Genomic DNA, 288,358 nt, shown 5'->3' with positions numbered 1-288,358 from the left:
TTTTAGTTACCTCATTCATAAAATGAAGAGAAAAAAGCCATGGTATGTCAGCATGGTGATGTATGGAGAAGCTAGTGAAGGAGCTGGAAACTGCTCTGTACTGTCTTCTGAGCCAGATGAAGCATGTGACCTTTTATCTTGCAGTGCACAAACTGTAGCTGGTTTTGCTATTAGATGTTAGTTGTATAGCTGTTCATGATATTGAAAAGATATAAGGTACCTAAAACCATTAAATTAATCTGAAAATGCCAGTCTTCAAGATTGCACATGGCATCACTATTAACAACACTGTAGAGAAATTTCTCCTAAACTCTGATTTCCTGGAATGGGAATTGTTGTTATGTAATTAATGCATGCTTCAGGGAGGGTAAATCATGTTCTTTTAATAATACTCTGTATATGTAAATGTGCTCACAGCCATGTGAATGTAATGATTATTTTATTAATCAGGCAATAAATGTGCAAAAAAGGGGTGGAGAACTGAGGTTGTAGTTTTGTCCTAGCAACTCTGAAGACAATCTGTTTCATAGGGATCTATGTGAAAATATACACATAACTTTCAATATGTTTCAGGTCCATCACATATTGCTTCCCTTCAGTGATCTCACCACACTTAGGGAGATAGATGAGTGTATCAGAAAATAATCTACATATAATTTGTCATATTTGGGTACCAGTGACAGTAGCCTCTCTGCTTTGGAAGGGTTAGTATGGTGAGGAAATGAAATAACTTTTTGCCCTGAGGGTTTAGCTCTTCCCACACAGCACAGAGGGCAGCTGGAAGCTTATGTGGGGAAAGTGAGTTGCTGAAGCATTGCATGCTTAACGTGCCATGAGAATACCAATGAGACGACTTACTGTTCACCACTGCCAACCCATGAAAATAAGCTTGAAAGAAATCCTGACAGGATTATCACAAGAAGTCCCCCTGAAGGAAAAGGAAGGGCTTCAGAAACAAAATCTATCATTTGTCATCCCATCATTAACAAATTGGAAGAGCTAGCAGAAGAATTGTTGGCCTAAACCCGAAACATCAAAAAGTAGGTAAGAAAAATATACTGAGGAAATATTCCCCAGGAAGAAGCCCCATGTTGGCGGGGGAAGGAGTTGGATGGTTTCACTGGCCTTTTTTGTCTTTGATTTCTAGGATTTTATTATGGTATTCTGCAGAATAAAGAGTGGTTAAAATGATTAATGGGCTGCACAGTTTGATGTATGAGCAGACAGGCAAACAAGTGGACCTGTGCATCTGGTGGCTGAGCCAGGGATGCCTGAGCTGAAGGGGCAGTAGGCAGGAGTGTTGTACCCTGCGATTTGAGGAGATATAATTAGCAGAAATGAAATGAAAATTAGCTTAGAAAATCTCTTAACATGGCATTTGATTGTGCCCACCTGTGATCTCTCCCAGCAGCAATGACATCCCATCCAAGTCACTGCACCAAGCTGGTGCCTTTGGCTCTCCCTGAGCCTCCCAGCTGCAGTGCTCATGCCCATGACTCTCTCCTTCCCTGAATACCCCGGTGTGATGAAAATTCATGCTGACCTTCCAGGTGGGTCAGGGTATGCACTCTGTTCTCTGGTTGGGCTCTGCAGCTTCCACCTTGCAAAACATCATCTGGTGTTCCCCGGAGAAGCTGGGAGGTGCGTGGCATCACACACCATGTTTAAAAAAAAGGATATACCATGAGGTAAAGGGAAAAAAAATCCCATCACAAATGAACAGAATATAATGGATTTGATGGAGAAGTCTTCAATTCATGATGGGGACCATAACAATCATTTCAGAAAGATCTCTGCAGGCATGAGGGCTCTGCTGACACCACCCCTGGAGAAACCAGCTAGAGTAGAAGGACTCCTCCTTCACAACCATCCCCTCCTATCTAACAGGCCAGACCAGCTGCCAGCTCACCTGCAGACTTGGAACAGAAAATTGAGAGCAGCAGATGTTGTAGCCCGCCGAAAGCTCACTGGTAGCTGAACATTTGAACTCCTAGTGAAGAGCTCTTGTGGAGAAAGCCACTAGCTGACTGCAGAATTGCAGCACACCATACCTTTGGATGATTTCAACATTTTACTGTGAAGCCTCTCTGTGGAGGAAAAAACCCTGTGTATCAAGATCTTCCTAGCAACCTCACGATGGAAGTTTGTCCTGCTGCTCCACTGCCTTGCTGGAGGCTTGCATTGAACTGTTGCTGGGAGTGTTGCTGCCCTGCAGTGCTTTGGAAAAGTGATGGGATTTTTTTCTCTCCACACTTAGGTTTGAGACCCTCTGCTCTATAAGGCAGAACAGAGAGAAAATTATGTGTGAGCATCTTCTGGAAAACAAACAAAGATAAAAACAGCAACAAATATATATATTTATATAAATAGAGTGAAAAGAGGGAAAAGAGTATTATCTTGACTTTTCATTTAAATTTCCATCACAATACAATCACATTTCATAAGCCTTTAGGTATGAAATAAAACATATGCATTTTACTCTCTCTTTAAGCCCATGTTCTATCCAAATAAATCTTAGAAAATGCAAAACCACAGATACTCCCCTACTTTGTCAGACCACCAGAGGTTCATCAGACCCAGTTATGCCCAAACAATACCCAGCTACAGTTGCTTAAGCAAAGATTTCTTATCCATACAGTTGATTGCTACAACTCTGTAATGTTTTCCATTTTATTCTCTGCCTGATGCTACTAATTTTTAATGGTCTGGTTAGCATTCTGACCACTGCTGAATATCAAGCTGAAGTTTTCAGAAAACTGTCTATTGTGTCTCACTGCTGGTGATGTGGAGTTGTTGCTCACTGTGTTCATCACTTGGCATTTGTTAACTCTTAATTTTGTCCGCACTCCCTGTTGTTGGCTTTGGTTGATTGCAAGTTCTGTGTGATGGGCACCAAGCAGGGTGCTGGACCTGCCTGTGGTGCTGCATCATGGCAACACAATTATTCCTTTCTTTTGGTCTGTTTGCTGATGAAACTGATTAATTGCATACAAAACATGATTAAAAAAGTATATTAATGTCATTGCAAACCTGTCATATTCTGCTTTAAATAACATGGTGGTTTTTATCTCCCAGGTGAATGAATATGACATTTTGCTCTACATGGCAATAGATGTGGTGGAGATCGTCAGTGTTATGTAATATTAATATAAATAGGGTCAGCCATACATATTCTGTCTGATGCTCTTATTTCTTGTTTCTATCTTTTCTATTTTACCTCCTTAGACCTTGTAGTTACCCAGTGATTTTTTTATTAAATTATTTATCTTAGCTGGATGATTGATGCTGTTTCACTTTGCTTCTTTGCAGCTTCCTGATTCTTTAGCTGTCAGAAAGACAAGCACTCAGTGATTAATTAAAGCCTTTATTTTGCTCTGTTACTGTTCATCTTCAGTCAAATCTAAATTCTTATGTTTTCCAGAAAATAATATATATTCCCCAAATGCAGGTTTCTAAAATTTAGATCAAGGAATATCTTCATTTATTTTTCATTATTTTTATTTTAATTATATTTAATTTTTTATACGCACACACATATAACTTATTTTTTTGTGAAAGATGCTAAATTGAAAGCTCTATACAAGAAAACAACATGTATGGCCTGATGCTGGTTTGTTAGCATTGTAAACTTCTTCACTGTGCTCTCTTTCTTCTAGGAAAGCAGAGAATAATTGAGTATCTCCTTACCAATACTACCAAAAAATTCCCACCCACCCCTCATCTTTAATTTCAGTTCCAGTTTTGGTGTTGTTTGGAGATATAGCATGGATTCTTCTCAGCTACCTTGAAATGTTTGGTGGTAGTATGTACCTCTAATATGTATCTGTATATAGTTCAGTGGAGAGTATTAATGTGGTGAATCCATTTAATCTTAAAATATACAAGTAAATAGGCCTGGTGGACTGCATCTTATTCCCTGTCATTGATGAGAAAGGGGCTAGATTAGACATTGGGTTAGATAAATCTTACTCACAGACACTGGGACTGATTTATTTTGCCTAGCTGGACACAAAGAAATTGATATCTTCTAGTTCCTTTTTTGGACCTGGGGTAGGCTGCCATTAGCAGAAGCTTGCAGTTTCTTGAGACATCTTGTTCCTGAGTCAAATACTAAAATATGTTTTTGAACATTCTCTTTCATATACCTTCATGTGTAAAAGATTGGTTGCAGGGATGGTAGTTATGGATCACAGAATCACAGAATCATAGCATGACTTGGGTTGGAAAGAACGTTAAAGATCATCTAACTTCATCCCCCCTGCCATAGACAGGGATGCCACCCACTAGATCAGGTTGGCAAGGGCCCTATCCAACCTGGTCTTGAATCAGGATGATTTTTGTTTGAATTTAGCAATTCCCTATATGTAGTACAGTTACTAATTGAGATTAGATCTACATAAATACCAAGGTATTTGAACTGTTCTGACACTTATATCTTCTGTCCCTGGTGTCTTGCTAGGATATTCTAATTTCTGTTTGAAAGTACAAGTCATACCAAATCCTGCTCCTAAAATTTATACACAGATCCTCCAAATTTTACATGGCATAATGGACTTGTTTAAATTATGTGCCAAGGAGTGTGCAAAAATATATCAATAAGAGGTTGGTCAGCCTTGGCAGCCTAGGGCTGGACCTTTGTGTGGAGGTTTTTGAGGGTGTTGCAGGGTTATTGAAATGAAGAAACAAAAACAGCAGGCTGCCAATGTTCTCCACTGGGGTGTGTGATGAGGAGGTACTGAGATATCTGACCAGCATGTCAATCAGCCATTTTCCCTGGAAAAGCTGTTCCTCATTCCTCTTGGGAAGAGCTGATGGTCTGTCTGGAAATATTTTAAAGTGTTTTTGACTTTCTTGAATTGCTTTCCACAGACCAATTTCTTTTTCATGAGGTCTCATGTGAGAATAAACTCATTAGATTCATGATATGATTCCCCAAATTGCTGACTCATGAATACTTCTAAAGTTTTGAATTGCCATGTATATAGCAGATCAGTTTTTGCTGGTAATCAGGACTTGGTATTCTTTTCAGTCTTTGTTTAGAATTTTACCTAATTTATTCTGGTGCTTCTAATTTCTTGCTTCCTCTGTTTAATGTTCCCAAAGACCTGTTTGACTGCACCTGAAATTACAGTTATTTGGCCCATTAGAAAAAGAAACAGATTGGCTCAAGTAAATTACAGAAGTTAAATACACATGATAATACTTTTGCTAATTGGTTATAGTCTTTCATTATGGAAAGCTCAATAAAATCTTTATTAAGAAAAAAAAAAACAACAAAAAACATCAAAACACCACGAAATGACAGATAAACAAAAACCAAATAATTACATCCTGAAGTTTCCAATCGGTATTGAACTTTGGTTTTGGAATTTTATGTGTCATTCCTGAGCTACTGATTTTGTTGAAAAGATGAGCATCAGATGTAGAAAATGGAAGTCATGAGAGTGAATCTGCTGCCAAAGCAAGTACCTGTGCATATTCCATAAAAAGTTCTGCATATATGATTTTCATTTTTTTTGCCAGCCACTAGCAGGTTTTGTTATATATAGAATGACTTTTTTGTATATTTTCAGTTGTAGAGTGTAAAGACACCCCCTCATCGTTCCCTAACTTGCATAACAGAAAAAGTTGAAGAGTTTTCTTCATGTTACATAATATATTTGACTGTATTGAACCCCAAAAATAAGAGACAGCAAGAAAGTAAGTTTGACAAATTCTACCCCCCTTCTTCTTTTGCCAGAAGAGTTAATTGTATGTTTCATATAAAGCAAAGTACAATGGGTTTTTCTGGTACCTTTCTTGTAGATTTATTCCACTATTACAGAAAATTCTGAATTTTCTGCAAGTATATATACATGGTGTTAAGCATGGCTTCATAGATATATGGCCAAATTATCTAGAGCTTGGGTGAAGGAAAGGGTTTAGATATCATAATACTCTAAGTGGCAATGTCTCCTCAGGCTGTACTAGGGTCCAGTATAGGGTCTGGTACCATGTGACAGACTATTGTGCACAGGAAAACAGAGTGTAACACTCAGTTAAACACATCCCTTTCCATTCTGTACAACAGGGTTTGTACTTTCAAACTTGTTATTGGACCATCCTTGGACTGATATACCTCCTGCATGATAGCCAGACATTGTTAAGAGGCCAATCAGTTGGTAAAAGCTGTATCAGGGACTGCACTGACACTTGACCCTTCTGGATAGTCACAGGACAATGCTCAAGCCTGTGCTCTCACACTGTTGCTTCTCTCTTTCTCTCTCAATCTCTCTCTCTCTTTCTCTCTCTCTCACACACACACTTTTTACACTTTTTGTTCCCCAAAGCAGATGTTATGTCATATAGATTGAATAGGAAAAAGTTAGGAGGGGTATAGTCAGCAAGGGGAGCACTGGGACACCTCCGTCAACTAAAATGAGATACAGCAAAGAGAGATGGATGTCTGGAATAAGTCTACTGCACTTTATACAGTTATAAACTCAGGTATAAGTCAGGGACCTGGAAAACAGAACTGCCAAGTGTTCTCAATGGTGATTTGCAGTCAGGTTCATTGCCTCGTCTCCCTCTGACACCACTGGAACAGGAACATGTATCTTTGCTCAGGGCATGTTCTCACATCCTGCTTACAGTGGGAGCTAAGATGAGGCTGATGTCAACTCTACAATTTCTTGGACAAACATGCTCAAGATCATATACAAACTCCACCTTCAGTTGTTCAAAATATCCGCCCAGCCACAGACCTTAAAGTTCCAGAAATTCACTTTTCCCAAACGCATCAACTGAAAAAATTATGAGCTTTTTTCTTTTTCTATTTTCCTTATTTTTTTTTCCATTTCTTTCCTGAAAATATCCATCTGAGTACTGTAATTGGTATATTTTGATTTAAAATCTTTTAATATAATTAATTATTTGATGATGAATCCATACATATTATGCCCTAAGTCTTCTGTGTCTTGTGTCCATTTTTTTTTTAAATTATTGTTATTTTTCTTTTTTCTTTTTTTTTTTTTTTTTCAGATTTGTTTCAGGAAGTTCTTCACTGAATATCTATTTTATTTGTCTGCATTTCATAGGACTTTATTCTTTGTGATAGAATTATTTGTTGGCTCTTTAGGCTGAGTTAGGTGAAGTCCTTTGTACCAACAGATTTAGTATGGATTTTGGGGGTATTTTTTGTTTCTTGAACAACAAATGAGGCTGTTATCTTCTGAAAAATAATCATATACTGAAAATAGTCACTCATGCACAAATTAAAATTACATGCAAAATCACAGATCTAGTGGTTCCTAACTGTAGACTGTTTGATTCCTTTAATGTATTTTAGTTTTTAAATTAATTGTTTTGTATATAGTTTTTGGATATTTTCAAAGAAAGAGAAAAAAAATGTTATATGGGAACTGAGCAACCTCTTTAGCTAAGTTTGAGTTACAAGCCCTTAGCACTACCTAATTTTTCCATTTCTGTTAAAAAGCTAGCTAAGAATGTTTGTTATTTCACATTCTGAGCAGGAGGAATAGTTCAGGAAAATATTATCTGGACATCTGTAAATATCTTCTGTGAGTTGGAAATTATTATTGGAGTCTGGTTTGGATCTATCTTGGTACGTTGGAAATTGAGAGCTGAGACAGAGTTTCTAGATCTATGTGCTAACTTTGGAAGCTTAATGGAGAGGTTAGTTCGGTCATCTATTGCCCCTCCCGAAAGAGGGTTGCAGGACTGTGTCATAAGTCTGCTGTTCAGTATGTTACATAGCCAATGGTGTTCAAACAGCAATTACAATCAACATCAATGACAAAGCAGAAGAACAAGAGACCTGCTTTAAGTGCTCTTAGATTTTTCTGACTCTCCAGCCCTCATGGAATTCTTTTCTGGTTTGTGGAAGCAATCTCAGTAGCTTCTTAACACTTTTAAGAATGTGCCTCGGTGAATCAACTTCTGGAAGGCTGGAAAAGTGCATATGTAGGACTTGAAAAAATGGCAAAAGTAAAGGTTGTGGAATGATGGGTCAATTCTTACTGTGGGAATTTAGTAAACCAAAAAATTGAACCGTCTTTCTGTAGGGCAACTAAAGGAACTCCAGATGAGTAAGGAGTAAATGAGTAGGTAGCAAATGTAGCAAGTATTAACTGATTTGTCAGGTTTATATCATATCAGAACAATCTAAAATCTTTTTATGCAAAGTAGCAAGCTTTAAGGATATAGGCACTATAGTCAGGCTTTGTTCAGACTCCTACATTATCTCACATTACATGAGCAAGTCCAGATTATTTTAAAGCAGGGACAAAAATATCTGGGGATTCTCTTTACAGAGAAGTTGCTGGTGCTTCACTGTCAAACTACTAAGATGAACTGAGGAGGGTTCCACAAGGATCTGTTCTAGGCTTAGTATATTGAATGCTATCATTATAATCCACCACCAGCTTGTTAGAATATGCTTATTAAATCTGCAAATGAAACCAATCTGAATGAGACAGCAAACAGATTGAAAGATAAGTAATTCAAAATGATTACAACAGTTCAGAAAAATAGTCTTGAAAACAAGTTATAATTTAATTAAAACAAGTACATGGTTCTGCACTTAGGCAGGGATAAGCTGTTGAGAAAAATACAATGAGAAAAGCTGGGATAAGACCGGAAACAGTCTTGTGGAGAGGTATTTGGATGTTGCATTGGATCAAAGACTAAATGTAGGTCAAGAGTATCATGCCATTGTGCGGAGGTCAAACATTGCTCTTTTATTTATAAACAGCAGCATAGTTCACAAAATTTGTAATATAATCTTTCCTCATAACACTATTATGTTTTCTGAGATGTGAACCTATTGGAGGGAATCTAGAGGAAAGCAATGAGTAAAGTTTAGGAAGTCTACAAAGGATGTGTAGAATTTACAAATCAGACAAGAGAGGTTATAAAAGTGTATGAATATGTAAAAGAGTTGTAAAAAGGAGTAGGATAATGTTTTCTATGGATATGAAGGGTAAGACAAGAAATAATAGCTCAAGCTGAAAAATGAGGTATTTATTTTAGATTTTAGGAACTGTTTTCTAGTGGTAGAGATCGGGGGGCATTATGGCTGCTTAATAAATTGTATAACACTCATCATTAAAGGCGTTAAAGAGAAAGTTAAGCAAATAGGAATAACAGTTCAGGAAGGTGATGATTGCCGTTATTGTAAGAAGAATAAATTAAGCAAATCTTCTAGTAAATTCTAAATTTTCTTTCTCTGTTTATGCAGTTTTGTTGGTTATTTAGGACTGGTATAGGGAAGAGAGAGGCACCGGGGAGATGTCTCTCCATATTCTTCTCCACATCATCCCTTCTCTATCAGGTCTAGTCAAAATGAGAACATTTGCAGTGACTCCTCTGTAACAGTGATATGAAATTTTAGTAAGCAGTAACAAGAATTAAAAAGTATATACCTATTGTCGGTCAGTGGTTAATGAAGGAAACCATTTATTTAGATGCCTATATAATTGTTCTGACTCTCTCTCCAGTTGAACAACTGTGACTTCTTCTGAAATTACTGTGAACTTCAAATGCTTGGGACTTCTAATTAATCTAAGGATAAAATATTTTTATTTAGGCATTAGTTGCTCATGTTCAAATCAGAGGTGATATTTATAAAAGTCAGTGTATAACAAAATGCCAGAAAAATATTTATTAGACTTATTTGTGGTCATGATGCCCTTACCATTTTTTTAAAAGACGAGAAGATATTAACCTCATCTGTGGTTGCAGTCAATGTAAGAACTCCTGTTCCCAAGTAATCTTCAAAGAAAAAATATTAGGAATAAACATGAGAGCTGCACTATATAATAAAAAGTCATGAATCTTCCTTTAGGACAGATTTAAAGAAAAACAAGCAAGCTGCAAAGACCATGACAGTCTTTTCTCCTGATGTCTGTACAGCATATTGGTGGATCTTTCTTTTGATGCTGTAGTAGTAAATGACTGATTTTGCTGTATGCTTAGAAGACTTCAAAGCTTCCTGATGCTTTCAATTTTACTAAAACATTCCACAGTCAGGTTTGTTCAATATGCTTTTTTGAATGTCATTGGCAATAGAACTGTCAGTGGTTTGAAATGGTGTTTTGTTTTTCGTTTGGTTCTTTCGCCATAGTTATATCATTAACAGGAAAATTAAGTATTAGAGAGAAATCACTAACCAGGTGTTGCAGCTGCTCTGGAATACACACTAGAAGTTGAGAGGAGCACTGTTGGTCAGAAGTTGGTCAGAGTTGCCTCACGGTTGGCAACTGGATCATAAACTCCATTCTAAATTAGTTCCTGCTTAGATCTCACTACCAGAAGTGTAGTGCCTCACTACAAGAAGGATGTTGAGGTGCTGGAGCATGTCCAAAGAAGGGCAATGAAGCTGGTAAAGGATTGAGAGAACAAGTCTTACAAGGAGTGGCTGAGGGAGCTGGGATTGTTTAGCCTGGAGAAAAGGAGGTTTGGGAGGCCTTATCACTCTCTACAGTAACCTTAGAGGAGGTTCTTCTCCCAAGCACCAAGTGAGGTGCAATACAAAAGGAAATGGCCTCAAGTTGCAACATGGGAGGTTTATGTTAGGTATTAGGAAAAAAATGTTCACTGAAAGGGTCGTGAAGAATTGGAACAGGGATGTAGTTGAGTCACCATCCCTGTAAGTTTTCCAATAAATATATAGCTGTAGAAAAACGTGCTTAGGGACATGATTTAATGGTGGACTTGGAAGTGTCAGGTTAAAGGTTTGCCTAGATGATCTTAGAGGTCTTTTCCAACCTAAATGATTCTATGATTCTTAGATTCTAAATGGGCTTGCTATTTGTCTTTGATGGTATGAATGAGGGTCAGATTTAGCTGAGTTCTTTGTACATAGGAGATTGTAAAGACTGCTGCCTACCTGCACTGTTCAAAAATGGTCCTTATCTGTAACTGTGATTTGGCATTATTTTTGCCCAGTTGATGCTGAAGTGTAGCAAACAAGGATGTCTGTTCCACCATGAGGAGCCACAAATAGCCACAAGCTAAGGAAGGAGTGAAGAGATGAGAGACTCCATGATAGGACTGTGGCTAAAGAAGGTTTTCTTAGATTCCTCAGAAATCTTCTGCTGTTGTCTGCCCCTTTCTTTCTCCGTTCCTCTACAGCTTCCTGGAAAATGAGGGGGATCCTCTAACATTATTCTAAAGTATTTCCATGGGGAGAGTTCCCAAATTATTTTGCAAGAGTCAGTTCTCAGAACTACTTTAGCTACCAGACTTTTTTGTAATTAGTGCTTACTAATTCAATCAGGGCAAGGAGTCATAAAATTTTACAAGTGCTTATGCTTAACATGGAATGCTTTTCCTTTTCCAGTTCTTGCTGAAAGCTTAAAAGTATGCGTACTATGTTTACTAAGACAGGCCTAAACCACAAAGATTTTATGTGGGTTTGAACTAGCAGTTTGTCATTTTAGAAATTCTTTTAAGGATAGGACTGTGTTCCTGGAACTATGATCTATTGTTTTGAAGCCATCCCTAAATTTTTTTCCTACATTTATTTTTATTCTGAAAAAAAATGGCATATTCAGACAACCAACTATAGTCCAAAAAATTAGTCTGCTCTTCTCTTCTCCCAAGCCTATTTTTAGCAAATGCTGTGTATCTCTGAAAGTCTGCAAAGGTTATTGTGATCAGAGGAGCAATTAGGACTCTACTTCAGCTCTGGTATTTGACTTTATCTAAAAGACACTTGCTGTGGTGATGCTCTGGCAGTCCTGTCAAGTCTATCATACATAAAACCTTCAAACTAAAGTATCTGATGCAGTCCAAAGATGTATTACTGGTACATGCTATCATGTGATTTTTAAACCTGTTTGTTCTTCTTCATGTCTCAGGATAAGATGATATTTGGTGAAATGTAAAGGTGTTTATTTCAAAATGCATAAAAGAAGGAAACAGTCAAGCAATGCAACGTTTGAGTGTGAAAATCTAGAACAAAGTAGAATTTTAAAAGGGTTGTGCAATTTATTGGATAACAAGAGTATTTACAATATATTCCTCATACATTTCTGGAAGGAAAATCAAGCTCATGCTTAAGAATTTAAAGGTAACTCTAGCTCCAAAGGATTAGGATGAGATCTTTATGCAAGCAGATTATTTTTATAGTTTCTTAAAGCTTTCTCTGAAGCATCTTGTAATGATAATGAATATAGACAAGATGTTGGAATACATGAACATGAGATGATTATTGAGGTCATCCTGTAGTCACAGCCAGGAGAAAAAAGATGTGTATGTTTTTGGGAGGATTGATGAATGGGGGCAAACATACTTAAGCACCCTGCAGCTACCAAACAAGGGTAACAGTTTCAGGGCAATGACACTTGAAGGTGTGTTGTCAAATGAATGGAGCCAAGGTTTGAATTTACTTTTGCTGGAGCCTGAGAATGAAATGTTGAGAGTTACACAAGAGAGGTGACTGTTACTGGTGATATGGTTCAGGAGCAAAACTGCCTTTCTGTCACTGTGGCTGAGCACAACCAAATAAAGTTGAAGGGAGCCTTTCATATCTTTACTGTCCCATCTAGCGTACAGTTTTGCTGAGTGCTATTTTAACAGTGAGAGAAAAAAAGAATGTTTTATATTTCTTTGTCTCTATCTGAGTCTGGTCTTCTGTCTAGAAACCATCCCTAAAAGCACAACAAAGTATTTGTATTTAATATGAGGATGACAAATAGTCACTATTTCATAGAATCATAGAATCATTTAGGTTGAAAAAGACCTTCAAGATCATCAAGTACAAACATCAGCCTGACCTTTCAAGTCCCATCACTAAACGATGTCACTCAGTGCCCCATCCACACATCTCTTAAATACCTGCAGGGATGGCGACAGGGCAGCCCAGTCCAATGCTTGACCTTCCTCTCTGTGAAGAAATCCTTCCTAATATCCAAATCGGATATATATATCCAAATCGGATATATATATATATCCACACCGGCTGTGATGTGAGCCCATGGAAGACACATCGTTGTCACCCTGGCTGTCTCTGAGATAAAAGTACTAGGAGCAGAGCCTGGCTCTTTGCAAACTGCAGGAGATCCATGGGCAAAGAAGCATAAACTTTGTCATCACAAAACTCGGCTATCTCAGGAGGTCTTGATAATCTCTCTGAATTTGCGAGAAATTCACAGCATCAAGATGTCTACAGACAAAGGGAGAGGTACCCATGAGCTCACATGGACTAAAACGCTAACCTGTGCAGGTGCCAAAGACAAGCAGAGCTACTTTTTTGTGCTAACCCATGCCCCACTGCTTCACTTCCCAGAAATTTCTTCTACAGTCAATGCCTAGTTATCAGCAAAAGCTCTTTGCAAACTGCTTATCATCAAAGGTGTTAGCTGCACATGCATTTTGCAGCCCTTCCCCCAAAGCTACTTGTCATTAAATGTGGCAGCTTCTGAAGAAGTATTGTTACTTGTAAATAAAATATGGTTGCTAAGAAACACTATGATTAACATGCTGACAATACAACCTTCTTTGATTGTTTGGGCATCAATTGTCTGCTTTTGTAATCAGTGAGGAAATAATTTTTGGAGGATATTTGTCAGGCTGCAGAAAACTATTTTATTTTATTTTTTGAATTAAATTAGATTCTAGTGTTTCCATACAAAGAAAAAGTGTCCAAGACATAACTCTTTTTTTTTTTTTTCTTCCCCCCCCCCCCCTTTTCTTGGTGCGTCATAATTTTTTGTGCTCTGTTTATGTAAATTTCTCAGCTAAGAAAAAAAAAAGGTTAGTATTAATAATATATCTGCCAAAATAGTCAAATAAAGGAAACTGAAAATTCAGGTTCATTAAATTTTATATATACATTATATATATATATATATATATATATATATATTTTGCTGGTTCTGGTCCCATTTTGAATTTCTCGTACTCTCAAAGTCTTACAGTAATTAAAGTCTTTTGAAATGAATCTTTCTGACTTGCATGTAGGAAACCACATGTACCCATAGCCTGTTATTCCAGTACAGAGTGAGGGAGTTGAGTCTCCCTTGCCTTTAGGGGGAGACAGAAAAATGTAGCACAATGATGGTGACATTTCCTCCTTTCTCAGTAGGTTGTCTATGGTGGAAATGTCTGAGGCTTGAAGGAAGGAGATGATCATGCTTCTCAGGTAGAATATTACCCTCCCTACCTTCTATAACCGGATGGGTAACTGCACTTGCATATGTTGTAACAGATGGTGCTTCTCTGAAGAATGGCTGAAAATGGCACCTTCCTACCCAATGTTTCTGCCTGCTGTGTGTATTTAGAGTCATGTCTGCTTACTAGAGTATTTTTAAAAATGTTGTATTGCCTATTAGTCTTGCAGAGCCAACCGAGAGATGACGGGTGGCATCTCTTTTCAGCTAATGTAAATGGAATTCCAACCACAATGCACCTGTACTGGCACATGAAGAACAACAGTTCTGCACAGGTATCTCTGTAGGCACAGCCTGCAAACAGCAGTCATGCCTGCTGGAATCAAATTCAGCCTGGATGTCCTCTATGATTGGTGGTGATGGATAAAATCCCTGCCCTGAGATCTTACAGCAAATTTTGATTTCCAGAATCTAAGAAAAATAAACTTATTATATCTTTATTACTACTTGAAGGTGGGATTAATCATCTATGCATTCACTTTGCTTGGGTGAGAAAGACAGATGATTATGCCATGAGAGGACAATTAGGCAGTTATATTTGCTAAATATAAAGAAAACTTAAACAACTAAGGCTTTACCTAATGAGCAAAAAGCACCAAGTTTCAAGAAGAGTTGAATGACCTAGAAGATAAGCAAACGAGTAAAGGAAATGGGTGACTTGTAGTTAGCTAAGCTGTAAAAAGAAAGGTAACAGTTTTTCTGATAAACACATATGCACACACAAAATCAAGCATCTCCTTCCACTCAGCAAAAACAAATTACATCTGACCAGTGTGACATTACTTAAATAAATGTTTCCACATCCCATAGGACATCTGGCTGACACCCTGAAGTATGATATTTGAATACCGTTATTCTCTTGGTGTGTATCTACCCATGTAATGATTATGCTGAATAATGTTGGTAATTCTGATTATTTTCTGGTATGGAAGTAATGAGGGTAGAGAAGGTGGTATTCATTATTTGACAGATTTCAAGGCCAGAAGGACAGCCCATGACTATCAAATCCAAATCCCTCTTCACACTGGTGGTATAATTTCTCTGAAAAGCTGAGTTATAACATCTATTTCAGAAAGTTATCTAAACCCACCTTAACAACTCAGACTAATGGTGAGTTGCCACCTTTCCTCATAAAATTTAATTTTCCATGTTGTGTCTTATCTCAAGGTTAAATTTTCTAATTTCAGCTTCCAATCATTATGTCTCATTATGACAATGTCAGCAGGTTTGAAAACCATCCTACCAGATAGGTTTTTCATGTGCCAGGTTCTATATGCACGGGTCAAGTAAACTTTCAACTTTATTTTTGATAAATCTAGTTGAACTTTTTAAGCCTCACCTCTTTAGATTTGTTTTCCAGTATCTAGTCCATTTTTTCTTTTGACTTTCACTGTGAATTCTATGTTCTTCTTGAAGAACTGAGTCCAGACATATGTGTCTCATTGTACTGGCAGTTTTATGAAATTAAAGTATAGCAGCAGTAACACTTCCCTATTTCTATTTGATAATCACCTTTTATGTAGCTACAGATCATATTAGCCATTTAGTCAAAGCACTACTTGGAGAGCTTATTCTGAGGTGATTATCTACATCAACACTCAAGTCCATTTCTGAGCTACTGCTTTGCAAGAGAGAATCTCTTATTCTGTACCTATAATCTGCATTCCTGATCCCCAGATATATTGTGATGCATTTAGTTGTCTTTAAACCTGTTTTGTTGAAATCTAAGTTTTTGAGCAGACATTTTAGATAATTTTGCAGCAGAGCCCTTTTTTTTTTTTTTATTTACTGTCCTGCTATGCTTTGCGCGTATGCTATTTCCAGTTCATTGCCCCATATATATATAGAACAATGACTATTTGGGGGAACCTTGTAGAAGCAGCTGTGCTCACTGATTCCTTAATTGCTGCTTTCTGAACTCTGTAAGATATTTCTGTTTGGGCTAATGTAAACCCTGTTAATTCTGCATAATTCAAGTTTGTTTTTAAACCAGTGGCTTATGTCATTAAATCAAATGCCTTGTTAAAAATGAAGAATGCTATGCCAACATGGACACCTTTATCAATAGTACCTGTAATTCTGTCATAAAAAAACAACAGGGTTGTTTGACGAGATTTACTTTGTACAAAACTGCATTGACTGGCATTAATTGTATGTTTAGGCACTGTTTGTTGATAGAATCCTCATTTAACTATTCCATTATTTTTTCTGGGATACACATCAGCCCAATTTTTATACAGTTCCCTAGGTTATCTCTTTTACCCTTATTAAATATTGGAATTACTTTGGCTGTCTTCCAAGCCACTTCAATATCCTAGCTTTCTAAGATCTGTTAAAAATTAAAATGACTAGGAACATTCTTAATTAAAAAAATGAAAATTGTTTGGATGTAAGTTATGTGTTAATCTAAACATTTTTATTTTTTAGTAGATGTTTTTTCATGCTCTTCTTTTGATCGAGATGCTGTTTAGAGGAAAATGGTATATAACACCCCTTTGTTTTTGTTAGCAAGAAGATATGTTTATAGCAGATGTTTCCTTTCTCTATATCATTGTTTGGAATGATTCCATCTACATCTCCTGAACCAAGACTTATAGCTGACCTAAGATGACTCTTCCTAGTACATATAAACATTCCCATTTCCTGAAACCCTGTGTATGCTAATACTAAATTAATTCAACTAAATTTCTCAGGAGTTATTTATATTTTTAAATCATACAGCATTCATTTATTTCCCATTTTCCCATGTTACATATAATTTATTGTTATTTCAAATCCTATTTTGACATGAGACTTTTTGTCTTAAGAAACCTTCCGAACCTATGGAGTCATTTTAAACAACCATGTAGAGAGTTGATCTCTCCTGTCTTTTACATGTAGACGTCTCAGAATTAGACACATAAATTTCAGCTAACCACTGAGATGATGATGATGATGATGATGACAATTATCATTATTAGAGAGAAATAAGCACGTCTACAGGGAGATTTAACTGATTTATCTTAGACACACTAATTTGTATGGGATGAGCTGCCCACTGGAACCTCTTATTTCTCCCCCAAGGCACCTAGTTTAGACTTAATGCTACTGATGTCTAGACACCTGTGTTACAGCATATAACTCCCACCTTCTGTTTTGGTAACAAACTGAAACAGTTTTCCAGCAAATATCCCTCAAGTCAAAGTCACCCATCATAAAGCAGGCTTTTTTGAGATCCTCAAGGGAGGAGTTTATGTAGGCTGGGTGTAAATGCATGTCCATCAGAACTTTTTCTCTGCTTTTCTGTAAACGTTCAAGACTCTGTAACTCTGGACCACAATGATGATTCATGGTCACCTCATCTTGTTTGTTACCTAGCCTTCCCAAACTGGCATAGAAATAGACTTTTGACTATGAAATGTTTATTCTTTATAAGCACAGCTCTACGATACTGGCTGGAATCTGTCTTTTTACTGTGTTTGACCTGTTACAACCCCTATATGTTGTCCACCTGGTTTGAGTAGAGGAGCAAATGATAGATGAATCATTGGAGCTGTAGATCCTTTCAGCCTGTTATTTTCAGCATTTGAGAGTAATATGATGTTTCCAGTTATGGCAATATCTCATATGCAATAGTATCAAAATTGCAGTCTTGCTTTTTGGCTCCCCTATCATTCCTCCCTACTTCTCTGTCAGATTTATACAAGCACTGAATGGCCAGCTAGATAACATTTATACATCCTAGCATTCTGCCAGCTGGCCAAACTTTTTCCTTCAGCTGTGCTGCTAGCTTCAGGCAAGCTCCTCTTTCTTTAAGCAGGCAAGAGAGTCCAGCATGGCTGGCACCACAAAACCTTGCACTTCATCCATGTGGCATAAAATTGTACTTAAAATTAGCCCCTCAAGCTCCCTGCTCCAGCCTCTGGCTGAGACTTCTGTTAGTTACCTAATGCTTGTTATCTTGCTGCACAAGGGCCTTAGCTAAATGCATCCATGAGAACATCTGCATGGCATTTTGCAGGAGTATGTGGATGGCCTCTGCTTGTGCTTGAAGGTAGCTGGATGCAGTGGTGCAGCCATGTTTGAGGTGGGGTGTGCTCAAGCTGATAAGACCTGCAGGGAGGCAGGGCACATTATCTCAGGCTCCACTGTGTGATAAATATGCCTTCTGGCTTCCAAACTGGAGCTGGCTCAGTGGGTGGGTAGAATGAGCTGGCTTCTGCCAGGAAAACGCTGTGTAGACATAGCCCATGTCTGGCTAATGAAGGAAGCAATGAATCTTTGATATTTGATTCTCTTGTAGATACTGGTAATTTGCTGTTATTTCTGTTCAATCGAACAAACACGCATAAATTGTTGCTGTTGGTAGGGAAATAGAAATGTAATCCAGTACTTTTGGCCAAGTTTAGAATTCAGCTACTGATTTTTTTTGGATTATATGTTTTTATAATTTTCCTTTTTTTTTTTTTTTTTTTTTTTAATTCAGCTTTCATGTGAGAAATTGTTTTAATAACAAAAGTTTTTCAGTTTCAATCAATATAGCAATAACAAAGACCACAGGAGAGTAAGGGTACTTCTTTCTAGTAAAGGTTTCAAATTGAAATAACTTTTTTTTCTTTTTCTTCTTTTTTTTTTTTTTTTTTTTTTTTTTATATTCTCAACCAAGAATACTGCCAACTCTACTCTTTTTGCATGACTTTGGTCAGGATAGTTCAACAGGCTTCTGTGTTTATGTCCCAGTACTTTTCTGACTTTCCTGGGTTTTCCTTCCCTGTTGTCTTTGGAGCCAGTCCTCCTGGGACATTTCATTCTTCTATTTACTTATTTGTTCTATTTTCTGAGGCCTCTGGGATGATTTTTAGATCTCTGAATTTCTAAATTATTTAAGTGTAACCACTTTGAGATCCTCTACTCTGAAAAAAATCTGATCAATTTCAGGACAAATGGTCTTGGAAGAAAACGGTTACATGGATTTTGTAAGATGTAATAATGAAGTATAATTTTCAAATAATTGTTTATTTTGACTAATAGTCACTAATTTATCAAAGTTGTTTTATTTTCCTCAAGCTCTGCCTCTTATCACAGTGCTCTCTTGAAAGCACTGTTCCACATCCTTCAGAACCTGGCTGATAGGCGTGGATTTATTGCCCTGGAAAACATCTACCCCTTATTTTGCCCTTCTGTGTCCTGATGCCTCTTTCATCTCTGCTTCCTTTGTTTGTGCCTTATATTGTCTCTGATTTTCCCTTAGCTAAAGTCTGCAAGGAGTGTCAGTCTTCTGGTACATTGGTGCTTACAGTCACAATTTATAGGAATGGGCACTCCCAAATTCCCAACTAAAATGATCTTTACAAGTCAAATTATAAACACATCTCATTTCTGATGGCCAAGACAGACATAACTGGTCAATATATTGTCTTTCCTGAAAAAAACATCAGGATGCTTCTCTTTGCCTCTGCATTTCACTGTTGCTGAGCTGCAGCAAGTCTTAAAAACACATTCCTCTTATATGTCAGGTTTAATTATTTCTTTATTTTTGTTTGCTTTGTTGTTTGTTTATTTAAATTTTAATTCTTACTCTTAATTTGTAGGTTCATGACGCTGTCTAGGCATTTTGTGTTCCAGCCTGGAACTGCAGTCTCCCACAGTATGTTTCCCTAACTGTAGAACAGAAATTAAAGTATTCTGCCCAAAGTGCAGGAGGAGATAAGCTGGTAGGAAAGTAGGGAAGACTTCTTATTGGAAAATATTATCAAAAGTCTGATGTATTTCATTCCAATTCTTCCCATCTTGTTCTTCACACAGAAAGTATCATAATCTCTTATACCCTCTGCAGTTACGTTTTGGCACAGAAGTCCTTCCTTATGCATTCAATATTACCCTCTAATTTTTAGCAGGCTAGAAGATTTTGCTTTTCTTCAGTCAGAACATTGAAACCATAATTCTTCCAAATCCAGTAACTAATCCCTTGAAACATGTTCTCACAATCAGAAGCAGAGGGTAGGCAATATGCAGAATAAACACAGTCGAATTCCTTTTTTTTCCCCCCACTGGAGGGATTTGTTTTCTGCAAATCATGAGCTACCAAATATCATGATTATTTGCTAAATAATGAAAGGGAAGATTAAGGCATTTCTTAAGCTCTGGTAAGTCTAGGAGCACAGTGCCTGACTATTAAATAATGCAGTATTGATGTGATAATGCTTAAGTCACTTTGTGAATTTGTCCCCCAGTGATGGCACTGTTGCTGATGGTGTTTCTGAATACTTATTTGTACTAAGTCCCTCCATCAAAACAGAAGCAGAAGCTTCTACCTAAAAGTGGAGTTGTGTGGACCTAGCAGAAGACATGCAGGGTTTACTGAAAAAGTGAATTGGAGTTTGTGGCTGACTTAATGAAGTTTGGATGCTCTCATCAGATAGGAAAGGTGAAGGTGAGGGTGTGAGAGCTCAGAAAGGGGATGTTTGTATCTTTCTATAGACTGTGACTAAGTGGCATGATTTACTTGCAGGAGTGAGAGAAAATGTTAATGTGAGCCCTCACAGGGAAAGGAGTTCTTACATCATTGTAGTATCTGCCACTAAAAAGAAAATTTTACTGCTTTCCCCTGTCTCTGCCACTGGGGCTGGATCTAAGAATGCTGTCGCACTTGTAATCCCCAGGGACCCAGCCCGCTTACAGACACATTGGAAAACTATTACTGTGTGGTATGAGCTTTCCTACTCTGACTGAAGACTCTGCAGGGATAAGAACTTGAGTCCTGTGGGGAATAATCATGTCTCATTTTCCTTTTTCTTGCTACTTTATCTGGGAGGCATTGAGATTTCTGCCCTTCTCCTTAAACAGGAGACTTCCACCCACAATTGCTGTACTTCTCCCCATAGGCAGACATTTACATAGTAGTTCTTAAGGTAATCCCTAGTCACTCTTTGATGCTGTGACTCTGGAATAGTTTGTCCTGCTCCTTGCTACCATGAAAGGGGAACTTGCTTCAGATGAGGGCTGAGAAATTTGCACACTGGAAATTTACCCTCCCAGGTGAGGTCTCTGTCTAATATCTTTAATGCTGGATTTTGTTGTTTTTTTGGATCATTTCTTCTGCCACTGGAGGTCAATGCCATGCACTGATTTGGATAGCTTATTTCCTAACGGGGATTGTGTTCACCTACACAGAGCCATCTCTTCTTTTGTTCCAAGTGCACCTACAGTGTGATTGGCACCACGTTGTAAATAATTAGTGAAAGTAATGATATAAATCCCAGTGGTAATCTCATCCTATTTAGGATACAACTACAATCTGAACTTCAATAACACCTTTGACATAATCAAACATCCCAGAGCCCTTTACAAAGCCATAAATTACTCACCTGTAAAGTAATGACTGCAGGGAATTACAGCAGGCAATGAGTCCATTGATCGGTGCTGGTACGAAATGAAGGAGAGGAAGTACAGCAGAGGCCATTCTACAACTCTCTTTTTCTTTCTTTGGAAATTTCCATACTGTCCACTCAAGGATACGTTATTCCATGCTGGTCTGCTAGTAGGTGGAAAGTGACAAGATCCTGGGGGTGATGCAAATGTATGGCCTTATTGCCTGCAGGCAAAACTGCTCTTTAGACACTGATGCAAATAAACAGGTAAGTCACTTCCTGAAATTTGCATGTGCCATTTTCAAGAGCAGAGTTTTTTGTTGCTTTTAAACAAAAAAATAGCAGTGATTGCTTTGGACACCTCAGATGCTACGCTGCATGCAAAGCCAGGGCTGCCTCAGCTCCTGGATACTTTCCCATCCTAACTTGCCCTCACTATGACTCAGACTAACATTGCATCATCAGGTTAGTTGGAATTTTCTCCATTATTATTTTCATTTGGCTCCAGTTCTGTAAGCTTTACCTTTAGGAGTCCATGAATCCATAAGCACTCTTACTGAAATTACAGGGACTCTTTTGCTAATAAGCAACTTCTTAGTTAAGAAAGAGTTGCTTAATCAATAACTCTGTTATTTATGGGATGGTAATAAAAAACATAGATTAAATTCCTTTTGTAATTAGAAATATCACTGTGATTAGGAAATGTTTTGTGTTGCATGAAAAAAATATTCGTGATTTTTTATTTTTATTTAATTAATTATTTATTTATTTTTTAAGCTGAGGAAAGACTGTGGTATCAGGCCTTGTATTTGCTAGCCTAAATACATATTCCTTAGCACCACCTGGAGCTCATCTCAGTTTTCTAATGTTCTGGGACTACATGTTTGTTATAGTCCTATTCTGGATTCCCAGAGTATTTCTGCACTTGCTATTGTGGTGCCAGCTTGACACCAATGGGACCACCTTATAGATGTCATTGAGTGCAGATCAAAAAAAATCTGCCTCTTGGAAAACAAGTATTTTGGCAAGATGGGAAACAGTTACAATAGCAAATATTTTGACTGGATCTCAAAGGTATAACTTGTACCTTGGTTTAAAGCTGTTTCATGCTCTTAATTGCTTGTCTTGGGTATTGGACATGATGATGGACTGAAAGCCATGGGGACTTCTCTTGGAGAAAGACAGCAAAGTTTGGTCCAGGAGGCATAATTTTGAAATTCAGCAGAACAGTTGTCTTTGCCCCTTGGATATGATTAGTGAAAGAGGGCTGATGTTGAATTTAGCAGGTATCTGTTGATGGGATAGGGTGTCATACACAAATCAGGTAGCTTAAACATAATTCTTATAACTCTTATATTTTAAAAAATATCTTTTGTTGGACTAATTATTGTGATTTGATCCAAGGAATATTGAAGCTGACAGAAAATTTCTACTGCATTCTGTGGGCTGTATAACAGATACTTATTGGCTTGTAGAGGATCATAGAATCACAGAATGGCTTGGGTTGGGAGGAACTTTAAAGACCATCTAGTGCCAACCCACCTGCCTTGGGCAGGGATTCTACCCACTAGATCAGGTTTTCCAAGGCCTCATCCAACCTGATCTTGAACACCTACAGGTGTTCACACACCTTGTGGATGTTGTGGGCATCCACAACTTCTCTGAGCAACCTGTTCAAGTGCCTCTGAGTGAAGACTGTCCTCCTAATATCTCTAATTCTCCTCTCTTTCAGTTTAAAACCATCCCCCCTTGTCCTGTCATTGTCTTGTCTAAGCAAAAAGTTGCTCTCCACTGTTATTATAAGCCCCCTTTAAGTACTGAAAAGCCATATTGAGATCACCCTGGAGCCTCCTCTTTATGCTGAACATCCCTATCACTCAGCCTTTCTTCATAGGACAAGAAATACCTTTCAGGAACTCTGTGCTGAGTAGTGTACAGTGTATCAAAGTAGGTACAGAAAGGAAAAGGAAGCTTCTACAAGATGGGATTTCATCAGTGTTATCCTCACTGGGATGACCACAGCACTATATTCTGTTTGAAAAGCCAAGCTGATCTCTGTAAAAACCAAACAAACAATCAAAATGAAACAGTGTTCATCCCCATTTTTTGTTTTTGCTTTTTGTTTTCCTCTCTCATTTCTAGACTTTTTACCAGTTTATCTCATACAGGGTGTCAGATATATTGCAAACATTGGTAGGAGAACATATTACAATTCCATGGATTTTTTTTTTCCTTTTTCTGCTTTTTCCTAGCTATGAATTAGTCCTAGGACTTTCAAAATTCCTACTTCAACAGCTTTGCCTTTTCTTTGAATATTGGGAACTTTCACTTTCACTGGAGCCTACCATCAATGGAAGGGACGTAGCTGTGTAAATACTGTCAGATAAGTATAATGAGTCCTTCTCTCCTGAAATGATCCCAATGAGAGCTTTAAGTTTTAACTTCTGAAGTGTAGCAATTTTCTTTGCAAACTGTTTGGTTACATACTGACACTGCTTTTGCTTTCTGTGAGGAATCATGATGAAGCATTTATTAGCATCTTTCTAATTGTCCTGAGTTAGTATGCATTTGTTATTCTCCATGAGGAGATCTAGCTAATTACAATAATACCAAAGAGTGATTATTGTTATGTTTCATGTTTAAACAAAGGAGCTCAACAGCTTTTTATACTTCAGTGAAAGTGATTTAAAAATGATTAAATCAAATGAAATAAGATTGATATAAATATTTTTAACTAACGGGAAAAGAGATAGTTATTGAAACTAGAAAATAGATTGCCTTTGGTACATGGGAAAACAGATTTAAATTGCTGTGTGGTGTAACAGTTACAATTTTGCAAGATGAAAAATGATCGTTTCACTATTGCCTTGTCTACTTCTGTATTTTTTTCCCCACCTGTTCTATCCAACTCTGTGTTTAGAAAGTAATCTCTCTGGGGCAGGGAATTACATTATTTATTAAATATGTGGCAGTCATCCAGCACAGAAGGGCCCAGATTCCTGGTTAGGCTATGCATTAGTGTGATACAAGTGATAAATATAAGCCTACATCATATCAATCAGTAAAACCATAAATAAATGAGTTATTATAAAAAAACATTTTTACTGTGGATTTAAAGTGGAGGACAATCTACTGTGGAAATATGACATGAAGAACAAATGAACTAGAGAAAACAGATGTACCACTGTGAAACTGTTCCAATGTAACAATAAGCATATGTATCTGTGTCTAAATTTGAGGTAAACCTTTCATCACCTACTTAAACTAGGTACCCTGTTTCCAGTGAACAAGCACATCTGAGCATGTGTGTGAAAAAAGTCCTAAGAACATTCCAAGCCAGTTGGGAAAATCTGGTGAATTCAGTTGCCTATGGATTAGAAAGTTCAAGATATTAGTTGCACTTGGCAGATGTCACATTCTTTGGTGAGTTTTAAATAAATTAGACCTCATTCTTAGAGTATTAGTCATAGCTAAAAGAAGCAGAAGAAGTGGAAGCAGAAGAAGCAGCAGTAGCAGCAGGAGAAGGAGTAGCAGCAGCAACAGCAGCAGCAGAAGAAGAAAAGATACCAAAAAGAAATTTAGAGTAATAGGGAAAAAAAAATAAAATCAACACAAGCACTTAACAACAGTCAGTTGTAAAAATTGTAAAAAGGACTAACATGACTGAGCATAAAATATCAAAATCAGATGAGTATTGGAATACTGTGTATGGCTGACTTCTCTGTTTTTAATAGAAAATTGGGAAAACAAAACAAAACAAAACAAAACAAAAAAAACAATGCTGAAAAGACCCACAAAAATGAGGTGAACATATGATAAATGTTCTCAAGAAAGCAGCCTGGATTGTACTATGCAAATTCAGCAATGTAAAGAGAATGTCTTATATTACAGGTTCAATGGTTCTTTAAAATATATTTAAAAAAAAAGATAGTTGTTCTTGATTGAAATAAATTTCTGGCAAGGCTGAGTTCGCTGGGTCTGTGATCAATTGGATGTCTTCATGTGTTTCTGAGGGATACGTTTTGATCAAACAAAAGGTATTCGTAGTGCAGGAATAAATAGGTAATTTTTATGTAAAGTCAGGATTTTAGATCAAAAGATATTTTTTTGGTCTTGAAAGCTGTGATTCTGATAAACCTTTCAGAATCCACTAACATAAACTGGTTTTGAATCCATGAACTGCAGATACAAGATTCTTTGTCCTACTAAACATTACCTTTGCTAATCAGCTCTTCCCAGCCCTACTTTTAATTTTTAATAATGTGAACCCATTTTTGATATTTTCCAGGCTAAAGATTGCTTTATTTATTTATTTATTTTTCCAGTGGACACATAGTGAGTTAAATGCTTGGGAGGAACAAAATGCAATTATACAGGTTTCCATTCCTCCATACGTGCTAATTAGAACAGATAAACCTTTTGCTACAGCATTTACAGTATTTGTGGGAATAATGTATCTGAGAGATAAGAAGGGACAGTATTTCACTATAATTTAAACATGAAATATTTTCCATAACGCACCTATGGGGAATGGTTCAGTTATCAGATGCTGAGGCAGCAATGTGTTTATGAAGCATTATTATAAAAACACATAGAGCAATGGCAGACTGCAAATCACAGCAAGTCACTCAAGTGCTGTTATAATTCTTGGTAGAAAGCTATCAGTACATTGTGGGTCTGAGTTGTGACACTACCTGGAGCTGCACAACCAGCACCTGGTAGGTCATTACAAAACTTGTCTGGAAATTTTATGCTAGGAATGAGAGGAAGGAATGGGAATGAAGTGTCAGAAATTATGACCTCCTTTCATCTGTGAAAAATCTCTTTCTATAGTTAGAGGATCTTTATTTTTAGGATTAAAAAAGAAGGAGAAAGTAGAAAACCCGGAGAGCTAGTGAAGCTTTATAAAACTTAACTTATGTTGTATTTTCTTTTCTCTTCAAATCTACTTAACATTCTAGGATTCCTATAGTATCTTTTAATTAGTTTGACTGTAGAGAGATTGTATTTTAGTCTGACAATTTAACTCTTTATTAGAATGAGAGATGTTTCTTTTGGACATTCATCTCTAAATCAATGAGGTTAATTCAGCAGGTGTTTGAAAAATGTGAGGAAGTTTGGTTTGCAGCGTTTTGCGATTATTCATGAAAATACCAAATGCATACATGGTTTTATTACTAATAAATCTTGAACTGGAAACATCACATTGAGCTGCTAATTCCTATTTCATAACAGAGCTCCTCCCCCTTCTGAAATCCAAAATATCAGTAAAGTGAGTGAGAAAAATATAATGAAAAATGACATGGGAATGGTCAAAATTTGATTTAGATATTTACTGAGAAAAAATGACAATATATGAAAACATGGGAGATTCTCCTTATATGGTTTCTAATTTAATTGATAACTTGTATTAATGACATGAAGAAAAAAAACAAACACATATTCTACTTTTATGTCTGCTAGAAACAAAAAAATGTAGTCAGCATTTTGGTTCTTTGTACTTTATCTCAACTGGAAATTAGCAGACTGAGTATAATCTTAGTCTGCTCTATTTTGCCAGATACTAATACACGTCATAATAACAGCCTATTGCAATGACTTGAGTGTCCAGTCTCAGTTCCATACAGAGATTTTTACTTCTCTCTGCACATTATTTGTAAATGCAAGCACCCCAAAACATTTCTGGGCTGCACAACAGGGGCATGCAGGTACTCCTCTGAGCAGCTGCACACACCACATGTTATTTTAGATACTTTAAACTGAAAAAAAAAAAAAAAAGCCCACCACAAAATAATTGTTATAGTTTTGTACCTCTGAATACCATTTACAGGCCAAGAACTGTGTGGAGGAAGTTGGTCTTTGCTGAATTCCAGTGTCTCTTTCCCCACCCCACCCCCTTTTTTTTTTTTTTTTTTTTTTTTTAGTGCCAGAATTTTTTTTTTTTTGCAGTTCCAGAATATCTTCAAATTCTTAAGAGGAATGAATCTGGAATTCTGTTTTCTTTCCTCCTCCACAACCCCGCAATATCCACTAGCATAAATTAAGTGCTTGAGCATGGTAACAGTGTCAAGAAATTTAATTATTTCTTTCAAACTGTCTTTCTCACTAAGGATGATGGAAAAAATATGTACCCTAAAATAACTTTAAGAGTCAGTACTAGGAGGAAGTAGCAGTGGTTAAAGTTCTGGAAAGGTGCTGGATGGTGACAAGTTTTCAGGACTGGATGACATGCTGAAGGAAATTAAAGAAACTACTGTCAAAATAAATGTAATCCCTCATTAAGTTAATCAACCACACCTGAGGATTTTGATGGCAGAAAGTATAATTGCCTTTTAAAAAAGTGCTGGAAATTGTAGATTTCAGATCTGCTTCAGTATGAAAAAATATTCAAATTATAAATGAAGATTTATTTTGTTTATGGAACACTTTGAATAGTACCAAAAGCTAAAGCTGAAAAAATATGGCTGCCCTAAAAGAAAATCACACATCTCTGACTTCTGAATATTTGAATAGAATTGTAGGTGCAAGAAAGCAATTATTATAACTAACTTGGACTTCCAACAAGCCTTTTATGAAACCCCTTGAAGGAGGCTTTCAAGGCAATTAAGTAGCCCTATTACATGATAGATGAATTGCACTTATGTACCAGAAAATGGTAAAGAGGCAGAAAACCAGGGTTGAATTTTCTTATCCTAGATGAGATGACTCACCTTATGGAAGTGCTTCATGGTAACCCTTTCTCAGGGAAGCAGCCTTGTTGACTATTTTTTTGACTACATATTTTACTTTTCGACAGCAAAAATATTTGATGGGGTAAACTTAAACCCTATCATTCAATATAGAAGTACCTGATGAAAAACACCATGTTCTGCATAGTTTGATGTATCAGTTATTAATGAGCTAGAGAAGGGATGAACTGTGCAAGATGATAACACTTGAAAGTGATACAATTATTTCACTGGAGAGGAATGAAGGATTATGAAGAATTCAATGTTCAGAAGTGTTTGTTTAGGTATTAAAAAGGCAAATTAAATTGTAACTGCAATAGAAAAAAAAATCATAATTTGAAGTAATTATGAGTTAAAAATAAACTCTAGCTCCCCAAACAAATAAGCTCTCCTGCCATTTATGTAGCTCTGTGATTCATAGCTTGTCCTGGAACAATCTTTCCTGTAACTATGATTTCTCCTAATACCACATTTCCATCACATAAGAAGAAAAAAAAAAAAAGAGTAAAAGAAAACAAACAAACAAACAAACAAACAAACAAATCTATGCTTTCTCCTTCCACTTCCCTCCAAATTCCTCTTTCAAATCCTAATGCTTTTTGCCTTCCTGCTCTCCCAGCTCAACAGGTCATTGCTGCCTTGCTGCTCCCTGATCACTGGAGATGTGACTGCACTGAGATGTGGGACAAACCCAGGGTGAGGTGGCCAGGCTGGCCAAGCATGAAGCAGAGGAGGCAAGAGATGGTGGGACAGCTATAGGTGGAGGCTGATGATGATTTTTTCTCCTTTCTGATACTTCCTCTCTCACTGTTCATTGATGAAGACGAATAGAAAATGGAGATGTGGGAGCAGAAATTGACTAAAACTACTGCAGTGAGAGCAGGAGGGGAAAGCTATGCTAGGAAAGCCCTGCAGGCAGCACCTGGAGATCTTTTGTTGAGAGTAGGAGTAGACAAAGCATAATACCACGTTGTGTTATGGTAAGGACAGGGATATAAAAAAATCCTGAAGATAATGTTGCAGTGTTTTATAAATCATTCTTGTTCTCATCTTGTCTAGTATCTTTTACTGGTCCTATCAGTGAAAACGAAAACAGCAGCAGAAGTAAAAGGAGGCCAGAGACAAATTGGTTAGAGAGTTGGATATACTACTATATGAGGAAGAATTAAAAGGATGGAGATTGTCACGTCTGGAGAAAAAAAAAAGCAGTGAGGAAGGTGATAGAAGTGTATAAAACAATGAATAGTTTAGGGAAAGTAAGTCCCTCTTATTTGCTCATTTGCATATCAGAACTAGAACAAGCTAAGATAGACATTTCTAAAGGCTCACTCGTTTCGGTGTAGCTGACAACCCCTGTGATAGCTCTAGCGTACTCTATCTTGGCTTATTTTATTAACTAGCTTGGATTGTAAAACTCCATTGTAAATCAAGAGAAAAAAAAAAACAGTAAAGTTAAATAATCACAATTAACATCTCATGTTAATTGTTAACATGTTGTGTTAATTGTTAAGAATGGGCAGTACTGGTATTAACCTATTTGTATAGTAGCTAGAAAGACTTTGTGCTGTTTGTTTATTAGCTCTGTATACAAACAGAAAGAGAATTAGATGTCATTTATGCTGATTCACACATTTTAGAGGGGAAGATTTTTCCTGTTCATTAAAAAATGTTTTGCATCTGCTAATTTGATTTTCTGGTGGATTTCATTTCTCTTTCATGTAGAATATCACTTTTCCAGGACTATGTCCTCAGATATAGTCCTGGAAATGTAAAGGTGGGCCAGACATTGGAGTCTTTACAGCGGTTTCATTATATGTTGTTAGAATATTGAGATTAAATTATACTACCTTTGAAGACCAAAATCATTTAACGCTGGTATTTTAATCTGAAGTCAGGACTGAATAGCTATTTTCAAAACAAATCATTAAGCTTTGTGATTGTCATGTAAGCTTCTATACGTATGCCATTTCTCCCCCAATTAATGTTGAAGGTGCTTGTATTCTAGTGAGCCAAAGACACAGAACAGCTCATTAAGTAATGCTGGGATGGAAAGCCTCTAGCTACTCATGTTAAAAGAAGTATAAACAGCTAAAGATTTCCCAGGTTTAGTAAAGTAGTGGCATTTATATGAATAAAGGCATCTTTGCTCACAACATGCCCAAAATATACGCTACATCTGAATGAACTCTTTGAAAAACAGAGGCTCCTAGAAGGAAGTTTAAGTGATTTAAGCTTTCTACAGTTTACATGAAGGCATTAAAAAAAAAAAAAAAAAAAAAAGAAATATAAAAAAGAAAGGAAAAAAAAGTAAAATCCTCAACCTTCCTGCAATATGCCAAACTAGCACAAAGGGAAATTTTTGCATAGCTTGCTTAAAATATTCCTGAAATAGATGAAAAGCCACAACCCAGACATTTGAACAGACGTGGGCAAATACTGAAAAATGATTAGCAAACATATCAGTGAATTTCAAAAAGATTTTCCTTTTGTTGGTAACTTTTGTAGCTGAACTTTTTATTTTTTAACAATTGTATGCATTGAAGCTCACAGATGTTTACGAAAAGCAAATTTCAGATCAGGAATCAAGATTTACTTAGGCTCTGTGACAGAAGACCACTTAAATGTATGTTTTGCTTGGAGTCTGTGGAAACATTTGAATACTTAAATGTGTTCTTACGTATGTTTCTGAATTAGGTCCAGAATCAGAAAATTATACTAGGTTTATGATTAAATGAATCACATTTTGGGAAGAAACAAGTTATAAATTTTAAGTCAGCAATCCATCTGATAGATAACCAGTTGCAGTCCAAATACTGTATAACTCTATTAAATATTTTTATATTAAGCAATCCAAAGAATGAAATTCATTGGCACATGTCACTTCAGTGATTAGTGAAGTTCTTGAATGTAAAGCGCATTCCTCATTCCCAAATGAGGGACTTACATATTTTTAGGTAAATAATTCTGGGGTGCTGTTTTCATAGGGCATTGCACCCAAAAGTAGACATACAGAAAAAAACTAAAATGAGCGAGAATGATTTTTAGTTTGTGGAAATCTGATGGAATCTATAAGCAGTAAATTATTTAATAAAAACATTAAGGTGCCAATGACTAAAGCAGAGAAGCTGAAATTGTCCTACGGGTGGAATGAGCAATGGAAAGTTTCCTCATGAAATCAAACTGTGTTTTCCATAATTTACCTCATGGGCACAGAAGGAAATGCTTTCTGCATTAGGAACTAATATTACTGGATATGACATTTGTCTATTTCTTTAATTAATTTTTAGTCTGAACAGCCTGCTGACAAACAGAATATGCAGATTTTATTTTAAAAATAATTTATGGATAAACAAAGTATCCATAATTGCCATAACATGCAAATGTTTTATGCTGAAACATTTTAACATTCTATCAAGAAAGTGTCTGTTCCTTTCTGATTAACTAATCCTAAATAATCCTAAATATCGCCCTCTCAACCCCCACCCACCCACCCCCGTGGTTAGAATAATGGGTTTTGGTAGGTTTTTGAAGTTTATTAGGGTGGGTTTGAGCAAAATCTTAGCATATAGATTTACTGTTCCTAATGGCCAATGTAATATATTCATATGCAGTACAGAATAACAGAGTAGACAAAAGAGTAGACAATGCTTTTCTCACCACCTTGTCAATGAAAAATGTTCCAGAAATAGTGAAATGACATCTTTTGAAACTTTAATATAAAATCTTGAGAAACTTCTTATCCCTTGGTGTTTTCTGTTGGAAGTATGCTTGGCATCTTTCAGAGCTTAATATCAAGGACTCAGATTTCTGTATTTCAATCTTATCTTGGCAACTCAAGTTGGCCATTGGCTTCTTTATATTTATCGTATTCATTCCCTGAACACTTTAAATTAGATCATAAAGTACTGCTAGACAAGATCTGTTTTTTCTCATTTTGAATCTCATTTTCAAAAGTTACAGAGCAAATAAGAGATCAACAAATTGTCGTTGCTGAGAGTTGCTTTTCCTGTTAGAATAAATCAGCTATAGGATCTAGATAAATCCTTATGATGGTTAGCTAATATTTGCCAGTGACATTCATCTCACTTTAAACATTGACAGTGAATTTTCACCCTAGACTTCCTTTATAGTTAATCTTTTGACAATGCAATTGTTTTCAGTACTGACTATCAGGATCATTTAATGTGTAGTTCATGTGATTCGTTTGAGAAATATCTTTCAGGAAGACTAAAAGTACTCTTTTAAGGTAATGATCTTAAAAGAGATACTTTCTTTGACAATAAAGTATCCTTTCTTTGACAATAAAGAGAGAAAATGCTCACTGGTTCAAATATAGACTTCTGTAGACCCAATATCTACCTTGGATTGCATTAATTGCATCTCATTGTTTAGCTTGTAGATGAAGACCGTAAAACACAGATTTTTACACAATTATACATAGCGAGACATGCAGAATCACAGAATGGCTGAAGTTGGAAGACCTCTGGAGGTCATCTGTTCCAACCTCCTTGCTTAAGCAGGGCCACCTAGAGCAGGTTGCACAGGACAACATCCAGATGGCTTTTAAATACCTATAAGTAGAGAGACTCCACAACTTCTCTGAGCAATCTTTGCCAGTACTCATTTACCAGCACAACACAGAAGTGTTTCCTGATATTTAGACAGAATTTCTTGTGTTCCAGTTTATGCCCACTGCCTTTTGTCCTGTCACTGGTCACCACTGAATAGAGCTTGGCCCTGTCCTCTTTGCACCCTCCCTACAAGGATTTGTTGATAAGATTCCCCCTGAGCCTTCTCTTCTCTGTGCTGAACAGTCCCAGCTTTCTCTCTCTCCTCATTGGAGAGATGCTTCAGTCCCTTAAGGCCCTTCATGGCCCTTTCCTGGACTTTCTCCAGTATCACCAGCTTTCTCTTCTACTTAGGAGACCAGAGAATGGAGTTTGGGAGCAATATTGCCTTCTCACAATTTATTTTGCTTCCAATGTTGTCTTCTACTTTCAACAATGAACTCACATCATTTAAAGAGCTATCCTAAAAAGGACACTCCAAACTTAACTTTGTCCCCAACTATGGGTGTGCAGTGCCATTTACAATATCTTAGCTGTTGTGTGAAGTATCTGCACAACACTATGTAGATGATAGAAACCTGTAGGAACCTTAATGGCTTGGCAGCTGGTCAGACCCTAGAATTTCTTGAATGATCTTTAATGTCCATGTATGAGCAATAGCAGTTAACTAGTAAAAAAACCTCAGCCTTAGGACATGAGTCTGTCAGAAGGTACTACCTCTAAGTGAGAAAACCAAATAGAACATTTAAAAATGGGGTGAATTCAAGTATTTAAAAGAATAAATAGAGATAGTGAATTAAAACATTAACCCTCCTTAAACTTTATAAAATCTGATCAAACTATCCTCATCAGAACAGATTATCTTTTATTGAGTATACTTTGGCTCTGTCAGGATGTGCAGATGAAGCCAGGAGTGGTTCAGATTGTTTAATAGTGGTAAGACCTCAGAAGCTAAGATAGATATGCCAAGAACGACCAGAGCTAAAGACTAAGAAAGTGTTAAGCTTTGCTACCTCCCCCTAGGTTTTACAGATGTGGTGTGTCAACATCAACTTGCATCCAAGCACCCACTCAGCTGCACGTTCATTTCCCATCCCCCAGTGGGACTGTGGAGAAAAGAGAAAGAAAGAGAGTACAAAGGAGTTGAAATAAAGATGGGGAGATTACTTGCTAATCACAGCTGTGGGAAAAACAGAATCATTTAGTGGAAGTTACACACATAGAGATAATACTTTTCCTTACCTTTTCCCAGTCGCTACTTTACTCATCTGCAGACATGTGTCCTCCTGTTTTATTATCACTACAGGTTATGTTCAGTCCTTTCAGTGAGGTGACACTCACTGCAATGGGGGGGGGGGGGGGGGGGGGGGGGGGCGGGTAATTAAGTGGAAAGATTTGAGCAGGATATAGAAATAAAAAGATGTATGAATGGGATGGTTGGAGGATACTTAGATGCAGCAGACAATGTAGGATCTGAGCAGGATGAAAAGGATGTGGAGTAAGGGGTGCATGTAGTGCCGGGTCTGGCTGGCATGGTGCTGTTCTTTGTTTCCGTGGCTGAAACAGTGCTGTTAACACACCAATTGTTTGGCTATAGCTGAATGGTGCTTGCACAGCATTGGGAATTTCTCTCCCTCCAGCATATGATGCTCTTTCTTAAATACAACTTCACAGAGGTGTTACAGATTTCAGTGATGGGCTCAGCTCTGTTCTGCAGTGGGTCTGTTTTGTTGTGCAGTAGTGGGTCTGCCACTGGCATGAGGTGGTCCCTACCTTCTTCTCACAGAGGCCACCCCTGTATCCCCCCCACTACCAAAACCTTGCCACATAAACCCAGTACAGCAAAGCATGAAAAAAGTCTTTTATCTTAGTGGCCTCAGTTACTTTTGTTGTCCCTGTTCTACTCCCTAGAATTTTCTCTGGACCATAACACATTTCCAGTTTCAACTTTTTTTTCCTGGGAGAGTTTCTTGTCCTTCCTCGCTAGAGCCTTCTCTTCACTGAAGAGCCACAGCCTTTTAATGGTGCAAAACACTGTATACTGCAAATAAACAAATGAAAGCAGATGTCGTCATTGCATTCATTATGGTTTTCCAGGGAAAAATATGTGTACAGAAAAAGGCACCAAACAAATCATAATATCTGAAGAACATATATTTGGAGTTTCTCTACAGACCTTATTAGGAACATTATATTTTGAAGTTCTGGAGTATCTAGGATCTTTCTGTTGGAGTCCTTCTGTTTCCCAGATAGTTGATGTTTTACTGGCATTTAAAACAATATCAACACTGAATGAGACTTTATATTGGTTTTGTGTGGAATGGTTCAGGCATTTGAGGGGGCTGCAGGGGTGGTCTCTGTGAAAAGAGATCAAGGACTGACCCCATGTCAAACAATGTTGGTTCCAGCCAGACTCACTGCTGGCTGATTTTGAGCTTCCTAATACTTGCAAGTTTCATTCTGAATTCAGTTTCCATTTTTCTTTTTTAAACATATATATATATTGATTTTTTTTTTCCATGAATTTGATGAAGATGTAGTATTGTTAAAACAGGATCAAATTCTCCTCCCCCCCCTTTGTTTTTGTTACAAATCTATTTCAAAAAAAGTAATAGCAATAACAAAACAAAGGAAAGTTAAATAAAACTGATTTATTTGAGAAATTACCATATAAGCTGAAAAGTGGCCCTCTAAAAAAGATAACTAGGGATCATATATTCAGTCAGAAAGTGGAAGGTATTGGGATGCTCTAGAGACAAATGTTAAAGCTGATATTGGTTAGCATGGTGATCTACAAGCTTTAGAATGATATATTAGTCAGAGGTGATACTGTCAATGTCATGGAGGGTGCAGAACAAGCTACAAAGACATTTTGAAAGAGTAGAAATGTATTACAAAAAAAGATTTGAAGAGAAACACAGCTGTGAATCTTTTTGGGGAATATCATACAAAATGCAAAATCATGGGAAAATAAAATGGTTGTGTAGCAGGAAAGCCTACGTAACAATGCAAACTGTGAAAAGATGGAATAATTCCCTACAGGAAGACATGTATGCTTCTATACGAGGTAATAGAACAAATTAGTAAATAGTCTGAAAATTGTTGGAAATGAACTTATTTCCTTGCAGTAGGTATGATCATGCATGCAAACTTCATCTTAGTTAAAGGAACCTCCAAGTTACCTTATCTGATATGTTTTGGTCTCAAGGAGGTACTTGCTGAATCAGTATTAAAAAGGAATAATGTTATGACTACCTTAATGAAAAAGAAATGTGGGAAAATTCAAAACATAGGTTCATTCCATTCTTTCAGCTCTATGTTTCTTGAATACTTTCTGTATAAAACAAGATTATAAATCAAAGAATAAGCTGATATATTAAGTGCAGTGGAGTGCAAGCATATCTAAAAGCTATTACAGGTAAAGCAAGGACACCCATATCATGTACCTCACCAACTAATAATTTAAAGCCTATTTGACTCCCTTTTGGGATTTCACACTTAGAAAATAAAATCAGCACACAGTTTATTCCTGTTGAAGTCCTTCTGTTATTATGAGCCCTCAGACTGCTGTGTTAAGCAAAATACTAGAATTACCATAGGCTGAACTCTGCAGCTGCCATATATTTCATTTTTTCTCTCAAATTTGTTCATTCCATTCATCATCAAGGCACCTGAATCCCAGGCTCTCTTCCCTAAATCTCCAGCCTTAGAAGGACATGGCCTGTTTCACTGCCTCACACTGTCACAAAGCTGTCTCTTCCGCTGGGGCTGATGTTGACAGTGCCATTATCTCATAACACTGCGAGATGATACAGCAAGACTGTTTTTTTTTTTTTATGTTGCATCAGTTTTGAAGTTGTTTTACTGTATAATCGAGCTTCTATGTCATAAAGTAATAAACTTATGGAGAATCCTGCTGGAGAACTTTCAAGTACAGTGTCTTTTCTGCAAAATTGCCTGAACCATGCAACGGCATCTTGCACAGCAGAAGCAGGAGAACAGTTGATTAAGAAATCTGGAAGATTCCCTTTAGGTTTTCAAGCAAGTCCTTTTATCTTTTAATTTATTTTATTTATATTTTTTTCCATATTGAGGAGAGAGACCAGTCATTTCAAATGCTCCTATCTGAAAAAAAAAAAAAAAAAAGTAAAAATCGTAACAGGAAATGAAGTTACATTCTCAACAGAATGTGAGGATCATGTTTTAGGTGCAAACCCTGAAATGTCTTTATCTGTATCTCTGTCTAGTTGTTTGTATGTACCCCCAGTGTATGGTGCAAGCATGTTTCATTTGCAGTACTGTTTTTAAATTCTTGGCCTGCTTGACATATGCTATCACTGTGCTTTTCCACAGCTGTCAGATTAGTCATTTTTTCCCCCCATTTTATCTGAGTTGGCTTTATTCCCAGATTCCAGATGAAAGTGATCGTGTTTTGCTTGACCATCCCATTCCAAGTGTTAAACACTGTGACTTCAGGCTTGGATGCTCTAGTAGCATGCTAAAGCTGTCCAGTTTTCACTCCCTTCCCTCCCCTTTGTCCCCACATGCACGCACATAGCAAGCCACTGAAATATAATGTTGAGGTGAAGCCAATGTGTCAAAGCACTGAGAGTACATTTGGTTGGAGTTCATGATTGGAAACTGTGGTCAGTGGACTTAAAATGAACACAGTGTAGAGACGATAGAATTTAGACCACCAAGATAAAACTATTTTTTTTTATTTTTATTTTTTTAAGATTTATGCTTATGCAGTGGCGGGACACTGACCTTACACATTCTAGTGATGAGAAATAATGGAACAAAATAAAATATCACAGGAAAAGACTTTTAATCATTTCACATTCAATTGAGACAAAACTTCATCTTCTGTGAAGTTTCATCAACAGGATGAATTTTGATGCAGAAAGTTTTCACGTTATATATATATATAAAATTTACTCTATTTAGGCCTGTGTATACTGATGTAATTCTATGTTACAGTAGGACTGTCTTAAAAACAAGAGGTGTCTATAGGTCACTTAACAATGCAGTACCTCCCACACTGATCTGCAGAACTGCATATCTCTAGGTATGGATTATTTTATATTTCATTCTGTTGATGCCATTTTTGGTCACCTAACTAAATGGTCCATCTTACTGCTTTACTCAATTTAGGTAGTAAAACTTAAATCACTCAGCTGTTCTACTCTTCTGACTGAAAAATTACAAGAGTTTTCATCACTGCAGAGCTTTGATGTCAGCAGCTAAAACTAATGATGGAGGGCTGTTCCCTCTCACCTCAATAATGAGAGTGTTGGCTTGTTCTTATATCAGGATATATACGTCTCCAAAGATCTATTCCTGAGATGAAATTCAGGGTGCCCATTAGAGGCATAATGTCATTATCTGCAAAATACTTACTTCCTTTTTGTTATCTTGCCACATGAACCAAGAAAAAGAAGATTGTGATAAATTTTGGGCCCTCAGTACAAGTGATATGAACAAAGTAGAAAGTATTCAGTGAAGGGCCATTATGATGGTAGCAAGTTATGGAATATGACAGGTGAAATCATAGAATTATAGAACAGCTTAGATTGGAAGGGAATTAAAAATCATCTAGTGCCAACCCCCTGCCATGGGCAGGGATACCACCCACTAGATCAGGTTGCCCAAAACCCCAAATAACCTGGTCTTGAACACCTCCAGGGATGGGGCATCCACAGCTTCTGTGGGCAACTTGTGCCAGTGCCTCACCACCCTCTGAGTGAAGAATTTCCTCATAACATTTAATCTAAATCTCCTTTCTTTTAGTTTAAAGCCATTCCTCCTCATCCTGTCATTGTCTGCCCAAGCAAAAATTTGTTCTCCATGTTTTTAATTATTTATTTATTTATTTTTGAATAATGTTCCTTTAGGTATTTAGGTAAAAGCTGCAATGAGGTTTCCCCTGAGCCTCCTCTTCTCCAGGCTGAACAGCCCCAGCTCCCACAGCCTTTCTTCATAGGAGGTGTTCCAGCCTTCTGATCAACTTCGTAGCCCTCCTCTGGAACTCTGACAGATCAACATCTTTTTTGTGCAGTGCTCCAAGTGGGGTCTTAAACAGCAGAGTAGAGGGTGGCAATCACCTCCCTTGGCCTGCTGTCCACTTCTTTTTTAATGCAGCTCAGGATGCAGTTGGCCTTCTGGGCTGCAAGCAAGCACTGTTGGCTCATATTGAGCTTTTCATCCTTCAAGAACTTCCAAGTCCGTCTAAATGAGTTCTTCTCCCAGTCTGTCCTTATGCCCAGGATTGCCCTGACTCAGGTGCAGCACCTTGCACTTAGACTTGTTGAACCTCATTAGGTTCACATGGCTGCATTTTTCTATGGGGCTGATTAAGTTGGTTTGCTTAACTTGGAGAAGAAAAAGTGAAGGGGGATGGTGGGGTTCAATGTATAGAGTTTACAACCATATATATTTTGATTTATTAAATCAAAATTGGAAATATTCAGTACCCAGATGACCAATGGGCTCTTTCTACCTACTTTATTTTGTTGCTGCTTTATGCTGAAAAGTGGATGAGAAGATCTCCAGATATCCTTTCCAACTCAAATGATTCTATGAGTCTGTAAGTCTATCAAAATTTTCTACAGTGCTATAGCAGTCAAACTATCTGTGGAAGATCCTCTAATCTGGAAAGGCAAGGGAGAAACACATTAGCATTTTGTGTTTGTTTTCCATTCTTTGGAATTCCCCAGAGCACTGTCATTTGCTACTTGTCACATTAAAACAAAACAGTACATCTTTTGGTACATGTAACATTTTATAAACAAAGGAACTAAGTTGTTTGGATTCAGCAGAAAGCCAGAGGGACACTAACACAACCATGCAAAACAGTTAGAGAAGTCTAACTTTTGAAAGAGCTTCTTAATTTCAGTTCAATTACCTATCTCCATATACATTACGAGAACAAATGTTGTTTCTAGAAAATCTAAGAGGTAATTGGTAGCTTGTTTTGCAAATTCTGGCCACTGCTGATGTGAAAGAATTCTTCTCTGAAGCTTCTGGCCTTCATGACAACCTCAGAATCTGTCAGTTTGACTCCTTTTCGTTTCAGATATAAACTGAATATTTTTCTCCCGCAAGCCAAATTCTCTCTCCTTTTGCTCTCATTCTTTACCTCCTAGCAGCTAGTACTAATGCTGTATATATGTGAAGAATGAAAATGGATCATATGATGAAAGTAAATTAAAATCCCCTTAGAATATGACATTCTTAAATACATAAATCCAGAGTTTCTTCAAGAACTGGGTTCTGTACTTCAAGGTTTCAGTGTAAGGTTAGCTTTTTAAATCAGTGTTTTTATTCCATTTTAAAAGAAAAAATATATACGGAAAATGATGAAAGACAAATAAAGAGACCACATGCTAGTATATAAATGGACAGACACAGAAAACTGTGTTTTATGGTTTTACTTAAAGCAAATTAGAACTAGTAGCAGCCTCTCGCTCTATATTTGAGTGATGTCACTGTTAATAGATCATGCACTGTTAGCTCTTCTCACAGTTCAGAAATAATGACAAAGCTTGTAATCTGACTTTCTTTCTCATGCAGGAAATAGTGGTCAGGCATACGAATATTGTTTTCTGTGTATGCATCTCTTGTTGCAGTAATGATGCAGCAAACTTGTATTGCTGTTGACATGATAGAAAGTCTCTCCCAACACCAGTATACTACAGCTACCTTATTCCTTACAATCTTATTTCTTTCAGTTCTTTTTATGTATCTGTAGACCTTTGGCATTCTTTTCATTGTTTAAGCATGAATAAGTTTATCTAGTCTTCAGGTATATCCTCAGCCTCTCTTGCCTCTCTTGCTGGAAGGACATTCTTTCTCTCCTGTTGGCTATTAGGGCCACCACTGTGTTTTCCTTTCTGTAGTGCATTTAAAAAAAATACCGCTAGATTTTCTTTCCAGCACTGTCTATATCCTTCCTGAGTATTTTTTTTTTTTTTTTTTTTTTTTTTTGGACCAGGTAAATGGGAGAGCTGGAAAGGGATATGGAAGAGTCAATTATTTATCTCTTTCTTTTTCAGACTACCTTAAATGAACAGGGTTAGAATTTGAGGTCTTAAAAATATGAGGTCTTAAAAATTCCACTGGGAAATTTAAGAAAACCCACTAAGGTTTTAATCTTAAGATTAATGGCCTACGCTTTTTTTTTTTTTTTTTTTTTTTTTTTAACCAAGATGTTTTTTGTCTAGAACTTGTTTTACTGAAACTAGGGACAAACAGGAGAAAAAGAACAGGAAAAAAGCTATTCAAACAATTTATGTGTATGTATGTACTCAAACAGACATCATATTATACCTATTACACCTATCATTACACCTAGTCAAGTTGGTCTGTATTTTATTGTAACCCAACAAAAACATTTGAGTGATTAACTCCAGGATGAAATCTGATTTGTTTCAGGTCATTGTGTTTTCAAAAAGCTAAAATGGTAAGCTCAGGCAAGACTTGGCCTTGAAGCACAGAAGCAACAATATGATGCCTGTGCCACTGTATGGCTGCCATAGTAAGAAAGACACTTTTACAATTAAGTACATTAAAATACTCTTTGGAAGTTCAGATTTGTTGATAACAGATTCTACACATGAACTGTTCAGTCCAAACTGTTCCATTTCTTTGTGTTGTGCAAAAGGTAATTTTAATGCTAAGTTTGCTTTTGATATGGTTCAATAACAATTCAAAATGGATGAGGTCTAATAAAATGACACAAAGTTAAAGGCAAGCTTGTATTCTTGGCTTCACTATCATTTTACCTGGATTTGATAAATGGCACTGCCTGCATGGTAGACTGTATCAGTTTTCATATTTTTCTAAGATCTTGTCTAGTGGGAAAGTTAATGTATTTTTTTTCTCCTTCTGAATTTCTCAGTGTGGTAATTGCTATGTATTTTTTAATTTAATTTAATTTTATTCTTCTAGATGAGAACCTTTAAGTTGTTCTGTCAGGATGTCTTTTGATGCCAGGTGCATGTCAAATTTTTGGACACACACTTTGGTTAGAGACTCTATTCATACTTTGCACATTACCAAATGAATCATTTAGAAACCATATTATCAAGTTTTCTATGACAGCCCCAAATTCATTTACCTGACGTTACTGTTTTTTGTTTTTTCTTTTTCCTAAAAAGCTTGCATGACTTTTTCCCTTAATCTACCCTTTTGCTATGAAAGAGGGATATGAAGAATTCAAACTTGCTGAACTTCATTAATATTTTTTCTTGTCTCTAACTTCTTGCTAGAGATTTTGGAATAAGTATTTTAGCTCTGTAACAACATTTGGACTATGTTTTTTTGGTTTTGAATGCTCAAAGATTAAATATACATGTTCAAGTATACGAATAGAATCATGCTGTGTTGTAAGATTCCTTATTTTTATTTTTATTTTTATTTTCTAAATAATGTTTCAATAAAGAAATGAATTTAACTATGTTTAGGTTTTGAGGGAGCCAAGTTGCCTAAACTTTTAAGCAAAAAGGTTACATTCACTCTACAGCAGTAGGGGGAATGGACCACCAATGTAGTCTGGTCCTTATATTCCTCTGGAAAAGCAACTAGTTGCTGAGGTCAAATAAAAAGTACAGAAATATGAGTGAGATCAGAGATTAAGAAGGCAGCTGGTAAGGAGTGAAACCAACAGTGAGCCTAGAAAAATTTATTTTGTTTAACCTGTTACATTAAGGGTCTATTCTCATCCATGTGCAGTAGAAGTACAGATAACAAAGAGTAATTGTAACCTGCTGAGGGAAAACTGAGTTTGAGATATATGAGTGTCCCATAGTAGCAGTAATTATATTTACACAATACTTCAGCTGTGGGTAGAGCCAGCTGACATTGCTATTCCTGCAGGGTATAAATACTTAATTTGCATACATGACTAGAAGTGTGAATTAACCTACAGAAGTGTGAGATAGTTTGAGACAAAAGAAAGAAAATTGGCACACGTCATACATTTTTCACTCAGAAAGTAGATCCTTTTCTTCTAACAAACCAAGTACACTGCTCTTCTAGGTTGAAAGAAGTTTGCCATGTGCTCATTAGATTTTTCTTCTGTGGATTTATTTTCCACCAACAACTCTGCCGAGAATTCCTCCTTTCACTTCCTGTGAAAGCTGCTTCACCTCCACATGTTTAACATAAACATCAGTATTATAAAAAAATTAATTACTATTCTAATCACCTTGCTGGTGTCTATCTGATCCCTTCAGAGTCATATATACTTCTAAGATAGCCTCTTTTTCTTTACTATAAGCCAATCTTCCTTCATAACTTATGCACTCAGACCCTTAATCATTTTGCATGGCCTTTGCTGTGCCTTTTCATTATCAGCAATGTCCTTTCTATAATAAGTAGAGTTGATTCAGCTGATACTCATTAGATATGCTGTCTCCTCCAAATACCAAATGTTCCTGCAATATTCAGAGGGATTTGAGTGAATGTGGTGTGGGGGGCTGAAAGTGGTTAAGACAGCCATGTGATCTTCCAAACTTCAGTATCATTTGTTTTTCAACATCTTTGAATATTAATTTACATTGTTGTGAATCAGCTGTCATGCTTGGTTATATATTGTGTTGGCTCCCTGTACGACCATGTCCCTTTTTAACACTTTCCCCTTACCATAATCTTACAGAAGGTAGAACATTCTGAATTTGCATGAAATACAGTGATGTGAGCTGCTGAAGCTCCCTTAGCTCTTCCAGACATATTCCAGTTCACTGTGAGAGGAGATGGACAAGTCACTGACACAAGCTTCAGCAGATGTTGACCTGTCTCTCTGCTTATGGACTTGGTCCATAACTAAATAACATCATGGTTAGGCCTTGAATTTCTTTGGCAGTAAGATCAACACTAACAATATGAGGCCAAATTATAGTCCCTGTAATTCTGATGACTTTAAAAGGGCTGTGCGACAGGTAAATTAGTAGGGAATTTGGCTTAAGGAGACCAGAAGTGCACACTATTGCTAATGTAGTCTCATTACTGCCCTATTTAACAGAAAAGGACACTGATTATATATACAATGTAAATCCCAAGGCCTTTTCTGCTTCTGCCAAACACTGTAAAGAGGGATTTACTGCATTATCCATTATCACGTCCAAGTCTATTCTTGGTTTGTATTGTGCTTCATTTTAGGCTATAGTCTCTGTGGATAGTTTTGATCCTCCCTTCTCTCATTACTTTATACTTCTCTGTGCTGAACTGCATAAGCCAATTATCAGACCATAAACCTCATCTATCCAAAACATTTTGAATGTGTATGCTCTGTGCCTTTGTGGCTGCTGCCCTCCTCCTATTTTGTGTCATTATCAAACAAAGGCACATTTTAAATATTGTCATACACGCCCCCAAACCCCCTTCAAAGTCATTCTTAATTAGATAATGATTAATTAGATGTTTGTAAAGTATTTTGAATAAACAAAGTACTATAGAAGCGCAAAGTATTATTATTAATATGCATCATTGTCAGTGTTATTAATACTGAGCTTTGCTGCAGCAACCCTGTCATTACTGTTCGTCATCCTGAATTGTCCGCTCTTTCCAGCACAAACCATTTCCTCTTTACAAGCCAGCTTTTAATCCAATTCAGTGCATTTACCCTTTGTAATATGCTCTCTGACTTAGTAAAGAAATCTCTCTGTAGTGTCATGTGGCACCAGGAGCAGTTGTGAAATGCAGACAGATTATATGACCATCCTTTTCCCCTGCATTAACAATCCAGCAATGTGTTCAAAGAATTCAAACCAAATTGGCACACATGCTTTTCTTTTTAAGAATCCATGTAGTATCACCCTTACCGGGGGGCTGCAATATATTGTGAGTACCCCTGTTGTGCAGAAAAAAATGCAGAGAACAAGTCTGCTGACCTCGTCAGATGAAGCTCGGCAGGAATGCAGAAGATTGTCTTGGTTAGTTTCAGACGGTGAATTAAAGAGGGAAAAGAGGGAAGGCACATTTGAAAAGGATAAGGCACTTTTCCATGATAATGCCCTGTTTCACTCCAAGACATCACCTAGCTCAAAGTTTATAGAGGTGTTGAGTTTAAAAAAAAAAAAAAAAAAACACAAAAGGAAGAAAAACAGTGCTAACCCTAAAGGTATCTAAACTGTAAGTAGCCATTTCAGCTGAAAATTATGCCTTCAGTTAACACAACTGATGCAAATACACTCACTTGGCAGTCTCTGCTCATCTACATCTGTTAGAACAGTGTGAGATCTGCTAGCCTGTTGGTCAGAGCCTTGCTCCAACATACAGGTTCCAGGCAATTATAAGTTTACATGGGCAGACTTGAAAACACTGTGGAAAAATTCGCTTTTCTTCAGGAAGTCCCTTCACTGTGCCAGCTGAACAACATTGGCAACATATGCCAGCTACAGTCAATTACACTAGCTTATACTAATATGACATGCAGAAGTAAAGGCAGGCAAAGAGTCCATGCCTCTTACTGGCTGCCAAAAAGAAAAGCTGTATTGCCCTAGGTGCTGCAAAGCCCATAAAGACCACATTGGGGTATAAGCATTAGAGCCAGATGGAAGGAAGATGGTTAATGAAAGAAATTGAAATTTGGAACTTGTCCTGAGAAATAGCCAACAATCTTCCAGCCCAGAGCTCTGTGGTAATCAGCAGTGGCCCTTTAACATAGGGGAGTAGAAAACAAGATCTGTAGTCAACTGTCTTCACATCTAGGAAAAAGACCCTGAATGGGACTTATGTATAGTGCAGTTATAGCTTTGCATAGCAGGTTAGCCAACTGACTCCTGGGCTGCAGTCAAAGCTGAGACAAAAATCAATAGGAAAAAAACCCTATAGCTACATGATCCAAAACCAATAATGCTGGGTACATTTTCTAGAATGAAACTAGTTTTGTTATTTATACTGCTGACCTTCCTAAGGGTAAATTTGCAATCAGTGATTCTATTGTTTTCTGTGCTTTTTGTTTGTCCTAGTACATGTGACTCTCTACAGAACTGAGTGTTTATTCCCTATATTTAATAGCCATATTAACACTAGATGGCCTTTTAAAATATATTTTTGAAGACACAGATTTGTTTTTCAAAATGGCTCATAAATGTTAGAAACAGCCTCCTAATGAACTCTGAGATATCATCAGATTATGAGCAATAAAAAGCATCTAATACAGATGTTCAAGGAGAATGAAAAATTGTGAACTCAGAGCAGAAGACATACCAAAATAATTTAGTCAAAGTCTGAACAGTCTCGCATTACAGCATCTAGGGAGGAAGTCTAGGTTAGGTTTCTGATTTTCATATGTGCTTTGTTCTCATTATAATTTAAAAAGAAAGTCTCAGACCTGGACTTTCACAATATACGGAAAACATTATTTCAAAGACTAGATGGTTGTGCAGGTTCTCAAAAAGAAACAGCCCTCTCATATTTTAGTGCAGATGAATGGTGATGATGAAGCTAGCTTAGGTTTGAACCAATGATAACTATCTGGTCTCTGCTTTACAAACATCTTCTGTATTTATTTAAAAATGTGTCACAGAAACATAATATCTCTGCTGCTGACTGCATAAGATTGCATTACCTTCTTCTGGGAGCCTTGCAGAAGGAGGAAATATTACAGAAGGAGATGTGCTGAGGTCAGCCATTGTAACCAGGACAGTCACAGTAGCACAACCTGAGTCTCTGCCTATGTCTTCTACTATAAAAATGTCTCCCTGGATGCTCTAGATAAAAAAGGGAGTTTAAGGAAAAAGAGTATCAAGCTGTGGAGATCTTCAATAAAAACTGGTTTTAGCTGGACTTCTCTGTGCTACTAAAAGACAGCAGATAAAAAATACACAAGTACAGGCATGGACAGCAGCCTGAGCGGTGCAGCCCAGCCAGCTTACAGAGATCTTTTAACCCACTGCTAAGGCTGTGTGTGAAGTGTGCCTGCAGCAGCATAATGGGTCATGAACACACAAACCTATCAGGGCACCTTTATAAATCAGGCTCCATATATCTCCAGCTTTATTCCTTTCACTTTATATGCTCCATTCTGCTCTATATCTACACAGGTAAAATCTCTCATTACTCCTCTTCTGGCCTTTCCTTATGCTCTTTTCATCACTGGCTTAATCAATCATTTCCCAGTTTACTTGAACTTTCTGCCCAGGTAGCCACTGGCATATCTCCAGAGCATCTGTAGTTTATCTTCTGAAACAGGAGGCCAAACTCAGGAGTGACTCCATTTCTTGTGGGAGTGGGTGGAGGGAGACTGTTAATAGCACATACAGAAATAGATGCCCAGAAGAGGGTTCTCTTACATATTCCTCAGTTGATGTCACTCTATTTATACTCTACAGACACAGGAGAGCCATAATGGGACCAGATAGAACAGTTTTTCAATCTGTTCAGATGTTCCTCAAAGAAGAGAAGAGCCCCAGGACTGATTTTGGTCAGTGTTACGTATACAGCCTAAGAATCCACCATAGAATCTTCTGCTTTGTTAAAACTCCAGAGCCTTCAGGCTGCAATTTTAACACCTATTTACCAACACAGAAAGAAATTCAAACCAATGGAGCCATAGAGGAGTTCAGACAGACCTCTTGTGAGGCAGTGGGGGTCCATCCCTACAAGAATTTTATCTTTCATAAGATCTTTCAAAGTCTTGCTTTTCTTTCGTGTTAAGTGTGGACAGTATGCAGGGTAGCACTAAGCCTAGATCCACAACAAGCCGGAATGGGAGGTGTATGTCACACAGGAGACATACTGCACCTGCACAGTAGTTCTCAGAAGGTATTTCCCAGCTGAGCATGAAAAATATGTTTAGAAGATGTTAGAAGATCCCAACAGCCTGTATTCTGAGAAAGGTGACACCTCTTTGTGTGACTGTGTAGTTCAGCACTACTGTTTATGATGACATTGATTGAAGCAAATTTATTGTTCTGCAAAAACAAGTTCAGTAAATGTGCTGCAGGTTTACTGTGCATTTATGTAGCTTTTGTAGGTATTGCTGGCTGTCCCTAAACTTGCAGCTACAGGTATACAGCAACTCAGTCTAGGTGTGAAAGGTGGTGTGTCAGAGAAAGCTACAAGGTCCTTTGCAAGATAAGGTACTTTGCAAGATAATGCAAAGTTTTTCTATAACAGCTAGTCATATCTTAATAGCATTATATTGAAGAAATAATGAATAGCATACACTGTTCCTTTTTTTTCATCTTACTTTTCTCTTGACCCTCCCTTTTGCTGTCCATCTCCCTCCCTCCCCAAGTCTACCACAATATTTTCCATTGAGACCTGATTGAGTAGAAAACATTAGAGCCACTACTGCTTGAAAGTGTCTGAAATACTACAAAGGCTGTGTTGTAAACCATCAGAGTGATGTTTTCATAGCACAAAAATAAGTGTTGCATGCTCTAATTTGTTGTATGAGGTTGTGTGGAAATATCTGAGGACACAAAGCCTACAGAAGACAGGTGACAGACTCTGCAGAGGAAAGGCAGACAGACTTGGAGCAGTTTTGTTCTTACTGCCTAAGAAACTCTCTTATGTGTTAGCCCCTGATCAATGCCTGGGAACTATCTGGAAGAGTGTTAGCTTCCAAAATGTGGTAAGCATAAAACAGTCTGAACAATCAAACGCCAGTGCTTAAGTCTATGCCCTGTTTCTGTCCTAAAGTTATTTTTAGTAGCAATAAAAGCAGTCATAGTATCTATTTTAATATCAAATGTAGCAGTGGAAATTTTTCTCATCTTTTGGGATTAATACCTTTGGCATCCTGTTTTAAATAATGCCATAGAATTTAGATCAGTGTTTTGATATTTGTGTACTTAAATTGGAACTTAAATTCCACCTCTATCTGCTAAAACAACCAACAGTTATATGCCTGTATCTGTACCACTCAGTTTGGACAGGTCTTAAGGCCAGTGGAAATTAATTGATCTTTAAAAACAAGGTTATCCCTTTATTTAAAATCATAGGTCAGAAAACTTAGATCAGGAAAGACCTTCAAGATCATCAAGTCAGCCATTAACCTTGCACTGTCAATTCTACTACTAAAGTACTGGTAGTAGTAGTAGACTTATTTTAATCAGGTGATTTTAAGAAGTCACAATTAGTTCTTAATCATGATTTTATTTTATTTATTTTTTTTTTTCTGGCTTATATTCAACAGCTACTCTTTAATGGTTTCTTTCAGAGATTAAAAACAACATTCCTTCAGAAATAAGAATACAAGAAAAAAAAAAAACCTACTCTGCAATCACAGCTGGTTTTTCTTAGATAATGGCTTCATAAGATATGAAGTACATTGTGTAGATATGATGTGGAATCTCTGTGCTGTCTATTGAGGGAAAAAGATTTCCTGCTGCTTTCTTGCATTTTTGGGTTAAGATGAGCAAAATAAATAAATAAATAAATAAATGAAAAAAATCCTTTACAACCAACTAAGAGCATTCACATGGACAGTTCTGTTGCAGATGATGTGTGATAACTTGATTGCCACAATAATTTGTGTATAAGCTTATAAGTGATCGTATGATGTCAATAACCAAAAACTTTGATGCAAATGGAGCACTGGAACAGGTTGCCCAGATATGTTGTAGAATATCTCTCCTTGGAGATCTTCAAAAGTTGTCTGGAAATGGTACAGGGCATGCCCAGCTTGAGCAGGTTGGACCAAATGGCCTCCAAAGATCCCTACCAACCATGACCATTCTGTGATTCTGTAAATTTGTCTCTCATTTTAAAATGTCTCTCTGAACAATACTTAGCATGTTTTCCTTTAGCATAATAGAAGGTTCTCTTATGAAAGGTATGAAGGCTGTACACTGTACAATGTCTGTACACTGAATTGCAGAGATGTTTGTACAGGTATGGATTTAATGTTAAACGCTCAAAAGTTTTGAGTTGTTTTGCTTAGAAGAAAGCATAACAGACACTTTTTTGTAACCCTTTGATCTGTTCTGATTGTAACCCCAAAATAAAAAACACAAAAATAGTAATGCACAAAATATGTGTTTTAAATCATAATTTTGACAATGTTTTCAAACAAACAACACATTTCCACATATTCTACATTTTTTTTAAAGTAAAACTTTACATTCTTTTGACCATATAGTTCCCTTGTATTTTTACCCATTTTACTGTCATGAAGTTCACTTTTATTTTATTTTATTTTATTTTATTTTATTTTATTTTATTTTATTTTATTTTATTTTATTTTATTTTATTTTATTTTATTTTATTTTATTTTATTTTATTTTATTTTATTTTATTTTAATTTGTTGGCTGGGATTTTACACTCTACTGAATAATCTTTTTTTTTTCTTTTCCCCATTCCATAACAAAATCTATTCCTTAATTAGGTTCTATCCCAAAAATAAAACAGACATATAGTTTTATAGAAAACAAGGACACATTCTGAATGCTCTATGTATGAGTGGGTAAAACAGTTTCAGATAATAAGATTACCTTTGTCTCGCTTAAATTTATACATCCAAAAATCAGATGTCTATTAAGAGATAATTGTTTAGCCTCTCTCTATACCAATTGCATCCAAAAAGAAAGCAGAAGAAACTTACAGACAGTTAAAATTTGTTTGGTTATAAGCACAGATTGAAAACTATTAGTCAAATTGAATTAAAGAAATTGGAGTAATTGTGATATAGACAAGTAAAAGGGAATATGGCAGCTGAAAAAGAATGTGTATTGGTGTCGTGGTTCCGCTCGAGTGGGCAGCCGAGCTCCACCACAGCCGCTCTCTCACTCCCCCTCCTCAAAGAGGAATGGGGAGAAAATATGTGAAAAGGGCTCAAGGGTTGAGATAAGGACGAGAAAATCACTCAGTAGTTATTGTAACGGGCAAAACAGACTCGGCATAAGGAGATAGTAAGATTTATTGCCTATTACTAACAAGCTAGAGAAGTGAGAAACAAAGGAAAGAAACCAAAAGCACCTTCTCCCCCCATCCACCCTCTTCCACCTCCTCTCCCTGAGCGACGCAGGGGAACGGGGGAATGGGGGTTATGGTCAGTCTACAGCACTTCTTCTCTGCCGCTCCTTCTCGGTCACTCTCATCCCCTGTGCTGTGGGGTCCCACCCACGGGATGCAGTCCTTAATGAACTGATCCAGCGTGGGCTTCCCACAGGCAGCAGCTCTTCCAGAACTGCTCCAGATATGGGTCCGTACCACGGGGTCCATCCCTCAGGAGAAAACTGCTCCAAACTGGCTCCCCTACGGGCAGCAGCTCCTGCCAGGTCACCTGCTCCTGCGTGGGCTCCTCTCCATGGGCTACAGGTCCGGCCCGGAATCTGCTCCGGCAGGGGTCTTCCACAGGTGGCAGCCTCCATCGGTGCAGGGCCACCTGCTCCACCGTGGTCTCCTCCACGGGCTGCAGCATGGAACCCTGCTCCACCGTGGTACTCCATGGGCTGCAGGGGGACATCCTGCTTCACCATGGTCCTCACCACAGGCCTCAGGGGACTTCTGCTCCGGTGCCTGGAGCACTTCTCCCCCTCCTTCTACACTGACCTTGGCACCTGCAAGGCTGTTTTCTCACTCCCTTCACTCTTCCAGCTGCTGTGTCATGCAGCATTTTTTTCCCTGTCTTAAATATGCTCCCACAAAGGCGCAAAACAACATCGCTTATTGGCTCAACTCCGGAAAACAATGGGGCCCTTCCCAAACATGGGGCAGCTTCTAGATCTTTCTCACAGAAACCACCCCTATGGTCCCTGCTACCAAAACCTTGCCACGTAAACCCACTACAATTCGTCTAAAGAGAAATTGGTTTTGGACTTTCTCACAGACTGTTTTTCAGATTAGTCTTATTTAATATTATAACTAATGTTGTCTAATTTAACTTTATAGCTTGCTAAAAATGGGATGATGGCAAAAAAAGAGGTTTTGCAACACAGAGGAAGACAAAAATCTCCCTGAAGGAACTGTCTGAGACTTTTTTGTGTAATAGAAATGGCCTGACTGTAAGTGTACAATGTAAATTAAAGTCATAAGTCTACTGGAAATGGTAGTAGGAACTTTTGGAAAAAATGGAGACTCATCAGCAAAAATTAGTAAAAGAAAGAAATGTCCTGGGAATATGAGTTGTTTTTAGAATAACTCAGTGAGCATGAATAAATGATGAATCTATCAAAAATGTATATGTATGGATCAGGAAACAAAAAATTCCAAATACTGCAGACAAGTATGTTGACATTGGAAACTATCATGATGAAGCCTCATCTGGATTATTTTTTTTTACTGATATATAGTTGTTCAAAATAAAGGCTACATGCACATTAAAAGTAAACTAAAACTAAAGCCCAAAGTTTTTTAAAAGACAAGTTCTCATGGGGACTAGTTAAATTTAGTCTGGATATTAACAAAAAGATTTTATCCGCCAGGGACATGAATTTCTGAAGTAGCCTTCCCACAGGAGCTATGAGAATAAAAAAGTGGAATAATTTTATAATGGAATTTATTACATTTTTAATGAGATTATATGACATGGTCACCTGAACAGGAAGGTGCTTCAGAACATTGAAGATCTCTTCCACTTCTGTATATTTATGCCCCTAGGTGCATGTTATAGGCTGAGTTATGCTTCATTAGAAGAAGTGGCAATATTTTAAATGTCATAGACTATTTTTCCCATGCAGGAAAGACACAAGAGACTTCTCTCATGGGTTTGTTTGACAAACAGACTATGTGAAACATTGTTAAAAATATGTGTTTGTCAGGTAGGTCATCTGTGACTTCTGTGAAAAGAGGTACTCTAAGGAAAAAATAAGTGGGTGGAAACATTTTGATTTAGAAAATCGAAAAGACCAGAGATGTAAGCTACAAACATAGTGGATTAAGTTGAATTTCTCTTCTCTTGCAATTTTTTTTTTTTTAATTTATTTATTTTTTCCTATGCTGGGGATGCTGAAATAGTTTTAGTTCTAAAGTTAGGAAACCTGGAATTTGAAAGGGATTTTCATCCACCTAGTCTCCGCTTGGAAGGTGTGGCAGGAAGGTCAGGGTAAATTAATCTGACTTCTGGACAATTAGGAACATCATCAATCATACAAACCTTGTATTTGTTGTATTATTTTATAGAATTTCTCTAAAATTTAGGACACAAATAATTATATGTAATCAATCATAAAGTATTGAGTCCTTATTCTCAGGTAACATACTTGTTACATGCCTTCTGAATGTGAAAAGGGAAAAGAAAACAGAAATTCTTGCAAATGTTATAATCTATGAGAGTTTCAAGTAGTCAGAAGTTTCACACAGCAATTGCATAAATAAACAATTGACTTTTTAAATAATGCTTAAGTAATTCAATTGAGCCATGGGAAATCCAGTCCAAGTTTTGCACTAATGAGAAAGTGTCATAAATATTCACGTTTTCTTACCATTAGCCTTAAAACTTACTACCTACAGGTAAGGAAATAGATGAAGAATCTTAAATTTAAAACTTCACTGCAGAGCAATGAAGAAGGAAGGAAAGAAAATTAGCTTACCCAGCTACATTTTTAGCGAGCAGCCACTAGCAACGATTGTACGGGAACATCATTGATCTTGGGAGGATAGACTGAGAAAGTCAGAAATAGAGCAATATAAAAAGTAGAGCAGTGAAAATATACAGTGAATGGCTATGCTGGCAGGATATGCTGTTACTGTGATAGGAACTCTGAGGGTGTCTATTTATTATTTGTCTATGATATCATGAGGACAGAGTTCACAGAAATTAGATTTACCAAGACCAGAAAAGTATTCTATTTCTGCATCTGTACTGCTGAGGCCAGCAACTCAAATAATAATTTTATCTTGACCCTGTACAGTCTGCAAATGGCTTATGAATGGGAATTATACAGACTTGCTGTTTTGCATGAACATTCACTCTCTTTGTTTGTACACACAAAAAAATGGTGATGGACTATCATTATCCAAATTGATAGCAGCTGTGCTTACTAAAAAAAATGTTTTCCTCAAATCTGTTGACATGTCGGTAGTAATAAAAAAAATAAAATATGTCATATGGTACACCAAAACTCCTGAATTACTTGTCACAGCCCATTTAAATGTGTACTGTATCCAATCCAAGAAGTCGTCTGTAAAATTAATATATTTTCTAGGTCCTTTAGTACAGACTCCACTATTCTCAGGGGAGATATTTTGAAGATATCCTTAAAAATCTAAATATTTAACTTCCCTTCACATTTGCATAATTTAATTGGAAGTTTTTTGTTTGTTTGTTTGTTTGTTTGTTTTTTTGTTTGTTTTTTATATAATCGATTTATTTATTTCCCCTTGTATTTCCATTCATCCACCATTTTGTTGCTTGAAACTGATGTACTGTCATATTAAATGACCAGGGACCAAGGCATGAGCTCCCTCTGTAGTACCAGGTGACTAGAAATTTATTTATACTGTATTTTGCAGGAAGAAATCAACAAGTCCTTCCTGCAGTCAAAGCTGACTAGAACCTGTGTGAATAAAGCATTGGGTCAGGTCCTGGTTAATAAACCTTGCAGAATAGCTGGGTGTGGTAAGCTTTGTTAGCTTGTGTGTGGTGCCAGGCTAATCACAGCCATGGTTTCAATAGCTGATATCTGCTCATTCTCAGAGGCACCCCTAAAAAAAGCATCCAACACTGCTTCTAGGTATCTGCAGTGAGGCGTTTGTTTACTACTTGTTAGTATTACATTTTTAGGTTATAATTCTGAAGTTTGCAGTCATGTTTGATTAAGTTTGATGCCTATCTTACTTTCTGCATGGACTCAGCTTGGGTTTCAAGTCAAATGGGGGAAAGAGGTTTTTGGAGACACATTGCAATCTCACAGAAAATGTAATATTCCTTTGAAGTTTAAAAATGTGCATTGTCTGAAGAAATCAGTAGCTATTCCATAGGGAAAGCCTTGCCTTGTTTGGGCGTCATTTGACTGAATGTCTGATGCAAATGCATTTGAGACCTTTTTCCTAATGATTTTACAAACATAGGCAACAGATGTGTGTCCCTGCTCAGAGCAGTTTACGGTCCCTGTTGAACAGACAAGGAAACATCAGGGAGATGAAAAAACTTACTATAGTTCAGGACCTGAGCCAGATTTAATGCAAGTCTTCTAAACCACAGTGCAGTGACTTGTTTAGTACGTCACCTTACCTTCTGTTCTCAATGAAAAGCAAAAGAAAACCTACAAAATCAAGTGATGTAGACAAGATAGACTCTAAAACGAGGAGATCAGAGACAGGCAAAAGCCACAGGAAAACTAAGTTCAAAACAGGGAGCACTGTAGAAATGCAGAAGGTCACAAGCAGCAATGGAAAGAAAAGAGAAAGATATTGTAAGATAGCAAATAGTGCGTTTCCTATTCTGAGAACAAAATATCTGTCTGCAGCCTGTGCCACCTCAGAGGTTTAAAAATTCAAGTAACAGGATGGATCATAAAACCAATTTCACTGAGTATTGTGATGGACTGGCCTAGCCCTCCCTTCACAGGTCTGGAAGCCCTCTGCCAGATTCTCTCTGCTCCTACAGCAAGATCAGGAGATGAGGTCACTCTTTACCTGATTTCTATGGCAACAGAAGGCAGTTCAGACTCTGATCTGCTCCTTCTGCTTCTCCCCACTTACCGGCAAACTGAAGCTTCTGGCTTTGGCAATACTGTGGCCATGGATTTATGCTCCAGTTGAGGCTGACATCATTTCTGATGATGAATGGAAAAATAAGAAGTGTCTCCCTTTAGAAAGAGTAATATGAAAAATTCAGGAGAAAGATGTTTTCTTTCACTAAGTAACTGGAAAAAAGAAAAGAGGTGGTTTTGAAAGAACAGGACTGAAGACAGGGGCTACCTATTTTTGTCAAGACTACACAGAATGCAAAGATATATGGAGAAAGTATAATTGTCAGTCACTTTCCCATGAAGGATATTTTATGTAGTAATAAATGAGACAAACAGTCACTGAATAGGGCTTTATGGGAAGTAGTTTTGGCTCAGTTGTACGTCCGCCTCTCAGGGTTTCTACCATTATTCACTCAGCTGATGAATTCACTCAGCAGTGGTAGCAGTTTCTAGAAAAGAAGAAACAGCTCACAGAAGACTCAGCAGCTTAGTTTAAATACATTTCCTCTCCCACGCCTGCTCCATGCCGAGCTCTGTCTCTATCTCTGCAGCTGTTGCCTGTTTCATGAATGCCTTCTCCGTATTAATCACCCACATCAGGCCTTTGAGGCAGCTGGAGCCAACCAGCACCATCTTCTCATAGCTATGGCATGAGAAGATATCAGGCTTTTAGAGCCCATAGACTTTAATTTGAACCTAGAAGAAACCAATTTTTTTTGTTCAGGATTCAGGAGTGTTCAGTTATATCTTGGGATTTAGAAGTTTTGAATTCGGGTCTGATATTTCCCTTAAGGTTGTGGTTGACCTCTGGTGTGGCTGGCATGGTTATCTAGTAGATGGAGTGATGCCTGAGCTGGTTCTGCATGAGTTAATTTAGACTTTTAAAGCTAAGAAAAACTGAGAAGAAAAACTTAAGATGCCTCTACACAGTCTGCTTGTAGCTGAAAACATCATGACTAGATTGCATGGTGTTTTCTCAAGTAAGTCAACCTGATCGTGTGTACTTTTTGGCTTGAGCTGGCAGCAGTTTGAGGAGCTCTGCATTGCTTTCTTTAACTTAGTATAGGAACAATTCCTTCCTATTAAAAGTAGACATAATGTTACTTACAAAACGTACTGAGATTTATACTGGGATGTAAAATGTGAGGTCATATTGCAATTCCTGTAATGGCTTCATTTCAAACTTTGAGGCAAGGTCATGTGAATTGGTTCTTCATCTAAATTGTGGTATTTACGTCTATTTTTGTGAGTGACAAACACTAATCCCTCACACTAAGATATATGATTTTCTCATTTACCCTTTACATGGCATTTGATGAAGTAAGCTATTAAATAATAATTGTTGTAGTGAAGGGCAGTGTATTTGCCCACTTTTAGAGATTTCTGAAATGTTAATACACCAAGCTATTGCTGCAGCTGTCTCAGATGTGCCTGCCCTGTGTATGGCATGTACTGGATGCTCTAATTAAACCCATTTTCATTTAGTCAGTGGAAAAAATAATCAAAATTGCTTTTTGCACCAGGTTGGTTATTTAATTGGGATGGGGAAAATGAAGAAGCAGAGGAACAGCAAGTGAGTTATACCCAGCAGGAGACTGAGAATAAGCACTTTTTTGCTTGGAAAATCATTGATATCAGTCATCAGCTTGAAATAAGCCTTTAATGCTAATCACTGGATTTTTGTCACAAGCTGGGAGTGGGATCTGCAGATGCTGTTGGAGTTGCACAGCTGAGGTATGATGGAGTGATTTCTTCAAGGATAGTGGCTTCCGCTGGGACTTGTGCAGCTAATGGGACTGAAAACTTTTCCCTAGAGGTCATAAGTGACTAAATATACTAAAATGAGAAGAGTTCAGTGGTTTATGTAAAATGAGATGGTGGCATGAATCCAACTATTCAGCACACAGGTATCTCCATCTACATGCTAGTACTGGAGATTTGCATGACTACCTAATACTGGAGATTTACATGACCACCTACAATCCAAGACTGCAAGATTCCTTCTTTGTAATTCTGGCTGTGGAGAGGGCCTGATTTTTATAAGACATGTCCTATTTGTGTAAAATATATGTATATTAATAAAGGAGAGACAGGAAACTATGTATGACTCCCAGAAAACTGTTCTGTCATCTGGCAGTAGAGTTGCCTGCCTGTATTGAGGCATGGGGAACCCCAAATTCTACCATGCAAGAGGAAACAACTTCAATAGGAGTGGCTCAGAGATAATTTTGTTTTCTGTCCATTACAGTGTGCAACGTGACTACAAAAGCTCCTTAGAACTGAAATCACAAGCACCATCACAACCAGTACTTTTAAGCCTAGGTGCAGTCTAGGTGAGTCCATATTCTAATATCTTTGAGAGAGAAAATCAGAGGGTTTCTGTGGGTTGGAATAAAAAAAAATATATTATTACAGTTCTGTCTAGGATTCTATAAAAAGGATATAATTAGCAATCTATGCTTTACAATGTATGAAAAGATAAGGTTCTTCATTAAATTTCTAGGATTTTCCATCAGGTTTTGCTTGAATCTGGAAATAATTGTGATACTTGTGAAATGCCTCCTTCACTGCACAGAGAGACATTTTGGGAAGCTTTCTATGCTGAACCTGGTGTGAGCATACATGGATCCCATTCATTTGCTGAGTTTCAATAACAATGTCATTATAGGCATTATTGTTTAAGGATATAACCAAGTGAATTTTTGTAGGAAAGATAATATCATCTATTAGCAGCAACCTTAAAGCTAAATACAGGTTCAGAACCACTTTTCAGAATTTAACTTTATTATTTACAGCAGTTATCATGCCTTCTTTTCCTGCTCCACAGGTACCAACTGTTTTTTCTCTCAATGGTCTTAACTGATAAGTAAAACCAAGTTAAATTCAAAGCAGTTGTTCTGTACATGTATTTAGCTGGAAGGTTGATGTTTCAGCTTCAAAACTGAAAAAGTTTAGTATGTTTTAAAACTTGGCTGTTTTTTTCTAACTACTGAAGTTGGTTGATATATTTGAAATGCCAACAAAAAAAAATCTCCTTGTAAGCCATTCCTCACTTTTTTTTTTTTTTTTTTTCTCTTTTAAACTGTTCCCATGCACCACTTTGTAAAGAAGAATGAAAATGCATTTTACTATCCTCAGATTAAGGTCAATACCAGCCTCACACTTCCTCCACTGACAGAGTCATCTTTCTGACTCTGACCCTAAAGAAACAAATCATTTCTGAATTGTACTGTGTTTACAGGGCTTTTGGAGATGAGACTATGGTGTAACTTCAATTTTATTGAAACATGCAACTGTTGTGGTATGCAGCAAACAAATTAGGAAGCATATTAAAGGTATAGCCTTGAGATAATTATTAAAGTCCAAACACAGCTTAAAAATATATTTTTGTCTTTCTAAATGAGTGTCTTGAAGCTATCTGACAGTATTTCCTGGTTTCAGCAGGGATAGAGTTAATTTTTCTCCCAGTAGCTGCTGTGTTGCTGTGTTTTGGATTTAGGATGAGAATAATGCTGATAACAAACTGATGTTTTAGTTGTTGCAGAGCAGTGCTCACTCAGAGCCAAGGACCTTTCAGCTCCTCGTGCTGCCCTGCCAGCAGGGAGGCTGGGGGAGCACCAGGAGCTGGGAGGGGGGACAGACAGGACAGCTGCCCCAGACTGGCCAAAGGGATGTCCCACACCATGTGGTGTCATGCTCAGCAATTAAACTGGGGGGATCTGACCAGGGATGGAGGGCTGCTGCTGCTCAGAGATCAGCATAAGTTAGCAGGTGGTGAGCAATTGTGTTGTACATCACTTGCATTTGATATCCACTTCTTCTTCTTCTTCTTCTTCTTCTTCTTCTTCTTCTTCTTCTTCTTCTTCTTCTTCTTCTTCTTCTTCTTCTTCTTCTTCTTCTTCTTCTTCTCCTTCTTCTTCTTCTTTCTTCTTATTATTTCTTCTTATTATTTCTTCTTCTTTTTCTGTCCCATTAAACTGTCTTTATCTCAACCTGTGAGTCTTTACCCTTTCTTTTCTGATTCTCTCCCACATTCCACTGTGTGCGTATGGTAGTGTCGTGGTTCCGGTGGTTCCACCTGAGTGGGCAGCCGAGCTCCACCACAGCCGCTCTCTCACTCCCCCTCCTCAAAGAGGAATGGGGAGAAAATATGTGAAAAGGGCTCAAGGGTTGAGATAAGGACGAGAAAATCACTCAGTAGTTATTGTAACGGGCAAAACAGACTCGGCATAAGGAGATAGTAAGATTTATTGCCTATTACTAACAAGCTAGAGAAGTGAGAAACAAAGGAAAGAAACCAAAAGCACCTTCTCCCCCCATCCACCCTCTTCCACCTCCTCCCCCCGAGCGACGCAGGGGAACGGGGGAATGAGGGTTATGGTCAGTCTACAGCACTTCTTCTCTGCCGCTCCTTCTCGGTCACTCTCATCCCCTGTGCTGTGGGGTCCCACCCACGGGATGCAGTCCTTAATGAACTGATCCAGCGTGGGCTTCCCACAGGCAGCAGCTCTTCCAGAACTGCTCCAGATATGGGTCCGTACCAAGGGGTCCATCCCTCAGGAGAAAACTGCTCCAAACTGGCTCCCCTACGGGCAGCAGCTCCTGCCAGGTCACCTGCTCCTGCGTGGGCTCCTCTCCATGGGCTACAGGTCCGGCCCGGAATCTGCTCCGGCAGGGGTCTTCCACAGGTGGCAGCCTCCATCGGTGCAGGGCCACCTGCTCCACCGTGGTCTCCTCCACGGGCTGCAGCATGGAACCCTGCTCCACCGTGGTACTCCATGGGCTGCAGGGGGACATCCTGCTTCACCATGGTCCTCACCACAGGCCTCAGGGGCCTTCTGCTCCGGCGTCTGGAGCACTTCTCCCCCTCCTTCTTCACTGACCTTGGCACCTGCAAGGCTGTTTTCTCACTCCCTTCACTCTCCCAGCTGCTGTGTGGCACAGCGTTTTTTTCCCTGTCTTAAATATGCTCCCACAAAGGCGCAAAACAACATCACTTATTGGCTCAGCTCTGGAAAACAATGGGGCCCTTCCCAAACATGGGGCAGCTTCTAGATCCTTCTCACAGAAACCACCCCTATGGCCCCCTGCTACCAAAACCTTGCCACGTAAACCCACTATAGGTAGGGAGGTGTGAACAAATGGCTGTGTGGAGCTTAGCTGCCTGCTAGGTTAAACTACAACAGAGTGGACCAAGAAGGTTTACCAAGTTTTAGGTACGCTTCATTTTCTACTATCTCAGAAGAAACTCAGTTCCCTTATTAATGCTCTGTCTGCATTCACATCATTAATTAAAAACTCATCTATTCCACTTGGCCTACCAACTATAATATCACTATCTCACACCTGTTTTGGATGTATATACATATATATATATATATTTAGCTATGGTTTAATAACTCTTCAGGGTATGGTTCTAACTTTGAGGGGGATATATTGCTCCTTTAAAGCATAGATAGCATTCTGCACTGAAGTGATAGTTCTATTTTGGTTCAGAGCTTAAAACATCCCTCCCTTTCTATCTCCTCCCAGAAATATATTTTTGTATTTGCATTGACCTGAGAGTGAAAATAAATTTTCAATGAATTGATTATATGGGAAGGGGAACAGTGGAAAGGGAGAATCACCCTATTCCTTGCTACATTGAATAAATACTTTACAGTAAATAGAATTGGAGAAATTGAGAAAATTCCAGTCTCAGTTTTGACTAGCACTTAATCATGAAGGTGGTAAACAGGAAAGCTCATTGATTCAGGCTAGGAGGAGGTTTAAATGGGTGTCTTAATTGTATAGTAGAATATATAAGACTTCTTTATCCAGTCCTTACTGGCCTTATAAAAGGCATCTAGAGTTTATGGCTAATCTGGCCTAAAAAATAATAATAATAATAAAAAGTTAAGGAACATTAAAATGAATCATATAGACATTTTCATAAAACAGTGCCTGTTTCTAGCTATGTTGGAGCAATTTGCTAAATGAACTTTTAGTTTCAACATAGTCCAAAACTGATTTTTTTTGTGATTAATTCATCAAAACGACTGCCCAGACAGTCTTTCAAGCTTAAGGGAGAAATGTTTTCCCTTTAACTAAATCTAGCTCTATTGATTGCTCATGTCATTTACATTCTCTTACTCTTCAATGATCCAAATCAAAGATTTTTGGCTCCATAATCCTAGCTAATGTGCACGTGAAAGATGACATCTTCCCCTGAAGAGCTTATGATTTTATCTGGGATCTGAGGAACAAGACAGATAGAACAGACAACAGAATGTGATTAATATTAGTGTAATAAGCAGTGATCAAAGCGCAGGAGGCTATTACACATCAGAAAGTATCCCAGCAGATGTGACTTTTAAAGGTCTTGGTGCAATTACTCTGTAGATATCCCACAGCTCTTCTCAAAGACGGGGCTATGACTGATACATCCATGCTCTACAACAAAGCTACAACGAAACTGCAATGAAGCTGTCCTTTCAGGGCTATGTTGAGTACCCTTTCAGGTGGGGTGTGCACATAGGAGATGGAGATGGGAGCTCACGGTGTTTCACTTTGCTTCTGAGACCACTATTAAAGTACGTCATCAATCATAGGCTTCAACATAATGGAAAATATGCCCTTATACACCTTGTATGGTCTGTATTAGCTCCAAAGCACCACATAGGTGTCAGATGTGATCATAAAATCATAATATAAATGCTATATAGACATTAGATTTTTTTTTATTTTTTATTTTTTATTTTTTATTTTTTATTTTTTTTGCATATCTGTGCAAAACTATATTTCCTAACATAAAAGTTTTATTTGTTCTTAAATTACATCCATATGAAAGCAGCTTTTTCCAGCTTCTTGAAGGGTGAAAAATGCTGTAGGAAAAATAGAAAATGCTTGAGTGAAATACTGTGATCCTAGTATGTTCATTGCTGAACTATTATTTTGTGGTTTTGGCCACTGCAGTATAAGAATTTTGTAATGCTTCAAAACAGGGATGAGGAAACCAATTCTATTACTACTGAGAAATGAACTATGATATGAATGTAGGATAAAAAATACTGTAAATCGACAGTAGCTTAGAATTAGGGAGAGTAAGGGGGAAGTACAGAGTATGCCAAGCCAAGTTATTATTTTCAGCCATGCCCAGATAATAGAGCAAAGGAAGAAAAAATGGAAATTAAAAAGAAAAAAAGAATAACATTTGGAGGAGATATGAGGAAACACTTTTCTATTCAAAAGAACATCACTGTGTGAAGTGGCCTACCAGGCAACACTGTTGAACTTAAACACTAGTGCTATTCAAGACTCTGTAAGGTAGTGTCTCAGAGGGATCATGGTATTGAAAATGTAATGAGGCGTAACTTATCCCCAGAGATCTCTGATCTTATATTATATATGAAGGCTGTTCCTGCATACAGTCTTACAGAAGCATGCAAAGGCAAACCACACTCCCTATTTTTTTCTTTTTGTTTTTGTTATTATTTTTTTTAATACTGCTTATTTGTGTCCTGAAACTGCCAACTTTGCAGGGAAACTCTATGCTTATTTTGTCTGTGGTGCAGCTTTATGTACAGCTTTTGCAGGACGTCCAACAGGTTAATAACAGATGAAATTTAAAAGGGAAGGTTCAGGCAATGCACATCTACATCTTTCTGATCATGCTGCTGCCCAGGTTGGAGGCAGGATTTTGTGCAAAGAAAAATTCTGATCTATTTAAATGTAAAGAAGAGTCAGAGATAATATGGTATACGGTAAAACACTGTTCTTGTTAATGTGGTCTCCTCTGATTTTGATGCTGATTTGCCTCGTGATTTGCTGACATTGTGAAAAAGTTGTAGCCTGCTTCGCTTTTTTTTTTTTTTTTTTTTTTTTTGAGGTGATGAGTGCTCAGCTAGCACAAGGGACAATTTTCTGCACATTTAAGAAGGTTAGATTGGAAGCAGGGAGAGGGAGTAAGAAGGGGGTTGGGAACACAACATGAGTATCTGTAAATACTGAAAATTCTACATCCCAACACTCCTTTGCTCTGCGCTCCTTCAATAGCCAAGACACACAGGGCATGGAGATGAATGTTCTTCTGAGGTCAGCTACATGCAGCCCACTTCTGCTGCCTGCATTAAATCAAAAGAAGGAGGTCTGTGTTATGGTGAATTTCATTTACATGTGGATCATGGCACTGTTCCAAAAAAAATAAAAGGTAAAATGCTGATAATCTGCTGGCCCAGATAGTACTCAACTACCAGGTAACAATGTGGGCTGCCTGCTCTCCAGCAGTTTCTGCATGTCTAAGACCCAGTGGGCTCCTCGTAAGTGTACTTTATGCATGGGGATGGAAAGGTCTTACTTTCCTATCCATGTTTCGTTGCAGTCCAGGTTTAGGAGGGACATTAATCTCCACTTGTCTTCAAGGGAGACAAAACAAGACTAAGTCTTTTTGATGTCCTGGCTGGCCCAGGTAGATGTGTGTGACCCTGTAGTGGGGCAGCTGTAGCCTGGGCCTTTTTCTTCTTGATGGGTTTTCAACATACAATTTCTAATTTCCTGCACAGTGTCTTAACCAGCACATTGCAGGACACCTGTGGGGAAAGCACTTTCTGTCTCCTCTAATGTAAGAGTGATTCAGTCTCAGACCAATGGTCCTTTAAGGCGTTTTTTTTTTTTTTTTTTTTTTTTTTTTCCAACATTACCCTGCAACAGTGACTGCTCAGGGATGATCATAGGAACACAGTGCCAGTACGAAGCAGTCCATTCTGTGAAATATTGCCTGGCTGTTCAGTAAGAGTGTTAGGGCATTTCTGAAATGGATTTTGATTTCAGACCACTGGATTCAGTATCTAATGATAGAATTTTTGAAATCTGTTTAAAAAGTTCGTTTATATTAACTGTTCCTCAACCTCATCTTGTGGCAAAGAGGCCAGTTTTTTGCACGTCATGTACCAAAAAACAACTCCTTTTGCTTAAACTTGTTTCTTAATTATTTCACTGGTACCTCTGTAATTTGTATGTTCACTCACTGAATAAACCTCTCATTTCCTACCCATGTGTAAATCATCTCTGTTCTCATGAGAGTACATGAAAAGCAGTAAATACTCCTAAATTGTCCTTTTAGCCTTTTTATGATTTTATTTTTTTTAAGTCCTCTTAGAATGTTTTTTTGACTTGGGATAATTTAAACTGTGCACATCATCCAAGATGCAAGCACAGTGTGCATTTACATAATAACATAAAAATGATTTCTGTTTGTTCTTGTTTCCTTTCCTAATAATTCCTACAATTCTATTGCCTTTTTGACTGTCACAGAGAACTGAGTTGATGTTTTCAGAGAAATATCCACAGTAACTCTAAGATCTCTTCCCTTAGTAGAAATAGCTTATTTACAGCCCATCATTGTCTGTGCATAGTTAGGGTTATTTTTTCCTATGTGCACTTATCAACATTGAATTTCATCTTCCATTTTATTGCCTATTCATTCAGTGCCATGAGCTCCTTCTGCAGGTCCTCACAGTCAGCTTTAGATTTAAGTATCCTGCATAATTTTGTATCATCCGCAGCCTTTTTTACCTCTCTGTTTACCTTCTTTTCCAGATCATTTTTGAATATATTGAATAGCAGAGGTTCTTTAGTAATCTCCCTCCATTGTAAAGACTAACTGTTTATTCCTACCTTTTGTTTCCTATCTTATGCTGGGTATTAATTCATAAGAGGACCTTCCCTCTTACCCAGGCAGCTCAGTTTCTTTAAGAGGCTTTTATGAAGGATCATGCTAATGGCTTCTTGGAAACCTAAGAGTGGTGCATAGATTGGATCACATTTTCCACATTCTTTTTGATATCCACAGAGAACTCTCTCCAAAGCACAGCTTATCTCCACAGAAATTACATTGTCATTTCCCAGGCACGTCATATTCGTTACTATGATGTTTTCTGCTTTTCTTTTTAATTTTTCCAAAACTCCAGAATACATGTTACTGGTGGGCAGTTCACCTGGTCACTCGTTAAAACTGCTTGTAGCTTTACTATCTTCCATTTCTTTACTATTAAACAACGTAAACAATAGGATATACCTCTGCTAAGAATTGAGCAATCTCACATTTAAGATGCTAACAAACTGTTAATATTCAATTTATTCATTTGTCCTGAAAGCTCTGTCATTGCCCAGTCAGTCTGAGGGAGTTACTCAGGTTTATTACCTACATACATCATCCATTGTATTCATTTAATTTATATGCAGTGACCATGTGCTTTTGGACTGTTATTTTATGCACATTGATCACCCATCAGTTATACTTATTCACTAGCAAACTTCTTACTTCTCATATGTTTTATTGATAGATTCTATGCCTTTAACAAGTTCTCAAAATCTTTTCTGCTCAGCTTATTACAATTGGAGAGGACTGGAGTACAAGTCCTATGAGGAGCGGCTGAGGGAGCTGGGCTTGTTCAGCCTGGAGAAGAGGAGGCTCAGGGGCGACCTTATCGCTCTCTATAGGTACCTCAAGGGAGGCTGTAGCGAGGTGGGGGTTGATCTGTTCTCCCACGTGCCTGGTGACAGGACGAGGGGGAATGGGCTTAAGTTGAGCCAGGGGAGTTTTAGGTTAGATGTTAGGAAGAACTTCTTTACTGAAAGGGTTGTGAGGCATTGGAACAGGCTGCCCAGGGAAGTGGTGGAGTCACCATCCCTGGAAGTCTTTAAAAGACGTTTAGATGTAGAGCTTAGGGATATGGTTTAGTGGGGACTGCTAGCGTTAGGTCAGAGGTTGGACTCGATGATCTTGAGGTCTCTTCCAACCTAGAAATTTTGTGATTCTGTGATTCTGTAATTTCATATTCAGTTTCCCAAGGTTTTTATACTTTTCTGTTTTTCTTGAGTAGATATAAATTCCATTTCTTCTGAAGGATTTTCACTTCCAATAAACTACTTTACTGTTTAACCATGCTGATTTTTTTTTTTTCTCATCCCTTTGGAGCTTTTTCTTTCTTTCTTTCTTTCTTTCTTTCTTTCTTTCTTTCTTTCTTTCTTTCTTTCTTTCTTTCTTTCTTTCTTTCTTTCTTTCTTTCTTTCTTTCCTTCTGCTTGCTTATCTTGGGCTTCTGGTATATTTTCTTAATATTATCTTATGCAGCTTGCAAACATGGTGCATTCCCAACTAACTCCCCTTTTTGTAGTTCCCATTAAAGGTAAATAAGACTGTAACAGTTTTGGTTTGTTTGTTTGTTTTGTTTTCTTTGTTTGATTTTTATTACTGACTGTAATTGTATTAGGTACTGGAAACACATGGGAATTCATATTGACATCTTGGTTTCTGGCTTCAGAAAACTGTTGTTTATAATAACTGCAAATATGTCCTTCTAATAATATGCTTTTTGTTTTTTCTTTTTGTATTGTATTGTTTTTGCTTGTTTGTTTGCTTCCATGTTTTCCTTTTTTTTTTTTTTTTTTTTTTTTGATATCCTCAGTGTCTTTTGGAATCTGCTGGTCACTGCTGGGCAGTTAGCAGCATAGCTCTAACAATCACCTTATCACCTTATCTGAGCAGGGAAAATCCATCCTGTGGATCCTGGGGCATGGTTTGATCTTGTTTAACTTATTTCACTTTTTGATTTACTGTTTTCAAACATGTACATTTCTCCTTTCTGCTCCCTGCCTATTTGCCATTCACCAGCCCTTCCCAGGAAGGCTGACTCTATACTTACACTAATCTCATATGTTTTACTTCATGAGATTTGATGTCTTCAAGACAATGCTACAAACCATTGTCAGAGACAAGACAGTAGCTCAGAGGGATCCCTTGGTATGGTCTGGGACAATTCCTGTCAGGAGTGGGAGTTGCTAGTGACACTGTCGGCATATGTCCCCTCCTGAACACTCATTATGCCATGCTTGTTTGGAGGGAAGCATTTCACCTCTTCAGCATTTTGTTACCATAAATAGTGTGGCCAACAGAACTAGGGAAGTGCTTGTCCCTCAGTACTCGCCTCTGGTGAGGCCACACCTTGAATACTGTGTTCAGTTTTGGGTGCCTCACTACAATAAGGACATCGAGGTGCTCGAGTGAGTCCAAAGATGGGCAACAAAGCTGGTGAAGTGTCTAGAGAACAAGGCTTATGAGGAGTGTTTGAGGGACTTGGTGTTATTAAACCTAGAGAAAACGAAGCTCAGGGGAGACCTTATCACGCTGTACAATTACCTCAAAGGAAGTTGTAGTGAAGGGAGGTTGTCTCTTCTCCCAAGCAACAAGTAATAGAACAAGAGGAAATGGCTTCAAGTTGTGCCAGGGAAGGTTTAGGTTGCATATTAGGAAAAAGTTCTTCAATTAAAATGTTGTGAAGCAGGAACAAGCTGCCCAGGGAAGAATTTGAGTCACCATCCATTGAGGTATTCAGAAGATTTGTAGATGTGATGCTAAGGGACAAGGTTTAGTAGTAGACTTGTCAGTGCTAGATTAAGGGTTAGACTTAATGATTTTAGAGCTCCTTTCAAACCTAAATGATTCTAGGACTCTAATACATGTCCATGGTAGTGGAAAGAGTCTCCCCAGTAGGATATAGATGAGTTCTGGAAATTAGGGTGCTGTAAAGCTGGTAAGTGCAGAATGAAATTCATCTTCCCTGAATGCTGGTGTGATCCAGAAGTACTAAGAAAAGTGAGTCACTGTGACAAGGTTTTCTGTCCCATGAATTTGGAGTCAATAGTCATGCCAGTGGGTGGTACATGGTCTGGCTAATACACCTTGACTACCGTGGAATGGATTTAGCTGTCATTACCGTGGTTACAGATAGGCCTTGAGTGATGACCCAGGTCATTTCAAACTTCATGTCCACAGGAATGGATGCCTTAAAAAAATTATTCTGACAGTTCAGGATGGCAGTGAGCTGCTCATGAAAGACATCTGCTTGTCTTTTCTTCCCAAAATGTCACTGCATGTCAACCTAGCTGTAATATGTTTGCATTTTCCTAGCACCCTTAGGGAAAAACTGCATGATGACTGGGAGACCAGACTGTCCCAGAGCTCTGGTAGCTGATCTTGGAGAAGACAATACATGTAGAACCATTTCATTTGGAAGACTCTTCCAATATTCTCAGAGCCTGATGGTAGGCCTATGATGGCAAACTTTACCTATAGTTAGCATATGAGTATCTTGAAGTCTTTCCATGTGGTGAAATGTTGCCAGAATCAGAGCAAAACATCACCAGTGTTTACACTTTGTGTACAGGATCCAGGATAAACAGTGGCATAAATCATATATGCCTTTATACAGAGCATACAGGTGTTATCACAGTATGTGTGCACGGGGTGAAGTATGCAGAGGCAAACATATGTACTAGAGCTGTGCTTGATGGGAGACATTACAGGTAAGTGGTGCTAGTGCAGGGTTGGGTGCTCCAGCCACATTGCAGCATGGACACAATCTCTGTACCCCAAAAGAAACCAGAAACATGAATCAAGAAATGTGGAAGCAATTTGTTTCCATAGGAGTGGAGGCTAATTTATTATTTTCCTTGATTAACAGAAACACTAGACCCATAGCTTAAAGTTCTTACCTATGTGCCCAGATGTGTGCTCAGTCACCTTGACAGGAAATCATAATTCCCTGTCTTGCAAGATATGAAGTGCCTTTACCATTAGTACATATAACCCACTGATAGTCTGTCTGATATCAACACAACCTTTAGTGTGATGACTTGGGCATCTCCCAATGTCTTGTGACTTTCACTACTTTTTGGTTTTGCTTGTGGGCTTTTCTTCTTTCTCTTTGCTATTTATTTATTTATTTATTATACTTTTCTCATTAATATATAGGCAGACAGTTTCTTTTGTTGGCATCTCTTGAGTACTGAACTCCCAGTACATCCAAACTTTACTGATCTTGATGGCTCTCTCACTTCTTCAGCAGTCAATAATGCAAAAGTCATAGAATCATAGAATGGTTTGGTTTGGAAGGGATCTTAAAGATCATCGATTCCCTCCCCACTGTGCCTACCACACCCCCTTCCATGTCAGGGACACCTCCCACTAGACCAAGTTGCTCAAAGCCCCATCCAACACGGAAAACTTGCTGACAGTGCACTTGATTTTGCTGTCCATGTCACCCAAAAAGATCCCAATACCAACCCTTGAGGAACACCACCCATTATTGACTCCACTTGGACACTGAGCCATTGTTGCATTGACTACAACTCTTGGAGTGAGACCATTCAGCTAATTCCTTACCCACTGAGTTGTCCATTTGTCAAATCCATGTCTCTCCAATTTAGAGACAAGGATATAGTATATGATATATCATAGAATCATAGAATATCCCTAGTTGGAAGAGACCCATAAGGATCGTCAAGTCCAACTCCTGGCACTGCACAGGTCTGCCTAAAAGTTTAGACCATGTGACTAAGTGCACGGTCCAATCACTTTTTAAATTCAGACAGGCTTGGTGCAGTGCCTACTTCACTGGGGAGCCTGTTCCAGTGTGCAACCACCCTCTCGGTGAAGAACCTCTTCCTGATGTCCAGCCTAAACTTCCCCTGCCCCAGCTTAACACCATTCCCACGGGTCCTATCACTGGTGTTTACAGAGAATAGGTCACCTGCCTCTCCACTCCTCTCGCGAGGGAGTTGTAGACCACAATGAGGTCCCCCCTCAGCCTCTTCTTCTCCAGGCTGGACAAGTCCAGTGCCCTCAGCCGCTCCTCATACGTCTTCCCCTCTAAGCTCTTCACCATCTTCGTCGCCCTCCTCTGGACACTCTCTAACAGTTTAATGTTCTTGTACTGTGGTGCCCAGAACTGCACACAGTACTTGAGGTGAGGCCAGACCAGTGCAGAGTAGAGCAGGACAATCACCTCTTTCAACTGACTAGTGATGCTGTGCTTGATGCATCCCAGGATACGATTGGCCTTCCTGGCTGCCAGGGCACACTGCTGGCTCATATTCAACTTGCTGTCAAACACAACCCCCAGATCCCTCTCTGAGGGGCTTCTCTCCAGTGTCTCGTTGCCCAGTCTGTACATATAGCCAGGGTTGCCCCATCCCAGATGCAGGACCCGGCACTTGCCTTTGTTAAACTTCATACAGTTGGTGATTGCCCAGCTCTCCAATCTGTCCAGATCTCTCTGCAAGGCCTTTCCACCCTCATCAGAGTCCACAACTCCTCCAAGTTTGGTGTCGTCGGCAAGTTTGCTCAAAACACTTTCTAGTCCTACATCCAAATCATTTATAAAGACATTGAAGAGGACTGGCCCTAAAAAGGAGCCTTGAGGGATCCCACTAGTGACCATTGGCCAGCCAGATGTGGCCCCATTAACCACAACCCTTTGTGCCCTGCCCGTCAACCAATTGCTCACCCATCGTATGATATTTTTGTTAAGTTGTATGCTGGACATTTTGTCCAGTAGGATCCTATGGGAAACCATGTCAAAAGCCTTGCTGAAGTCCAAAAAGATCACATCAACTGGTTTCCCTTGGTCAACTAGAAGGGTGTTTTTATCACAAAACAAAATCAACTTTGTTAGGCATTACCTCATGAACCCATGTTGGCTGGGACCAATGACTGCATTGTCCCCCAGGTGCGCCTCAATAACTTCAAGAATCATCTTCTCCATAAGTCTCCGTAAGACTCCAAAAGTCATGAGGCTAGAAGGACATCAACTAAAGGAGCTCTGAGGCTTCTAGAATGTTCATCTCATATTAGACCACCCAGGAAAAAAACAAAAACAAAAACAAAACCAACAACAAAGAGCATGAAACCCATTTTCCTGTGGTTCCTGACTCTCTTCTCAGGAGACATAAGACTCTAGATCACTTGGATTGCCCTGTAGATATTTGGCAAAAAAAAAAAAAAAAAAAAAGTTTTATGTATTTCATTGCCTACACTCTGATTTTGTGCTTACTTTAAAAATGCATACAATTTCACTGTCAGAAACATTTCCCTGAAATGTATTTTAAGTTTCTCTTTTTTAACTTTGACCCACTATTTCTTGGAAAATTCTCTGGTAACATAGGAAGTAATTTCTTTCATGCCTAAGGGGAACGCAAACATCTTTCAAACATTTGCAGATGGTTTCATGCCCCCTAGTCATCCCTCTGCATGCTACATATTATATCCTTTCAATCCTTCTGCACAGGTTGTACTATAAAGCAGAAAGCTCACAAGAGCACTAGGGAATGTCTCTGTTTCTCTATCTCCTTGTCTCTCTTTTTATTTTTCCTTTTTATTTATTTATTTATTTATTTTTTCAGCGCAACTTCAGCTGGTGTCATTGAAAGTGGCATATATACACCCACAGGCAGAATCTGTCCCTGTGAATATGAAGAAAGCTCTGGGACAAATGATGTTTTTAGTTACACCAGTGGGACCCTGTAGACTTCAGCGTTACCTTCAGGAGGTAGCCTTTTGTGTGTACGGATGAAAAGACATAGCTCAGACTGTTCTTGGAAATACTCTGCTCTGTTCAGGGCAAAGTGCCACAAAAGCCAAATCCCAAACAATCCCCTAAATTGTCCATCTGGAACAGGTGTTTACAGTCATATAAACAAAATAAAATTGCTTTTTGCAGACCTTAGTGTCAGCCCTCTGCTAAAATGTCTGGCAGCTATTTGAAAACCAAGCAAACAAAAGCCTGACAACCAACCAGAAAAACTGGGTAGGGGAGGAGGGAAGAGCTGAGAGATGAATTAAAAAAAAAAAACAAAACAAACAAAAAAAAACCTTCAAAGATATGAAGGGGGAAAAATGCTGATCAGACTGTATGAGAAAAATCCTTTAATAACAATGATACCTCTAACTTCACAACTTTACATGCATGTCATGGTGAGATTTAAAATAAGTAAAGTGAAATTTACTTGTTCCCACACATACACACAGACATCCCACACATAATGTCTTGGCCTTTTAAACTGCAGAAATGGGATATCCCTGTTTTGGGTAGTTAAACTTTTTTTTTTTTTTTTAATTATTTTTTTGGGGGGGTAGGAGAGGGCAAAGGAGGTTGGATTAAAAAGAGTGACAGCAGAAGAAATTCTCTTTGTCCACTTTTACCTCCTGACCTGACATCCTATACTTTTTGGAAAGATAGAACTCCTATTGCCTTTAGTGGATAGAGATGCCAATCTCCAATCTAATCTCTCTCTCTCTCTCTCTCTTTTTTTTTTTCCCAGAAATTTTTAAGCTATGTTAAAGACTATTTTCTTTATAATTCCTCTTTACAACAGTTAAAACACTACATATGCTACTTGATGGCTTAAAACATGAAACCTTAGCAAGAGAAGTAATAACATTCTCCATATACAGAAGGTTATAACACAGTGTAACAAAAGAATAATAGATTTAGCTTCCCAGAGGTCTGAATTTTTATGACTTGTTCATGGTTACAGATTCAGTCAGGGATTAAATCTAGGTTTCCAGGGGATTCCTGAAGGGCAAACTGGAAGTAAGTAAGAAAAAGGAAAAGGAAAAGGGAGACAAGTAATGGTGTTACAGGATGAAGACAAACAAACAAAAAAACACCATCAACAAAAACCAACATATTCCTGAAGGAATATGGGCACAGTCACAACCTACAGAGAATGAAAGACTAGAGGTGGTAGGTTCAGGATCCAGTCCTAATGCCTTATTTATGTTTTTGGGAATACAGCTCTCGTGATTTCTGCTTTACAAGTTTACATCTGCAGACAAAGGATTTAAGGAGTGTGGTGTGTTTTGTTGTTGTTGTTTTTTAAGCTTCAGAGATGGATTTATCAAATTGAAAAGACTGAGGACTGGTTGTCTAGGAATATGTCTATGGATATCACTGTTTTTATAGGCTCACCTCAGCTAGCTTTAAACTAGTAAATCCTGGTTGTGGTAATGCAGTTGTGATAAAGTTGATTGTGGGAAGGACCATGCTGAAACTGTGGGTGTCAGTCAGGCTTTGCAGCATGAGTTGGTGCTGCCTGACTGCACTGGTAGTAGTACTTAGCTTAGATAGTTTAAAACTGTTATGGGTGGATCTATCTATATGTGATTGTAATGTAGCTGTAACCACAGTGACTGAATTCTTCAAACTTCTTCAACCACTAGGATGCATTACTGCATTTCTTTTAGCTCTTACATGTTTTTTCTGTAATGTTGAACTCCTAAATCAGCTCTGTTTTGGTAACGTTTAAGGCAATGGCCAGATGAGTTGAAGATATTTACTCCAACTAATTCACGTCATAGTTTATTCAGAGGCTTCTCCTCCCTTTTATACCACCTTGAAAAGTATATGAATGGGATCAGTCTTTTCATTGTGCTCTACTACTCCAATAACACGCTAAAAAGATGTGCAGATTTTTCAATATTTTCCCTGTTACTTGCATTAAATTATATATTAAAATGGCTTCAGCATGGTCCCTTAACAATATTTCCAATATCTTTCTCTCAGCTGAAATGAGACTTAGAGGGTTTGTCCCCTGAATCTTCCCATGTTTCTTTCTTGATTCTGGGAATAATTTTAGTACCCCTTAAGTCTTTGGGTACAACTACCCTCCACTGTGGCCTGTCAAAAACCTTTGCTGAAGGCTTTCTTATTTCCTTTGCTACTTCCTTCAGGATTCTGGGATACAATTCATCTGAGCCTGGTGCTTTGTCAAATGTAACAGTACTAATTGCCTTATTATCTTCTCCAGTGCAATAGCAAAGGCTTTTAACATTTTCCTTTCCCCTTCAGGAGAATTTCTTGCTCCCAGAGATAGTACCTTACACTGCCCCCATGCCTCCACCCCTCTCAATCCCCATCCCTGGTCCCCCATGAATAATGAGGTGAGGAATTAATTTAGGCCTGCAGCAGAATCAGCCTCATCTGTCACTAACTTTCCACTTATGTTCTTCAATGCATCTACTGTCTCACTTCCTTCTTGTTGGATTCTGAATATATATTTAGAATCATAGAATCACAGATACAAGGAATGGAAAATAGCTATTATGTCATCCAGTTCATTGCCCTGCAACTGCAGGATTATTCTATGAAATATATTTCTTCATTGTTCAATCTGGTTTTTAGCATCCCAAATGTTTCCTTTAGAGACACTTTAATGTGTCTTAAAAACACAAAAATTTCCCTGACACTTAGCTCAGTTTTCTTTTTTAATGTGAGGACTCTATTCTAAACTAAATGGTCTGGTATCACTTCTATTTTTTTTTTCTTCTATTCATCTTTTGTTTCATGTTATTTTCATGCTTTCAAAATAGGTATATATGACTCTGCTCTTTTGGGGTGACATTTTGAATTTACACATTTTATCTGAGGTCTAAATTTCACATAGAGTGATAATAATATAAAATGGATAATGATTTAAAAGATCATAGAATAGGTGGAAGTTGTCTCTTGAGCGGTATGCCATTTCCAGCCTGCAAGAAGAGACCAGAAGTGTACGTGGAATACCCTGTGCTGTTGGTGCTGTCTGCTTCCTATGGTTGGCATGGACCTCACTGAGCATGGTCTGTTACAGCAGACTGAGCCAGGCAATGTGCTTTACATCCATTCCACTCCCTCCTCCAAAGCCCTGAACTCAAAATTATGTGCATGCCAGTTAGCACAGATTTTGCATTTATCTGTTCTAGTGTCATGTCTCCTGGTGTCCAGGCAATGGATAGATATTCAATACAATGTAATACAGAGTTCACCCGTTGACCCAGAGGGAAATTGCTTTCTTTCTTCAAAGGTCTGAACATAAACTGTCTATCCTAGATAACCACAACTGGACTTGTGTGTATATTATAGCATCTTATTTGAGAATAGGATGTCTGTCTCGGACTTCCCACTATATAAGGCTGACGGACACAGGCTTCTTCTCTACCAGGGATGGTAGAGAGCAAACAGTATAAAACCTGAAATAAAAAGCTATAATTTCTTACTTATATACCAGCTCTTCATTGACTCCACAGCAGACCACTACTGACTAAGGGTCATCTGAACCTCTCCCTTGAATTTATATGCTGCAACTGGTCCATAAATCTATTTTAGGAATTGGACTGTACCCCCAAATCCCTCTGGTCTGTTTTTGTCTAGCTTAGACTGAAGTATTAAAAAGTGAACACAATATTTCAGGTTCCCAGTTATTAGAGCCATACTAGCAGCTTGTTGTAGGCCATGACCTTTTAAGTAGTTATAGATTGTTTATCTTTACTTTCTTTGCTATTTCATATCATTTATTACTCTACTGAACTTTATTCTTTTCTACATTTCATAACTTCTTCAGGCTTTTCCCCATTTATCTTTTGTTCTTTGATATTTTCAGGTGTTCAGCATGGTTCAGCAAGGTTTTAATTTTCCTCATCAAGCTGTGAACCTCTTCCTTTTTCTTTCTAGACAGCTTAATATGGTTTGACATTTGCTCACATTTCCAACAGTCTGTGGCTGCTTCTACATGTAGCCACTGTGATTGGAAATGACTGCATATGATTATTGTTAGACATAATATTGTGATTATTCTGCTGCTGGGCATTGCTTTGAAAGAATGGGAACCCAAAAGAAAATAAGTTCTTCTCACAAATATTTTATGCTTAAAAACAGGGCCAAATCATGAGATAAGTAAGCTTAGCATGAAAATATACTCCTTTGCAACAGGGAAAAAGTACTGACTTGCTAAAAAAACAGGTAGCCACCATTATAAATATCTTTAAAAGCTTTATAGAGTTAACCTAATATACGTCTAAAATAGGAAGCTATGAAAGATACATATTCTGCATTCCACCTTCTATCTTTTACACTGTTCACACCTCAGGACTTTGCATTCTCTTCAGGACGTGTTCCAGCTTGTCCTGTATGTAAGCAAATGCATTATATGCATCTGTATGGTGTTTGCATTGCCTTTTCTATGAAAGCAGTGTCAAATGCATCTTGCCTTCTGATATGCACTACTATTCCTTCTTCACGTGGTAGTGGGGAAATTTGGATAAAATATATTCCAGCACTAAATATTTTTGTAATTTCCAAAATTATTTGTATATTTCCTGTAGTCATACCTTGTAAAAAAAAGATTTTTATCTATAAAGCTGTTGGAAACTAATGACTTGCTTTCTGTTCTGTGACTGATATGAGTATTGTAGAGGAATTTTACTTTTAGCTCAAAAGACATCTCTATAATTATTTGTTTTGAACTTCTGCGTAGCATTAGGACAGGATTATAAAAAGAGGTACTGTCTCTTTATGGAGAATGGTCATTTTTTTTGGCTTGCCTCAGGGGGATTGTAAAGGTAGGACTGCACTTGTGTATTTGGCTTTAACAGAGAAGAAATCTGGGGGATCAGCTCCTGTTGGCAGCATATCGTAAGATGCCAGAGAGTGCACTGAGCTGAAAAGTGCTCTCAAGGGCCTCTGAGTAGTTAAAAACATCATGGAGTACTGGGGAGAGGACTTGTTTAATTAAAAACAAAAGGATGCAGCTGGTTGGGTGATGGGGTCCTTGGAACATGGGGAGCATGAATGGGTAACTTCAGTAGAGAAAGTGAACCTTTGTGGATAAAATAGCATGAAGATAATTTATGAAAATATCATTCTGTGCCTTCTTTGCTGAACCCAGTAATTTTGTGTTGCATGGACTTTGTATTAAAAAAAAATGTATTCTTAAAAAAAAAAAAGCTGTTATGACTAATTTATGGGCCTTACTATTAGATTATCTATCATCAGCTATCACTAATTAGTTAGAATTTGTTTTGATGAATAACAAATGATGAATGAATTCTTCTCCATATGATAAAAAATCTTTGCTAATTCTGAATAGTGATATACTATAATAAAATTATCTATCTTCCTCCTCCATTTATTATTATTACTATTTATTTTTTGTTCTTGATTAAATACATATAGGACATATTTTCCAAACCTACTGTTTTCCTAAATCTTTTTGTTTGTGTCTTCCTTTTCTTCTTTCAAAGTTTAAATAAAAAATCAACACTAACACTAGTGGGCTTGCCAGCTGTTTGTATAGCAGTTAGGACAAAAGAATGACGGCGTTGGGTAGTACAAAAAATTCACCTAAGCCAGAGGTAAATCTAGGTCTCTGGCAATCACTGATGGTGGCTGCCTAGGGGATATAAAAAGATCAGGGTTAGTGTGCACTGGTGATTTCCAAGAAGCTCTCCCAGTCCATAGTAATTTGTAAATCAGAAACATCCTGAGATAGAGATGGTGAGATCTTGAGATCTTGTGCAGCCTTAGGTGATTTGTCCACTTATTTTATGAATGGATGTAAATTTTCTTCAACCATAACTTTTCATTACAAAAAGTTTTACAACTTAACTGTATATTGAATGAAGAAATAACTCTGTTTTTAACTAGAAGACTCCAAATTTCAGTTTATGTTCCCTAGTTCATGTTGAGAACACAAGGTAAAATGACAATTTCTTGTTCATTTTTTCCATATTATTTATGTATTTTCCATGTTATTTTACACTTCTGTGATATGTTTCCATAGTTATATATTAACATTTCTGCATCAAAAGAATTTCTTATGAAATCAGGGGTCTTTCAGGAATGGATGGGTTTAAGTAAAGCTGATCTGCCTTAGAACAGAAATAGGCACTAGGCTGTCAAATTCCTTAGCTACACGAAAGATGAGCTGAACGAGGGTAGACTTTTGCAGTACCTAGGTGGTGGATGTGGTGCTGTGAAGTCAGGGATTGCAGTTACTTTGTGTCAATGGAAGAGCAGAATGAAGCTGAATAAAACTCCGTGTGACCAGAATGAGAGACAACTTGCAAAACCTACAAAGACCAGGTTCCTCCTATGATCAGAGAATTTAATTTAGATGTGTACGATAAGTGAGGGAATTGATAAGAGACAGGTATGGACAATTGGTACTGAGATCATATGGAAAAGGTATCGCCTATGAAAGCCATCTGAAGATAGAAAGTGGGTGTCTGGTGTATGGGAAGCACAAGTAGAAAAGGTGTCAAGAAGTCAAGTAGGAGGAGATAGTACAAGGGGTTTCCCAGCTATAAGAAGACGTTTGTTTAACAGAGGGCCCTAATTCAGCACGACTTCAGAAGAAGCTACCCAAGAAGAAAAGGCACTTCACATAGAAAAGTGATGAGATGAACCCAAGCTACTCTTTTAGAAATTTAATATCCGTTTTATTTGTGCTTTCCGTTAAGAATGGAGATAAGCACACACAGCTGCAGGGCAAAAAAAGACTTGAAGCTAGACATGCTTACTCTGTAATGTGCCAGACTATTTACCAAAGAAGCTGCCAGCGCTGTGAGTAAATACATCCACTTTGCACATACTAGTCAATTTAGGATCAAACCCATTTAACATCCTGTGCAGCAGGGACTCAATGCACCTGCACAACATTTGGTTTTATCAAAACAGTTTTCCCATTTAAGCTAAAAGAGGTGGGGAAACTCTGAATCCTTATGTTCAGACCCATTGCTTTTTATTATGGATATGCTGTCAATTAGCCTTGCCCTCATCAGCATCAAAATTAACTGTGTAGTGCTAAAATGATGGAGTTGAAAAAATAATTAGCATTTACCTGCTATTTTAATGTAAGTGAAGCCAAAGACAAAAAATCATCACAAATCTTTCAGTCTAACTTGGCAAAGCTATTTTTGTTTTCAGAAAGCAATTTCTTTATCAAGAAAAAAAAAAAAAAAAAAAAAAGGTAATACAAATATAGCTATTTAACTGCAGATCCCAGACAGAGAAGCTAGAGCAATTCAAATTTAATCTCAGAGCACTCTTATGCCAAGTTTAAATCCCTTCCTCCATCTACACTTGGCAATTTCTGTTCTAAATTTCTTTAAAATAAGTGTTCTTTCACTACAAAGTCTTGCCACAATGGCAGCTGCTTAGCAAATAAACTCAAAAATAAAAATGTTGTCATAGTGAAATAAGATATATTTAATTAAATAAAATAGAGAAGGGAAGTGCTATTACAAGAACATAAAACTGTAAGGCACAAGATAAAACTAAATTACTACAGGGCTGCTCAATTCAATCTAATCCTTGAAGATAAAGATGGAGCCAGAAAATTGCATGTATTGTGAAATCAACATAAGCCCTAAGCAAATATTAACTAGGGATATATAAACTGATTTATAATAAATACAAGTGTGAATGCTAGGATTAGTTAAGGAAATGCAAACTGAGACACATTAAGGTGTAAAATACTCCAGTATTTCTCTAAGATATTGGGAAGTGTACACACAAAAAATATACAGTACCCTGGATTTATTTTCAGGTACCCGATTTGACACATTATAGAAGAGAAAATATGGAACAGGAGGAAAATGGTGAATTTCTTTCTAGTCCTTTTTTGTAGGGCTTAATTTGAAGTTTGTTGTTCCTGGTAAATCATGTCTTTTTGTTGTTGTTGTTGTTGTTGTTTTGGCTTGGTTTGGTTTGGTTTTGTCTTTTTTTTTTTTTTTTTTTTTTTTTAATTTTTATTTGCTTGTTGCTCATTATAGTTCTACACATTAAATTAATGGAAGTGCACAATACACATTCAGCATAGTGTATGAGATTCTTTCTGGAACTAAAGGACCCAGATGTCTGTATGTTATGGATGAAAGACTATTTAAAGCAATTTTACTTACTATTTTTGTATTGTTCCTAAGAAGGCTTCAGAATATGTAAAAACAGGCAAAAGAGAAAGATCATATATGTCCATGACTATAATGGTTGCATGCTGCAAACAAATATGTGTTTACTCAGCAGAGCTTTTACCTTTTGGGTAGGGGAAGTTGATATGAAATCTCTCAGGCCTGACTCATCTCAGCCACCAAACATCGTCAGTGGACTTTGTTGTGCATACTTCGTCATACTGACCTGCAAAGCAGATTAAAGCCTTTTAGTCTGACCATACTGTATCTCCAGCAAGTGAGAATCTTGTGTTGTTTTCAATGGATCTTTTCTGCCCTTATTTGTTTCTTTTTACAATACCATTTTTCTCTCCATGGAAGGGTAAAAATGATAAATTGGAGTCTTTACTGGCTTATTATTTTGTGCTATAGAAAAATACCCTGAACTGTTCTTAAGACCACTGTTTAATTTGTGAAGTCAAACATCCAAATATAATTGCCACAATCCATGTACTGAACAATAAGTGGAGATAAAATAGGAACAATTTGGGCATCATCTGTTCTCTGTCGTGAGCAAGACAACAGTTCCACTGGAGAAGGTCTGCACGTGTACCTGCATACAAGTGGGAGTGAAGCAAGCAGACATGATGCTGGGACATGTCTGTTTTACAACAGGGCCAGACCCTGCTAGCATACGTTGCAGACTTTCTTCGCTTCCTAAGGGAAAGCAGTAAAAAACAAAACAACAACAATAAAAAAAAAAACAAAAAAAAAAACACAGCTTTTCATCTTTTGTTCTCCCAGTTTCATTCCCTTCCCGTTTTATTCCACTGTCCTGAACCTTCCATTGTGTACAGTACTGCTTTGTTAGCTTGTGAACAGACTCTGAACTTCACTGGGGAATACTTAGGCATAGTGTCTAAGTCTTAATCTAAACACATCAGTTCTGGTTCCCTTTACTCAAGCAGTCCAAATTCACATGTCCTTGCTTCTCAATACTTGCCTTTCCACTTCCCACAGCCTCACATCTTGGGTTCCCTGCTTTATTGAAAGACACTTGTAATTTGATGGGTCTAGAAGTGCTTATTGGCACTACCATGCGTCTCAGCTCATAGTGAGGGTTTGCTTTCCACTCTTGCTTTCCCGTCCCCCCATCTAGGTTATGAATTTCATAGAAAGGACATGTCAGATCAGAGGGAAACTATAGTACATTCAAGCCAGCTTCTTGGTGTTGACAACTGGGATTTTGACTACCAGGTGTACAGTGGAGAATGCGTTCCTCAGGTTATCATGCCTGGCTGACTGCTCCTGTCAGTTAGGAAGTTTTTTTTTTTTTTTTTTTTTTTTTTTTTTTTCTTTCTTTCTGTTTTGTGTTTATTCTTTTGTTATTCTCTTAACCCAGATTTCCTCATTGTTTCCTAAGCATGGACTCAACTCCTAGCAGTCCTAGTCTTTGGGCTGTCTGCTTCTCACAACAGCTCCTAATCTGAAGGGCTCTAATTCTTCCTCTCAAGGTGACTTTTGGCTGGCAGCCCTCTTCAGCCCTCCCGATATCTGTTTCTTTACATGGATAGTTCACCCTGTCCCCAAATCCCACTTACTTCTTTCTCTCTCTCTGCCATTCATCCTTCCTTCCTTCGACTGAAAACAGATCCTTGAGCATTCGTAGAACATTTGCTTGGGTGTTAACTGAAATGAGACCGAGTCTGTCAGGTTTTCTGTTGTCAGTTTCAGTTTTCAAACTTACCCAGCTTTACGCATACATGAGAAGGAAAACCTTCATGATTTCCTAGAGACTAGAGCATGCTTAGCCATTTCATGACATGAAGATATTATGTTCCCCAGAGGCCAGTGTGGTGGCGAATTCTCTTTAATATCTTTATTGATGATTTGGACGAGGGAATTGAGTGTGCCCAGAACAAGTTTTTAGATGACACGAAGCTGGGGGGAAGTTTTGATCTTCTGGAGGGTAGGGAGGCCCTGCAGAGGGATCTGGATATGTTGGATCGATGGGCAGAGGCCAATGGGATGAGGTTCAACATGGCTAAGCACCGGGTGCTGCACTTTGGCCACAACAACCCCATGCAACACTACAGTTTTGGGGCAGAGTGGCTTGAAAGCTGTGCAGAGAAAAAAGATCTGGGGGTGTTGGTTGATGATCACCTTATCGCAGTGTGCCCAGGTGGACAAGAAGGCTAACGGCATCCTGGCTTACCATTTATTTGTAACTTAGGTGAGTTCCCCTTCTCACCCACAAGGACACATTATTTGCTTAGCACATCCTGAATATCATCCATGAGGTTCTGCTGAAAGTTCTCAGTACAGCATGAAACTAGATGTATATCTAACTTTTCTTCTAGACACTTGGATTCACCTTGATTTAACCTGTTCACCATGTTTAGATTTTTCCCTCTTTCCATCTGTTTGTCTTCATACAACCTATGCTTTCAAGATTTCCTACAAGGCCCCTAAATCTTGCTCCCAGTAAGTTCACAGCATGATTTTTTAATTTATTTATTTTTATTTATTTTTTTCTTTCAACATTACTTTGGAAGACATCCCTTTTCCAATTATTATGCTCATTGTGATAAAGCTAAGGAAAAATAATCTGCTGACAGCAGTTAGAACTAGTAGGTCTTTTAAAGTTTAAGTTTTAAATGAAACAAAAACAACTGAAGAAGAAACACTTAGAAACTTCACAATCAAGGGAGAAAACAAATGTTTCTATTGCATTTATGTAGGATGTTATGATATTTGCAGCTTTGATGTTGCAGGAAGATTATCTGTGTTGTTTTGTCCCAGTTACTGAGAGCACAGTTGAAGGACTTCAATGATGCATTAAGTCTACCAACTTTGATGTCACGCTGAGCATCCCTGAGATGTCAGAATTGGCTTAGAATAACTGGATGCATATCAAAATACTCAGAATATAACTACTATGATGGCAAAACTTTTATTTTGATGTTAAATCTTGTATTTTGATGTTATTATGATGTTATTTTCAAGACCAAATAAAACAACAGTTAAAAATGTTGAGTGCTTTGTTATGACTGGATTTTATGACAAATTGCAAAAGCCATCCATTTGCTTCACTCTCAGGTGTGAATCTAGACTGATGCTACCATCATCCCTTTCAAACTACTACCAAGTTACAGGAATACTGTGAAAGCAGGATACAGGAAGGGACTTGGGCATTGAAACATGGAATACTAAGATGTCTAAAATTTGGCTTTCTGGTGTAGGAACAGAAACTGTAATGAGTTCATGTAGTGAGTGTGGCATCTAAATTTTCATTCACAACAGCCAGAACAGTGTGAGGTAGAATTTAAATTTGGAATTCTTACTGCCATTGGCAAGGGTATGAATCCTAGATGCAGAACCTGAATTTTTTTCCAACACTTATGTACTTGGATGACATTGAGACTCTTGTGCCTGGTAATGCCTTTTTCTTTTTTTTCTTTTTTTTTTTTTTTTTCCCCCAAATGTCGGTAGTGATGTTTCTGCTGCTCATTCTTTGTATGGCGTATGCATTCAGAAAATGACAGACTTACACTTTAGGCTCTCCTTGGGCTTTTGGTGAATTCTGTGAGGTTGCATGCTGTTTCTGCTAAATTATCATATGCTGTGGAGTATTCAATACCTTCTGATTTGCCTTCTGATTGCAATTAACTTTAGAATCCAAAACTATGACTGAGTAAAAAGAAATCACTCCTTGTGTGTCTTTCTCTAAGAAACCTGTTATGCCAGAACAAATGTTCCAACTTTCATACACACATTCTGCTTGATTGCAGCCTTCTGTGTCTTTTTTATTTTTTTCTTTCTTTTACATTTTTACCATGAATTGATCCAGTCCATCTTGCACTAAGGAATGTAAACCGTGGAAAATCTTTAGAAAATGCAAACTTAAACTGGGTAGAGCCTAGTAAATATTTTCTGAGGTACAGTTTTGAAAAGAACAACAAAATCAGATTCTTAAGCAAGTAGAGTTTTTCCATGTTAATCAAAAACCGTAAAATATTAGAATTTAAAAAGTTTAGTAAAAATATAATGCCTTATGCTTATGAAATTATTCATGTTTTATATCAGAAATGAAATCACTCTTTGGAAACTTACAACATAATATTTAATGCATACATATTTTAAAGAGGGTCAACTACAACAATTACATATTGAACTCAGTTTGTGATGTTAAATGGAAGAAAATTATGATGACCCTAAAATACCCTTATGTCTTACGCAGCCATTTTAATTTTCTGAGCATTATTCAGATATTAGCTAACAAACAGCATTTCTCTGAGACTGACTGTGTAGAATTGCAAAGACTGATATATGGGATTAGAGCAGTATGCTGTTTCTGATAGTGGATTATAACCTTTTCTTGAGAGGCACAGGAAAAAACTTCTGTTCCAAAATTAGAGATTTTTTTTCTCTAGGATTTCTTTTTTATTTTATTTAGGCTATTTACTTAGAATTTAACTTTTGCTTTTAAGCACTGAGTTTTTGAAAACATTGCAAATGTTTTAAAAACAATAAATATATATGTGTATAATTCCTTATCTTCATAATGTGTTCAGTTGTCTTCACCTTCAAATCTCCACAAAGTGCATCTGGGGATCATTTCCCTCTGCTTGTTGATCTGTTCCTGTGCTGTTGCATCAAAATCTAGTTGACAGTTTTGATTGATTTGCTGTTTCTGAACCAGTACTGTTAGCATTGGCTCTTTCCACAGATTTCTTTTGAAAAGAATAGTAATCAGATCACCAAAAAAATAGTTATGTCTGCACTTATAAATTTGTGTCTCAATGTTTATAACCTGTTTCTATCTTATTGTCCTGATAATCATATTTTTGCATTCTGCTCTTTCTATAATACAAATTTTAAAATTAGACTCGCAGAATAATTTAGGTTGGAAAAGTCTTCAGGAAGTCACCCAACCCAACCTCCTGCTCAAATCACAGTTCACTTCAAAGTTAGATGAGATTTCTCAGGACTCTGACCAGGTAAGGTTTGAATATCTCTAAGGATGGAAATCCCACAGCCCCCCGAGCATTTATGCTAGTGACTGACCACTCCCTTCATGGAAAGAAATTAAAAAAAAAAGATATTTTTTCATATTAATTCTTTTGCATAAGCCTCTTCCTCTTTCTCTTACTCTCACACACACATACATGACAGATCTTTGATGAAAATTAATGTGGCCTAAATTCTATTTATGTCCCCATTCCTATTGTCTGGCTGGAGACCTTCAGAGACGCACAGTCAATAGAAAACAGCAGGGGCTGGGCCTTGGTTGAAATGTAGGACACCTGAATCTAGGCTTTTGTCTCTTTCATACACAGCTGCAACTTTCCACCTTTCCTCTAAATACCAAGCACTTTGTCTCCTGTCATAGAAATCAGCCAGAGCTAGATTTTTTCTATTCTAGCTGGGTTTGTATGCCTTCCTAACTCACTGGGTGCCTTCCAGTAGTGCATTAATCAATACAACTCAGAGCTGTCTCTGGTATTTTTGTTGTTTTAGTCAGCTTCTCCTCAGAGGCTACTGCCTGGCCACCTTACAAGGAACACTGCTTTTTTTCAGCCTTTTTCAGTTGTAGAAAGGAAGAAGCTTTGGGAGAGAGGATGAAGTTGGGTAGGGAGAGATGAAACTTCATTTAAGACATCTCGTTCTTTTGATCTCATGCTGTCATTTTTAATGTGAATTTCTGATTTTGCATTATCTGTTAGAGTGTCAGATCACTGGGATGGAAGATAGATATTGAGCTAGATAGATATGCATATGAAGAAGAGAAGACACTTAATTGAGACCAGTAGAAAACTAATATTGTGGCAATATTTAAAAATGGTAAATGCGACAACCCAAGTAATTATAGGCCTGTTAGTTAGACATTGATCCTTGGTGAAATAAGGGAACATCTGATATAAGATGTTAATAAAAAGCTGAAGGATGGAATTAATGCCAATCAACATGAGTTTATGGAAAATAGATCCTGTCAAACTAACTTGATATCTTTTTTCAGATTACAAGCGAGTTTTTAAAGTGAGAGTATTGATGTACTCTGCAAGTTATTTGACTTGCTAGTGCATAACACTTTGATTAAGGAACTAAAAAGATATAAAATGCACATAGCATACATTAAATGGATTGTAACTTTTTTTTTTTTTTTTTTTTTTGATGGATGACAAGATCTAATTGAAAGTGTACTGTCATCCTAGGGTAAACATCTTCAATATACTTGTTTCCCGGCCACATGTAATTTAACACTTTTTCAAGATCTAGAAAGGAGTACAAGATTATCACTGATAAAGTTTACACACGATATGAAGATCAAAGTAGAATTTACCAGTGATGAGCATAATTCAGTTTTCCAGTATGACCACAAATGTTTGATGAGCTGAAGATAAATCAAGTTTATGACCAAATGTCCTACATCTAAGAAGAAAGGGTTTACATTAATACTACTTTTGTATGCTCAAAGGTTAAAGACTTTTGTGAAAGAAGAAGATGTAATATCCTCTAGCAGACAAAAGAATTAGGTTAAAAATTAAGACAGCCAAACTGTCTTACTGGCTGAGTGTGTCTTCACTTTTTCATCTGTATCAGGTAGTTAAAAAAAAACAGTTTGTTTTTACTGTAAACTTTTCCTTGCAAAGAATGCTGATTGTCCTTATGAAGTTAGAGCCTACCTTGGGGCACACAAACTTTGAAAAGGCTGGAAGATTTCTGTGGATAATCAGTTCATCACAGTCTGGCTAATACGATTCTCAAGTATATAATCAAGAGACTCTTGTGATGTTATTCCAACACTTAATTGTTATTGCTTTTAAAAGTATATATCAAACTTAAGTGCAGAACCCGTTTTGGTTGAAAAACCTAACTAGGGCTGGAATGGTAATTTCTTAACCAAGAATGGATTGTTTTCTAAGGCATATCCCAGGAAGTAAATGAGAACTTACTCAAGGTACTTCTGTACTTCCTTTCTGGTTTAAAAAACATTTGCAGGCTGCCTGAAATCTCAGTATCTAAAACTGTAGTTCTACCAACCTGTTAATGGTAATATTGGTAATTTCTCTCTCTCTCTCTCTCTTTTTTTTTTTTTTTTTTCACTCAAACCCTCAAATTTTCTACCTTGAGCTCCACTGAAACACCATCCCTCATTAGCACATCCTCACCTTTCATCACCCAAAGTACATGCTGTTTTCTAGCCTCCATCTTGGTTCCTGCTCAGTACAATTCTCCATCCTTTGCTAAGGTCTAACCTATAGCCCCTGCAACCCTTCACAAGCATCTTATAACCTGCCATGCCATCTGTCTTGAAAAACAATCTGGTAATTATACATCATGGAAATTATTTAAATTGGTGTATCTGATCTTAGAAGACATTACTGCATATGTGTTACAATGTAATAAATTTTAAAGAAACCTTTTAGAAAAAAAAAAAAAAAACACTTTAAAAATCTGCATCTAAAAACTTGAATGAATCAATTGACTATGGGATATTTCTATTTCTTTGGCATTTCATCAATATTTCTTTTAGGACTTGTCTACAGTTGCAAGTTAATTCAAGTGAAGGTGGGCTGTGAATTTAAAATGAAACAGCTACTCCTGAGTGACCCCATGTACTCTTATGCTGGAATAACAGTGCTCTACTCTTCTTTAACAAATCCATCTGTGGACATTCTACTTTTCCATCTGAAAAACTGTGAAAGACATTTCAAAATAAGTACTGGCTTGTAGTGTTTTGCAGAAATAGGTGTCTGAATAATTCCAAGAGTAGAAAAGCCCTTTTCTTTCTTCATAGTCCAAACCTAAATAAGGCCTATGCTGTGACCTTTCCTTCCTTACTTCAGTGTTGTTTGCCAGCCCCACTAAAGGTTTCATTGCAGCTTCTAGCTTTGTTCAAAGAGACTTTCTGACACTGCAAACAACAAGTGCTTCAAGAAATACTTTCAGACTATGCTAAAATGAGTCCCTTTTTATTTTCCAAGCAGCTGCTATTAAGAACCAGGGACTTTCTGTTTTACATAGCAAATTGTGCCATCTAGCCATCCATTGTCTATTATAGGCATAGTTCCCTACAGTTTACTGTTACAATGATTTTTCATGTTTCAAGATGTCCTTTTGGGAAAACCTTCCCACAGACTATATGGCTTCCTGTTTGTGTATTGGAACTTTCTCTGACTTAATTTATTCTCATGAGTTTGTCAACTCCACTTCCTACTCCTCTTTGTGTGTAATTCACTTTTGATATTTATGGACCAGTTTTGAAACTTATCTTTATATTTTGGTATAGTTTGCTAAGTTTTGTTCAATTGAGCAATTCTTCAGCATAAAATATATAATATTAGTGAGAGTCAGATTGCAGGCCTTCATACATAAAAGTATAATTTTATACATTTTCTTTAAGTATGATAATTGTATTCAAGGCCAAAGAGATTAAAATACAAAACAACAACAACAACAACAACAACAACAAAACACCTACAACTCCACCACACAGACACACACACACACACAAAAAAAAAGAAAAAAAAGCCAAAAACTGGAGTTGTGTGAATGGATAAATAATAATTGCACATGCCCCAGTGGTCTTACTATCCAAAAAATTTCTTTGGCTTCTTAAGTTAGTTGGATATAATTAATATTTATCAATTTTAACAACAAAATCTCAGGCTGGGACCTGTTTTCTCCACCCCATGTCCAATTCTGTATTTCTGGCTGCTGACTCAGTTCACCTGAGAAAGAGTGGTAGAAATACTGCTTTAATCAGCTATTTTAGGGGAAACTAAAGAATATCCCTGACTGGGAACAGTCAAGACTGTCATATTCAAACATATATTATCTCCAACAGAGCAATGAAGCTGATAAAGTTCATTCAGGTTCTGTAGAGGTGTTTGAGATTATCCAAACTCTGCTGAGTGAAAGTAGCTGTACATGATTTGCCTGATGAAGTAGACAGGCAATTATTATTTTTACATGTTTAAGACTGTTTAGATCTAAAGCAGAACCTATATTTTGGTTTGAATTAAATGTAATATTTTTGGTAATAAACAATTTCTTTGATATCCACTCAATATTGTAGGAGAAATTAAGATGAATTGTTATCTAGCAAGCTGAACATTCACAGTATAGTGCCAAGCATATATTTTTTTTAAGTGGATTGCCTCTTTTCACTTGTGTTTTTACAATGTACCTTTGTATCCAGAGATGGTAGATCCTAAAAGATATACTGGTCATAACAAAGGTCTATCTACCATTGTACCCAACAACACTCAGAATACAAGTATAAGAAAGAAGGTATATACTTTCCTCATACTGTGTGACTTTAAGTAGTAGTGTAGAGGTTTCCCAGACTGAAGCTGTATTGGGATCATTATATTTTACAGCCACTGATATAGTGAATAAACATTAATTTGTTACCTCTGGACTCCATAACATCCTGTGAGAGTGAGCTCCTCAGTTTTGCTGTCTAATGGTTACATTTCATGCCTCTTTATTATTGTCTTCTGAACAAAAAGTTACTGATCATTCCTTCTTCACCCTACTTTTCATTTCATAGATCTCTACAGTAACTGGTTAAACACTCCCAGAGTTTTAGTAGCTTCTTGCATAAATATTGCATGAAGCAGTATTGAGATGGGGGATCAAAACTACATGCTAGACACAGCCATGATATGATGGAGGAGTGGGGGATGAAGCCTCCCTTCCATGAGGCTATGATGAGGTTGATCAGTCTGTAGAGACACTTCGTTTGCACCATGTCGCTTCTTGCCTCATGCTGGGAAGACCTGCAGCAGGTCTTCCTAAGGACAGGTGAATCCACAGTGTTCTGAAGGACCTGGAAACAGAAAATAGGGTCAGCAGCAAGGACAAAAACCTTCTTCAGGTCTCTGAAGCTGAGGATACTAGTTAAAAACAGAAAGTGTCATGAATATTTATAGTGACAAAAATATTTTTAGTTTTCTCTTCTATTATTGACAATCCCCAATACCCTGCTTGGCCTTTATTTCAGATGACTTTTGTGCAATGAGCCAATGTTGTCACAGAGCCTTCCATAATTACCCATGCAAAGCAACAGTTACATCTAAAGGAGCTATTACCATAGAGGAAAGAGAGATCATTAAGGGATTACCATTGTGCACACAGGTTATTTTTTTCTCTGTGTGTACCACCTTCTACTTATTAATGCTAAATTTTAGCATTGCTGCTTTCATTCAGGCACTCAGTGTCATGAAGTTCCTCTGTTTACTGTAACTGTTCACTGTAAGCTCCAGATTGACTATTTTTAATAATTTTGTTATATCTGTGAGTTTTTATATATCATCTCTTTCTCATTTCCTAAATATTTAAGAACAATTTGAATGACACCATCACCAGGTAGGAGCACAAGGGAAGCTGAGGAAAATGATGAGGGTCAGAGCTAAATGTTGTTTTGAGAGGGAGGAACTACATATCACAGTCAGGACAAGCTGAGGACAAGAGACCGGTGAAGGCTGGTGATGATTCCACCACAGAGGAAAATAGGAGGCATGACTGAATCAGGACGCTTGTATACCACAAGGTAGCATCCAAGGTATTGACTTGTCATTGTTATGCAGAAAAGTTTTCATAGAAATGAAATCAGGGGTAATATAAAAGCACCTGAAGTGCTTTTACACAAACGCACGCAGTATGAGGAATAAAATAGATGAGCTAGAAGTCCTGGCCCAGTCCCGCAACTACGACATCATCGGCATAAGCGAAACCTGGTGGGATGAGTCCTGTGACTGGGGTGTTGCGATAGATGGTTACAGGCTCTTCAGGAGGGACAGGCAGGGTAGGCGAGGTAGTGGGGTGGCGATGTATGTGAAGCAGGGGCTGGACTGTGTGGAACTTCAGGTCGGCGATGGCAAAGTTGAGAGCCTCTGGATAAGGATCAAGGGACGAACGAATAAAGGGGATGTCGTTGTGGGAGTCTATTACAGACCGCCTGGCCAGGATGATAGCGCCGATAAATTATTCTTTACAGAACTAAGAGAGGCCTCGAGATTAACTCCCCTTGTCCTTACGGGGGACTTCAACTTGCCGGACGTTAACTGGGAGTGCCACATGGCTGACACGAGCAGGTCCAGGAGGTTCATGAAGCACCTAGATGATAACTTCTTGGTGCAGGTGCTAACGGAGCCAACTAGGAAAGGTGCCCTCCTAGACCTGTTGCTAGAAAACAGAGAGGGTCTGGTGGGAGATGTGGTGATTGGTGGCCGCCTCGGTCATAGCGACCATGAAGTGGTTGAGTTCAAAATTTATGGTGACAGAAGGAAAAGTGCCACCAAAACCTCATCCCTAGATATGGGGAAAGCGGACTTCAGGCTGCTCAGGGAACTAGTCAGAAAGGTCCCCTGGGAAACTGCTCTTGAAGGTCTCGATGTCCACCAGTGCTGGTCACTCTTTAAGCGATGCCTCCTAGAAGCACAAGATAAGGCAATTCCAAAATATCGCAAGTCAGGCAGGCGGGGCAGGAGGCCGGCGTGGCTAACCAGGAATGTTCTAATGGAGATTAGGCGGAAACAGAGAGTGTTTCGCTACTGGAAGGAGGGCCAGGTGTCATGGAAAGAATACAGGGATGCTGTTCGTGTTTGTAGGGAGAAAGTTCGAGTGGCCAAAGCACAGCTAGAGTTGAAGCTGGCTGTGTCTGTGAGAGAAAATAAAAAGGGTTTTTTTAGATATGTAAATGGAAAAAGGAGAACTAAAGAATACATAGGGCCGCTCCTTGATAGGGAAGGTCTCCTCACAGACGATGACATAGGCAAAGCAGAGATGCTTAACGCCTTCTTTGCCTCAGTCTTCAATGCCGATGATGGGCTTCGGGACCCAGGGTGCCCTGAGCTGGAGGGCCGGGACGGTGGGGATGACAAACTCCCAACTGACCCTGAACGTGTGCGGGATTTGCTACTCCACCTGGATCCCTACAAGTCCATGGGTCCGGATGGGATTCATCCCCGGGTGCTGAAAGAGCCGGCGGATGTCATCGCGGAACCTCTTTCAATTATTTTTCAACGATCCTGGGAATTTGGAGAGGTCCCGGTAGACTGGAAGCTGGCAAATGTTGTGCCGATTTTCAAGAAGGGTCAGAAGGAAGACCCTAGCAGTTACAGGCCTGTCAGTCTCACGTCAGTGCCTGGTAAAATCATGGAGAAGATGGTTCTCGGACTTATTGAGGCGCACCTGGGGGACAAAGCAGTCATTGGTCCCAGCCAGCATGGGTTTGTGAAGGGTAGGTCCTGCCTAACTAACCTGATTTCCTTTTATGATAAGATCACCCATATGGTGGACCAAGGGAAACCAGCTGATGTGATTTTTTTGGACTTCAGCAAGGCTTTTGACACGGTTTCCCATAGGATCCTACTGGACAAAATGTCCACCATACAGCTAAATAAAAACATCATACGATGGGTGAGCAATTGGCTAACGGGCAGGGCCCAAAGGGTTATGGTAAATGGAGCTGCGTCAGGCTGGCGGGCGGTCACCAGTGGGGTCCCTCAAGGCTCCATTTTAGGGCCAGTACTTTTCAATATTTTTATAAACGATCTGGATGTAGGAATAGAGGGTATTTTGAGCAAGTTTGCTGATGACACCAAACTTGGAGGAGTTGTGGACTCAAATGAGGGCGTAAAGGCCTTGCAGAGGGATCTGGACAGGTTGGAGAGCTGGGCGATCACCAACCGCATGAAGTTCAATAAGAGCAAGTGCCGGGTCCTGCACCTGGGACGGGGAAACCCTGGCTGCATGTACAGACTGGGCGATGAGACGCTGGAAAGCAGCCTAGAAGAGAGGGATCTGGGGGTCGTGGTAGACAGCAAGTTGAATATGAGCCAGCAGTGTGCCCTGGCAGCCAGGAGGGCCAATCGTATCCTGGGGTGCATCAAGCACGGCATCGCTAGTAGGTCAAGGGAGGTGATTGTCCCGCTCTACTCTGCGCTGGTGCGGCCTCACCTCGAGTACTGTGTGCAGTTCTGGGCACCACAGTATAAAAAGGACATGAAACTGTTGGAAAGTGTCCAGAGGAGGGCTACGAAGATGGTGAAAGGCCTTGAGGGGAAGACGTACGAGGAACGGCTGAGGTCACTGGGCCTGTTCAGCCTGGAGAAGAGGAGGCTGAGGGGGGACCTCATCACAGTCTACAACTTCCTCGTAAGGGGGTGTCAAGAGGCAGGAGACCTTTTCTCCATTAACACCAGTGACAGGACCCACGGGAACGGGGTTAAGCTGAGGCAGGGGAAATTTAGGCTGGACGTCAGGAGGGGGTTCTTCACAGAGAGGGTGGTTGCACACTGGAACAGGCTCCCCAGGGAAGTGGTCACTGCACCGAGCCTGTCTGAATTTAAGAAGAGATTGGACTGTGAACTTAGGCACATGGTCTGAACTTTTGGGTAGACCTGTGCGGTGTCAAGAGTTGGACTTGATGATCCTTAAGGGTCCCTTCCAACTCAGGATATTCTATGATTCTATGATTCTATGATTCTATAATGTAAGGCAAAAGCTAAGTGATAATACTTATCTGGCAGTGCTACAGTTACTGTCATATTCCTTACCTGCTGAGATCATCCTGATCAAGCAGGTCACAGACTTATATTTCACTAATGAGGTTAATCAAGACACTGGGAAATGAGAACAGACACTGCCTACAGGGTTAGGTTATGCACACAGGACTTGGTACGAAGTCTCTGCAACGATACTTGCAGAACTCCTCTGGCAAATGCTAAACCATTGAACACTTATTTCTATCTCTTGCTATTAATCCACAGAAGGACTTAGATTGTCTAGGAAATCTTATTGAGGGAAATTTTGCTTTTCTATTATTACTGCAATACGGTGCAATCCCCAAACATGTTATTTTATTTTTCCCATTCATGCTGGCATATTGTCAAATTATTTTAATAATGATAAAATTATCCAGTCATTAAAAAGGAAAACAAATAGTAAATGCTAAACCATGTTGCTTGACTGTATTCCATTCTTCAACGGTAAATTGCTTAAAATGAAGCACAAATCTGCCTTTTTGTTTTAATTTCAGCAATTTTGTTTTGATTTAGAAATTCCTTACTTTTCTATGAGAGGAAGATATGAAAAGAGATGCAGTTTTGAAGATGTTTCCTGTGTTTTGAGTTTTCAGTGAATGCTAATCTGTTATTTGTTAGATTGTGCATTTTGTTTTCCTCTCCCCATGTCACTGACTCTGTAGCAATCTATGTCTTTCAATTAAACGGCTTTTATAGGGAAAAAAAAATCACAAATTACATCTATGCTGGAGTGTGGTGGAAATTCTGTACTGCTGCTGAAGATGTTAACGTTTATATGCTCCTGTGGAGGAGCTGAAGTTCCTATGGGATTTCTAACTGTGAGCTAAAACCAATCCACCACAGATGTGGGATTGTGCTCTGCAGAGTCCTCAGACTAGTCTTTGCTCCTTGTGTCTGCTGGGTTTTAACTGTGCTGAAGAAGTAAAATGACTGGAAAGATAAAATGACACTAGTATGGTCTCCCCTTCCTAAATAAAGGAGAATGAACAGACCAGACTCTCCAACCCTCAGCTGGCAAAAACTGGTATTGCTGCATTGATGCAGATCATATCAGGTCAGAGCAGCGCAGCCTTGTTCTGGAAACTCAGGCTATATCTGCACTGCTAGATAAAAAAGGCTAAAGATGGTAAAACTCAGTTTGCATGCACACAGCTAGATTCTCTTACCCCTCTAAAACAGGCCAGTTGTAGCCAAGCTTAGATCTGGGGGCATTCACAGGGCTTCGTGAATCCTTGAACTGTGCTTGTGCAGTGTCCAGCCAAAGGAAAAACATATCAGGAATGATGCTGACAATTAAATAATATGAAGTGTTGTGTAATTCTTGGGTTGTGCCCAGGCCCTGCTAGACCTAGCTCTAGCTGCTTCATAAAGGCCTGGCATGGGCTGGGGCAGTGGCCTGCAGGGGCTTGGTATGGATACAGAAGAGACTCTTCAACATGGTATGTGGCCCTGGGCTCAGCTCTGAGCCTGCACACCTGTGTGGGCTCTGTTTCTGGAGGTAGCTTATTGACAGCAGGCTGGCAATCTGCCTGCAGTCTTACCTAGGAGGGGCTGGAAGGCTCTTGGGATCCGTGATAGTGAATCCTTCAGTGAGACACCCACAGAGTGAAATTGATTTTGCACTGAGCATTTCCCAGCCCATTTTCTATGGCAGGCAAATTCATGGTAAGCAGCGTTTGTCAGCAGATAAGTTACAAACAAAGAAAAGAACTGCATTTGTCAAATTGGTGATTTGCTACCAGTTCCTCACCTGGCTCCAATTCTCAGCTATATTCCAGCTGTCCTGAGGATTAATTAGTTAATATTTATGGAACACTGTGAAGATGAAGACTGCTAGAACAGTGCTAAATGTTTTATTTACATGGTTTATAAACAGCAGCCCAGTAGTCCCACATGGAACTCATCCTATCCCTGTGTTCACAGATTTCCACTGCAGGTTCAATTGGGATGCCTTTTATCATGATGTAATGTATTTTTATTGCGGTACTAGACCAAATGTATCCTTTAAATTATGTGATTAGTTTCAGTACAGCTCACTCTCCAGAATAGCTATCATAAAGCGTGAGACTTTGAAAGCATTGCCAAATTTAAATGTAGGCTTCAGTCTATGATTTCATGTCAAAAATTTATGCACAGCCTCATTTGTCAGGCAACATTATTGATTTTATAATGTGTAATGTTTTTCTTATTGAAAAAGTGTTCCCAGGCCTGAGCTTATTAACACAGTGTTGATTACTCTTTGGGGGCAAGCAAACGTTTTTTCCATTTATTAAAGATAATAAGAAATGGGAAATCATGTTTTTTTATATACACATTATGTGAATGAAAATTATGGTTACTGATTAAATAATATGAGGCTTGAAAATTAAAGTATAATACAATGCCTCCCCTTTATAAAGCTGCATAAGTTGCTAGAAAGTCTCCCGGTATTTTATACATCTATTTGTAGTGTTACTATTCACTCTTTTTCACTGCAAACAAAGTTTACATAAATGCACAATACTGTGTATGTCTTTCCAGCAATTCCTGTGTCAGCTAAAGTGATCTCTGCTTGAGACATCATCATCATTCCCATAGCGAGCAGATTCAAACACACCAAAGGATTATTGTTTCTGTTAGGAATAAGCAGAACCCTGCTAAGAAAACTAAAACTGAAACTCTTTTTTTTTTTTTTTTTTTGCATTTTCATTTTCTCAGAGACAGCTATGGGATTTAGATACCTTTTTTTTTTGTTGTTGTTTGTTTGTTTGTTTGTTTGTTTTTGTGTGTGTGTGTGTGTGTGTGTGAGGAAGGCCTGTGAAAATCTCAATTAAATATCAAATTAACTGAAGAAAAAAGCATGAAGCCTTCTCTCTTGCATGGATCCAACTTTATGAGTGCTTCCTATAGAGCTGAAGTGATATAAAGTATGTAATGCTGCTATGCTGTAAGCTGGCAATATTAAATCAATGAGATACAGATCAAGCTTCTAGCCTTATTGGGGTCAATTCTCCAAACATCTCTTACTTCTGAATGTTATTTTTTCATGAAACTGCTCAGCGGAAAGTCCTGCATACCCATGTAGTGAATTCTCTGTTCCTTTAACGTTCAAGAGAAGATTCAGATAGAAGAGATGCTCAGTTCATGTTTTTCCCTGAAAGCTGTCTTATTTGCACATTCTGTTTTACGCTAGGGAAATTGCTGGCAGAAGCTACTCTTATGTAGTGTGAACACATAAATAAGCTTTGCAGCAATTAATATAGGTCAAGTTTCAAGACAATCCCTACACCTCCACTCTTTTGGAATCCATTATCAACTTTTTCACTATTAAAACACCACTTGATTTGGCTATATAGACTGCCTATAAAAGCCTTCCATTATGCCATGTTCATGTTTATACCCCAAGTCTTTCTCCTCTTCCCAGAAGAGTGTGTGGAAATACATGTTACTTTTAAAACATATAGCACTGAACTATTATTATGTTGCAGGGTTGATAGTGGCTGAATAGAAACTTGTTGGAAATAATTCTCCATGTCCTCTCCTCCTTGATATCTCAGAGTCTAGGTCTTCTTTGGAGACTTAGTGGCAGATGGCGGTAAAGCTGAAATTAGCTCAAATCTCGCACTCTTCCGATGATTATCTTCTTCTCCGGAATGCAAAGCAAGGGTAGATATCTCTCCTGAAGGAAGCTGATATGGGTTCTGGGCAGGCACAGCAGGGAATTCATTGCAGCATCTTCTTGTGAGATTTCAGCTTCCTCTCCTGCTTAAGTCCACTTGGATTTTTAATTATCTTTCAGATCCTCTATTCATTTTTCTCTCTCAGAAATAGAGAATAAAGCCTACCCCCTGTTTTCTATCCAATTCATTCACAGTCTTCTGTCGCAATTATTGTACTATAATCCTCTCTCTCTGTTTTAATCCTTTTCCATAGTCAGTTTATTTCAGAATTAGGATTCTTATCCTTTGATCTATTAATTTACAGTTTAACCTTATGCACTCTTTCTGCTTTTTATTTGGGGCATTATAGAGGATTGCTTAAGTGGGGAGGAGAAGGCAGAGCAGAGCCTTCATGTTATACATTAAGGATGTCTAAATAGAAAGCATTAGGGGAGTTCTCCTAAGGGATGGCTACTGGGAGAAAAATGCAATTTGGATTTGAATTTGAAAGCTAAGCAGAGTAGAGAAGCTAGAAATGACAGAGCTGGGCAACATTATTCTGATGTTCATTCACTGAATGAGACATAGTTAAATTTACTGAACAACCTCAAAAAAAGTACAGCTGATAAATTTTGAAAAGCAAAGATCTCCCTTCCCCAAAACACACACCACACCCTGTAAATTGTTTTGATTTTTTCCAAAGTGGGTAGTCTGACTTTAGTATCAAACGCTTGAGAATGAAAAAGCACTTTAATTTTTTTTTTTTTTTCTATTTTTATTTGTACTTTTTTATTATTTTTTATTTTTATTTTTTCAATAGTAAAGGAACACTTGGGGATGAAGTGAAACTTCTAGATTGGACACAATCTAGATTTTCAAGTTAAAAAATCTGCACTTTGCAGGATCTTGTATCAGAGATGGCAGGCTTAAGGGCCTGCCTTAAACTGTGGGAGCACAAAAAGTGAAGGGCAGTGGTTGCCTAAGTGGACAAGACAGGAGGAACTCTACACAGGCAAATAGGTGGGTCTAGTACAAGTGCTGAACCATTTTAGACTTTTTAAGCTCCTTTTCCTTGCTTTCTTTTAGGTGCTGCTGTTGCTCTCCTCTTTTTGGAGAGAATGGTGCTGGGAGGGAGGATGAGATCAAGGAACCAATTCATGTATAGATAGCAGAGATATCCATGTGGGAAGGGTTTCAGGAGCCATGAGTTCTTTCAGCTGCAGACTTTCCATGTAATTTAAGGAAGCAATCCCATGACTCAACTTTTCTCCTCTGAAATGGGAATAATACATCCTTTTCTCAGAAAGGGTAAACATATCTGTAAAAATAAGGCATTGCAGTGAGAGTCCACTGAAAAAACTACTCAGTAGGGTTAACCCTGCTTGGCCTGAGCAACAGCCTGTGCAGGATGCAGGATCTTCTCACAGCAGTGCACAGGTATGCTTTCGAAGGGCTACTAATGTAAACATAAAATTTTAAAAATAAATAGAATACAAATGAAAAAAAAAAAGTTGCAAAGAATACATGAAAATGAGTGTAACCGTCTCTTAGGAGTCTCTGCAATCTGTCATGTAAATAGAAAAGATACAGACATCTGCAAAGATCTTCTAGTACATATGGGGATGCATTTCAGACTGTCTATCCTGTACCCAAAACATTGCACTGTGTTCCTTTGCATATTGGTGTGTTAGCAGCAAGTGAAAGTGAGAAAAACTGCAGTCACAAGCCTCAATTTGTTTGCATAAATCAAATATATTTCAAAGTTTGCCCCTAATGACTTTATTATTTGTCCATCTGACACACAGTGCTCTAAATTATGTGCCTAGAGGTGAGTAACACAGACAGACCCCTCTTCAGGGATAAACTAACTTGACAAAATATCTGACAGAGCAAAAGAAAAACCTGCTTCAAAACCAGTTGTTTGTAGTCCGTGACTTTTTCCAAGGGGAAAAAAAAAATAATAATGCATTTGCTTATCCAGATAAAAATGGTGCCTCCCCCTGCCCCCTCTCCCCCCCCCAAAAAAAAAAAAAATCTAAAAAATTAAAATATAGCAAGAGAATTGGCTCCATTTGAGTCTCATCTTCAATCATGAAAAATGTTGTGGCTTAATCTTAAAAAGCCTTGCCTGTAGTAAATTGTAAATGTTTAAATTGTCATAGAAAATTTTAAATGATATCTCTTCATTTATGTGTTTTCTTTTTCAGATCATTCTAATGTCCAAAGGTCCTGATGCTATGGTGAATACTGATGCTATAATAGATGCACAAACTTATACATGAGTATTTATTGTCAGATGGGAAGCTTTACCGGTCCTTACTTTCTCAGGTATCATATTCCTGCTGCAGTGATGCAAGTGGTCAATGTTTATGAAGAATGACCTCTCTTGTACCTGTGCCTCAGCTGTACATGAACTGCACAAGGTTTTTCATGTCTTTGTCACAGTTTGTATGAACACTAAATCAAGTCCCTAGATTTCAACTGTTTGGAAACTGGCAGCAAAGACAGAGAACTATGCTAAGCTGAGAAGCTGGCTGTCATTCCTGGTTCTAGGCCAAGTGGTCTTCATGAGCATGGGGAGGTATTTTGCTGGGAAGCATTTTTCTTTTACTCCTCTAAAAAGAAGGCTGGTGGTCAGCTATTTAGTGCATATTGTTCTGTGGCAGCTGGAGAACCATTAGTGGTGCATATACCCTTGCTTGATGGCATATAGACACTCAAGGCAATGGGAAAAGATGCCCGGTAGTCTAGCCCATTATTAATGTGTCTGCTTCTTTAAAAGGTCAACCTATTTTAACGATCAATTCTGTGCAAGAAATGTTTTTTGAAATGAGTGCTGTGATATTCTTCTGATTTTGATTCTCTTAACCCCCCTTGTGAAGTAATAGAGGTATAAATATTAAACATCCCATTTCCTTTACAGCTTGGATTGATTGGGGGTGGCAATCTGACAGCCAGTGTGATTCATTCTCCAAGCCAAAGAAAATCAGTCTTTGATAGAATAATAGAGTCCGACAGAGGAGGTTAGGACATGCGTGATCACTGGTACCAGCCTCAAACCTAAATTGCTAAGATGTCAGAATTACAAAAGCTGTTCTGCATGAGGCAGAGTTGTGGATTTAGCCCCTCAGACCAAACTTTCTGCTGCTTACTTCAGTCCTTATCTGATAGACTTTCTGCTGGGACCTGATGTTTGTCCTTTAGTATTGCATTTGAGCCTACATAAACAAAATTCCTTAGTGGAGATCTTCCTAGTCACAAAAAATTTGGGGTATGCGTTTGATTGTGAACCAGGAGCTAATACTGAAAAGGATATGCTCCACAGTGATTGTAAACCTGAATGCTGAGTTTATTCGTTTCTTGCTAAAGGATATATTTGGTCAAAAGAAGGAAGAGTGCATTTTTCAACAAGTACAAATACTTTTTGATCTTTTTAATGCTAGTTTGTTGTTAAAAAAAAAAATGGCTTTGATGGCTTAGTTTCTTTGAGTGAAGTGTAATTTAACTGTATTTGTCCTATCAGCTATGAGAATCTCAGGATCAGGTTGTGTGCCAGGGCAGCAGTGAAATTGTTCTAATGAATATACTCATTCAGCTGTGGGCTCTATTGTACAATCAAATGGTAATTGTCTGACTTCCAGAAATTGTCTGACAGACTGAGTTGTTTGAAAATGTGCTCTTTCCTTTTCTATTTCCAAATTCCTGGGCATGAACACCTTTATTCTTTTCAACTGCTTGTATTTATGTTCCTAAATCTCTATGACCTAGAAACCTTTTTTTACTTTAGGTGAGTACATTTCTTATGCTTCAGTTGCTTGAGACATCTGAAAGTGATGTACAGCAATGAACAGGCATTCTTCATACTGTAATTGGTTATACCCTGGGAAAAAAAGCAACCTGAAAATGTAAATGCTGAATGGTATCATATAGTGCAGCTTATCTGCTAAATATATATATATATAAATATATATAGTCTGGCTGAAAGATGGTAAGGAAAGATTAAAAAAAATAATTACAGTATTTTTCACTGTTACTCACTGTGTATTTTTGTGAGAGGGACGTGTTCAAAACAACAAAAACAAAACAAAACAAACAAACAAACAAACAAACAAAAACCCACAAAACCAAAAAGAAGCCATCCTCAAAGATGCTTCAAGGTTTTATGCTGCTTGTCACTGTAGTGTTGGAGTTATATTCCTGTTAAGATATATGGATGGTTGTCTTCCTCTAACTAATGGCAGAGATGTTTATGAAATCACTAACAGTTTGAAGTATCTCTCTATATAAACATGTATATGAATGATATATAAGGTGCATCACTTTTCTCCTTATCTCATCTAGCTATAAAACATACACAAATATGTACATGTAACTGTATACATATGTATATGCATACATATGTATATGTAGAAGATAATTCATTTTTCATGAAAAGGTTTTGAGTGTAATACCCGGAAAAAATATTTTTTGATAAACTATTTTATTTTATTTTTTTTAAACTAGAAATAGTACAATACTTCCTATGTTGTAAGGTAGATGGGCCTTGACATTTTTTTAGCTGGATGATCCCCATGGCTGCTGCCTAATTTGTCTTTCCTGAAGACATAGTTTCACTGGTTTGCATAAAAAGGAAGAAATTGCATGTTGATAATATATTTTGGGGTGTGTGGCCATTTGATTAGGAATTGAATTAAAGTTATTGTTGTGGTTCCGCTCGAGTGGGCAGCCGAGCTCCACCACAGCCGCTCTCTCACTCCCCCTCCTCAAAGAGGAATGGGGAGAAAATATGTGAAAAGGGCTCAAGGGTTGAGATAAGGAAGAGAAAATCACTCAGTAGTTATTGTAACGGGCGAAACAGACTCGGCATAAGGAGATAGTAAGATTTATTGCCTATTACTAACAAGCGAGAGAAGTGAGAAAACAAAGGAAAAAACAAACCAAAAGCACCTTCCCCCCCCATCCACCCTCTTCCAACTCCTCCCCCCGAGCGGCGCAGGGGAACGGGGGAATGGGGGTTATGGTCAGTCTACAGCACTTCTTCTCTGCCGCTCCTTCTCGGTCACTCTCGTCCCCTGTGCTGTGGGGTCCCACCCACGGGATGCAGTCCCTGATGAACTGATCCAGCGTGGGCTTCCCACAGGCAGCAGCTCTTCCAGAACTGCTCCAGATATGGGTCCGTACCACGGGGTCCATCCCTCAGGAGAAAACTGCTCCAACCTGGCTCCCCTACAGGCAGCAGCTCCTGCCAGGTCACCTGCTCCTGCGTGGGCTCCTCTCCACGGGCTACAGGTCCGGCCCGGAATCTGCTCTGGCAGGGGTCTTCCACAGGCGGCAGCCTCCGTCGGTGCAGGGCCACCTGCTCCACCGTGGTCTCCTCCACGGGCTGCAGCGTGGAACCCTGCTCCACCGTGGTACTCCATGGGCTGCAGGGGGACATCCTGCTTCACCATGGTCCTCACCACAGGCCACAGGGGACTTCTGCTCCAGCTCCTGGAGCACCTCTCCCCCTCCCTCTACACTGACCTTGGCACCTGCAAGGCTGTTCTCTCACTCCCGGCTGCTGTCTGGTGCAGCGTTTTTTCCCTGTCTTAAATATGCTCTCACAGAGGCGCAAAACAACATCGCTTATTGGCTCAGCTCTGGAAAACAATGGGGCCCTTCCCAAACATGGGGCAGCTTCTAGAACTTTCTCACAGAAACCACCCCTATGGCTCCCTGCTACCAAAACCTTGCCACGTAAACCCACTACAGTTATCAATCTGTTTCATGTTATTTTCCAACATAAAGCTATTAGAACAATACCTTTCGATCACATGCAAAAATATAGTAAAATGGAGCCACAGAGATTTTACATCTCTGCCATTCTTTAACCTTCCTTACATTGTCACAGTATTTATAAGTGTTTAAAACTAATTACAAGGAGGATTGAATGAGATAATCTAAGAAAGAGAGTTTCAGTCACATTCTTTTTTTATGACTTCTGACTTAATTTCTGCAAGGTATGTCTTCCCTAGAAATACAATGTGTGGGAAGCTGGATTGCTCTGGGATTGATAATATGATATAGTCTTTTATTTCTGCATTGTCAGCACAATGCCATGCTAAGCCCATGTGACTAAAAGTTGTAACCTTCTGATGGCTCTTCAATGGGCTGTTGGAAATAATTTTCATGGTTCCAGTTTTAGCGGTGAGGCATCTACATCAGAAAAATCACAATTGCTCTTGGAAGTAGTAATTGGCACCCTTGTCACCAGCCAAGGACTCTAATGGGAAGATGGTAGTCCCTTCAGATCAGAGTTTAGGAACATTGTTGTTGAAGCTTTTATTCCTGATCCCTGTGCTTTTTTTTGTTGTTGTTGTTTTTGTTTTGCTTTTTTTTGTTGTTGTTGTTGTTGTTTTTTTTTTTTTTTTTTTTTTTTTTTTTTTTTTTTTTGGGACAGATTTCCAGATATGTCAGTCTGGTACTTTTTTTTCCCACGTTATTATATTCTAACAAAAACCATGTTGTTAAAACAACAATAGCAACAAAACCCAGTAATTTCCAAGGTTCCTGTGTTTCAATTTGAATTATTGCATTTTCCACACAGAATTTTAGAGCATATCAAGACTTCCTATATTATACATTTAAATGTGGTTAATAGTTATGGACAATATCACTGAAATCATTCACTATCTTAGGTAACCATGTGGTTTCTATAGTGTCACAAAATGTTATCTTCTTAATATGTTCTTACTGCATCCTTCTGAGGCCGGGACACCTAGTCTTGTCACTATAATAAAAAGAAGGGATGTGGACAGATACTCTCTTCCAGAATCAAACCTACTGTTTGTAGAAATCTCAATCTTCAGCTGCCCTCCTCCTAAAAGTTATTACCTCCACCAGGCAGGGCAGTGTATATGAATGTCTCCTGTGCTGTTCTAGGGAAAATCAGATTTACTTTTCAGATCACACCATTATTCTATTAGAAGTAGCCTTGCAATTTTTTCCTGAAGGCAGCTGCAGAAATTTCATACAAACTTTCCCAAGCATTTACATTGGCTCAGTAAACTCTATCAGTGTGTACCAAGGTAGGTCCTTATCTCCTCATCTGACAAAAATATAAAGTTTGTCCAAGTTGGAGGCACAAGAAAGATTAGAAGGATATCTAGGGCAAAAAAAAAAAAAAAATCTTAGGCAAGTGCTAGGCCAGTCAAGTGACACTAGAAAATGGAGATATTGCTACTGGAGCAATAGTTAAAAAGGAATAACAGGATTCATTGCAGAGTCAAACTAAGGCCCTGTTCACTAGGGTGCCTACTATTTTTTAAAGATTTGAATATATTTTGAGATCAATGTGATCATTCACATATTTTATCTCAGACACTTCTTTACATACCTTGAAGAACTGTTTTACAGTAATACCCTAGATAAATATATATACATGTATATATTATATATATATATATAAATATATATATATATTAGAAGAGCTAAAGGAATAAGAACACTTTTTCAGAAGGGAAGTGGTGAAAGAGAGAAAGACAGCAAGAGAAAAAAAAAAAAAAGAAAGGGAAAGAACTATAAAAGGAAATTGAAAGGACAAATAGAAAGGGAAAAGCCTTAAATTTACATTAGTTTGTAAGAACCAAATGTTATTTAAAGTTCTGTAATGTTTTAAAAATTAAGTTTTACTTTCAATATTTTGCTTGCAATCAGAGCTGGAAGTGCCAAAATACTATGTGAAAAGCTGTTTTAATGTTAATTTTGGCCATGGACAGAAGCAGAAGTGTGAAAAATCTCACCACCAGCAATCTTCCGCATTGTATTTCTTTCCAATTTGAAGTTTTAAGCAGTTAGAATTAACACTTGATTTTAGATCCTAATTGAAATTGAACCTGAACCTTTTCAGGTACTGTCATCACTAATTAGGAGAGTTGAGTCTGTGTTTACATAATAATAAATAGCTTTTGAGAGCTACTTCTGAAAGAATATGAGTCTAACAAACTTCCATTATATCACTCTTTCAGCAAAGTATGATAAATTAAATTGTGAAAGTCAGTACTACAAGCTCTAACCAGGGTGAAATGTTTGTGGTTATAATAAAGGCTATTTATAGTCTAACATTTTAGGTCATCTTACAGTGTTTGTAACTGTGATGTCTGAACAACACCCGTGATCTCTGTAAACCTTCTTTTCCAATTGCTGGCATTCACTAAGAATGAATCTGAGAGTTTGTATTCTAATAATTGCGATGCCATAGACAGTAATTACAGATTTTTATTATTAAGCATCTAATTGATTAATGAGAATAGTAGCTGAGAAAAACATTTATGAATTGCTTTCAAGAGAGAAAAAAAAAAAAAAAAAAGGATGGCAAGTAACTTCTTGGAAGTGGCAGACCTTTCTGGTATTCATGGTTTTACAGAATTACCAGCTGTGAATTTTAATACTTCCTCTGGTCTATGTACCACTGATCATTATATGAATTGGGATACTATAGGCTTGAAATACTAGATATAAATTTAAATGTATTGTTTGTAAAGAATATCTGTAATAACACAAAGCACCTTAGAAAATGAAGTACTCTCTCGTACTTAAAAGGCTAAAGAAAACCATTAAAAACAGTCTGTTCCAAAAGAGAATAATCAAGATTCTAATCTCTTTTTTGTAACTGGAGATAATGTATGAATTAGAAAATTATAGAAATTGATGTCTCTTTTCTAATAAGTATTATATGAAATATATTGTATGCCAAAATAAATATATATGTACCTAGACCTGTGTTTCCTGTACGTTCATCAGTTGAAAGAATATCAATCACATTTTGGCACTCTGAGATAGGTTCAATGTTTGCTGTTGCTGCTTAGCTTTATTGAGGTTGGGGAAGACACGGTATCCCACACCCCTGTCTCCTTTAGTAAGTCTTGTAATTAAGCAAGGTTGGTTGTGTGATTAGTGGTTTTGCTGTCATCTGCCACTACTTATCAATATCTTGTCTCCAACAGATATATTTTTCTTCCACTGGTATAGTCACTGGGAATAAGTTCAATAACATATTTTTATAATAGCAAGACCTATGATGCAGTAAAACACTGCCTGTGATGTAGTAAAAGAGATTTATTTAGCACTCCGTCTTTCTACTGACCATAACTAAGTGAAAAACTGTCTTCAGAACAACTCAGCATCAGATTCATGGTAGAATCATGAAGCCCTATTGAAGCCTCACAGAAACCTTTAATGGTATTTCTGTCTGGAGGAAGTTTTGTTCATACATAATACTCTAATTTATTTATACATATATAAATGTATGAGTGCTGAGATCAGCTAAGTGGTTGTGTGCATGGAAAAAGATATATTAGAAACACATTACAGGGACTTTTCTGATACACCAAACCCCAAAAGGGGGATGTGAAAGCAAGGGTAGCTGCTCATGAAGGATGTGCTCTTCTGCTGCTTTTCAGTCTCACTGTACAATGCTGAAATGTTGATTCAGTTTGATTTTTTTTTTTCCTAAGGATACTATGCTTGAAAAAAATGGACTACCTCTGAAAAATATTTTGGGTTTCAGAATAAGTTAAGAAAGTAAAACAGTGTTTAGAAAGCTACATTTCCAAGTTATGCTGTGTACAGTGATGATAGCTTCCTCTAAAATCAGATATTTCCTATGAACAGATTCTTGGGTGGGACTGCAATATTGCCCATCCTCATGTGATCCAGCTGTGCACCATCACAGTTTGTTGCTGTGTATGCAAATGAGATTTCACAGAAGAATCATTATCAATCCAGATGTTGCTCCTAAGCAGTATCTAAGCCTTTGTCATTAAAATACCACCATCTAAAATTAATATTGCTCAAGTGCTATTAGTATCATATTGCTTGTGTTTCATCAACGAGAGCTATGAAATAGCATGACATTGCTATGTGACAAAAAATTCATCTTCACACATACACAGAGGAGCACAGAGAGGCATTGGCAGATGGGGAAGCCCAATAACATGCTGCCCTGGTCACTCTCAGACCCATCACGGCAGGTATCAGCCCATCAAAGGCCCATCTCCACAAAGAACAAAAGAGTGCAGTGGTGCAACAGGGAGGGGAGGAACCTTAATATACTTAACTCAAAAAATAAGTCCCTTACCTGAATCCTCAAAAGGCTGTTTTCCAGGGGAACCTTGGCCCTGTGGGCTGCAGGGGACACAATGGTAGGATTAAAGAGTATTGTCTTACATACCAAGGGGGATTGCTGCCTTGGAGGTGTGGAACACATTATGGGATGCAGCATTGCACTAGTTTTATTATGAAATGTCTACAGCAGGGAAATGGAGGGAAGTAGTCTTGGGAGGAACAAATGTGGGAAAATAATAAATAAAGGATAAGGTCATAAAAGGGCCCAGTGACCATCTAAACAGTTTGCTTGTATTTATGTCTATTTGGCTATGTCCTGAGCCTGCCCAGGGTCATCTGTCCTGTGTCATTGAATTATATTCCTAATTCTTCTCCCGTGTGAAGGACTCTGCTCTGTGTTCATGTGTGCATATGGGGGTCTTGGTGCCAACAACCAGAGGGACTGGAGTGTGTGAATTTGTGTCAGCACCTGGAGTGAGCAGGGGCACTTGTGTCAGTGTGTAAGCACTAACAAACACCAAGACAGAGCAGCCAGTGAAGTGGCCTGGGAGCCGGGGAGAGGTCTCCATGGGTGGGACCACAGGAGCTGTTGGAGTGATTCTGAACTGTTGGAGACCCTAGGGCCTGGGGTTTGCCTAAGAAATGTATATATGTGTCTGTGAGTGGATGTGTGTGTGTATGCATGTACCATTGTATGGGAGGCAAATGGGGAGAGCAAGGACCCAGGAGCAGCTATGAGAATGAATGTGTGTCAAAGCCCAGCTATTGGAGAGATCCACAGTGTGTGCCTGTATGTGTGTGTTGGTATATTCAAAGGAATGTGTACCAACAGCTGGACTGGGGCTATGGCCTCAGAGATCATATATCTAATTGTCTGTAACTGGAGAGACTGGGATTCAGTGGGAACTACTGAGCTACTGAGCCTGGCTGCTGGAGGGATCCATATTGCACAGGTGGTTTTATATAAAAATATAATGAAAATAAAATAATGTATAAATATAAGTATATTTCAATAATTATTTATTTTAAATTTATTTGTAATATTTATTTCCACTAAAAGACCTTAATCCTTCTCAGACAGGACAAGGCCATTGGTGGTGTTTCTGTGAGCAGAATGTGTCTGTATGTGTTGATCTGGGTGGCCAGTTGGATGTATACCTATCTCTTCTTTGAATATGTATGTTTGTGTGCATGTGCCTACTGTGAATACATGCTGAGTCTCAACAATGGTTGGACCTTGGGGATTGGAGCTGTGGCATTCTTGCCTCTCTGGGTGCTGCTGGATTCAGCAACCCAAAACATTAGGGACTTGCAAATGGCAGTTATCAACACATTAATAACTGATACTTATGTTCTTTTTTCTTGGTAAAGCAAAGCCAGAGGAAATGTGAAAAGGAAATAAATGACAGAAGACAATGGCTCTCCTGTGAAGGCACCAAAACCTCAGGCTGAGATAAAGATAATGGTAGTTGGAAATCTGCTTTTAGATTTTTGTTGTTGTAAGTGTTTGTTATTCTGCTATGTTATGGTGACAGTGGCTGCAATGTTTTTTGTTTGTTTGTTTGTTTGTTTTGTAAACCATGGAACTGGTCTTAATTTTGGGTTATTTTTTCCAGATTAGGGTAACTATTTCAAGATGGATTAAATGCCATATATATGAATATATAGACTTTAAGGAAAAACAAAAACAAAAACAAAAACAAAACTGATTTGGGGACTTCTTATTCTTCAAGATATTTGCTTTCTAAATGCTGTGTGCTTGCTCATCCTTTATGTCATATGGAACAAATGTTTTACTGTAGACTGCTCTTCAAAATTGGTGTGTATCCCTTCTCACATGAAAATTCCTGAAAACCACAAGACTTCTGTTTGTGATAGGATTCTGGGGAGCGCGATAGAAGTGGAAAAGCTAGGTTGATGGCACTTGTTTCAGAGCCAAGGCACTGACCTACTGTGGTCACAGCGGCTGCATGTTCTCTTACTCTGTGGTTAATGCAAGACAATTCAATGTAGCTTATCTCTCAAGAAGAGCATTTTCCCTGAGTGCTTCATTTTAAAAGTGCAGCAAAAAGAGGTAGTGTGAGAAGTGGGTACTCCAATGTAAGGTGTTTTCTTTTTGTTTGCTTGTTTGTTTTTGTTTTTAGTGTCAAAAGTCTTAACAAATTTCTGGTAAGTATTCAATTGAAAGGTTTGCCACGATCACCAGTATTTTTATGTGTTTAATGACACCTTTCAAGGGTATATCTAGAAATTAACCCACGTTGACAGTCATGACCTAAATGTTTAATATGGACATCAATATCTGACAGTCTCATACAAAATTCAGCAAAGAATATATCTATGTTTAAGGGAATCAAAGGAATTACATGATTAGCAGAAGATCTCACAATCATCGGCATTAAGGCTATTAATGGACTTGACTCCTCCCTAGAATGGGGAAAGAACAAGTATGTCCAGTGGGGCACAGTCAGAATAACCCTCTTCCTTCAGTTATTGCTCTGCCTGTGATGGACAAATCCTCCAGAGTTTCAGCAAGAATATGCACAAAGGAAAGAGTGGTCATTATGTGATTCCCATCTGCATTTCCCTAAATAACCTGAAGATGTGGAGGCACTAAACAGCTCCATTGTGTTGAACACCTGAAAATTGTACAAGGAGAAATTCAGAGCAGAATGTTTTTCCTTTATTTCTGAAGCCCATAAAATTGCTCTGAAGAAGAAATATGTACCTTCATAATAGACTAGATAGTGATAAGCAGAAACTTTTTGAAGAAAATAGCCTATTGGGAAGAAACCCTTAGATAACTCCAGAAGATTTTCAGACCATATTCCCTTTACCACAAAAATAGAATACTGTGTGAAGAATAAATGTATTTTCAGAATAAAACTTAACCACTGCAAGAGAATGCACTTCCTATCACCCCATTTACCAAGGACTGTCTTCCTTCTTTATTTTGGTTATAACTGCCTCACCTCTTTACCTCTTGTATTTGAACAGAAACACAAGTCGATGGATTTCCTCCAACTATATTCTGCAAGCACATTACTCTAGGGACCTTGCATGGAGCCTATCAAACACTCAGGAGCTGATCCAGGTGGAAGATGACTTTTTCTACTCTGCTAGCACATTTCTGGTGGGAGTAGTCACCTGATCTATCTTTTCTGACACTCCAGAACATGAACAATGGACCAAAAGTGCTTGCTATTGGACAACTGCCATGTCTTAGGGTATCTTTTATTTTTACTAGGTACTGCAAGTTTTCCACACCATGTTCCAGACATGAAAGTCTTCCTTAAGTTTTTTTCTCACCTGGATGATTCTCTTCTTTATGGAGATGAGAATCCTTTGTTCTCCAGCATCTGACTTTATCAGTGTTTCTCAATTTGTGTTCTGAAAAACAGTAAAACCTTATCTTGTGCCCCATATAAAAATATTCCCAAATTTCTGGGTGAGTAAGCTAACAAACTAAGAGGAAGAAGATTGAAGCCATGAATGAGGATGCAGAAAGCAGTAAAATAAGAATTGGACTAATGGATAACCAGATAAGATGATTTATGAGCCTGGTTTGGTTATCTTTTTTTTTCTTTTTCTTTTTCTTTTTTAAGATTTTTTTCAAAAAAATTTTTTTTTTTTTTTTAAGAAAGATTTTGAAATGTTACATGATCTTTTAGCAGAAACACTGATCTAGGCTATAGTGGACTAACTTAGCCATGTAGCATGGATTCATGCACAGTCAGAAAACAAGAATGATTTTCTATCTGTGATCTGTGGCTCGATGTGTCTGTGACATTTCTCAGAGATCTTAAAAGGTAGCTATAAAAGTAGGTCTTCTGTAGGTCACTTTCCCTGGTCCAGGGTTTGACTATCATTGGAACATGTTTAGTAATCTATACATTGATCTTTACCTACCTCTTATGATGGCTCCAAAGCAACAATTTGCCTTTCTTCTCTCTCTCTCTGTCAAATCTTAGTTATTGAGCAGGATAGTGACTTCAAAGCAGGAAAGACAAGAAAAGCAGAAAGGCCAAACAGTTGACTCAGGGCCTGACTCCTGTGATGCTGGAAGTTTATGATCAGCTGACAAAATTCTCCTGATCTATCATCCTGTTTTCAGTTGTCTTCTGTTGTAGTTTTTATTTTAAACCCACACTTGCCTCTACCTGCCAATAGCCTGGCACTGCTGTCTCCCCAGCCTCTGTGTAAGCAGCTGATACCAAATGTCTTGTATTGTGCTGTATAACCCACTGAAAAATGAGCTATTCCTGCAAGGAACTCCTGAGTTTTGTATTTATTTCAATAATTACCTCGCAAGTTTCTCCTTCTACCCTGTGAGAACAGTTCTGCCCTGTAGGCTGTTCTCTCCTTTTAAGCAGATAACACTGCATGTGTGCTATTACGGCTCCATCTGTAGTGCTCCTGCCACATACAACTAGCTTGAATAAGGACAGGGGCAGGGGGTCTGCCAGGGAGAAAGCCAACAGAAGAATTAAGACAAAACATGTTTGTTTTTCTTCTCTTTGCTCTGATTTTTAAATTCTTTCCTTCGGTGAGTGGTTTCTTTTCCTTCTTGCTAGTTGCAATTTCCCCTCTGGATTAATCCAGCGATGCTCACCACCCTGGTCTCATGGAGTTCATTCAATCTGGAGAGCTGATTCGTTTTTGGGAGTCTGCTTGCCAAGCAAGTTTTCCCAGGTTCTCAGAGCTCTGCATGTAACTGCAGTAATTACAGGATTAAGCTCATTAATAATATGCATAAGAAAATCACTCATATTACAGAAGGAGCCCTGGAAAAGAGAAGTATTTAAATGTCAATGGTGTGAAATTCTGTATGTGTGTATGTATACATTTATGACATATGTATGCATTTTTATGTGTATGTCTGATGTGTATATACACTGTTGTAGCTGCTGTTACAAAGTGCTGTTTCAGATGGAGCACTTATTGATAACAACTTTAAACCTCACTCCATGTACTGTAAATTCCTTTAAAACCCCGTGCTTACACAGTATAGCAGATTGCACATTCATTATGTGATGACACATGAAATAAGACATTGATAACAAGACTCAATTCTTTGCACATTTACACTGTTTTCCTAACCAACACAGCTCATAGCTGTGGGGTGATTCTGTGTCTGTACAATATATACCATCCTTACTGCATTCAGGATAAACTGTGGGGAAATTCAAGCCATCTCTATCTCTAAAGAAAGGAGGAGTGGGAAGCAAAAGCTGATAGTTACATAGGGCTGTGTAGGAGGGGGAGAAGGGTTGGACTCCACTATGTGTGTTAAAAATTACATATCACTTTGGGCGTGCATGAGTGCACACACGCAGACAACATTCATTATCATTGATGGGACCATAGTAACTATTACAATGAATTTTAATAGTGAGGTAAAAATTAGATCTTTGCTGCCATAATAATAGTCTTTAATGTAACAAAATCAACCTAGATTTTCAATGGAACCAGCAAGATTGGATTTTAGTTATTCATCTGCTCTGTTGATAATATACCACTGCATAGAGCGATGCTTCAAAAAGGGTTTTGTGTCACAAATCTATTTTGGTCTGTTCTCACCATGGTGTCTCATGGTGCCTTCTTATTAAGTCAAAATTTTTTTTTCTTTTTTTTAATCTCAGACTAAATGTGATTTAAATATTCCTCACAGGTGTTATATGAATTAAAAAGGATGACTACTGCTAGTAGCATGCTTTCTTCTTAATAGCACAATGCACACAGCTTCTTCTGCTCTCCATCCTTATGCTGCATGCTGCTTAACTGTGGCTTTTAAGGTTTCATCAATTCCTACTGACACCTTACTGATAAATAGGTCGTTCAGAAATTCAACTGCATCCTAGTCTGAAGGGTTATGATGCTGAGAGGATACTGAATCATTTCCTTGGTTTTTCTTTCACCTCCCACAGCAGGCAAATCCCACCCAGTAAATCTTCAATGAATGGATTATAAATATTAAGGAATTCACGAAAGTAGATTAAATTTCCCATGAATACTGGAAAGAGGCACAGCTGGATGTTCTCCTTATTTTAACTTAGACTCAGCAACTGGATGGGGCTGACTACCCACCATCCCTGAAATGCAAAGCACAAGGATGCTCACTTTCTCAAAGGATTGAGCCAACACTTTTTGGGACTATTCTGCAAAAAAACATTGGAAGCCAAACATGTCTTTAATGTGTATTCTGAAATGGGCTTCTGCCTTGAGTATGTGAACTGAGAGAGAGGTGTTACTTCCTGCAGTGTGGTCTGAGGTCCTGGTAACATCAGAGAGAGAGGGAACTGGAGGACTGCCACAGCCATGGTGTGCCAGACTCACAATCTACTCCTCTCTGCTATCTCCTTTTTATTTATTTTAATTTATATATATATATATATATATTTTTTTTTTTTTCCTCTGGAGACATTTTTACACAAACAAATAAGAGAGGACAGGGTACCCTAGGTCTGCATGGGTCCATGGGTCCATGATGACTTGAGAGAAGCACTTCCTCCAAAGAAGGTGACAGTCCACAGCTGAGCAAAAGCACCATCAACAAAATAATTTACATACATGTAGATGAGAGCATAAACCTATGATGTATCACTGGCCCAAGAAACTTCATTTTCCTTTGTTTTCCACTTTTTCTCATGTTGTTTCAGGATGTTTCCCACCATAACAGAGTCCTTAGGGTATTGTCTAGGCTGCATTATGCCTGTGTGTTACAGTTTTTTTACCAACTGGGTCATAAACTGCGTTGGAACTGCCTAACTTTTTTTTATTAATAGACTTTAAAACTAGATATTGGAATTCTATTTTTGTGAGGATTCCAAAAATCTTTTTATGTACAGACCTAAGGTGATAAGAGCTCATTTGGATAAATCTATGTAGTAGTCCAGAATATTGTAACTTTTAATAAATTACATAGATTTATTGTACTTATTGATTCATTGATGTACATGGAATGATCTGATTTCATAGACTTCTTTGTGGGGAGGGTAGTAGGAAGGGAAAAAGAGCCTTTTATTAATATCAATTTTTCTATGAAGCTATAAATGGTGAAATGCCAAGATGCAATGTGTTCCAGTGATATATTGGACACAATTAGATTGAACAATGACTTGCTTATAAATCAAACTAAAGGAGAAAGCATAAACCATTCCTTACCAAGTGACCATAGAGCTTCTGAGATAAAAGAAAGAGTACAATTTTTTTTTCCATGATTGATACTCTTTTTTTTTTGTCTTTGTCATGCATAGATAACAAACATCTTTTAATTATTTCACCTTAATATTCTATTCCTTTAACAGTTTTAGGATTGATTTATTATCATTTTATTAAATAATAGTCTATATTTAGATCATACATCATACATGAGAAAATAATAGAAGACTGAACACTAATGTGGATTTTTTTTTCTGAAATATTATGGAGACAAACACATAAGAAGTGGGGTTTTGTTGTGTTTTGTTTTGTTTTGGTTTGATTTGTCTTCTTTCAGCTCTCTGCCAAATAACACTCAAAAGGAGAAAAATTCACATTTATAACTTACTCAGCAAATTTGATTCCCAGGGACAGTATGTTCTAATGCAGTTGTATAATCAGTTCCGTCCTCCCTCTCTGAAAAGCAGGGCATTGTGTTGTGATATAGCACAGTAAACTGGACTAATAAAGGACTGAAAAGGATTAATTTTAAACAAAGGATAAAGTTCATGACTTCATGATTGAATTGTGTAATTTGCTACTATAAAAACTTCGTAAAAGTTAATGTGGATAATGTTGACAAGGTAATGAATCTGCTTGTTTTATCAAATCCTTGTTTTATTAATTCTAGACTTTTTGACCTACTTGAAAAGGACAAGCACAAATTTGCGATAGCAGCACAAAAAAATAATGGTGGTCAGAGAACCTGGGTTCTATTCCTGATCTTACTGAAGATTTACTGTGGAAATATCACCTAAGCCACTATCTTCAAAGTTCATAGATATTAAGTGTGGATCACTTTTATGATCATCTCATCCAATCTTCTATAAAACATAGGCAAATAACTTTTCCAGAGATTTTTACTTCAAGTGCCTATATTGCACTTGAGCTGGAGAAAATTAGACACTTAAATCTCAGACAGAAGGGGCCAAGGATTTGAATCCTCTTTGCCGAAGTGATGAACATCTTCCATTTTTGTCTTGAAGTCAAAGACAGCTATGCATGTTCAATACCTCTTAAAATAAAGCCATCTCCCATCTCTCTGTAAGGATATTTATACTTCTCTGCCTTTCATCAGTTTTATGAGTTCATTCATATTTGTAAAGCATTTATTGGGAGGTGTTACAGAAATGGTCATACAACATTTGCATTGGCTTGAAAGCTGTGTGTGTGTTATCTTTCTAGATACAGAGACAGGCTATGTGAAATGCCATGTTTGTTTATTTATTTATTTATTTATTTATTTTTCTCCATTTCCTCCCCATGCACTCATTCATATACACACGAAATATTTACACAGTTATCAATGTCATATACAGGGGAAAATAAGATTTTGAGACACTGGGGAGCAGACAGAACAATAGGTTAATAGGAAGTCAGAAAGGTAGAGTAAAATAAATGAACTTGAAAACAAGAAGGGCAGTGCTGAAATGGCTTTACACTGGGCACTTTTTTTTTTTTTTTTTTTTCTTTTCAGCAGAGGCAAAGCAAAGGAAAATGTTTAGATAATTTAAAATGCAGAGTTGAAGCAGCCTTGCTTCTTGTATAGGTCTTCTGAATGGGATTTGCTTCTGTGTGAAATTAAGTGCATTGCATTTCTAACACCCGGGACATATTAGAAAGTGATCTGCATTGCCTCAGGGTTTTTAGTCCATGCACAATTTAAATACATTACCACAACAATTAAAATGCAGGCATCCTTTTTTTTTTTTTTTTTTTTTCCAAATAATTTCTTAGTTTAATCTTCCACTAGGACATTAACATTTATGTAAGTATAGCATATATGCATCTACGTACATTTATATATAATTATTTTGAAGGTTTTGTTTTCTTTTGGGGGAGGGGAACGTTGAGTTGATCATATGAAAAATATATTTCCTTAACGATGCAGTACAAGTAAATCCCTACAGAAAACATGCCAGAATTGTCAGGCATTGCTCAGAATATCTTTACTATAGAGCAGGACACATAACAAGATTTACCCACTGCCTTGGAGACAGAGAAGGGGTTGTCACGAGGACAGTTCTTAAGAGTTTTTACAAAAATGCATGGCTCCATCTGTCTTCTCTCTTTTCCTTGGCTACGAGAACAGCCTAGCAATTTCAATAACCCAACAAGGGACCTCATACACCAGGAGAAGTGAGGAACAGATTTTTCAATTTGGCACCATTCTGATTTTTTTTTTTTTTTAAATGGCAGTTGAAATAATTATCTGCAACTACAGGCAGCTGATGGATAGCATGTTTAATCTATAGATCTAGCTTCACACTCTCCAGTGTGTACTGAGGATAAACAGGGATGTTATGAGTGAGAGAGCTGTATGAAATAGTTCAAATACAAATCAAAGCTAGAATGTTTTGTCTTTTTTTTTACTGACTTAATGGAAAGGAAACTACTGGAGATGTCTTCACAGGCATCATCCAATCACAGAATCATAGAATCTTCTCAGTAATGTCACAGTGGGTAGCAGAAAAAATAATGGTTTGGATGCCCTGACCCTGAAACACTCCTGTAAAGCATACACTGACATAAGCAAAATGTAAATGTAAGCACATAAAGAATCAGAAGATAGCTATATTTCAGGGTGAATATGTATAAAAAACTCTGCTTACCCACTGTCTAGGACATAACCCAAAGAAAATTCCAGAACTCTCTAAGTGTGGTTTTTTTTCCAGTGGGGAAAAAAAAAAAAAAAAAAAAAGGAAGTAAAGGACGTTTCAGTAACACTGAATTCAGTTAATCAGTTAAAAATTTTAACTTCAAATTTAACTAAATTTAAACTTTAAATTTAACATGGCTTTGTAGCCCATTGGATTGTGTTCAGAAGATATGTCATCTTGCAGGATTAAGTCCTTTTCAGGTAATTTTGCAGGATATTATGGACAGTTGGATAGGGTAGATAGTATGGGCAGCATACCAAACCTTCAAATCACAAGTGACTTATTTAATATTTATAAATAAGACTAATGCAAGAAGAGTTACTTCCTTCTATCTCTGATTGATCTTGCTGGTCAGTTTGGGTTGTTTCTACTTCACAGATGGTGGTTTGTGGTCACAGACTTAAAGGACAAACTTGTCCATTGGCTACAATTTTCAGTCAGTAATTTTCCTGATTGTTTCACAATTACCTTCCTGAAAGTATCCTTTCTATAAACAGCTCCTTGAACGTAGACCACCAGAGGCAGTTTCACACATTTTGGTCAAATTTTGACCTCCAGGTAGGTTTTCTTTATTATTATATTATTTCTGTTATTATGATTTCTGCTACAGTAATACCTATAAGCTCTAGACTTGGACCAGACAAGGACCTAGCTATTACTGTACTATGAGCTGTACAAACAAAGAAGAAAATTAAATCTTTGTTCTCAAGGCTTATAAGACATATATCAGATGAAAAATGTGAAAGATGAGCAAGCAGAAAAAAAAAATAAAAAATACAAGTTAGTGTCATAGACAGGGGGTTTGGCATATCAGAATCTTAATTATTGCAAATGTTTTCATAGGGATCAGAGCAAAAGAGAGATATAAGCAGAGATTTGAAGCAGGGTAATGAAACAGCTCTGTTCATAGGGAATTCCTCCTAAGCATGAAAGGAATGAAAAAGCATACTTCAAATCCAGCCCAAGTAGACAATGGAGACCAGCATGATGAACTGATCAAAAATGACATTTTGTCACGTTATAGTGATGGCCAGGAGACAAGAGGGCTTTGAAAATGCAAACCATTAGGTGCTACTGCATGCAACAGTGAAGGAAGAAGAAAACAATGGGATGCAGGAATGGATGGACTACAGATAAATCTGAGGGACTTTGAAAATGATCTTTGTGTTGATCTTTAGAACCATTTTCAGTAGGACAACGCTGTTCACAGTAAAAGAAAATCAAGTATGTTGTAGGAGATGAACTCTGCAGAAGATTTTAGAAGCAGAAGATTTTAGCTGTGTGGCTGGAGGGGAGACCTTTGACTTGGCTGTGTTACTTAGACAGCAGCTGGAAGACTCTGGAGGACCCAGAGAGATGGTATCATGCCTCATTACTCTCATAGCTGCTTGCAGTGCATATATACTCATGTATGAACACTCAGCATCACCTGGCTGCTGATGGAAAGGAGATTGGACCCCTCTGATCAGCAGAGCTCATGCACATGGAAAGCCATGTCCCTAGGGATGGTGGGTGCTCACTGAAGGACAGTGACAGGCTGCTGCGCTTGCTTCTTAAAGGCTGCACATCTGTGCCCCCTGCAGCACTACTTTTAATTATCCTATTAAGCTCTGTCTCTACCCACTTTAAGCAGTAGAGCTCAAGAGGAGAGATTTTCTTTCCTCCTCTTCAGTGTCATGATGGGCTTCTTTGATTTTCTTTCCCTTGAATATACTGGTCTCTGAGAGACCTCCCAATTATTGCCTGTTCCAGCCTTGGCTGATCCTTTTCCTCCCTTCTCTTTTGGTGACTAGTTTTATTTGTTTGAATTTTATCAAGAATGTTTTTTAATTATGTTTTTGTTGCATTTTAATCATGGTTTTGTTGCCCCTTGCTGCACCTTGAGCATAATATAAATATTATCATAGCTTTTCAATGTTTAAATGATACCATGTCTGCTATGATAAAATATGTCATTACTAAATGTGTCAGAAACAGCCACATTATTTTTTCACATGGTCTTTGGTTGTTTTTCTGTAGCAAATATGCTTAACAGCCCTCAGCTTTGCTCTTCTGTGCAAAGGACCAGGATATTATCCTTTCCTGTTGTTTATTAAGAAGAAAGAAAAAAAAAGTGTGAGAAAAATCATAGCCTCTGGCTCAGTTTCTCAGCTAATGTAAAATGGCACAGTGTTATTAAAATCAATGAGACCTGGGCCAGCTTGGTCTACACAGGCTATCTAGTGATACTAACATATCATACAGAATATAACATTTCTGGAATAATAATATAGCTAGAAATTTCCAATGGCCTCCCAAATTTTAGGCTGATTCACTTACAAATTACAGTACTTGATAAAGGGTATCACAAACAACAGGTCTGGAACTTTATTTTGTGTAAGTGCAAATTATCTTTCCCTTGGTGAAATTCTGGCAAATTCTTGTTATCTTTATCAGGCCCCGTAGAACTTTGAACCATGTTTTGAGATATGTGAATTTTATTTAGAAACAACATATCGATACCACATTTTTGGTGCCTTTTTTTTTTTTTCACTGTAATATTTTTGGAGTCACTCTTCCAATTAAAGCAAGAAGTAACAGATAATAAAGCTTTGATTTAGTAACTGAGAACAACTGGATAGGTTGTGATGTGCACACATAACCTCATGAAAGGCTACAGTAAGTGTAGCACTACTTTATGCAACTGCAGAAAATTGATAGGGGGTCTGTGTGGCCTCAGCAGCTTTTCTGTATACTTTTTTTTTTTTTTTTTCCAGGATCAGGGCCTCAGCAAATCTTATGTATAATAAATTCCTGAGTAGATAAAATGAGGACCATCACAATGGAAACATTTTGATCAACAGCACAAAAAGCAACCGCATACATAGAACCACATGAGCACCTGAGACCACAGCATGGCAGTGGCAACTCCCTGCTGCACAAAAGACAAATTACAAGTACAGATTTGCAGAAAATATGTCCCTGATGCTGTGCAGCTTTTCTGATGCTTATGTTTGGATTTTTGTTCTTTTTAATTTTGTTATCATGGGGAAAGTACCCCAGATTTTAAAAGATCAATTTTAAACCTAAATTCTGTTTAGCTGCCTTTCTTGAAGATGTATGGATTATTAAAATTATAGCATGGATTCAAAAAAACAATCAGTTTGGAAGTCCTGAAATCAGTATCCTTTATTGCAAGGCTGCAGAGTATCAGTATTGAATGTAATGCCTGAGAAAGAACTCCGCATTCCTGAAGGTAAGGAGACTACAGGGTAGCCCCATCTGTATATAATCAGTTGAGACTGTGTTAGAACCAGGGAGTAAAGCAGATTAACAAGATTAACATTGCTAATGGTTATAGGGAGTGGTACTCATTGACTAGACTCCAAAGATGGTTGAAATGTGGAATTTCTGTGCTATAGAAAAATTTCTGAATGTTTTGAAAAAAAAGGCTTTGAAGCCCAACAAACATGAAACCTTTCAAAAAGTGAAGTTTTGGGAAAAAAATGCATTTATAAGGTCAAACCATTCTTGCCTTATTAAGGTGACTATATTTTGCCTTCCTCCCCCCTCCGCCCCCCCCCCCCCCCCCCCCCCCGGCCAGTATCTACAGGAATTGCAATATCATATCATAATAAGATACACACTAAAGTAAAAACAAACAAACAAACAAAAAAAAAACAAACATAATTCTGCTTCAAAACTGAAAGTCAAAATGTTACCTTTCAACCCTGTTAAAATATATTCCCTCAAATGTTCTTAGAAAATAACACTTCTGGAGCTTCAGAACAAACAAAAATTTGATTCCGAAGAATGGCCATTTTCTTAATAGTTTTGCCACTGGGTTATTTTAAATATGTTCTTGGCTAGTGAAGTCTGACAGTCTTCTGCACTGAAATGAAGAGAGATGTGAAACCTTCTGTACAATCCCCCTTGTCTTTCCACCTGTTTGTGGAGAATTCACCGTCACTTGGGTCTATATTCACAATGCAGATTACTATGTCTCTCATAAGGTTTGTTTTAATGAAAGTAAGGAGAGTTAATAAATCATGGGTGAACACAGTTCTTCAGTAACATCACTTGTGGTGATAAATGTCATAATCTACCTAAATCCCTGTGTACTATTCTTTCCCTCTCACTGCTGAGAATCTTCTGATTCTGAAGAGCCACAAGAATTTAAAAATACAGTTTCAGCTGCCATAAAAAGTTACATTCCTTTTAAAATTAAAATCAAAAATATTTACCAAGCAATCATGACTCAATGACAGTTAATAATTATACAAGATAATCAAACATTATGCTTTAAAACTCCAGCACTGAGAATTGGATGATGATGATGATGATGATGATGATGATGATGATGATGATGATGATGATGATGATGATTATTTATTTTGCATTTTACATAATTATCTATCTTTGTTACAGATTGATTTTTAAAACCTCTTCTCCACTTAAAATATCAAATAATGGTTACAGCACAGCACAGAGGTGGCCAATCCTGTGTGTTTTCATACGGCTCTAAACCATAGGACACATGGTGAATCAATGGGAGAGATGATTGAAGAGCAATTCACAGACAGAAGATGACAACGGCTCATCATGGGCCCTATTTTGGGAATTGGTGGGGCTATGCATATAGCGTCTCAAGGTCACCCAGTGATATCAGCTTCATTAGCCCCTTCTGGCTTGATACTTGCTATTAGCAGGAGATTCTGATTATACCCACAGTCACTATGCCAGCATGGACCATTAGTCCTCTTCCTGACATGTGATTTAGCCCTGGCATGGAATCCTTCCTTGAACAGCTCAAGAGGTGCATATGGCTCAAGAACCACATGTTGCTCAATTCTGGTCTAAGACCATGAAACATTGGTTTGATTGTATCAGAATATTCCCCTCTTTGTAGCACATATTTGATGCAAACTATTTCTCTCAGCAAATGCTACAATTATTCAGACCAAATCACACGTAAGAAGATTTGATTTCCTTTTTACACTCTACAACAGATCACGGGCTTTTTGGATATGATAGGTTCTAACAGCTATTGATATAAGTGAGCCCAGCATCTAGTGGCATCAAAAAGGAGGTGATGAACACATCCAAAAAACTATCACTGCTTCCTTTATAAGAGTTTCAAAAAAAATAGGTTCCCTAATCTATCCAATTCATCAAGGGTACTTTGGAAATCCTATAATTGGTAGTGGATGCTTTGATGCTCACATAGAAAAGCCTTACTGTTCTGTTAAAGGCATTTGATCACATAACAATTGTGTTATCAGTTCATTGACCAGTAGACAATGCATATGCAAATGTGTACTCTTAAGTTGTGCTACCAGAAATAACACTTATCTAAAAACTGACTTGCAAAATCACTTATTCTGACTATGGTTTGTCTGGGATAAATCATGTTGCTGTGGAGATTCAAGGATGCTTGACGGGCTCAGCTCTACTGTTGGCTGCTAAACCAAACCTATGTACTTCATGAGAGAATTACTCTAGCATCTTTGGTTTTCAAAGGGACAGAGTTAATTGCTCCCCGCCTAAGAAATACCCAGCTGAATAACAAAGCATGGAAGCTCAAGATGCAGTGAACAGTCACTCACACCTTTTCTTTAGCGTGACAGCCACCAGCCTAGTGGAACAGTGATAATCTCTTTCAGTAACACTGCTACAACTATTGCATCAGGAATACTGATTTTAAAGATGCTCCTTTCTGATTTTCCATTGGATATGTGTACATAACACAACTAACATGACTTCCTTGGCTGTGCAGGATTAGGAAGCAGAAGGCACAATGTGACCAACATGGGCCAGACTGAAGTGTTACTCTTAACATCCACTAACATCTTTGCTTCCAACTGTAGTGTTGTTGTTAACACAGTGCTGTTCAAGTGTTTAGGGTTAAAGTTGCAGGACATACTTTTAGTTGGTGTGGTTGGTGAGGTGCCAACCAATAGACATGCTATTTTAAGTTTGTCAGTGGCATAGTTGCCAACCCCAAACCCCCATCTGGGCTGCACTGGTTGTAAAATTGTAGGCAAAGTACATTTGACATAACAACTTAGTTCAAAAAGCTTGTTAAAGAGCAGGTAGTTACCACTGATGACTTGGACATGTCAAGTTGAATGTTGTGGTGGTTTTACCCAGCTGGACAGCTGAGCTCTACCACAACCACTCTCACTCCCCTTCCTCAAAGGGAAAGGGGAAGAAAATATGATAAAAAGGGCTCAAGGATTGAGATATGGACAGGGAAATCACTCAGTAATTACTGTCACAGGCAAAACAAACTCAGAATAGGGGAGAGTAATGAAATTTATTACTTATTACTAACAAGCTAGATCAGTGAGAAACTAAAAAACAAACTAAAGCACCTTTCCCCCATCCACGCTCTTCTACCTCCTCCCCATGAGGGACACAGAGGAATGGGGGAATAGAGATTGCAGTCAGTCCATAAAACTTTGCCTCTGCCGCTCCTTCAGGGTCCCTCTCTGTCCCTGCTCCACGTGGGGTCCCTCGCACGGGATGCCCTCCTTCCCAAACTGATCCTGCTGGGGCTGCTAACAGGTAGCAGCTCTTCAAGAACCACTCCAACACGGGCCTGTACCACGGGGTCCATCACCCAGGAGCAAACTGCCCCAGCATGGGTCCCCCACAGGTGGGCAGCAGCTCCCCCCAGACCCCCTGCTCCTGCATGGGCTCCTCTCCACGGGCTGCAGCTCCAGCCTGGGGCCTGCTCCTGCGGGGCTCTCCATGGGCCGCAGCCTCCTCTAGGCCACATCCACCTGCTCCACCAGGGGCTCCTCCACGGGCTGCAGCGTGGAGATCTGCTCCATGTGGGACCCACGGGCTGCAGGGGGACAGCCTGCTCCACCAGGGACCTCTCAGACGGTAGGGAAACTTCCACTGTGTGCCTGGAGCTCCTCCTGCCCTCTTTCTTCACTGCCCTGGGGGTCTGCAAGGTTGGTAGTGACTCCTTGCTTTCCCAGCTACTGAAGCACAGCATTTTATTTTTTCCCCTTCCTTAAATCTGCTCTCACAGAGGTGCAAACAACATCACTTATTGGCTCAGCTCTAGGCAGCAGCAGGTCCCTTTGTAGCTGTCTGAACATGGCCCTTATCTAACAGGGGGCAGCTTCTGGACTCTTCTTATAGAGGCCATCCCCTGCAGCAGTCCTACAACCCAAACCTTGTCACTTAAACACACTACAAATGTACTTGTCCAAAAATGTTGAGAAGTTTTGGGCTTGTTCTCTATTTAAATGGGAGACCTCCTTGGCAAAAGGTGAGGATACCTAGGTAATCATTTCCTTACAAATTCAGACTCTCATTTTGACTCTCTTGGTGCTCTGACAGATAGAAAGGAAGTTCTTGATAAGCACCTCTCAAATCTCACTGTTGGGCCTTTCACTTTCCTATCCAAGGTCAAGATTATTTTATTTTATTTTATTTTATTTTATTTTATTTTATTTTATTTTATTTTATTTTATTTTATTTTATTTTATTTTATTTTATTTTATTTTTATGTTTGAGCAGTTTGGTGTGGAATTGTTCAGTAGTCTACTTTTAAAACAGCGTCTAAAAGGGAAACCAAATAATAAAAACACAAACAAGCAAGGAATTAGTTAGAGCAGGCTGCCAGAATTCTCACTGCAGTGAAGTCCACGAAGGAGCAGGAGTACTGTTTTAATCTCAGGAGCAACCATACACCTAACAGTAGAGCCAACACAATGCTACATCAGATCTGCTAGTAGCAAACGTGCATGGTGCTGTGCCTTGAGTAACTATGCTGCCTACTAAATGAATATGCACACTCACACACTAAAATACAAATACTGGCCACTACAGCCAGTGGGGGTGAGGATTAACTATGGAACTGCACAGCAAGTGGCCAATGAGGAATGTAGAGACACTTCGTTCTGAGCTGGAGGATGGGTATAAAGAGGTTATGAGGATGTCTGATGTGGATAAATGTTGGTGCCTGGGAGACACCTGAGAATGAGCTGGGCAGGAGATTGCTGCATAAAATGATTGAAAACTTGCTGAGAGAAGACTGAGACAAGTGTGGAGAACCTGATAAATGTTGAAGAGGCTTCCGGAAAATGGCACTGCTACATTTCAGTTCTTTCACCTTTTCTGCTGGGTCGTACTGCCATCTACTCTCCCTTTTTTACTTTGTATTGAAGAGGACAACTGCCTTGTTTCTTGTTCAACAAGTATCAAAAGTGTTCCTAATGTCGAGAAACCCTAATTGCATATAATTTTTGTAAACAAACTGAATATAAGCCTAACCAGAAATTTTACCAACTGCATATGGTATATGCTTCTTGGCCAGTCTTCAGGGCAAAACTTACGTGTGGATATTTTGTTCCTTTAAACTTCTAGTTGTTTAGGCTGTATAAATTAAAATGCTAGCCATGCAATAGGCATGCTCTTTAAGTGTCTATTTAATACACACACACACACACAATATATATATATATATATATATATATATGTATGTATATAAACTTAAATGCTAAAATCATGATTGGGAATCAAGAAATATTTTTCAGTTTTCTACCTCTTCTTAGGGTGATTAAGTAAGATCTTAGCATCATAATTATTGACAGGTCTTTTTGAAAATCCCAGTGCAGATAGTGTTATCTGTGCCAAATTAATTCCTGGAGTAATTCAGTTTGATTTATTAAGGGTTTAGCCCTTGTGAGAATTTATATATATATATATATATGTATATATGTATATCCATTGCCTTAGAGACATAAACATAGAATTGTTTGGAGACATTTGATCACCCAGAAATTAAAATACATTTTATTAGTAGTAGCGGTACTACTGTTTCCATAAGCATTTGATAATTTGTGTAATAGTGTCATGATAATTTAATGATCTGGAAATTTTTTATCTATGCCTTTTAAGATGTTTGGTCCTTTTTACTTGTATCTCTGGGGCAAAAAAAAATTTCATCGCTAGGAACAAGGCATACTTCCCAAGTTTACCAACTTTTGTTTTTGAATTATTAGATGTTAGAATTTCATTTATTTATTTATTTTTAATGATTCCTTATTTGTTTTTCTCTCCCCTCTTCATGTGGCCAGGGGCAAGGAGGAGAGGTGGAAAACAACATTGCTGAGAGAAGGGTAGGCAAGCTCCCAACCTACTGAACTCAATGGGAGGGCTGTGACTGATGTGAATAGGGCTTTCTCTGATGCACACAGCTCTGCTGCCATGTTCAGCAGGTAGCCCAGCAAGCCAGCACAAGCTTTGGGCACAAATGCGTAACAGGGAAAGTGCATTTCTAAAATTATATTATTATTATTATTGTTATTGTTATTGTTATTGTTATTGTTATTATTAATTATTATTATTATTATTATTATTATTATTATTATTATTATTATTATTATTATTATTATTATTATTATTATTATTAATTATATTGCCTATAGAAGACACCAGACAGGACATAAAAACAGTTCTTCAAGTTTCTTTGAGTGACTGCTGAGATTCCTGCTAAAAAGTCTCACAACAGAAAAGCAAGAATGCCCTGATAAAAGCCCTTTAATTTCCCTTCCCCCTCATTTTTTCCTCAGAGTGCCTTTATGTTATTTTGATAGAAGCGAACTGGAATTAATTATTGAAAAGAGTTTAAAAAAATAGCAAATCTCTTTTCTCATACTCAGAAAAAAAGAGATTTCAAAGCTGTGAGAGACATTTTGACCATCTAGCTTGACCTTCTGAAATCCTGAACTTGACAGAATTTGGCCTTGACAACCCTGTAAGGATACTGACAACCTGTGCTGGTCTAAAGTTTAACTTTCAGAAAGCTTGTCTTGATTCAGGGACATCGGAATATGTGGAATCTGCTACAGCATCTCACAACTTACTTCATTTTGTTTCGATAATAATTTTGGTAATGATATTGGATCCACACACTGAAATAGGGAAATAGGTGCTGTTTATGTACTGTGCTATGTGGCTTTCTTCCTTCTGAGACCGAAGCCTTCATTTGACAATGTCTGTTGTTATGGTGTAGTCGATTATCTATTCAGGTAACTATTTATGGAGATCCTGTTGGGTGCTTGTTTGTGTAAATTAGCTTGGGAGTCTGAGTCAGAGCAAAACATGGGGTCTACCCATCCAGCTGCTGCAATACAGTCTCCTTTTCCTCACATTGGTGCTGCATTTCTCCACTCCTGGAGATTCTTCCATTACCAAGTCACAAAGAGCTGATGTTTCCTTTGTTATGGGTTGAAATCCTTTGAAAAGAACTGTGAAAACAGTTCTTTTGGCAGATTTGCAGCCCAGCTAAACAGCTTTCTTGTGTAACTGCCTGCTGCCCTGCAGTGCTGGGGAAGAGGCGGTAAAAATGAGGTCATATATTGGCCACAAACAATGGAGTTTTGAATGACAGCATCTACCTGATTCCTAGAATCAGTGTTTAAGAGCCCAAATGGGGAAAATATCTTTTGCAAAGCAATGGGGAATATTTTATAGGCAGTTGTGCACAATCTAAAATCCCAAAGGGAATAATTGAGTTCTACAAATCAGAGAATAAATATATTTTTCAGACTAGAGTTTAGCAGCAAAATAAGGAAGGGGCCATAGCTGAAAATCAATATATATTTCAGGCAGCTGTTTTGAGCATTGGGGAAAGCAATTATTTTCCTAAAAAACAGGAAGCAAAACTGATATATTAGGGAAGTGAGCATTGAAACAGAGTGGAAAAAGACTCCATCCTGAACTAACCTGGGACAACCCACCTGACAACCACAGAGGTGATATGGGTGCTGGGCAACAGTAGGTTAGGGCAAATCAAAGAGACTTCTTGATCTGTAATGACCTGGGCCTACTCAGCATAGGGTAAGAGCTGCTCTATACCTACTCTGCTTGAGATACCCTCAGTCATAAAATGGAGAATAATATGTTTCAGACTCATTCACTGTGCTTTTCCATGTAGTAAAAACAACACGGGGGAGTAAGGTATAATCCATGAAGTGTGTGGTGTCAAAGAGGATGTCAGCCTCACATAAAGAAGCTTGAAGACGATTATGATCTGTGTCCTGAAAACCTTTGAGGTTCTTCAGCATTTCAAGTGTACCCATGAGCTCTGCATTGGCATATCAGTATTACTTTTAGCCTGTTTTCTGGTATTCATGTGAGAACCCTTCTATTCTTCCCTGTTAAAACTTCTGCTTTCTAACAATGTGTTTGGTGAAAGACTAGTTTTTGCTCACTGTTGCTGCCCTCAAAATGGCAAGAGGTATGATTAGCATCTCCTGGCAGTCACTGTTCCTACTTGTGGTCATTAGTCTGCTCTTAGGTCAGGTCCTTTGGCAGTGTTTCCTCACAGGTTCAACTTCAAGTAGACTCACAGTGATGTGTTTCTCTAATGGTAGGAGTCAGCTCTTGCTTCACTCTTCTTTCCTGTTCTGGTGCCTCACTAGCTGCTCTGTTGGTACAATTGACAGGTGACATGGAAACTGCAGGTAAAGTCTGGGAAAATGCTATTTGCAAACATTGGGTGTAAAGCACTAACTGGCAATGGAAGCAATTGTTGCCATGCTATGATTTACACTGTTCATATATGACCACGTCTCCTGGTGGCACCTTGGTCTATGAGCATGGGAGTAGGAGTAACCCTTTCATCCTGGCTAGTCCTTGAGATAATGCTGAGACTTAATCATCAGTTCCATTTCTGTCACAGCAGCTGCTGCACTGCAGTCTTAATAAAACTGCTCCATAGTGATATATGTGTGTCCAAGACATAACCAGAGCTCCTGCTTTGTGTAGTGTCATTGCCAGAGGGTTTCCTTCTCTAGAATACCCTTGTAATGTCTGGGATCGTGCTCACCATTCATGGCACCTGCCAGTGATAATTCAGCAGTTCCTGCTGATGAGACAAAAGTCAGGTCCAAGACAGTTAATAACAGGGCCACTGCAGCAGCAAGGGAGTGGGCATGGCAGAAGACTCCGGTCTACAAAATTATTTACAGAAAAGAGCTTAGATTATTCAGGTACAGAGTAGGAGCTGGAAAATGCAGTGACTTGGACTGGTGAACCACCAATCAGATACTAGAAGATAAAGTAACCTACTCTTTCTTTATCTGCATTTAGCATGAAACATCAGTTATTATTGTTATTGGTCTGCATTAGAACTGTTTCATATTCTTCAAGGCTTTTCAAATGTGAGCTGTGACTCAGTGGCTGATAATGGTTATCATCTGATAACCATTCATGGGTTATCAAATGGTGTGGTAGTTTAACTAGGAAGAAAAGGCAAGTTCACCGTAGTGATGAAGCACAAACAGACACTATGCACTGGTTTGGATCCCTTTTTTGGCAAGGTCTGGGATTTCAGGTTAGTTATGTCTCCCCTAACTACAGTTTATTGCAGTCTTCATTTCAAAGGTCTTGTAATGCCCCTTCTGCCCTTCTTCCCCCTCTTTCTACAGATTGTATCTCCTACTGCAGATGTGAACATGATTTTGAGTCAGTATTTGTGCAGAAAACCCAGGAGATGCTTAGGGCTTCTTCTGTGGTCTGATCTGTGTTGCTTCTCTTTTTGTTGTTTGTGAAAGAGAAGATCAGTAATCTTCCCTTCAGACTGGGATTCTCATAATCACTCCTAAAAGAATGCTCCAAATGTAGCAATGTATCCCTCCCCCCACCTCCCAGCTGTCTGTACTCACTAGATTTATTGAGACTTAATATTTCTGCAACTAGCCCTTGTCAAGCAGAACAGAAGAAAGCGGCATAATACTATCTAAGCGTGATGCTAACAGAACACATTTATTTATGTCTGTTCATTAATTAGACCCCTGTAACGCTGCCAGTTTCTCCTCCAGTTTTTGAATAGGAAGAGCGTAGGTTTTCATTCATCTAACGATTTTATGACTTGCAGAATGGCATATAGTGAGGCTGGATGATAAACGTGTCTTCCTGCTTCTTTGGTGGCTTGAGTTTCTGGACACACAGGAGTAGAGAGAGTTCAGTGGAAAAATAAACTTGAATGGTTTGAGTCTTGGGTGCAAGCAAGGAGTTGTAAGCTTGTTCTGCCTGGATACACATCTGCATCATTCTTTCTGGTGCCTATTGGCACCTAACAATGACAAACTAGTGAAATTGGAGTAAAACTTCAACAATCCAAAGAAAAGAGAATGCATAGGAAAAGAAGAGCATCAGAAGACCTATGAACATTTCTTCATATATTTGAAGGTCAAAAAGGGCCTTGGTCTGACCTCTTATTTTTTACAGTTAGATTTCAGCCAAGCATTTCACCATCGAATCCAGGAGACATGAGTAGAAAGTACCTTCCAAAACACGTTTTCCATAAAGGAAACAAGAGATGTAAATCTGGTACTCTTTATAGCTTGTTCCAATGGCTAACCACACACACAGTGCTTTATTTCTCATTTGAATTTGTCTGGCTTTAACTCCCAGCCACTGATTCCTGTTATGACTGTCTCTGCTAGATTGGTTTAATTTTACTTTCCACACCCTGTTCCTTTCAGATTTATTGGCCAAGTTCTTCTAGAAATTAAATAAAAGCAACAACAATCTGCAGAAGGAGAGGTGGAAAGAAATAAAGAAAATTAAAAAAAAATAAAGAAGGGAGGGAGGGAGGGAGGGAAGAAGGGAGGGAGGGAAGGTGGAAGGGACGGAAAGAGGAAGGGAGGGAAGGAGAAGGGAAAGAAGGAAGGAAGGAAGAAGGAAGGAAGGAAGGAAGGAAGGAAGGAAGGAAGGAAGGAAGGAAGGAAGGAAGGAAGGAAGAAAGGAAGGCAGGGAGGGAGGGAGGGAGGAGGGAGGGAGGGAGGAAGACTTGATTTTTTTTTTCTGATGTAAAATTCACTGAATCCTCACAATAGTATACAGGGTAGTCAAAATTAAGGGTGTCATGAGTCAAGATTAACAATGCCATGGAAAGAATGTTAAGAACATGTCATATCTGTCATTTGAAGTATGTCTTTATAGTGCTCATTTTAGGCATGCTCAGGGAGGTTAGCTACTAAACACTCACAATGTGAAAGCCAACTATTTTTTAAAACTTGACTTTATGCATGGCAGATTAAGAACTCATGATATTTTAAAGGCAAGTGTTCTAGTCCTAAATCATGCTCACTTCTCCACTTTTCCATCAGCTGATAGGGTTCTTGCACATGATGCAGTTTCTGTGTGTAACCAGGACCCATTACACCCTGTGGAACAGAGGAGTTCTTACAAATCTTGTCTCTGACATTTTCTGAGTGTAACCATCTTCTCTTGATCTTTGACCCAAGTGTAGTGGTAGAAGGGTGCAACTGGAGAAGAACCATAAAATATTTCTGTCTATAACAATTTCAGTTGTTCAGGTGCTAGAAGAGACAGAGATAAGCTGTATATTTTGCTACTGTCATGTACATGAGCAACCATATGCACTTGAAACAAGAGTCCAATGACAATGGCTCTGTTATCTTTGAACGCCTTTAATGAGCTCCATATGTCTAGCAATCTGCAGCACAAATTCAAGGCGCAAATTAAAATGTGGCTTTTTTCTCAAGGACTCATTGGCTTATTACTGTGGACCATGTTCTGTATGTTGTAAGGACACTGGGAGGTGGATGTCTCTGGATAGTGTGACTGTTTCCTGATCTGAATCCTGTAGTAAGCCAAGGTTTGCAGAGATAGGTAACAAATTTTATTAAACCAACCATTGGAGAAAATAGACTAGATGTAAGGAGCACAAACTCTGCTGCCAAAACCTTGACTATTTTTTCCCTGCCTGTATTAGTTGGCTTAATATAAGATATAACCTCCCTTTGCAAAACTTGTCCTGTACCTTCAGATCATTATGGCTTCAGTAATAAGGATCTCAGGGAAAAGAACTGAGAATGTCACATTAAGTCACTCTTATAATGCTGTAAACATCTACTCTGGCATAAAAATAGAACTATGGTGTCATTACTACAGTTAAGTTTAGACCAATGACTCTGTTTTCAGTTTTTCTGTGCATTTTTTGCAAGACTGCATTTGAAACTCATCTACAATCATAATAAGGTGGAATTATATTTTGCATATCTTACAGCACTGTCATGAATAGCAGCAAGCTGTGCATGATTGCTGGCTTAGAGTAGGTTATTTCTGCACTGCACCATCTACCTAGAATTTGATACAGCAGTCACTGGTGATGTCTTCCCTATTGGCCACAAAGGTTCATTGTTGCTCCAGCCACCTTCAATCACAGCATCACAAGTTCAGGGTTTGGGAATATTAAAGGGCTCTCACAAAAGAAGACTTTGATGAATTCAGTGATGCATTAAGGACAGGCTGATGCCTTGCTCAGAAAATGATCTGTAGCTGTGCAGCTGAGAAGTGATGAAAAGGAACAATCAAGCTCTCTTCGTGATGTTATGTCCTTGCAACATTGTCGTATTTAAGGTTTCTCACCCTCATGGCTTGGCCAAGGGCACAAACAATACAGAGTTAGCCAAGGATGATTCCCATCAGTCTGGAAGAATCTTTGGTTCCTTCAGGCACAAAAAAAGCCACAGATATTCAAGAAACTGCCTTCCTTACAATGGTAGCAGCAGCACATTTTTATCCCATGTTTTTCACAGTAGAGAAACTGGTGAAATCTGGCTATTTTGCTTGGGCATTTAGCTTCAGCCAAAGGCTAAGTGACCCCTTCTGCTACTTGTCGATAGGGTGAAATAACCCCAATTTGCTTCATAGTAGAAATTGCCTTGAGATTATCTAATGAAGGTATTATTATCATTATTATGAAGTGAATGGGAAAAGTGTTTAGATAATTGGCAGAAGAGAAAATGAGAACAGTGAACAGTTACAACTCTGAGGCCCCTTGGCAACAGATACCTTCTTAAGTGTATCTGAAACAGGCAGCTCCCTTGATCAGTACAGACCTCTCTGCTGGAGAGGCAGCTTCCTCTAGAAGTGTAATTGTGAATTTAAATGCACAGGAACTGAGAAACAGAAATAACAAGGTTCTTGATTTCCACCCCTCCCACTAACTAAATACGCATTTACCGCTAATTAACTTAGAGGTATAGACCACATTCCCTGGCACAAATTCTTCTTCATTTGTTAGGCTGAATAAAAAAGACACAACTTTTCTCATTTTCATCAGCATGTCCTTGTTTTGTTCTTTTTATTTTTATTTATTTATTTATTTATTTATTTATTTATTTATTTATTTTTAACCAGTGGGCTTTACAGCTAAAAAAATATGTCCAGATTCTTACAGGGAGAGAATATCTTTCTTCTGTTCCACCAAAACATAGGACTGAAAGACAGAACAAATGTTTTAGGGTAAATGCTTAAAGCAACCTCCCTGCACCTACTCCTCCACACTCGGGAGTGGTGAAAATACACCAGGCAGATGAAAACCTTTTGGCTTTATTCTGCCCAGGTGATATGTGATGTGGGCCAGCTAACACCTCAGAATGCTGAGATCAGGTCCCTGTTGCCTGGTGCCACTCATGATGCTGTCCTCCATCCAGTGAGGGTTCAGGAGTGACGCTGTAGATACACATCCAATGTATTTTATTTTATTTTATTTTATTTTATTTTATTTTATTTTATTTTATTTTATTTTATTTTATTTTATTTTATTTTATTTTATTTTATTTTATTTTATTTTATTTTATTTTATTTTATTTTTCTGCCATATGAAATTCCAACTGGCTTCTGTTCATAGGCTCCCCTAGGTCCTACATAATGTCAACCAGCCTGGTGCAGTTTTCTCACACACCATCTCAAGGGGTCTGACAGGAATCAGAGATGCCTGTTCAGACAACTGAATGTCACTCCCTCAGTCTCCTTCCAGCATCATATGGTTATTCTCCCAAAATGTTCATGATAGTTTTCTCACTAACATAGTTTTAAGGGACTAAAGCTTTCTATAGAAAATAAAAGAAAAAGCAATCTGATCTCAGTATTTCTTCTTATAAGAAGATACATGTTTTTACCCTTGGTTGGGGGGACTGTTTATAAATAGGAGGCGGGGAGGCACCTAACATGCAAAACAATTATTCACTCCTTACCTCCTCCTCCTTTTACATTTTTGTGATTTTTGGTATTCAGAGAGCCTTTGTTGCCCAAAGTTACGTGTTATTATGCTTCTAGCTGAAAAACCAACATGAAGAACAGTAAATTTTAACTGTGGTAATGAGACAGGAAGTGTGATCAAATGTGTAGGGACTGAGGCGCTGCGTGGTAGCTGCTGAAATAACTGCTAGAGAAGGCTATTTTCTACTTCATGTTCCTTTTCTCCATTCCTGTTCATTTATATTGATTGTAAGTTCTTAGTATGTTCCTGTGAATCTATACAATGCTTCATACTACAGTGTTTCAGTCTCAGTTGGAGTCTGTAAAGCCTCTTGTCAGAACATATAATAAATACTTATAAACAAATGATTATAAATTCTAATAGCAGTTAGTGCCACATGAGGATATCACAGAGGCACTGATTGTTCTTTCATTACACTGAGAAACAGAAACATTCAGGCAATCAACACAGTGAGTTCAAGGCCTGGCCATCAGCACTAATAATGTCACTTGTCGTCAAACCTAAGGAGAAACCTGCCACAAGAGAAGGAAAGGACGAATAGCTACAACCCATCTTTAAAGCAAACCAACATGACACAGCCCATATCCTTTTTCCATTTGCAAACTACAGGGTGGGTTTTTTTTGGTTGTTTGTTTTTTGGTTTTGTTTTTGTTTTTCCCTGAGAATAAACCACTGTTAAAATAAACCACAAATGCCACAACCCTCATGGCTCTCATTTGCCTCCTGCAGTTTGATCACAAGAATAAAGTATGAGAGCATGAAGCAGCTCTCCAGTCAAGCTGAAAGAGGAGGAGTTGACAAGCCAGGGAAATGTTCTCCTGTAACCTTGAACTTGTATTCACTTTCCTCTGAAAACAAGATGTCTCAAGGCAGACAGGGGTGGAGGTGAAGTACTTCACAACATCAATACCATGTTATAAATACCTCAGAACTGTGGTAGCCTGAAGGTTTTGTGGACTCCATGGAATTTAAAATCAACCTACCACAGAGCATTTCCCTTTTACACTAAAAACAAAACAAAAAACACCAAAACAATAAAAAAAAATCCAAGTCCATCTTGTTGCAATTATAAATTGTTGGAGAAAGAGGCTAAACAAAGAAATAACTCCTGTTTGGTGATTCAGTGCTTCAACTGATGGAGAGCTGAGCCAATAATCTGGGTGATACTCTAGAGAACCAGGGTAGGGCTGAGGAACTATACTCAATTCATGGCACATCCACAAACTGTATAATACCAGACAAGTCAGAAGTCTGATTTGTTCCTCAGTATATCCTCTCTGAAATGGACACATTCCTTATCTACTTTATCGCATAGTTGTGGGAATAAAAATCATTTAAGTCTGCTACAAATGATTTGCACAGGCAGGAATATGTCCATGTCACTCAGATGTCCTTTCAATTATCAGATGGAGGAAAGGGAGATATGACCACAAAACTTGCTCTCTCCACCCTTTACAGCATTCTTAACATGATAAAGTGTTTGGAAAGTGTTTCCAGGTAATTCTGGAAATTTTATGAAGAATCTGTATGTGGATGTGAATAAACTTTCTGTGAGAGACTTTTTCTTTTCTTTTTTTTATTTATTTATTTTTTAATTATTCGTCTTGGAACTATCCTGAGAGAAAAGGGATTTAAATAATACAGATAAATACACAAACCCTGTACGTCTCTATTAGGAGAAAAAATAGAGATAGACAGGGATTTCAGGAGAGCTAAGAAAACATAGATATGAGTGAGAGCCCTATAAAGGCAAGGAGATATTAAACAATATGAAAAATGTTTCTACCTCTGGTAGTGTGAGGGGCAGGTAGGCTCCAGGAGCCCTGTGGCTTTGTCTCATTACTGTTGGTTTACATAGGGTCATTGAAAGAGAAAGCAATGGCTCCAGAAGAGTCAGTAATTGAAATCCAAAAGAAGAATGAAAAGGAAAGGTATGTAATGGAAAACATCAGGAAAAAAACGATAAAGTGCAATTTTGTTCCATGTCCTACAGTGCATTGGTGTTTATTATAAAACTATAATAAACAACTATAATAAACAAACTTGTCCCAAGCAAGGGGAATTAGGATTTAGAGGCTCATTGGAGAAGACTGAAAAGGGATATGCCAGAGGTTTTGGAGACAGATTGGGGGTGGGAATGACATGCTAAGTTCTACAGGCAGTCGTGGAAAACAGGGAAATGAGATCATTTTAAAAAGGTTATTAATCATGTGATTTAGTCTAATCTCTGTGGAATGACAAGACAAGGAACATTGAAGGTGATGGGATCTTATTTATGATAAGGCAAATAATACTCTGCAGGTACTGTCTTCTTTGAAAAAAACTTTTACATGACAGAAATAGATGAACTAAATCTTACCCCGTGATGCTGACAGCAAGACACCGTACTCAAGTTTCCCAAGACCCAAATCCACATCCAGCCATTAAACTACATTTTCCTTTTATTTGCTCCTAAACTCCTTTTGCTCAAATCATTATGATTTCTAAACATGCTATCTGATGGTGTAACAGGAGTGCTTTCTAAGCACGGGTAAGGAATTTTTAGAACTGTAGCATAGTGAACAAGTTAGTTCTGTTGCCTGCTGAGGCTTTATATCATCCAGGAATGTGCACTGGGAATAATTTCAGTGTTGGTCACCTTATTGGTATCTTCAAAGTTGCAAGAACTGGTCTGAAAAGTGAAACTTTGATTTAAGAGATTCATGGGTATTTTTAATCACACAGGAAACAAAGAACTGAGTAAGAATAAAAGCCAATGCATTGTCTTTTGTCTACATATAATTCCTATAATAAAGACCTCTGAAAAATATGGGTTGGTGTCTGTCTGCTGTTCTTATGACAGTGCCGCACAGAAGGCATGTGATAGGAAAATTGAGACAGGTGTCTAACACAGACCTGCTGCAGATGAAGAGTGGTTAATAAGCAGGGTGCTAACACACGTCATTCAATCCATGTAATCAGACCAGACACTTTATTGAATCCAGGATGAAAATAAAGGCTTCACATTTCTAGGCATAAAAAAAAAAAAAAAAAAAAAAAAAAAAAAAAAAAAAAAAAAGGAGTGTGAATGAGAATATATGCACAAAATCAAAATATGTGCACCCCCCTGTTGACATGAAAAGGACTAATTAATTATCTAAGTTGTCACATCCCCAGTTATTCTGCATTCTGTCTCGCATGCACATTCTCACTCTATCACAGTTTTTTTAAGGATTTAAAGCAAAATTTAAATTAAACACCTATAATGCAACATCTGATATTAGTGATCACAATGTTTTAAACACAAAGAGAGAAAGGAAGAGAGAAAGGTAGATTTAAGAAAAGAAAAAAAAATACATAGAAGAGAAGGTCAGGAAGATGCAGAAAATATTACAAAACCACATAGTAACAGAATAAATCAAAATAAAATGGGGAAATGGGGAAATAAATAGAAGGTGCACATGCTCACACCCACAAAATCTCTTCCTGGGTTAATTGTGTCTTACACTTGCATCTAATATTCAGTCTACTTCTGGTAAACAATTACTTACTACCAACTTACTTTCTCTAAACTTTGAAGTTCTTTTTTCAGAAGTAGAGCTTCAGGCAGGTTTCCTGTCTGGTTATACACGTCTAGGCATAAGCTAGAAATCAGGTACTTCTAAAAACAACAACAAACAAACAAACACCCCCCCCCCACACCACCACTTTCCTTTTATGTTACTGCTGGAATTTTATTCTGCTTGAGCTGTGTTTTTCTTGCCTAATCAGGCTTCTCTATTTATGTCCTTAGGCTGTCCCTACTTCACACTGCACTGTTGCTTACCATGTTTTCTAAACTTTCATTGAACTCATGAACTGCTTTGGCTGTGACTTGCATTAGGGTGCAACAGCTTCTATTTCCTGCTGACTAATGTGCTAGAAACCAAGCTAGAATCTAACCCTGGATTTGCTTTGAAAAGACACAAACTTACTTCTTTGGCTTTTAGTTTGCACTGACCTTGAGACAAAGATTATTTCTATTTGTGTTGCTGGAGAACAGCATTTGGATAACATAGTTACTATTATTATTATTATTTTTTAATATTATAGTTACTCATTTTTATTTTTTACTAAAAATATTTTTTAGAGTTTTTGAAATGGAGAAATAGAACATGTAGTGCAAAAACATAGGAGAACCAATCAAAATGTTCATACTGCAAATAAAAATTGAAATTATAAAATAAATCTGATTTTAGAGTGAAATGTTTTATTTAAGAAACAAACAAACAGACAAACAAACAAACAACTCAGCAGAGAACTGAGATGTAGTTATGGTAAAAACGAGAATGAAAAGCAATATATTTGTGTGTTAACCTAAAAATCCCCCCAAACCAAACCCAGACCCCAATTTCCATTTTCAAATCAGCTCTGGAGATGCTAAAAAGATGACTGTGACCATTTAGTCTGTCAGCCTGCAAAACACTGAACCATTAATTTCACTTCATAGTTTCTGCATTAGGCCCAATAACCTGAAGATGAACCAAGCTATGTCTCATAGAGAAATATCGATAGTTTTTTTAAGGTTTCTGTGGAGAAAAGGTCTAAAAGAGTATATGATTATTTCTCCAAGCCATTCAAAATGAGCACATATTTCCACTTTGGATTTCCTGTTTTCCTGCTTCCAATTTCGGTTTTGTTGTTGTTGTTGTTTTAAGCCTGTCTGTGACATTAAATCTCTCAGCTAGATTTGAAAGTTGTATTCTGTTGTAAACCTTCTCCTCATTTTGATACACATGACTATGCCTATGTGAAAATCCTCCCCATCACCAAAAACTGATGCGATATGATGTAAAAACAGATGTCTTCGTGATAATTTTTCATAGTGACTCTGGCTGAAGGCAATAATACAGTTTTCAAAAAAAAAAAAAAAAAAAAAAAAAAAAAAAGAGAAAACAAAAGTAGAAAGTTATTGAAGATTTAAAGAAGCTGCAAAGAAAATAAGAACCTTCCAAGTGTATCCAAAAAAAGGAAATCCTTTCAAACACATGTCAAATGTGTTCACACACACACAGACAGGGGTCCACACTTGCCTCCCTGGCTCTCTCTTCCTTGCTGGCTGAGTGTCATGTTTGTGCCATCCTGGAGGAGGGTTCTTGCACCAGACCAGGAAGGATGGTGATGTCATGGAGTAGCTCCTGGCAGCTCCAAACCAGATTATGAATCAACAATGTGCTTTGGAAGCCAGGAGAGCTCACCATACCCTGGGGTACATCAGGCATGGCATTGCTAGCTTGTTGACGGAAGGGATTGTCCCGCTCTGCTCTGCGCTGGTGCAGCCTCACCTAGAGCACTGCATGAAGTTTTTTGGGCACCATAAAGAAAGAGGTAAGGCTGTTAGAGAGTGTCCAACGAAGGACAACAAAAATGATGAGGGGCCTAGAGGGGAAAATGTATGAGGAGCGGCTGCAGTCCCTCACTTTCCTCAGCCTGGAGCAGAGCAGGCTTGAAGGGAGGCCTCATGGCGGCCTGCAGCTCCCTCACGAGGGGAGCAGAGGGGCAGGCGCTGAGCTCTGCTCTCTGGACAGGACCAGAGGGAATAGCATGGAGTTAGGACAGGGGAGGGTCAGGCTGGGTGTTAGGGAAAGGTTCTACACACAGAGGGTGGTCGGGCATTGGGACAGGTCCCCAGGGCAGTGGTCACAGCACTGAGACTGCTGGAGTTCAAGAAGTGTTAGGACAATGCTCTCAGACATAGGGTCTGGTTTCGGGTGGTCCTGTGTGGAGCCAGGAGTTGGACTCAATGATCCTTGTGGGTTGCTCCCAACTCAAGATATTCTATGATTTTGAGTAAAAATAGCCTCTAGTGTACACACACAAACAAGCACACAGACATACTAAAATAGAGATTTGCTGTGAGGCGGAGGGCCTGTACTTTTGATGCAACCATCAGCCTGACTTTGCACTCACATCTCAGCAAAAGAACAAAAGAAAGGGGGAACATAATAGTACATAAAAAAAAAAAAAAAAAAAAGGAAGGGAAGGGAAAGGGAGAGGGAGAGGGACTTTTTTTTCCTTTTTTTTTTTTTTTTTTTTCCCTAGATTATGAAAATGTACTTCACAGTTCAGCTGAAACATAATCTTAGCTTTTCTGTTTATTCAGAATAAAAAGCACCAAAGCAAATCATAAGAAAACACAACACCCTGCTTTCACAGCTCGTAGGAGACATTTAAAATCTTGGAAAAGTGTCTTGATCCTACTTTATAGCAAAGCAGGGCAAGCCAGTAGATCAAGGTGAAGCTTTTTCTGAACAGACATAGAAATTTAGAAGCATTTCTCATGGGGGGATTTTAAGACAGGATCCTACCACTCCATCCACCTCCTCCAGAAGGGTGAAAAGGAAATGAGCCATCTATAAAAGGTTCTTCTTTGGAGGGACTGAAGAGCACAGATGTTTAACCTGAAGAAGGGCTTTTCTGTCTTAGCTGCCTGGAGCTGCCCAACCCCTCAGGAACTCCAGACTTGCCTTGAATGATTAGTTGTTTATTGTCATGGATACTATAGTTCTGCAGGACACTGTGGTGGTTTCACCCAACTGGGCAGCTGAACTCCACCACAACCACATTCTCACTCCACTTCCTCAAATAAAAAGGGGAGAAAATACAATGGAAAAGACTCATGGGTTGAGGTAAAGACAGGGAGATCACTCAACAATTACCGTCACGAGCAAAACAGACTTAGCATAGGGAGAGTGATATGATTTATTGCTTATCACTAGCAGAGCATAACAATGAGAAACTAAAAAGAAACTAAAAACACCTTTCCCCCAACTATTCTCTTTTACCTCCTTCCCCTGAGCAGTGCAGGGGAACAGGCAATGGGGCTGCGGTCAGTCCCTGACACTTTGTCTCTGCCGCTCCTTCAGGATCCCTCTCTGCCCCTGCTCCATGCGGGGTCCCTCCCATGGGATGCTGTCCTTCCCAAATTGAGCCTGCAGGGGCTGCCCACAGGCAGCAGCTCTTCAAGAACCACTCCAACACGGCTCCGTACCACAGGGTCCATCCCCCAGGAGCAAACTGCTCCAGCACAGGTCCAGCACTGCTCCAGCACGGGTGGGCGGCAGCTCCCCCCAGGCCCCTGCTCCTGTGTGGGCTCTCCAAGGGCTGCAGCTCTGGCCCGGGGCCTGCTCCTGCGGGGCTCTCCATGGGCCGCAGCCTCCTCTAGGCCACATCCACCTGCTCCACCAGGGGCTCCTCCACGGGCTGCAGCGTGGAGATCTGCTCCATGTGGGACCCACGGGCTGCAGGGGGACAGCCTGCTCCACCAGGGGCCACTCCACAGGTCGCAGGGGAATTTCTGCTGTGTGCCTGGAGCTCCTCCTGCCCTCTTGCTGCACTGCCCTGGGGGTCTGCAGAGCTGGTAGTGACTCCTTGCTTGCCCAGCTACTGGTGCACAGCATTTTTTTTTTGTTATTGTTTATTTTTATTTATTTATGTTTTTCATCTTACTTAAATCTGCTCTTATAGAGGCACAAATTACTTTACTTATTGGCTTGGCACTGGGCCGTGGCAGGTCCCTTAGGAGCTGGCTGGAGCTGGCTGTGATCTGACATAGGGCAGCTGCTGGGCTCTGCTCACAGACGCTACTCCACCAGCCCCCCTGCTACCAAACCCTTACCACATAAAACCAGTATGGACAACTACTCTTTCCCCCAGATCAGTAAATTTAAAAACAATCCATCTATTACATATGGTAGACTGTAATTCTAGCTTAGTTTGACTTAGTTTAGGAACTGTTGTAACTGATTTACAACAAATAAGCATCTAAGGCTATAGAGACTGAATTCTGAGGTATATGAGGGAGGGAAGGAAAAAAATATCTTTCTTCCTGTATCACCTTAAGGGTCAGCTTCTGTCTCTGACAGAATTATTTTATATCTAGACTGAAACTCTTGAATCAACTATCCCTACTGTTTTTTCAGTATGTACCATGTGGATTGGTGGTGGTATCCTCTAACAGTAGGGAGTAAGGTTCATTTTTCCCCCTCCTGGTCACTAGGCAAGATATATAGGAGAAAAATTTTACGTCAGAAAAACATATCTTTTGTGTAAAGACTGAAAGAATCCAAAACCCCATAACTGCATTTTTTTTATGTTTCATAACAGACTGTTAGCTGCTTTGAGAACAAAGATTATAAACACTTTAATTCTTATAATGGAGCCTGAGAAATTTTTACCACCTTCAGAAAAATATGATTCTCTTCAGAAAGGATGAATTTGTTTCTTCTTAAACTGCCTAATGAGATGAATGAATATCACACAACAATAATTTCTTCTAATTATAGGAAGTCTAGAATAAATTAATGCAGAGAAATATCTATTTCTCTCTCTCTCTCTCTCTTTTTTTTTTTTTTTTCTTTTCTGTACAGCAGCATTTTCAGTGCTCATCAACATTGCCCCTAAGGCAGAAATGGAGTCATGCATGATCAATTTATCTTACAAGTCTTCCAAAATAGTTCCCTGTCTCCATTTAGCAGTGTCAAGGTTTGTTCTAATCTGCCATTTCAGACAAGATTTAGAGCTTCCACACTTTGATTCTTTGGATGAATGAGGATTAAAGTTTTCATTGCTTGTTTGTAATGAGGCAAGTTGTATCTCTAATTATGTAACCAATTTGCTGAAGTTAACTCTTGAAAAGAACAGCCACGGTCCAGTCAGAGGTTCATTTCATGTTGATGAGGTCTGTAAGCAATGCAGACAGTGTAAGTTGAAAGTCAATGATATCTGGGTGCCTAAAACTGACATGGCTTTGAAAACCCAATGATAACCATCAAATGACTGGAAGAACAGACACTGATACCAACGGCTTATTAAGGCTAGTGTAAAGAAATCCAAATCTTTCTGTGTGTTTTGCTTTGTGTTAATGCAGTTCTGTGATCAGAAGGATTTCATTAAAAGACCCAAGATACTTAAGAACCAGCCTGTGAGTAATGCATCAATCAATTCTAAGGGAAAAGAGACCTTTCTGATCACCTGCATAACAACAGCTGCAGAAATGCACACATTACTTTTTATCAGAACAAGTAATGTAATACCAAATTCATAACTTCTGAAAAGATATCTTGCCTTCTTCAAAGGACTCCTGAATATGGAAAATTCATTGGTAAATTGCTCCAGATTTTAATTCTCTTATTATTAAAAATATGAAACTTACTTTTCATTAATTGTTTCTTGCTTCAGCCTACAGATTATGGATTATCTTTGGTCTTAAAAAATACAGCATTAAAAGGATAGACATATATCAGTTATCTTCTTGTGTCAATATTTTTACATAATGACGCACTTGGTTCTTTACATTCTCTTTCACTAAATGAGTGTAGACTGCATTTTTAAAAATCTGCAGTAGAAGAATGTATTTTCAGGTCTTCGATGAGAATTTTGGCCAGACAAGAGCAGCTGGCAGGTGTTGGTATGCCTTTCATCAGTGTTGTGTCTATTTTGTTACTTCCATGTACTAGTCATGACCTTATGGCAATCAGTGTTCTTTCAAGGTGTGGTCTCACTGTTCACATGTGCAGTCCTCACTTTGAGGTCCCAGATGGATTATGCTTTGCTGTAATACAGTACATGTTGTTTGTCCACATCAGACCTATAACGTTATTGACTCAGAGTAGTGATGCCCATCTATTGTTATTTAGTCACTCCTCAGCTCTTTCCATAATCAACAAAGATTTTTACAATGATATTTTCTTCTGGTTCATTGACAAAATCTATTTGTGAAGAATGTACTAAAATCATTGTAAATAATGTGTTATCTCACATAGTGTGCCAGGCATATATATATGTGTTTCTGTATTTGTGTGTACTTTCTAAATATACATTATTTTGCTGCTGCTGTTTGAGTTTTGATGGGCAGAATCAAGTGCTTAGTTAAAGTAGTGTGTGATATGTAATGGGTTTGTTGTCTTGCGGAAAAAGACAACAGCAAAGTTAGGTTTGCTACCAGTTAAGAGGCACTCTTCTTTAATTCAAGTGGTTGAATGGTGGTAAATTTTCCAGTGCTGCAAGTGAAAGTCATTTGGAGCATTCTTGGGACATCATTGAGAGTACAGGAAAAGAATAAAAGATTTCAGAGACCAATGCAATTGCTTACATTGCTTCTGCTTGTTGGCAGCTTAACACTGCAAACATGAAAGCCACTCTTGCATCTTTACAGAATTCCAGCATGCTTCAGAAATTTTTCTCTGAGACAGCCAAAGTAAATACATAAATATATTCCATACCAAAATAAAATCTGCACTTACACATTGGGGTTATTATTCTTTTCTCAGGCCTCACAAACAACTTTTTTACTGAAACAGTCTTTGCCCTTTGGATTGGGGAATTGTGACTCACATTTTTCCCTCTGGCCTTGGAAAAGCTGTGGGGCATAAGATGAGATTTTCCCTTCCCCCATCCTCCTTCTCCTCAAAAAACAACAAGAACAACAACAACAACAAACATGAGAGATTTGGACAATAGTTCATCATAGAAGAGTTTGGCAACTTTATCTACCCATTTGTAATCCAAATGTGAATTTTCTGGCAGTAAGCATAAACACATACACACACAAAAAGTATAAAAGATTTCCATGTTACACCAGGAAAGTACTGCTGTTAATACAAGGAATGCTGCATTCATTTAAGTGCACTGGATAGGGGATCAGAACAACAAAGAAAACAGAAAGAAATCTAAAATTGTTTCTATGTAAAATTTAGACACTGATGTTTACGAAAATAATTCATGCACTCCCTCGTTGCAAGTTCTTGGAGTGGTCCCACTGCAAGTTTCTTCCTTAGCTTTCTGGGATCCAGGAAAAAGACATCCTTATGCTATTTTTTACTGTGTTCATTTGGACTACACTGAATTCAGCTGAGGCTGTGGAGGTGGTATTATCATGTGCCTTTATATAATGAACCAATTGTTTGTGTTGTCTTTAGAGAAGTGGAAATCTCTCAAATGTTTGTTTTTTGATTATTTCTAAAGTTTAATGAGAAAATGTGTAAATACCTTAAATACTATAAAAGTAGGTTCTCTTTTTTTCATACTACCCTTCTAATCCTCTGAGTTTGTTTTCTTGATTGCAAATTGACTTTCTTCTGCTAGAAAGGTAGAGTAGGTTTACCTACTCTAAGTATTACCCATAATTACACCTCTCTCTTGGATGTTGGAGATGAAGGGTTCAGAACATCTCTTAAATCTGGGCCTCCCCTTTCACCCACAAAGTACTCCTTACCAATAGTGTCCAACTACCAAGCAAAAGGTATTTCCTTGTGAATTTAGTCCCCATCTCCTTTTGAGATAAGCAAGAACAGTCTGCTTTAGTGATATTTCACAGAGATGTCTTGCTGCAGAGTCCACCTTTATGTTCAAGTTAGAGAAAGATTTTCAGGCACTCTTCTACTTGACACTTCCCAGCTATGTCAACTCTAGGGCACTGTTTGATGTGGCTACCAGTCCAGGATCTTAACCCTCTCTTGCACAGAAAACAGACAACCAGATTCACAATAACACCTGAAAAATTATCTTTTAGACCTAGGACAGAAAATATCTGCTTATGCTAGATCTAGACCATACCCCTTAAATATCCAGAAGACAAAGGGTAATAAGATGAATCTTGATAAAGTTGGCTGCTGCAAAAAGTCTTAAAGCAGGAACACAAAGTGTGTAGACAAGCTGGCCCAAAGTCACTGCTGGCATTTGTGGGTGTGACTTCTCAGTATGGTCATGGTTGTTTATAACAGCAGTGTATTCATTTTTCTCTGTGCATTGAGTGGGACCACATGGACTAACAATTAGAGTAGAGCACAGACCTTCACAAGCTCTCCCCCAATGGTTTCCTTAATTTTGAAGCTGTTACAAACTCTATTGCTACATCACATTCCCAGATATTGTATTTTATTTACTGGTACTGAATGGTTATGTACATGTATATCAGTCTCATGTTACAAAATCAAGTGGGATCTTTTCTGGCAGATTTTCAGGATACAGTAACTGATGGATATAAAGTGCTAGACCACAAAGAGCATATGAAAAGGTGAATGTAAAATATGATCTCTTGCTAGATCTTCATGAAGAATGCTTTTCCCCCATAGAAATTTGCCATGCAAAACAGTGAGTAACAAGTACTATCTAGTGTGCCATAACGAAGCACTGATTGTCTGAGCACTGGCAGACTACAACGGTGAGCAAGCAGTGCTGAAGGGCACTTGCGGTGTTAGCAGAAAACAAGAAATAATGATAATTATTTATTTGTCATCAGTTCACTCTTTTATGGATGCTGGTCACTGGGAGAATATTCACTAGCTAGCCAGTTATGTTTTACCCGAAGCTTTTTCAGATGCAATTAAAGTTTGTGTTGTGCTGGCTGCTAATATTGCTCCTAAGCACAGTTTCTATCATATTATTTGTCCTACTATTGAAATAAGTTACCTTCTAAGTTAGTCAAGACCAGAAGGATATGCCTGCAGTACAAAGTTAAGAGAGGACTCATGAGCACACTATCTCCTATGACTAGCCCGTGTTGCTGCTTATAGCTTGGCTACAAAACAAGTTGTCGCTAAATTTCAGCTAAATCATGTTGTGCCCTGGAAGAACAGAGTTCAGTTTCTGCTGTTTGGATGTGGTCTTACCAGGATTCACTCATCCCACCCCTGTTGCTAATGCAGAGCCTGTGCAGTTTTGGTCTGCTCAGTAGGGTCTGGGTTTGCTCCTATGCCTGCGGATTGGATAGTAAACCTCAAATATCAGTCTCCAACTCCAGAAGGCTCCACACTTTATGCTTATGGCTGCTTAAAGGACTTTTTATTTTTTACTTTTTGGTGAAGATTTATGATGCTGCTTGTGAGTAAGTTTGATCTTATGACCAGAATCAGACCAGCATGGAGCTGAAAATGTAGCTATAACAAATGACCAAATAGAGTTTATGTGCACTTTTAGAAAGTGGGAGCTGAAAGGCTAAATATCCTTCCTGAAAACTGTATCTTAAATCTCTATGTTACTTTTGTGATTAATTCTCAGGAATTAAAATGAATTTAGAAGGTGATGCGTAACATCCGTCCACAACAATTTTTAGAGTTAAATGCAACTGAAACACAGAAATGTTGACAGTAGATACATCACTCTCAACTATTACCTTCTGGCAGCAGAACACATTATATGTATATGGGCCACCCAAATCACACATTTTCCCAGGTGGGCATTAGCAGAACCATCTGTCAATTAGAAGACTCTGAGGCAGTTAATCCAATTTTGAGTTGGAATAACTTGGAAGTTTCAAGCACTGCCATTGCTTTTGGATGGCCAGAAAGGACTTTTGGCCCTTGTGAATCAGACAGCCATTTGATCTGGGATGGAAAGAATTAATCAATTATTTATCTTCAACCTTGTTCAGCTTTCCATGAGGTCAGTCTAAGTCATCTCTCTTACAGCATTTTTACTGAGCATGTGTAGATGTATGGCTCAAATCCAGCCAATTTTGGGGATGAATAAGTTGGCTGAGCATGCAGAGAAGATCCGTAACAATCTTTGAGCTTTATGTGGTGTGGCAGTCTGTGGGTAATTTTGGACAGATAGTACCCAGTGTTGTTAATTCACAGAAACAGTTTAGCTTTTGCTGCATTTCAGTAGCGACAAAAGCTCCCACAGCCTCACCATAGGCCCTCTTGATAACAACTGACAAAATCTGTATCTTCCAAATACATTATATCATTAGATGAAGTGGACAAAAACAAAACAAGTATGTTTATGACTTAGCCTGAGGAGATAATTAACTTCTGAGTGCTGAGATCCTTGATTGCATTCCTAGCATGATCTTAATTGGAAGTCTGAACTTGTAAAAAGGCTGTGGTGTTTGGAGGATATCTGAAATGGTTTGCTGAGAAAATGTTTGTTCTAAAATTTGAAAGGTAATCCAGACAAATACCTCTTTCTTTGCCTTTGTTGTAATTGTTGTTGTTGATGGTGGTCATAAAATAATCTACTACAGTAGCAGCAAACACATCAGACTATGCAAAGAAAACATGTATCAAAGTTTATTAAACCACTTTAGGGAATTACAAAAATGTTTTACCAAAAGGGTTGAATACATACCAGCTGATTTTGCTCTGAAACCTGTACTGCAACTTCAGTGTGGTATAGTGCTTTTGTCTGCTGAAACTATTGACCCCTTGTGTGTCCTCAGTGAGGATTTTCATGATCTAAGCAGTTTGCATGCAACCACGTTATGTTGTGCATGCAGTACTGTAGGTTTCTAGCTTAAAATGAAAATGCAATTCTATTCTGGTGATTTATCCTGCTATTAGATGTTGGAGGCCCAGGACAGACATGAAGTTGGCTCAAAAAAATGGAATGCAGACATTATGTTCAGGCAATTGCATTTGGAGTAGTTAAATCCTATTAGGTACTGGCATTGACAACAGGTCTACATGCCACAGTGTATTTCCATGCAGGGACACTAGAGCTATATCAGAATGAGATAGTAAAGATACCAGCAGTAAAGTTGCTGTGACATGGTGCTCCAGTCACAGAAGGACTAATTAGCTCTGCTGAGACACAGACCATAATAGCCTGGGATGACCCAGCACTGCTTCCCATATGTGTGCTAGACTGTACATTGTGCTTTGTGTAGCTATCCTCAGAAGGCTGAAACATATTAAAGGACAGACTGATGAGAAATAACAAGTCAAGTCTTCAAGATAACTGCAACAGCAACAAAAACTCCAGAAAAAAAAAAAAAAAAAGTAATTCAGAAACTCTTTAGTTATGCAGCTCTTTTGAGGCTAGCATAAATCCATTCCATTCACCTATCCCAGTTATAAGTACCTGACTACCAGGCACAGGTGTCCTAGCACTCTGTATGAGTATGTCTCACAAAATGTGTTCCACACTCTGGCCAAGGACTAATTCATGGAGTACCAGAGATCACATTCATCTTACCTAAATTTAGTCATTCAGAGGTTGGGAATGGGTGAAGGCTGTCCTAGGTGCCCTCTAAAGTGAGTGTTGAAAAATGGATTGCAGGTGATTCAGCCTGTCCTAATTTAAGCATATAAGATACACAGTAAATAAATATCTAAAGGTGTTTTTGAATATGGGTAAAGACCTCATGACGAGCTTAGACTAGAAGATTGACTTTGAGATGTCTGAAAGTTTTGGTGAGAATAACATAACATAATGTCATAAAGTTAATTGATAATTACTCTGGTCCTAGAGGAGGAATGGCAGCAGAAATGTGGCAGAGTATTGCATTAACTGAGCCCAGTACTTAACACAGCAGTCTGCTGTGAGAGTATCTGCTCCCACTGCTTTGCAGAAATCATACAGAAAAAGGGATAATATGAAACATAATATGTTTCTGGTTGTAACAACTCAGCACCAGTGAAAGACAACAATCTGGAAGGATGAAAGCTACTAGAGCAGAAAACAAACTGTGGAGGTCTCAAAGGAACACTGTCAGTGTTAGCAAACCACAATATTGTTTTATAGAAGTGTTCAAAAATAATAATTTGTGTGACTCTCTGGAATAGGATAAGTACTTATTGTCACAAAGAAGTGATACAAGGCAGGGTTCCTACACAGGGAAGTGAGAAGGAACGCTGTAGTAGGCCTGAGTTGGATAAGCCTAAGAACAGTTAACAAAGTAGAGTATCAATAAACAGAAAAAGTTATCCAAGGTTTGTGGTCAATTCAGCTTGTACAAACAATTTTTTATCTGCTTTCCAGAAAAAATAAAGAGGCTGGGACACATGAAGATTAGAATGTTATGGGAAAGCACCTAACTTTCAGGTAAGATCTGAAGAAGTTATTTCATAGAAAAAACAAACCAAACCAACCAAACAAGCAAACAAAAAACAACACAAGTAAAATTAAATGACAGATACACTGATTACCTTCTGCCTAGTAAACAAAGGATATACAAAGAACAGTAGATTTAAGATTTTACAGAACTGTGCATTTGGAGGTCACCCCGGGTAAGGGATGAGAAACATCTTTTGCAAATGGTCTTGAAAGAAAATATAAGTCCAACCTTTCCTTGCTGCTGCTGCCCTGAAGAAGGACCTGAAGTTCCAGGCTGACTGGGGTGAGGGAAATACTCTTGGCTGGAGAACGCCTCAGGGAATGCAAGAAGGTGAGAGACCACATGCCAGGAGTTGGTAGAGATTTGAGTCCTAAAATACCTCGTTTGGGCACCACTCTCATCTACTTAATCAAACCATTTGCCCTGCAGGCTATGTGTGTGCATGGTATCTACATGCTGTACAAGCTGTGATGTACATATTCATATTTACTACATGTCTGTCCTTTTCTCCAGTAGATCCTTTAAAGTAATTTGTTATAAGGAAAAAGGTTCCAGATATCAACAACCTCGGAGAACCAAGCCAAGAAAGCAATATTTCTTGATGAAATCCTTAATAATCCTCCTCAGAAACATATGAGAAGGAAAATGGTAGAAGAAGATTCATAAATCCTCTCAACAGCAGGACTGAGGGCAGTGGGGACTGCCTTGTATTAGCCCTTGGTTGGGGTCTGGTATCTCATAGAACCCTGTGTTATGGGTTTCTTTTTCATAGGGCTTGTTGCTGTGAAAGGAACAGAAATCATACCCTAATTATGATGAAGATACTGTTGTCCAAAAATTGCAAAAGCAACAGTTTTAGTGCCTTCATTCTCTTAGAGTTGGGTTTTGTGGGTCAGTAGATACTTCTATTTATATATAAAGCTATTTTTATTCATAATTTTCAAAGAAAATGTGGAATAGAAAGAAACTTTTCCATAAGTCCAAAGTTTGGCTTTGTTTCCCAGTAGTTTAACGCTTTGCAGTGTTACTGAATTTTGAATTCTCTGGCTGAGGATTTGGCTACAATTTTTTTTTTTTTCTTTTTTCCTACAATTATTTACCTTTTTATTAATTTCTCCAAATCATCCCTCTTTGTTAAATTCAAGGTCACTGCCTAGATTTTAAATTAAATGTTTTTGCTTCCAGTGATGATACTGGAGTTTATTAAATTCATGTTTTGCTGCAGTGGGTAGTATTTATACAATTTTCCTTGAGGGAGCTAAAAATAGCTTTCCACTCTTTAGGGTCTAGGGGGATGCTTTTGCCTCTGCTGCTAGCTTGGTTTATTTTTGTTTGTTTGTTTGCAATTGTTTTTGGTTTTGTTTTCTAATATAGTAAGAAAAAACAAACAAACAGAAAAGTGAAAGTTAGTCCTCTGTCTCTCTCTCTTTATTATTTATTTATTTATTTATTTATTTATTTATTTATTGTATTTTAACATGAAATAAAAGCAAATCAAATCTGCAGCTAGCATTATTTGGTTCAAAGTGCCAGAAACATCCTGCACACAATTTGTTCTTTAATAGTCCTTTTTATTTTTCACTCATAACAACAGAAATAAACTATTAAAAATCAAATGTAGATATGAATGGAACTAAACAAAAACATGCCGAAGGCGACAGGCAGGGTTTTACACTTTGTAACTTTCATCTCTCTGGTGCCTCTCTTTGATGGCTGACATGGCAAAAGAATTCTCACAACTCTTCTGAATCCTGATCACTTTACTAATAATAGCAAGAGTACCACTGTGCATAGTTTCCACTCTTGAATCCCTCTAGACACGATTCCTTGCTTACCCAGTTGATATTCATATGGCACTGCTCAGCATCAAAGATTTATTAAAGTAAATGAGAAAACCCCTATGGAATCAGAAGATGATTTGGGTGCATTATTATTGTTATTATTACTTATTTGTTCATCAGTGGTGCCAAGGGAAACCAATCAAGGATCAGCGATTTGACCTAAGATGTGGCAGGCAGATCCTCAACGGGTGTATAACACCACACAAATTGATGGAACTGGGATGATTTAAACCAGTTAAGATTCTATACTTATATATGACAATCAGCAAACAGCAGGGTGGGGTGTGGACAAGTAAATTGTAAATTGAGCCTGTTTCTCTAGCCATTAATATAGTCTTGCCTCCGCAGGCTCCCTAGCCACTATCAGTCAAATACATTGCAGGGGCTTACAGAGGAGCAATGAAGTCAGGACTAAAAAGATTTCACATGTGTTGGTAATATTCTCAAAGGTTTTGTAAGTTTCTTCTCTGTGGGGACAAGGCATATTTGTGAAGGCACTGTGCTGAGGCTCAAAAGATTTGCACTTCATTCCTAGTTCATCATGGACTTCCTCTTTGATCTTGGGGAATAAACTATTTTACTCATGTGAAAATAGAAATGCTAATTATAGGCCTTTGCCTGCCCTGTAGGTTTAGGTAATATGTACTTTTTGGGCCCTGCCATCTCTGCATCTGTGTACAGAGAAGGTTATGCATTTAGCTGCAATCTTAAGGAACTGCTGTAATACAAACTGTCATCAGGAAATGAAAATCACAGAAAAAGGAAATACTGTGAAAGGATTTTTTTTTCCCATCACTTGTGTTATTGAGTCCAAGAAAAGCAGAGAGTCCTGCTCCTGTGTTTGGACTTCTTTTCTGAAACTAGAAGTGAAAGCTATGGGAATCATGGCCAAAGGTGAAAGGGATTAATAATAGGAGGAGAGCTGATGTTTTCAGTCTTCTAAGAAATCAGTTGCTTTCTGTTTTTGTGAAGTAGTAATGATTACAAGGAAAATATTGTGCAGCTTTGGAGACCTTTATTAGAGCCTTACAATTTTTGAAAAATATCAGGTTTCATTGTTTCATATTGCTACTCTGGTAATATCCATAAAAGTATGTATGATCCATTCCTTGCTTCACTTTTGCTTGAGCCTTACCTGTCTTGTTGCTATGGAGTAAAGTTGTAACCTTCCCTTCCCTTCCCTTCCCTTCCCTTCCCTTCCCTTCCCTTCCCTTCCCTTCCCTTCCCTTCCCTTCCCTTCCCTTCCCTTCCCTTCCCTTCCCTTCCCTTCCCTTCCCTTCCCTTCCCTTCCCTTCCCTTCCCTTCCCTTCCCTTCCCTTCCCTTCCCTTCCCTTCCCTTCCCTTCCCTTCCCTTCCCTTCCCTTCCCTTCCCTTCCCTTCCCTTCCCTTCCCATGTAGCACTGTCCCAAACACTACCTAAGCACTGTAGGGGTTTAGCACAAGCCAGTATTTACTTGGATTATAGCCTCTCTGTGGCCAGGTGGAAAGTTTGGCTGTAGGAAGGTGGGGTGTGTCATGTCATGCCTGTTGATCTGTTTTAGAGAATTGTCCCTAACCTGGTTTGTTTACTAGTACAGGTGCAGTAAGTTGTTTACTGCCTTGGAGAAGAGACTCCTTAAGGATTTTAATAGGGAATTTGTCATTTGAGCATCTGTCAACTGATAATGAGGTTAAGATAAATATTTGTGTGATACAATCCTAAAACATAAGTGTGGGAGAGACATAGGTCCACTTATTAATCAAGATCAAGAAGAATTAAGCTATTCTGAACAGATGCTTCTTTACATGTTTCCAGATGTTACTAAAGGTATTCAGAAGAGAAGATTGCATATAATTCCAGAGTAACCTGTTCTAGAGATGTATTAGTCTTTGAGTTTTGTTTGTTTTATTTTGTTTTCCCCTTACATTTAGCAGTTGATAATAATATTTTTTCTTCATGTAAAGAAAGTTCCTAGAGGTAAAAACTCGAGCCATTCTTACAAGCATCCAGGATCCCTTCATTATTATTCTTTTTTACTCTGGTAACATTTCAGAAGAATAAGGGAACTGGAAAGTGAGGAAGTTACAGGAAGGAATTGGGAAGATGGCAGCCTCTAATTTGTAGTAGGATCTATGTGTTATATAAGATAAAAATAAAACTTGGACAAGGCTATATTTTGGGATCATAGTAGCATCATAAAATACTCTTGCTTATGGCTTATTTTGTTGTCAGCAGAACCCTGAGGTATATTTGTAGCCTTAAAATTCACGAACATCTTCTCTTTAAAGCATTTGGTTTTAAAAGGGGCACATTTGTAAGTGGTAAAAAAAATAAAAAATAAAATAAAATAAAATAAAATAAAATAAAATAAAATAAAATAAAATAAAATAAACATTTCTCCATTGTGAAATATCAATTATTTGTAAGTGCTTGGATTAATTTATTGGATTTTATGGGTGAAAGAAATGGAAATTGTTTCTTACATTAAAAATTAATATTTAAAATCCAGCTGTGACTGGCTGGGCAATAAATCAGCTCTTTACAATGACTTATTTGTCAGCCAGCATGTTAGTTCAAAAAGCTAGGGAGCTTGCCTGTGGATCCTTCTCTACTTGAAAGGCAGGGAGAGTTCAGGTCAAATCAATTTGAGCCACAGTAATTAAGAACAAGATTGAAGATCTTTTCCCACCTGCGTAGTAAGCATCTGGAGCTGCTTTTTAGAATGGATCCACTTTTCAGCAGAAACAGAAAATATTTCAGACAGACAACAGTACTTAGGAAGACCTTTTTTAAAAATGCTTGAGAGGGTTGCATATTGAAAGGGGTGATTTTCAATGGGCTTTCTCCTTTCATGAGCCAAACACAGAAATATATGAATATTTCATATTTGATAAGAAAATAAACATCTTTTCAGGTCATCGATTGATAGCTAAAAATCACATAAACTTCAGAAGATGTATTCACATAGGCTGTCCCCAGATTATCAAATTAAAGAAGACCAAGTAAGGTTGTGACCAAGAGAACTGAATTGTTAACATGATCCCCGGAAAATAAATAAATAAATAAATAAAAAATGTCAGTAACCTATAATCTCCCTGAGACTGTCTGAACATTCTTCATAAATTATCCCATGGACCGTCTTCAGTAGGGACTTGGTGGATCCTTATTTTGGCAGGTAAGAAAGTTCATCTCTATGATGGGAACATGTTGTACCATTTGAACTCAGGGTCAGAGAAGGTATCCATACACTGTTGAATTTACTGGTGTAAATATATAAATAATATTTGATGCCAGTGGAATGAAAATGTTAATAGAAAATTAGTATCTCTATCACTTTGATGAGGAATGAGGTACAAGGAGGCATTGAGATTGAAGAACAACAACAAAATGTGAGTGTTTAATAGCTGCTGATGTAAATATAAAGTTCCTTTCAAACATTTCTTTAGGGTGTTTTGATTTATCAAGGCCATAGAAAATGTAGCTTAACTTTGATAGAACATAAATTTTTGAAGCTTTGGTTTGGTCGTCAAGATGAAAAATTAACTGTAACCATAGCTCTAGTTGTACTGTATTGCTAGTGAAGAGTTCTGTCATTACAAGAGAACTAGCTTAAGTCAATCACATACCAAGAACTGTAATTAGTTGCACATCTTGCATATGTGTGTTTTCATATTCAATTAAAGGTAAATTACATAATAGTGAAAATAAACCCACTTAAATCTTCCATTATAGAAAGACTTTTGAAGTCACAAAAGGTGAAGAGAAAGCTCAGATTTCTGGCTTTCCAGGCATCCTCATGCATTAGCATTGTTGCCTTTCTTCTGCACTGGGATTCTGCTGGTAAAGTGCATGGGGTGTGTGGGGCTAGGAACTGAGGGACACATAGTAGCATGATATGGAAACCAGTAGGTACATTAGAAAGCACAGGTCCCACTAGCATCATAATGCTACAGAATGTCCTACGTCAACTGCTCCTACATCCTACATGTATGTCCTGTATCCTAACTTGCCTTTTGCAAGGGACACCTGATGTATGCCTCAATATTCATCCCTGTCATACAGCCACTTGCATCACAGAGTAGGATGTCTCTAACTAAAAACAGAAATCATATTTGGCACATAATTAAGTTTTCCTGGTTGCATAAAACCCTATGCATTTCTAAGTGTCAGTTACTGGCATCATTTGATCTCCTATTTACATGTATACAGACAGCTCATTTATCTAGCCTGGTGTAATGAGAAACAAGCTGGCTGGTGAAACCAGACCATTCCATCACCTACCTGCAAAATACAGCTAACTGTAATGCATTTGAATGATTATATGTGAACTAATTAGAGACTGAGTGAATGATTTGTGAGGTTGTAGATAAATAGGTCAAAACAAGGTGGTTACGATAAATTGGCAGTGGTTATCTCAAGGTCCAGCAAAACTATGCTGTTCAAATGATAGCATTAGCAAGCAATGAAAGAACTGAGGTTGATCTAATTAAAAACAGTATACCAAGTTATAAAAAGAGAGTACAAGAGTAAACAATAGCAGAGTCTAGATTTATTTCCCATAAATATGGAAGCAATCACAGCATGAAGTGTCCAGTACAAGGAATTAGGATTCATAAATAAAAGCCACCCTCTCCAAGTCCGTGTCACTCTCAGTATAACTGACAAAGCAGTACCAATTGTGTTTCTGAGCATATAGCTGCAGACCTAAAGGTCTGATTATGAAGATGATGAAAAGCCATACTTCTCTGACAACTCTTTATCAGTTTACAAAGTAACATTCCATAATGGATTGGTTTGTGAAGCTGAAGATAAATGACTGAATAACAGTGAATTTCATCAGGTGCAGGGGCTGAAATGCAGTGGGATCACAGCAAGCACAAACAGCAGGAGCAAGGTAACGGCCACCACTGTGTCATACCTGCTGTGAGGAGAAAGCAATCCCCCTTGGTCATGTCTCACAACATTATGCCACATGTATTTTGGCATGCCAGCATCAGCAGCAGCAGAGAGAAAAGGAGTCATCTCTGAAATCAAAATGATAAAGGGTAATCCCCTTGGTTTCAGTGGAGAGCTAACAATTTTCAATAGCATATCTATACCAAACCTCTCATTCATTCCCTACGTATACCAATATGTAGCCTAATATATAGCCAATTAGATTCAAGAAGATACTACATTGTTTTTCTGTTTATTTATTTATTATGTATATATATTATTTTTGTTTTTAAATCAACTAATGATTGGAAACCATGGATTTAAGCCCTGGAAGTTAATTCATAATTTTTGAGTAGGATGAGAATAAAAATAAACAGACACAAGAGTTAAGAAGGGCTACATATTTTTTAATGATATGTGTGCAGGTTTCATTGGCATTTTAGTGGAGCATTATCTCCTGCATGCATAATATGATCATGTATAATGTGACTTTGTATAAGATGTCACTTGTATAATGTGACTTCATAGGGCGACGAAGATGGTGAAGAGGGTGACGAAGATGGGCCTAGAGGGGAAGACATATGAGGAGCAGCTGAGGTCACTGGGCCTGTTCAGCCTGGAAAAGAGGAGGCTGAGGGGGGACCTCATCGTGGTCTACAACTTCCTCACGAGTGGGAGCGGAGAGGCAGGTGACCTATTCTCTGTATAAAACAGTGATAGGACCCACGGGAATGGTGTTAAACTGAGGCAGGGGAAGTTTAGGCTGGACATCAGGAAGAGGTTCTTCACCGAGAGGGTGGTTGCACACTGGAACAGGCTCCCCAGTGAAGTAGGCACTGCACCAAGCCTGTCTTAATTTAAGAAGCGATTGGACTGTGCACTTAGTCACATGGTCTAAACTTTTGGGCAGAACTGTGCAGTGCCAGGAGTTGAACTTGATGATCCTTACGGGTCCCTTCCAACTCAGGATACTCTATGATTCTATGATTCTATAAGATGTCTTTTTCAAATTTAGTGAATAGAATAGAATAGAATAGAATAGAATAGAATAGAATAGAATAGAATAGAATAGAATAGAATAGAATAGAATAATTTTCCCCACTAGTGCCTCCCAACTATTCAGATAATAGAAGTTTTAGACCAGATACCAACTTTTCCTGCACTTTTCTTGTAGTAGTACTATTTACATCTTTAACTGAGAATGAACATAGTATTTCAGGCTGATGCTGTCCATCACTATCTTCATCAGCACTTTTGTTTTGTACTTTTTGGTAATAAAGACTATTTATTATACTATAACTATTTATACCATTTAGCTTTCTATTTATTTTTTTTTTTTCCAGTTCTGATGTGGGAGGTTTCCCATTAGTTTCCCATATAGTCCCAAATACAATTTTTGTCATTGAACTGAACTATCAAACCATTTTTCCCAATATATTACAGATTTTCCCTTGGCTCAATAATAATTATTTCACAGTGAAGTACTTTTGTCCCCCACAGTTTCAATTGTCCAAGATATCCAAATCTTGCTGAATCTGAAAGCTTTTTCTTCATCATTTCTCTCTGTCTCCAAGGTTGTAAGTGTGCACTATTGATTGTATCACAGTTAGCACCTGTTTTTAGGGTTTCTAATATCTTCATTACTTATTATTTATGTATGTATTTATTTAGCTGGTTGCTGGTAACATTTCTGTTCTTTAATCATTTTTATTGAAATAGTCCATGCTTGTTCTCTATTTCTTTCTTCTCTTTCCTTTTTTTTTTTTTTTTTTTTTAAAAAAAAAAAAAAAGTAAGAATGAAAATTGAATAGTCAATTTTTAGACAATATCTATTTTCTTCATATATATTTAATCAAGACTTTTCTAATTTGCCCTTTTTGGGTTGCGGAAGGTATTTCCAATTAATCAAGGGCTAGCTGTGTGGAATTAGAGTTCTGTTAGGACTTCTCCATATATCTTTAGATCTGACTGCCTTAACAAACAATGGGAATACCACTGCTAGAAAATAATATCATTATAGTAGTTTCTTCATGTTTGCAATGTTCTCTCAACATTGATCATGCTTTCAGACTACATAGCCAAATTGAACAAGAGACATGCAAGACAAAACAGGTCAGCACTTTCTGTGCCCTCTTTAAATCTCCTTTGCCTAGGGCTGTGAGACAGGAAAAAAATGCACTTTTTTGACATGTATTAAGAGCCTGACTTCAAGTACAACTAATTCTTTCCTCAATTCTCTCTCATAAGTGGGTGATAACATGATCTACTACTGAAGTGTTTATTTTTATTTATTTATTTTTTTACTACAGTGAATATGTTTAAAAGAAGGCTTAAACTATGGTAAATTGAAATTCATGATTTTTGGAACCAGTAAAATTTCCCAAGAGGGTACAAAAGTGTAAAAGAAAATCAAGTTGGAAGCTGGAGGCAAGAACAGCAGTTTTTGAGTATTTAGAGCATGAAAGTAGTTAGTTATATTTAAAGCCAGATAGAAAAAACAGTTTCTGAAGGGAAGTTAGCAGTGGGAACTAAAGGAGATATCTGTGGTAGCCAGGAAAGATGCCTGAAGGCCATGGCAGGATAGGGCAGCTGCCTACGTAATTATAGCTCATCTCAATAGAAGCCTTACATTAAACAGTAAAAGAAGAAAAGGTACTGAAAGTGTCAAGGGGACAGTGAAACCCGAAGGAGAAAAGGGCTCTGTAATTCACTGTCAATCTGAACATGCTTTTAGATTTCTAGTTTGGTAGAAAGAGGCTCAAAATCTTTAGTTAAGGTGACAGAGGGGATCTGAATGAGCTGACCAGGCTGAGGTGTTCCCAGGTTATGAGGCAAAGCATGCCAAGTGGGGATGGAAATATTCTTTATCTCCATTTCCTCCTTTAAATGCACTAGATATCAGGGGCTGGATATTACCTGCTAGCTTAGAAGTGTGTTTGACTCTAAACATTAGACAGGTATTTGAAAGTATTTTAAAGCAGTGTATTTAATGATGGGGGATACCACCTGGGAGTCTAAGTGAGACTTCAAACTGCCTGAGCTAATTGAATTGCTATTATTTGAGATAATCTTATTGGGATGCTTGGAAATGAGTTTTATTCTTCATTACAAGGACAAAGGGCTGCGTCTTTAAAGGGCAACACTAATGTATGCACAGAGGGCAAAAACTAATGTTCTCTAAAGCTCTCTATGGGCTCCTGCCAGTTGTGACTAATGCTGGTGCAGGTATTAGGAAAACACAGGCAAATGTGATGATGAAGAAAGAAGAATGGAGATTAAAAGAAAAGTGGTTTGAAAGCTCTACTCATGCTACTATATGAAGAATAATATATGAGGCTTGTGTAATGAAAATGATAATGTGTTCTGTCATTTTATTTTACATAATTGGACTCTGATCCTGGAAGCTATTCCTTGTAGCTGCAGCTCTGTGTCTGTTTAGAGTCCTCCTGCACTTCCTACCGTTTCAGTCCAGAATCCTTTCCTGCTGCCTAGTTCAGAGCTGCAACAGGTCCAGGCCTGAGGACATTCTGATACCATGGTATTCTCATGGGAGAAGGTGCCAAGGTCCAGTTAAGGTCCCCTGACTGTCCCCAGCATGCTTCTGGGATGTCTGTCCATGCTCAAGCTCAGATCTGGAGGGAGCTGACTGACTCGCCTGGGAGTCTCTGCCCCACGGAACAGGGGAAGTCGCACTGGGTCCAGTTATATACTCCTGTAATACCCAGCAGAAAACTTTTGCTGGTCAAAAATTGCCACACCAGTCTGCTGTCTTCCTTTCCTAATCTTTTTACACCAACTTAGTTGGGTTGAGTTCAGAAAACAAAGTGAGGTGAACGCAGCATCCATACAGGCAGGCTAACTTCTGTGCAAGTGTTTGTGAAGATAATTCTCTATAAGCAAAGAGTTATTTTCTGTGCACTTTTGGGGACTATTTTTCTCCAGAGTCAAATCTGTCCATCTGCTCATTTGTGTTTTTAAGTGTTTCCCAAGCGTCTGCAGCAGGAGCAAACAGGATACCATAACCCTGAGTAACCAAAGGTCAGTAACTTGATTCTGACTGAGTAAACAAAGGTACGGTGCCATGTGATCTACTGGCGCCATCTGAACAAAGCCACACAGCTCCTGAGCTGCTCAGCTCCCGAGTGAGCTCCCGCTCTCACAAAACCTGATTGCAAATAAGATACAAAGAATCGCTTAGTGAACAATTGTGAATAGTAAATACAGGAGATTTAGAGTCAACCAGTGGGAAATGCCTGAAAAGAAAATGTGGCTATCCTTATTAACCAAACTATTTGCTAACATACCTTGCTTGGTTCCTATTTCTGTCAGATGCCACATTCAGATGTGTCTGAACTACTGATGGCAGCGAGAACTGTGGCTCTCTATCCATTTACTAAGATCCGTGGGGTATAATTTGCCTATTCAGCGTGATATAGTAGTGTCTTAGACGATATATAGACAACTGGTCGTGGTAAGTGATGAATATAAGCGAGAAGAATTTCGGGCTGCAGGTTCAATATAATTAATGAAGTGTTACTAAAGCATTTTAAGAGAAACTGGTTCCTGCATTTACAATGTGTTGTAATGATTTACTTAGAAGTCTCCCTTTAGACTCAGTATACAAGTTACAAATGATGCAAAATGTTGCTGATCAGAGATATTGACAATCGCTCATTGGTATTGACATACAAAAGAGTCTCCACTGGTTGCCAGTGCAATTATGAACTGACTTTAAAGACTTGCTTTTGGCCAAAGGCTAAAAGAGGACCTTATTTCTCATTTTATGTCAAAGTTTCTTCTGTCTTATTCTTCAGTCGTTTCCTGTCAGATCAAAATAATAATAATAATAATAAAGATACTGAAAGTTTTCTTGTAAAAAAGTGGTTTTGTATTTTATCTTCTACCTGTCTGTTCAGAACTGTTCATACAGGTGAGACAGATGGTGATTAAGAGGTATTTCCAGTATTACCCTAGTAAAGTATTACCCTAGGAAAACTTTCTTCCTATCAGTATCTGGAATGGGCTCAGGTTTTAGAATTTGAAGACGTCCTTAAAAAGAACCTCAGTGACTGAAGAAAAAAAAATCTCACAGGCTCTCCCAGTGAACACTGGGATTCTGATTTAGGCAACTGAATATCTATCCAAGTCCCTGTGTCTCTTGTTTCTTTTCACTAGGAATATCTGAAAATACCATGGAAGTCTTGGAAATAAAACTGAGAAAGAAGCAGTACCTTGCAGAAGTTTCTGAAGCAAACTTGAATAGAAACAACTCTTTTCTTTGAGAAGATTCACTTATTCAAGCCAAGATTTAGGATAAAAATTGACTTAAGTGTACAACGGGTCAGAGAACCACAGTGAAAATTGCTCTGTAATTAAACTAAGAAATGAAGGCTAGTTAAAATATTTTAGTCCAACTACATCTTTATCCCCTTTGTTCTTTCTTAAACTTCAGGCCCTGAACTTCTCCCTGAAGTTTTGCCACTGAGATCTATGTCCTTTCTTTTTTGTATGAGTATCAGGAGGGGACCCCTATCAACTGCGATGGGTTATTCATGCCACAGCCTGAAGGAAAGCAATTGCTCCTTGAGAGCATGCAACATGCAGTGCTTCTGCTTCTGCTTTAGAAAGTCTGTTGCTCATTATGGAAATGATAAGTCTATTCTCCACTCTGTTTCTGCAGGAAAAAAATATAATATGTCCAACAAGTTATTATAACGCCTATGGACTAGCACCAATAAACAAATGTCTGCCTCCCTGTGCTTGAAACAGCTGCTGGTGATTACCCTCCTCCCGTGGAAACAGCAACACATCTGGTGTCTGCAGAACAGCACTGAAACAGTTAGGATGGGAGCCAAAGCGGCTGTCCCAGGTGTACACAGCTGCATCATCACTACACTGCTGTTCCACCTGAGCACCATAGCTCATGGAAGCAGTGGGACAAGGACTTGATTAAGAAGAAAATACAAAGGAGGACTTTTCTTCTTTCGTGTTCCCCTGTCGTGGCTGAGCCACTTGGCTTTGTCCTCAGACCTCTATATTCAGACCTCAGACCTCAGACCTCTATCCTCACTGTTCCCATTCTTCTATGTTCCACATGGTCGTGCTAAGACATTTAGCTTGCCTAAATTATCATGTTTATGATCTCTGATGAAAATTTCCCTGTGTGAAAAAAAGATAAATATGATATCTCCCACTTATCATTCCCTCTAATGGCTTTATTACTTATAGTAATAAAGTAAATGAGAAGGTTTTTCTCCTGTTTGAAATGTCATCATTTCAAAGCTGTCCACAAGAAAAACACACCAAACCAGAAGGACAAACCTTAAAAGATTAAAACCAAACCAAGCCAAACAAACACACCCTAAAATGTAAAAGCTACGGAGCACTTACGTGTATTGCTTCATATTTTCTAGTATTATGTTACATGAAAAAAGCTCAGACATTTGACAAAATATGAAAATGAAAGGTGATATTGTCTCATTTCTTGGTTCTGAGGTTCATAAGAAAAATACCAAATACCAAATATTGTGAAAGAGTTATGTTTATGGAGGGTGGTGTATGGCAGAGAAAGATTTCGTTGAACTGGTTTGTCCTATTACATATTTTAATTAAAATTAAAATTTAAAAGTTCCTTTCCATCTCTTTTTTCATTTTCTCTTTTTCCTTTTTTATTTTTTTTATTTTTTTTTTTTATTTTCTTCCTTATTATCTTCTTTCTCTTTTCATTTTTTGTTTTATTTATTTATTTTTTTCACATTTTCCTTTTTCTTTTTCTTTCCTTTATTTATTTATTTTTTTTTCAGAGCAAAAGGAAAGGTTCATTAAAACAAACAAACAAACAAAGAAAGAAAAAAAACTTTCCTAGCTGTCTTTTTAATTTTGGCAACTCGTCCTTAGATGTAGAAAACACTTGAATGAAGAAAACTCAGTTTTCCTTTGAAAATCTAGATTCATTCTAATGGATGTTTGGCTAAAAAGACATCTTCTGTCACAAGAAAAGATTTAACAGTAAATATGCCATATTAAAACATATTCTACCATGAGCAAAATTCATTAATACAAAATCAAAATAGGTTAGATGCTGGCAAAGCTTCTGTAATCTGTGTCAGCGGCAGAAATATCTAGAGGTAAGAGGTTATTGAGAATCAGATCTCATCACAGTGTCAGAAAGTGTGAGACAAATTCCACAAATGACTTGAATTTACGTCTTCATATTTGTCTATTTTCTACATTTCTTCTTTTCCACTTTTCTCCTATTCATATTAGGTACATTTTTGTGTGTATGTGGGAGGATAGCCTTGTTTTATTAGATTAACAATTGTTATCATGCCAAACAATGTGAGCAAGTCAGAGAAAAGACTCTTCTATGGTTAATGCTAACTTGGATAGAGGTAAGCATTACCAAGAAGTAAGCATTACCAAGAAACTGCAGGAGTGAGAAAAGGAGGAACCATTGCTGTATGTCAGAATTGTCCTAATTACAGACATTGTTGAATTCTTTTGCATTTTCCTTTTCTTGTTTGAGGTCCAAAGTGAGACTGGGTAATAAAATGTTACTCTGACATATTCAACAGAATACTGTTTTGCTTTCATTACAGGTTAGACATTTTGGTTCCACTAGCTCTTATTTTAGCTTAAACTATCTTGCTATTAATTTTTTGATTTCTTCATTAATGCCACTAATGGCTGGCACCACGGGACAGGAAAAGCTACCCCTCTCTCTGCACATGGCAAAGTGGTACAGATTTATTTATTTATTTATTTATTTATTTATTTATTTTTAAATGACTGCATTCCCTCCAAGTTACTTGGTTGTACTCCTTCAGCTGAAAATTTGTTAACTCTTAAGGCTGAATGCTTGTAAAGGAGAGGAAGACTAGGCTCATACATTTTCTGAAGAATTTTTATGAGAATCACTTTTTATAAAATTTGCCGATTGATTTCCTAGGTTATTATTCCTCTGGATCCCTGTAATGTTATTTAGACAGAGAAATATTCCAACAGCATATCTTCCCACTTTAGTTTGCTTTCAGCACTGGCCTAAAAATAGGCCATTATTGTCTGGAAAAAAAAAAAGTCATAAAGAATAAAATATTCTTTTCATGTTACTTAAAAATGCAGTCTAACTAATAGTTTTCTGAAAAACATTTGCTGTTATGATTAAAAATTTTCCAGTCATGCTAAGCATGTAGAGGTGGATTAATCTGATTAATAAATAGGTAATGATGGTAAACAGGTACATTATATCCACAGTGTAGACCTGATTACTATGGAAAACCAAAGTTTTTTTCAAGGAAGCAAGCCCTGCAGCAACAGGAGGAAGCCCAGCAGACCCATTACCGTGCCATATGTGGGTGTTAGGTCAGTGAGGTCAAAAAACCCCTTGCTCTACTCCAAACCAAATTTAAGGAATCAGATTAGAGAAGGTAGTCAGTGCGTGCTAGTATAATGCCCACAACAGAACACTATGTGGTAGTAAACTCTGGGCCAAGTTCTGCCTTCCGTGGCCATGCAAGTAGTCTCATTAGCTTCAATCATAATGTGTATGCAGGAGGTGAATGCATTAGTAGACAAGTAATCAGAGGAGCTCCTTGGAGGAGGCAGCAGGTGGCAGATGCCTTGAGGGGTTCCTCTGATTAGCAGCTTGCCCCACTTCTTCCACACAGTGCATTAGTCTCCTACATCACCAGAAAAGATTGGAGCTAGGGACACCTGCTGGTGTAAAGACAAAGTTTACATAATTGCAAGTTATCCATTGATGAAAAGGTCTCCTTTGCTATTTGGATGGGTGGGAGCAGAGTGGGGGTAGAGGGAAAGTGAGGAGGGGGTAGGGGTGCCTGTCCCAACTGTTGGTTGCATACAGTGGACCCATATTCTGATTTCACACTCTGTGGTGCCTTAATGTGAAGTCTTTGAGTGTAGTAAATTCTAGTTCCAGATTTAGTGTCAGTATAGCAGAAAGCTGACCCAGTATATTACAACTATTCTCATAGTGGGGAAATCTTGAATCTGCTCTAACATCCAAGGCCTTGTTTATCTGTGGTTCATAAATTTCCAGTGAAAGCAATGAAATAACAGTCATCCCTGTGGGGCTTAGGGAAAGCAGCAGATTTACATCAGTGTCAACAAAACTCAGTGTGATATAAGGTGCTTGAACTACATGGTAAGAGATTCTTAAATGGAACAATCTGCTCTTGTCTGATTGGTTTTCAACCTGTTAGATTTCCTGCACCAAGGGTAAAATTACACCAAAATTTTATTCCCTATATACTTCTGGTGTGCAGTAGACAGCTGAAAAGATATGTTTTCTAGAAGGTCCTAAAAAATAAAACTGATGAAGGCCAAGCTCTGCTCACCTATAAATACTTTACACTGTTTATTTGAACAGATATCGGCACTAATGTCTTATTTCAAGACTTGGAGGAAAACAGCAGGCAATGGTACTCAACAGAAGGTGGTGATTCCTTTTTGAGGGATGGTGGCATGGAATATGAAAGGTACACTGGGAAACAGAAGGGCTGTGCCAATGAACCAATGAACTTTCTTAGAGGTTCAGATACAAGGAACTTATGTTGGATAGGAGAAATAACTGAAGGATGACTGAGTGACAGCAACGAACATTTGAGCTGACAAGAAAAGGCATTTATCCAAATTGAAAACAAAGATAAAGGCATTGATTGTTAAACATGGGGTTATGGTAGACATTAAAAAGTGAAAGGTCTATATAAACCCATATTGCCACAACAACAAAAATGTATAAACTTGCCACGAGCAAATTAAGCTAGATATTAAAGTGTTCCTAGCCACCAATGTGATTCCCGAGCAGCCATCTCATAAAAGTAGTTGAAGCGAGAAACCATTTTCAGAGGGAACCTGATAACAGGATTATGTGATGAGGTTACAAGATAAGACTGGCAGGATGCAATTATCTAGATCCCTTCCAGGCCCATTCCTCTGGGAGAACAGAAGAAATCAAAAGCAGTAATTTACAATGTACTGCAGGTGTGTATGTGGTCCAGCATATAACCTCAGTTTGCCAAGGCTAGATACTAATCTGACTAATCTAGAAGTCCTATAATGATCTATTGTCCCCACTATCCCCTAGATAAGCATGTAGCTGTTAAATGAACTGTCCAAAGATACGTATTAATATGCAGCTGATGAATACATTTACTTGTCCATCATTGTAGCAATGTTCCTACCTCCAGAATATTGTCATGTTTAAAAGACATCATCAAGTAATAAATACTAAAAACTGAAGTAATGTGTCAGTGATGCCAGTAGAGAGAAGAAAACATTCAGGAAAGTTTATGTCTGTTTTGCCTTTTGTAGATTTTTGTTTGGAGATACTTACCACCAATTCACCAACTCATTAATCTATAACCTCTGAGTGCTCTACTTAAAATCTAACCTAGCAAAAGAAAAACTTTTTCCCTTCAGTTGCTAGGTAACTCTAGTGTCTGTTTGTGGTACTTGTTATCAGCTGGTCACATCTTTAGTTACTTTTCATCTTGACCATGACAAGTTAGGATAACAGGACACAGAGCCTGCAACAAGAGACTGCAGTTGCCAATACTGCAGTCTGTCTTCTCATCAGCTCAGGCTGTCATCCTCACAAACATATGTGCCATTCACCTCAAGTAAAGAGGAGTTTTTGTTCTCATCTTCAGGTAAATTTGTGAGTATTTTAAGACTACATTAAAGTTGTGGATGGGAATCTTTACATATCATTACATATCTAATCCTCTGGAAGAATGGATCACTTTGTTGTTTAAACTCAGTCTTCTAGTTCTGGGGAGTAAAATAAACAGAAAAACAAGCAAATGGACAACAGCTCTTCCCCAGGAACTAGGGATCACAAACTCATCAGTATCTGTTGTAAGTACAAGTGCTTTTTGTCTCTAATGAAAATGCACAGTAACATCATAGAATCATAGAATGGTTTGGGTTGGAAGGAACCTTAAAAATCATTTAATTCCAACCCCCCTACTATGGGCAGGGATGCCTCTCACCAGACCAGGTTTTTCAAAGCCCCATCCAACCTGGCCTTGAACACCTCCAGGGATGGGGCATCCACAGCTTCTCTGGGCAACCTGTTCCAGTGCCTCACCACCCTCACAGTAAAGAATTTATTCCTTATAACTAATCTAAACCTACCCTTTCTTAGTTTAAAGCCATTACTCCTTGTCCTGTCTCTACACTTCCTGACAAGGAGTCCCTTCCTAGCTTTCCTTTATGCCCCGTTTAGGTACTAGAAGGTTGCTACAAGGTCTTACCAGAACCTTCCTTCTCCAGGCTGAACAACCCCAACTCCCTCAGCCTGTTTTTGCAGGAGAGGTGCTTCACCTTCACACCCTTGATCATTCTTATGGCCCTCCTCTGGACTTGTTCTAATAATTCCAAGAAATTATATGAAAATTTCATACGAAAATACATATGAATTCTTTGAATAGTATTTTATGCATGTCTTATATGAAATGGAATACTAACATAGATCATTTCAGAACTTTTAAGAAAACCTTACCAAAACAAACAACTTTGCACACCTCCTTCAGGAAAGGATGAAAGGACAGAAGAAAATGTACATAGCCATGTTGCTTACTACATTATTAAGAATTCCAGTGAGAAAAGTGATATAAAATTATAAACAAATAAACCAAAAGAATTTGAGGAGCTACTGACTTTATTTATTTTCTGAATTAAGGTAGCTTTTGAAACAACAACAACAACAAAAGAAAACACCCTTCTCAAATAACAGTGAAATACTCTGCTTCTGAAATAATTGCTCTAACTACAAATCTAGGGACAATGTGAGGATACAACAAACAAGTGGAGAAGAAGTTCAAGGCAAGATGTAGATAACTGTGGGTGATGAACTAGAAAATAATCAGTACATCTGTTACCTAGCCAAGAATTCAACAGCCAGAGAAGAGAGTTTTGACACGTCTTTTCTCACATTATTGTCTGCCAGAGGAAGTTTCAGTTGGTATTGTCTTTTACATAAAAAGATCTATATATCTGTCTCGCTGTTTATGTATCTCTCTCTATATGCAGAGATATTAATCAACTAAATATACAGGATATATTTATTAGAAAAGGAGTAAGAAGCCAAATGCAGAATGTTTCTCTCTGGAGAAGAAGCAAAACAAAACAATACAAAACAAAACAAAAAAACCTTTAGTTGTCCAGACACTAGTGAATGACCCTTCTTTACTATACTTAGAGAGTAAATGTGCAATATTTTATATACTTTCTTCACACAACTTCTTGGCAACCAGAAAAAGATTGTGAACTTCAGAAAGATTCATTAAAATAATTTTAAAATCTATGAATTCACTGATCTAAATATACAAATAGTAGAGAAAGATTTGGCAAGTGGTTTCCTAAAATGTATTCTGAGTGATAATAAGACACTACTCTTCAAGTGCTTCATCAATTACTTACTATAGTCAATAGGCTGAATTTCCATCATAAACAGACAGCCCTCTCTATGGAAAATGGACAAATAAAAAGCTCTAGAGGGATAATCACTCCAGGATGCTGTATGTAGTCAGATCCTGGTGGCTGGTATAGCTTCTTCACTATATCTTTTGATATTTAAATGTCTCCAACTTCCCCTTTTCACATTTCTTTTCTTGGGAAACCGTAATGTTCATAAAATTCTCATTTAAGATGCTACACATTAGAATACATTGAACTTTTGTTTATATCAAACTGTTGAAGCTCTATTCAGAAATCACAGAACATTTTCAAATTATTTCCACACATTATTAGTATTTCCCTCTTGATGGGAAAAAATGACATCTCAGAGAAGATTTATTTATTTGACCTTTAGACTGGCCTTCCACAAAATTCAGGTTTGTCTTCTGATAAGGTGGCATATGTAATATCTATTTTTTATTTATGTTATGTCAGAGATGTGCATGAAACATTACAGGCATAATAGCTAGCACACAAAGTGTTTTATAATCTTGGTTCATGATTTTATCAACTGATTAATGCCTCCCTGGAAGAAGCTAACTCTAGTAAGTCTACTGGAGCTGTTCTTCAACCAACAGTTCTTTGCACCATCCATTTTGTGCTTTGATTACCATCTGCCTTATACAGTGAATAAGATCATAATTTAACCTATGAAAAATAAATCAACAACAAGACACACTAAAATCATAACTATGTTGGATGACTGATCTTAGAAATGCAGAGTTATATTTTCAGGGTACTTGGCTTTGTGTCCTTTTCATATTGTCAGTGCAGTGTTTTTTTACTCATCTACATACCTACCTGATCACCTACATATGTACATATGTATGAGAGGGCAAAGAAGACAAGGAACATCTTTGGTTCTGGTGGAATAAAATTTAGTGAGTCCTGGAAAATATTAAGTTTCACTGTGATTTGAATAATTGCATATTACCTTTATATAGAATGCAGGTATCCATAAATCATATCCTGATTACCTTCTCTAGCTGCCCAAGTTAAATGTTGCTATACCAGAAATTAAAAGTTTCAGCTAAGTGTCCTTTACACTGCTTTGCAGAATCAGGGTCCCCACAGTTGCTTCTTTTACTTACCGTCTTTTCTTTCCCATGAACCATTTTCAACAAGAAGCCAAACATATGTTTGAGATTAGTCTTGGGAGATAAGAGCCCCTAGAGGCTGAGAAAGGACTAGAGTTTAGCATTCACATTTCTTGTGAAAATTATATGGAAAATTATATGGAAGATCCTTTGCTTGCCTGAGCTAAACTCAATGCTCTTTCTCTGTATTAAAGACAATTTGTGCAGAATTAGGTACAGTTTGGGTTCTTTCCAGGGGTTGTTATGTTGCATTACAATATAGGCATCACTACAAGTCAAACTGGGGATAGGAGTTGAGGTTTAAATGTCCCAGGAAACATAATCCAAGATGGATGGTAAGTAGCACTACAGCCAGGTTGTCTTTGACACTAAGGGAGCAGAACTGCTACATCTAATGTGCTTAAATTCCATTTCAGATGATTTTGATTGTGTGAGGCCTGAAAAGAGACCCAAGTGATTTGTAGAAAAGAAAATATGGCAGAGGTTAGGTGTTTATTCAGAGATTAAGGCATCCAGTCTAGAATGTTGCGAAATAATGTCCTAAGAAAGAAAATAAGATGCAATGTGGTTTTGTTTTCATCAGGAAAAAAAAAAAAAAAAAAAAAAAAAAAAAAGGAAGAATAAACTATTTGCACCTGTACTTTTACATTACCGAAAGACATGCCATTACATCTGTGAAAAAGAGTGGGTTGCAGTCAGGCTAAACACAAGCTTGTAAGTATTTAGAATCACAGAAGGACAGAAATAAACATGACAAATTTGGTGACTATCTTTCCTGGTAATACCTAGGAGAAAATGTTGCTTTCTCTTGTGTGAACCCACAGTAGTATTTGTCTTACCCAGCTTCATGGAAAAGAAATCCATCTTGGGCTATTAAATGCAAAGATATTGTCTCTGCATCATGAATTCCCTGAGCTACAAATCACTGGAAGTAGGGAATACTGTGAGTAGATGTCATTGCAAATGCATTTTGTATTCTCTGTAATTTGCTATTGGTTAATTTGAAGAGCAAATAGTGGTCACAGTATGCCCTGCTGATGTTGTTCTTGTGTTCTCAGGTTCATACACTCTATCTAAAAGGCTGCAGTCTAAACTGTTCTTCTGGGGTCCATTTTGTTAAAGGAGGAAGGCATACTTCAGAGGAAATTCATCCTACTTTGCCACCTTGTCAAGGAGGAAAAAAAAAAAAAAATAAAAGACAAGTTTAAATTAGTCATTGAACTTCCAGGTGGCTAATATTAGGTAGAATATTTCCTATTCTTAGTGACTGGCAAGTCTGGTTCACTGGTGTAATTTTTATCTTGCCAGAAACAAAAGAAAAATGCTAAGCAAGAGTGTTACTACTCTTTTAACATATAATATATAACATATAATGCTCAAATTCTCCTGATGATGTCCTGCTACAAATCGCTCTGCTTTTCTTAACCCTTTTTCACAGACAGGCACATACCTTCACCAAATATGAGCTATTTCTATGGTTTAGTACTTTTTATATAGTACTTTTTGGGCAGAGGAATCTCAGTCAACCAACACTGTACGCTGACAATAGGGCTTTTGAAATTTTAGTTGGCAAAATTTTCTCTTCTTTGGGTGGAAGATGAACTTTTTTTCTTTCCTTACAAGTCCCAACAAGAGAGATCTTTGGGTTCAAACAGATGATGAATACTCTTACAAGTAAAATTATTGAAGTGTTCTCTATATTTAGATCATTAAAAAAAAAAAAAGTGGAATATATTTGTTTAATTGTATCAATTCATAGTTGGATCATAAAACACTTAACATGAAGGTGTATAATGTAACTGAAGCTTTGAACTTTGTGCACCACAATAAAAGATGTCTTATCTTGCAATTGCTGTAAAAGATGAATCAACCTTTCATCAAATATCCTGCCACACATATTTCTTTAAATGTGTGGTAAACATTAATGCTGATTCCTAAACTCATATTCATCAGAGACTGGCAACTGGGTTTCAGATTAAACACTCAGATGTCACAGTTTTGAATGATGAACATATCCAAAATGCACTTTTGTACTGACATTTCTTTACAAAAATGTGCCATAACAGAAATCAAGTACTGGTAATAAGCTGCTGTTTTGTCCTGAGCCAATTGAAGAAAGTGTCATGCTTTTGTTTTTGGCCCGCAGAGAGTATCTTTGCTTTGCCATTACTTTTAACAGATAACATCAGAAATTTTTGAGTGTCAGTCTCAAATACTACCTCCACATTACATAATAAAATCAGAGAATACAAGGAATATTTCTGTATCCTGAGTTATTGATTGTTTTGGGTTAACCCTGGTAGTCAGCTGCTCAGTCAATACTCCCAAAGATGGTTGAGAGAATCAAAAGGGTAAAATCAAGAAAACTCATCGGTTAAAATAAAGAGAGCTTGACAGGTAAAGCAAAACCTGTGTAAATGCAAAAGCAAAGTAAAACAAGGAATTCATTCACTACTTCCCATCAACAGGCAAGTGTTCAGCCATTTCCAGGAAAGTGGGGACCATTACATTTATTGGGAAGACAAATACCATCACTCTGAATGTTCCCACCTCCTTGTTCTTTCTGCAAACTTTTACTGACGTGCATTATATGGTATGGAATATCTCTTTGGTCAGTGGGGGTCAGCTGTCCCAGCTGTTTCCCCTCCCAACTTTTTGTGTCCCCAGCCTCCTCACTGCTGGGACAACATAAGAAACAGAGAAGGCCTCGCACTGTGCAAGCACTGTTCAGCAATAACTAAGACATCAGTGTGTTGTCAACACTGTTTTGGCCACATATCCAAAACATAGTACCATACCAGTTGCTATGAAGACTATTAACTCTATCTCAAGCAAAAACTGTACACTGAAGCTACTTGAAACAACATAATCCTCTGTACTTCTCATACTACCTGCCTCCCTGCCTCTGTTGGGATAAAACACACACACACACACAAGCAACAGCAAAACACACACACAAAAACCTTTTTTTTTTTTTTTTTTTTTTTCAAATATGTAGCTAGCAAATAGACTGTGCATTCTAGCCGCAGCAAAATGAAAGTGAGGCAGAATAAATATATGCCATTAATGTGCACAGCAACCTCCCCAGGCTGTTTCAGTGAAAGTGGGTATCTTCTGGGAATTTCAGAAAATGGCCTTTTCAAATCTCCGAGTACATAAAGCCATAGGATCTTGATGTTTAGAAATACCAGAGCTGCAGTCCATCAGCAAATGTAGGTTATGAAAAATGGCACCCAAAAAGACCACTTTTTTGCTGCTTCTCCTCAAAAGGCTAAACAAGCTGATATCTACTAACCTCTTCTTGCAGGTGCCATAAGGCATACTCAGGCCAAACTCAGGCATGCAAAGCTTTCATCTGCAATTGTGCACATGATGGCTTTTTCTTGTTTGCAAGTAGCAAATCAAGTTGAGCATTACTGGTAGAACTAGTGCACAGATATTGCCAACTTTGCTCTTTTTTACCTTCTTCCCCAAACTCAAACTTCTGGCATTTGGCAGGGATGTTCCTCACTGTTTTTGAAGAACTCTCACTGCTGTAGTCTTAGCTTCAGTGTGTTCAGTGTCTGATTAATGAAATGTCTGATTATCGAAAGCTTTCTGGATATCCTCCATTGGAGCTCAACTGCTGAGCAAGGCTGAGATTCCGTTTTGGCACAAAAACTCTTCAGTTGTGTAAATATTGTGTTAAAAATAATAAAATAATAATAATAATAAAATACCTGCTTTAGTGCAGCAGAAATGTTTTCTCTCGTTGGATTTCATTACTTTATATTTGCTGCTACAGAGTTTGCATTTCCTGTAAGTTTCTTTGAACACTAATATTTCATCCACTGTTTTTCTTTCAGTAGAAGTATGCTAAGAACCTAAATTCTCTTACTTTTTTTTTTTTTTTTTTTTTTTTTTTTTTTTTTTTTCTCTCTTTCCTCAAGCAAAGTTCTAATTGGGTCATTATTTTCTCTGAAACAGTCCTGGTAAATATGCTTATTCAGTGCTGGAGCTAGGAGACATTGTATATCATACAGAGTTCTCCAGGAAACTCATTAGAGCTTGTAAGCTAAATTTCTAGTAATGGTGTCTGAAATGGGTGGGGTATGAATATGTTAAAATGAAGAATAGAACCTAAATGGCATAATGTGATTTCGTAAGAATTAAAGACTTTGTGTACCTGGGAGAAAACATGGGATTTCTTTGATAAGCACCTGACATTTTTGTAGATTAATATTCCCTGAACTTTCTGTCATATTTTGTATCTGGCTTAAAAATAGTGACATCCTTGAGACATGAAATCTCTAGTCTCTTTGCCTGAAATACACCTGTTGAATCTTCCTCATTCAGTCTCCTTCAGATAATATTGCCGGTCTGTACGTTACCATTGTGCACACCAAAATGATGAATATTTCAAGAAAATACTTTTTCCTTGCATTTGAAATATATACTTTGACTAAAGGCAAATATATATATATTTGCAAATATATATATATATATATATATATTATTTTTTTTTCTGTTCCCCAAGAATACTCCTAACAATCAAATGGAAATGATGAATAATCTGGGAATGTTACAGTGCTTTTGGGAATACCATTGTCAATAAAAATGCTCCCAAGATCTATAGGTATTGCTGATCTTTTTACACAGAGGTGACAGACATCTTCACTGTAATTCCACAAAGATAGTTCTGACATACGTAAACTGAAATTTGTATAAATATTAACTTGTAATTAGCCCATGATTGTTCAATTTCTATGAAGTCAAAGAAGAATTAATCTGGCAGCTAGGAAAAATAAAAACAACAACAACAATAACAAAACAAACAAACAAACAACCCCCCTAAAAACTTCAGATTCCCAAGAAGATTTTTGTCTATGGATGTATTCAAGCCGCCTGTAAAGTAATGTCTTTGTTATGTACATACTCTTGATGATTTTAATTAAATTTACAAGGAACAGAACACAATTTAGTCAGAATACAATGTTCTTTCATTTTTCAGTATCTATTTATTATATAGTTGCTAAGATTAATCATTAACATAGTATTATAATGAAATAAGTAATCAAAGATTCAAACAAGATAGGCAAAGTTTATGAAAATGTCAATGAACTATGTTTTATACTAAATCTGACCCAACTGGATGTACTCATTTTTGTTATGTTTTCATGAAATATAATATTCTACATTTGTATTTTTCATTTTTATAAAGATTTTACATTTTAATTAAAGGTAACAAAACTAAATGGGCCAAATGTTCTCTTTAGGGTGATTTGCCTTCTCTTGACCAAAGGGATTTTAGCATTATTCATTTATTCACATTAATTGCTAATTAATAAAAAATAACACTTATGTTGAAAATTTGGAGAAATTTCTTTTTCAAAAGAGTAGTTAAGCATTGGGATGGGTTGCCCAGAGAGGTGGTGGAGTCACCATCCCTGGGGGTTTTCAAGGAAAGGTTGGATGTACTGCTTAGGGACATGGTTTAGTGGTGATTGTGGTGGTTGGAAGATGGTTGGACCAGATGATCCTGGAGGTTTTTTCCAACCTTAATGATTCTATGATTCTAATGTACCTTATCTTTACAGTTTACCTCTGTATGTTTTCCCAGGTGATATTTTTGTTGTTTCTATTTTTGTTTCTGGCTTTTTGCTTTTCTTGCTTTTTGAGTTCCAGTTGTTGACTGGGTGTTGATCTCACCAACAGATAAAAATTTATTTTTTAGTGATAAATAGAGGTGACATTTTATCTTGAAAAAGACCTGAACATTTTAAAACTTCTGAACTCTTTGTTTAGACTGTTGAAGGTCTTCAACTATCAATCAATGGGAGGTGAGGGTGACTAACATAAAGCAAAAAGCATTTGGGAGATTCTTCATACCACTATGACCATAGGTCTTAGTGGCTTGTTTTAAGTCCTGTATCTCAGTGTACACCTAATGAACAACAGATGATTAACTGCAGGTGTCAAGGTCTTCAATGAAGGTTATTGATACAGCCCCACAGTCTCCAGTTCAATAAAACTGTACCTATTCAGCAGTACCTTTTTCTATATATTTTATTCTCCACTTTTGAATACCTTTTGATTTTTATGACTTTATATCCTGTTTTCTAGATTTTATTCTACCTTTGAAATTCATTCTAATATTGGATACTATGAGGCAGAGGCTCTAAAGGTCACAGTAGTTTCAAAAATTCTCAGCTATCTAGGGAGTGGATGAAGAAAACAGTCTGAAGCAAAAGCTCTGATAGGAGATGGGAAGGGAAAGCAACCTACCAAGAAATTGCAGCATGCAGGTAGGTACCTAGGAAAAGGAATATGGAGGGAGAACCACATTGAGCCTTGAGTGTCTTTCTTACTGATCCACTTGAAGCCATCTGAATATTGAATTCTAAACTTAGGAAAAACCTGGACTGGCCTGGACATCAGCAAAACACATGGTTCTGACTTTCCAGACTTTTCACAGGATGGGTTTACTACTTAGAATTATTAGCTTTTATTGCCACACTCCAGACTTTATAGTGGTTATTATTATTATTATTATTTTCAGGAGAATACCAGAAAAATTAAACATATTACTAATAGTACTGTTAATATTTGTTGGGTTATGTTTAAGTGTAAGGATGCAAAATTGTATTGATAGACATGTATGCAAGTTTCATATTTCACATCCTTAAAGGAATTTCACCTTAAGAAAGACATTGTAAATACATGATTTCGAAATATCAGCAATGAGCATGTGCACATAAAATAAAACTTGGGGATGTAACTGTTTTACTGACAATTTATATCATGTATACATATGAGGAGATTCACACACTTCCTTAAACTTAGGCACCAGTGTATTGATTCACCTGCCATTCCAGGTGTACACAGGTCTCTTATCAGATCTGCCAGCTCCATGCAGATGCCTCAGATACTACTGAAAGATTTAAATATCTGGAAACTCCTGTTTAAAGAGGAGAATTATCTCTGTCTGAAAAATTACTGCCTAGCCCGGACTTTATATATAAGATCTTTCAATGGCTAATGGATAGAAATTTGCAAGGTAATTTTCACATGTCATCCTGATAGGAGCCCAAGATAGAAAGAAGAATCTGAAGATGTTTGTCTTTACTGAAGGTACAGGCAGCTGCTGTACCCACAGCAATCTCAAAAAACTTCAACTATCTCCAGTGCCAGAAGTCCATCTGAGCTGGAAACTCCAGAGTCTATCAGTAGCCACTGAAGAAAAATGGTCATTTTTAAAAACAGATTGCTTTTACCAACTTTTTCCTGTCTAGATGACATGAAGCAATAAATCCCACACTACAAAACTATATATATATAAAAATATATATTTACATAGGGTTTATTTATTTATTTATTTAATGTAGGTTTTCTTACCTAAAACAAAAACTTACCTAAAACAAAAAGTAAAGATTTCAATATAAACAACATTCTTATGTGACCACTGAGGTATTTAACTGGTTTCAGGAAACCCACATTAGTTTTTGTGACTGTTATTCACATGTTATTCATGTGTATGTTAGAACAGAATTTCTGTTTTTATTTTAATTGATATTTCCCCCACTAAGGAAAATCAATGCTGAAAGGAGGCTATCACATGTATCACATATAGTAGGTAAATGATATCACATATCATTTTCCTAAAACACAAGGAGAAAAACCCTTTATCCTTTTTCATTTATGTTTAAATTATTCATTTATTTTCTGATTCTCCATATTCCTTAGGATAATGTGTGAAGCTCTGTTTTATTGCATCTTTAACAGTATACTATGAAAGGGTGAAGGTTGTCAATTCACTGTTGAATATCATCTTGGTTTACAGATATTCTTCCCTGGTTCTTTTCCCACATCCATGCTTTCCTCTTGTGCTGTTCAAGTCATTCAAGCAACACCACTCTTCTTTTACTTGATTCCATCCTCATCTTTCCTTCTAACCATCCATCTGCCAGAAATGAGATACTAATGTGATATAATAGAGAAGATTTGATCAAATCAGCAAGACTTACACAAGTCTAAACTGCTAAATTGTGGTCTTATTAAGTCACATTATAGGTCCCATTCTCTGTCCATCTTTAGCAATTCATTATATCATCCCTAAGATGAAAAAAGCTAAATTTGAATAATACAGAAATAACACGATCTACCTGTAGAAGCATAATCCAAAATCAGTTTCACATAGATTTCAATGAATTTATTTTAAATAACATTTAAAATGAACAAAGTGACATAAAGCTACTAAAATATCTGACAAAATTTAATTATATTTTAAAAATGTTCTAAATAATTTTTTTCTTTTTCTGGATATTTTTGGTTTAATCAATTTCCTGATTTTAATCTTTCATTTTAGACTATCTCCTTTAAAAAATGAATATATTACTTTTTTTATATTAACATATATTATATAATTAATTCATGTTCCAGTTGCCCCAAAATCTCAAAACTCTTAGTTTGAGCTTGAATGAAAAATTCGGGTTTTTTTTTTTTTGACCTTTAGAAAAGCCAGTAAACTTATAAATTTACTTTTTCATCCCACTTTATTTTTTTTTCCTATTGTTTATTAAAGGGTTACCATCTGTTCAGTGGGTTTCTTCTTCCAAATAGTTTCTTGCTATCAAGTAGTCTACTGTGACTAGGAAGTATTAGACATCCATCTTCTGGGTGTCTGTAATCAGGTAAGTTGAAATTCATTTTGTCCCCGTATAAACTGGAAAGTATCAAGTCTTCTGTTTTTTCATATGTAGGTGAGAGAGAAGCCTGTTGTATAACAGAGTAAAATGTGGTCAGTGAATTTGGTTTCTGTTCTTGCTTAGCACTTGCAGATTTGATTGTGGTATCAACTGAGCTTTTCTAGCCAGAGGCAATCATCATCAACATGAGACAGTTTCCATGGAAAAAAAGGTTAAATATAGATCTTCACTGCTTTGAATATGTGTCTTGGGAAGGCTCCTGAAAAGGTATAAGGAGTTGTGATGGAACCAGTCCATCAAATGCCAGGCAGAATGGCATTGTAGAAAAAGGTAGGAAGAGTGGAAGACTTATCAAGGAGTTCTTTGAAGAATTATCGAAGAAACTATATATATATATACATATACATATATATATATATATATATATATTTTAATGCAACCCCTTACTACATACATCACAAGCACATCCCTGGCATAATCTGTCAATACAGATTTGCCAGAACCATACTGACAGATCTTTAAGGGGATCCAGAACCTGGAAATCAATATGGAGGCATCAGACTGTCACTGTTTGTTTGTTGTTGTTGTTGTTGTTGTTTCCCACCAGCTACCCATGCAGTGTATGCAGTGACTGACTGTTTTATTTAGCCCACAGAGAAGACAGTGAAAGTCTCCTCCATTACGTCACCACCTCTGTTCATGCAGCATCCTTCAGGTACCTGAAATTAAGTAAAAAAATATATTTGAAAGAAATCCTTCTTTGGTGCTTTACCATTTCAATATGTTTTCTCCAAAGAAAGGATTTTACATGGTCCTCCATTCAAAGAGCCTTTTTGAAATATAAGAAATAGAGGAAGCATTTGTGCATGTGTATATGTGTGTATGCATGGATTCATGTGTGTGTAGGAGATAAAGTCTGAAAGACAAATTAATATGTATGCAACACTGTACAATGACATTTCATAGATATTTCTGCAGATTAATTCTAAGTGGTACAGTGTTCCATGTCACAGATTACTGATGCACATACTCTTCCATGGACAGAACATTTTGTTCATACAACTTCTATTTGCTATGTGTATCTATCAACTAGACATCCAGTAAAGACTGCTATTTAAATGGCTTATTTGTTCTGCTGGTTGGTTGGCCTAAGGATAGAGTACCCACACAGTGTTCTGTATTTTTTGTTGTAATTGTAAAAGCCCTGTCTGAACAAGAATAATTTATCTTCCTGTATGTAAGATGATATGTAGCCTTCACTGGGAAAAAAATAAAAATAAAAAAATAAAAAAAATGTGCTTCAGTCGAACCTTTCCTGGGATGAGTTCAGTGCTTGTTATTCCCGCTGACCTGTACTGCCTAGCATCTCTCAAGGGCTGGTAACTACTGTTCCTATTGGGGAACAGTAAGCACTGCTTTAAAGAAAGGAAAAGGACTGTGTTATTTATGAGATCCCTTACCATGGATGATATTGCTTACTATGATATTCATTCAAACTGTTGAGAAAATTTTGGTAAGCAGAATGCAGTTTCTCAAATTAGAATTTGGCCAAGACAGGGGATTGTACAAGGACAATGCCATATTTTATCCTGCCTGTAGACAACAATCCTTTGTAAGAGCTACTTCCTAATTTAATTTTTTTTCCAGCATTATTTTGAACACTCCTCAGTAGTGCCCCAATTAAAAACAAACCCAAGAACAGAAATGGAATTTTATCATTTCACAGCTTGATTATGTGAATATCTGATGTTGACATAGCATTTCTTGAGTTGTTCTTGTTCCCTACTCTATGTTAAAACAGTAGTCATCTAGTAGTTTGAAGCTCAGCTCAGAAAATATGTCAAGCTTTTTTTTTTTTTTTTTTTTTTTCTTTTTTTTGTCAACCCTTTCATAGGTTAAGAAGCTCAGGGAAAAAAGGAAAATCAGAAATTTGGATCACAGCAAAAGTTTTGAGTCAAATTTAACATTTTGTTTTCTTGATGGAAATGAATTTGAATTTTATGTTCAGACCATTCTCTGTGTCTGCCTGAATCTGCAGAGCTGTATGAGAATAAAAACTCTAAGTCATTCGTATTTCCCTTGTTCCCAGTTTTCAAGTTAGTGCTGAGCACCTTTCCTGGAAAAGGTTTTTCTTTTTTTTGCCTACTGGAACAAATGGCTTAACTTATGTTGGCTCAGCCATAGACTGTGTGCTCCAGGTCTCTCCTTTCCAGTCTTGGACTTGATTCCAAATGGACCTATTTTATCTTTAGCTTGGACAAAAACAGAAAGACATTACTGCTGCTACAATGGCATTTTCGTACTCCATTCTTTCATAGCATTTTTGGACACTGAATGCACAAGTGGGCCTTTTCTGATCTCAAGAGACTAAACAGTCACTCATCTATATTATTAGTAAAACAAAGATACAAAAGACCAAATACATCAATGTTCTTCAGTGTTTAACTATTCAATATATTGATGTCCTCTTACGAAGGGCTATGGGCCACAAAATCATATAATAAATTTCAGTTCTAGTTGAAAAAACAATTGGACAGCTATGATGAATCATATCCTATAAAGAGAAAATACTGTAACTTTTGGGTTGTTTCCAGATCAGACACAGCACTGCTGAGGAATCTGTGAGCTGGATGAGAATTTTGGGGTACTGATATGTAAATAAACCCACTGAGCATCATCCTCTGCTCTAGATTTCTCAGGATTAGAATTGCCATATGACAGAAGTTTCCAAGCAGGGACAGAAAAATAAACAAATCACTGACACATTACCAGGTGCTGAGTTTATTCAGGGTGGAATTGAGCCTTGGGACTTGGGACTTAAACAAGTCCTGTAACATGTGTTCATCATCTGCCTGCCCAAAGAATCTATATGCATTTTTTTTTTTTTTTTTTTTTTTTTTCTTTTTATTTTTCTTTTTTTCTTTTTCTTTTCTTTTTTTTTTTTTTTTTTTTTTTTTTTTTTTTCTAAACCGTGCTTCGCAAACTGCTCGGGTCAGGAAACTTATTGAGTGCTACACTAAGTTCTGATTTGAAAAGGCATTGATCAGACTCTGTGCTAATTCTTTCACTGTGTTTTATGGGAGTGGGATAGGTTCTTTTCCTATTGAGCTGATGGTAGCTTTGCCATTGATTTCGTTTGGAGTAATAGCATCAGCACAAGTGTCTGTTGCAGGACAATAAAGTACAGTTTATTTAAGTGCATGAGAGGATTTTATGAGACAGTGAAGCACATGTACTGTAGAGAGCAAAAACAGCAAATAAACCAGACAAGAAAGACAAACAATTCTAGGCTTTGTTCTTAGCAATCCTCCATTTTCCTCTATCTGTTGATTACAAATCCCATTTTATAAATCTCTTCAGCCATTAACTGCCCACAACTGAGCCAGAGCTTCTGTATTCAATCCATATTCCTTATTTAAACACCTTTTTGCTTCTTAAAGATTATTGTCTTTTGTTTACTCCACAAAAGTTTATTTATTTATTATTATTTTTTTTTGGCGGAGGAAGGGAAGGCGTACATTACTGAATATTCCAAATCATCAGACCATCAGACCACACATAGCAGTGTTCCATCTCTGCTCACTATTATTTTAACTGTTATTACAATATACTGATTTACTGTGTGGACCAATCCCAACAATAATGTTAAGCTATTTATTTTTCAAATGTATGCATTTTACTGCTTCATCATTCTCTTGGGAAGACCCTGAGGGCTGGATTTAAAGTTCTTTCTGGGTTTCCATAACTTTAATTTTTACCAGATTGCATGTCCTTTCCCTTCATTTCTTTGACAGTCAGTGGTAAGGGCATAGGTTGGTATTTTGTTTTTACTTATCACTTGGCCTATTAAATTTAAAATTGTCAACACTGAATAATCTTTTTTTTTTTTTTTAGCTTCATTATTTCCATGAATATCTAAATGCCGTCTACATATATGATCTTTGCTGCTCCTTCAAAGCAAAAATTATATTCAGTAGAAACTATAAAGAAAGCTATAGTTTATTAAGCTGCTTTGCCCCCAGTCATGTTGAGATACCAGCAAAAATCATTCCAAAAATCTTTGAGTCAAAATTAAGAACTAATTCCACAACATCATGAAGGTTTCTTTTTGGAATTCTGGAAGGAGACAACTCTGATTACATTCACAGTACTACTTCAAAAGCTTAATTTTCACATGACCCATTCAAGCAGCAGTAAACCTATGATGGGTAATGATAATAATAGCAATGACAAGACAAAGCTTTCAAGGTATACAGGCTCCAGTTTTATGGAAGACCCCATTTAAATGACGCATTCTGTAGAATGGTAAATCAATTCAGAGTGCTATTTGTAAACTATCTACAGCTACAACTGGCTTTGCCAAAAAATAATAAAACGCCTTCTCGCCTACTTTTTGGACAAAGAGTTTGAGAACACCACAACTATATCTTATTGGTTTGTCTTAATAAGGTATTAGGCAATACAGTGCTAGACTACTTCTTGTAGTCTAGAAGTTCTCTGAGGAACCCTGGGAGAACAGTAGTCATAGTGTTGTATGCGTACTAGCTTTAAGCATGTTTAACCAAAGGACATTATTAACACATTGAAGGAGCAGGTGAATTGAATGAAGTGTTGCTGACATAAATCAGTGTACAGTGTACTGTACCTTTCAGATGAAGAAAAAATGTCATCAGCAACTGTACTTTAGTGTCTTTATGTGTTTATCAAGTTCTCCTTCTACTGCTGTAAAATCATTAGAAGGAACCACATGATATCACAGAATCACAGAATCACAGAATTTCTAGGTTGGAAGAGATATCATTGCCATAAAGGAAAATCATTTGAATGCATGCAATGATAGGTATTCCTCATGTTACATGCCAATGAAACGATTTCCCTGTTATAATACAGAGCCTGTAATGAAGCAAATGCCCAAAGATGAATCAAGATAAGCCAGAAATTAAATTAATATGAAGGAGGTAATACTACAAAGGATTAGAAAAATTACAATATGCCCTTCAATACAGGAAGTCTTCTTTCTATTATCACGAGCATTCTTAACCTTGAGGTCATCCATTTTTGTCTTATTTCTGCTGTACTTGCTTTATTGAACAACTGGCCAAAAGGCTTCACCTTGGTTACATTAATTATTGGTGACTTGCAGGCTTGGCAGTTGTCTAAAAGATGATGATAGCTGAAGAATTGCGATTGGATCCAGATGTGACTGCCCACCTGCTAAACAGCAAAGAACAAGAGCATGTCATCCGAGTGCTTCCTTCTTTGCGTTTGCTTCATAATTAATCTAATTCAAGATCAGCCTCCAAAAGTTTCAGAACTGGAATTTTCATGTGTTGTAAAATAAAAAGAAAATATGAAAAGAACGTTTTCCTCACTTTAAAAGAATAAGTGAGCAATAATTTCCAAGACTGTATCTGAATTCAGTTATATTGCAGATGAAGGTCATGTAGCAATGCTTGGACTGAAATTTAAACAGCCATATCATTTGGAAATCCTTGCATGCAGTGCTTTCATACTGGGATTGATTTAAAAAAATTGACACTAACAATGTTAAAGTTCAGAATGAGTTAGTTTCACTAGATTTTTAAATATCATTGCTTAAATAATGCATGTGCAATAATAATTTAAATGTTCTCTATGAATCATTCTACTAGGTTAAATCTAAAATAACTTGTCAATATTTATGGTATTCAGACATGCCACAAATAATTCTTTTAACTGTTATTGTCCATTCTGACAATAAAACCAAAATCAGGTATAAAAATATTGCAAATTATTTTCCTAGTATGGGAATTCTCCATCCCACTGTATTCTAGTCCTTTCTTTATTATATTTATGGCAAAAGCAATAAAAAGCAATTGTTCTCATGAAAGATGTGACATATACATTCCTTCAAAATTGTATTCATGAAAACAATGCCCAGGAGATGGTTTTAAAAGCTACTGTCATTACGTAATTTCAAGAAACACACATCCTCAGTTTGGTTTAAATCCTGTACAGTTTGCAGATATTTACTTGATTTAACTTTATTGCTAATATGATTAAATGAGGTGTGTGTATGTGTGCGCATGAGTATGTGTGTATAATATTCGCTACTAATGAACAGGGATTTTTCTACTGCAACACTTGATTATATAGAGCAATTATGCAAAGAGCATATGAGAAATATTTTATATTTCTAGTGTGAATATACAGTAAACTGAAGGGAAAACATTTTCCCTATGCTTAGTTCTGAACTGATATATTTTGAGGGATTTTGAAAATAGATAAATGGAGAAATTTTGAAGGAAGAAGTGGCAAAGGAATATTTAAAGGTAAGGGATGTTATTTATTTGCATTTGGGAGTATGCATTGCCTTTCTTCCAAACAAATCTGTAGGACCTTACAGGCAATTAGTCTTTTGAAGAATTATAGACTTGGGTGGATGTCTGAGAACATTTTTAAAATATTCGACTCTTACCAATTTTAATTGGAGTGGATGCATGGATTCTTTTGAGAATCCTGCACATTGCATATCATTGCTTTTAAATGTTATTTTAAATCTATCACTGGATAAAGAGTTTTGTATACCTTTTTTTCATACAAGAAAAATATATGAGTAGGTCAGATATACATACATTCATCTTTTCAGAGTTAGTCTTAGATTTTCATGTAGAGAGCCTTTAATTAAGGGAGGCAATATAAAATTTCCAATGAAATTCAATAAGTATGCATTTGATCCACAGCTCTTAGTAGACGAGGTGAATGGTTTTCATTGTACATTAGTCTATTAGTCGACTAAAAAAAATAAAGAAGAAAATGCATCTCTGTTAGTCATTATGATATAAATTTTAACAACCTTTACTAAAAACTGTCTGAAACATCACAGCATTTTATGATGAATAATTATAGTCCTCAGTTCTGGCCAGACCTTACTTGGTCAAATTGGTGAATAAATAATATCTGGATTCACCTATCTAAATAAAGATACCTTCATATATACCTTCATACCTAAACACAGTGTGAACTGTAGCTAATATGGTGTCCATATGCTGTTTTTACAATCAGCAGAGATATGGACAAAATATCTGGAACTGCAGGCATAGTTCATTTAACCCCAGTTTAACCCCAGGCATAGTTCATAAAATATATATATATATATATACACACACTTTTGTCTGTTCCTCTTAATTTCCTCTATAGGATTATCCATATGATAAAAGGATAGAAAAAGGGATAGAAATGGTATCTACTGCATCCCTTGATAGGTGGCTACATGGACCTAAAACAAATTGGTAACATACATAATTAGTGCTTCATGGAAGCTGGCACTTTGCTATTCCTTTGCCTGCTTGGTTCACAACTCTTCCAGGGTAAACCTATACAGTTTTATTTTTAGTATTTTACATATTTACATTTCTTATGGCTGAGTTTCTGTTCATATGAGAAACAACTCAGTTTATTCATTTTTGTTTTTAAAGAATATTTATAAAGAGAATTTATTATGGTACTGTATTTCAGAGGCTTCTTTTATAAAAGTGAAAAATAACATTTGGGCCTAAAGTCCTATGTTCAGAATTTTCTGTTGTGACTTAAAGAATACTCTTGCCAGGCAAGAGAAACCAGTCACTTCCAGATCCTAGTCAAGTACTTCAAAAACTGCTGGAGAATTCCACTTCTGAAGAATTAACTTTTTGGCTAACAGAGCTCTCAAATGTAACAAGTTACCTAGCATGAAACTTGAAAGATCATGTTGAAAAAGTGAAATTTAGTGCTATTTATCATTTCCTCCCTGGAAATAAATGATTTTTTTTTTTTCATTACAGTAGAAGCAGAAGTGAATGCTATACGCTCCAGGTTCAGCGTTCATCTCCTACTTTTGTTATTACCTCTAGGACTAGCATCAGATCAGATACTCAGTGGTATTCCAGAAGCATGGAAGACTATGCTCTTGTGGATTTTCCCAGAGAAGCTGTAGATGCACCATCCCTGGAGGTGTTCAGATTAGATGAGGCCCTGAGCAATCTGATCTAGTATGTGGTGTCCCTGACCATGGCTGGGGTATTGGAATTGGATGATATTTGAAGTTCCTTCCAACCTAAGCTCTTCTATAATTCTATGTTTTGTTCTGTTTTCACTGGTTCTAGATAAGACAAAAAAGGATAGTTCTTTTGTATCATTCTGTGGTGGTTTTACTCAGGTGGACAGCCAAGCTCCACCACAACCACTCTGTCACTGCCCCTCCTCAAAGAAGGACAGAGAAATCACTTAACAATTATTGTCATGGGCAAAACAGACTTGGTATAAAGAGATAAATGTAATTTATTAGCTATTACTAACAAGCTAAAGCAGTGAAAAACTAAAAACAAACAAACAAAAAACCTTCCCCCCATCCACCATCTTCCACCTCCTCCCCGTGAGCAGCACAGAGGAACGGGCAATGGGGCTGTGGTCAGTCCCTGTTCGTTTCCACCGTTCCTTCACGATCCCTCCCTGCCCCTGCTCCACGCAGAGTCCTTCCCATGGGATGCCGTCCTTCCCAAATTGAGCCTGCAGGAGCTGCCAACAGGCAGCAGCTATTCAAGAACCACTCCAACACGGCTCCGTATCACAGGGTCCATCCCTCAGGAGCAAACTGCTCCAGCACGGGTCCCCCACGGTTGGCAGCTCCCCCCAGACTCCCTGTTCCCACATGGGCTCCTCTCCACGGGCTGCAGCTCTGGCCCAGGGCCTGCTCCTGCGGGGGCTCTCCATGGGCCGCAGCCTCCTCCAGGCCACATCCACCTGCTCCACCCGGGGCTCCTCCACGGGCTGCAGCGTGGAGATCTGCTCCATGTGGGAACCATGGGCTGCAGGGGGACAGCCTGCTCCACCAGGGGCCTCTCCACAGGCCACAGGGAAACTGCTGCTGCGTGCCTGGTGCACCTCCTGCCCTCCTTCTTCACTGCCCTGGGGGGCTACATGGCTGGTTCTAACTCCTGACTCTCCGAGCTACTCTGGCACAGCAGTACTTTTCCCCTTCCTTAAATACGTTCTCACAGAAGCACAAACAATTGAGCTTATTGTCTCAGGTCTGTGCAGTGGTGTGTCCCTTTTGGAGACTGTTAAAACTGGCCCTAATCTAACATGAGATAGCTTCTGCACTCTTCTTACAGATGCCACCCCTGCAGCCCCCCCACTACTAAAAACTTTCCATGTAAGCCCTTCAGATTCCTGATAGTAAAAATTGAAGTAGATGCTTCAGACTTCACATTCTTCAGGGCAGGAGCAAGGTCCTTCAAAGGTGCTTACAGGTGCTTCCTGTAATATTGATGGATATTCCAAATCACACTATTAATCAAGAAAACATAAAAAATGATTCTTATTTTTCAGTCACTAACTATTCTAACATATATAGTGCCAAAAAAAAAAAAAAAAAAAAAAAAAAAAACCAAAATCTGGGAAAAACAAACCCAAGCACTCAAATAGTGTGTCAGAATGAAGCTTTTTTTTTTTTTTTTTTTTTTTTGACAATTTATTTCATCTGTGAACTTCCATTATCTGATGTACCATATTAAGAAACAGGCTCAGTGATGATGATGGTGATGATAATAACATGGTATCTGGAAATAATTCTATGAAACACTGTCTGAAAAATGCCCCTATTTTGTACATAAATTTGGCATATTCGTAAATGAAACAAACACCTGCATTCACAAGCAGTCCTAGCTCTTATAACTGCAAAGTTTATGAGTTTGGACATCTGTGTTTGCTAACAGTTGTCACCATAATTTAGAAGATCTTGGGAAGTGAAGGGTTATGGAATTAATCTTGACATATATTTCTGAAGATGATTTTTTTTAATGTAGAATGTCTGCTATATGTCACTATCTGCATTTATTTTATTGAAATGCACAATATAATAAAGAAAAAACTGTTCTATTTTATACATGTATATATATATATTTTTTATATTCATACATGTCTCAGGAAGCTCAGGAAGACATTTAAATAGTTATCTGTCATGACTACAATAACTTTGCTTGCATATGTTAAATTGTTTTCCAAAGTAATGATACTTTTTTGAATCAAGGCAAGAAAGACACTGACGTTAACTATGCAGTTATAATTTTCTATCAATTGATACAATAAAACCATGCTTTTTTTTTTTTTCTTTTTCCCCCTATAAAATATGGTAATTTGATTGGCTGGTTAATTGATTTTTCAGAGGAGAATCAAGAAATGACCATCTCATTTACAAGTAGAGCTTATCAGCCAGGATGCACTTGTATGGCCAGAGAAACAGAAAAACACACAGATGGAAGAAAGAAAAAACAAGCAAACAGAAAATAGTGAAGCCAAATGTTCCAGTTATTGTTCAAACTTCTCCAGCTTGAGCTTTAAGGTATTTTTAATCTCATCTCTTTTCATTTACTGTGTCAGGTAAAGCAAATATATAAAATGCTACACTGGTTAGAAAACAGGTAGTTTTGTTTATTAAGTCAAAGTGAAATGTTGATTTAAACTAAGAACATAAAAAAAGCAAAAGGGAGATGATTATGGTTTCACTTTGGCTGCTCAGATTCTAATAATCTTCTACATGTAATGAGACTGGGGAATGGAGAAGCCTTTTCCTGACAATGCTGGCAGCAGGATAACTTCTACACGCTATTGATTTTTCTTCATTGATTGTAATCTTCCTCTTCCTGAGCGTCTGTCTTTGCTTCTCTGACATATCGAACACTGAATAGTCCCTGAGTAATTCTTGAACAGTTTGGGATCATTTTTATTTTCACAGGACAGTTGAGACCAATGAAGTGATTTATGTGTACTTTGGAAAGCAAAACAAAACAGTACTGCTCTGGGAATAAATACGGACACAAAGATTTTTTTTATTTTTTTTTTTTAAAGCATCCCCCCTCTCCATTCCTCCACCCCCCTCTACTTCTCACTCCAATAATTTCATAAGTATCTGCCAAATCATGTAGAGGAGAACAGTAAAGCATAAACAGCTCTCACAGCTGTGATTTCAGCCATGATTGATGATGAAATACCACTGGAGGGATAGCAGAAAAATGAATATTTATTAATGATATAAAGTACTGCTGGTTTAAAATCCAAAGAGATCCATCATTTCATATCCATGGGATGTATGCATTGAAAGTGGAATGTTCAATAAAAGGACCAAATACCTTAGTCAAAACATAAGTAATTCCACTGAGTTGCTGATTGAATTCCTTTCTTAAAGTGAGCTAACCATAGTGTTTTTTATAAGGATTTTATTCCTGCCTTAGCTGCAGTTAAGATAACATGAATGGTAGGTCATGTAGACCTAGTCTAGAAAAAATTACCATAGCAATAGTTTTAGCATATTATAAATACACATAGCTGTGCATAACTATCATCCGTATAATATTAACATACAGTTTACAATCATTTTCTGTAGAGGTAAAGACTCCTCAATTGTTTGATGTGTAATGTTTTTTTTTTTTGTTGTTGTTTGTTTGTTTGTTTCTGCCATTACTTCATTAGTTTTTATTTTAAGAGTTTGATAGGTCAGATAACCTGTGCTATACAGGCAGCTTTGCACACTTTTTATTCACACACACAAATTTGTTCTGGATGATCCTCATCTTTCAGAAGTTAAATAAGTATATTTATGACTTATATGCAAAAGAGAAAATTCATATATATATATTTTTTTTAAAAAAAAAAAAAAAAACCCTCATGTACACACACAAAAATCCTCATGTCTTTCTCTTTTAAATGTAGGCCTGAGTAGTAAATATTGTCCTATGTTGATCTGTTGATCCTTTTTTTTTTTTTTTTTACTCTGATGTTTTTGCAGCCTGTTATATGGGATGAGCTTGTTCAGACAATAAAAAATGTAGCTGCTCTGTTGACAGCAAAGGAGAAATTGACTGATGGAATTCAGCTGCATAATTTAACATATGGCTTTCAAGTCAGGATGGAAGTTCCAGAATGTTAAACTTTGGCTAATGGATAGTGCTGAGAAAAGCAGGGTTCAGAGGAAGTCTAAAAATGGATCAAAAGCATACTTATGGCTAAAAAAAATGTAAACAAAATATTTATTTACTTTGATTTTGGGAAAAAAAATAATTTTAAAAGCGAGCCTCTAATCAATGCTGTTGGCATTTGGATGGTAAGAAAAGATATACATATTCTACCCATAAGAAGAGACTCATTGCATCATATAAAATTGAGTGTGAGCAACTGAACAGCAAGTGATCTCCCCTCTTTTTTCAACATCACCCTTACATGCGTCTAACTCAGCAAAGCTTCACCTGATGAGTGGGTTCAGTATCATTTTGTATTCTCACAGTCATCAGTGGAAAACCACCCGCATTTTTCACTGAAGTTATTATTGCATTACCTGGGCAATTATAATTTTGTAAATAATGAGCCTGCAAAGAACATGGGCAGGGAGTGGGGCAGAGAGGTAGAAGAAGGGGAGAGTTTTGGTAGCTAAACCTCTGTGGAATCAGATGATGTCTCTGGCTGCTCAATTCAGGGATTAGCAACTTCCCATGCCAGGATTTGTAAAAAGACTGGTGCTCCTTTCTGGATCAGAGCTGGAAGAAGAGTGTGGAATTTAGACTTATTTAAATAGTTCTGCTGTTTAATGACTTTTTGTCATATAGTCGGATTTCAAAGAGGATTTAGAAGTTAAAAGGTTAAAAGAATATATTGTTGTAGTGCAACAAATTACTGTAAAATCTAGTGAGCCTTTCATAACTGCGCTTGTCCTGAGTGCTGAGCCAGCATTTTGCTATCACTGCCTTCCCAAGGTATTTCCAGCAGCTGCAGTGTTCAGGGAAGGTTAGAAGTATATTTTCTGGAAAAAAACAAACAAACAAACAAACAAAAGACAAACAACAACAACAACAAACCACAGACACTCCTGCGTGATAAACAGTATAAAATTGGCATTAATTTAGGGAAGATGGGAAGAATGATGACAATGATCTATGTTTTCATGTGGGGAGAACAGAACATTTCCTTTGGGCTTGCAAACATATTGCAAATGCAGATGAATAGAAAGACACAGAAATCAGCTAATGACAAAGATTTGGATTAATTTTGTCAAAAGCCAGGATGGAATTTAGATTCATCATCAAGCACTTGAGTCTATATGTGCATTTGCTGCTATTAGAAATGCCCTATATACATCCTTTGGCAGCCCAAGTGGCTCTAGATGCCCAGGTGGGACTGTTAGATGTAGCTTCATCAAGTAGTTACAGACCCTGGGGAGATTCCTCTTTCCTGACCTGATAGTCACAAAGCTGCTGCATTTCCATCCACATCTCCAGATAGCAAGGCGTATGGAACATACACACACACAGACATACACATGCACAACATAAAAAATGGCCACACACATCAGCACAGAGAGGAAACAGAGTCTTTACTGGCACCTACATAATCATACTCAGCACTCATATGTGCATATGTAGCAGAGGTTCCCCATACTGCTTTTCTTTTCAAGCTGATCAGGGCTGTAGTCTGCTGGCAGGATATAGATAAGCACAATATGGGTCACTTGAGAAGCTGACCTCAGATGATCAGTCTATCCTGCCACTGGTTCCCAAACCTCAAACTATTCCTGCTGCTTGAACCTGAATCCTCAAGACTCCAAGGTTTATGTTCCTCAGATCACTTATGCTGCTGACATGTTCAGCTGGCAGCTCTCACCCATTCACACACATTTACAAGAGTGGACACACAAACAGAAGACAGAAGTAGAATTTAGTAGGAATAAAGGGTAGTGTTGGGTGGTCAAGAACAGGGTCCACTCAGCACACTGTACCAAAACCAAACTCCCATTTATGCCCCATTTTCCCACACTTGTTCCTCCATGATGTCCCTTGACCCCTCATTTTTCCACCTTTGGTCCTTCCCCTATAAGCCCCCTAAAAAGTTTTGCACCTTCTCATCCCCTTAAACACCCCACAAACCAAAAGTTCTCTTCCCCCACATGCCATACTTATTTCTACACTCCTGTAGACAACCATCTCTTCTGTTTTGCAAATCACTCAGCAGAAAGAGACATCACAGAAACTCAGAATCACAGAATAGTTGATGTTGGAAGGGACCTTTGAAGACCATCTAGTCTAACCCCCCGCCAAGCTGGATCACCAAGATCATGTTGTTCAGGATGGCATTCAGGTGGGTTTTGAATATCTCCAGAGAAGGAGAATCTACAAACCCTCTGAGCAACCTGTTCCAGTACTCTGTCACCCTCACAGTAAAGAAATGCCCCCTCATATTCAGATGTAACTTCCTGTGCTTCAGTTTGTGCCCTTTGTGTCATCTTGGTGGGTTTCAGACCAGGGACAATAATCTGTGTTCCTTCAGTGGTCTTTAGGAGTAATTCAGAGTGCTCCTTTTTCACTGATTGCAGATTTTCATGTGCCTGTTTTTCCATTCTCAGTGGGGTGGGTCTTTGTGATTATCTCTTAGTCACATAAAGTAACAGAAGTAAAAGAATTAGGCATAGTTAAAAAGAAAACCAAACAGCAATAACAACAAAACACTGGTTGCAAATGTAAAAACTCATCGTTCATGTCTTCTGTTTAATTGATGACTGATATATGCACTTCCACAGGATAAGTCATCTTAGCCTAGAATAGGTATGTAAGACAGTTGAAATAATTATTCTCTGAAAGTGATTATAAATGGAGTCAAGGGTGATGATACTAAGCTCACTTTCAGGCCTCTAGAGGTAGATAAAGCAAATCCCATCAAACAAGTCAATTGTGCACTGGGGACTGGAATGCAGGACAAAAGAACTTTGTTCCTGAGTCTCATGATGTGCCCTGGAAGTCTTTTACATCAATAGAAAGACTACCATCAGAATTTCTGGACTTTGGATCATTCACTGTCTTAACAATATAGAGTCAAAAAAGAAAGAAATAGAAAAGAGCTTAGATACCAGAAATGTTTTGCCTAACCTGGAGGGACTTTGGCATTTATCAGAAAATTCAGTCAGGTTGAAACAAATTCAACTTCTTGCATTAGTCAGTGGCTGTCTAACCCTGAAAGTATGTAAAGTCACAAAGGAGTCCCCTGGTCAGCTAGAATTTCCTTCAGTGTCTTCATTGAAATATAACTTGGAAAAATTTTGAGCTGAACCATTATGTGCATCTCAGCTGAGGAACCTGGGGAGCTTGTGCAGAATACATGAACTCAAGAAAAGGAAACAGATGAGCCTGCTTTTATAACCATCTATCTCTCTCTCTCTCTCTTTTTTTTTTTTCTTTTTTTTTCTTTTCCCTTTTTAGCTAGTGAGCTACTGGTGTGTATCCTTGTGTATTTACAGCTAAATAAGAAATAAGTAAGAAAGATTAAGTCCCTCAAGTTTTCCTGTCTCTTAACTATCTCCCCAAACTGTCCAGACTAGCTTGCTGCTCTTCCAGTCTTGATACTCTTGTATGAAGACTTCAACAGGTAAGATGAAAAGAGATCCAGGTCATTGTGTTCTTAGGGATAGATAACACTTTCCCGTCAGCATATGCTTAAAAGTAAAATTGTCTGACAAAAGACAGAAATATATCGACAACTATACAGCATCAAAACCTGCAAGAGAGCCCCTTTCATAATCCCTCTCATGTACCTGTTAAAAGAAGGCTGAAACTCCCCACTGTCAAAGAGAAGGTCTTCAAAAGGTCCAGAGCAGTAAAAGTTTAGCAGAAAGGGAGGTGAGGAGTGGGATCTGTAAGGGAAATGGATGGTGTAGAGGCTAAAGATCTGCAGAGGGAAACTAGAACCCTGAACTAATTGCTACTCTGTGCAAAAGATATACAACTAACCTGGGGTAACTTGCTTTGCTATTGCTATATTTTCCCATCTATTAAAACAAACAAACAAACAACAACAAACATACAAAATAAAAAAAAACAACACTATAATAGATACCAACTAAAGACAGGATAGCAATGTATCCAGTAGGATACAAGATTTGAAGGTGTTAATACTTTTTAAGATCTAATGACAAAAATCTTGCTAATTTATTTCTTCTGCTTTCATATTGGTAACAAACACCAGATTCCAGTAATGCACTGGTTAATAATATCAAAAATAAAGCAGCAGAAAAGTGGAGATAAAGAACCTGGTTAAGATTCTGTTGCTTCTCACAAGGGAAAAAATGGCTTTATTGTGATTCAAGCAGAGCAGCCAGATTTCAAGTATTTGATACTAGCAGGTAATGGGAAATTACCCATTTTTTTTCCTATTTCTGCTCCAGCATCTTAACTTGAGCACCCTACATCATTCTATTTCATGGGTCCTGACACTTGGTAAATGGGTTGAAAAACTTTTAAAAAGATGGAAAAAAAATACAAAAAGTCCTTTTGTTTTCAGCAATTATAATCACAGTTTTCAGAAAACAGCATCCGTATCCTGAGCTGATGGTATTTTGCAATGGTATGTCACATCTGGATATATCAACCATGTAATACCATTTGACTGATGGCAGCATTGCCAATTTGTGGAAAGGCACCTTTAACTGAGGCAACTTTTCCAAATACATCTCTACCCTGAGCCTATAATGTGCCACTCTGCCTCTTGGGCTCTGTATTGATCATTTGGCTAGTGAGGTGATGAAAATCAAGTTTTAATAAAGGAATATCCATGCTGAGTGGCCAGTGACTCTAGGTTCAGAGTCTTCATAGTTGTTCTTAAACTACCTTTAATCTGTTTTCTTAAGTAAAGTCCCTAGCATGAATGCATGAACGTAATCAGGTTTGGGCAGCTGATATTAATGTTGTTACTATAACTGTTAAAGCTACCTGCACTCAAACCTTCTTCTTGGATGCAGTGGAATATTGCCATCTTCCTATTAACCTCCCCTACTTATCATACAGGAAGAAGAAAGCTGCAACATTTAACTTGGCCATGCTGATTTGAGGGGACGGGTTGAGACTCATCTCACTTTCTGAAAAACAATAAGCCTCTGCCATAACCAACACCCAGAAGTGAAGTCCTGGAAATGCACTCCATTCAATGAACAAGGGTTAAAAATTTAAACCTCTACACTCCTTCACTTCTTCACATCAATATGAAATTATTTCTAGATTCAAGTTTTGCCCCATTGTAGCCAAAATGGTGATTCCTGATACCATGAAAAATTTACTACAGAACTATACAGATAACCTTTTATTTAAGGAGTGTGTAGGCAATGACAAAGACTTTTCAAAGAATATTCTTCAGGATAATCATATAGTCTCAAAACACAGGCAGTATAGCATCCATTATTCCCTTGTGTGAAAAAAAAAAAATAAATCAGTTGTGGAAGCAGAATGAAACAATGCAGACAAATCACTAAGTAAACAGTCATGCTGAAAAGTCCATGCCAATCCAGATGACAGCAGATAATATGGAACATTTGGAGTTTGAAGAATAAATTCTAGTTCCTAATTAGCATAGTGAAAATACTGGAAAGACAACCACTTAGGGGTAGTATTCATCTCCCCTAACTTTGCATACCTGCAAAGAAGATGTCTACAACTAAATGGATGTCTATACTCCTCCTATAGCTGATGGAGTGGAATCAACACTTTCAGAGCTTTCTTCATTTGATCTGCTTTCCTATATTAGGAAGAGATTAACTGAGTTTTAAATGTAGCAATTTCTCTCCATCAGCTATGAAAGCAGCATAGTCACTGCCATCATCAATGCAAATATCTTCATTGTAGGCATTCAAACTTAGCCAGATGAGTCATGCTGATGGTGTCTGTATGATTTTAACTGTTCCCCATCCTTTCTGACATCGACTTATTTTTACTGTCTTTGATACCAAATAAGAGAATTTCATTTCAGGAAGCAGCATTCACAACAATACACGAGGACCACATCAAGCAACGCTTAAAAGGGGTAGATTCTGCACTCTTCACAGTTCTACAATTCCTTCTGCTTCAGAGACTTCTAAGTAACAGGAAATTGCTGTATTTTATGACCTTCAGGTCTCCTAATATTTGTCATTAGTAAATCAGTTATTTATAGTAAGAAAGAAATGAAAAGTATGTGCAATGCACTCCCAATCAGATTTGGAAATCTTGACATTTAAGGAAATTGCATTTCATCTCCATGTCATTGTTTTAAAAATGCAGGTGAAATTTCCCTATTTTATTTTAAAATTAGAAGCCAGGACCTTGAAAGTTTGTTTCAAAGAAGGTCAGTTTTACATCTAAATATATAAAATGCCTTAAGACAGCAAAAATGTGGGATTTAGACTTGAAACCTTAAAAATTAGTAAATTCCTGTGTTATTGTTTCTAGATCAACCTTATTTTGGCCAGGTTGTATATATGAATTATAATAGCATCTTTAGTTACACCAGCATATTTTTCTTTTATTTATTTATATTTTTTTCTCCCCAGGATTTCATACCATCTCCTTCACACATAGCATAAGATGGATATTGTGTTTCAAAGACATTAATAAATCTGTCATTTCCTAACTTTCAAGGACTTGCTTGCGGATCTGAAGCAACCTGAATATCTAAAAATTCATAAACATTTCCTGCAAATTACTGGTGTTCATGACATTCAAGTTTCCTTAATGCCACTGTGAGTAGTAAATACTAAGCTCTCTTCTCTGCACAGCTCATGCAATGTATATTTGTGTCTCAAAGGACTGTCTGTTACCATCATCATAATAAAGCTCATCAAAATATTTTGGTATTTGCAGAAACCTTCAGCTTTAAAATTTTGACTGAAGGCATTTCCAGGACTTCACTTCTGGGTGTTGGTTATGGCAGAGGCTTATTGTTTTTCAGAAAGTGAGATGAGTCTCAACCCGTCCCCTCAAATCAGCATGGCCAAGTTAAATGTTGCAGCTTTCTTCTTCCTGTATGATAAGTAGACGTGGTTAATAGGAAGATGGCAATTATAGCTACCTTACGGACAGATATTTTATTTTAATGCTTTTAATGTGGCCAGATGCCATGGTATAAATAACACAATGAACAAACAACTATAACAGCCCTAATGACCTTGTGAGACAGTTTGCAAAATGCAAGGAATTTAAGCTTGTTCTCATAGTCTTCTTCAGAAGCTGTACTTACCTTCCTCCTTTGAGGGAAGGGAGACAGAAAATGTGTTCTTTATAGGAACCAAGACCCTCATGGGATGTCAAAAATTATGCATAATGGAGCTGTCAGGAAATTTTCATATTTAGATAAGAACTCGACATAGTTTTGGCTTTTTGCCAATTCTTAAGAATCCTATCATTCAGAAGGTGAAAAGTATGTGTTCTTTCTTTTATGTTCAAATACTTTCCTCGTTCTTGACCAAGTGTAACCCTTTACATTTCAACTGAGCTAGGAAAAAAAAAATCTAACACAGGGAGGACCAAAACTTCAGTATTTTTTCTTTCCTTTTTCCTGAGATGACACAAATGCAAAACTCTTGCTATCTACCAAGCTCTGTGAGAGACAGAGCAGAAAAAAAAAAAAAAAAAAAAAAAAAAAGTCACGCACTTTTCATTACCAAGATGTTGCAGAAGTGATTGATATTTTCATACTGTTTAAACCTCACCCATATAACACAGCTATAAAAGAAAAAAGAAGTATTACCAATTCTTTGCATATTGAGAGACTTCAGAGCTGCTCTGGGCCTCTTTGCATTCATATTGCTGAAGGTTATTGTTAGTTGTCAGTTTCTTAACTCACATGCAGTTCTCAGAGATATCTGATGAATGGAACTTTATGTGGCAAATACGAATAGCAAAGGAACACCTTGCCTTGATAACTCCAGGAAAGGATGCCACCTTGTGAAGTTTGAGAAGTTAAGACAATTTCCCTGGGAGGGGGCGTAAAGACAACCTGCCATTATGATTGATTGCATTCACAGAGCATTTCTGCCCTTGTCTCATTACAGCAGAGTCTGTCCTTGGCTCTAGACTTCCATTGGCTGGTTCTTTCCTCATTTAATGAGATTCAAATCTGTTGCAAATATTTCCAAGCAGTCTGAAACAATCTTATCCTCCTTTCCTCTTTTTATTAGACTGAGAGGACAGCAGCAGATGTGGTGTCATCCAGTGGTCTAATAGTTCTGGGCTGTGCCAGAAGATTGTGGTATCTGTAACCCCTTTGGAGAAATAAAGGAAAACCACTGTAAGCACCAGTTCCTTCCCAAACCTCATTCAAGTTTCATCCACCATCACTGACAGTCATTATCTAAAGAGCAGAGAATTGAAAAGGACATGACAAATTTGCCTGACAAATCTGGTGGCCTTGCCTAACAAATCTGATGGCCTTCTACACTTAGGTTAAAGCATTGGTGATCAGGGGAAAAGCAGCTGAAATCATCTCCTTGGACTTGTGCAAAGCAATTGACACTGTACTCCATGATATCCTTGTCTCCAAATTGGTGAGAAATGGTTTTGATGGATGGATCACTCGATGGGTAAGGAAATGGCTGGATAGTCACACTCAAAGAGTTGCATTTAATGGCTCATTGTCCAGGTGGAGGTCAGTGATGAGTGTTGTTCCTCGGGGGTCAGTACTGGGACCAGCACTGTTTAATATCTTTGTCAGTGATATGGACAGTGAAATTAAGTGCACCCTCAGCAGGTTTGCCGATGACACCAAGTTGTGTGGTGCAGTCAACATGCTGGAGGGAAGTGATGCCATCCCTTTGACACTTTGAGAGATCTTTGACACTCTTGGGAGGTGGGCCTGTGTGAGCCTCATAGGGTTCAACAAGGCCAAGTACAAGGTCCTGCATTTGGTCCAGGGCAATCCCAAGCAGCAAAAATGTGGGACACCTAGGAGTTGGACTTGAGGATCCTTGTGGGTCCCTTCCAACTCAGGATATTCTATGATTCTGTGGCTCTATGATTCACCTAAAGCTGCTTGCCCAAGACCATGTCCACATGGCTTTTGAAGATCTCCAAGGAGGAAGACTCCACTACATCTCTGGGAAACCTATTCCATTGATTATCTTAGGGTGAATCATGTTTGCCTATTATTGATTTAGCTTCATAAAAACATTCTCTCATACAAAAAGAAAGAATGACCGCATATAAATTAGCCCTCAGAGAAAACCTAGACTTATAGTTCTGTCACTATTACAGGCTTCTTTTGAGCTTTCCAATCCAGTATAACTAGAATCAGAAAACAGGACAAATCAATAGGACAAAATATTACCTGAAAGAAAAGAGGTTTAAGGCCAGTTTGATTCAAGACTTCGGTTTGTCTAGGCTATTTAGGTCATTGAGCAGGATATATATGTATTTGAATTCTTGCTATTTATAAAATAGCTTATGGTATTTTTATTTATTTATTTTTTTATTTTCATATCAGTTAAACTGAATAGTATTTTTCTCTGGGTTAGTGTTCCCTGTTGATTACATCATGCCAAAGAAACAAATTTACAGTATTTTGTTTAACCTGACTAATGAGTAATCCTTTGAAGATGGTACATGTGGTGCTACTAGTAAATGTACTCTAGCTGGAATGAGACCACTCCTGAAATAGTGGAAAGTCTCTGTGTGGACAAAAGAGACGGTGGGATCTGGTATTACTACTACCACTGCTCTCACCAGCATCAGAGATAATATAAAAACGAAGTAAATTTTGGAGCTATTGCCTTAAGGTATGCTGAAATAACATCTCTCAAATGTTCTTTTCTGATGTTTCATTATACACAAGCAATATAAATTGCTTCTATTTTGTTTTGTTTTGTTTTGTTTTGTTTTGTTGTTTGTTTGTTCATTTTTATACAATGCCATACCCTGATCTTTCTCTAACTTGTGCATTTGGTAACCTTCTGCTGATATGGAGGTGTTTGTTATAAGTCTTTTATGTATCTATATGTATATATAGATATATTTATTATTATTTGTATTCTTTATAGCTCATAAGTAGCAATTATAGTTTTCATATTATTGATTTGTTTTTATTTATTCACTTTTCAAGCATTATTTCATTGGACTCCAGAAAACCCCTTTAGGCATGCTGCAACTTCCAGAGTTTTATTTCCTTCTCCTTCTCCTTCTCCTTCTCCTTCTCCTTCTCCTTCTCCTTCTCCTTCTCCTTCTCCTTCTCCTTCTCCTTCTCCTTCTCCTTCTCCTTCTCCTTCTCCTTCTCCTTCTCCTTCTCCTTCTCCTTCTCCTTCTCCTTCTCCTTCTCCTTCTCCTTCTCCTTCTCCTTCTCCTTCTCCTTCTCCTTCTCCTTCTCCTTCTCCTCTTTTTTTCTTTTCTTTGCTATATTTCCAGATTAGTGAAGTATCTCAGGCACTTCCTCTGGATAAAATACCACACCTTGGTATCAACTTTTGTTTAATGATTGAGTTTTCTATGAACAGAGCTTGTCAATGCCTCAGAGCCACAACCTTATAGCAACTTTTTTTTTTTTTTTTTTTTTTTTTTTTTTTTTTTTGTCATATGACTCCCTTAATTGTGTATAGTTAAGAAACCAAAGAGTTATATGCAACTGTAGACAAGTTCATGATCTGTTGTAAGCTTCTCTGAAGAGAGTCATGTGCACTCTAGAATCATTCATATGGCCTACAACTGGATGTTTCTGTAGGTTAATACTGTAGCAAGATTTTCTGAAAATAACTGCCATAAATAGGTTGTTTATAGAAAGAACTGATCACACCTACTGTTGGTCTGAGAGAAATAACCATTATAATTTGTGCTTTCTAGTCTGTACAGCCCCTGGAAGCCAAGGACTTTCTTCTCAAAAGAATTCAGTAACAATTACACCCGGGGGTTGTGTGTATGTCATGACATAAAACACAGTCTGAATTAATTATTTAGTATGGTGCAGCCCACTTTGACTTATAAGCTATAAAAAGCCCGCCTGAGAGAGAATTAATTATTGCTGGAAATAACATATAATTACAATGTTGCAGGGAAAAGATAAGAATTAATGTGCCAGGTGTAAGTAGATTAGACCAGCTTGACAGAAATGAGCAACTAAAAAAGAATTTATAGATGAAAGCTTACAGCCATTGCACCCATAGCGACTGGAAAGCATTACCATGTGATGACTGCTCACTAGCTTATGTGAAATGAGATATTGGCTTTAGCCTCATTGCTCAAAGATAGGTCTGTATGTCACAAATCTGACAACAAAATGGAGTGATTTGAACATCTCATCAGAGACACAAGGAGAGAAAAACTTCTATATCTGAATTAAATGTATTTCCTGCCTTGAAATGATGTCCTTGAGTGAGAGTTGAGGAGTCTTGTGGTGTAGAAAGGCGCTTTGTGGGAAAACACATTTCAGTCTGTGTTTCTACCTTTGTCCAGTGGTGCAGGACTATAAAATCCAAAGTGGACAACAGGCTACTTTTTGATGAGGAAAAAGGAAATTTTCTGGTCTGTCCATACTGTAAAAAATAGAAGGGGAACTAGGAGGAAGAAAGAGTAAAGAAAGAAATTTTCACATAACTTAACCCATTTCATAACCATCTCATCTTCTTGTTTTAAAATGGGGCATTTACAATGTTCTGATCTTAAACACCTAGGAGAGGCATTTGTCACAAGGGTAATGTGTACGGTTTGCATGGTTTGAAGGTCAGTGTGAGAGAAGTACTATCAAACCACTAATGGGAGTCTAATCAAGAATGGCAACACCTTGAATGAATATGGAAGACATTTATTCTAATGACTTTCTTCTACCTGAGATTACAAACAGGCTTCGCTAAAACATTTACAGACAACATAGAACTACAGAAAACTAGGATTTTGAAAATTTAAATAACTGCTGTGGAAAAAGGAAGAAGGGTGACTTGATATAAACAGTCTATACAGCAGTATGGGAGAAATGAATAGCTCCCTGGAATGGGATAAACATACCTCTAAGCAGGCCTGATGGATAGAGCAATTGGGCAGAATTGTAAATAATGTGCATTTTTAAATTGTTCAATTATTGGCAAAGAGCTAGAACTCTGCACCTGGTTCCATCTCCAGGATAAAATTGGAGAGCTTAATCTTTCCCCATTCTCCTCCCTAATTTACCTGTAATAGTGATTTTTTCTTTGGATATTTTAATATCGTAACACTGGGCACATGGTTAACTCAGCATCTGATGACAGCTACTTCAGGTTGTGTACCACTTGTTGTCTTTCTGTGTTAGGGTGTAGGACTAGGAATCCAAGCAGCTTCTCTAAGAAATCATATGTTAGTAAGAACTGTACTAAAGGTACAAAATCCCTACAGCATTTCTACTACTGATGATAGATTTTAGACAAACCTGAAGCTTAGTCTTATTTTTTTTCAGTAGTTAAATGGTTATTGTTGCTGTTATTGTTGTTTTTCTTAATTTAGATGTTCTTTTAAATACCTACATCACAGCTGATAGTCTTTTGATCTTACTTCAAAACTGCATAATAGTGGGTCAAAGAAAGTAAAATCATTCCATTCTATTCACAAAATTTGTCCTTTATTCAATTTACATGGAATTAAAACTCAGAATTTAAAAATGTATAGACTTATTTATTTATTTATTTATTTATAAGTTCTAATGAAAAGACAGCGTAGCCTTGTGCTTTTTATCATTATAATTCCTTGGAATTTGGGGGAGATATGTCTGAAATTATTTAATCTTATGACAATGTGAACCTACATGCAGAGGACTTCTGGAGATTTGCTTACCATCATGTAATAGTTAAATAACTAAAATGCTAATATACAGGTCTAATTTTCAGTTGACTGACTCACAGAAATTGTTAGATGCAATGCACTTCATAGCATTAATCAATCCATTGTTTTGATTTCAACTGTGATGGGCCATGTGTAATTATGATTGATTCTTGTGAACATTCAGAAATTCACGCAGTGCTTTCAACACAGAAATCCAACCATATCCTGGGCTGCATCAAAAGAAATATGGCCATCAGGTCAAGGAAGGTGATTCTTCCACTCTGCTCTGCCCTTATGAGACCTCACCTGGAGTACTGTGTTCAGCTCTATGGCCACCAACATAAGAAGGACACAGACCTATTACAGTGAGTCCAGAGGAGGGCCATGATGATATTCAGAGGGCGTGAGCACCTCTCATATGGAGACAGGCTGAGGGAGTTGGAATTGTTCATCCTGGAAAAGAGAAGGCTCTGGGGAGACTTTATAGCAGTCTTTCAGTATCTAAAGGGTACCTTCAGGAAAGTTGGGGAGGAACCCTTTGTCAGGGAGTGTAGTGATAGGACAAGAAATTTAAACTAAAAGAGGATACATTTAGATTAGATATGTTGAAGAAATTCTTCACCGTGAGGGCAATGATGCACTGGAACAGGTTGCTCAAATAAGTGGTGGATACCAGGAAGTGTTCAAGGCCAGATTGGATGGGGCTTTGAGCAACCTGGTCTGGTGGAAGGTGTCCCTGCCCGTGGCAGGGAAGTTGGAGTTAGATGATCCTTAAGGTACCTTCCAACCCAAACCATTCTATGCCTATGATTCTGTGTTTCTACAGTAATGAAGAATTTAGTATAGGAATATAATCGATGCAGAAGTTTTGTCAATGTTGTTTAAGGCTTTACAATTAAAATGGCAAAAATATATCAAACAGATAAGTTAAAGTTTCAGTGTTCGCACTAAAATTCCCCAGTTGCTGTTTCATTGGCATTTGTTTTATAACAAGAGCATAAATAGGAATAAAAAGTGATATATGTTCATGCCTACATAGTTGTGTTTTAATTACCAGTTACATAGGGACTATTGAGTTAGCTGGGAAGTTTGCAAGACCACTGTTTTTCAGGCTTTAATCAAAAAATACCTGGTAACAAGATTCAGAATTGATGGTGAAGTTCATAGCTGGTCTTGTGCTATGTCATCTGTTGATACCATGTTGATATGTGATAGGTGTCTTAGATGACTAAGACACACTTAGATATGTGTTGTTTGCACTGTGTATACAGACTGTATAGCCTATATGGCCTGTGGCCAAGGGACAGGTCTTGGAATTTCATTTTCTATATCATTAAAATATTGCAGTAATCTCTGATATATTTTGTTTTTTGCAGCCAGCATTTTTCCAAACAGTTCTAAGGCACAGCACAAGTCAACATGAGCCAGGGACAACTCAGAATAGATATTTTCAAGGTATTTGGTAGGCTAAGAGAGTTAATTAATATGGAAATGAATCATTCTATGGCATGATACTTGAATGTCAGAAGCATGTTGCTTTATTAGTATAACCATAGAATAGATAAAACCCAACTTTTTGTCTCTCCTATTTTTTACCTCTTATTTAGGTTTGAAGTTTGCGTCTATAAAATCTTGTGAAGCAAAACATTTTGCCTGCCCTGTACTTTTCTGTTCAAAAAGAGACAATTAAAAAAAAAAAAAAAGAGTAAAAATAATAAAGTATAGAAAATGTCCTTTGCTTAAACATGTTTCACTGAAATAAGAAGGATTAATTAATTTGTTTGTTTGTTTGTTTATCATCTGTTCCAGCCCCCTGTTGCCACTGGCACAGACATCCAATCTCTCCCATAACCTGATCAGGCTTCAGTGATTGCAGTTACACTCTGAAGTCCTCAGCTCATTGAGGTGAATAGGTCAGCTCCTCGTCTCGTCATTGTCAATATGTGACAAGACTGATTTCTGAAAGTTTTCAACTAAAAGGAAGGAGGAGAGGAGGAAGGGAAAGAATATATTTTAAAGTGGAAGATTGATTTTGCAGATTAGCATGATTCTGGGAAGACACTGAAAATACAAAACTCAAGCTTTCTTCTACAGCCACAATTCTGTTTTACTAATCATATCAGTGCTATTTAGGGGTGAATTTTGTAATACATATTTTGGTGTATCATGATATATTGTTTTTGTATAAATTATCCAGCCTAAAAAAAAAGCCTGTACTTGGCTCCAGTGAGGCTGCACCTCAAGTACTGTGTTCAGTTTTGGGCCCCTCACTACAAGAAGGACATTGAGGTGCTCAAGCAAGTCCAGAGAAGGGCGACAAAGCTGGTGAGGGGCCTGGAGAACAAGTCCTACGAGGAGCGGCTGAGGGAGCTGGGCTTGTTCAGCCTGGAGAAGAGGAGGCTCAGGGGCGACCTTATCATTCGTTATAAGTACATTAAAGGAGGCTGTAGCGAGGTGGGGGTTGGTCTATTCTCCCATGTGCCTGGTGACAGGACAAGGGGGAACAGGTTAAAGTTGCACCAGGGGTGTCTTAGGTTGGATTTTAGGAAGAACTGCTTTACTGAGAGGGTTGTGAGGCATTGGAATGGACTGCCCAGGGAAGTGGTTGAGTCACCATCCCTGGAGGTCTTTAAAAGACCAGGCATATTTAGAATGGAGTTGTGACTATAAAAATACCGAGAATCCTGGTAAAACCAGGTTTACCCTGTTATATTTCTCTTGCTATCTGCTTATGGGAGACAGGATATTAGACTGTATGGACCTTGGAATTGACCAAGTGAGACTGTTCTTATGTTCTTCCCTACTTTCATTAAATTCTACTAAAAATCTAATCACATTCTCACTGCACAGTGACATTTTCTCATTGATTACTTCATTTGGAATTGCTTCCAACTTTCAGGAAACATTTATTTCTACTCTTTGAACTAAATGAAGATGTTAGGGTGCTGATTCAGTTTAAGATTAAGAATTGAAAATTTAGTTATCTAGCATAGATGTCCACTGTTACAGTAGATGTCTATGATCCTATTACAATCAATGAAGACCTAGTCAATACAGACCATAGAGTCTCTTCAGCTCTCTGGTCTTTATAGATTGTATCGATTGCATCTCCATTAAGAATAATGAGAGCTTATATAAAGATAGCTTGATTCATTTTCCTAAACATAGTTGTCTAATACCATTTGAGATGGTCTACAGTATCCCATGGCAGCTGACTGCTGCCTCAGAAGGATGTAGATCTCCTCCAGCAGGTCCTTTGTCAGATGTACCAGCCCATTTGTGGGTGTCTTGAATAAAATAGATAGTTTGAAAAAGGCAGTATATGCGTGTCATCAGGCTGTAGAAATGAAACTGTCACACACAGGTGGACACCTAAATTTAGTATGCTAATGAGGATCTCACCACAGATTTATTACCTATAGGCTGGTATTGCTGCTTGCAACTCTGTAGAATTCCTTAATTTGAAATGAAAAATGTACGTGCCCTTCTTGAGTGCTAAATGAAATCTGAGATTTCATTTTCTCAGTTATTTGAGTGACTGCGGTTTTGTCATAGTAGGAGAGTGATAATGAAGATAACTGCAAAATGAAGACTAAGAAGGACTTGGTGCATATGTTGTCTTGCTGCTTCATTTAGCTATTTGTGTTCTCTCTCTCGCTCTCTCTCTCTCTCATTTATTTTATTATTTTTTTTTCCCCTCAAGTATCATATTGCCTGGGGCTTCTAACTGGCAGGGCAAGAAACGATTCTCATACTTTTATATTTTCCCTGAACACAAGTCTTGTGAGTAAATGGCTTCGGTGTGTGTTCAAGACCATAATAATTTACTTATTACCCTTCAGCAGAAGACCAACTGAAGCACAGTGTTGACAACAAACCTGGTATTCAAATATAAATGAAAATCCAATGCAACCTGAATGTAACCTCAGCATCCAGAAAATGTGAATCAGGAACCATGGAATCATATTATAAAATAAAGCATCTTATTACCTATTTTTTTTGTCTAGCATATGCATTGCAGAGCCATACTTGCAAGCCTCTCTGCAGCTAGAGAATAGAAATTTAAACACAAACACACACAATAAGAAGGAAGGTGAAATTCCACTTACCTAATTTCTACAGGAATGGAGGTTTTAATTAAAAAAACAAACAAACAAAAAAAAAAAACAAACAAAAAACAACAACAACAAAAAACAATTACTATGAAACTTACATTAAATTTGCAAGACCTTGTGACACCTCTAGTTGTTCAGCTCTGTCTGAAGATTCTGTGTTCTTTCAGCTGAAGCCACTGTTCTCACTGTTCCTGACTTCAGTGGTTCAGCTCAGGAATTTCTATACTTAAACATAGCATAAATAACATAAATTTTGTTTCCCAACAGAGACACTTGAATAAAGACTTTCCCTATGAAGCCAAGGAACATCATGAAAAAACAGTCCCTCTTGTGAGTAGGACTTTAAGACCAAAACCTGGAGAATTCAAAAACATTTTTTTTTGCCTTCTATTGCAATTGTAAACAAACAAACAAACAAAAACACACAATTTTCAGAAGTTGATAACAGAGATTGAGAAAGCCATCTCAGAGTTTTTGAATGAATCTAAATCCAGAGAATTTTCCTTAAGGGAAAAGACAGTTAATGTTTAGAGAGATTAGCTGCATTTTATACTATATTATATTACTGATGGGAGAAAAAAGAAATCTTCATAATGGCAATGGCCTTTTATCCTCAGGATAAAGATGAATGCAAGTCAAGGATTAAAAGCAGCAGTTTCAGAATGATTTAGCTACTTGAAGAGTAGAAGAGATCTGTCCATATGCAAAAGTCAGAGGGTTTCCTGCTTTTGTAACAGATAATTTTTTTTATTTTTATTTTTTGTTCCTTTTTATTTATATATATTAGACTGAAAAAATGTCCTTTCAAACCAAATAAAAAAGTGGGGAAATTCCACTTCAAAGCTCAATTGGTTTAGAAATGTCCAATTCTCCATAAACTCTTTTAAAAATAAAAATGCTTCCTTGACAGAAACTAAAAAGCAAAAGGAGTAGTATTAGATACCTCTAGAACTGACCTGTGTTATGGAGAGAGATGAGTTATCTGTCTCTGCATTTTCAAGGTATACAACCAGACTAATAACGTGAGTCCTTATAATAATCTTCCTCTTGATATTGGATCATTACAGTATTTCACTGACCTGCAGGTGGGGGCAGAACTATTTGCTGAATGGTAAAAAACATCAGCATAGAGGGGGACCTTTCAGCAAACTACCTCTGGCCATGTCCAGTGCCAGTTGCTTTCACCAAGAAGCCAGGATCCAGACAAAAGACAGCTAGTAGACAGTTTTCTCTTGGACACATTTCTTTTTTTCTCAAAGTAGTCGAAGACTCTGAACTGAGGAATTATGATTTAAAGTCCTATCAAAACTTGTTATTATGGTTTTAATAACTTCTAAGGAAAATCTGAGTTAGTGTAGGAGCACAATTATTACCTATTTCTACCCTTCCACATAGACAAATTCAAGCTTGTCTCCAGGCTCTTAAAAAGAAACACCTTTAATCTGTCTAGTCAGAAACATGGAGAAGCATGAAGAACAGGGAAACAGGCATCTACCTTCTCACATCATTTTTGCAGCTGTAAGAACTGGTACACCTTGAGCATCCTAGTCTGCTCTACTGCCAAATGCAGGACAGACTTTTGACTGAAACTCTGACCATCCTTATTTTCTAGATGAAATGTCCATTCCCACTAAGCTGTTAATCTCAATGTGGATATGGCCAGTTTAGCAGTGTACTTGTAAAGAAGTGACAGAGGTATAGACAGGAAGATGTGATGTCTTCATCAATAGTAGACAAAATTTCTGGCAGCTGCTGATCAATGTGACGGCAAGTGCATGGAGAGGACTGTGGAAGTAATGGCTGCAAATTCTCTCATGGGCTTGGAAGCACAGGCCAGAAGAGATTCAAAGACAGGTTGTGTTAATATAAAAGGAGGTATGATCAGAAGAGATGGGAAATTAGATAATGTACCCACTCATTTCAGGAGTGACTGGATATTCATTCATTATTTTAACAAGTTCAGAAACACAGGCATAGCATGTTGCAAAATGAGCTTTTCCTAAATAACAAAAGAAATAACAGTGATATCAATTTAAATCTTCTTAATCAGATTCAGTGATTTTTCTTAAGTAGCTGGGGGTGGTGATGGTGGCTGTGTCACTCTGAACCCCTCATATCAGTGACCTGGAAGGGCAGGGCCTCCTGTTTTCAGGAGCTCACAGGTCCCTTCTGATACCTTCTCTAACAGGCCAACTCCCAGTAAAAGGAGGTGAGGGGGGCAGGAGGAGGTGGGAAACAGCACTTGCTTTTCCCCAGCAGGACCTCACCTTTGCAGTTGATCTGAGATTGCACCACTTCTTACAAGATTTCTAACAGGAATTTTTGAGGAGTCACTGCCATACTGTAAGATGAATCCTTTCAGAAACTGTGAGTGTAGCTAATTCAAACTGGATCATCTCAGTTAAGTTTGTGCTGCAGTATGTCCATAAACCTGTTCTGGAAATGTTACAATTACACATAGAATCATAAAATCATTAAGGTTAGAAAAGACCTTCAAGAATCATCTGGTCCAACCATTACCCTACTACCAATGTCACCCACGGAACCACGTCCCTAAGTGCCAGGTCCAACCTTCCTTGAACAACCCAATTTATTTGTACAGAATAGGGGAAAGGAGCAGTTAAGTAATTTCCTAGTGGTTATGAATAAAAGTCTGTAGATGAGACAATAGGATAAGAGTTGGACTTGATGATCCTTAAGGGTCCCTTCCAACTCAGGATATTCTATGATTCTATAAACTGGGATGTCTTGACCACAGTCTTTTTTTTTTATTTTTAATCAGTTGGTCACTCAGGTTTTCCTTGCTTGCATTTATGACTGGCCTGGTTTTCAGCTGATTATTTCAGCATTTGGTTTGAATGTGCTGTGAGTTTTGCTGAAGTGCATGTGTATGATCCACAGAGAGAAACACTATATTCACGTTACCAAAATTTCACCAATAAAGATGAACCATGCATTATCTGACATGTTTGTCCCACAGTGACAATTATCTTTTTACTATATATTTAGGCGTGAGATCACTGTGTCAAAGCAATGGAGAGAAGCCATGCTGAAAAACAATAACCTATCGTGTGATAATGACAGGAGAAAGTAGATGGGTGGGTGGAGAAGGCTTTTTCACTCTTCAGACTTGTGAGGTCTCCTTTAAGGTGTGTACTGCTGTTGGATAAAGAGACAAACTTGCAGTGATGTGTCTGTCAGCACTGCTTAGAGTGAAGGAGCAAGGTAGAAATTGCATGAGAGTCTATTACTGTTGCCTTCAAGGTAAGCTTTAGAAGAGAAAGCATGCAAAGGAAGAGCTGCAGTTTATAGCCACAGTTTGGCAGCTATTCCCAGTCTGTCTTTATGTCTTTAAAATTCCTTTCAGTACAAACATATGAAGGATTTCTCTCCCTCCCCTGCTGCTGTAACAGTTCGTTTAAGGGGACAAAGGAAAAAAATAATGTAAATAAATTATGTGTTCTGCTATCTATCCATTTTAAATGCTGTGTGTTTCATTTCCTGTCCTTTGTGCATGCATGCATCTCATTCAATTTTAAACCATAATTTTTATTAAGATACACAAAAAATGGGGGAGTCAGCTTTTAAACCTGCACTATATCTCTGTTAAAAACTTGCTTCTTTCTGTTCAATCTTCAGCCCTCTCTTTCTCCCCATCTGTCCCCATCACCGTCAGTAAGGAACACTCTTTTGTATTCCTGTGCTCTAGATCCTGTAAAGCTGCAAACTGTAGCCCCTCATGAGAGATGACCATCTAACTATTAAAAGGTGAAGCTTTATGCAAGAACATAATTCTTACTGGTTTATGGGTTGCAGTCAGAATTATAGTCCCAAAAGAAGCAATTTCTGATGTTTAAATTGGAGTGTGGTGGCCAACATGTTGCTGATTACCAGTTTTCCCTCCATTATTTCTGGAAGAGTGGCTTCCTGACATCAGTCTATGCACACTTATCTCACAGGCCATGGGGGGACCAGATCATGCTGTTTCTCAGTCTGAGTCAGATACAGTTTGGAAAGAGGAAAGTATCTGATCATCTTCTTGCTTTTGCTCATCAAAGTCTGCTGTAATTTGGCCTTTGGAGCACTTCTGGGAATTTTGCCATTGGCTCTGTTAGGAACCCAGTAGTAAGTCATTAAGACACTGATAAATGGAAAGACATTATTTCATATTCTTATTGCTATTATGAGTGACACATAAAATAATGTAATAGTTTTTAAAAGTAACTAAATAGTTTTAAAGTAATTAAAGCATCTCTAATAAAATTGGTGGACTTAATACTCTTTAAAACTTATGGCGAGTACAAAATGTTGATTTTTTTTTTATTTTTTAGTAATTTTATATTGAATTTAGGGAGAGGAAAGGTGAAGTTTCTTTTTTTTTTTTTTTTTTTTTTTTTCCTGTTTGTTTGCTTGTTTGCACTGAGTGAATTTTAAAACTTTCACCACTCTTTATAGTGATATTTAAAAGAGTGAAGAAGAAAATGAATTCTATCTAATAAATTAATTTTTGAATAAGCATTAAACAACAGGTATAAGGTGACTTGACTGGGGAACAATGCCTGGGTGATATTATGATTCAATACATTCACTTCTTTGGCCTGATCTCACACATTTCTTGACTGACTCTCACTACAGGATACTTGGCAAAAAGATAATCCCCTGGTTCAATGAGCTGCTATGAGGAAAGTGTTCTGCACCAGCTGGATATTCAGCTGATGGCAGCGGAGTAATGCCAAACTGTTAGAAATATATATATGTTGTCAAATTATAAGGTATCCAAGGCCCATTCCAACCAAACCAAATATTTCTATGAGAAGGTGGGAGTCTAACTAGAAGCCAAGAATTTACCTATTGGGTCAAATAATTACATTTCCTGGGTTAGAGCCCGAATACTTGGAATCAGAATATATAACAACTTTTACACTTTGGGTACATAGTTGTGATCTGAAATGCGCTAACTGTGTATGTGGAAGTGGTGGTGGGTGGAGCAAGGTGCCTCAAATTTAATGTGCTTCCTATCCTAGAAAGAGGTGCAGCTGTACTTTTCAGTTCGAGGTAACAGTTGCTCATAGAATCTCAGCAACTTTTATGTTGGAAAGGACCTCTTGAGAGCATCTAGTCCAGTATACTTGTTTAAGAGTTATTCACAGAATTTCAGGGTGAGGTGAGTGGAGGAAATCTGCTAGGGCAAACTACCCAATCTTGGCATCAGTCTTCTCCTGAATACTTAAAAGGAAAATACACAGCTAACAGAAATTTCTGTTCTTAACAGAATTTACAGTGTAGATATGAAATTTTGTGTCCTTTCAGAACATCATGACTCTCAGGCTAAGTCATAAATTTTGTTTCTTGTGAGTTAGGATGTTTTTGATTAAGGCCAAACTGGTACTTTAAATCAATCTTTTGGGTTGGCTAAAGGAAAATAAAAGATGCCATAGACTAGTTTTCTCTTCATCCAAATGAAACTGAATATCTTCCCCCACTGGTTGGTCAATAGCTGTGATTTTTATCAACCTCTTCTTCAAAATTTTGAGCAATAGAAATATGTGTACTCTCACCCTTCCTGTGGTGTGCTAGCATACAGGTCAAATACCAGTCCATGATAGAGTAGTCATGTTTGGGGATTGTGATGTAGACATATATTAAGAAGCCCTAGGATTTAATGAACCCTAACTGGATGGAGAATGCAAATGCAGAAAGTTAATTTAAAACTCGGCAAGCTTTCTGCCTCAAAATAGAGAGCAATTCTTCTATCAATTTATCATAATATTTATACAGCCACTAATACTATAGTAGTTGATTACTTCACGGTCTTTGAAGAAATTATACCCACAATACCTTTCTCTAAAGTAGGGGAGCATTATTATCCTCATTTTTAGGCAGGGTAGCAAGGCATAGATAAAGTGAAGGCTTTATTTTTAGAGAGAGCTAGACACATAAAAGAAGAGAACAGGTGCCAAACTGAATATTCAAAAACAGCTAAGTAATACTGAAAATCCCACCAGGAACCTATCACTATTATTAAATGCCTAAATACCTCTAAAATTCTGTCCCATAGCCATTGTGCCATATGCCTATAGATGACAAGCAGGAATGTATCCATTTTTAGATGACAATGTTTTCTTAACTGATCTGATACTTTCAAGGCAAAATTGAAATGAACCAGTTTATCTGTTTTTAACTCCCTCACTAACCCCTTCTTGAATACTTTAAATGTCACTATTTCCACTGCAACTGAAGGTGTGCTGAATAGCATGCCCTGCACAGAAATATGATAATCTCTCTTCAATGTTTGGCAACTAGTATCTATTAATTAAGAATCCATCATTTGTACTCTGTAATTATATTTATTAAACCCTAACTCATATCCTAACTATAATTAGTTCCTGCTAATTAATTTTATCAAATCCCTTTAGATTCATATCTTAAGTAAATATTGAGTAGCCCTACACTAATTATTTCAATCAACGTGGAGTGCATTTCAAATGACTGTGAATAGTTCCTATTAATTAAATTTAATATAAAATAAATGTTCTATGTAACAAATTTGTAAATGTTAAGATTTTAAAATAAACAAGAACAAAAGACTGGTGTAATGTGAAATACTCATTTACATATAATGCTGGGTTAAATTAGGCAGGTCTGTCTGTGTCAAAATTTCCACAGAGGAAAACAAAGGTGGCATTTGTTTTTGTTGTTGCTTAATATATATGTATGTATGAGAAATATGTGGAAAAGTACGACTTAGTAGTATAATTATGTACATTGAAATGCTTTTCCATATCCCTTGAAGTAAAGACAGGGCATGAAAGTGGAACAGGATCACAAAAATAAGTGAAGTGCAAAGTTTTTGTTAGAATCCTCTAGGGTAAGCATTCATTAACCACCAATGTTGATAGATAACATTTGATTACCTGTTTCAGAATCCTAGGTAATGATAACATAATGTGACAGGCTGCCCAGAGAGGCTGTCCCATCCCTGGATTGGAAGGGACTTGGAACAACCAGGTATAATGGAAGATATTGCTGTCCATGATAGGACAGATGGAGCTAGATGATCTGTAAAGTCCCTTCCAACTCAAACCGTAATTCCATATAATTCCATGATTCTGAGTCTATACAGCAAAAGAAAGTAATGTCTCAGTCTGGGTTGCTTAAACCAAAAGGACTGAAACTGAAGGGGCAACAAGAAGGTAGGATTTCATAGCCCTTCAAGATGCAGTGACCTTGACTTTTATCTGGAGGGTTACTTGAAGGCTGCAGGCCCTATCTTGTATCTCCCATCTATGAAGATGTCTTGGTTATCCCAAGGTAGCTAAAATGTCCCTTCACTTAGGCTGTTGCATCCTACCAAAAGTTTCTAGGAGATTATAGGCAGCAACTCAAGACATTTTCTAGAGTGAAAACTGTAAAGATTTTTTGTCAATGCTTTAATCCAAATGAGCTAGTCAACCCAAGCTAAAGATGTAGTGTCACACATAAATATGCCATATATCACCATTTATATAAGAGGATAAGAAAACTTCTGAAATATCCCAGATCTCTTCTGTTTCAGAAAGAGACAGGTAGAGTGGGATTCATTTCACATAATTTTAGAAGTCCATGCTGCATTTTCTACTCTTGTCTTCCTCTTAAATGAAATCCACTTTCATCTGCCTTCTTTTAGACAATGACTATAAAACAGGAAGAATCATATCCTAGAAGTGTTTATCTCTTTCTGCTGTGTCTAAATAGAGGTGGAGTGCCAAGCTCAGATACAAGCCATTACACTGTAGGTGTCTGCCTTTGATAAAATTTCTCATGGCACAGGAAAAATTCTTTTTTTGAGACTATGGAGACTTGAGTGATATAGAGAAAAAATAAAAATGGGAATAACTTTTTTTTGACTTCTTTATTTTATTTTATTTTATTTTATTTTATTTTATTTTATTTTATTTTATTTTATTTTATTTTATTTTATTTTATTTTATTTTATTTTATTTTATTTTATTTTATTTTATTTTATTTTATTTTATTACTGTGATTGCTGTCTCACGATTTGGGTTTCTGGAACTATAGCTTTCATAAAATATAGTGACTGGGGAGAAAAGCCTGTATTATTTTTGAAGGATGACATTTTGCTGTCATGGGCTGTTACAGAAGTTGTAGCATTCTGTGACAAAGGGAAAACAGATTTCAGCTTGGTAGTTGCAATGGGTTAGTCTTGATTTCAACTAGAGTAACATGGGTCAAGTGTATAAAGAAGCTTTCCATCTGTGAATATTTGATTTTAATTATCAAAGGATACAAACTATCAGGAGCTAAATCCTAATCCAAGCAGAAATATGCGGGACTATGATTCAGATATATTTCACTACTTCATTTTAATCTGTCACTTCATAATTTACAGTAGCACCTCCTAACTGACAGTATCACAGTCATTTTACTGCAGAGATCATGACAGCACAGCACAGATTTTTGAGTTTGCAGAGAACCTCAAATATGGTTTTCATTTTTTCTTATTTATCTTTTATTTAAACATGTAAACACACACACATAAATGAGATTTAACTATTATGGTCTGTTTTGTATCACTCTGCATATTGGTATCAATGGCTTATTTTTCCTCTGCCATTTGATACCACTTTACCACTCCAAAGTTGCTCCTGGGAAAGCTTTACAGATTTATAGGATAGAGAGACCATTGGTTCAACTCTTCTGATGATGTATATTTTCACAGACTTTAAATTTCCTGCAGCTGCTTCTGTTTTGAACTCAGTAACATGTGCTTGTATAAAATATTTATTTTCCAGAAAGATATGCAATCTTATTTTTGAAAGTATCAACAGATGGTGAGTCCACCTCCTCTCTCAATAGTTTGTTCCAGTGGTTTATCATTCATGCCATATGCTTAAAATTAATGCCACATTTCCCATCTGAGTTTGCCTGACTTCAGTAAAGCTACGCTCATTTCCTTGCCAGTCAGTTGTTTATCCATCCTCAGGCCTTTTGGGTTATTCAGGGTGAATCCTTATTGTCCTGCACATGTTAAGCATGTGAGGTATACCTTTGCTCCAGTAAACAAGCACCAGTCAACCTGGTATCAGAAAACAACTCTGGCTTTTATCATTTTCATCAGCCTCTGCTTTGTTGGCTGCTTTAATCAATTGGTTATTGCTTTTGGATCTTTTAGCTCTTCCATTGCTTTCATCCTCCAAATGTTCATATTTATACTGTCCATCTTACTTCGTTCATCTGCCTCGTATATGGGCCTGTCTCTCCCCCCCTTCCTTTTTGTTCCAATCTACCTTTGCTACTGCTATCTTAATTTCTTTCTGTAAGCCTTGTATTCTATGCGCAATTAAAAACATAAGGCTTTGCAAAAGTGTTTGAGAGATACTGTTACTCATTTATCTTCCCTCTACTTTTTCTCAGTATCTTTATTTATATATATATATATATATATATATATATATATAATTTTTTTTTTGTAATACCTTCCTTCCCCTACATTTAGCTGTAAATTCCCTAGAGCTGTTTATTTGCTCATAGAGGACTCTGGTCAATTTGTGGACACTAGGAAAAAAACAAACAAACAAACAACAAAACAGATTAAGGAATTAAGACATAATAATTTCATTTTCCTTGGTTGGTGACAGGTATTTGCAAAAGCTTGGTCTCTAAGCAGAAAACATTTGCTTTTCTTAATGGTTGGTCAAAACCCTTAGGATTTCTTCAGACATTTGTTCCTTTTTCTTTCCCTGATGTTAAATCTGGGAGCCCATCCAAGACTTACTGTCCTGACGAAGAGGAGGCGGAGGAGGAAGATTGTGATCAGTATGAAAGGAAGTGTGAAAAAAATGACAGCAGTCTTGCTGGCAAAGCTTCTGGTGACCAGTTCTTTCACACCCAGAAATTTTTCAGCTTTTTCACAGCCATTTTTTGATGAGTTCTCTGATATGAGCACATAAGGAAATCTTTTCCTCCTTACTAGCCATTCCTGACACATAGCTGGCAATGTTGCCCACTGACTGCATTACTATTTAAGGTAAGTCTAACCTTGTAAGTAGGGAAGGATGTCAAACCATTTTGGAAGAACAGGCAGTCCACATGTTGATTCTGTTTTAAAACAGACTTTTTTTTTTTTTTTTTTTTAACTATACTGGTGGCTGGTAATTTTGTTATAATGGTGTCATCAACCACTTTGAATGGCTGTGGTCTACAGTGCTTTTTCCATGTCATACCCTCTTCCCTTCACCAAAGACAACAAGACCAACTGTCAGACTGAAACAAACACTACTTTTTTTTTAGTTGTTTCAAGGCAATATATTATTTTCTGTCTCTTATAGATCCACTTTTTTTTTTTTTTTAAGCAACCAGTTTACAAAGTGATGACTTTATCTATTAAAATATTAAAAAAAATGATTTTACCATTTAGCAAATAATTATATCTTATAGTAACATAACAAAAATGTCTCTGGTGAACTAGGAAAGCCTATAAAATGTCAGTTCATAGGTGCAACAAATTTGCTGTAATCCCCCCTGCACTGACATATTTTAGAAATCTCCCAGAATAATATTGTATTTTACACTGAACATCTAATTTTCTATGGTTTGAGAAATGGGTGGGTTGTACTAAGGATATGTGCAGAAAAAAATGATGAATTTGCATAGTCAGTATTTGCATATTTCCAAGGAGGATTATACATATGAAGGTCAGAAATAATGCAAAAGTACTTTTTTTTTTTTTTTTTTTTTTTTTTTTTTTAAATGCATATAAGTAATATATTCACATTGGCTCCTCCACCTACATGCAAATGAGGGTATTTTTTGCAGGAGCCTTTGAAAGTGTAGTGAGCTAGATCCTTTCCTTTCTTTATTTAAGGAAAAATAGATTATAAGGATAGTAACAGGAACCATGCTGAAGCCTGGAAAACAAGAAGCAAGTTTGCTTCCTGATGGCTAAAATGAAAATTGCACGGGGAAAGCTTGATTCTCACAGAGTTCCTCACTGCATTTGAACTAGAATTTCATCAGTGCATTACAGTTTGGACAGATATGGTATATTGCTCCATTTGAAATATAGTCCATTACTACTCTCTTCAAAAAATAAAATTAAAATAAAGAAATATTAGTTAATGCATGGCACAGCCATTCTGATTAATATTATATTTAGTTTTCTGCTTGTCTCTTAATTATGACTCTTGTTCAGCAGTTTCTTAACAGTTCCTTGGACAATCTGATATGTAATGCAGCCCTTCTTGTAACATCTGCCCATGTCTTACAAGTCCCCATCTCTTTCTGTACTCCTTTAAATTATGATGGGATTGCAATAAGAAAAAGGCATCAGTGGAGCATTTCCTGACTAGCAGTGAGCCTCTTCTGAATCTAATGCTCATAGACTTGTTTGTGTCCTTAACCCTCCTGATGCTCTGCTCGTGGTAGGCTGCGTATGACACAGATGTTTCTGTTGTGCTATTACATGGCTATTTTCAACCTGTTTCTCAGAGCAGATGTTCCCTTGTGTGTTCCCTCCTTTCTCTGCAGACACACTCTCTGTACAAACAGCAGCATGCATTTCCAAAGTTCTGATTTACAGACAGAATGAAAACCAATACCAATGACAGTACTTTTCTCTCTAGCCTGCCCTGTAATAGGACATGTGAGCCTGGTCTTCTTTTAGTCTTCTTTCTCTCACGACTAGCAAGATGTTTCAACTTTTGAATTGTCTGTTTGTAACACATTTTCTTCATTGTATGGGTCAGTATCTGGAAGTGGCATATGTTTTGTAATATGGAAAGCTATCTCCTTCAATGTGCCATCTAGTGGTTGTTCCTTCTTTCTAACCACAACTGGCAGTGTAAATTCAACAGGATGTATCCTGGGATTTAGTCTGAAGGGAGAAGCCGCACAATAATAAAATCTCATCTCCTGCCATCTGTCTCCTGCATATTTCTTTACAGTCCAAGTACATTATATTTAAACTCAAATGCTTCAGTTTTGGCAGCAGTGGCCAGTTATGGTAAGAAATCCCCCGTGAGCTGAAATTCAAAAAGAAGGTGACATATGGACAAAATACACCAGGGATGGTAATGGCTGGAGTTTTATTCCTAACATGCTGGAAGTATCTAAGACTCCTGAACAATGGGATTGCTGGTTAATAGCAACACTGATGTATTTTGTACATTGCCTTAGTTCTGCAGCCTTACAGCTAAGAAGAGAGTAGGAAAAAAATAAATAAATAAATAAAAATAAAAAGAAAGGAAAAGTAAACTGAACCTCACAATGGATTAGGTTCCAGTACCTCCTGAGAACAATTAATTAGGAGTGGACATGGACAAATTGATTTTCTTTCATTGAAGAAGGATGGAAGACATTTGCTTTCAAATCAGGCTTGTTGTTCCAGAAATGGTGACAGTGAACAACGTACCATTTAGAAATGACATGACTCTACCTTCCATGTTTCTCATTTGTTAATTCATTTGGAATATCTGCTTTCCTATTCTAGGATATACAGCTTTATAACATAACAAACAAACAAAATAATTCAAATAACAATAACAATAATAAAAAACTTTATTAACTGGAGCTTGTTCAGTCTTTGGTCATGTAGCTTATGAGTGTGTAGGAACATTCAACCTCATAGTGGTGCTGAGAAGAGTGAGATAAATTAGAAGCTGAACACGTATAAATGATTGAATTAATCAAGGTTCTCATTATTTGGGCATTGTTCTTCAAAAGGAAACGTCCTGCTGCTAGTACTAAAAGCATTTTGAACAACAACCAAGCTGGTTGTTGATGTAAACAAATGAAGTATAACAAATCAACAGTGGACCTTTTAGTGACGAATAAGAAATTTGGTCCTATAATAAGAAAATATACGGGGGGGGGAGGGGGGGGAAGGTAATTGGTGTAATTGGTAACAGTGCAAACACAGATAAATATAACACAAAGGTATTAGTTTAACTATAAAAACGCATTGAGACAATTTATAGTGTAAACAAGATAAGAAACAATGGGGAATTCACAAAAGCAAGGACTGGTTTGTTAAATGTTAGGTAAAAGAAACATGTAAATATGTCATCTGTGGCTTTCTTTAGCTGATGCACAAAAACCAGTCATCCCCCCGAGGGTGATTTGGGCATTCATTTATACTTTTGATGGCAAGAGGAAGTGATCTGCTTTGACTGTTAGTTATCTAAAGTCAAATGAGATAAATCATACCTATAATCTCTTTCTGATTGGGAGTTTAGTAAGCTAACAAACTTGGCCAACTGGACCAAAATTTCAAACACCGTCAAACTAAGTGTGTTTCTTCTCTTTTGTCCTGGTTTCAGTTAGAACAGAATTTTCTTCCTAGTAGCTGGTGGAATGCTGTGTTTTGGCTTGGGATGAAAAGAGTGCTGATAACACGCCGATGTTTTAATTGTTGCAGAGCAGTGCTTACACCAAGCCAAGGACGTCTCAGCCTTTTGCTCTGTCCTGCCAACAGGCAGGCTGGGGTTGCAGTAAGAGCTGGGAGGGGACAGACCCAGGACAGGTGACCCAAACTAGCCAAAGGGGTATTCCATACCATCTGACGTCATGCTAAACAATATATAGGGGTGGCTAGCCAGGGGAGGGGGCCGGACTGATCGGGGTTAGGCTGGTGGTCAGCGGGTGGTGAGCAATTGCATTGTGCATCACTTGTTTGTACATATTATTAGTAGTAGTACTATTATCACCATTGTATTATTATTATTATTATTATTATTATTGTTATTGTTATTGTTATTGTTATTGTTATTATTATTTTCCTGTCTTATTAAGCTGTCTTTATCTCAACTCACGGGCTTCACTTTCCATTTCTTTCCCCCGTCCCAGAGAGGGAGGGGGAGGGTGAGTGAACGGCTGCGTGGTGTTTAGCTGCCGGCCGGGTTAAACCACGACATCTTTTAACTTAAACTTTCTAAAATTCTATTGTCTAGGCTAGTTTGCTAAATAGTCAAAGGAGAAAGAGAAGGTTGTCCAGAGGGCATGTCATTTTACATTGATGTTAAGTGGCATGAGTTATCTTTTGGAGGTTCATATATGTAGACTAAACATATAGACTACCAAGACAGGATCTTAACTGAGAAGCTTAATTTTAAATGGCCAAAAATAGATGAGATGAATCTTACTCTGTGTGATTTCATTAATTATCAGTAGCTGCTGAGGTCATTAATGTGGTGGTCAAATGACATGGCAGGACACTTTAAAGTCTGTTTGAGAACCAGCAGGAGCTCACTGAGAGCACATAAATAGGCTATACAGACATACTGAACTTCTTATGAGCACAGAGACCTATAGTAAAGATTGTTTTCTAGGAACTTGGCTGATTTACTGGATTTTAACAGCAGGTGCCCCTGTCCAATTGGAGGAGAACAAGAGGGAAAGAGGATTCTGCTAACTGCAGATTAAAGGGGGATTGTTCAGCTGCTCTTATTTTCTCTGCTGCAAGAACCTGGCATGCCTTGTAGACAATTTGGATGCTGCTCCATTGCTTCTAGGAAGGGTAAATTAAAGTAAATAAATAAATAAATAAATAAATAAATAAATAAATAAATAAGAGCTTTGAGGCAGTGCATGGAAGTGTTTATGCCCAGTGGTTGTTGTATTTGAACTAGTAGTAGTAATTTCTATATACTTGGAAAGAGGGAAAGAAGCTGAACAGGAGGGCCCAAGGAACATTATATTAGTGTTAGCAATGACCACATTTGTGGGTATTTCATGACAGTAGCAAAATCCTTACATTTTATATATTTAAATCAACAACATATAGACACTTTTCACACAAGCAATTTAAAATCTTCATATAGTGTTTTGGAGGTATTTATGTGCCTCTTCTGCTGGCACATAGGAGTCCAGTATCATTTGATGTGTTGTGGACTATGTTAGACATTAACACAGGGCCAGCAGATATCACACAGGACTTATAGGAAACCTTATGACCTCTTGGTGTGGCAAATGGAAGCAGTGTGTAGCACTACAGCATCTCACATGATGCTGGACACCCATCTGTGAGCAACTGAATTGACCTCTTTGTAACTAAATAGATCTCTAACGTTCTGCAGCTAATTCAATGGCTATTATTCCCAGTCAAGAACAACATCTGTGAGCAATTGAGACTCTTATTGTTGTAGAAGGCTTATAAACTGATGTGACCTCTTTGTACAAGTAGAAATACTGTTCTGTTGAAGGGTGCTAATAGCTTCCTGCTAGTGGGTCTCAGATCCATGGACAATTGCAGACATCGTTAAAGGCTGTTGGTGTGCCAAGCATTCAGTTTCAGACACAACCCAAGTGCTATTCAGCCCCCTTGCACAGTAAAACCCAGCTGCAGGAAGCAGGAATAACCACACGCTGCAATAAACTCTGTCAGACAGCATGACAGCTAAAGCTAACTTGGGCTGATAATGTGCAGGCTTTCCTTGGTTGTAAGTGCATAGGCTGAGATAATGGATCCATACGCATTTTAGAGGCGAAAACTAGAAGAAGGAAGTGAAAGCTGCACTATGTGCCTATGTCTCCACGGTCTATGACTATAACCGACGTGACCACACTTTTTTGTCCTTTGGGCTTTCTATACAAACATTGAGCCACCCTCACATAGTGCTGTACCTGAGCTGGCAATCCTGCTTGGTCACAGGGCTCAGTTCAAGTAGAGGTCTATCATAAGTGCTCAGTTCACTGCTTCTGAGTTGGAAAAACAGTGTTGCTTTGCATCCATTGGCATTCCTGTGAAAAGGAAAGTTTAGCTATTGCTTGACTCAACTGTATTCTATAAATTAGGATTTCTTCCAGGTCCTTATAGGCAAACAAGACAATGCGCTGTCATATCTAGGGTTCTTCATCGTCTTAATCTTATTGGAACAACTTTGAAATTCAGAGATTGAGGTGCAAAAGAGAGCAGTGTAAATTGGAGTATTTGTGGAATCCTCATCCTGAAAAATGTGACTACAAAATGATTTGACAATCAATTCCTCAATCAAAGGCTGCCAAATTTTTGCATTGGATTTACCAGGCAGAAATATGTGCACATTTGGAATAAGCAGAATGCTTCTAGTATTCATTGAGCCAACTACACATTCACTGCACTGATGATCTTGCAGGCATTATAAATCTGACATGTTCTAAAGACATCAGATTTGCTGAATATTAGGAGCAGAATACCTTGTATCAGAGGCCAAAGGCTTTCTATCTGCATATGTTCTCTAAATTTGCAGTGTGCATGCACAAGACAGGCCATGAATTCCTCATATTCCTGGAGCTGGTGCTCCAACCAAGCTGCCAGATGTCAGGATATCCTGGAGGAAATTTAGTCTAATATCCTCAAATTCCAGCTGTAGAAAGTTTAGGGGGGAGTGAATTTAGGGAGGGTTGGGGGGGGGGGGGGAAGGGGGTGGAAACGGAGTAAGACCAGAGGTCCACAAATATTATGTTGTCTCCAAATAATAATCTGTTCATTTGCATGTGGCTATACCTTGTTCTTCTTCAGCTTTCTTGACAGAAAAATTTAGATACCACTTATGTGACCACATAGGTTTGATTAAAATAATTGAGAGCTAGGATCCTTGCCCTGCATAAACATATTTTTATTTTCATATCATATCTGGCTAGGTACTATATTAATCTGATTATAAACTGTTGGATATTTTGAAATAGTAGCAGGAAATGTAACTCTCAGAAATCAGAAAATAGTTGTTAGAATATACTAATAAAAAGATACCTGTTGAAGTGCTTGAATTTTAAACTCCTCTTTTCCACCCCCCAAAAAATACAGGACAAGTCTCACTCTTTTCATGCACCGGACTAACTCACAGCAGCTCTTTATAATCAGATTTTTACTTCATCACCCAGAATGTCAGATGTACCCATAGGATTTGCTCTCCCCTCCTGATGGGAACTGCATGTTCCTGCCTCCTCCACTGTCACAGTTCCTTCTGATGCTCTTTCTGTGGCTGCTATCATCACACTGCCACATCTTTCACTGTTGGGAGCACTGCACTGAGGCAGCAACACGGGGCATAGTCAAAGCAGTAACAGCAGAAGCAGAAATAGTGATGGCAGCAGCTGCTGTGGTGGCAGCGGGAACAGCCTCACTGACAGCAGCAGAGAAAGGAAGCTGTCTTCTGAACCTACAAGTGTGAGATTAAATGTTTGCCTGCTTGATTTATAACTGGCCCAATCTATAGATGCCAGAGCATTTATACTTTGGAATGTGCTGAAGATGTTAAGGGGCAAAACTCCAGTGAGCATAACATGATTAAAAGCTCAGTTTTCCTTGAACACTTTCTAACCTTGTTTTTATGAATGTTATGTGTCTGTTTGCATGTTGACAATAATATCTGCCAGGTTTAGACAGCAAGTTAGTCTCAGCAGGTAAGAAAAATACTTTAAATTTTATTTTATTTTTTCCACACGTGGTTTCTAAAAAACAAACAAGATCATGGTTTCAGAAATATATTTTGTAGCAGACACACACTCAGAAAACACAAATGGTTCAATTCTGCAAGCTGCTGTGTGCTCTCAGTTGTATTTGGTATCAAATCAGCTTGGCATTTTACAGGCTTATAAACAGATCAACATGCAAATAGGCATATAATGGGTAACAAATATTCATCTCCAAAAATTCCTCTTGCTCGTGTGAGTGAATCTTGCCTTCTTGTACCTCCTCTTTTTGAAATTTGGCCCCAGTAGTCCTTTCTGATGTGTCCAGTTTTACATCCTTACCCTTCCACTGACATTAATAAGGGTTACAGATGTACAGTGAAGGGAGAACAGCCTTCCAAATGTCAGAGAGCATGCTGCTGTTCAACACTGCCCTTTAACCTAAGAAGTATACAGCAAAGTGCTGTCAAGTAAAGGGATAATTCCAGGTGATTCCAGTGCTAGAAACCTTTCGGGCTTTTGCAGGGACTGCAAATGTGATTGCCAGACTTAGGAGCATTCATTCTTCAAGGTCAGCTGCATATGTTCACACCACAGAGGAGAAAGTTTCTTTCTGATGGTAAAAGCAAATTTTTCTTTCTTCCTTTCTGTTCCTCTGGGAGAATTGGAAAAGCGATTTCCTCTCCAACATAGCATTTGGGCAAATTTCACCCAATACTTTGTTCACTGTTAAATAGTGATGCAGTGCTGAAAGAAATTAAAGAGCCTCAGCAATTAAAGTTGTAGAGAAAGTATAACATTGCCTTACACAACATTTTTGACCAGAATTGTGTTTACTTCTCTAAGGCAAAGCCATATCTTAGACAGAAAAGTCACATTAAACTCATAAAATTTTAGATCTCTAAACATTAGATATTTACATATAGGATAATCATATGGTTTCTCTTTTGTGTTGCTGTGAAGAAACACTTTGGTGTGATTTGTCTCATCTCAAGGTAGATCTCTAAAACAGCCAGATGCATCATGCTATGGAAATGGTATTTTCTCTCCAGTGACTATAAAAGGAACCTGGCCCCTCTGTGAGTTGAAGTCATTTCCAACCATTCCCTGAAAGGGATTTTGGACTACAGGGGACATGTGTTTTATCTCAGTGGAGTACTGTGGCGAAAAGAGTGCCAGTAATTTCTGGAGCACAAGTAGGAGCAGTTTAAGGAGGGATGTGTTCAGAGACTTATGTAGCACAGATGTAACGAGGACTGGATTATAGGTGTTTTTATAGGATTATAGGTGTGTTTTCATACTCAGAAGGAAAGACCTCAATCTGTTGATGAAAAATATCTCCCTAGAGCTACTTGAGATGTCTTAGGGTATCCATGACTTTCACACACAGCTGATACAGGCTTATGTAGCCTAATGCCTGCCTGGTATAGCAGCTAGACACCCCATGAAGTTACCTAAGTGTCCATAAATTACTGTGTGAGCTAGTGACAGAAATGTGTGTGTGAGCTAGGCATTTGAAACCTTATTCTACACAGTCAATAATCTGAGTGGTTTATCTCACTGACTATATTGACCAGATTTTTGTTGATTGTAAAGTAAGTTTAGACATGACACATAAAATGTTTAAAATACACCTGAATTAAGGTGACTAAATCTGGAGTTTATGGTTTGATTCATTTGCCTAAACATTAGTGACTATTGTCATCTGGGATGTTCTACTATATCCTAACTGGTCTTTAATTTCCTGTCAAAAGTGTTGTGGGTCTTTTGTAAGCCCTCTGCCAGCAGTGTGTCATGTCTCAGATGCCTGTGGATATCACAGACAGTTCTAGATGTTAAAAAATGTGAGTCAAGCTAAAGGTATTTTAAGCTGGAACAGAATCCTGTCCTAGGTGTTTTCTTGTTTAAAAGGGATGTTGAAAATGGCAGAGGTTTCAGAAAGAACTATTTATTTTTGAGTTGGAAGAAATACAAAAGAAAATCTTTTTTCAATCTATTTAGTTTATCAGAATGATGACCAAAAAGAGTGTGACAAGAAACATTTTATAGAAATATTTTCAATAGATGGAAAATACCAAATACTTTAAAATAAATAAAAAGCAGTAGAAGTGGAAGCAAATATTTGATAATTTCAGCTTTGGCATTAGGTAAGCCTCTCTTAAGCAGTGGTAAAAATTACCAAGGGAATTGGTGAAGTCTGTGTCTCTTCAAGTCTTCATATTAGGATGACACTTTTAAATATCATAAAAAAGCTGTCCTTTTACTGAGAGAACATTGCTGAGCTCAGTACAAGGGAACGTAGGTAAAGTCTGATGGTAAATGGTAGGCTGGAGAATGGACTATATAATATATGGCTTGTTGACCTCCTCTGGCACTAGACACTATAATGAGAAGAGTGTGAGATGAATTAAACTGTGATCGATTTAATTTTTATTTTTTTTTTTTTACCTCCAGAAAATGGCAAATAGGAATGATATGGACAATCTCTGTATCACTTCCCTCCTCCCTTTTTACACTAATTATCTATGAGGAAATTGCAAAATTCCCAAAGGTATTTGTTGTTTGCAGTTATTTGTATATTACACATTCACATCTGTATTTGTTGTTAACTTTCTTCAAACCCTTCTTGTTGCCTTCTGTACCTTTTTCTTTGTTGATTCACCTGTTGCATATTACCCAGATCCCAAAATTCAGACTCTGTGGATAGATGTCATTGTTTAATGTAACATCAAAGTTAATTTTCTTCACAGAGGCTTATATGATGCTGCATTTGGCATACTTGATGAAAATAATGGTGATAACACAACAAAATTTTAGTTACTGCAGAGCAGTGCTTACTCATAGCCAGGGACTTTTCAGCTTCTTGTGCTGCCCTGCTGGTGGGGAGGCTAGGGATGTGCCAGGAGCTGGGGGAGGACACAGCCAGGACAGCTGGCCTAGACTTTCCCAGGAAAACATTATATATGATGAGCCCTGCTTTCCTGGAAGTGGCTAACATCTGCCTGCTGATTGGAAGTAATGAATGAATTCCTTGTTTTGATTTGCTTACATGGCTTTTGCTTTACTTAATAACAGTCTTTATCTCAGCCTATCAGTTCTCACTTTTACCTTTCCAGTTCTCTCCCCCGCCACATCTTGGGAGAGTGAGTGAGTAGCTGTGTGGGGTTCAGCTACCTGCTGAGGTTAAACCATAACAGTAGGTATGCTAGTACTTCATGTTTAATACAGCGGGAATTGCTTTTATTTATTTATTTATTTTTGTAATTGAATTTTATTTCATTAATAATAATAATTCAATTATTTTCTTTCAAACAAAGTAATTCTTCAGCAAATTGGGGAGTGAGGATGAAGATTATTCACAAAGTTGATTGATAATGAAATCCTCTCTGTGTCAGTCAGCTGTGGTAATGAGTGTAGAATAAGAACCTCCATTAGCAGATGAAATATGTGGGTTTGTCTCTGTTCTCAGACTGTTAATTTCTTATTCAGTGATGCTAGTATCAAATTATGTTACATCTCCCTACAATATTTATCTTGCTCCCAGGACGTTAGGTGCCTCAGAGGATACTTATCATCACAGAAGATAAAAAGCTGCAATGTCCTACTTATCTGAGGCACTGAGGATGAGTTTGTATTGTCATGTTGGTACCTTTGTGTATGTTTTTATGAGTCTTAGCTCCCACTGCCTGCTTTGCTATGTTCACTGATGTATAGCAAGTAGTTTCCTTGGAAAGTGAACTCAAATGTGAGTTTATAAGGTAAAATACCTAGATTTGTACTGTAAAAAGTACAAATCTAGCCAGATAATTCCATGGCATTTAGATTCCTAAAGATACCATCAAGTTCTGAGCAAGGTTTTCAGAAGCCTACATGTTCTGGATCCAATTAAATCAATTTTGTATGTCAAATCTGCTCTTTAGAAACAGAATGATCAATTTCCTTGTTTATCTTTCACACATGTCTCTATAGTATCTGATCAATCTGAAAATGTTAACTATTGTGTTTGATATTCATATGGTAGAAGAGGTGGTACAATTCTAATTCTACTGACAGCAAGACGCAGTATCGAATAACTTTTTGAAAATCATTATTTTGGTTCTCTCTATGATACATAAAAGCCCTGATTATTATTTTTTAAATAAAATGAAATATAAAATAAAATATGCTCTTAACAGCCTCTTTTTATGTCAACTAAGTAACCTGAATTCTGGCATTTCTAAATTTAGAGTGATTGATTCTGCAACAATACCTTGTCACCTTCTTGGGGGATGACATTTACTTTAAAACTCCATCCCAGCAATTTCCAGTCCTGCCTCCCCCACACCTATCCCATTTTCTTAGTTGTACTGTCTGGCCAGTTTTACTTTCCCTCTCTCAGATACTCTTTCAGTCTCTCTTTCTCCTCTCTTTTACTTTTATATCACATTTTCCACTCGTGTATGTTATCTCCACTGTTTCTATATCTGTCTCCCTCTTTCCAATTCTGAATCCTCAAATTATAGTGTCCTCAAACTGATTCTTTGTCTCGCTCTACACTCTCTGCCTTATTCCACTTTTACTGTGGTCCAGTTGCCATCCTTTGTGTTTTCTAGTTTGTGCAGCTGAAGAATCATTGAAGACTCATAAGAGACAATAACCCTGCAGCCATTTCATTTCCTCTGGCTGACTTTAGAGGGAAAATTGCCATAATTTCATTGAATCCCTACCCAGAACATGTTCAGAGCCATCAGAGTTATTTGTGGGGAAGCTTCAGTAAGTCTGAAGTGAACGCACACATTTTGTTCCCCAAGCTGACTGTTGACCTGTGGCTTTCTGTTGTGGTGGTAGAAGATGGAGTTCTGATACCATGGTCACTGCAAAAAGAATAAGTGCTGAATGGAAAACACTAAACTAGTTTAAAAAAAAATGAGAACAAGCATTTTTTTTTTTTTTTTTTGTACACAAACAATATATCTTGTATCCACTCCTTCTCTTGGCTTAAACATTCCTAGAAGAATTTAAGCCAGAACAGCTAAAATGCATATAAAATTTTATTTACACGTTATATTTTGATAAAATTTTCAGCCACTACAAAAAGGAAGTTTACATGTAAAGTACTGAGAAACCTTAATAATAAGCAGTGTCTCCAGCACTGTCTATAATTTTATGTGTGTAGAGAATCAGTATGATTACAAACTAAATTTATAGGCTCTTTGGGGTGGGCAACCACTGTGTAATAAGAATCATACTGACTGAATTTTTTTCACAGTTCTTTAAAAAATAAATAATAAAAAAACAAACTAGTAAGGATGAATAGTTTGAACTGGAAAATATCTGAAAGAATAAATAAATAAATAAATAAATAAATAAGAAAACATTGCATCATTGCATGTCCCTTCATACTTTTTATCAGAAGTAGATCAAAATGACTTAGTTAAGGTTCAATTTAGGGAAATGAATAAAATATTTTCTGTCTGCTTCACACTTCCTTGTTAAGTTGTGTTGTGCAGAATTGATTGTTATGAGGATGTTTTCAAATCCTTGGTTGCAATGGATTTTTTTTAATGGAAATTGTGACATACCTAGCAGCATTTTTAAGAACTGCTATACTTGGTTTGCTGCAACTTCCACCATTTGCTTTGGATCAGATTTATTAGTTGAATAGGCAGCCCTTCAGATATTGAGAACCTTTTCCTGTGTGTCCATGCAATTATATAATAATGAGATTGTTTCTTTAGATCCAGTGCTAGGCAGTCCTTTATTTTATTCTTAGGGTAAGCTAGAAGTTAGGTCTCCTTCCCTGTGGGTGTGACAAATATGTGCATTCCATCCTACATCCCACAACTACATCCAAATGGAATTAAAGATTTTATATGCAGCTTGTATTCCTTTTTTTTTTTTTTTTTTTTTTTTTTTATTTTTCAACAAAATGACTTTAATCATGAATCTTTCAATCCATGAATACAGAGTGATCATGAACTAATGGCCAACTGACCACCTACTCCCTACTTAATCTCTCATGATGATGGGCCAATGGGCATCATCTCATTCCTTTTACAGGCATATCATCTTTCAGACATCCCCATTTGAAACAAGGTCAATAAAATTGTCTTGAGCATCTAGGGTGAAGTCAGTGTCTGCAGCTCTGTACTTGGCATCACAAAACTCATTCTAAGACTAATGTACCAAAATGCAAATAACTACATAAGGCTTCTAAACGTGTGCTAGGTGTCTAATCTCCCTTTGTAGTCAGTACTTCTGAGTCTTACACATGGAGATGATGGCTACAGCACAGGAGCTGGGGGAGAGCTAAGCCAGTCATAAAGGGAGCTGGGGGTCATGTGAGATAGTCTAGGGCCTCCAAGAAGACAAATGTAATTGAACCAAGCACCTTGTCAATACAGTTAGTAGAGCATAAAAAGTGATTAATTTTGCATTAAATGAGACAAAATGAATTTGATTTATTTGTACACACATGGGTGACTACAACCATTTCCAATATCCTGTGGTGTCTCTAGGTGTCTCCAGGAGGTCACGTGTTTCCTGTAGATTGTGCATGATATCTAATAGCTCCATCTGGACTTTAAGGTATCCAAGGACATCTGAAATGTTGTGAGATGATTCTGACAATTATTTGAGATGGAAATATAACAGAAACAAAGTCCATTCAGTTATGTCTGGACATATTATCCCCGTTTTTCTTCAAGAATTAGTACAATCCTCATCACTGTTTGGTTACCAAAATAAAGTTTTAATTCAAAGAGTGACTTAAAGAATTCTAAATATTCTGACATAATGTTTAGGATGGTCATGGTTATACAAAGAATAACACATAAAGAATTGTGCTGGGTCCTCTACAGTGTTTTCAAAAATAAAGATATTCTCAGGGGAGGGACTTATTTCACCTCCAGCACTTCAGAATGTATCTGAATCGGATAACTTCACCAGTGTTTCTGCACTAGCCACAGTGGGGATGTCTGTAACATTTTAGTCTTCAGCTCCCAGACTGAAAATGCTGTCACAACAGAGATGAGTGAAAGAGGCACAGTATCAGACCACTTGTTCCCAAGAGATATTGTGGAAAGAATAACCAATGGACTTCTCTTCATTCCTTTGCAACCCCTGTATTGCCCTCGGATATGCTGGCAACATGAGCAATACCACTGCAGATTTATTGAGTCTGCACACACTTTATTTGGCTTTTTATCTGTTGTATAAACTGCTTCGTTCTGCTATTCCTCAGCTCTCTTCACCCCTTCTGCCCTCCTTCATTCAGCCTGGTAGCAGCACACACTGGAAACATACAACAAGGAAGAAATATGGACTGCCACACTCATCGTGCCTTTAGAAAGCTTAAGGGATGACATACACTGTTCACATTCACAGTGGTAAGGAAAACAAAACAGGAGGAAAGAGTTTACACTCACTGAGAGCTTTCTGAAATGGTTTTGCCTGTGCTGACAGGGAAGGTGCCACTGTTATCCTCCACGCATTCTTACTAGCCCTCCAGCTGCTGGGGGCGCAGGCATTTGCAAGTTCTCCTCCAGGATGGGCAAGCATATCACACTCTGTGCTCGTTCCTCAAAATGTCCCCAGTGGAGGCCTTGTTCTGCCAAGAAACAGGTTTGTTACATCCTTGCAAGTTAAAGGTTAAAGTTTAACGAAAAAGTAAAAAATAAAAATAAAAAAAAAAACAAAAAAAAAAAAAAGAAAAAAAAAAAAAGAAAAAAAAAAAGAGAAAGAGAAAGAGAGAAAGAGAGAAAGAAAAAAAGGCCAGTTATCTCTTTATATCTTTAGTTCAGCCAGACATTATAGTGGAGTCTCTCTTCAGATAAACTATAATTTGTCCTCTCCAAAAAGCTTGATCTTGCAAACTTCCTTTTTACAAAGCCTTTTCCATTATCCCCCTCTCCAACAGCTGGCATCTCATTCTCCTGTTAACAGTCCCAATTAGAGTAATCACTCTAAAACTTTAGTAGAGAAAGACACACTGTAGGGAAGGAAAACAACTGCTTTATCTCCTCTAGTTATTTCTTCTTTTGGGTAAACACTTAAGCTATTTAACCCTGCCTGAGCACTTTCTCAAAGGAAAGTTCAGTTAAGAGAGGACAATCATAAATCAATATAATCCAGTCTTTTGTTAGCCCATTCTTTTTAGTGCTCACAGTAATGAGACACAGCTGAATTATGTTAACAGTGGTTTTTATTATTGTATTTCTAAAGCATCTGTTCACATGGTAGATGGACATCCTACATGCACACCCTATAAAATTAAAAATAAGTAAAATTTATGAACAAGAATTCCGTCTTTCTTTTTCACTTACTTTCTCTAGTTCGTCTTTGTATACTGTTGAGATAAATGTCAGCTGTTGAATGTAGAAAAAGCTATGCCTATTAAATGGCTTAATGCAAAAAAAAAAATAAAAAAGAATCTAAACATGTATTGTGTTCTGAGAATACAAAACAAGATCTGTAGGCATACGAATGCCATTGTCGTGGCCTTCCCTCAGAGAATATGTGATTCTTGAGTCCTGTGGAAAACTGGACATGAACCTCTTCAGCAGCCACAGCAGGGAGAACCTGGCCAGCAGCTACAGCATGGAGAGATTCTGATCATAATATTTTTGGGTCTCCCATATCATGAAGATGTTAATATAGAGAGGATCCCATGAGAAGCCCATTTTTGGCTTCTCAGACCAGGCCAGGAACTGGAGAGAGCAGAAATATAGACATTACGAAACATTTAGGATTATTTATTTGATAGGCTAAGACGTTAAAAAGAAGGAAAAGGTTTTATCTAGGTCCAGCAGGCCTAGACTAAATGCTTCAATCCATTAGTAGGGATATTCTTTACCAAGACTGATTTTACACAATGTAATGGGACCGCAAGACCTGATTTATTCCTTACCCTTTAGCCCAAAGCATCATTACTTTTTGAATCTGTATCAGAACCTTGTGGCTTAGGTCTGCTTACCATCACAAACCTACAAAGCAAATGTGGAAGACATATGAAGACATTACCTATTCCAACCCAGTACTCAGAAACAAGCTTCCCTATACCTTAACTATTCCTGAAACACTGTTGTGTAATCTGTTCCTGAAAATGTCCACTGACGGAAAAGATTGAAATGAATGTTGAAGCCAAACCCTCCAAGAACTTTGATGGAATTCATTTTCAGACCTGGACACTATTAAACAACCCTTTCTCAGATCCCAGAGCTAAAAAATCTCTTGCTAACAGGTTTGTGGCTTGCCAATCAGTCAGCAGACTGAAATTAGTATCAGAGGAGCAGCAGACAGAAGGAGGTCACACAGCTCTCCTCCCCTGCTCTGCCAGTTATAAGCATTAAAACTTTCCTGTCTGAGAACATTTAACAGGGTTTTAAGACACTGTTGCTGACAGACATAGCTGGTTCTTCACTCTCATTGCATCTGGGAGGGCTGATGTGTCAGAAAAAATGGAACAGTAAAGGGAATTTTGGAGTATTATGAGAAGTCACTGTCCTAATTTATGTCTTATTTTGCCCCTGTGCTCATGTCAAACCCACTACCTCTGATAAAAACATGCACAAATTAGACATTATAAAGTCAAATGAGTCCTTTAAATGCTGCTTTGTGCCAAATACTCTGAATCATGCCTGTGCAGCCAATAACAAAGGTTTACAGAAAAAGTTCTCTAGGGATGAACAAGCATCATGGTAGCTAACCATGTGCTGTGTAAACTTTTCAGATCCCACAGAGCACTGGAGATCCAAGAGTAGCCATCAGCTATCAGTCAATAGGCAGAGAAACAGCTATCAGTAGAAACCCAATTATCTCTCTTTGTTTCATTTGCAGTTTTGGGAAAAAAAATCAGTATTAGATGGGCCTTAAAAAGAGCAAAGATTAAAGTCTCTATGGTTCTGACATTTGAGATTAACAAAAGAAAACCATTTTTATTCTTTTGAGTTAGACTCCCCTGACCCTCATCACAGACACAGAAAAACTTCTTTCTGCAGTAGCATACAGTGGCACAGGCAGTACTAAGTCAATCACAGGTTCTTCAATTACTAGAACCTGTCAAGTCTAGCAAACATCAGTTGATGCTCGAAGACATCAGTGCTGTTATTTATATCACTGCTCACTAGACTTGTATAATTTAGTTATGCTAAAGACTAGAATCTATTGTGTTCTTTTTTTTTTTTTTTTTTTTTTTTTTTTTTTTATTAATGCAGGGAGCAACAGTACTAACGGTATTCTTCAACAAGCTCCTCGTTTTATGAATATTAAATATATATATATATATGTGCCTCTCAGGTCTAACAGAGAGGATATAATTAAAAAAGAGTAATTTTTACCTAAAATATTTAGTTTATCTGAGCATTCTTTTTCACAGAACAGTCTTTTGAATAAATGTATCTTGCTGGCTCAATTTAAATGTTAGAGCGGAACTCTATAAAACCATACAAGTAAACAAATACAACTAGCCTAGAAAATACACTAGAGAAACAAGAGAGTACCAGCAGAAGAGAATATGTAATCCAACATATCTGGACTGTTTTGGTTTTATGCCTTGATACATTGAAATAATCATGGAGGAAAACAAAAAAAAAAAATAAAATAAAACCTGTTGAGCTAGCTAGCCTGTAAACTAATCCCTACAAATGTGCAGTGCTCAGAAAGTCACCTGGGAACAGCCACACACAGGCTGCTTTGTTCTTAATAAATCTGCACCTAGTCTAGCTCCCAGTGGAAGAGTCCTACTGAGATCAAAGATCTATTGATCAGGCATCTTGGTGATAAATCTAAATTTCAGAAGTTGGGTTCTTGCCTACCCTGTGGAGTCTTTGAGAAATGAGACAGAAAGGGGCATGCAGAAGCACTGGTTATGCTCTCCATGAATTGTGTGAAAGTGTTTATTTCCACAAGTTTTCAAAATAATAAACGGCAACAGTCTGAAAACTCAAAAAGGCAAAACACAGATAAAACAAATAAAGTATCCAGCCCCCCCCCAGGATAAAAATATCTTGTCACACACAGTACCTGTTACAAATAAATAAATAAATAAATAAGTTACCCACAAGATTTATTTTATTTTATTTTATTTAAGGGAAAAAAAGACAAATATTTCCTTTGAGCTCTTCTGTCAGAACTTTTTTTTTTTTTTTTTTTTTTTTTGGCCAGTTTCTACAGTGTGAAACAATATTAAGAAAAAATGTTTATGCATAATAAATACTGTTATATATCCCAAACTGAACTAAAAGGCCATCAGACATCCCATATATACTCAGTTGATCAGTGACTAGCTGTAAGTGCAAAAGTAGTTTTGAACCTTTTCAAATCATTTGACTCTGCCCTAATTAGAAAAGACATATTTTTCACTTCCATCCAAGCAGCTGCTCTCCTGTCTTACAGCTCATGAACATTGTTCTCTTTTCATATGCTGGCTAATCATGCAGGTGTTGACATCGCTATCCTATATTGCCTGAAGATTGTGTTCACCAAGCATCCTCACACTGAGGGGCAACAGCAATGCCCTAGCATAAAAACAACCTCCCTTTCAACACAGTGTGGAGTGAGAAATGGTTATTATGGTTTATGAACATACCAGACTCACTTCTACAGAAACATATTATTGTGTTATATTCTGGTTTTCAGTGATTATTTCTGTTGACATAATTGTTGTTGCTCTTGTACACAAAGGGAAAAAAAATTACTCTGTAATATATACAGTAGAATTTCATGGAATTTCTAAACACTTCCAGCCTTAAAAAAATATATGGTAACATCTACAAATGGAACTTTACTACCTCACATATGTTGTAAACATGAGGCTTGTGAAGTGATGAGATATTAAACCTGCAGCCCTGTAGTTAAGACAGACAGTACAATAAATACTTTTCTGTATGCCTTCTCTACAGAAGAGAAAATAATAGAGATACTGTAAATAGTTGAGGTTACTGGGAAAAAAAAAAGAAAAAAAAAAAAGAAGAAAAAAAGCATCTTTTATTCATTTATCTATTTATTTATTTATTTATTTTCTGGTAGCTAAGAAAGGTTATTATGAAGGAGATTAGCAGTAGTATCATTTCTAAAGCCACACTATTGTTTTTCAGAATTTCCATCTACAGACCATTCCAGACTGGCTGCCAGTGCTCCAGGGACAAATAGAACCAGCACATACATGTACATTTATTAGTGATGTATACTGTACTATGGAAATCCTAAAAGGGTCTTTCCAATTTATGGTAGGATCTTGGACATGTCATACTTCAGCTCCATATGACTTGGTTTAATCACATGAAAAAGAGATGCATCTTTTAAATTCAGAGCATATGTTTTAAAGTGCTTTGGGATTGGTGAGTTTTAATATGGTGTGAAGAATTAAAATACTCTGGAGCAACTGTAATTATTGTATTCATATGGATAAGACTACCACTGCAATCTATTCCCCACCACACTCCCAAATCCTACTCAAAAAATCTTCAAAAAACAGAACACATTTTCATATAAGTTAGAAATATTTGATATTCTTTGAAAAGAAAGACTGGGATTTATTCAGTGTTTCAAAGAATTTGTCTCTACATGTGCTTGTCATATCCCTTCAGAGAACCTATACAAGATATAATGGAAACAGTGTCGAGGGTGATGAAAATGCCAGAGCATCTGTCAGTGGATCACCTTATGACAGCAAGTGATAAGCCTCCTAATGCTGAAGTGATGAATGTGCCCGAATGTGGACGCTATGCTTGTGTGAGACAGCTGAAAAACACAAATATGAACAACTAGACATGAGGACATGCCTCTGGGGAGACCCCACTAGTTTTTGTAGTACTTGACTGATTCTAGAAAGCTGCACATTTTTACCACAGAGAAAGATAAGTGTGCTTATCAATACAACACCATGGCTCAGAAGAGGAGTAGTTGGTAGGCAGGAAAGCATCAATTGTATCTAAGTATCAAATGTGACCTTTTGTACATGTTCTCCTTGCAATTGATCTTTTATTTTATGTACCTTCAAAGTTTTCATAATGCATTTGGAGTGTTTTATAATTGAACAGTAATATAAAAGCAAGTAGCAATAAACTTATTCAAAAGAAATTGTATACATTAAATGCTAGTTAGAAATTATTTTGCTTCAAGAAAGGAAGTATGGGGCTCCTGTTTGTGGTCAGAAACAAAACACAGTATGTAGGTAGGTTATGATTAAAAATGTGTGAAGGTCTAATACAGACAAACATGTTTCCATAAAAAACTAGAAAGTTATAGGGGAGGAAAATCCATTTTTGATATATTGCAGAAGGGTTTGAATATACTGTTGAGAAATATGAATGTGTATTTCCCAAGATGAGTCAAAAACCTATAATATATTTGCTTTCTGAATGTTTTTAAAGCTCTGAATAGGTCTTAAAAATTTATTTTATTAAGCTGTTTTACAGGATACACACATTAAATTATGTATCAAAATTATTTGTCATATTTAATGACAATAAATGTGACAGAGAAAGACCTATAAGATGAATTCCCACAAGAACAGACATTAGTATATTAGAAATGGATATAGAAATCTATATTACAAATGGATATAAATCAATTCATTTGTACTTCTTGGAGCAAGATGTAAAAGAAGGGAGCAATCCATATTATTGACCCAACTTTAATAATTTTTGCTTTAGATTAGCCAAGTAAAACCACAAATCTCAGCAAATGTTCACAATAAGCATTCTAACTTTTGACTAAATATTCTGATTGATAGTGTCTTATACACTAAACAAAACAAAAAACCCACCACCTGCAGTTGTCTGGTCTCAAAAGGTAAACAAGCATTTTCTCAGTTTCTAATAAATGAATAAGGTTATATTGATTGGCGTGTCATTAGTGCGTTTGAACAGAAAAAGCTTAGTCTTTGTTTACTGCTGTATCTTATTCCACACAAAAAGACTACAGCAAGGAGAGGAGGAGGGCCCAGTGGTGCTAGGAGAAATGGCAATGTTGAGGAGGCACCCATGTAGGCTTTTCTCTATCTGCTCAGATGGATGGAACAAAAAATTGGGTAATTCAGGACAAAACTAAGCAGAAAAAGAACAGGGAGGTTTAGCCTGACATATCTGCAGTGGAATGTGAACAGGATGAGCTTTATCCATGGTGAAGCCATGAAGGAGGTGTCCAGCTCATTGGCAAAGCCTGTCTTCAGTTCCACTGTGAGCACACAAACCACTCGTGTCTCCAGTCACTGCAAGAATGATGTCAGAAACCAGACGGCAGCCATGGGAACAGGTACAATATTTGTGCCCATCATTAGAGAAGGGGGAAACTGAGGAGGGAAGGAAGATGTTCTCTGTGAAGACGTAGGGCCAGACTGCATCTGAACTCCTTTCTCTATTTGTACTAAATCTAACAGCTGCTGAAAACACATCTCCATCAAGTGAATACATACACTATTGCATAGATACTGATCTTCACATAGGGCTGCCTTGGTTGGTATCCTAAAGATACCCATTCTCATCAGGTTCTTCATGGACCTAGGGGAGAAGGTTATTTTCCCACATTCATCATCTGGCTTTATTCCCCCTGAATGAATGTCTCATGATCTAGCACAAGCTTCTGTGACCCTCACTAGTTATGTGTCTTTTTGCCACTTGCCTTAGAGCTAAGCGTAGAAACACCCACTTTATGGCAAACAGATATCAGGGTAGCTATTAGCTCCTGAATTAGCTCTGTACTCCCAGCTGAGGCTGTTTCCAAATAAAATTGGCATATCAGAGATACAGAACCACCCAACAGGACCAAAACAACCCCTCTGTGTGTGTGGACCTGAGATGTTACTTTGTGTAAGTGTGATCCTGAGAGCAGGCAGAAAGCATAGATGGGCCTTATGCCCCATCCAGCCCAGGCCTACTGTTTCTGTGTGCTCCACACCACATGTTACTGGTCAGAGGTCTCCATGAGTTAAAAGACAAGTGGGACATCAAGTAAACTTTCTGAAAAACAAAAGGAAAACAAAACAAACAAACAAAAAGGTTCATAAATTTGCCCACCATTCTCCCCTTCTCCAGACCCAATGCCAATCATAATCCATTTGTTGCTTTCCAAGTCACTTCTGCACTGAAGGAAACAAGTTTCTCATCTGCTTGAACCAGATATTTCACCTTCATCATACTGTTACACACCAGCTGCCTGGTCTCTGCTCTAGTATGCACTGAAGACGATTAATCAAAAGTGAAAACTTTAAAATCACTGCCCTTTCTTTGCTCATTATTAAGAAAAAGTCTCTGACTGAGACTAACTATGGACAATTTCAGCTTGAAAAGTAACCCTTTCGTAAAGTTATAAGCCAATTCTGAACATGACCTTTCAAATGGAAAGCTATACAACTTTAACCAGGTTTCATGCTGGGTCCCTAGAATATTTCAAAGACATTTCTTTCACTCTAGCCCATTTTCTACCACTCTGTTCTATGGTAAGTTTGGTTTCATATTTCTTTGATCTGTGAGGCAAATACTTTACATAGTTTAAAAATAGATCCATGAAGCCTTAGCTCTACTCTTTAGTGCTGAGAGGAAAGTGAGTTAATAACCAACGTAGCAGTCTAACAGTAGTGTACTCCTTGTGATGTTCTCATTGGAAGAAATTCATTCCTGCTGTAACTCCACTGACATTAACAGAGCTACCAGCTGAGATGAATTTGCCACATTTTTGTAAAGTACTTTAGAATTTGATGTCATAATTCTCAAAAGACACCCCAGGAAAGATCTCTCTTTGGTGGGTGTGCATGCACATAACAGTTTTCCCAGCTTCTTGTGTTCCTTATATTTCTCTTCACACCATCTCCCCACGCTCTTTGAGGCTCTCCTGTTGAGCAGATATGATGTACTGGATACTCTTTGAAAATAACCGTGTAGGGCTAATTATAACTCTATTCTTCTACTTTTTACATGAATGTGAATTTGGCAGCAGAGACTGAAGAATGAAACCTATTTGAGAGAATATCATGAAAAAATTGTCCATTTTCAAAATGGTTGCATGTTCCATTGCTCACAAAAGGTCTTGTGGTACATAATATTTTGAAAAGGACATTGCTTGAACATTGCTGAAACATGAATGATATGAAATGAAATGATGAGTTTAAGGATTAAAATGCATAGCTAACACAGGTTATGAAGTTTTCAGTGACTTGTTTGCTAGAAAAGCCAATTTTCAGAAAAAGCACATTCACAGAAATGGTGTTAGTGTTAATTTATTTCTGTTTATAAATATTTTGTTTATCTCTGCTTTTAATTTGTATTTGGCAATAGAGAAAAATTAAATCTAAAATAATTAAGTATATGCTTCTGAATACTTAAGAATACTGTTTTATTTGTGTTTTTATTTCTATTATTTGCAACCATTGTTGTTTGTTAACTTCGTAACTGTGTCTCCCATCATATGACTATCTGTTGTTGCAACATACAGAATGCCCCCTCAAGCATCTGTAAAGGTCAGTAGTAGAGTTTGAAATGCCACTTAGTGCATGGCTGTTTGTTTGATATATTTTTTATTAATTAGAGCATTTGATGTGTAGCTGTAAAATCTATTTTGAAGACATAGTGTTCCTGCCGAATCACTAAATAATGCTTTAGACTAGTGGAAAGATCTCATTTTAGCCTCAGAGAATTGTACAGTAGTTCCCTTAAGCATCATGGCTGAATACAGGCTATATATTTCATATACTGCAGGCCTGAAGCAAATATTTTCTGACACTATCCAATAAATCATGTTTTCCTCCACAGCAAATAATAGAACTGTACAGTACATTATATCTGCAGCAGCAACAAACAATTCATCATCTCTGACCTTTCCATAATGACAACAATCTGAAGAATAGAGACTAATTTAAATTTTTATATAATGTTTAAAATTTAAGGACTAAGTCTCCTTTATACTCCTTTCACACTGCTCTGGTAATAAAAAACTCTTTAACATGAGCACAAATACATTTTTTTTATTATTAATAATAATGTATTTTTATTTTTCAAGCTCACACAAATTAACAGAGCACAGGTTTCTCAGAGGACTTGGACCTTGCTGCAGATCAGGTGGACATACCCAAAATAATTTTCAAATGATCACATGCAAGCCACTGAAGTTCAGCCTGTGGAGCCTGAGGACCTTGGATGTGTACTCTTCAGTTGTCTGCGCTGTTTCAGTCACACATCTGCAATATAAAAAAAAATCCTCACATTCATAGCTGACTCTTTTCATCTGCTCACATGTGATCTATATGTTGCTGTCTTTATTCCTGGGAAGAGAGATTGTCTTCCAGCTGGCAGTTTAACCAGTGAAGTATAGTAAAATGTTACATATCTAAAAAATTCTTGCAGTGTAAAAATCCATTTCCCACTCTTATTAAGTTACACAGCCACGGGACTAGTTACTATTTGCATAGAAATCTAATAAAAAAGGAACTAAACTTTCAAATGTGAGCTTGAGAAACAACTGAAGCACATAAACATGACAAACTTCTTCATTCTTCTCCTACCTTTACCCTGCTGACACTAAACCCAAACAACCAAATGTGGTTACCAACTCCAAGTATTTTCAGTGCCAAACCTTCCTGATGCACATCACCTCTGGCCATTCTGAAACCTTGGGTCTGAAATGCACTTTGAAGCTGGTTGTCAGAAGCTATCCAGATTTTCAGATTTTGGCTATTTCATGTCTAAAGGTCTAGCTGCTTCCAAAGAAATCTCACCACAATCCCACAAGTCCTTTGCCATCAACTGCAACTGCATTCATGTTTTTTTTTTTTTTTTTTTTAATTTATTATTATTTTTTTTATTTTATTTTTTTAACAGGTTTCACCCTAATGGCTGAAATGCCTTATACTCCATGCAGAAATCATGCAGAAGTGCCCATACATATCATAAGAGAGATTCACCATTGACTAAATATTGTCTAGTTATTGGTAAAAATATATTATCAGAATATTTTGCAGTTTTCTGGTTTAATACATGTTTGTACTCCTAACTGAGCTGGGAAAGATGATTCAGAATATCCTAGGACCTCCAGAACTAAACAAAGCTTCCAGTTTTGCCACTGCAGGATATTAAAGTTGTGATGAAAGGGTGATAACTGCTCTGTCCCTCACTGTAACAGCAACCAATGTAGCTGTATCTCACCTTGCACCTTGTTTCCTAAGGAGCCAGAACTGATCAATGATCAAATGATCTCTCCTATTTAGAGAAGATTTGAAACTATTTGATGCTTTATAATGGATTAAGGTCAAATGAGATGATCCCTACCCTTAAAACACAGAAAGCAATACTTCCAAAAACCTGAATAAATTAATAGTTTTCATACATCTTTTTAAGTTATCACCTCAGGATATTTTATGGATGCTCTCTACAGATGGTGATGCACATGGCACTATCTCAATTAGCTCAAACTCTTTCAAATAGTCCACACAAATAATACCCCAAATGCATCAGATGCCTGTATTCGTTTCTCTAATGAAAGCTCTACTGCCCCTACCCCTCATTATTTTATGTGTCCTTGTGCAAAAGTGAGCTTCTTTGCCTGCTATAGCAATAACTTGACATACTGAAGCCAAATATTTAATTGTCTTTATTGCTGAAAGAAAGAGAAGATCAAACCCACAGTTATTCAGAGAGTTTCTTTGCTGCACAGAACATCTAAATAAAAGAGAAGAAAAAAAATCATCCTTGATTATTGTATCTGTAAAATTATTTGGAATGTATACTGTATAATTAAGACTGATTATCAGCTTAAATTTCTTGGCTTTGCTTTTTGAGAATACTGTCTTCTGTGGACATGAGGTTACTGAAACTGTACACTAGTGAGGGAACAAAACAAAACAGATGGTGCATTAATAATGGAAGTATTAGAAAAAGGGTACTCTTCCAGATTTCAATGTATTCATTAATACATTTTAGACAATTTAATTGCTTCCTGAAACACTAATTGAAAGAGTTTCATTTGCAAAAACCTAGTCTTGGTAATATAAACTAGGCACAGTGCCACAAAGAGCTTGAATGCTGTAATAAGGAAATGAATAGACAGCTTTTTTTTTTTTTTCTTTCCTTTTTTTTTGTCTTTTTTTTTTTTTTTTTTTAAGTATGTTTATTTCTTTTAATGAAATCTTTACAAAGGCGTACAAAGCATCAGGAAAAGAAAGATTTACAAAGGGAAGCCACGTTTAAGAACTGGATGTTTAGAAAATGTGCAGAATATTTCTGGTTTTTGAAATGTCAGGCCATGTCAAGGAAGTGTGAGTTGAATTTAAGAGCCCAGGAATATAATGCAGTATAATTTTATCAACATTACGCAGTCTTATACTTGGCATATCTATCAGTCTAATTAATGGATACTTTTAAAACATTTCCTTCTGAAGGTGTCTGCTTCAACTACTTCAGTGTCTCTTCTAAATATGGATGAGCAGGCAAGTTTTTGTGATTTTGAACCCTCTCACCTGTTGCACATTTGAGTCAAGCTTTACTGTGATCAGGAGAGTGGGGATGAAGAACAGACAGGAAGGTGAAAGAAAGCTAAATAAATGCACTGGAAAAACAGCTGCAGTCTGTCAAAGAGAATAAAGAAAAAGACCAACAAACATGCAGAGAAACCAGAAAAAGATCAATAATGAAGAGAAAAAAATACTGAACGGAAGAACACTCAGTTTCTAGAGCAGCTTCTCGTCAAAGCCTTGCAGTGATAGGCAAAGTCCAAAATAATGAAGAAGTTGCTATAAAGTTGTTGTGGTTTAACCTCGCAGCTCCACACAGCTACTCAGTCACTCTCCCCATGTGGGATGAGGGAGAGAATTGGAAAGGTAGAAGTGCAAGAACTCCTGGGTTGAGACAAAGACAGTTTATTATGTAAAACAAAAGCCACACATGCAAGCAAAACAAAACAAGGGTTCATTTGCTACTTCCCATTGTCAGGCAGGTGTTCAGACACTTCCAGGAAAGCAGGGCTCACCATGCATAATGGTTTCTTGGGAAGACAAAAGCCATCACTCTGAATGTCCCCCTCTTCTGCCTTCTTTCCCCAGCTTTTATTGCTGAGCATGATGCCATATGGTGTGGGACATCCCTTTGGCCAGCCTTCAAAACCTGGAAAACCTTGGGAAAAGTAGATGTTTATGGAATATTTTAACAGTTGTCCATAAGAGGTGCAATTCTTACACGTACCCAAGATTTCATGCTTGGGTGCTGTTTTAATTCCCAGTTATTCCAGAGTTACTGGGATCTCACCTGTTTAGTTTGAAGGAAGCTGAATAATTCTTAAAAATTTTCACCTAAGTCAGTAGCTGAGGAACAAACACACACTCAGGCCACAGTCAGACATGCTGCAGGAGTCTCATCTGAGCTAGACTGAGATCACTGCCCTACCTGTGGATTGCTGCTCACTTAGACCTGCCAGAAAAACTATGGTCCCAAACGGATTATGTAAAAATGGTTGAAACAGCAATCACTGTTGATACAAATGTCACAGTGTAACTGTGTTTTTACTTTGTCATTTTAACGATGGGTAACCACTCCTGGAGTTTTTCTAGCTGATATGATATGTGATATGATTTTTCTGAGGAAGCTATTGAGCAGCAAGAACAAGATAGAAATGACTTTATCTTATTTTGACTAATTTGTGACCAAAAAGCACATCTAAATGTAGCTTCATACTTCATCAGACCCTGCTCACACATTGGTTATGTATTAGTATAACAACATTGCTTAACAGTGTGATTTTTTCTAATTATGTAGTTATAGGGAAACAACTCCCTTTATGGATGTCATTACATCAATGCAAAAGTGCCTCATACTAAGACAGATGGCAGAGCTATATGAACACACCACAAGGCAAGAGGGCCTGGATTTACAGCACATTCACTGCTATGTGTTACCTGTCCTTTCATCTCTCAGAAGTCATGAGATATTTGTTGAAAGTCTGAAAAAGTTTCTTTCTTAAGCAAACAATCACTGATATCTTATATATTCATACATGTATGATTAAAATAATGAGATTAATACATACGCTACAGAGATGAAATCTCATACATCCCTCTCCCACCTCCTCTTTTTTTTTTTTCCTCCTACAGTGGAACTCCAAATGAAAATATAAATTGATTTCTCACAAAGTATTTTAAAAATGTTTTTGAATTTCTATGAAAAGTACATCTGACATTCTCTCCCTCCTTCAAAATAAACAAACAAATAAATAAATAAAAAGGAATTTGCAGAACACTATTTTTTTGTAAACTGAAAAACACATAAAACACATTAACAGAAAATTGATGACCAATTTAAAAACATTTAGTCTGATCCCATTTTGAAATATCTATCATGATTACAATGGATTAAACATACAAAACTAGCTGCACTTTTTCATTCAGACAGAGTCATCTTTTTCCAGATTTGTTTTCATCAACCATCATTATCATACGTAAGCAAATAAAAGTAGGAAGACTGAGTTAACAAAACCTGCATCACAGTTTAATTGCCACCACAAAATTACTGGCAACTTTAATATTAAACTTCTGATTCTATAGAAGGTAGAGTCTTATCTGCGTCATATAGAAAAAAATGTGAAACTAATATGTCTATGCTCTCCAGAGTATTAGTAGCAGCTTGTTTTATGAATCATTACTGTCCTTTCCAAATTACTGAGGAAGAAACAGTACCCTGCTTGATAAAAGTGGCATTTTAAAATCATGATAAAGAAATATAAGACTTTAACTATAAAAGCTTCTTTTTCCTAGCTTCCTTAGGGATATTTATTTGAGCTATGTTTGCAGTAAAGTCAAGTCCTAGTTGAGGCAGAAAATCTATCCTAAAGCAAAGGTTTGTTCATGTTATCCTGGAGCTGTCTCCATATATGCATACTAAACTATCTAAAATTTATCTATTTGTCTATTTATTTATTTATTTATTTATGTATTTTTGACAGAACACTGCAGAGTAGGAATCTGGACTGCCACCAATGGCCACATTTCCTCCCAGTAATCCAAATCCTATCTTGACTACCTAATTTTTCAGCACCATCCCTCGAGTCTGACTAAATGACAGCTCTGATGTTAATGTGAAATACCTTAAAACAGAAAAATAAATAGAGTTGGTTTCCCTTCCCTTCCTTTCCCTTCCCTTTCCTTCCCTGGGCAAAAAATAGAATACAGAAGGTTCTGTCTGACCATCAGGAAGGTATTTCACATGGGTGAAATACCTTAAAAAAAAAAAAAAAAAAAAAGGGCAGAGTTTTCCCAGAGAGGTTGAAGAGTTTTTCTCCTTGGAGATCTTCAAAAGCTACCTGGACATGGGCCTCAGCACCCTGCTGTACTTGAGAAGGGTGGTTGGACCAGATGATTTTGGAAGATTGCTTACAAACTTAACCAATTTGCATGATTCTGTGAATGTGCGCAGAGAAGGTCAACAAAGCTGGTAGGAGAGCAAGGCTTCATTAGCAAAGCAGGACTTCATTAAATGTAAAGGTAAGGAATCAACCCTAAATGTCTGTTCCCTGCCTCCCTGTACCACCACCACCACCACCACCATCACCATCATCATCACCACCATCATCATCATCATCACCACCACCACCACCACCACCACCACCACCACCCCCCAATTTCTTCTTTTCCCCAGCTTTTATTGCTGAACTTGACATTATATGGCATGGAATAGCCCTTTGATTAATTGAGGTCAGATGTCCTCACTTGTGCACTTCCAGCCTCCTCACTGGTGGGGCAGTGTGAGAAACGGAAGAGGATTTGACACTGCTTAAGCACTGTTCAGCAACAGCTGAAACTTTGCTTTGCTATCAACACTGTTTTGGTCACAAATCCAAAACACAGCACCATACAACCTTTTATGAAAAAAATTAACTTCATCCCAGACAGACCCAGTCCAGTTGAGCATTTACTTAGCATTCTCTCTATTTGTTTGTCTCTAAGAATGGTATTGAGCTGCTCCCTGTGAAAGAATATTATATCTTCTGTTTTCAGTAAGATGAGAGGTTAGATTGGCTCAAATTAAAATGAGAGTTGAAATTATTAGGAAACAAAGACCTTTAGCAGCTCTTTGTTTAACAGTTAATCAAAAGTTTCCTCTTTCTCATCCTCTGCTGAGGCTTTGTCATTATAACTAATAAATGGGAAATGACTGAGTGACATATATATTGTCATTGTTTAGCCTTTTGAAATATTGAGTGATCAATTTGGCTCTTCATGTTACCTTTTTTTTTTTTTTTGTGAACATGGCTGTCAAAAAATGGAATGTTTTGATAACAGCCTTACTAATTTTTAAATGAAAATAGTTTTGTTGTAAAGTTTTTTTTTTTTTTTTTTTAATTATTTTTAAAGAAAGGGTAATTGATAATGAGAAAGGGCTTAACTCAGAAAACATTGGCTAGATTTAATGGCATTTTAAATATAGTTGTAATTTTGTGGATTAAAAAAAAATGCCAGAAAATTTGAAAGACATATAAACTGTCACAAATGTCCACGATGTGGTATCTCAGTCAATTCAGAGTTTTGTCAAATATCTTCAGAAAAATTTTGCTTGCGAATGTGAAACAGATTAAAATTCAGTCTGAAGCTGATAGCCTTGTTCAGCTGATATCGCATAAATAGCTTTTTCTCATTTGTGGGAACACATTTGTGGACAACCTTATTTTAATTTAGATATAACATAATGATACAGTTGAAAACTGTCATGTATAGAGATATAGGCAAAAATATAGACAGTCAGGCAGGTCTAGGTAGCTTTTCAGTGTGGGAAACCTCTGCTGTCTCTGAGCTGACAACAGAACTAGGTTGCATGGTTCACAGCCAAGAACTGGGGCAAAAGACTTTTGAACCACAACTCCCTGTGGACTATGCAAAGTCACAGACGGTGATGTTTGAAGCTGAGTTGGCGCATAGGAAATAACTCACTAGAAAACAAAATACTTCACATTGTACAGATGTTTTGCTAAGCTTTTCTGTATTTTTCCTTGTCATCATCTTTCAGGCAAAAATAAACAAAAAGCTGTAAGTGCTGGAATGATGGAATTTTGTCAAGGAAAGGTATTCCTGTTTTTACTTAGGTCTACCTCTTTTTATCTAAAAAAAAAAAAAAATCCTCCGAAGGAAGCCAAATACTTACCTTGTTCCTTGCCATTACTCTTTATTATAATGAGGTTTCCCCACAACCAGACAAAAACAAACAAACAAACAAACAAACAAAAAAACCCACCTCTCATGTACTGCACTTTACCTATATTTACATATATATATTTACCATATATATACATGTATATATTTACTGTGTTATATGATATATACATGCTGATAAGCACTAGATTTTTCTCTATTTCAGGCATTATTAAAGTGCTGAACAGTTGTTTCCCAGAACTGAGCAGTTGCCACAGATAATAGCTAGTGCTCTAATAGTATAAAAGATGCATCAGGGGTTTAACTGGGGTTGTCTCCTGATATTGGTTTCTGCAAGAATTGCATATGAACAATAGTCTTGCTCCTCCTTATCTTTTGCCTTCATTGACTGTCTGCTATTTGCACTGCTGTGATCTCTTTGCTAATGCCCAGGAGTTACATACAAGTTGCTGCACTAGGTTTTAGTGGGCTGAGGTGTGCTTGGAGTGCATGTTTTTGGACCTTTAAATTCCAAGATCTATATGATTTCTGATTGCTTCCTCACTACAGTTTTCTATCTCTCTGTGTTTGAAGTAACAGACCATAGACAAATATCTTTGTTTAAAGCTACAGCCATTACCTGTCCCAACTTGGATGATGTAATAAACCTTCTCTTCACAAACAGAGAAGGACTGGTGGAGGACGTGATCGTCGGGAGCTGTCTCGGGCAGAGTGATCACGCAATGGTGGAGTTCACTATTCTTGGCGAGGCCAGGAAGGGGACCAGTAAAACCGCTGTATTGGACTTTTGGAGGGCTGACTTTGAACTGCTCAGGACACTGGTTGGTGGAGTCCCTTGGGAGGTGGTTCTGAAGGGCAGAGGGGTCCAGGAAGGCTGGGCGATCTTCAAGAGGGAAGTCTTCATGGCGCAGGAACGGTCTGTACCCACGTGCCCAAAGACGAGCTGGCGGGGAAGAAGACCGGCCTGGCTCAACAGAGAATTGTGGCTTGATCTTAGGAGGAAAAAGAGGGTTTATAAGCTTTGGAAAAGTGGGCAGGCCACTAAGGAGGACTTTAAAGAAGTAGCGAGGCTGTGCAGGGACAAAATTAGGAAGGCCAAAGCTCATCTGGAGCTCAATCTGGCTACTGCCGTTAAAGATAACAAAAAATGTTTCTATAAATACATCAACACAAAAAGGAGGACTAAGGAGAATCTCCATCCTTTACTGGATGCGGGGGGAAACTTAGTTACAAGAGATGAGGAAAAGGCGGAGGTGCTCAATGCCTTCTTTGCCTCAGTCTTTAGCGGCAATACCGGATGTTCTCTGGATACTCAGTACCCTGAGCTGGTGGAAGGGGATGGGGAACAGGATGTGGCCCTCATTATCCATGAAGAACTGGTTGGTGACCTGCTACGGCACTTAGATGTGCACAAGTCGATGGGGCCGGATGGGATCCACCCAAGGGTACTGAGGGAACTGGCAGAGGAGCTGGCCAAGCCACTGTCCATCATTTATCAACAGTCCTGGCTATCGGGGGAGGTCCCAATCGACTGGCGGCTAGCAAACGTGACGCCCATCTACAAGAAGGGCCGGAGGGCAGACCCGGGAAACTACAGGCCTGTCAGTTTGACCTCAGTGCCAGGAAAGCTCATGGAGCAGATCCTCCTGAGAGTCATCATGCAGCACTTGAAGGGGAAGCAGGCGATCAGGCCCAGTCAGCATGGCTTTATGAAAGGCAGGTCATGCCTGACGAACCTGATCTCCTTCTATGACAGAGTGACGCGCTGGGTGGATGAGGGAAAGGCTGTGGATGTGGTCTACCTTGACTTCAGCAAGGCTTTTGACACTGTTTCCCACAGCATTCTCCTCAAGAAACTGGCTGCTCTTGGCTTGGACTGGCGCACGCTTCGTTGGGTTAGAAACTGGCTGGATAGCCGGGCCCAAAGAGTCGTGGTGAATGGAGCCAAGTCCAGTTGGAGGCCAGTCACTAGTGGCGTCCCCCAGGGCTCGGTGCTGGGGCCGGTCCTCTTTAATATCTTCATCGATGATCTGGACGAGGGCATCGAGTGCACCCTCAGTAAGTTCGCAGATGACACCAAGTTAGGTGCGTGTGTTGATCTGCTTGAGGGTAGGAAAGCTCTGCAGGAGGATCTGGATAGGCTGCACCGATGGGCTGAGGTCAACTGCATGAAGTTTAACAAGGCCAAGTGCCGGGTCCTGCACCTGGGGCGCAATAACCCCAAGCAGAGCTACAGGCTGGGAGAGGAATGGTTGGAAAGCTGCCAGGCAGAGAAGGACCTGGGAGTGATGGTTGACAGTCGGCTGAATATGAGCCAGCAGTGTGCTCAGGTGGCCAAGAAGGCCAACGGCATCCTGGCTTGTATTAGGAACAGTGTGACCAGCAGGGCTAGGGAGGTGATCGTCCCCCTGTACTCAGCTCTGGTGAGGCCGCACCTCGAGTACTGTGTTCAGTTTTGGGCCCCTCGCTACAAGAAGGACATCGAGGTGCTTGAGCGGGTGCAGAGAAGGGCGACGAAGCTGGTGAGGGGCCTGGAGAAGAAGTCCTACGAGGAGTGGCTGAGGGAGCTGGGCTTGTTCAGCCTGGAGAAGAGGAGGCTCAGGGGTGACCTTATCGCTCTTTTTAGGTACCTCAAGGGAGGCTGTAGCAAGGTGGGGGTTGGCCTGTTCTCCCACGTGCCTGGTGACAGGACGAGGGGGAATGGGTTTAAGTTGAGCCAGGGGAGTTTTAGGTTAGATGTTAGGAAGAACTTCTTTACTGAAAGGGTTGTGAGGCACTGGAACAGGCTGCCCAGGGAAGTGGTGGAGTCACCATCCCTGGAAGTCTTCAAAAGACGTTTAGATGTAGAGCTTAGGGATATGGTTTAGTGGAGGGCTGTTAGCGTTAGGTTGGAGGTTGGACTCGATGACCTTGAGGTCTCTTCCAACCTAGAAATTCTGTGATTCTGTGATTCTGTAATAAACGTATGTGATGGCAAGGAACTGTCTTCAATGATCTAGGTGCTTTCTTCCAGGTTCCAGTATCTCAAGGCAGCATTTTAGACCTTCATTTCCTGATATTGGATTTTAAGCAGATTTCATTTCTTCACTATTCTTCTTTCTCCTCTTACATCCAGCTTAGTCCCAGTGAAATGTTGCTCTTCAGCAGCCTGTTGCCTTTGTCTTGCCCTGTAGGGGAATATGTTCTTAGGAAACATATTTGGAAAGCAGGTATTAGTTTAAAAATGGCAACTAACCTTAGATTTTTAATTTTTCTTTCCACTTTTATTTTTCTCTTTATTCTGATTCTACCAGAAAAGCAAAAAGCACTCCATGGAAAGGTCTTACAAGAAAAAAAAAGCTTTGCTATCAGAGCTGGAAAGACTTGGAGCCATCTAGATGCTCAGCATAAGTGTAGTCTTTATTTGAATTTTCGTATTGAGAACATTCTGCTCTATATTATGTGTCCTGTTTTGGACCATTCAGAGTTTGCATATTAGTAGGCAGCAAAGATCTTGGAAGTCATGAAGTGATATTTTATATTCTGCCTCCATGCTTATTTTCTACTGATCCGAACTGTTTTCCCTTGTTTTCTACAGTTCTCAACCTTCAATTAGGTTGTTTCCATTGAGACATTTTAAATGCTCTTCTTACCATACCAAAATCTTGTTTGTACACAAATGACACAGATGATGCCAGAAGTTGTGTTCAATACTTGTTTGTTTTTTTTCCTTTTTTTTTTTTTTCTTTGAAATATAATCAATCCCAAGGACCAAAATTCCAACAATTTTATATCATTTTCAAAATAATTAACTAGACATCTGCCACTCAGTTAAAAGGCAGATTTTATCCTAGCAAACCATTGTGTGTTAATTTTTATGTCTGTAAAATAAATCATGCAACACAGTTTACAGATGGCTTCACTTTATTAATACTCACTAGTTGAGATTTAAACCAGTGTTGTCTTTGAACTTAATAGTTCAGTAGCATTCACTTTTAAAAGAAAATAATGATGAAACTTGACAAAGCGATAAATGTAAAACAGAAAAAGCTGTTTTTCATAAGCTTTATCTTTACTGACTAAAAGACAATTTTAACTTTTACTATCACAGATTGATGTTAGAAACTGAAGTATTTGCCTTAAGCTGGAGTAATAAATTATGAATTTGTGGCCTCATTTAACGTTGTGGTAGCCCTGGCTGAAGCACTCCCTTAGGAGAAATGTCATTTTTTTGTCAACACATACAGAGCAATAAAAATATGCACCCTGGTGTTCCCAATATTTTCTATAGTATGGAAGCTGTGTGGCATAATTTATAAAGTGCACTCTAAGATTACAAAGCTATTTTTGAAATTGCTGCATTGAAAATAATTAATAGAGAACCTGATATGTATTCATTTGTTTAATAAGCTCTCAAATTAAAACCAATACAGAACAAAACAAAAGAAAAAATAAACTTTACCTGAAAATGAGAGTAAATAAGCATCAGTAAGATCAATAACCAGACTAAGACTGCCTGATCATAGCTTTTATTTTATCAGCTTAATCAGGGATCAGTTCTTAAAGATGCTGGTTTTCCTGGCCCTGATTCAGTGAATCAGAATCACAGACATAACTACAAACAAGAGAACAATCCTTTCAAATATAATTGAACTAAACATTTGCTTCATACTGGACTTCTCAGGACAGAGCCAGAGCATATATCTCTATCTCTACCTACCTACCTACCTACCTACCTACCTATCTATCTATCTATCTATTTATATATGGATTGATACATTTTGCAGTTACTTTTCAGGAAGAGTATAGGAACCTGTGTTGGGTCTGTCTGGATGGAGTCACCTTTTCCTGCAGCAGCCCACACAGTGCTGTGCTCTGCATTCGTAACTGGAACAGCACTGATATCACTCCAGTGTTGTGTCTATTGCTGCATAGTGCTGGCACAGCATCAGGACACCTTCCTAGCCCCCAAGAGCCAGCAGGCTGGGGGTGGGCAAGTGATGGGGAGGGGACATTGCCAGGGCAGCTGACCTAAACCAATCAAAGGGATATTCCATAATACCTGATGTCACACTCAGCAGTAAAAAGGAAGGCTGTCGTAGGGGAGGGGGCTGTTCCCCCTGAACAACCACTACACGTTTTGAGGCCCTGCTTCCCAGGACGTGGCCAAACATCGCTCATTGATGGGAAGTAGAGAATATTATTTTTACCCTCTCTCTGTGCTTCCACACAGACTTATTGTTCCTTTTGTTTCATTTTCTCCCCATTCCCTTTCCCTTTAATTGAACCTTTGTCACCCCAAACCTTGAGTTCTCTGTGTTGTATTTTCTCCCCCTTCCTCTTTGAGGAGAGGGGGAGTGAGAGAGCGGTTGTGCTGGAGTTTGGCTGCCTACCTGAGTAAGACCACCACAAAACCTTAATAGGAACTGTGTCTAAATAAACTATTTGCATCCCTCACATAAGTTTGCACTGCATCTCTGGTGCTGCACACTGGGAATGTTCCTTGTCCAGTTCAGACCCTCAGGCCTTCTCATCTTTCTAGTTTTCTCTGTTGATCCAGTGATCAATTTGGGCTATGGAAAAATGTTACCTGCCCCTCTGCAAAACAAACAAACAGAAAACAAAACTGCAGTATCAGGATTAAAAAAAAAAAAAAAAAAAAAAAAAAAAAACTATTCTATTTTTGATTTTCTGCTATTGGTGCAGTTATCTTAAAAACAACCTTTACCTGCTGCTTCTGTTATAAAATGCTGTGCATGGAATGGAATCCAAATAAACATATCAGCTATTATTCACACCCTTCATTATTTTGGTTTAAATCTCTGTTAAATCTCTGTGCTGACACTATTATTTCAGTCTAAGTGCTCTACTTTGATATAGCTTAAAGTTGATTTCTTTCCAATTTTTCTAAATTTATATAAAGACACTCTTAAGTTGAAATAAGAGTGTCCGTACAAAGCTTCAGCCGAAAATTGGAAAGGCTGCAAATTACTATTGAGATTGTTATTACAGTTCTGCTCATGGTGTAGATAAACGCAAAATCATTAAAGTAAGTGTTAGTGATGAATAAGCACAAGAGAAAAATACATCTGACTGAGGCTTCACATTTTGCATTTTGTTCTGCAATACCTCATTGGAGCTTTCCATCTATGGTTAGCACTAGTAAATTGCATCAGATTTCATCACATACTGATTTCTTTGAAAAAGTTAGATGCAGTTACTGATAAACTACTTTGTTCCCCTTGTTATAAAAAATAACTTGTTATTTTCTCTTGTTATAAAAAATGCACTGATATAAAAAATAACAAAGATTTTGGGTGGAGTCATTCCTTATTGAATGTTATGGCCCTCAAATATTACACATAGATTTGATGATAATTTGAGTCCACACGGAGTAAGACTGGGCATGTTTTATACTCCCAGAACAGTTTTGTCCTTTGAAGAATCGCTAGCTGCTTTTTCTCATGACATTTATAAATGTTTATTTAGGAAACTGGCTAACCTTTAGTATTTGAGTTCTTCTGTTTCCAATACAATGCTTTCTAGTGAGGGACAGACCAAAAGTAAAATGATTAGTCCTGCTATGATGTTAATTTAACCTAATTGCAACAAACGTTCAATTTATTTTTCCTTTGCCAGATCTTATTTCCAATATATTATTAGAATTTTAGCCACTGATTTTGGTTAGTCCAGGGTTTATCTGTGGGTAAAGATTTCCTAAGATTTCTTTGTGTGGATAAAGAGAACAAAAATCTTCTTAGATTTTGAATTTCAGAGTTGGATTCTGAGCTCAGAATCAATGAGGAGGTGGTGTGAATTTCATGCTATTTCAAGTAGAGTATCATGGATACAGCAGTCAATGAAGCTGATCAGAAACAGCATTAGACTTGCCTATAAAGATAAATGAGGAAATATACTGAATAGTGGGTGCCCCTGAACTGTGTCAGAAGAAAATAAGTTAAAAGGCAAAAATGCTTTTATATTAGAATAAAAAACTCATAAAAGTTTAAAAAGGAAAATATAAAAGAAGACAAAACAGTTAAAGAAGTAATCCAGAGACCCAGTGGGGAATATCAAGGTAGGATATTAAATTGGGTTTAGAAAACTGTACTTATAAGATTATGTGAAGGCAGAGATTTGAGGATCAAAAGAAATAGAGTTAAATGGCTCAAATGCTTTCACATGATTCTAAATCGACTCAGCACGAGCAGCTTGTGACGTTCAGTCTGCCAATCTTCCCTGGATATGTGTGTTCTCTTCCTAAAGCCCTCATTGTGATCTTAGTAAAAGAAATTCACATACTAATGATGTCCCTTAGTGTACCTTATGAAACATTCAAAATGGTCTGTTATGGATATGGAGCTTAACAGGGAGCAACTAATTGTTTATGCTGGGCTAGCCTGAGGGGGTTTCATTTTAAAACTTTAATATTATAAGGCCTGAATTTCCAGGGTAAAGTTTCTCTAATAGATGGTTCTATAGCACATAGCCAGTCAGTGAAAAGCACACTGTGCATAATTTTTCATATGAAACTCTCTGTAGACTATGTGCTGTTTATTTATGAGGCTGAGGTCTGGCTATGCTAATAGCTGGGAAAAAAAATCAGACAGCCACCCTACCTGCTAGCATACTAGAATTCTTGTTGTGCCACCTTCCAAGCTGCTGTTTTATTAATGATCTTGAAACTGAAATAGTAGGGCATGAAGAAGTGTTAAAATGACTTACTGATATGTCACAGACATTTGCCAAGAAAATGAAATGCACTGAGAGGAAAAAGCACCAGGGAGGCCAATGAGGAACCAAATGTTCCATATTCTGATTTGTCTGACCTTCGCCTTCCTGAGCTCTAAAGAGAAAGTAGGCTGCCTTGCTTGTGCTGTGCAAACTTGTTATCCAAAAGCTCCATAACTATGTGGATTATGTACAGCATTTGCTTATTCACATTAAAAATAAGTCTTTTTTAAACTGAACACATCTTTTGCTTTGTTTAAAAAAAAAAAACAAAAAACATGAGCACAGATATTACATGTTCTCTCAGACCCATCAATGTTTCATGCTCATTCCCTAGCCTTTCTAATAACAAGCTCTTTAGACAAAAAATAATTAGGGAAAAAATAAGAAAAGAAAGTCATAACAGAGGAATAAACAGAAGAAATATACATAGCTATGCAGTGTCAAGCAAACAGTTGGAAACAACTTTCACATATCCTTTTGTCAGTGTAGTATTTCTAGTGTCTAATTCAAAGCTTTTATTATTTATTTATTTATTTGTTTGTTTGTTTGTTTGTTTGTTTGTTTGTTTTTCCTTCTGGATAATAATCTGCCTGTCTTATGTCACAGCACACAAGATAATCGGTTTGTGTCTTTGGGGGAGTCCCTTGGTGGTGAATTGATATCCACTTTGCTAGCAGCATAGTCAGTGAAAACTTCTTCCCAGCTGGTTGTCATCCCAAAGAGCAGTGCTAGCAAAGCATTTCCTGCATCAACTCTCTGATCTGCTCAAGCTGAGCTCAGCCAACTGGGAAGGCAGATTTCACCAGAATCTCAGTGGGGATGGAGGCATCTTAAATAGCCTAGCTGGTTCTGAGAGAGGACTTCTGTCCACAGACTTTGAACACCCGCTCTCCAGAGAAATCAATAGGAAAAGTGATCATGAGAGATTTTCTCAAGTGTCTGAGCTGATGAAAGTGTCCTACCTGGAGTAATTTACAAATCAGAGATAGAATTGAGAAATACACACAAGAAAAACACATAACCCTGTCAGAGAGGCTATAAAGTTTGATGTTTTTTTTTTTTTCATTGGAGATGAGTCTTTCCCATATTATCGGAAGGAAACAAGCAAGGCCCCGCTATCTTTATGGTTTGTGAATTACATTTTTCATGCCCTTTCTTCCAAAAGTTTCCCTACTATTTTGCTTAACTTTTGCTCAGTAGAATAACATACTTGGAGTAAGGTTAGTATTTCAGGTGAATGGGTGTCTTTATTTTGCTAGTGAATGATATAATATGTGTTTATGACTCACATATAAAATGCTTTAGGGAGTTTAATGTCTCTGTATAAATTTGATATCTGAAATGATTACGTACTATAGAGTCTGTATGGCATCCTGTAGCTGGAATGGGAGCTGTAACTCAATCTCTGATCTCTGCAGTGAATGGATATTAAAGGTACTAAATGATTATAAGTTGGTTTAGACTCTTATGTTGTTGTTTTTGTTTTGTTTTGTTTTGGCTTTGTTTTTTAATTTTCCCCAGATGGATTTGTCAAATTTGGAGGGAACTGCATTCACTTTTGGAGGCAGCAGACCTGTCTTTATCCACAGTTCTCACAGGGAATGGATGGGAGCAGTCCCAACCCATGCTGTCTTCTGATGGGCTGTGACACCAACTGGGTAGGTCTCTCTGTAGATGGGGAAGGTGAAGGCTGCATTCACAGCATCCTTGGAGAGGTTGCTAACAAGCACAAATGGTACCACTTGCTGTGTGTCTACATGTCTAACCTGATCATAGGAGCACATTTTCAATTGATTTTCAGTTTCAAGACCAAATTTTAAATTTGCCTAAATTCCTGCAAGCCTGCTTGATTGCATGAGGCTATAAAGGGTAAAAAGTCAGTGAAGAATTTAGTCATCTGTCATGGTTGATTTAAGCAAGTTTTAGACTGTTATCCTAGAGTTCAAAGGTTCACTCACGCCACCATCAAGTCCTCCATCTGTTCTCTGGCTTCTGATACTTAATTGTGTTTGGTTTCTGTTAGAGGCCCAGAATGCTTGTTAGATGCTAAAAAGGTGTAAAACATAATCCAGTACTGTCTCCAAACTAGTACCCTGGCAAGCACAAACAGTGCATCTAAGATCATGTTAGTATTGATCTTGAGTCAGATCACATTAGCACTTCCTACACTACCTGGCTAAAGCCTGCCAGGGAGTTAGCAATGCATAGAAAGACAGACCCAGGCAGTACAATCGATGGATTAATGACGTCTGTCTCCTTTGTGCAATTTTACTTCCTACATATGTCTCTTGAACGCCTTGTGCCCTCCCTGGGAATAAACTTTATAAAGATTCAGAAGATACATGACACGACTGTATAAGTATGTACATGTATAAGTATGCCTGTATAATAGCAAATACATATACATATAGAAGTATGATAATAATTAATGTCTACTTCTGTGTATGCACCTACATTCATCCATATATATAGTTTTTCTCTCCTAGGAAAGAGATTTTGCATTCTGGGTAAGTTTTGTGCTCCTACATCTTAAGCTAATATGGAAATTTTTAAGAAAAGCAGGTTATCTTTGGCAGATGGTCATGTTTACATGATACAGAGAGTTGTATAAAACAGCTTGTAAAATTTCCAGTGTACGGATGAAAAATAACTATAAACTTTCCTAGAGGATTTCTAGGTTTTTTCTTATGTCTATCTTCCTCATCAATTTAACTACAGATTATTAGCATTTCTCATTATTAAGTGGCTATATGCACCCACATTCACACACTCATGGATGGGTTTCAAATGAGTTTCTTGCATTAACAATAAATTATCCTGTCAATTTGCTTTTTTTTTTTTTTACTTTAAAATTTAACACATTGTTTTCAAAAAATACCATGTTGTAGCTAAATGCTTCACTGTATGTTGCTCCATATGTTACTCTGCTATTGCCTTCAGAAACAAACCTCCATTTCCACGTGACCATACCTTCAAATATTTAGTCTAACCCTCCTATTTATTTATATTTTTTTAAAGTGGTGGTTTCTGATTGAATTACTGATACATCAAGAACATTTATTTGTGATTTATATTCTTAATTGGAAGAGATTTTTCATTAAGAAGTCTGTGTAACGGTTCATATCTCCAAATATTATCCGTTTGTAAAATTAGCTGTTTGTTTTTTTTGTTTGTTTGTTTGTTTGTTTGTTTTTTTCCTTATTTATTTATTTTTCCCCTACCATCTCTATTTCTCTACTTACCTCATTCTGAAGCATTTCCCTCAAGGATTTTAAGTCTGCATTATTTGACTCCCTTTACATAAGTTTTACCACCTGTTTTCATAAGCTCTTCTGAGAATCTTAATCTTGTATTTATTATTATCTGTATTACACTAACATCTACAGGACCAGATGAAACCAGAGCTGCTTTATTATTATTATTATTATTATTATTATTATTATTATTATTATTATTAGATGTACATATCAAACATACAGTGAGGCACTAAAGAAAATAACTGACTTCCTCACACATTCAGTGAGAAGAGGAAAATACCATGAAGAAACTGGGAGATGTTTTCTTCTCCACTTGGAAGCCTTTGTGGGCCTCAAGCTCTTCCATTGACTGCTCAGATACACCTGACTGAGTGACTTAGTTTAATTTGGACTTGGACTTACACCAGAGCCTTGAGCATCAGTACAGTCTGTATGTCACTCCTTTGTCTGTGTCTTCTTTTATGTATAGCTATTGTATCCCTTAAGGGAAATGCCTAGCAGAGGTTGCTGATAGTTGACATTATATTGCTGTCCCTATCCAGGCAATAAAGGCCAAGACCCGGATCTAGAAACAAAAGGGCAACATTGCACTCAGCATGTCTATGGAGGAATTTTTCATTAAAATGTCTTTTAAAAAGCACAGGTTGGGCATTTCACTTATGAAGGCTGGATCTGACCAAAAATCAATAAATGAAAGACTAGAAAAGGAAACAGAATGGATGTGATTCACCCATAGCTGTACATCTGGTCATAGTCTAGCACAGAGCTGGCTGGACTCCCTTGCCTCCAATATGATGAGCAGTTGTTCACATTTGCCAAGCATTCGACAAAAATATATTTGGTCATTTTTTTTTCTCCTCGCAGATATTTTTTTCATTTTTATTTCTTTCAAGGCTCAGTTCTTTCTTTGGGCAGAAAGAAAATGGAGCTTTTAAGGCTTTATAAGCAACATATCCAGACAACGTAGGCACCAGGGACTATTTCAGAGTGTTTCCATAAAGTTGTTAGCAAAACAACTAGGAGCCAGTGTTGTAGTAATATTCATAGCCAAAATGAAGGCCTCTGTGACTCAAAGATCCTCCTTAGAGCTGCCAAAGATGTTTTTTTCTGGCCTATAAGGAAACTGCACTGCAGTTTGGTGACTTACTCATAAATTCAAATAGTAACTCTGACATGCCGCAGAGCTACTTGCATGTTTGTTCCTCAGAAGAGCTTCATGCAAGGAAGTATGGATTCTGCCCTCAATTACGATTATGATTATCTATGGTGCCATTATATATGCAACAGATTGAGTTCCCTATCTTAGGAGAATGGGTTCCTATAAGTATAACTATAAGCCCACAAAGATGCTGAATATTTTATGAAATTGTATTTTAGTTTAGAAGTGATCTGCTAGGAATATATTGCTTTCTTCCTGCTCAACTCCCTGAACACTCTTAAAAACATGATAATGCTCCTGACAAACCTTTCAAGGCTAAGCAATTTCTTTCAAAACAGGAAATAAATTACACATTTGAAAATCGTTCACACACTTGATCTATCCTGATCAAAAACCCCATCCCTCAAGACTGGACAGGTTTTCTTCAGCAGTTTATAGTGGGTTCAAATTCTTGTTAATTTAAGAAAAATATTATAGGGCAACCATTTTTTATTATTTATGATTATTTAAAAAAACTCATTTCCCTTTTCCTACATGAGAACACTAACGGCACTCTGTTTTATGGAGATCATATTGACATTTCTGCTAACTTCATGCTCATGAGGTTAAAATTGCTGTCCATCACAATAGTATCTGAACACTTACTCTTCATGGTCCCATCCAAAAACTTGCTCCTTTCACCAGTGTACATCTACTATGGCTTGGCTCTCTCAGAAATTGTGAAGATTTTCTCAGAGATTGTAAGATTTACAAAGCTATGGTATTTCACATTGGAATTTGAGCAAATTCTGTAGGCTTTAGGCTCCTTGTGCAGCCTGCTCAAATATATATGTTTTGTTACAATTGGAAGTTTGTCCGTGAACCAAAAATGCAGTATTTTAGAAAGTGAGGGGGTGCACTTAGATCAAAATGTTTCCATTTATAATGTATTCATACCTGCCACCACTGAGTACCTAAGTACAGTACTGACTATCCTGAAAATAATGAACCTGAAGAATACCTGGATCATAGTTCTGTTCAACATACAGACTGTACAATGTGTCAAGACCAAACATAATAAAATATTTGACTGCCAGGACAAATATACAATCTGCAGAATATTTGAGATTGAAACATTAGTGTGTTAAATAGTGAGCAAATGTTGAGTTTGATGGTGCCTCTTGCCTTAAGACCTGGCCTCACCAAAACATAAGACAAAGAAAGTGTGAATCCCAAGGGAAAGGACAAATTTAATGATAACATAAATCATTGGCTAAAGCAATGATGAAACCCTGTTCCTCAAGCTCAGCCTAGACAAAATCTCTGTCCCTCAGACCAATGTATGTTTTATTCTGAAAAGAGACTGGAAATGCCATGTACCTGCTTCCAGGCCTATTTCCCTTTCCATAAGGTTGTTTCTTACTGTGCAGTGATTGTAAGGTAATTTCCATTACTTAATGGAAACAGGAAAAGAAGATGTATTTGCTGAAGCTGAAAAACAACCGGGAGTACAGAAAATCTATTACAGCTCTGAAGAGTCCAGTTTTTAAAATGAACAGATAATATTCTAGTTCTCTGTTGTTGCTGCTGCTACCCCTCTCCCCACATTTTATTTTTTATTCTTTCCCAAAAGGTAAAAGAGTTGAACTGGGATAGTTGAATTTTACCTCTTAACTCTATCTTCACTTCTTTTTACTTTTTTTTTTTTTTTTTTTTTAGTGGGTTTGTGGTGTTGGGGTCGGGATTACAGTTGTTGTGAATGAAAGAGAAGAGTGTTATTTTGTGTGTTCAAGTGAAATTAGAACGTGTATGCCTTTAGCAGAACTGTACATTTGTTGATTGCTGTGGTAGCACTGTTACTTAAAAACAATAACAACAACAAAAGTAAACAAACAAATAAAACAAAATAAATAAATTTCACAGCTGTATCGGTGATATTACACCATGGAAGAATTTGTACAACCGAAACAAGAAATACATCAGTAATTATAAACAACATTGTCAGTATTCCAAAACTACAGCACACATTATGAAGAGTTTATGTCCTCATTACAACCAAATACATTGTACATAGATTAAAAGAAAGTTAGATGCAGGTTGACAAAACTGAAAGCGTTTTATGTTTAGCAATAAAATTAGATTTTTCCTACTAAACAATTTTATTTTTAAAAAGATTAGTATTTGAGAACATTTAAAAAAATAATTAAAAAAAGAAATCATTAAGTAATCTTATAAAGATATATTAATCTTATAAAAATATGTTTGGAAATGGGTTTTGGCTTAATAGGAATTTAGAATAACATTTCAATAATACTTTTAATTAAAATATTTGGAGGGAAAAAAAGAAGAATAAAAGAAGAACTTTTTAGAAGAATCACAATAGTGCTTCTTCAAATACATTATAGAAAAATCATTTGGAGTTTTTTTTCAGTTAAAATGTTCGTGTTCTGCGGTCAACTCAAATGTAAGATTTCAGTGCCTGATACTAATTGGGATCTAAGTCTTTTCATACTGAGTATAAGAAGGTTCTTCATGTCTGGTAAAAAAATAAAATAATAAAATAAAATAAAATAAAATAAAATAAAATAAAATTTAAATTAAAAATTGGAAGTAGTTTGGAGGTGTTGTGCAATTATGATCATATTTTTATGTTTTAAGCCTCTAGTGTAACACAGATCTACACAGATCTTACATAAGAGAAGTTCATCAGAAAAGTGTGTTTAAATCTTTTTGGTATTTTTAATGTGCATTTTAAGAGAGTTTAAAAAAATCTATATTACATTCACTTCTCTAGAACTCCAAAGCCGTTGAAAGGATTTTACTTTTACTTTCCAGACGAATGAAGTACATTTCAAACCAAAAGTAGGATGTTCAAGGAATTTCTTACTTTCTGAAAAGGTAGGATTCTAATAAATTCTTTTTCAGACATAATTATAACAAAGTTCTATAAGCAACAATTTCGGTCAGCTGGCACATTCCTCAATTTGTGTCCATCAAAAAACAGCCAAACTATGAAGAGTGATTTAGCACCTGTGCATGGGAGAAGGTTCAGAGGGCTTTTTGGTGCTGGTGGCAGTCTGGGTAGACCTGGTAGCTCAACTTCAATCAGTTATGTTATTAATAACATCTTATGCTAGGCTTTGTGTCCTTAGATATTAGAGTTTTTATACAAGAAGATAATTGTCATTATCTCTGTCTTACAGAGAATGAAAATGAAATGGCTTGCTCAAAATTACCTTGGAGATGAGGGGCAGAGTCTTTGGAGGAAATGTGATCCAGGAATTTCCAGCCTGTTAGATCAGACATCACACAGCACTTAGCCATCCTTTCAGTGCACGCTGTGTGGCTTAGCCACACAGACAAGATACTGAGGTTTATAGACATCTGCAGTGGATATTCTGTATGTTTCATAAGGACAGGAACCCTCTTGGCTTCTAATTTGGAGGAGAGGAGCCTAAATTCTGATCCTGTTCTACTACTACCCACAAAGCTTAAAGCTGAAAACCTGTTTTCCAAGCTGTTACAGGTTGCTTGTGAATGCAGTGTTAGGAGGGAGCACATATCATTTCCTATAACAAAATAATGGAAAAAAAAAAAAAAAGAAAAAAAAAAAAAAAGCTTTGCATGGCTGGCTGCTTATTAGAGGCAAGATTAGGCTGACATTTTGAAAATAATAATAATAATAATAAAAATGATCAAACTACAATAAAAACAAGAGAAAATATTCTATATGCATGGCAGAAGTTTTATTTTTTAAGAAAATCTTGTGACTCAGTTTCTGATTTGTCCAAAATACCAAATCACTTAAATCTTTTTATTTTAGTATACTAAAAGTAGGTAGCACAAAGAAGTGAATAAAACTACAATTTAGGTAAATTAGATCAATCCCCTCTACTCAGCATTTTCAGCATTTTTGAGATCTTCAAAAGCCACCTGGACATTGACCTGGACACCCTGTTCTGGGTATTCCTGCTTGAGCAGGGTTGGTTGGACCAGATGACTTTCAGGGGCTGCTTTCAACCTTAACCACTCTGTGATTCAGTGAATATGATTCTGTGTTCCATGATTCTGTCATTCCATAATTTGCCTTTCACCCAGATAAGAATTGGAAGGTTAAATTAAATTATATTTTAAATATATTTTGAGAACTTAATGCAAGAAGTAATTAAATATACTGATTTCAGAAAAGTTTCATCTATGTACACTTATAGAAAGACCCCAACACAGAGAAGTCATTTTGATGTAGTATTCAGAGACTACTGTCAATTTTTTAATTGAAATTATGGTTATTATTTTCTGTATTTGAATCATTCTCTATGATGTTAAATCCTGGTGTTAAAACATTATTTGATTGCTATAATAATATAGGAATTAGAATACTAGTTAGGACTTGCAACCTAATTGTGTAAAAAAAAAATTAAAAAAAAAAAAAAAAAGAGAGAGAGCAAAAAAGATTTTTTTTCTGCAGTTCATATTGTCCTTCGTTGAATATGTATTCCCAGACAATGTTATGTATTCAAATTAAAACACTCAATGCTGAATCAGTCCAAGGTCATTATAGTTTGTCTGCTACAGTCTCCCTCAAGTTTGATGAGAGCTACATTAATGAATGCATTAGCTAAAAAAATAAAATAAAAATAATAAAAAAGAACACTGTTAAGTTCTTGTATTAGTGATGATAATTTTGCATTTGACACAGAGTTAAAAAGAATTTCTTTATTTGATGGTGTATTAATATCTGCAGTGACAAATCCTTCAGCACATACTGTAGCTGCCATTGCCTGGAGGAAAACCTAAGGACATTCTAAATAGCACTGTTGAGGGAAGTTATAAAGAAGTACTTGGTTTGGAGCTGTTAGACTGAAACTAAGCAGGAGGGTTTGATGTATTGCCAGAAGGGTTTATCTTCTCAAAAAGTTTATAATCAAACACAAAGGAAAGCCTACTGCATATATTGTTGTTCAGCGAACATGAAAAGTTGTTTTCCTTTCATTAATGCATCTCTCTTTACACTTAGCCTTATCCAAAACAGCACATTCTGTAGACATTGTTACCACTTAAAGTCCAGGATTAATTCACTTCAGTGAAAATTTAGTTCCTTTTTAAAATTATTTTTAAGCTGAGCTTGGCAGAGGCACTTGAATGGGAAGTCAGAAAAGGGAAAGTAAAAATTGATGCTGTAATAGCATCTAAACTTTCTGTCTAAATTCTAAAAGCATTTTGCACATATTATGAATCAGATCCCTAAGAAAATCTTATTTATAAAGGTAAGTATTGTCCTATCTACTCCAGGAAGAAGGTGAAATAAGGAATCAGTTACAGTTATATATAGCTATATATTTATGTTTATGTTTATATAATTCAGAGAGTTGAACTGAATTTATATCCCATTATCTCATCGCTACCCTTCAACTGAAATAAGAGGATCACACACGTGAATCTACACATGTACAAGTGTTCACACATGCAGCCCACACTTATATTGTTTGTGAATCGCCTATCATAATATTGATGTCTGCAGAACAGGTGTCTTCAACTGTAGAACTTGCTCCAAGCTTCTCTTAGAATTAATGGAGAAACAAGCATTTTAAGACATGATCCACTTAATCTTACTAGGTGTCAAGTTTAGGAAAGGAATACTCCCAAAAGTCAATTTTTCTTTATTGATACTAAAGAGAATCCAGAGAAGTAGCTCAGATGCAGAATATATAAATTTAGAAACCCCTGCCCACAGTAAGTAATAAAGGTTTCATAGCATGTTTCTGTGATTTTTCATTAAAAAAATTAAAAAAATAAAAAAATTGACAAGTACATGGCTATGAATATTAAGCAACCTTTTAAGGTGCCCATTCTCAATTTTGAACACATATAAATCGATTAGGGCTATAGTTTTGAAAGATAGTCATCTAGCCTTTTAGATTAGCATTGCATGTTTTTTTACTTTTCTGCAATAAATAAGAAATGTTAAAGAGATATTAATGATTTAGGTAGAAAATCTTACAAAGGAGTGTGAGAAAGATTCAAGCTATATGAATAAGTCATTTTAGAGATATATTAGTCACAGATATTGAATGAAAGCAACTTGGCTAGGGGTATGACTTTTCCTATGGCATTAGAAATTACTGAATAACATGATGTAAATATGCACATGGGTGCAGCCTGCAGGGTTTGTTCTTAAAGGTCCATAAAATAATGTTGAATTACATATGTATGAAAAGTAACTCACCTCACACATATACCATGTTGGGCAGAAACTGAAAGATATGACGAACAGTTGGTATCTTGGTTACAGAAAAATCAAAAAACTCTCATTTTGTTGAATGTGGTGAGATTTTATATTTTGTCTTCAGTGTCATAGAGCAGGGGAAAAAAGGAAAAAAATAAACTACATAGTTTTCTCATTGGTTTGAGTGTCATGAGATTAAAAAAGACACAAATTTGATAATTAAAAGGAGAGAAAGAATGAGTAGGGGATGTGTGAGTAGGGGACACAAAACTAAAATGGCAAAATCTGCAAAGTGGGTATAAGCACATACATAGGACAAATATCAAACAATAAATCAGTAATATAATTCAGCATTTTCCTCTCAGTGTTTTCTACTACAGCCTACCTGTTTTATACAGCACAGACCACAGCCAGTACTGAACAAGATTTACTTTAAAGAATCTTAATAGAATATAGAGATAGTGGCATGAAGAAAAGGAAAAAGAAGCTTCAAGCTGAATATCAAGCCAAACTTTCAGTGACTGAAATCTATTCAAACATGCAATAGTGTAGTGATCAGAAACACGTGTCAAAATAACACCAGGAATGGTACTTCTGGGAGCACTCCAGTATTGGCAGTTATATTGCTTTATGACCTTCCATTCTTAGTATATATGATGTTATGATAGCTTTTCAAAAAGTTAGCTTTTTCTCCCTGGCCCTTTTCTAGTTTGTGCTGCTGTCTAATGTGGTACAGGAGCTAGCAGACTTCTTGGAAAGGACAGAACATGTACATTTGAAAAGTCACTATTTTTCACCCAGCACTATCATCCTAAATGGATGGAAATATTTGTTTGCAGAGAATACAATTTGCCTAAATCTGCTGCAGTTCTTCCGTGTGACCTCATGCATGTTATTGTTGTCCAGGACCATGCCCATACCTTCATCCACCACCACGGCTGGCACCAGAGTATATATGTTCCAGGTTCCCAGAGACTCCTGTGTTAGATGCCGTGGCTCCGTATCTGGTTTACGCAGATTACTGAACCTACCAAAATGATTTCCTCAAGTGAATTGCTGCCCAATGAAATACAGAGGTCTGAGTTAGGTACTAATTTGCTGGATGAAGTATTCCTTCTCGTTGAAATGCATTTCCTTCCATTTGTGTTTCATAGCCCAGTTTCCCAGTTTGGAGGTAACCCTGCTCTCAGAGCTCAAGGAGGGATTTTAAAATACAGTTTTCTTTACATATTAGAGCAGCACTGAGAACACCAACCTTATTATACTCTCCTTTTTTAAATGGGCACTTGTAAGAAAAGACTGGAAGTTCTATTACTTCTTTCTGCTGCTTCCCTGCATAAAACCACAAAGAATGTATATAGGGAGAAAACAAAACAAAAACAAAACAAAAAAAAAAAAACAAATAAACGCTTCATTTTAACTCTTCCATGATCTGTTTTCTGTGTATGATGTAAATTCTAAGGGCCTGAGAATTTCTGTAATACTTTAGTACATTGAGGATCCATTTCAGTTGAAACCTGTGTTACTGTAATGCAAAAAGATCAAAGTAGTTTTCATTTTTCCATGAACATTAACTTATATAAACAGAATCCACATTTGTTTTTTCAGTATTATAGACTCAGGCAGCTAATATAGTAATAAAAAGGGAAGTCTTTTATTTTCTTAGTAGACATGTGAGACAATTCTTACTTAGTTTATTTTGATGTTTTCTTGGTATTCTTCCTGCCCTGAGTGATATTTCCATAATGTCCTTTACTATTGGAAACACTGAACACATAGTGTTCATTACTTCACAGTGTAGTTATTAGATACATTTTTGCAATATCTTCAGAGCTTCTCAGTCTTCAAAAATACACTTGGATCAACTGTAGTGTTATTAAAGGAAAAAAATGAACGCAGCTCTTTTCCTAGGCACACACTGGTTTGTGAAGTCTGTCTGTTTTCCATAACAGTACTAGAGAAGGTTGAATGGACATCACCACAGAATTAATGGGCATCTTCCTGTTGGTTTTGTTCTCTTCCTTCTTCCTCAGTTTTAATCTCCTACTTTCTGTCTGTGGCAGATGGCATTATGATGATGAAGAAGGAGATTCTGGTCTCAACAGCTTGTGCCAGCAGATCAGCAGTGCCTTTTCCTGCAAAACCTTTTTTTTTTTTTTTTTTTTTTTTTTTTTTTTTTATTATGTATGACAATAAATATTTTTAGAGAGAAAACAACTCAGTTTGTCAGAAAAACCTACTCATGAATGGACATGGGTACTGATGAAATACTGTTATGCCCTTTTGAACTACTCTATAGGGTAAACCATGGTGACCAAGGGCACTGACACTAGCTGTAGTGCAGTGTGGGAGAGTCATTCAACTACTCTAGACCAGATCTTTCCAATTCTCAATTGAGTCATGGAATGTTCAGGGAAATAGATGCCTAATACAAGAAATTAAACATTTATTTGGATCAAAAAACTAGTTTTGCAGAAGAAGAAGAAGAAGAAGAAGAAGAAGAAGAAGAAGAAGAAGAAGACGAAGAAGAAGAAGAAGAAGAAGAAGAAGAAGAAGAAGAAGAAGAAGAAGAAGAAGAAGCAGCTTTACTTAACTTTGATAGTAAACTAAAAGCTTCAAACCAATGAGACAGTTGTGCAGGAGTTTGTTGTTGGCCAGCATTATTAACTTGATAAATATTTTTCATTAGAAGACTAATGGCTTTCATATTGAGCTCTAAACAGTGGATTTTTTCAACTTATTATTGCTTGTTCAAATTGTAAGATTAAATTAAAAAAAATACTGTAGGCAGTGACAACTATTGATTTTGGAGACTTAGCTTTTGTTCACATGTGTTGAGCATTTTTAGAAGAAGAAAAAACTTATTTAGTTCTTTTCCTGGCCTAAGCATTTTATTTTCAGTTGTTCATTCAATCTGCAGATAAATGCCATTTTAAAAATAACCAAATAATTATATGCAATAAAATATTATCTTCCAGAAAAATGAACCTTTAACATCTTACATTTTGTAATATGAACCACTGTCTTTTTTTTTTTTTTAATATCATTTTCAACCTATCATAAGCAAAGCACAGAGAGAAACATTTATCCCAGAATGTCATTTTTATATAGTTTATTTTATTACGAATGATTCTCATCTATTTAAAAAAATATAAACCCAATAACAATACTAGATTTTCAGAAAACAAAGCAAAACCAAACAAAACCTGGAGATTCTGATGCTAAAAACACAGCAGGAATTAAGGAAGAAAACAAGTTTCCAAACTGGGCTTGATATAATATAATCTACTAGCTAGTGTTTATGTTCTATTGGCTTCTAGTGGATGGAGTGTTGGAACACCCAAGTGCTCTGTGATAACTATCTGATAGTGATGACTGCACATTTTTTGAGTGCTGCTGCTAACAAAGGCCTCGCTCTATTTCAAATGGCAGGAACTTGTAAATTCTAGTAGAAGATAGTAGAGAGGGGTGGCCATGGCATTTTGATGTGGCTGTGGTATTTTGCCATGTAAATTGTGCTTGATGTATACATGTCCCTAGATGATTCCCTCTTCTATGGAAACAAACAAGAAAAAAAAAACAACCCCACCACACATCACCCCAAACACACACACAAAAACAAACAAACCCACCACCAACAACAAAACACAACAAAACCATGTCTCAGGATCTTTTCTAATCTCAGAATTTAAGTTTCACATCTCACCCTAAAGTTTGATAATGTTCTTGCAATGTTCACATGTCGGCAGTATACTTTATTGAATGTCTACTGCTTTCAACAGTTAATAATTCCCAAGCTGGCATTTACTGCCTTACAAAAGAGAGCCACAATAACACTGCGTATATTAATTGTGGTTTTTAAATTAAATATGAGTAGCATATCTGAAAGGTAGAACCATTTTCATTAATGCACCAGGCTGATAGCAAGTTATGTTACCAAAGTTCAGGAAAATGTCTGCAGTGTCCCTGGGATGTTCATAAAAATAAATTAGCCTGTGAAGACATAGCGTGCCTAGGGAAGTTCAAATGCATGTAGTTGTACTGGAGTGCAAAGGACACCAACTGTTTTACTGAAATTATTAAGATAGCTATGTACTGAATATCCAAAGTGTTTTATATAGCAATAATTTATTGTCATTTTTCTTAGACAGACTACAACTTATACAGATGACAGTTCAGAGAGAAGAATGCTTATTTAACCTTGGTTTTCTTTTGGATTGTGAATGAGATCTCTTACATTTAACTACATGATCTGTGACCAGACAGATAGCATAACCAAAGAGGTGTTCACTGACACTGAATAAATGAAAAGAAGAGATTGGTTAGTACTTCTCAATGAACTCTTCTGTAGACTATTTGACTCCATGCTTTGATGTTACGAGTCAGGATGGGAATGGTAATTGCATTAATTAGCATAACAGGAAAAATCTTATTAAAAAAAAAAAAAAAAAAGGTGTCTGTTTCAGAATGAGAAAAAGTAATTCCAGGATGATATATGTGGATCATTTGCTAAGCTGAAATCTTACTTGAAGTTGACAACTATGAATCTCAGTCAGGGATGGAGTTAGCAATATAAAAGCCAGGTGTCTAGTGTAGGATGATCAGTGAGCCTCTTACTAAAGACAAGTCAGGTGTCTTGGGACAATTATTTATTCTCTTCTAAAACAGGATCAGGAAGAAGGTGATCTGAATTACATCAATGTATATGTTGTTACCTTTTTTTTCAAATACTGCAAGGGATGCTAATGAGAAACATGTCTACTCATGTTTACTGAACTACTTTTCAGTGAGACACTTTCATCCTGATGTGGGCCATTGACTCATGAATTATTGTAACGTTTACTGCAACATATTGGAGGGCACATTATCCCACAAAGGTGAACGAGGATTAGGTGACTTCAAGTGGTCTGAGCAAGTGAACATCATTACATCTGACAACATTCTGAACTGGGTGCAGGATTCACTATGCAATATCTTTTTTTCATACCTTCTGCCACGAAATAGAATAAAAGTAATAATAAAGTAATCTTGTCATCAATTCAGAAATCAAATATCAAAATCAAACAGCTTTCACACATGCAAAATGTGAAGACCAGGTTACCAAGAGTCAGTAAGACCTAGCAAAAGGTACACAAAAAGCACTGGAATAGACCCATCATGGAGAGTCTCCTACGTCAAGAACCATATATTTACACAAACTTTGAAGTCCATTTGTTATTGGAAAATTATATGGAAAATTATTGTGAGATACTCAGCCCAACTAAGAGAACAGTTCATTACTGTAATACCAAAGCTGATTAAAAAAAAAAAAAAAAAAAAGGAATTTAAGGAATTTAAATGTTGAGAGAAATTTCACTATTATGAGTGAGACAACCATTGAAGCAAAGACGTTTAGGTAATGTATTTTTTTAGTAAAGAAAATGAATCAAAGAAGGAATTTATATAGATTGCTTGATAAACAGAAAATGTTCAAAAGGTAGAAACAAACAAACAAAACCAAGCAAACAAACAACAACAAATCCACCTTTGAAATATTTATATAATGCTAGCCATTTTGTCAGCTGAAGTTGTTTCTCAAAGTTGTTTTAAAGGTCTTTATGTAGAAGACTTTACTGCAGTAAAGCTAGAAACCTGTGGACAGTTATGAAAAAAAGTCTACTTGTTTCAAAAAGTCTACTAAAAAAAAAAAAAGAAGAACATTCTGAAAAGAATCCCATAAGACACTGAGGAGCTGGACAAAAACAGTTACAGACCTGCTGAAATGCTCAGTCTATTTAAATTATCTATAAGAATCCTGAGAGGTGGCTTGATCACACTGTGTATATGCTTTCAAGATGTTTAAGATCTTTTAAATGTAGAAGTGATAACAAAAGCCAGTGCTTTGAAAGTCTAACTAAACAGACTTCAATTCAAAAGAAACACATTTATAATATGTGAACTACTGGAAAAACATCAGTGAGTAGACTTTCTGAATTTCTCAAAGATCATAGAATCATAGAATCATAGAATATCCTGAGTTGGAAGGGACCCTTAAGGATCATCAAGTCCAACTCTTGACACCACACAGGTCTACCCAAAAGTTCAGACCATGTGACTAAGTTCACAGTCCAATCTCTTCTTAAATTCAGACAGGCTCGGTGCAGTGACCACTTCCCTGGGGAGCCTGTTCCAGTGTGCAACCACCCTCTCTGTGAAGAACCCCCTCCTAAATTTCCCCTGCCTCAGCTTAACCCCGTTCCCGCGGGTCCTGTCACTAGTGTTAATGGAGAAAAGGTCTCCTGCCTCTCGACACCCCCTTCCGAGGAAAGATGGTTTTGTGTTGGACATGGGCTTGCATACTGAAGAAGAAAACAAAATTCCTGTCCACTTCAATTAAAATAAAGTGTCTTCAGGAAGATTACACAGAAGCAGATCACCAATCACAGTGACAATTATCAGCTTCCTTACCCTCTTCAGCTTTTCCCCAAAGTAACAAAAAGCCTAAGTAACAACACAGAAAAGTTTGATGCTCACCCCTCACCCCCACACAACCCACATTTTTATTTTTTTTTGTGAATGTGAGAGATTAAATTAACTTAATTTCTCTCCATTCAAAATCTTTGAAGAGATTTTAGCAGCATAATGGCACAATGCCAATTCATAACATCCTAAATTGGTGGAAAAAATCATCTGGGTAAAATTAGCTGCCCAGTAACAAAAAGCTGAAATAAGGTGGGATAAATCCCATCATAAAAAGAATTCAGTGGAAAATAATTCATGAGAAAGGGTATGCTTTGTGGAAAAAGTACTTACCATCATGCACTTGGTCTAATTATACTTTGCTTTTCAAAATATAATGAACAGCAGTTCATATAAATGGTAGGTTAACAACATGACTAATTTAGTTATTGTTATTGCCTTTGGCATTCATTTTGATATATGTATTGTTAAATCTTGGTATATTAACTGCATTGTGTTTGCATCTTTGGTTAGTTGGCTACTTAGCTTCCAGCGCTTTACTGCATTTGGAGACATTGAATACAAAAGTACCTCTAATTTTCTGACATTTGTATCCTTGCTCTCACTTCTTTAGTATCCAAAATCCCAGAAAGAATAGTATCAGAGGGGAATGCCTGCAAAAACTCCTCTGTAAGAGGACACCAAAATAGAATGTAAAAGTATGGAGCAGCAGCAGAGTGCAGCTGCTTTGCTTATTATTCCCAAAGCTGGGGACAAAGCCAAGAAGTAAGCCCAGGTGGGCTGTGCAGGAAAGGTTGGCTTACGGGGATAGAGGGTTTTTAGAGTGTTTAATACAAAAAAGGAACAAAATAGTCCAAAAACTGAAAGATCATTCTCCTCTCTTCTCTTCTCTTCTCTTCTCTTCTCTTCTCTTCTCTTCTCTTCTCTTCTCTTCTCTTCTCTTCTCTTCTCTTCTCTTCTCTTCTCTTCTCTTCTCTTCTCTTCTCTTCTCTTCTCTTCTCTTCTCTTCTCTTCTCTTCTCTTCTCTTCTCTTCTCTTCTCTTCTCTTCTCTTCTCTTTTCTCTTCTCTTCTCTTCTCTTCTCTTCTCTTCTCTTCTCTTCTCTTCTCTTCTCTTCTCTTCTCTTCTCTTCTCTTCTCTTCTCTTCTCTTCTCTTCTCTTCTCTTCTCTTCTCTTCTCTTTTCTCTTCTCTTCTCTTCTACTTTTTGTAGTAGTTTGCTAGATTATGTTTATACTAAAGCTGTTTGTTCAACTATCATGTATTGGAGACATCTGCAAGACTGCTTTGAACTAGTTATATTCTACTGCTGTTAGAGATATAGTCAAGATAGTCACGGCAACAAGAAGCCTGCAGTAGGCAAGCCTTTGAGACTGGAAGGAGGACAAGGTAATAAACGTTGACTACTTTCCAGATTTGGGTCAGAATAAATGCTAATTTACATGCTCATACATATTCAGTCTGCTATAGTCATTTGTAACCTCTGTTTACACATCCAAGGTGGAATGAGGTGACCAATTTACCTTTTGGGCAGGCTTCCTAAACTTAGGTTGTCAGAGACACAGTAGATGTTACCAACTATCTTCTGCCATACAGACCCCCATACGATATCAATTCTGTCTCCCATATATCTCAGACTCACCTATATAAGTTAAGTAATAAAAGAGTACTTCAAATACGTTATTCTGTTATTCCTCACTCATCTAATCAGTTGTATCTCTTTCACCAAAGACTACCTTGACCATATTTTGGGAATATCTTCATTGAGTACATCATGCTACTTTTTCTTTTCCTCAACTTTCTTCTCCCCCCCCCCCCCCCCCCGCCCTCTCTATTCCCCTCCCCTCCCCCCGCCCCCTCCCCAATTACTTTTGGCTCCCTCTTTACTTTTTAGGATGAAGTGGAGTTAAACTAAGCCCTCTCTTACGTGATAAAGAAGGAAATAATTCTAGATGTTAAAATAGGTTGTCAGAAACGTTGACAAGTGTAGATAGAATGTGATTTATGGACCTTTAACTTTTTAAATTAAAATCTTATATCCTTAGGTAATACAGTTGTGTTGGTGTGCACTGAATTCTTGCACTGCATTCCAAATTATCTATCGCACAATAATTTACCATAGATCTGTTTCAGTTGTTTGAGTAAAATAGACAAGATAAATTGAATTAGTCTGAAGTATGAGATTGTAGGGAAAATTGAAAGTCCACGAAGACTGTCAGATGTAAGAATTAACTATTACCACTTTAAAAGTTACTTGTAAAGCAGAGACACTAGGAGACATATTTGAATTTTGATCTCCTTTCGCTGTCTGATGTAGTGGATATCCTGTTCAGGGATACGGCTAAGACAGATATACCACATTTTTCTTCTCAGTTTCTCTCAAGTTAGAAATAGAAGTTTTGGGACTTAAAAGAACATATACAAGGTTGGGCTAATAGTCTTTTAGACATGTGGCTTGCCAGCCTCATTACAGACTTCAGAGAAACATCAGAAAATTCAAATTGCTCACCACATCTTCAAAGAATTTTATTCCTTATCACTATTAATTATGAGTTTCTGTATATTTTGAAGCATGACAAATCATCTACTTTCCAAAAAGTCTCGATTTTTTCAAATCTTTAATATCTTCAAATTTAAATGAATGAATTTTAAATTCCATTTCTGAATATACTCTCCTCATACAGCCTGGGCTATGATATGACACAATGGTTGAAGAGGCTGTTTTTGATATTTTCCCATGCAATGTGGTCAATAGAAAGCATTAGCATTCTAGAAGGCCTTTTTGTTAATAGTTTTTAGTCTACTTGAGGAGAATCAATAATTTTGGAAAGGGTTGTCCAAGAGATGTAAAGGCTATTCAAAATTATTTAAGGACCTGGAATGTTTGATGGCATAAAAGTTTCAAAATAAATAAATTATGAAATGTGATGGACTAACATACCTACCATTTTTAGTTGTTCTTTTCTCCAGAAGTTTAGACCTGATCTACTATGATTTATGTAGCTTTTCAGAGGAAAAATAAAAAAAAAGAAAATAAAAAAATAAAAAATAAATAGAGAAAACAAAACAGATAAGGAGCAATGTAACAGAGACATTTACAGTTGTAAGTACTTTCTTTGTTTTTTGGGAATTCTGAAATCCCTCTCAAGTCATACTATTTAGATGCCAGAATATTCACAGACTTAATTTACAGATTAGAAATTGGTAAAGCAGTAAATAAATAAATAAATAGATAAACGTAAAAATGGGGGGGAAAGTGAAAGATAGCTAACTTTAAAGCCAAGACTGCATTTTTAACCAAGACTTATTAGTCACCTGAAAAAAAAAAAAAAAGAAAAAAGGAAAAAAAAAAAAAAAGCTAAGCCAGTCCCCCCCCCCAGAAAAACTAAGCCAGGCTGTCTTTACAGGGGCAGTTATAACACTTACAAAGGCATTTCACATCTTACGTATGAAATGTGTTTTGAAGTGTGCATGTCACATCCTGTGGATGAAATGTTACTCTAGAAGTATCTATCTGTTTGCACATCTATAGAAAGAATTCAGGTAATCAAGCTCCTAAGTTAAGACTTCATCAATGCACAAGTTCTGGGGGATAACATTAGGTTAAAGTTATTTATCTGAACTAATCTACTACTCTAATTGGTCTAATTCTCCCCATCTCTTTGCTTTAGAACTATATTGGGAGTTTCATCACGTGCAGAAACATAGAGCGTTATACACTTTGTTTTCTCAAAAGACAGATAAGAAAAACATTAAAAATAATGATTTTTTTCTGGTATGAAGTGAGTTCATGAGCTCCTGATCTATGTAATATCAAGCAATGTTCTTTTGTGACATCTGAATTCCCACTCCAGTGCCACTTCAGCATCATTTACTAGGGAGGCACTTTGCTATGTCAGTATATGCATCCTTGAAGTGGTTGTGGGAGAACAGCAGGTGAAATGTCTGTAATTTAATCTAGCTCTATAAACTGTCACTTCTGGACACCTAGAAGATGATTTCTTTAAGTATAGTGTCTAGCTCGTTTATGAGGTAAGAGCTTGGCAAATTCATCTCTTCATTCTCATCTGCCTTGTCTCTAGTTAAATGGAGAGAATTGTGCCTTCTGAAGTCAGATTTTAGAGATATTGTTTATATCTTGATTGTTTTGGGTGCAGGTAAAGGTTCAAGTGGAGTTTTCTATTTTGCAAGAAGTCAGCTTCACACAAGTTCATTCAAGAGCTGAATTCTGCTACTCATGAGATCTCTATGACTGAGGCACTGGGGAGAGATCTCAAACCATGTGAAATAGCATGACAACTGAAACACAGCCTACAATATAAGATTTCTATTCAGGTTCTTAGCTACAAATAAGTGCACATATACAAAGACACAAGGACAAAAAGCCAAATGTGCTTAACAGCAACAAAAGATGAAAGTGTAGGAGGAATATTGGTAGGCATGTTAAATAAATGTTTTGCTTAAATTCAAATGCAGAAAAACAGGCTCTTCCTCTGGTGTCCTCAAAGGCATTTACTTTCTCCTCTGACTTTCAAAGGTATGTAGGTTTCAGGAACAGTGACTCACTAGAGACCTAAAATGTACGTATGAATCTAAATTAAATGAACTATATTTCTACCAGCTACCTAAGTATATATAGCCTTCTGAAAAATCTAGAAGATGAAGCACCTGTCTGTTCTTCAGAAACAACATAAACAGAGATGCAAGAATTGCTTGTTATATATAATTTCACACATTCCCTATATCTCATTTCATTTCTTACAATATAAAAATTAAAAACATCATCTACTTCAGAGGTCTTCTCCTAAATTTATATTGTTCTGTTTCCTTTTCACCCTCCCCTTCTAACGTGAGTAGTGTAGAGCTCACAATTTCCCTGTTCCCTGTTCTCAGCAATGGTATCCCTCTCTGGCTGTTTGCTTTCAATAACTGTCCCTTTTATATGACTTGAGATGCACAAAAAGAACCAGATCTTAATAGAAAATTTGACTGCTTGTCTGCTTAGGTACCTCAAGTCTATGTACATGTTCAGAATTTTAATGTCTAGGGACATTTAATGGCTAGGGATAGGTGCTTTTTTCTCTTTGTCTAAATCTTAAAACACTGAAAATATCTTGAGAAATGTTTGCTATTTTACTTCTGGTTTGGAAATTATGCATTGCTTCAATCGTGTACTGACATAATGAGGGAACATCACACAATATCTGATAACAGTGACACTGAAGTAACGTGAGAAAGTCATTTATCTTTCTGTTTCATTCTGCCTGTGAGAGGCAGAAAGTCGCTACCATTCCTATTTGAATAAACATTTTGGTGGGAATTTTACATTCATTTGAATATAAAGGACTGAAGACTTCAGCTGCTGACAATACACATATAAGTTAGAGGGGAAAGAGATGGAGTACTGCTACTTATCAGCAAAATAAACTGGATCTTTTGACTTTTTTTTTTTTTTTAGTATTAAAATACCTTCTGTTTATTGATAATCTCTTTGCCAGACATATTGTGTAAGTCTATTGCTCAGAAATGGTTGCTCTTATTTCCCCTGTCTCTCTTTTCCCTTTCTCCCTTCTAAATTGCTTCGCAGCTTGGAGGAATCTGTCAAAAACTCCATTAAAGCTTCAATATTTGCCTGTACAGGTATAACTAATTAAGTTTAAAAGAATTATTAGAAAAGTGCATTTTCCTTTTGCCCTTCCTAGTATTAATATAGGAATTAATAGTAATTGATTACAATCAGTACCCCACTTACACTGAAAATTTTTGAACTCCAGTAAAACGTCTAACTCATGCACTTCAAGAACATTCTAAGGTTAAAGAATATTTGGATCCCTTGTGAAAGATCAGGTGATACAGGGAAAAAAATAATACATCTGTCCCTTATGGCTTTATGTGCTAATTAACAAGGACCTAGATCCTGCTGAATGCAGGATGATCACTGAATGCAATGATCCTGTGGATGTTCACCTAGTATGGGGAGAAGGAGAAGAAAGCTGGAGGTCTTCCTGTCTTATATTGAGGTTCCTTTATAGACTGGAGCCATTGTCCTCAGAAAAATTTTTACTTTTCTGAAAATCTCTTCTGAACTGTTTCTAAGAACCAGGTTGATATCTGGAGACAACAATTTACTCTTCCTGCTGCTGCAAGGTGCAGTGCTGACAATGGGCTCTGTTCCAGTTAAGCAAAACATTTGACTTGACCTTAACCTAAACTATGCTCATTTTCATTTCTGGAATTAGCAGCCAAAAATAGGATGCTTTTTCCCACCATAATAAACAACATTGTAGTTTCCTCCTCCTTTGCTGACACTTTTTAATCTGGAAGATGAAGCATGCATTATTTGGGAAAGTAAGAGGAACCTAAAAAAACATTAATAGTGTGGCTCTGTGGAGAAGAGCCAGTGCAGGGCTGTATGCAACCAGATGTTTCAAATTTGATAGTCTAAGAAACATGAGTATAAAATAGTTTTTTTCCTGTCCCTCAGATTTCATAGGCTAAACATATTATCTTTAGTTGAGGTGAAATTTGACAAGAGAAATTTTACTCTGGTTATGTGGTTCCAATCTGCCAAAGCCATGACACAGTCTTATCTGATCTGACTTTGTAGGGGTAGTCCACCAGTTTGCTGTGGCAAGACAGTTCTACAAATCAAAAATAGGAAGTTACCAATTCATCCTAGCAACCTCAGCTCTGCTAACAGAAGTTTGGACTGCTAATTCAAGTGTTCCTTTGAAGCTTTCACTGAATTTATAATCTCAAGTAGAGAGCACAAAGAGACATGAGCAACTAGACATTTCCATAGTTTTTGTTTGTATGGCGCTTTTTGGTTTGTTTGATAGTTTTTGTTTGTATGGCGCTTTTTGGTTTGTTTGTTTTTCTTCAACAGTTTCTGGTCTGCTTGAGACTGAACTCCTTGCTGAACATGATTCTCCTGATCTCTAGGGACACCTTGTATTGGTATTAAGAGACAAAATTGCTCTGGCATGTACCTTACCTAGTTTACATATCACATAACAAATACAGTTACATAAACAAAATCATATTCTTAAGTAAATTACATTGCAACTCTAACAGCAGCCCAAGCTAGTTGTAGATAGGCATATCAATGAATATTGAAAAATACTAACTTTACTCTTATATCAGGGAAGCATATATACATATACATATATATATATATGTATATATGTATATATATATAATTCCTACATTCTAACTCCATGACACCCATTCATGTGTGAAGTAATTTCATGGGAGATTCAAAAAAAAATTAAAAAAGGAGCAGAGTTTTGCCACCTAATATGACAATCACAACAACAACAACAGCAAAAAAGCAAGCAAGCAACCAACCAAAAATTAAAAACAAAACAAAACAAAACAAAAACACATCTTATAGTTGTCATGACTATATTGGTTTACAGATTCTTTTAAATGTGAAGCTTGATCCTTTTGCTTTAAACATGTACTTCTCATGGATGGGTCAAGAAGATGCTGGACTGAGACAAAAAAAATAAATGAAATGGTGCTAGTTGTTCATTAGTTAACACTTTCCTCACTAAATTGGTACACTTAGCTCAGCATGAAGTACTATGTTTTAGATGAAAGGTGAAATAGAATTCCCCAACCACTTGGTTTCATTAACATCCTATGGTACTTTTAACCAAATTAGAGAATGTGAATTTTGATGCTCTTACAGAATTCCTAGTTGGGTAATTACATTTGGCTCTGCCAAGCTCCCCCTAGAGAAAATGTAATTAAACTGAGTTGATATCTCTGGCACAGCACAGACAGGTATCTGTACTGCAAAAGCCACCAGCACAATTGACATAAATCAGTGCTCTTTTGTGAAAGAGAGAACAAGAAGCATTACTTCCTCCTCATCAGAATTGGACATCCTACTTCAGTTAATGGGTATATCCCTGTAGTGGGTTTACGTGGCAAGGTTTTGGTAGCAGGGGGCCATAGGGGTGGTTTCTGTGAGAAGGATCTAGAAGCTGCCCCATGTTTGGGAAGGGCCCCACTGTTTTCCAGAGCTGGGACAATAAGTGATGTTGTTTTGCACCTCTGTGAGAGCATATTTAAGACAGGGAAAAAAAACGCTGCGCCACACAGCAGCTGGGAGAGTGAGAGGAGTGAGGAACGGCCTTGCAGGCACCAAGGTCAGTGAAGAAGGAGGGGGAGAGATGCTCCGGGTGCCAGAGCAGAAGTCCCCTGCAACCTGTGGTGAGGACCATGGTGAAGCAGGATGTCCCCCTGCAGCCCATGGAGTACCATGGTGAAGCAGGGTTCCACGCTGCAGCCCATGGAGGAGACCATGGTGGAGCAGGTGGCCCTGCACCGATGGAGGCTGCCGCCTGTGGAAGACCCCTGCCGGAGCAGATTTTGGGCCAGATCCGTAGCCCGTGCAGAGGAGACCACGCAGGAGCAGGTGACCTGGCAGGAGCTGCTGCCCGTGGGGGAGCCGGGTTGGAGCAGTTTTCTCCTGAGGGATGGACCCCGTGGTACGGACCCATATCTGGAGCAGTTCTGGAAGAGCTGCTGCCTGTGGGAAGCCCATGCCGGATCAGTTCATCAAAGACTATATCCCATGGGTGGGACCCCACAGCACAGGGGATGAGAGTGACCAAGAAGGAGCGGCGGAGAAGAAGCTCTATAGACTGACCATAACCCCCATTCCCCCGTTCCCCTGCACCGCTCGGGGGGAGGAGGTGGAAGACGGTGGATGAGGGGTGAAGGTGCTTTTGGTTTCTTTCCTTTGTTTCTCACTTCTCTAGCTTGTTAGTAATGAGCAATAAATCTTACTATCTCCCTATGCAGAGTCTGTTTTGCCTGTTACAGTAATTACTGCATGATTTTCTCATCCTTATCTCAACCTTTGAGCCCTTTTCATCATATTTTCTCCCCATTCCTCTTTGAGGAGGCGGAGTGAGAGAGCGGCTGTGGTGGAGCTTGGCTGCCCACTCGAGCAGAACCACAACAATCCCCATTGTGCCAGCAACAGGAGCTGTTAAGCAATAGGAACTGAAATCATAGCTCACAGCTCTTTTGGCTGTTATCTAGGTTCTTAGTAGGTTTCATTAATGTTGTAAGTAGTGATTAAATAGATATACACAGGAGAGAGAAATGGGGAAGGCACTTCTATAGTACAGCTAGGAAGTGGCTACACAGACACTACATGTTGTTATTCCTTTAATAATCACAGAACTACGGAATCCCTGAGGATGGAAGGCACCTGTGGATGCCATACAGTCCAACATCTCTGCTCAGAGCAGGGTCAGATAGAAAAGGTTGCCCACAAAATCACTGAATCACAGAATGGCTGAGGTTGGGGACCTCTGGAGATCATCTAGTCCAATCCTCCTGCCAAGCAGTGTTGCCTAGAGCGGATTGCACAGGATGGCATCCAGGTGGGTTTTGAATATCTCCAGAGAAGGAGACTCCACAACTTCTCTGGGCAACCTGTTTCAGTGCTCTGTCACCCTGACAGTAAAGAAGTGCCCTCTCATATTCATCCAGAATCTTCTGTGCTTCAGTTTGTTCCCACTGATTCTTGTCCTGTCACTATGCACAACTGAAAAGAGACTGTCATCATCCTCTTTACACCTTCCTCTCAGATATTTATATACATTAATGTGGTCTACGCTCATACTTTTCTTTTCCAGGCTAAACTGACCCATTTATCTCATTCTGTCCTGGTACAAAAAGTGCTCCAGTCCTCCAATCATCTTCATAGCCAATCAGCTTCATAGCCCTCCTCAGGACTAGCTCCAGCAGTTCTATGTCCCTCTTGTACTGGGGAGCCCAGAACTAGACACAATACTCCAAGTATGGCCTCAATGTCCAGTCAGTTTTGAATATCTTCAAGAATGGAAACACCATAACATTTCTGGGCAGCCTGTTACAGCATTTGACTACTTTCAAAGTAAAAAAAAAAAAAATGTATTTTTATATATGAGTAAACAGAATTCCTTGTACTCATTTTGTACTTACTGCTTCTTGTCCTTTCAGTCAGTACCACTGAGCCATTCTTTATCTTCTGTACCCTGCTTCCCAGGTATTTATCTACATTAATAAGGTCATCCTTGAGCCTTTGAGCCTTCTCTTTTCCTCTCTGAAGAGTCTCAGCTTTTTTCTGTCAGATGTTCTAAGCCATTATTTATCATTGTGGCCATTTCCTAGACTTGATCCAATATGTCTCTCTTGTACTGGGGAGTCCAGAACTGGACCTAGAGCTTCAGATGGGTCTCACAAGCACTGAGTAGAAGCTGATTTAAATATCAATCTTCTTTTTCTCCTACTTTGCTAGATGACAATCCCCCACATATTGAACCTTTTAGCATCAGGTGATAGCAACTGAATCAGGTGATGGTAGGCTGACAGTGTCTTTTTGAAGAAAAATATTGAGAAACTTGAGGATCAGATCAGTGTATTATCTGAACCCCAAATCTCTTGCAAATATTGTGTTTTAGATCCACTTCTGTATGACTGTTACTCTTTACCAGTTCTTAGCAATAGCTTAGCCTTTTAAGGCTATAATTAAACTGTCTCACTAATGGACAGTTAATGATTTAAAAGGAAACATTCCACCAATGTCATGTCCCTGCATTATACTGTACACATTTTAATGGTTTGTACTGAATTGGTTGCTTATTAAGACCTTGAATATCTGAACAATTGTACTATATTTTCTCAAAATAAAATAACATGATACGATGTGGTTAAAGTAGAGTGACAGCCAGAGTTGGCTTGAATGTAAATGCTGCATTGTACCTTGGCAAAAAAAAAAAAAACATTCCACAAATCTAGTGAGTCAGATGTAGCCTTGAGTTTGGATGATATTCAGCATAATGACATGGCTCAGAACTGATTTCCAAACAGTCCTTCATCACTCACAGAGCCTACTTAGTCATCTAGAGTCTGTGCAAGCAAAACTCCCAGTGACTTCAACAAAATAATGCCCTAGAAATTAATGCAGCATAGTTCAGGGAAAAAAAAAAATAGAAAAACAATCACTTTAGAAGGTATATAACTTCCATCTCTGTATCTCTGCACTTCACAATCTTTCCTCACAATATTATTAAAGAATTCCTAAAGTATGGATTTTATGGATAGGTATTTGATGAGTCCAAGGTCATGTGAGAAAACTAGCCAACTGCAATAGATCAATCCACCCTAAAAGAAAAAACAAACAAATAAACAAAAACAAACATTGTCTCAGCATAGAGAACCTTCCACCAGTACTGTAGCTGTGTGTTACTGACTGGGTGTGATAGCAGGCTGGTTTATGCATTTCATATTTACCATTAAAATGCATCATTAAAAGTATGAAGAGATGTTGACATTCAGACAGATTTCCTTATTAACAGTAAACTCCATCCTACAATAAAAACTTTCCTCATATGCACCTAAAATATGCCTCACTACATTCTAAAATCACTTGTTTTTCTTTTCTTTTCCAATTAATTATTATAATTGATCTAATTGATCCTATGCTTTTTTTTTCTGAAAATATTTGTGCAAGAATAACTTAGTGATGAATAGTCAGAACAACTCTTCTAAACAAAAACTTATCAGTAGAAGATTATCAAGGAACAAATATAGATTTATGTACATGAATAACAAGAAAGATGACTCATGCTACATCCAAAGGCAGATTTGCTGTATCAGAGCCTGTTCTCAGGAAATGTGTTGTGGACTAACCCGGGCTAGCAGGTAGGCACCACTTGTCCACTTGCAGCAGAACAGGCAAGGCAATAGGAAGACCAAAACCAGAAAAACTCACTTCCTTTTAAATTGAGAAACAGAACATTTTAAACTAATATTTTTATTTTGATGGTTTTAAATTATGAGGAAAAAAAAAAAAAAAAGTTAGGTACTTGCAATTTACCAAAATATAATAATAATATTTCACTACAAATGGATGGGTTCTAATTTGACATTTTTTCTGTTATAATAGGTTCTATGTTTTATCACAGGGCTCAATCAAAATAAGCTATTGCTGGAAAAGGACTTTTATTACAGGATGGTCACATCCCCTACTTTGTAAACAAATTGACTTTCTTCCTTTCTTCTCTTTTGTTTGGCAGAGTAATTGTCTGTTGCTGTCTTGCAGCAGTTCTCCTGGTTGCAAAGTCTTGTTGCACTATTTTAAATAAAATTGGTGGACTGACCTTTTTGTCTATGCCCACGTCTTTATTTCCTTTTAAATTGAGAGTGAACTCTCACATAAGTAACAGTAATCAAGGAGCAGAGTTTTATTTATTAGCATTGATTCTACAAATCACCTGGTGCAGCAAACAAACTCTACAGGCAATACAATAATTTAACAATTCTCTTGAATTGTAGAGTCTGTCTCCTAACTCTTGTCGGTGGTACAAGGAAAAGTGAGACAAACAATGAGCAGCAATCACTGTTCTTCACCCCTTTGCTCCTTTATGGCTCACCACACAATAATGTAATTTACCACAAGCAGGGAGATCCTCAGGGAACCCTTTACAGAACAGGATCTGGCCCTAGGCATTTACTTTTTTTTTTTTTTTTTTTTTTTTAAGAACAGTTTTTTATCAAGAAAAAAACTTGTATTTTCCCTTCCCTACCCCTACACCAAAGTGATGGGATGGCACACTAATCATAGCACTATGCTCACTTCATAGACTGTGAAGTAAATTGTAACAGACATTGGAAATCTGGTGTTAGGGCCATTACAGTTTAAGATTGGTTCTAATCCTCATTTGCTTCTTTTCCAGGACATTGATCTATTGATTTGTATGTTAGGTCACCTTCTATAGAACTAGAAGTCGGCTTCCTTAATTGTCTCCTTAGTCAGCTGAGAAAGATAAAATTATCCCAGAGATTATTCAAAGTACAAAAAAGGAAAAAGTGATAAGTGATAAAAAAAAGTGATAAGGTGTAGCTTGATGGGACCAGAAGTACACATAAATTCCAAAATTAACAATGAAACACACCTCTACTGCATTATTCAGACAGAGGAAGAAAAAAAGAAAAAGTATTTCTCAGTATTTCTCAAACACTACAGTAAGAGTGTAGAAATATTTATTATCAGACAGACTGATGAGATATAAAAGGCACCAAGATGCAAGGAAAATTTTCCTCAAACATTAAAACTCAATTAAAAGAAAAAAAATAGTTTTCCGGTGCCTACAGTTCTGTATGTCACTGAAGTGATGGAGGGACTATCCAATTGGTCCAGCTGATGTTTGTAGTAGGACTGGAGGGTTTAAGAGAAGATTTTCTTCCTAGGTGGTAACTTCAAAAAGCATCTTTGTGGTGCAATGTTTTTGGCCCTTTGACTATGAGGCAGACAACATATTGAATATCCATCTGCCAACCTCGTTTTGACAAGCTGTGTATGAGTTCTTAATGGCAAGATATATGCAGGATATCTGATGTTACACTGGATCCTGCTAGGCTGGATTGGATTAAAACAGACACTTCAACACTCATTAGAAAGAAACACTTCAAGAGAATGCTCCTATATGTTTCCTGTGCAAGAGAGATATTCTAGATAATGGGGCAAGAAAAGTAGGATAGGTAAACACATGGCAGTACCAATGATAATCATAATTACAACTGAACAGCATTACTGGTAGATGAAGGGAAGGCAGTGGCTATAACATTTCTGGATTTTAGTAAGGCCTTTGATACTGTTCCTCACAGTGTCCTTCCAGACAAACTGTCCAACTGTGAGATCAGCAGGCACATACTATGCTCACTGATTAACTGGCCGAATGGTAGAGCTCAAAGGGTCACAGTGAGCAGAGCTACATCTGGCTGGCAGCCACTCACTAGTGGTATTTCCCAGGGCTCAGTTCCTTGGGCCAGTCCTGTTCAACATTTTTTATCAATGATCTGAACCTTAGCAAGGTTGCTGATGATACTAAACTGAGACATGCTGTAGACTCTCTAGATGAATGAGAGGCCTTGCAAAAGGATTAGACACACTAAAGCATTGGGCATCATTCATCATAGTAGTTCAACACAGATGTTCAACATAGGTAAATATTGGGTTCTGCACCTGAAATGGAGTAATGCCGGACACAGGCCCAGACTGGGAGTTGAGTGGATGGAGAGCAGCCCTGCAGGAAGGGCCCTGGGGGTGCTGACTGACAGCAGGTTCAGCACGATCCTGGAAGCCAAGAGGGTAAAACTCTGGGTTGCATTAAACACATCACAGACAGTCAGTGAAAAGAGTTGATTCTCCCAATACATGTAGCATTGGTGCAGCCTCATTTTGAATATTGTGTGTAGTTTTGGACTTGGCAATATAAAAAGGACATAAACTTACTTGAAAGTATCCAGAGAAGGGCAACCAAGCTGGTATGAGAGCTGGAAAGCATGTCCTAGTCAGTAGAGGCTGAGGACATGTGGGTCCAGCCTGGAGAAAAGAAGACTGAGAGAGAGCTCATTGCTCTCTACAACTTCCTGAGGAGGGG

This window comes from Aythya fuligula, chromosome 3 (genome assembly GCF_009819795.1).
Source record: "Aythya fuligula isolate bAytFul2 chromosome 3, bAytFul2.pri, whole genome shotgun sequence".
Taxonomy (NCBI): Eukaryota; Metazoa; Chordata; class Aves; order Anseriformes; family Anatidae; genus Aythya; species Aythya fuligula.
Note: the sequence above shows the minus strand (reverse complement) of the source record.